The sequence below is a fragment of the Colius striatus genome, chromosome 14 (genome assembly GCF_028858725.1).
Source record: "Colius striatus isolate bColStr4 chromosome 14, bColStr4.1.hap1, whole genome shotgun sequence".
Lineage (NCBI taxonomy): Eukaryota > Metazoa > Chordata > Aves > Coliiformes > Coliidae > Colius > Colius striatus.
In genome coordinates, this window is record NC_084772.1 from 17834059 (window position 1) to 18071214 (window position 237156).

The following is a 237156-nucleotide window of genomic DNA, read 5'->3' on the forward strand; positions in this document are numbered from 1 at the left end:
TCTTCTCCTAGGAATTGTCCCTTTGGAAGCATCTAGCATTACCTTTGGGCTTGTATCTTGACTTTCCTCACCTGCCCTACAGTTATTGCCTCAATAACTCCCTCTTTCCCAGCTAGTTGCTATGTTTTATTGTCTTCCACAGAGAACTTGGACTATTGGGAAGGAGAGGATAAGCGTGCCCCGTAAGAACATTGACTGAGCTAGAGTTATTGATGGCTAAGGTTAGCCTTGAATTCACATCCAATGTTGCAGACTATCTGAAGCATCTGCTGACACCTCATGTGTTCTTGTGATCATGACTAAGTGGCACAATTAAGGTATTGCATTACCTCAATATCTTAATAAGAGAACCGTTCTAAGGATTAAAGGTACCCTCTTTGAGTAAAACATTAACTGCTAGATACACATGGACTGAACTTCTTCTGGCACACACAGAAAAGTAAAAAAAATTGTTCTTGGCTCTAGATCTCCAGCCATCACAACCCCAGTGATGTCTCTGCACTGACTCCAGATTCCGTAAGTGTAAGGCTGGACAGATTTCTAAGGCAGTCCAGCTTCCACCTCTTGTTTTATTAAATTTTCATACACATTTTTCTTCTGCTTGGTATGAGTTATTTCTGAGCTTACAGGACATGGTAAAATAAAACACTGCGTTGCAAGTTGTTTTCATTATTAATGTCTCTCGTCAGTAGATATCCAACACCTCACAAATGAGATCAGCAATCCCTGTAATGAGAAGATGGGAGGTTCAGCAGTCTGTTCAGGAAGATGCACACTGCTTTTGTGTTAAGCACTCTATACTCAGATGCTGCCTGAGTAAAACCAGAAAATAGCTCTTTTTGGTTTCTCTTTTTTCTCCCAAAGACATACAGTAGGCTAAGAGATAGGACAATGTGTAGCAGCATTAATTTCTGTCACTGTACATGTACATGTAGCACCATTTCTACACATACACAGTCACAGAAGTGAGTGCCAACCTTCATGTTGTCATTCTGCCTACTTGAAAACACATTGCTGAGCTATGTAATATCTTAAAATATGTAAATAGTCTCAGGATATTGAAAGGTGCAGATAAGGTTATAAAAGTCTTACGGTGAGGAAGTTTATGTGAGTACTGTGGCTGTTTATTTGTTTGAATATCCAGTGTTTAAATGTTTGGGTATTTGAATGGTGGGGCATTAGCATCACTGGGCAGGCTCAGTCTGGTTGGATTCTAGCATGGGAAGGCTAGCAGTTCTGTTCCTCAGCACTTGTAGAGTTTTAATATTAAGTTCAATTATATTTTTATTTACACGAACAAATCAGTATTTCTGATGAGATATATTAAAAATATGACTTCATAAAAGGAAGGAATGTTTTTGCTTTTCACAAAAAATAGTGAAATCTCACAAAATTCATTAAAAAAAATTAGAATCTTGTCAAGAAAATAAAAATCTCCCCAAAATAGTTACTTTGATCCAGAATGTTTTGATCCAAACAAAACCTGGTCAGAACAACATATGGAAACTGTTGTCATTTAAATTTGAACAAACTATATCAGTAGTTTGTGTTTCCAATTATACTTGGACAGTGCAAGAGAAACATTCCTCATTAATGCTGATGGCTTTTTTTGGCATGTCAATAAAACAGTAATTTAACAAAGCTTAGATGTCTGACACAGCGAGGTAGTAATCAGTAGGATTATTACCTAAGAGCCACTCTTAAGTCTTATCAGTTTTATTGTTGGAGTCTTGATTTGATAATAATAGAAAGTTGAAAGTTCTTAGCATAGCTTAAAGTCATATTCAGGTAATTTGACCTTTATTAATGAAGTTTAATTGGAAAATGGCTTTTATAAGAGAAAGGTTGAGATTAAAGCAAATTAAGCACTTAGATTTCAATGTAGAGATAAGGAGTTATATTGGTCTCTTTCTGATAAAGCGGTGATTTACTGCTTCTGTAAGTGAACCAAAAGTACAAAGGTAGACACATAGCAATGGCATTATTGTTGTACCAGAAACTTAAGTAACCAGCTTCTCTGCCTTGGGAAATTTTGTTTTGGTTGACCACAGAAATCACACCCTAAATGTCATTCCCAGCCTTCATGACCACAGGGTACATTCAGACCAATGCTGGGCAGAGTAATGCTTTGAATGTCTTCATAGCCCCTTTTTAAGTTTGGGAGAGAAGCTCAAGGCACTCAGAGACTGGAGGGAAGTGAAAGCTAGAAAAACCCCAAGAGGAAACAGCTTGTAGCCTTCGCCACACTTGTTTAAAGCAGAAGAAAATAGAGTGAAGAAAATCTGCCTGTGTTGTGGAGCTGGTAACTGCAAAAATGCTGTAATGAGGGATGAAAAGAGAGAGGAAACTGCAGAGAGAAGTGCTAGATGTGGCCAGGGAAAGATTTGTATTTGAAGGATTCTGCAACTGGATAGTGGATTTAAATAAGGGCAAGCATCAGGAGAAGCTATTCAAACCGTGGGATTGGATCATTTGTAGTAAGGAATCTATTTTCAGTGTTCCTTACTGGGAAGAGCAAGACAGCATGGTCTCTCTGAGTTTACAATGTTTTGGTAAACATTATATATCGGTTAAAATGTGTCTGGTAAACCCAAGATCAAAGACCACTGTTAGTCTCTACAGAGAGGGTTTTATTTCCTTTTTTTTCTCTAGAACATGGAATTCTATAACATTCTCCATTCTCTCCTGTCAAATATGTTTTTACAAAGGGAGAAGAAACAATGCAAAATAATAAAATTAGAAAAGTCTCCTAATCCACATCTACTTCTGCTGATAATGACACAGTATAACTGTAAATCAATGCATTGATATTTCTCAATTTCAATGTAAAAAGGAGAAAATCACACAGTTAGCAAGAAAATTCATCACTGTATACCTTACTGAAGCACTTACCTGTCATGAGCATGATGAAAACAACAAAAAGGTACTTTACTGGTAAAAGAAGTATTTTCTGCTGACAGGCAGCAAACTTTGCAAGGCCTCCTTATTTAAAGTGTACAAAATATGGGGCAAAACCTTCAGGCACACACACCTGACATTAGCTATCAAAACGCATTTAGGTTGATTTCAAAAGTTGTTCGTATCTGCAGCTCCTAGTTCTTCCATTTAAACAACGTTTCAAAAGGTTTGCAGTTATCTGTCTTGGCTGAACCTTAAACTACATGAGCAGTCGTGATGGAGCAGGGCAAAAGTGGTTTGTATTAATCTTTTTTGTTGCTTGCTCCAAGGAAATCATCTTAGTACTACTATAGATTAGTTCACTCACAGGACAGGTAATTAAAACTGCAGTATTAGGAACTGTGGCCATGCAAATAGACGAAAATGTGCTGAAGAGAACATATTAGAGCAAAGCAGAACATCATGGACAGAGAAAATGTCCCCATGGTTTATTTGCAGTAGGTTAAATGGCTCTGCTTTTTTGCCAAATGCTGTTTTATGTATACAAGTCAGTCTACATCTCAATATATACACACACTCTCTCTCATACATATGCCTATATACATAGCCATGCATATATAGAGTATGTTTATGTAATATATCTGCATATGTCTATGGATGTGGACTTCAGTGCCCTTCATCTCCTGCAGTCGCCTCGTTCAATCCTACTGTTTATTCATAGTACTAATTCCAGCAAAACCCATATGCTTTCTTTTTTAATCTGGCTTCTTATTTTGTTATCACCTGCTTCTGTCAGTGCCTCCCAAGCAGAAGCAAAGGCATGGTGTCCTGATGATTTCCTGAAGTGAAGAGAAGCCATCTAAGAGACAAAAAGTTAGGAAGAGAGGAGCAATGTATAACAAGTGTGTCAGAACAGTCTGTAGCACAAAATCCGTATCTTTATAAAAGATCAATCAGCCTTAAGAAGTGACATGAGAACATTTTGGGAACAATGGTGATTTAGTGTAAAAAATCGGATTTTAGTGTAACCTCATATGAAATTGCATAATATATAATTGTGCAAAGAACCTTTTTGTCCTTGGTGTTCAATAGAGCCCATGACTTGCTCTGCAATCACATGCTTTATATTGAAATAATACTTTTCCAGGAGGATTTTAAAATTAACAACATTGTACTCAGTTAAGTACCTTATCTAGAAACAAAATTGGAAATTCACAATCCCTGCCCCTTATTTTTCATGATTCCTACCATAGTTTCACAGAGTGGATTCAAGTCACATATGGGAGAATATGTTCTGGTGATTATATGTGAAAAGATGTTTAATTCAAAGATGTGCCACTCCGTTCACTCTGGAACAGCTCATCTATAAAGAAATACAGCACATGAATGTTCGGTGATGATACTTAGCTAATTAACAGAACAGCCCAGTTTAAACTGCATTTAAATGGAAAGAAAAGGATGACACCCTGATCTGAAATGCTTGTCAGTCCCAAATGGAGCCAAACTCAGAAGAGCAGGTAGGGATTTCTTTTTCTCTCCCTAGCTGCCAAATGGGGCGAGCAACTGTACGCAGTGCCTGAAATTGTCTCTGAAATGCTGAAAGTCATGTTTCAGAGCCATTTTACCCAACTCCCAGGTGTGCCTGGCTGCTTCAGATAGGTTCATCTGGAGCAAACAGCCCTTCAAATCAGTGAAAGAATTTTAATGAGAATGTGCAAGAATTATAGCGTATGTGCTAGAGATTAAAGATCAGCTATAATAAATTGTCAATCTATAAGCCACCAGGCACCAGCTCACATTGCACTTTGGCCTTGTCTTTATACGTAACAGGAAAGAGCTGTTCTGAGCCCAGACAGGAGGGGATCACTGCGGCTGCAGGAGAGGATCACTGCGGCTGGGACAGGACTGGGAAGTGTTTGTTGCATGAGAGATGGATGCCCTATTTAGTAGAAATAAAGAAGAACATCCAGAGCCCATAAAAGCTGAGGTGCAAGGTAAGTAAAAGAAAATCTGTTCTAATTCGTGTGGTTACTGTGGTGTTTTCAACTATGTAAACACTTGTTCACCCAAAACAACAGTGAAAGGGGAAACTGAGAGAGAAGCATAGTGAATTCTGTTTACAGGGCTGATCTCAGATAATATTTCAGCTCCAGCTGTGGGATTTTTCTCACTTTATGGTCATTTCTGTGTACTTTTCCAAAAAGTCTGTTTGAACAGGATTTCCTGAGGTTGGTGGTGAGAGATAAAGTCTCGGGTTTAATCTGGTGATATCCCCTCCCCCATGGCTCTGCTCAAACTTTCAGTTTCGTCTCCCGTAACCCTTCCCTATCCTCCCTCCCTCTGCTCACACTCTTCCTTGCCTCCTGGAGAGAGACAGTAAAACGGGGACTCTTCAGCAAGAGCATTTTGAAATAGCCAAGCCTCAGTAGTGGATGCCACAGTGTACCATTAAAAGAAGGGTTCAGAAATTAATACAGTAAAAACTGCAGAACGTCCTTCAGAGAGAGAGTTTAAAATGACTCTCGGGCTGAACACTTGATTAATCCCTTGTGGTTTTTTTACTTTACAAGAAGGGGGGATTTTTTTGCTACAGCTGTGGGAGAGGTTTGTTGCTGAGAAGCTCTGTTTAGTGAATAGATACTGCGCTTTCTGTAATATGTAGTAGCTCAAAAAATCACAGGCATCTAATACCAGTTCTAAGGTCACTTCCCAAGTAGGAGACTTTGAAAGACCACAATTAAAACTTGCATAACTTTGTTGCTGTTCTTCAGTTTGGTGGCTGAATTGGAATAGACTTTGTTTCAAATCAAAGTGCTTTGTTATAATTTGAGGTGGTTTTATGCCTTTCATATTTTTTTTCCTTGATAAAAACCCTTACTATTGAAACATTTGAAGTTGTTTCCAAACCATTTATCAGAGCTCATCTATATTATGGAGTGGTTTATTTGAAAAAGATTGCGTATTTCAGTAAATAAATCATTTCTTCATTGATAGTGATGATTCAGTATTTCCCAATTATGAAAACTAAAAAGAACTTTGACCTCTTTAAATAGTTTGCTAGCCTGGTAGTGTTTTGGCTCCTTGTTGTTCAATATGCACGCTCTAAATATGACTCATTACTCCTAATGTCAGCCATAATTTAACCCATGCTCTCCTAATCACTGCACAGTTGTGATTGTTGCTATCATTGTCACTAAACTTCCAAATAGTTGGTGATTTTACTGTGTCACTTTTGTGTCCTCCCATAGCACAGAAAAGTATCATCATTTCCACTTCAGATAAAAGTCCAGAGCAAAAAAGATTCAAGGTCCAGATTTTTAAAGCCATTTAAGCTCTTTAGAATGTTGATTGTATGATTCAGAGAAATTCTTAATCCCAACTGAGATAAATTTCATCTGAAATTCATCTGAAAACCTACATGACCCCTTGTGCCACACTTTTTATGCTGGAACTATGCCAGAAATTAAACTGAATTACACCAGAAGTTTCAGAAACTGCATCGAGTCCATGGTGCCTTAAACAGAAGGTCACTTTTTTTCCCTGTTTTTCTCTTCCACCAAGATAATTTTCTTACTCTGTCCTTGAATTTCTTAAGCATCACTATTCTGATACAGAGAAGTAATCTCTAAGCAAAATGTTTAGCCTTAACAGCTGCAAGATGTTCACTGAATAGCAGTTCTTTAACAATGGGCCTCAAAGCAGAAAATGGTTTTACTGGATCAAAATTCCCCAAGACCTCATCAGAAGCAGAGTATTATATTCAGCAGCAGAAGTATTTTCATTGTGAGGAAAAAGGGACTTGTTATAACAAGAGCACATGCCCAACTCAGTGTTAGCAAAAGGCTTGTTAGGGCATGACCAGCAGCTTATTCTCACTGCACAGATTTGCAGTCGTAAATGGTACTGATGGGAGGATGGGAGCACAAAACTCTACACTCACTGCACTGCAGGTGCCCATAGAACTGGAGAAATAGCAGACCCTACAGTCTTGTACTGCCAACTAACAGAAAACTGTAGAAAGGAAAGTAGCCAGAACAGAAACACTTGTATTTTAGGCATAGAAGAAGCCTAAACTTTTCCAGAAATTAATGTTCAGCTGTCAGACAAACAAAAATTATGTGTTGATTTTGAATATATACTTTGTAAGGTCATAATCCTGTTCTCTTTGAGGGATTTTTTCTGCTATCTTGTGATTTCCTCACTGTCTTCTCAACAGCTATTTTCTCTTTGAAGGTGTCCAAAGTCCCTTTAGGATCTCAGAAGATCTTAAAACAATGATTGCCTTTCTACAACTGTGTCATCTTTGACAAAAGTTAATATTCCCATGAGAAGACATTTCTAGCTGTCGTAAAGGCACCACAAATAAGAAATGTGTCAACATATTCAACACAAGCTCACAAACTAAATGATAAGCTGAATTAAAAGTTCTGAACAGCTTTTTATGCAGAGACAATGCTGAGTGAAGCAATTGTGTGGAAAAGTAATGTGTGATCTTAAATATTCCCTCAGGAGTCATACACACAAAAAAGCAAGGGAAGCCTTTAATTTAATATCTGATATGTTCAGCTCTTTGACCCTAATGACATTTTTAATTGTTGTTATTCTGTGTCCACTGGCAGGTAATGTATTTCTTGCAGGGATTCAATGAGGAACATTACATATTCAAATATTTATATCTTTTCAGTATAATATTCCTACCTTTTATCTGTGTTCAAAACACAAACATTCTGACTAGTGGCACAGAAGTACTCCAAAAGTGACACTACATTATGGTGTGTAATTTAATTAGTGAATTTTTTACTGGAATTCATTTAGCCTGAAGTTTAAATTGATGCACTGAAGGCCAATGCAAGTCATGTCACCTATAAAATAGACTTATTTTTCAGAGAAGCTTTAGCTTTTCCTGGCACGAGTAAAAGGGTTTAAATGAATCACTTTAAAATCTGAGTGCAGGAAAGAACGGTCCAACTTTTATTTAATTCCTGATATTTAGCAAATCACATTCCAGCAATCTAATCTTCTTCTAGCAATCTCATATAGCAATAATCATAAAGAATATTATTAGTGCCACATTTCTGAGCAGGTCATATTTTCTTTAACAAAAACTCCAACATAATTGTATGCTATTACAGATCTTGACTTACACCCCTAGTCTGCCTGCCTAGAAGCCTATGCCCTAAAGAAAACTGTCCTCTAGCATGCCCCTCACCTGAATGAATGGATACTGGTATCTCCTTTTTGTTTATAGGTCAGTTGCCCACTTGGCTGCAAGGGATACTTCTCAGAAATGGCCCTGGGATGCACACAGTAGGGGACACTCAGTATAACCACTGGTTTGATGGCTTGGCTCTGCTACATAGCTTTACATTTAAAAATGGTAAGTTGTTGCACATCCAATTAAAAAATATTCAAGGACCCAAATCTTGATGCCTTCCATTGCTAATTCTGTTTTGAGTTTGATTAGTGTTCAGATGTTGCAGGTTTCATCTGCAGAGTGGCACGTGTGGTGAGGCAGTAACGGCTTTGGGGAAGGTCTCTCCAAACACACCCTCACACCTCACTGCACAGCAGCAGCACCAGTAGCTCTGCAGGGCTGCCATCAGAGCGATGATGTTGTCTTTTTTTCTGGAATGCCATGTTCAATATTGTTGGCACTTCAGGGTGGCCTGCAACCAGCTCTGAGCAGCCTTTGCTGTCCACCCAGAGCAAGAAGACCTCGACTTGTTTCAAACTGGATCAACCAGAAGTATCGTAATATCCAGAGGGTTTTCTGTTGTGGATGAACAACCTAGTTTCTAGGAAGACTACCATTCCTCTTTTGGGATTTAGCTGCAGTTATAAGAGCTGCCAGGAGAGAAACTGGGCCACTGTGTCACTTCACATATCAAACCTCACTTATGCATACCTGACACCCCTGCAAGCAATCCAGCTACTGGCATCCTTATGGAGGGAAAACAGGCAGCACCTCTATCCAAAACACTTTGGTTTTCATATTCAGTTAAAGAATTTCTTATCAGTTCAGCTGTTTTACAGTGTGAGGCAGGATGTTTTACACATAGACTCTTGCTGCAAAAAGTATGTATCTGTAAAAGAACTGGAGTTTACTCCTGTCATCCTTCATTCCTAGCCTTTACTTTTTAGTTTCTGTGATTGGATGTATTTAATGCAACTGCAGGATCTCCTTGCCTGTCCAGTTCTACATCCCTAAGAAAATAACCTATAAAGAAATTACCAGTGTTTTTTAAATTATCAAAATATTTTACTTATCTAAAGCAAACAGAGCTCAGTTAGTTCAAGTATAGTGATCCTGACAGCCACCATTTAGATATTTGTAAATACTAATGAGATCCCCCCTCAGTCTCCTCTTCTCTAGACTAAACAGCCCCAGTTCCTGCAGCCTTTCCTCATAAGGGAGATGTTCCATACCCCTGATCATCTTGGTAGCCCTGTGCTGGACTCTCTCCAGCACTTCCTTGTCCCTCTTGAGCTGGGGAGCCCAAAACTGGACACAGGACTCCAGATGAGGCCTCATCAGGGCAGAGTAGAGGGAGAGCAGAACCTCCTTTGACCTACTGCCCACACTCTTCTTGATGCCCCCAGGATGCCACTGGCCTTCTTGGCCATGAGTGCACATTGCTGGCTCATGGTTAGTTTATTATCAACCAGCACTCCCAGGTCTCTCTCTGCAGAGCTGCTCTTCAGCAGGTCAGCCCCAGCCTGTCCTGGTGCATGGAGTTGTTCCTCCCCAGGTGCAGGACTCTGTACTTGTCCTTGTTGAACCTCCTGAGATTCCTCTCTGCCCAAGTCTCAAGCCAGTCAAGATCTCCAGTCTCAGCAGCCCCAAGAACAATCCTGAGTACATCAGAGAGCAGAAAAATGGAAATTTAGGGCCATTGTCTGTTTCTTTTCAAACTTTTCTTAGCTAAAGAACATCTGCTTGAGAAACTCTTTCTCTGACATTGCCAATGCTAATTTTCTCAAGAACTCATTATGAAACGTGACTGAGACCTGGTTTGGCCTTTGTCAGGTGAAGTGTACTACAGAAGTAAGTATCTCCGAAGTGATACCTACAACTGCAATGTTGAAGCAAACCGAATCGTGGTGTCTGAGTTTGGAACTATGGCTTATCCAGATCCATGCAAAAACATATTTGCCAAGTAAGCAATGTTTTTTTCCAATAAGATTGTTTTTTCTATCCTCTCATCAGCACAGATTATTTCTGTTTACCCTTGACACATATTTACAAATACAAATTTACAACTTCTAAATACTGAAAAGGCCACAAGAGATATCCAGCACTGTGCTCTCCAGGGGTTAGGCACATATTTGAAATTCACTTTATCACCAGTATTGGCTGTTTTATTCACTATTGCAAGTAGATATTGTTGTACTTTTGAAAAAAAGAATGAGTGTTTTCTTTTTCAAGTGTTTCACAGAAGTTTATTAAGACAATCCTCCATAAGTTGAGATGCAGCAAGGAAGGAAAAGGTGAGGAAATGGGGAAGGAATGAATGCAAAGTTTATTCAACAAAAAGACAAAAAGCATCAATCAACTTTTAAAAAATCAGAAAAACCTCTGGATTAAATTCACTTTTACAAAAAAAAAAAGAGAAAGTGATGAAAATTTTCTGTTGTTTCCTGAGTCCCATGCAGTGCTTTGGAAAACTGCACCCAGAGGCCTGAGCTGGTCTGTTGAAAGCCAGAACCACTTGGGATCACTGCAATAGCTGCTTTCACACTGTTAGAAAGGAAGATAGGCTGTATATGAGAGGCAAGATGGAAGCCATTATGTTATCATCTGCCCTGTAAAATTGGCTGTGGGTATTTTCTGACAAATGCAAATAGCTTACTCATCTCTTCTTCCTGTCTGAACTACCTCTAATGACCTGGAATTAGATACATGATAAGACCACGTGCATGTAAAGTTATTGCAAAATAGTTGGTATTTTGTAAGCTGTTACCCTGAGACAAGATGCTTTTCTCCCCTCATCCAGCATGTGGCTTTGATGTTTGAAAGGGAGATAAGCAAATTTGTGTTGGCTTCAAGTGACTATGACAAACCTCTACACTAATGGGGAAAACTGTAAAGCCCACATGTGAAGTTAGAACTTCTCTAAAATCAGAATTGTGATATGGCATGACACCAGGTACAAAAAATTCCATCAGGGAGGATATGAATCTTTTATGAAACCATAGCCTGAAAAACCTACCAGCCTTTAGATAGAAACTGTTAGGCCAAATTCTCACAGGGTATACACAGGAGAGTGTGTAATTGGCCCACCCTGATAAACCAGTGACAGCAGGACTGGACCTGGATGCCAATTCATGTATGGAAAGCCAGTTGCCTGTGTGGCCTTAACCCTTGCCTGGACCAAGGATGTTGAAGAAGTCCATCTCCTCCACACCGCCTGCACTGCTGGGGGGCTTCTGTTTGGCAGGGGGAAAAAGCCAGCACGGCTTCTGCAGCTCTAATGAACTGATATGAAATTTCCTTTGGTACAGGGCATTCACTTATTTGTCTCACACCATTCCTGAGTTCACAGACAACTGCCTGATCAACATTATGAAAACTGGGGATGATTTTTATGCTACCAGTGAGACCAACTTCATCAGGAAAATTAATCCACAGACTCTGGAGACATTAGAGAAGGTATAGATTGTCATTCTGTCTCCTCATTTGCTAAGGAATGAAGTTTCAGGCTGACTCATAAAGATCCTTTAACATGTGCAAGACACAAAACTGGAAAGATACTTTTCTTCTTCCTCCTTACTTTTGAAATCAAGGTAGAGTGAATTAGAGAAGGTATCTGCTCTTTTAAGAACTCAGGGAGTTCAAAATTAAATCCCAGGCAGTGTGGGACAAACTGAGCTTTGAGCAATTTTACTTGTACGTAATCTAGCAAGACTGCAGGAATAATACCACATATCATGCTTAAGAAATGATTGGTTTGGATTCTTTTCATTATTATGCATTGGTAGTTATCAAACGATTTACGTAATTAACAATTTAGTAGGTCAGTTATATGAGTACTTTTCTACCTTATGCAAGGTATTACTTAAGTATTGAAATCTTGACATATTGAAATACCCAATGAGATTTTTTTCTAGCATGCAGTACAGTTTGAGTGCAATTTCCAAGCTTTAAATCCAAGAGAGATTTTTTGCTATAGAAGATTGCTAGACTCAGAGCCCTGTTAAATAAACTGCTTTCAGGATCAAATGGCTATTTGCAGAGTAACTTCTTTAGCTAATCCACCCAGTGTTACATGCCTATGAGAGAGGTGAATGTAATTCAGGTTCTGTAACTTGTTTTAGCCTTGAATTAGGAAATAATTTAAGTACCTACAGATTGGCTTAACTAATTTGTCTTAACTGTTTAAACATCAAGGTTTTTTGAAATGGAGTTGCCAGTAAAAGGCTGCCTGTGCTAAAAAGCTGGTGGATCTGTGGTGTTAGCTGAGGTCAGTTTTAATTCCCTTACCCATCTCTAAAATCTCCTATTGTATCATTTTCCAGGTTGACTACACCAAATATGTAGCTGTAAATTTGGCAACTTCTCACCCGCACTATGACAGTGCTGGAAATACTCTCAACATGGGTACTTCAATAGTTGATAAAGGGAAGACAAAATACATTCTATTTAAGATTCCTTCCTCTGTGCCAGGTAAGATATGTCTTCTTTCAGTATTTTCTAGGAACTTGTTAGCAATTTCCTTCCTTCTGAGGTTAAGGGATGGTGATACAGATTTTCTAGAAACAGAAGGCATTTGTTTTTCAATTGTAACTTATTATGAACAATATGAACTGCTTTGCCTGACTGCCCATGTGCCATTCATCCTGAATACTGGGTAAACAGTGTATTTCAGTATGAAGGACCTTGATTTTAGAAGAGTTTGCTTATCAAACTATTAAAATTCCACTTTGAATATTAATAGAATGAACTAACTCTTTTAGACGAACTTAAATTCTCTGTATGGTGATGTATAGAAGTGCATATAATTGGAAGTGGTATATTCATAAATGAAAATGCTCACACTGTGATGATTATAGGGAAGCATAATACCAAATAATACCTGATCTACAGTTAATTCCTCTCTAACCATGCCTTGCTGAAATACTGTCCTTTGTTCACAGAGCAAATCACTTGCTTTTTTTCCTTCATGACAACATTCTTACTTGTGGTGTTGTTTAAAATCAGTTGCTAATGATGTCTGTCCTCTTGGTTGAACAATCAAGAGGCCTTACACAGCTGAAAGATAAGTCTGAAATTTCTAGCTGGGGCTCAAACAAAATTAATATAGATCAGGCAGGAACATCTTTGAAGCTGAAAAAACATGGGGGCATTTGAACCCCCTTGTAAAGCTGTCTATTTAATTGAACAACTTCCGAAGACAGTAACCAGTGAAATCAAATATTGAGACAAGAGGGCTCTGTCTAAATGGATTCAGCATTGTGATCTTACTGCATTGCTTCACTCAGATGCAAAGTTCTATATTAAAGAGAATCCTAATCTTTCCTACTTCATGTGTAGGACAAATCCAAGCACTAGGCTGGATTGGAATTTATTATATCTTTTTTTTCCCCTAATCATTTGTATTCAGAAACAGAAAAGAAGAAATCTTGTTTTAAACATATGGAAGTGATGTGCTCCATCCCATCTCGCTCTCTGCTGCACCCAAGCTACTACCATAGCTTTGGAATCTCAGAAAATTACATTATCTTCGTAGAGCAGCCATTCAAACTGGATATTGTCAAACTGGCAACTGCTTACATCCGAGGTGTCAACTGGGCTTCCTGCCTTTCCTATCATAAGGATGAGAAGGTATTTTTCCTAATGCTGTGCAATAGAGCCAGCCAGGCCAGTGACCTCCTTCACGCTGTTCTGTTTTTCATCTGGTTCATCCATTTCAGTGATCACTCATTTGTTTTGGAAGTTGTATTTTATTTTTTTAATATTATCTGCCACCTCCAGCAATTTCACAAATAAATATCTGATGTTGAAGTGCCTGAGAAAGAGGATAGTTGGTTATTGTTAGAAATACTGTGTGCTAGCAGAGATATTCAGAATTGTGCTAGCATCCCAGACACATACAGTTGTTCCTGGTCCAACCAAAACACTGTATATTGGGGATGAGATATGCTCTAAATCCATAGCATTTGGTAGGAGAGTCCGAGTGGTGGAAAAGCCTGCATCCAACAAAAGGAGTCTTTCACTGAGGAAAATCCTTGTTTTCTGAGGACCTTATTTTCCCATGCTCTGCCATCAGTAAGTGGGACATGCTGGAGTAGAGGACATCAGCATAGAGCACTACAGAGACTCTGGACTAAAGCAGATTTATTTAACCTAAAAATAGAGCAGAGCATTTTCCAAGTTTTACCAGATTCAGTCCTCAGCCCACCCTAAATTGTAATTTACACCAGTAAAATCAGATTAAAGCACTTCCACACTCATTTTACTCCTTAAGTTGGGACCTCTTGTCTTCTCGTAGCAAATCCTGAGTTCTTAACATGCTTCAGACACACGTTCAGCAAATCCTAAATTCTTAACATGCATTCAGACAATACGTTAGAATGTTGATGGCTACCATGAAAAAATACTATTTGCTGGTCATTAACTCTTTAACTAATGTTTCCTGTCTTTCAGACTTGGCTTCACTTTGTAGACAAGAGGACTAAAAAAGAAGTATCCACCAAGTTTTATACTGATGCCATGGTGCTGTTTCACCACATAAACGCTTATGAAGAAGATGGCCACATTATTTTTGATATTATAACCTATGCAGACAATAGCCTGTATGAAATGTTCTATTTAAAAAACATGGGTAAATACTTTGAAGAGAACAACAGGCTGACCTCCACACCAACCAGCAAACGCTTTGTTATTCCTCTGCAGTATGACAAGGTAGAAGGAAAATGACTTTTTTAATCTGTTCTTTGATCAGTAATTTAAAATACCTCAGTGTGAATAATGGCTGAATTATTAGTTGCCATCCCTTATGTGCAGACATAGACACTAACGTGCAGGAGTTTTGTTTTCTGTATGTATTGTGAGAAATGGCAATGGCTGGGCACACAGTGGATCCACACATCGATCCAGGTTCTGATACCATCTATTGTAGACAACAGGGCTGTCAAGCATTTGGAATATCCTCACTAGTATGATTATTTGTAAAGTGCTCTCAAATACAAACAGATATATCACCATGGCTGTTGACTGGAAGAGCATGCAAGAGGTTTTGAACAATGTTTCTTCTGCTTTACTGGAAGCCTTTCAATTAAAAGGAAAAGATTTAAGTGTAAGATTTACCAGGAAGAGGAAAGATTTTATCTTTCAGTTTAATTTAAGGCATCATTTTACATCATTGTTTGCAGGGAAGATTTTATATTGCCCAGCGATTTGGGCGAGTTTCTGCCCAAAACATTTGGAATGGATAACACTTTTTCTTCTACATCTTAAAATCTTGCTGCTTTGTTCATGTCTCAAAACCAGTTATGCAGGAATGACAAAGGATATGTTGGATCACACCAGCTATCCAAACAACCCTGCAGTCTTCAGAATTCAGCAATGGCTGAATATTTGAATTAAAAACAAGAGTCCATTACACCTATTTTTACACTTGATTTATAGCAGGTGCAAAAACCACTAACCTTGGTGACTTCTAGTGGGAAGTTGATACCTGATTCCTTGAAACTTATGTTCATTAAATAAATTCACAAGCTATATAATCCATTTATTGTGCTTCTGCAGCATAGCCATGTCTATCTAAACCTTTCTGAAGGCTCAGTTCAGAATGTTCATGATATATTAAAATCCTCTGAGTATAACAAGATATATAATGGAAAGGTCAGAATCTAGTGTTACAAGGTAAATGCTCTAAGAAGGAGTTTCTTGAAACTGGATTATTTGTTTAATCTCAAAATTGTCCATATTAATATCAAGCCTGATGTAAGATCTAAATTACAAGCCCATTCTTAGGGACATGTTACTTTTTCAGCATATGTCTCTTTCAGGATGCCGAAGTGGGTTCTAATTTAGTCACACTTCCATCTACTGCAACTGCTGTGAAAGAGAAAGATGGCAGCATCTATTGCCAACCTGAAATACTGTGTGAAGGTGAGACACACACATCAGTGCATTCTAATACAGCCCAATTGCTGTTCATAAATGTAAGGTCTTTGTAAAGCTAAGAGAAACAAAACTTTTAATTAACACATTTAGCGTACATATTGACAATGTCTTTCTCTTCTGTAATTACCTCCTTGTGGTCTACCCAGTAATATATGACCCTGAACCTCTCAGATATATATTTATCAAGAGTAAAATCCTTTAAATGTCTGAACTTACATCAGTTTTATATTAATGTAGGATCCTAAGATTGATCTTATGACTATTAACACGGCTTGAAAATCTACCTGTTACAAGAATAACTTGAGTTATATAGGTCTGTTATAAATAGCAACTCCAGTTATTGCAGTATTTTATAAAGATTGCCTTTGGAAGTGGGTTTTTAAGCTTTTTTCAGGGTATAATAACAAGAATATCTAGAGAGTATATATCTACCTAAAGTCAAAGTAATTTCTTAAAATGGTAGCCTCCAATTAGATCTCAGATAGTCACATCTCATGTATTTATGAAGAAAGAAAAACAACCAACCAACCAAAACCTTTCATAAGTTCCAGTATAATTATTCCCTAAGAATGCAAAAATGTCATTTAGGAACTGAAAACCTTGGTTTAATTATCATAGAATCATAGAATGGTAGGGGTTGGAAGGGACCTTTACAGATCATCTAGTCCAACCCCTCTGCAGAAGCAGCATCACTCTTCAGCTTTTTAGAAATTCAGCCGTACAAAATCTATGCATCACCTGTTTTAAATAGTGTCAAGGTTTTTCACAGGGCAAAACTTCCTGAAGACTAGCATATGTAAATGTACACTTCAGTGATTTTTTTCTTCTCTGGTTCCTAAGTCTTTAACTGTATTTTACCCAGGGATAGAACTGCCTCGGATCAACTATGCCTATAATGGCAAAAAATACAATTACGTCTTTGCGACAGAAGTCCAGTGGAACCCAGTTCCTGCAAAGGTATCATTAATAGCTACAAATTCACAAACTGTATTTGTAGAAGAGAAATACAATTTAAACAGTTATAATTACACCATGCTTTACTAGTTTGGCCCAATATATAGCCTAATATGCATTTGTACATGCAAATTCAAAAGTATATGGTTGTGAGGCCAGAAAACATGCTCATAAACTGCAGCACTTGTAAGCAGGGAGATGAAAAGTTGGATACATAGTTTAGCCTCATTGGGCTAAACTATGGAAATGATACATTGTCATTTTACTAGTTGAAAATATGGAACATTATTATCATCTGTTAAAAACACATATTTTCCACAGGCATCAGAATAGAGACTTTCTTACAGATATGACTTGAGTTTTGATCCTTGAGTATTCAATAGTGTGTATGTTTCTGTCAAAACTTTTCCCATCAGTGGGTAGGAATGGAATGCCTAAATTCTTATAAGGGTAAGCTTATGTACCATTTCCTTCATAAAGTATTAGACAACTTAGGCTTCTTTATCCAGCTTTGTATTTCCAGCTTTTTATTTCTACTGTGTGCAATAGTTACTGGGGCCCTCACTCTTCTGATAAATTTGGCTGAATTTCTGTCATGTGCCCAGAGATATACAGAAGAGAGTCAGTGAAAGAAGTGCTAGGCAGATGTCTAGCATTTATAACATTTTTTAACCTAACTAAAAAAATCCCAGTTATTGCAGCAGGATCTAATCAATTAAAAACATTTTAAAAGATTTTTATTTAAAATATTCTCTTTTTTTGCAAATAAATATTCTCTTCTGCTAGCTAGTTCTGTGTTAGAGGGTAGCAAATGCTTCCCTTGGGTATGCATCGTGCCAGCTTTTCAGAAGACAGGCAGAGTACAAACAGATTAAGATGAGAAGTATTAATAGTTGAAGGTAAGGGTATTGCACAGACAAACTCTCTCTTTTTAATTCTGGTTCTGTGACTATAAGGCAGCTCAAATTGAGATCACTGTTGGTTCCTGTAGGTAATTACCAGAAGTGATTGCAAAATAAAGCTGGATTTCTGTATGATGCAACAAAATTTATTGAAGCACATCTTGACAGCAGCTGTAACAAATCTGCAAGTTTGTGATTTCCAGTGTAGATAATCCCTGCTTGACAGTAATACAACAAAAAACGCTGTTAGATTATTATTTTTGCACATCAGTTGCTCTTTAATGCAACAGCAACCGTGTGTAATCCTTAGGTAAAGTCTGTCAGTGAAACTGACTCTTTGATAGAAGGGAGAGTTCTGCCAAGTTAACTCAAACAGCTTAATGTTTGCGTAAACCTGTTTTTCGACTAAAGGTCAAAAGGGAAAATAATATAACTGCATCTATGTGGGTAGAGAAAAGGCCTTAATAGCATCAAACTGAAAATGCCCATTGGCAATTGATTTGGTCAGGCACTTGACCCATTAATGAGATGAAAATCTGTACTCTGCTCCTTCAGCTTCACACAGCATGTGTGTGGAATTTTTGCCCCGGTTGTTTAATCTTTACATATCACTGTTAATAGCCCTTGTTCTGGCATATATACCCTAGTGAACAATAGAAGGCCTTGAGAAATACCAAGACCACAATAAAGGAAAATAATTGGCAGGATTAGAAAACAGGAGGTTTAAATCCTGTTTCCTGCGTTACTGCAGAACCACAGTGATTTGGCACAAGTCACTGACATGTTGTCGGCCTTGGACTCTTCCTCTGAGTAGTGAGGGCATTATTTATAGTGGAGGTTCTGTCATGATCTGTTAGTATTTGTGAAATGCTCATAAGTGAAAGGTGCAACTGTAATCTAATGGAATTAAATTAAAATAACATTATTTGTTTATGCAGCCATGAAATGTGACTCCAAAGTTTAACATGTTCCAGGTGTTTCCTTCTTGTGATGACACATGCCATATTCCTCCTTCACTCTTGGCATTGGTTCCACATGCCAGCAGTCTGTTCATGTTGTACCTTTGGAGTAAACTGCTGCCTGGGTCACTGATATTTTTCTTTTCTGTTCACAACAATTTAGATTGTAAAATTTAATATCCAGACAAAGGAAATGCTCCAATGGGCAGAGGACAGCTGCTGGCCATCCGAGCCCATTTTTGTTCCCAGCCCTGATGCAACAGAAGAGGATGATGGTAAAATAATGACATCACTTTTAAAGATGGGGTTACATGACTTTTGCATTAAGTCTTCCAAGTTTCATTGTTCTTAGTCAAAAATCTGGGTTGATGCTTCCACTGTGAGATTAAATTTAGCACCAGTTGTTTTACTGATGCAGACAAAAACCCGAAGCAATGACAGATCAAAATCAGCCTGTGTAATGTCCCACGGTAGCCATAAACAATAAAACCAATGCTTAGGCCTTTCCAGAGAGCCACTCTGTGCTGGATTTGTCAGTAGATTAGAGCAGCTGAGGATAAGAACAAGAAGTGGCACTGCAAGAATCCATGTAATCTTGATCCATGTAATTTCAGCGACTCCTTGCAAAGGCAAATGGTAGACACAAGGATGAGTCCCAGAACTGCCAGGCACAGGATTCATTGTTGGTTTGCTTTTTTCCTTCCCAATGAACTGTAGGCAGACCAGAAAAAAAGCACAGAAGAGAAGCATTCATTAGTTATTTAGCACTCTCAGTAGACTTCTTGATCTAGTAAGCATGTTCAGTTTGTGTCCTAAAAATCTTAGGAAACAATAATTATTTCCCGACAGTGTTACCTTTTCTGCTTGGTGTAACTAGTATATGCTTCTAATTCTTCATTTATATGTCACAGGCGTTGTCCTGACCTGTGTTGTGACATCTGATACAAAGAAAGCACCCTTTCTACTTGTCTTGGATGCTAAAACATTTCAAGAATTGGGCCGAGCCACCGTAGATGTAGAAATGCATCTGGACCTGCACGGAATGTTTATACCAGAGAAAGACCTGAAGGCTGAGACTGAGTAACATGATATTTCTCCTGTTGCACAGTGAGACAACCTTCTGAATGTGACAAGAAATTACTAAATATAACCTCATCAATGACTACCTAGAATCTCTTCTAAGAGCAATGACTTTTATTACAAATAGCTATATACACAGCTGTACACAACTGTTCCAAAAGATGGATGATCAGTATTAAGTGTTAATGTTGGATACAACTTGTGTGGCAGGGAATAGAAGACAAACGTAACAAGAAATGTTTTAGAGGAGAACATTGCTTTCAGAGCAAATGAATTATGTGTGGGATGATGCATGATGTGAGTCACTTATATCTGCAGATCATATAACTTTCATGGACTGTTTGAAGACTTGCAGCTCACCACATAAGTTGTTTCCCACCAGAAAACCTCACGTTAAACTATCTGCTACGATACTGATAATTCATGGTAATGCATTCTCTTGGTGCTAGATTTTTTTAAACCCCACTATAACCAAAGTGTTACATTGAGGTGCTAAACTTTCTAATTTAGAACCTAAAAAAACTGCTTTGCTAATAATTTCATAGTGTATTTTTCCCTTTTATGTTGACAAAAGCAAGTAAGTTGAAATAGAATGTATGTAGTATTTTATGTAGAATTCAATTATACTTTAGTGCTATTTAGTCTTAAGCATTTTGTACTTAACATCAGTTTTCCCTGAGGAGAATATTTGATAAGACATTTCATGTAATAGATGATCACATTGTGTAAAAAGATAACCAGAAATGTAGTTATTTGCTACTAGTGCAAGTTAGTTAATTACGGTGTGCATATGAATGAGAGTATATTTCCAGCAGAACTCAGATACACGTTCAACAAACTGTTCAGATAAAAGAGTGAAGCACCTAATTTAGACCTTATCTGAACTCCCCTGTAGCTGAAACTACAAGCTATTATTGCTATAGCTTGTCTATAGGTATTTATTGTCTGCTTAGGAGCATCCATGTTCTGACATGGGTTTCCCATTGCCTGTAACAGATGCTTCCCAATAAAAGCATACAATTCTCATTCATAGTCACAATTAAAAAGCATATTTCCATATAGAGTTCAAATGCCAAATATACTGTGAGTGGTGGTTGTTATAGGAATGGCATTTCCTAATCCCCAGAGTGTACTTCTGATTTAGGGTATTGTTTTTTCTTTAAACGAGAGCTTTTTTACCTTGAATTGTATTTTCCTGTTGTAGTTACCTTTACTGTTGGAGGCATCTTTACTGATGGAGAAAACTAAGTGTACATCCATCCAGTTCAGGTGTTCAGCTGGTCTGTACATATCACCACACTACTCAGGTATCTCACTCTTTTATATACTCACTCTCAGAGTGTCCCTGCTGCTTGCTGTGTTTTACAGGTAGGAAACTGAAAGAAGCCATTGTCATTGACTGTCTCCTCACCACATGAGTATCAGGGCTTTGATGACTTGTTCATGGTTACATAAGATGTTTATGGCAGAGCAGGAATTGAACCAACATCATCCACAGTTCTTGTTTACACTGTAACAGCTGCACCTCCCTTCCTCTGCTTAAGCCTTTACATTTTGCAAGTATAAAGAATATACAGGCTATTTTTAATGTTGGAAATGTCACTGGTGAGATGTAGAGTGAAAATACGCATTTTGAGCCATTCCAATGTTTATATATTCCATTAAAAGGAAACAAACACTTCAGTGAGGTGTGTCTGCAGAAATGGTCATCTTCACTGTTTTCAAGACATATTACCACTGCATTTAAGAGAACTATGTCTTCTAAAGAAGAAATTCAATTCCATTTTTTGTAAGTACTGTGGAACCAGTGCTAGAAGACTGACTTCTGATGCTGGCACGGGACTGCAGCTGTGGGGATGTTTCTTTTAAACTGAAAAAAGTTTGGGTTTAACAAGTCTCTTCAAATATTTCTGGAATTACAAGATGGTAACGAATCAAAGGTGTAACCATTATTCTAGATCTCCCTTTCAGAGCTTGTCTCCAGAATTTCTTCTGTAGAATTCATAGTATTATGTTTCTGGATGATCATGAGTTGGGATACAGGGGTTACTTGACTTCTGAGCAGCTAATTCTTCTTGGCAGAGATGACATGATGGGGGAATATTCATCATAATCCAGATGTGTTATCTGCAGTGCAAGAAAGCAAATGTGTTATTTACATTCATGTATCCTGCAGAAAATAAATGACAGGAGCATGTCTTTGGTATGATTTTTTAAACAAAGAATGCTGTATTCCCTTGGACAGCATTACAAAGATCTAATTAGCGTCGGGTTTGTAATAGAGGAAAACAGTGATGTGAACTTGGATTTGCCAATCCCAGTATCCTCCTGTGGCAAAGACAATATGGACAAAACCACACGGCTAATCACAATTTGTTTGAGGATGTTTTTAGCAGGTGGAATAGCAATCTGATGAAACATTTACCCCGAATATGGCAATACACTCTTATCGTGTATATGCTGACAGTAACATGGGGGAATGCACACCTGCTTTGCCGAGTGGCTGCGAGGCTTGTGGGGTTTCTTTGTTGTGGTAACACAGCACGTGGTAAGGAGTTTGCTTCTCTGACACCCTTCACCATGAATGAAATCTTGAGGGATGGAAAGGTTTAATTCTTTTTGCACCAATTTGAGTCATCGATTAGCCCAGTAAACCTACTGGAATTATTGTAATGGCATAAGATAGAATCTACATTTAGTGACTGCAAATAAAAATAGTAAGGATAGGTTGCTCCATTAAAGGAAAAAACCATAGTTGAGCAAGGGAATCAGGCCATGGTGATGCATACATATGATTAGTTTAAAGATGCTACAGATGGCCCTCTATTTAGTAGAGTGGTTTGGTTTGGTGGTGTTTTGGTTTGGTTTTTTTTTAATCAACGGGTTTCATGAAATGGAACAAATAACAAAGCACAACAATTAATTGGTGCTCTGGAAGTAGGTATTACCTGTTACAGCTCATCCTATTGCCCCACATATGCAGCAGGAGGAAGCAGAAACACTGTTTACTAGGACGAGTTAAAAACCAGAAATACAATTATGTTTTGCTATGTAACAATCTATGCAGGAGGCACAGAAACAAACTGGTGTTTTCAATAATCAGGCCACTCAATGACAGCTTTTGCAATAATTTAAACCACCGTTCCCTTGGGTGTGCAATTACCAAAGTATTAATAACAAACAAAATACATCTTTCACCACAGTCAGGATGCAGAATGCTCTCTGCTTCCATTACCCTCAAAGAGAGCTGGGGATGTGTCCTCTGGATCTACTGTGCTCTTCCTCATTCTACACTTGACATCCTTGATAATTATCCCCGAGACAGAAGTGGCCTTCTAATACTTTTTAATGGGTATAAGTAATGCAAAGTTCCTGGTGTTTCATGCAGGTTAGTATGTTCTTAGGCCTTCCAATATACCAGGACATGAAACATATCTTGTGTTTCATCTAAAACTCTTCTTCAAAGCTGCACAGCAAACTTAGAGCAGTTCTCCTCTGTGACCCCTCTCTGGCCAGAAAGCACTTTGTAAATGCTTGCTGGCTTAAATGGAGCCACTCACACTCATCACAAGCAAGGCTTGGTGCAGTGTTTTGGCTACTGGGGTCTCACATCTGCAAATGTCTGATGAAATCTCCATCTGGAGAACAAAACAGTATTGTGTCCGACATGGAAAGGACAACGTTGCCTTTGTAAAGTCATTCATTTCTCTGTCCGTATGAGGACATTTCCAGATACTTTTGTTCTATTTACTTTCTAGTGGTAAAATTATTCGGAGACACCACCGAACTGGACTAGGATGAATTATAACACCTTGATCACATTTCAAAGATGGGTATTTTTAAGTGTTGTGCTTGACATTGCCGAGTCAAAGAAATGCAATTAGTAGAAGCACCACAGACCAGGCCCTCTGAAAAGTTTATTCTCCCAGTGGGGAAACAGGAAGGCCAATGGGTGTTTCAGAGCCTGCAAAATCCACCTCTGCTGCTGTCAGAGAGGGGCCCCGGTGAGCTGCAGAGTTTGCCCTCTCCCGGCAGTACCGAGTTGTGAGGTGGATCTCAGTGCCAATTGAGTTTCCCTACTTTAAAGCTGGATGCCGTTGAAGTCAGCAGCAGTGCATGGAATCAACTCATCTCTTAATGTGCAATTATGCACATTAAATATATGGCCCAAAACCTTGTGAAGAGTTTTGAATACAATCTCTTTGCCTGGAAAGGGCCTATTTCCAGCTGGCAGCTAAGGAAAGCAGCACTATGGGCAGGAGTCTCGCTGAGTTTCTCATTCTCTAGCTCCTATCACTGGCACCCCTGGCTCACGTGGAGGCGAAGAGGAATAAAAAAGCTCAGTCACGTTTTAGAGCTAAGAGGGGATAAGAGAGAAGAGTCCGGGGTCGTCGCCCCGCAGCCGCAGAGCCGCTCGGCTCCCGCAGCAGCCCCGCGTCGTGCTCCTGCGCCCGCGGGCCCGGCAGCCGCGGCCGCCTCCGCACCCCCCCTCGGGGGGAGGCCGGCGGGCGGGCGGGCGGGGCGGCGCAGGCTGATGATGTCAGCGGCGGGCGGGCAGCCATGGTGTGAGGGCAGTGATTGAGGCGGCCGGCCGGGCGCGGCGCGGCTCGGCACGGCGCAGTTCAGCTCAGCGGGGCTCGGCTCAGCCCGGCAGCATGTCGGGGCCGAGCGCCGTGTCAGACCCTCAGCACCCGGCGCGGCTGCTGCGGGCCCTCAGCTCCTTCCGCGAGGAGAGTCGCTTCTGCGATGCGCACCTGGTGCTGGAGGGGGAGGAGATCCCGGTGCAGAAGAACATCCTGGCGGCCGCCAGCCCCTACATCAGGTACGGCGCGGCCGCCGAGGCCCGGCCCGCAGCACTCCGCGCTCCCCGGGCTGCCGCTCGGCGGGAAGCCGCGCTCCCCGGGCCGGAGGGGGCCGTGGCGGTTACGTAAGGAGCGGGCCGGGCCGCTGCTGGGATCGGAGGAGTCGGGGGAGGGCGGCGGAGGGGGCGTCCGCCGCGGCGGGTCAGCTCGGGGCGAAGCGGGTCTGCGCCCTCCGGGATTCCCGGCCGGCCCCGGGGCGGAGAGCAGCGGCTCGGTCGGCTCCTTCCCGCTGCCCGGCCGCTGCCCGGCGCAGGTCCGTCCGAACGAGCGGTCATGCTCTCCGCATTACAAGCGGCAGCTTTTTCCGGGTGTGAAAAGGCTGCATAACCCACAGAGAAGGAAGAAAAGAAAAGAAAAAAATGCCCGAAACAAGTGCCACAGAGTGCCCGAGTAAACACGGGAACCAGACGAAGTAAGCTTTCCTCAACTGGGAGGGGAGTGTTGGCCAAGGGCAGCGGCCAGTGGTGCCCGTGCCTCAGTCCCTGCCGCTGTGCGGGCCTTGGGGAGCCGCGCTCGGCTGCGGCTGTGTGGAGGCCGGGGCGTCTGTCCCTCGGCTGCACCCAGGCAGCGCCTCAGCGGCCTCGTTTTTCTCCTTAATGTCTTTTAGCAAGACGGGGCTCCAGGTAGTGGTGATGATTATGGATTTTGAAGTACATCAGCTTTTAACTGGAATAAAAGAAATTGGTTTGTCTTCACATCCCTTGTTCCTTTGTGCCCTTAAAATATCTAAGAGCATAACTCGGAGGTTGCTAGGGGTGTTGAAGTCCAGCTGTGCCAGGAGAGCTGGCTGCTCTTGGCAGTGGATGTCAGCTGCATGTGCAGTTTGACAGTGGGTGTTGGGAGGACAAGCTGTTAGCACAGTCATGGTTTCTGAGGGCGCCTGTCAAACTGTTCATCCTGGACTATGTTTTCAGTGAAAGCTGTTTCATGAAAGGTCCAGCTGCAGCCATTGACAGCAGTTTGAATTTCTCTGTTGTGCACAGTGGTGATGAGTTCAATGACATCAAATAGAAAGAATATGCTCTCTGTAAGTTTTGTGTAGTACGTACCTATATGTCAGAGAGGGTAAACTAACATGCAAGCAGCCCATTCCCAAGGAGTTTTGAAGTCCTATTACTTGAAGGTAATGAAGGCCCTAATTTTGTCTTAGTAGGAGCAGACTTTCAATATAAGGCAGGCTTATCACAAGCCTGCAGCACACTTTTTGTGATTGATTGGCATTCCTTCCAGTTGTAGCTTCCTGTGAAGCTGTCATAAAATCTGCCTATTTACACTATGTGGAGATGGGGAAGCTGTGTGCCACTCTCCAAAAACATACAACCTGCTTTGGTGTCATGTTATCATCAGCTCTTAGGCAATATGGTGTTTTGGGTGACAACTGTAGTACAACTTTGACATTCTCAAGTACAAAATTTAGCTAAAAAGAAGTAGAATATGAAGTTAGGGATTAAATTCTAAGTGGCTGTTGACTGTGGACAAACTGAAAGAAACAGTTCTGTGTACTGGTTGAGCTAGAAGAGCTGAGACATAAAATGAAGTAAAGCTCACAGAGAAGAAAGATCTGCAAGAATTTACAAAAGAAAAGACACCATGAAGGCTGTGTACTAATAATTTCACCGTTTGTCTTGAAGCTGTTTTGGAAGACTGTAGAAAGACAAATCAAAGACGTGAGATTGAATTGAGACATTGATCCAAGACTCTTCAAATGCCTGAATGCTTTTCAGGTTGTTGGTCATGACATTTCAGATGACTGTATGCCATGCGTGATGTTATGGTTCAGAAGGATTACTCAAGGGAGAAAGAGGTCATGTTCTTAGAAAAACTGCTCTTCTACTGTAACAAGATGAGTTTACAGGAAACGTGCAATTTTCTACTGTGAAAAAGACTGGTTAATTAAAAGAGACCGTAAATTATTCTGTGGAGAAGTACCTTTTCATGGAATTTCATCTCTTAACTACTGCATTTTGTTCATCTCTGAAAAATGTACTGGGGAAACAGGAGTTAAGCATGTGTGAGGAGTAAGAGCACCAGATGGTATTAGCAACAAAACTTGTAGTCATTAGAGCTGTGGTTTTTTTAAACTCAGGATTGTTCAAGTTCAAATCACATGCAGGAACTCATTAGCTATGTGTGAAAGTAGGTTACATGCATTAATACATAAATAAGATTGAGTTGTTTTTGGGGGGTTTTATTAAGCTTACTCATCTTTTCTCCTCAAGTTTGCAAGACGTAAAGAACCAAAATACGTGCACTTAGTTCTTGTATGGCACATTAACAAACACATTTGTATTACATGCCTTTGCAGAGCCTTTTTTTTTTACCTGCTGCCTGTCTCTCTTCTTTTTATCACTCCAGGATCTCTCTCTTAGCCCAGATGATCTTCACATTGGGTAGAATTGGTCAGGTAGGTTGCCAATGTTGGAGCATTACGTTTCCAGCCAAAAGTAATGTTTCAGTGTTGCTCTTTGGAGATTAATTTTATCTCCAGCCTGTATGTGGCCTACGCAAGTCCTATTTATTTTGAATGTTGTTTTTTCTAATAAAATGGTTTCAATAGAAAGAGTTATTGCAGGAGACTCAAGAATTTTATGCCCTTGTATTATAAGGAAAGATGATTCCAAAGAATGCTCTGGTACCAGAGGCTGTTACGCTCTCCAAATGTGAATTGAATTTGGGTCGCTCTCATTTGAAAAATTCCAGTAGAAGACTCAGAAAAATCCATCAACTAATTCCAGAAGTAAAACTTGAAAGAAAAATGAGTGGATATGTGAAGCGTCCTCAGCAGTGGAAGTAGGAGTTGACGTGGTGTTTTCTCTATCTGTCTGTGTCATTGTGTATTGTGGCTGTGGGCAAGTTGGTGGGCGAGTTCAGAAGCTGTGTAGGGTTTGCATGAATGCTTAGTTTAGGGTGTGAGTAGGAAAATAAGTAGGCATGGACTTTCTGAGGGGGTGGTTGGGTGTGAAGGATTTGTGCAGCCACAGGGAGAGGAGCATTACCTGTTTTTTAGTTTTGCATGGAAGCTGTTTGGCTGAGTAGGACACTTGTAAATTACAGTGATGTGACTTCCCTCTAGTTAATTGGCAGCTGGATTCTCTATGCAGCTCAGAAATGGCAGCTTCAGCTGAGAGAGGAGAAAGATTTGAAGGGGATGCAGAAACATGCGGAAGTGTTACCTGGTGTCCTGGGTCGCATCTGCCTGTCTTGTCCACAGGCTTGCTTCTGCAAGTACAGGACAGAAAAAAGCCTCTTTGATGAATAAATTTTCAATCTGTGGGACCAGTAAGACTTTTTGTGGTAGCTTGATTCATAAGGTCCTGCCTCAACTGCTCAACCTCATGTTGCTGGTAACCTCTCAGAGGGCAGCGGTGTCTGGGGTAGTTTTGTGAATTCCTACAGAATTGCCTTCTATGTACAGGTTTATCTAATCCTCTGTGTGCCTCTGGAGTAAATCCTGTCATTTACAAAACACAGACGTCTTCCTGCATATCTCTATCATCCTGTGGTATGCTCCTGAGCCTGAGAGAAGGAGGATTCCTCAGGAAGAAGCTGCCATAGCCCAAAGTACGGTTTGGCTTAAAGTCATGTTGCAGTGTACCCCGGAGAAGTTAAATTTGAGCCAGGTTAGCGCTTGATTTTCTCTCCCATTGCACATGAGACAAAAGCCTGCACGTTTTTTAAATGTTTCTTTTGTCCTGGCAGTTGCACTGATGTATGTGCAATTCTATTGCCCTGGTTTAATTTATTTAGTTTGGGAGCCTGGTGTGAGTTATACTGGCATAAGAGTGTTGTGCTGGCATAAGAGTGCTCTTTCCAGAGTAAACCATACTTGCATTGGTAAGTTTGGCATAAGTTGCATATCTGCAAACCTTTTATAGGATAGATTTGGTCCAAGTATTCCTGGTATCCTCAGCAGTAGCAGCAGATGTTCTCATCCCAACAGATCTGTCACTGTCTGGCATGAGTCGTTCCCGGCCAGCTGAAACTTGCAACGCTTAATATTTTGCTAGCTTACTGTCTGCTTGCCTGTGTCACAGGGAGCATGAGGGAACCACCTTAACAAAGAGGATACTTAAGCTAAAATTCTTAGTTGAACATAATGTTGTTAGGCAGGGATTGTGCTGCTGTGTTGGAAATTACATGGAGCAATTTTTCTTATCTCAGCAATTTCTGTCTTTGGTTTTCACACATCTGTGTGAATGGATTACAGATGAGTGTCTATATACTGTTCCCCACAGCTTTTCTAACTTGGTAATGGACCAGTAGCCATACTTCCATTTTTCCAGGTGAGAATAGTCTAGATGAAGAAAAACAAAAATGTAGAATTAAGTTCACCTTATTTTGCATGTACTTGTACTGTGCTGCTTGTAAATGGGTTTTGGTCAGAAATAACCTGGCAGCATTTGCATCTTCTCACTTGTACTGGTCAACCTTCTGACATGCCTAAAACATTGCAGGCTTTGTAAAGTCCTTGCACAGCCACAAAACCACCACCTCTCTGACAGTGCTGGCACAGACTTCCATATAGATATGGTGGGACATCTCCCCCATCGCTGAGCTCCTGTCCTTTCCTCTGCCTGCAGGCACTTGCAGCATTTAGAGTTGTGAGGCTGTGAGAAGGCAGTCTGCTGAGACACAAGCCATGTGGAAGGGTGTCTGTGAGCATCCCTCAGTGCTGCTGTGAGCAGAGGGATGGGGTGTCTGTTCTGCAGTGCACTGAAAAGGTGCAACTTGGCAATTTTTGTTACACTTCTTAGACAATAAAAATTGTGAAGCAATGCAAGGTGGAAGCCAATGTGTGTCACTAGCTCCTGTTGCTGATTTCCTCATCCCTGTTTGGGTTTTATTGACATTTCTTAAGACCTTTTCTAGTATTTCAAAACTTTTTCTATTTAGGACTAGTACTGAAGTCCCAAATGCTAACAGCTGCTGTGCTCTCAAGTTGTGGTTTAGCCCAATTGTGCTGTGCTTGTACCCAGAGCTTGTTCCCTCTTCTCTAGGCATGCAGGGCAGCGGTGTCATAGCTGCTCCTTAAGGAAGGGCTCTCGAAAGCCATGTTTTTGAAGCTTCTTACAAGTAGTTTGTTTCTGTCAGTTTCCTGGGCAGTATACATGTTGCCTTGGCAGTAGGAAGTCGGGAGCAAATCAGGCCAGAATTTGTTTCCAGGTTTTTAAAGGTGTTTTTTAAATTAAAATAGTTGCTTGTCCATAAACTCTCTAGAGAAGTCCCTAAATGTGTATTATGTTTGGGAGAAGTTTGGGCAACAGTGATAAAGGTATGTTTCAAATGGGATTTAAAAGTCGCTATAGCAGGCTTGAATGGGGAGTTGCTAATTATATTCCTGCTCCAACAAGCCCCTAAAAATGGCCTGAAGGGAGGAAGCAATAAGGCTCTTACCCAGCTCGAAATAGTTAGAAAACATGGTTGGGTTGCTCCTACATGTCAAAGGGAGAACTGGAAATCAGAGCATCTTGTTTATACAGGAGAACTTGAGATGAAATTTCTTGTCCTTTCCTTGTATCTGGAGACAGGCAGTTCATCTGCATGCCTGATGTAAGAGGCGAGCTGGGGTGGAAGGAGGTGTGGCAGGATGGAAGCCGCTTGGGATGTCTGCGTCACATGCTCTGTAGGTTGCCTTTACACCTGCATTAATTGCCTTGTTTGGCAAAACTTGGATTACGGAAAGAACCTTTTTATTAGTAATTTTAAAACATGATCTGTGTCTGGAACAGGATTACTCTGAAAATGCTCCTGTCTAGAGAAAGATCTGGAGTTGATGAGTCTGGACTTAGTGATTTGTGGTTTGGTTTGAGTTTTTATGCTTTGAACCTGTTTTGTTTGCATTGGTCTCAGTTGCAGTTACAAAAGAAACTTCTTCCTCGTGTGGGCTGACAAATACGAAAAGTAACTAATGGCTTTCAAGAATTTGTTCTTCCCTGTTTATTCAGACCTCTTGTTTCACATATTGCACAAAGCTTTCTCTCTGTCCTAGTACTGAGTGCCAGTGTAGCCTTACTTACATTACGGGAAACAAAAACAAGACGGGAGACTCCCTTATGTGTATCTGTGCCACTGCTAAATATTTCCAGTCACTATTGTGGACAACTGTGAAATTGCTCATTTGCCTATCAAGGAAAGATATTCTCAATGCCATGTTGTTAGTGGCTGGTTTTGAACCTCATGCATGTCAGTATATATCTCGTGAACAACTTTAAGCTGCCTAGTACAGCTCTTGTTATTGTTTATGGATGCAAGTTGTAGACTCTTGGCTCTTCCTTCTTGTGCCTGTGAAACCCACCCTCCCAGTTCATTTTTCCTCTTGGTTGTGTCATCACTTTCTGTGATAGTCTTTTCAGATTTCTATTTTGCAGCTCCTGATGTGTCTGGAGTTCTGGTGCCTCCCTCGGTTGCATCCCCAAAGCAACCCAGTGCTTGTCCCATCTTCTAACTGCCCCACGATACTACTCATGTACTTCTAATTTTTTCCATTTGACTTTGTACTTAAGAGTGACTGTGAAAATCTTTCTCTGATGGTCATTTCTCCTCTGTGCTATAAGTGAGATATAAAAACCTCATTAAATCAGGCTTTCTCAGCAGGTTCATTGGGGTTTTCCAAGTAATGACTTTAGTAAGTCCGGTGATGTTTGCATTGCCAGAGATGTGCCACACAGCAGTGCATTTCTTAAATAAATTTAATGGTAAGTTTAACAGCATGGGCATGGTACTGTACTTGTTCCTTCTGAAAAGGCATTTTTAACAAGTTGAAAAACTGAGTTCATTTGAAAGAAAGATATTTTCAAGTAAGATTGTTTAGTACAGACTGGAAATCTCAGGAGTTGTGTCTCTAGTAAATGAACTTGAGTGTCCTGTGTAGCACAGAAACAGCATAAGTATGATTCAGATTCAGTTACTTAAGGAGCTGCTTTGAGTGCTCCATGTGAGCTGGCCTGCTGTCTCCAGAGGAACAGGGATCAGATATTTTTGTCACACAAAAAACCTCATTTTTCTAACTCTAATGGCAGGTATTTCTAATACGGGAAGATACATAATAGTTCTCTGCTGCACGTGAGAAGAGCCAAACAGCTGAGTGCTGCCCCAAGTCTGCTCAGCTGCACACACAGACCAGGCTGAGCTCCATGTCTTGCGGTGTACAGGAGCCCAGCAGCCAGCTCATCTGCATTGCTTATGTTTGACTTGTTTGGAAACTCATGTGGTACAGTTGGTTGGTTGTTTTCTAAGTTGGCTGAAAAAAACCCAAACAAACATCCAAGTAAAATTAAATGGCAGATACTTACTGCTGCTGAGAAGCTCCACAGGTCCATTCTTGGGGACTGTATTCAAGTGTGTGTTCTGTCTACTTAGGGCTAACTTGCATGTTTAGGCAAGATGTGCTGGTTGAGAGTAGATCTCCAATTTAGATTACAATCTAGCTGTGAATGAGCTCAGTGTAGTCAGAGTAACTTCATATATTCAGGGTAAACAAGCTCTTCATCAAGCAAAGCCCATGAGCCCTGGACATGTCCCCTGTGCTGCTGCTGAAGGAATTGCTTTGCTCTCTTTCATAGTAGGAGATGGGGAAGCCTTACCTTTTCTGCCTGACTTAAGCTTCCAACAGATGGGGGGAAAAAATGTTATTCCTAGCTACTGTTTCTCTTAAACCAAGGAAAGCCACTTCTGCAGGTTTTTGTGCTGAGCTGTTAGGTGGACTGCTTTGCCTTAGGACCTGGAGCTGCAGATAATCTGAAGACGAGAGATGTAGGAGAGGCCTAGCCAAAATCTTCTTGAGAGCTGGCACCCTTTGCAGGGTGTGGTGAAGAGTGTCTTTTATGTGTGGTGCTAAAGGCCAGGGTGCGACCTCAAAGAAAACCTTCTGATTTGGTTGTAAAATATCTTTTTGGAGGATGGCAGTGGGTGGAGTGAACTGCTGCATCATGTTTTTTTGTCTGACCTGTTTAATAATGCGATTATTAAGGTTTTTTTGCACGCAGAAAGACAAGCCTTAGTGGGAGAATATGTTGTAGGAATAAAGGCAGGCAAATGAAGAAGCTTCACCATTAAAATGGTCAATCCTAAGGAGGACTTAATTAGACTTAACATGGAAAGCTTGTACTTTAAAGACTCCAAGCTACATCAGGCAGCCCAGATCTGGAGAAGACTAAATTGACTTTATGTTTGCAGCAGAAGCAGAATTTTTTAAGTTTTCTCCTTACTGATGCAAAATCTCAAAGTACTTGCTTGTCATTTTTGGGACTGAGTCATCTTTGTGAGCATGTTTTAGGTTTGGTGCATGTCTTTGCTGGAAGCATTTGTTGGAGGTGTAACCTCATTTTAAAATGCTAATGCTCTCTGGAGTAGACTGAAACACTGCTGCAGGTAAAGGCTGTATCATCAAAACCTAGTTTTATTACTCTTTGGTTGGAAGAGTGGCTTTGCTACTCTAATACTAAGGTTTGCTAGTGTGGCAATATTGGCAAAGCTTGTGTAGGCTAGCCCTTATGGTTAATCTGGAGCAAAATCATTGATTTGGAAAGACAGCTCCTTTCACAAAGACAAGCATTTCCTTCTTGGCTCCTTTAGTTGGGTTCCTAACGCCCTACTCCAGCTTGGTAAGTAGGTCAGCAAACTGTTGTTTGCAGTGTGATGAGGGAGAGCAGGTAAAAGTTTTGTGTTGCAAAGCATCAAAACCAAAGCTCTGTCTTTTGTTTCCCATATTTTTTCCATTGTTTACTGTAAACATCATAAACCTGCTTGAGGTGAGTGTGGTCTACAGCATTCTCATTTACAAAGACTCAGTCTTTGCAGACAGATGTTTTCTTTACCTGTTTGAGATCCCAACAGACAAACACTCTACGGATTAAAGCATTCCAAGAGTTAGACTGTTGCTCTCTTATAATTTATGTCACTATTACAGAAACACATCAGTTATCTTTTTCAATTAAGGCAGAGGTTTTAAAGAGACATAATTCTGTGGGAATGTTTTTATGACTTGGGAAAGCGAGTGCTGTTGGTAGCAGCTGAATTCTTTAGTTTGATTTTCCTTTTTTTTTTGGGGTTGGGTTTTTAAAAATTATTATTTCCCCTACTGTAAACTGTAAAAGGTTGGAAAACCAAAGTTTTAAGATGCATTGACCCTTTCTCAGTGTGCTTCTTATGTATGCTAACTGCCCTACAACTGGGCTGTCACAGGGACTGGTTGTGAGGTTGGATGTGTGATGGTGTGGTTTTCTTTTTTGACTCTTAAAAATGAGAAGTAAGTTGGAAGATCCATCTTAATTTTAACAAGAACTGCTAGTAGTCTTAAATATATCTGTTAAGTTGGGTTTTTGTGTGTTTGTTTTTTAAATACCTACATCTGGTCTGTGCTGTTAGATATGAATTGTGACTCCCAGCAATGTCAACATTTGTTCTTAAGCTCTTGTCTTCCTTCTAACGATTTACCTTGCTTTTATTGTTGCTTCCATATACAGAAGAGGTACTGGATTTTTTTCCCTCATTCTGCCTTATGCAGTGTCATTTGAGATGAGTCATTAGGATTCTGTTCCTTAAGTAAAGTGGAAGAGCAGAGTCTAAATTTGTCACACAGATACAAAACATCAAAACACAACATCAACCCAGTTGTTCTTACGCCACTTGCTTCAGGTGTGCCATGCAGTTTTCCTAACATCCACCCCAGCCTCGTGTAGGTGGTCATGTATTTATACAACACTGTGTTACTGGAAGAAATTTCAGCTTTCAGTGATGAGCTTCTTAATTTAAAAATGGAAACCATTGTTTTAAAACATTTATGGAGTCAAGCTACTCGAAATTAAGTTACTTAAGAAAACAGGATGAAGAAGTTGCCTTGTTTTGTTTCCCAAGCTCTGTATGCATCCCAGCTGTACTCTGCTCCCAGCTAATGGGTTTTCTGTTGGCTCTAGAGGCTATTTCCTTCTAAATCTTGATGTTCTGGTCTTTCATCTGAGCTAAGGAAGATGGAGGCAGCCTTTTGTGCTGTGGCTTGGCAGCTTAGAGTGCTTTTAAAGTAATTAGAAATGTTGTCCTGAGTGGGATGCTCTCACATGCATGTGTTAGAAGCAGCTGTGCTGCAGCTGGGTACACATCTGCACCTTAGGTTGCTGACTGCCACTTCCAGCTTTCAGCCACACAAAGTCATAGGCTGAGTGAATCACCATGGGGAAGAGCATGGTGGAAAGAAAGGATCTTCCTTCCCGGGATACTGACAGATTGGAAAACCTCTACTCTGCTTAAGCATAGCCATAAATATTTTTCCTACAGTGAAGTTTGATAGAAAACCAGGGTTAGATGTTTCACTACATGCTGTATGCTCTGTTTTTTCTGAACTAGAAACAAATGTGTTTTGAAACTTTCTCCAGGTTGCGTGTGTAATGACAAAGATGCTCAGTTTGGCAGGTTGTGGGTGCAGGTAACAGCTGATGCTGGGTGATGCAAGAGGAAGCATGGCTCCTTGCCCTTCACTTACAAGACTCTCCTGCTTTTCTCCTCCTTCAGCTTCCTTTCCACATTAGACTCACAATTTTTACCTTAACCTTTTCCGGCCTCAAACCTGGCTACATACCCTTGCATCCTTTTTTTTTCCTCCCCTTTTCCCAACAGCCAGTAGCTGTTCTGCAGTACTTGACATAAGTGAAAAGGACCACCTCCGTCTGCCACTTGAGAATGGTTCTCGTGTCATAGCTCAGGAATCTCTGTACCAAAATAAGTAATACAGTAGTTTATTAACTAACAAATGAGAGTTGTGTGACAGATGGGTAGCAACTGCTTCTCGGGCCAGATAATAGGAATAAAGCTTGTCTGGAGTGGGATGCATTTGCCTGCATATGAGTATCTGTGACTTTGAAATAAATTGATTCGTTCTCAGGGTTGTTTTTCTGTTTTGAGTTTGAGTTTTGGGCTTGCATCAGTGGCTGGGTTGTTTCTTTACAGGTTAACAACTGTTGATGCCTCAAAAAGTACATAGTAATTAGAACATCTAGCCTGATAAGACCCAAAAACTCTGAACAACACTTTCTCGTTACCAGGAGGTGTCGGTGTAAAGTCCATGCAATGAGATGATTTAGCTTGGGTGTGTACAGGTGATGCTGAGATGAAAGTTAGTGATAAGTAGCACGAGTCTTTTCCTTAATCACCCCATTAGTGCTGCATGCAACATGTTTATCATATGTCTTGTGTCTCTTAAGCCCCACAATGTGTTGGACTACCGAGGTTCTGTGCAGATATTCCTGTGTATTTGACCAGAGCAGCTACTCACAGGTACCTGATATGTATAAGATCCAGATACCAGCTGACCATATCTTTTCTCTGGTGAAGGAAGCCAGATGCTTCAAACCTTGATATATTTTGTGTTAAATTAGAAGAAAAGAGTTTCATCCCAGAAGACAAGACATAGCTTTCGTTACAAACCAGGAAACAGAAAACTTGAGTTGGCAGAATTAAGATTGAGATAGTTTGAATAGACTTGAAAATGTGCTCAAAGAAGCCTTGGCACTGTGTTAGAGTTTGAAAATGAACGTTACTCTGTGTATGTATGGTCTTTCATTCATTTGGAGCTCTTGGGAATGAAAAACACACGTTCTATGTGGGCAAGGATGGCATGAGTTGAAATACATGTTGTATGGTGTTGCTTGAGGTGTGTGTTCAGTTTAGAGAAGTTGCAAATCAATGTCTGCTGTTGCAGCATGAGCTTTATTGGAAGCCATGTAGACTGTTTTAGAGAAGAGGCTTATTTTTTTCTAATCTCCTTTCTGATGTTAGGAAATGAACAATTTCCTAATCCATGATATATTGTTGTTTATGTGATAGCTTTGCTAGGTGCTGTACAAGCACAGAGTGAAGCAGCTTAGCTTCAGACTTCCTACAGGCATAGGGATGCATCAGAGTAGCATTATCTCCCATGGTGTTCTGCTCACTGGTAATAGGTCTCTTGCAGCCTAAAAAAAAAACAATACAAAGACAAGACCACAAGTGTGATTAACTGCAGGGCTGAAGTTACTGCCTCCATTCGTGCTTAGTTCCTTAGAATCATAGAATCATTATGGTTGGAAAAGATCTTAAGGTCATCGAGTCCAACCACTAACCTCACACTACCAAGCCCATCACTAAACTAAACCATATCCTTCAGTACCTCATCTGTGTGTCTTTTGGATATCTCCAGGGTTGGTGACTTCTCCACCTCCCTGGGCAGCCAGTTCCAATGCTTAACAACCCTCAGTGAAGAAGTTCTTCCTAATGTCCAATCTGAACCTCCTGTGGTGCAATTTGAGGCCATTTCCTCTGTCCTGTCATTCATTACTGAGAGAAGAGATCAACTACAACCTCCTGTCAGGTTGTAAAGAGTGATCATACCTCTTCTCAGTTAAACATCCCCAGCTCCTTCAGCTACTTTCCGTAAGACCTGTTCTCCAGACGCTTCACCAGCTTTGTTGCCCGTCTCTGGACACACTCCAGCCCCTCAGTGTCTCTCTTGTAGTGAGGGGCCCAACACTGAACACAGCATTCGAGATGCAGCCTCACCAATGCCAAGTACAGTGGGAGAATCACTGCCCTGGGCCTGCTGGTCACACTATTTCTGTTACAAGCCAGGATGCCATTGGCCGCCTTGGCCACCTTGGGCACACTGCATCATCAGCTGCTGTTGATCAACACCCACAGGTCCTTTTCCTCTGTGCAGCTCTCCAGCCACTCTTGGAATAGAAAGAGTTCAGGTTGGTTAGGCAGGACCTGCCTTTTGCAAAGAGATGCTCACTGGGCCTGAACCCTTGACTGTCCTGTATGTGCCTCACAGTGGCACATCCTTATAGACTTAGGATTTTATTTTGTGTGAGTTATATCTTTGTGAGGAAATATTGTAAGTGAAGCAGAATCTGTCCTTAGTGAAGTTCTATTTATGCATTTACTCGGTATACATGTGGACAGCAGAAGATTACAAGAAACTGGACAATTCCAGCTTAGCAAAGCCACAGCTTTTCCTATTAAGAAGCTGAAATAAGAATATATTGAAGTGAATATAAAAATGTATTTAAGGCTTTTAATGTGTCATGATATAGATATCTAGATATGCACAGAGGTAGTGAAACAGGTTTTGTGGTCTCTATATAATATGTTCTTCATTGCCTAAGCATGTAAAAGGTGTTCAGAAAGATCTTTTATTGGCTGGTTTCACTAGACTGATGGACACTGATGCCTTTTGAACACTTTTAAGTTGTCCTTCCTGGAAAAAAGTGTTTGTACTAACAGCCAGTGGAAAGCAAAGCTGTCTGCCTTATTATTATTGTTTCCCCATCTCTTCCCCTGGTTCCTCTCTTATTTTGTTCAAAAGCACATCAAACTGCTCCTGGTATTTTTAAAGAAGTTGCTCATAAGTGAAGTGTTGTCTGATGTCAGTGAATATTTAAAGCTCAGCTGAGCAGCACATGGGCTGTTTCCTAGAACTGTGACACAATTTAGTTACAGCCAGCCATAGCATTAGGCTGATAACATCATAAACTACACAAAATGGTAATGCAAGCCAAATATTTCTTCTGTCAGTGTATATTCTGATCACATCTGCCCACTGAAATTACTTTTTGTCCCAGTAAAATGATGTTGCTGTGTTTGGGGGTGTTTTTCCACTTTTATCAAAGCAAAATCTTGTTTCAGCAGAGCTGCTGTTCTGTTTGAAGTTCTGAGTGAAGTTTTTGAATGCTTGTGATGAGTGAACTTGGGGGAGGGGGAAATGTTTGTCTCTGATGCCATGGGTAGTTCACAGGGCTTAATGTATTGTTTGGTTTGGAAATGGGATGAACAGTGTTAGAGACATTTGTGCATCCTTTTCATACTAATTCAAGAGAGACAAATTTCAAATCATATTGCAGGAGTTTAACATCTCTGTTAGAACTAAGTGATCCATAGTTACCATTTGTTTCTTCAGCAAACAGGGCAAGTAATGACTGGGTCATGACCCTCTTTTTTTTTTTTTCCCCTTTTTTCTCTTCTCAGAACAAAATTGAATTATAATCCTCCAAAGGATGATGGCTCAACATACAAGATCGAACTGGAAGGGATATCTGTTGATATCATGAAAGAAATACTAGATTACATCTTCAGCGGGCAGGTATGGTATTAAAAAACACTAGCTGGAAGTTGAATTATTTGGCAAAATAACCTGGGTTTTAACAGTACTTTCCTGTAAGATAAACTTACAAAGGTTTAAAGCTTTGTGATAAAACTTGCATGAAGTGGTGTGTCACACTGGGGCTGTGCATGGGAAGTAGAGGCAGTAGACTCTGCAGGCTCTGCTCTTCTTGTGCTGAGTGGGGGCTCTTTTAGGGTCATATCAAATTATTGTATTAAAATGTGGGGCTACCTTCAGTAACCTGCTTTAAAACATGCAGTCTTAAGACTGTGAAACAGATCTGGATTGATAGTAATAGAGCTTGAGACCCCACCACTGTACATGATCATGTATCAGGCACCCTTTCTTCCTGACCCTCAGGCCCCCCTCTTGGCCAGCATGCCCCTTCAGGTCTTTGTGCCGGTAGCCTTAGAGGGAGCTCAAGTTGATATGTCCAGTTCATTTGGAACCAGATGGACATTACTGAATGAGTTTAACATTCAGCAGAAAAAGAAATGGCAGATGTGGCTTGAAATTCTCTTCAGGACGTGCATTGTACAAACCAGTTTTTAATTACAGCAAAATTAATTCTAGGCTCTAAGATTAAATGAGCAATTTCATGGTTCCTTCAGGCACAAAATTCTGCTTGGCACCTTCTGTCAAGCAAAAGCTTTTCCATCCATGTGTTAATTTATAAGTGTGAGGTAGCCATATTAATTTTTTGGTAATTTTCACACTGGCTTTACTATTCCTCTTTTCAGCCACTGAGAATGAGTGTAATAAATGCAGACATGTCATGAAACAAATGAGTGATAGTAGCTATAACTTCTAAATTAATTCTTGCAGATCAGGCTAAATGAAGAAACTATCCAAGATGTGGTACAGGCAGCTGATCTCCTGCTGCTTACAGACTTAAAAACTCTCTGCTGTGAGTTTTTAGAAGGTTGCATAGCTGCTGAGAACTGTATTGGTATTCGGGACTTTGCACTGCACTATTGTTTGCATCATGTTCACTACCTTGCCTCAGAGTATCTGGAAACTCACTTTCGAGATGTCAGCAGCACAGAGGAATTCTTGGAACTGACTCCTCAAAAACTGAAAGAAGTGCTCTCCATGGAAAAGCTCAATGTTGGAAATGAAAGATACGTCTTTGAAGCGGTGATTAGGTGGATTTCTCATGATTCAGAATCAAGAAAGGTCAGGACATCTGAATGTTTATGTTTTGAATGGGATCCAAAGTATTGTGTTGAATTTAATTGGTGGGAGCTTAAAATGGATACAGTTGTTTCTGGGCTAACCTTGCTTTTATAGAGTTAGTTGAATTTTGGCTGAAATGCAAACAGCAGTGTTGCAGTAAAAGGGTGAAAGCTGATGTATCATCTGCTCTCTGTATTATTCAATAGATATTAAGGAAAGGATGTACTTTTTTGGAATTTGATAATGTAATCTAGTAGAGAGAGAAAGCAGGTGACACATTTGGAGTGGAACTTTGAAGACTGGATGCATTTCTTAATAACATGTTGTAGATGTTGTTGTTATTACTTCCAAATATCAAAAATACTCTGCACAGAAGCCATCTGTATGTACAAGTGCCTTAGTGCTGTTCTATGACTCTAGGAGGATTTTCTGGCAAATCTCTCTGTCTGTAGGTTCACATGAAGGATGTCATGTCAGCAGTGTGGGTTTCGGGCTTGGATGCCGGGTATTTACGTGAGCAGATGATGAGCGAACCACTGGTACGGGAGATTGTCAAGGAATGCAACAATATTCCCCTCACACCACCCCAGCAGGGAGAGGCAATGCTGGCCTCCTTCAAGCCCCGGGGCTACTCCGAGTGTATAGTCACTGTTGGTGGAGAAGAACGAGTGTAAGTATGAAGGGGCATCACAGGTCATCACAGCTAGTGAAAATACAAGTGTGTAGAATTCATGACACATCTGAAAACAGAGTGTGGAGAGAATGCATGTGCTTGTTGGGCTCTGCCATTGGAGTTGGTCAGACACACCTAAAATACCTCTGTGAATGAATCAGCAATCAATAGTTACTTTGTGATGATTTTCTGACACACAACATGCAATAGAGCAGGACACGTTCTTTGTTTGCTAAGTTCTGGCTGGTTTGGTGTTTTTTAACTGAATGCGCTTTAGTCAATATAAGCACAGAAAGTTGGAGAAACACTGTTCTAATGATTTGACAGCTTCTAGTACAGATCTTAAAAATAATGAATGCATGCTTTAACTGGTTTGATTATAAGCTGGTTTGAGCTGTGGCTCAAAAAAAGTCATTATTGATGCATCTAAGATGCCAGGTGAAAATTCCTGTTCCACACAACAACCCCTTTCTTGTCTTGAGTACCCCCTGCAGTGGAGGGGAGGCCTTTGTCCTGTTTAAACAAGTGTAGCACACCTCTGTAAAGAGCAAATAGTAATAAAATACTGAAATGATATTTTGCACATGAGTTTGTGGATTGCTTTACTCAGACATTACTGATACTCCCTGTCAGTTCTCTTCAGTTTGTTCAAACTTCTTCCACAGAAAATGTTATGGGCAGATACAGTACGATTGAAGTGCATCTACAAAGAACTCAGTTTACACGTTTGTTTTGGGGCCTTTCTCCTTACTAGGGAAATGCCACGCTTCAGGAATGTATATTAGAACATGAACAAGTGAGCTTTGGACACAAGTTGTTAACAGTGAACTCGTAAAACTCTGTCTTGTCTTTCTGTTTTTGTTTGTTCCCTCCCCACCCTGTGTTCAGATCACGGAAACCAACCTCAGTGATGCGGTGTATGTGTCCTCTTTATGATCCCAATAGACAGCTCTGGATTGAACTTGCTCCTATGAGTATTCCAAGGATCAATCATGGAGTATTGTCAGCAGGTAAAGGGGAACTTTGTATTTGTAAAGTCAATATGATGAAAACTTACCAGTGCCTCAAAAGCTGAGATACAGCTTATAATCATATTTTTTTCTTCAAGATTGACTGCACTGGGGTTATTTCATGCTTCCCCTTTGTCTGCCCAAAACGTTACTTGATTCTGTGAAAATCCCTGTCATCCGAGTGTCTTAAAGTCACAATTCCTGCAACAGTTTGTGGGAATCTGCTACGTCTGTCTCTCCAGGAGTATTTCATGTTTTAAGTAAATTCTAGTTGCTGCATCACTGAATATGTTGAAGAGTATCTGCAGGGGTAGGTTTGAGTCCAGACAGAAGTATGTGCTTTACCTTCCCTGGTCCAGAGTTTGACCTGTGGTGACTGGTCTGAATCTCTTAGTGAATTCCAGGATACAGCTCACTATTCACATTATCTTGCTCAGTGTACAGGTGTGAGTCCTCTTTTTAAGATGCTGTTATATTTTGTTTTACAGAGGGATTTTTATTTGTGCTTGGTGGTCAGGATGAAAACAAGGGCACACTAAGCTCTGGAGAGAAATACGATCCAGACACGAATTCCTGGAGTTCCTTACCACCAATGAATGAGGCAAGATCACTATCTAACTGTGGGGATTTAAGTTTTTACTTTGGCAAAGTGTTCCTTTTCTTCTGCAAAATTTTATTCTGCATCTCCAGTCACTTGCATCTTACACACTCAAAGTCATACTACAGACTGACTTCTGTTTATATCCTGTTGTTATGCTTGTGGTCTGACACTGGCTACTGGATCTGGAAAAAACTAAACAGTTAGTGAAGAGCTAGCTGTAAAGATGAACTACAAGTTTCAGGAATTGCATAATGAATCAGTCATAGTGTACTTAACCTTCTGTGTATACTGGCCTTCTAAAAGAAGAGAACTCTTATATGGACAAAGAGATGGAAGTGTGCGGAAAAGATGGACAAAGGACTGGCCAACACACAGAACTTGGCTTGCACAGACGTATTTAGGTTTGGTTTGAGTTAATGCTTCCTTCTTCATGTTTGCATTCCAACAGAAAGTAACAGTTTATTTGTAAACATATTTCCTTGATGCACCCCTTTTTAATCTCCTTAAATCAGCGTAGGATGTTTATTAATAATTTGTTGTTTGCCACAGGATTGTCCTCATTACAGCCTCTGGTTAGCAAAGGCCTGTAGTTTTGGGCATATTTGCTGTTACCACGTTACTAATAAGTTTCCTGCTTACTATGAGTAAGACTTGATGATACATTATGTTTCCTGTGGAACATGAGGGTAGCTGTGGTCCTACATACAAAATAGAGCAGCTACCTTTTTAACAGATAATGGGTCCAGGTTTTGCTGATGTACAGATCTGAAAGCAACAGCTCCATTGTGGAGACCACTACAATGTGATCTGGAATATGGCCAACCTCAGTTCTTACATTTCTGTGTGGTCTCTCTTGGCTTTTGCTGCTCTGTCTTTTTTGAATACCCTTAGTTTTGTTTAGTTGAATAGATTTATAATCTTACTCTGGGGTTTAGGACTTCATTTCAAAATCAAACCAAACCAAACCCAGACATAATACCAATATCACTTTGCAGACAGATCTGCTGAACAAAAGATTTTGATGTACTCACAGTGGCAGTTATGTTTGACAGTGTTGGCTTTGTTGATGTTCCTTAGGCACGACATAATTTTGGTGTGGTAGAGATTGATGGAATTCTATACATTCTGGGAGGTGAGGATGGTGAAAGGGAGCTAATCTCTATGGAGAGCTATGATATTTATAGCCGGACCTGGACCAAGCAGCCAGACTTGACCATGGTTAGAAAGGTAAGAACTATACCCTACATTATTGCATTACTTCCTGCCAACATAGATAGATAGATAGAGGTTTGTATATTTCAACCTGTTACTTCCAGTAGAAGTTGTAACAGTCTCAAAATGAAGAGAGGGAAAGCAGCTTCTTTATTTATGTACCAAACAGAAACTGTGGCTCAGCGTTTTTATTCACGGCAGCCCAAATGCAGACAAGTGTGTATGTGTATAGAGTTAGTTTTGAGCTCTCAATGCTTTGCATTGTATGTAGTTTTAGATGAACTTTTTCTTTTTCTCCATCAGATTGGCTGCTATGCAGCTATGAAGAAGAAAATCTATGCAATGGGTGGAGGCTCCTATGGCAAACTGTTTGAATCTGTTGAGTGTTACGATCCCAGGACTCAGCAGTGGACAGCAATCTGTCCTCTGAAAGAGAGAAGGTGAGTGAAAACAGAAGGGGAGATCTAGATTACTGTTTATGACCTTTTTTTAACACTGATATTAGCAAGTTGTCTTTTCTCAAATCCTGAAGATGGTTGTATGAATTTCACTATGGCTTCCTGAATCAGTGGCTCGTAGTTAACACATGGCTGAGAAAAGATAAGCATCCAAGCAACAAATGTGAATTCTACAGGAATACACTGCTGGTGTTACAGTAAATACTAACCTGATGCAAAATGAAAACCAGAAATAGTACTTAAATTGGAACTTTTGATTTTTACCAGATATAAATACTTTGTTTTGGGTTTTTGCAGGGTCTGAATTAAGTGCTTATGAGTCAAATTAGTGACTCATCTAACCTGGTTGAACATACAATGGAGGGGTGTCTATATTGTATTTTGAATTAGGCAGAGTTCAGAAAGAGATATGAAAAGGTTTTGTGTTGCATTTTTTGAAATTTATTTTCTTCTTTGTGTTCTCAGATTTGGGGCAGTGGCCTGTGGAGTTGCCTCTGAGCTTTATGTATTTGGCGGGGTCAGGAGTCGTGATGACAGCCAAGCCAGTGAGATGGTGACGTGCAAATCTGAATTTTATCACGATGAGTTTAAAAGGTAACTTATTGCAGCTATAAACATAGAAGATGTGTGCCTTACTTGCCTGTCAATTCCCCCCTCCCTTGCTCCAGCACTTCAAAGCGTATGACATCTATCCCATGCATCCAAGATAGCTGTTAACAAATGCCCATCTACTCCAGTGGCTTGTTCCTCTGAGATGCCACCCTTAAAGCCCTGGGCCACCATATCAGGCTTGAGTGCCCCTGAACAGGAGAAAGACCTTGATTGTACAAGTGATGTGGCTGGTCCTTCCCCTGCACCTTGCCACTTCACAAGTGCAGTGCACTGCTGCCCATACCCATGGCTCCTACTGAGTACTTGTGGAGGAGTGTAGGTATGTATTTACGTATTTGTAAACATTAGTAAGGTCACCTCTCAGTCTCCTCCAAGCTAAAGAGCTCCAGCTCTCTCAGCCTTTCATCACAAGGCTGATGTGATGAATCACAAGACCACTCCCTTCATCATCTTTGTTCACCTGCACTGAACTCTCTCTAGCAGCTCCCTGTCCTTCTGGAACTGAGGGGCCCAGAACTGTGCACAATATTCCAGCTGTGGTCTCAGGAGGGCAGAGTAGAGAGGGAGAAGAACCTCTCTCAACCCACTAACCTTATTCTTCAGTCATAACTGGCAAGCTTCACCTCCTACAGTGTTATTGGCTTTCTTGGTTTTTTAATATAGGTATAAATTGGATGCTTCTCTCTTTTTATAAACTAAATTGATATAAAACTTTGTGGTCAGATGTTCCAAGGCTTGTTGACGGTGAAGGAGATGAATATATCTGTGTTACAAGTGAAGACTGATTTATGATATGACCTGTATAAAAAGCACACAGAAATAGAATAGTGGATGTAAGTTGATTATCTAATTTTCTTTCAAGATGTAGATAGAAAGAGGCTTCAATTTCTGTATGAAGAGGTCTTCTGTGTCATTCCAAGTGATATCCAAACTAGCTATAATCAAATGAAGCTGGAAGCAGACAGATAAGAAAAGCTATTGCTGCTGATGCTCTGTAGTATTTTCTAGCCCTATGTGGGAGTGTGGGAAAATCCTAAAAGGTGAATAACCTTTTGGCAAGAGGCCTTTGAAAGGGAAAGAATTCTGGAAAGAGGTGTTTCTGTATCTCCTGCTTCCTATTTTTAGTTGATTTGCCTCAAATATTTCCAGACTGATTCTGTTTTTCAAAAGATGGTATACAATAGCTCACAATTCCTCATCGGTGACTGTAAACGTTTCACTCGTTGATATAGATTGAACTTTCATCAAGTAGAGCTTGAAAAATCTGTATCCCAGCCTAGGTGCTGCAGGTGGGTCCTTGGTGCCACCTGCTGACTGCTGCACAGATGCCTGCTCAGCATTGTTTCTAATGCCTGTACTTGTCTTTGCTTGGTGACATCACAGAGGTGCTACAGGATTCGTGTAAAATGATGATAAAAATCCAGTTGCTTCAGGTCTTGTTCTAGAACCCTGTCTGCTGTGTGAGTGGAGGGAGGACTGTGCTGGCCCAGAGGAAGGAGGGGCAGCAGCAAGTATTCTGAGCCTGGAGCTGCTGGAGGAAGCTGCTGGGAGAGTCAGCCTTTGCCTTTCTGCTCTGCCGCTGCACAGAATTTGAGCTTAGAAACCGAAGTCAGCATCAGTTTGTGCTTGCACTGCAGGCAGCTCACAGGTGCTGCTTTATCCCATGGAAACGGAGGCACAGCCCAGACTGGGGTGACTTGGCTGTTTGTCAGCAGCCAGTGCTGACAGCAGTTTGTGCTCCCTGCCTTTGCAAAGCTACCGGTTCCAGCCTCTGGAGACAGAAGGGACTGACTGGCCAGGAGAGGGTGCAGTCTTGCTGTGTTATGTTCTACACTCCAGCAGTGCCCTGGCAGCACTTTGGGGGACAGACACCTCTCACTGACGCTGTGGCAGCAACTGAGACCCTGAGCACTTGTGCCTACAGGAGGAAGAGAGAAGGCAGATACAAAGGGACTTGCAAAAAAATACAGTTAGCCAATATTTCTGCCTGCCAAATACTGAGTCAAAAACAGTTTGTTGTCTGGTATTCCTCTTTGAAGTAAAATTCCATTTGAAAAGTTATCATCATTTCATTGTAATACTGTGTAACAAGTACCAAATGAGGGCAAGCTGACTCTGGAAAGCATGAGGGTATTATTTCCTGGGCTGATTCAGAAAGAGCAGAAAAGACTACTAGATCACAATATTCTGAGTGAAAGATGAAGGCTTAAATAATATGCTTCTCTTGGGTATTTAGTAGAAGGCTTTTAATACTTATGTGTGTGTTTGATTAGTTAAGCAATTGCACTTGCACCAGGTGTTGAACGCTCTGCTGTGCATCATTGCTTAAGAGTAAAACGTAAGTGATGCTGTAGACTTTACCACAGATGGATGATATCTCTCTCAGTTCCTTAATGCATAGTGACATATGCAAAGGCTGATTCTTCATCTTAAACATTGTGCAGTTCCTATATCATGATTAATCTATAACTAAAAAGTGCATTTACTTCCTCGGCAACAGTTTCTGAAACAAAAGTAATTGGTCCTCTTCAAACCAGCTGCTTCAAAAAGTCATTGTGAGGGATACACACACCTTCAAACTTCACAACATATGTTCTTTTTGTAGTTACAGTGAAGGAATAACATTGGAACTCTCAGGGCTGAAATGTGCCATTGACAGCCTATGTGTTTATTATTGACAGAAGTCCAGAAGCGTCGAGTTAAGGCGCATTTATGGAAAGGAGGATGTTTGCAAGTTCACTTAGCAGCAGTGGGTCAAAAGCATGGGCTATAAACTCTAGCAGTCTCAAACCAAAATGCATAGTGGTTTTTTTTAATAGCCACATCTCTGTATTGCACACTTCATAATGAGCTACAGACTTTTCAGCTGGTTTTAAGTGTGTGCATCATGTTCTCTTTCTTTTCAAATGGAAAGAATTTTTTGTCCTGTGAGTTCAGCTGTCAGATGTGGTTGATTTACAGTGATGTGCAGCAATGCATATGTGTGATCTGCATCACTTTTCATGTGTCCCTCAGCTCTCATTACCTGAGAGCACAGGGTTTAACATCATCCTGGGCATCCAGCATCCATGAGGGACTGAGTTATGGGTTTAACTTAATGTATATGTCTGTGTACTCACAGCAGTATTTAAACATATTAATTCATATATACTGGCATAATTCTGCCTTGAATTAGATTAATGAACTGGAGCTTTTGTTTAATATTGCTTACTTTGACAGTAACTGACTCCAGAGTAACTCACAGTGTACAGTCTTTCAAAATTGTTATTGTTAACCATGACAGAGTTCCCTACAGGCTGGGAATATGCTGAGGTCTTCACATGAGGGGGAAAAAAAAGCATTGAGACTCCTGTTAAGCTCTGCTGTATAAACAAGTAATAAAATAAATGAAGTGAGACAGAATGGTAGCATATACATAAAGTGTGGACAGGATGATGAAGAAAATCATTCTCATATTTGAAGTACTTCTGTAACAGAGAGTTTTGAGTTCCTCAGTGTTTTGTCAGCCTGTCTTCAGAGTCATGGGTGTGAGTGAAGGTACATGAACCAAGGAGAGAAAATATATATGTCAGTCTGCAGGGCTTTTCAGGGTGTAGTCTCTTTTCAAAGGCTATAGATGGAGCTTTGTGTAGATTGCATCCTGTTGTGTTTTTTAGCTTGATCTCCATAAAAATAAAAAGCTTTTCCAAAATGTGTAAGTGGGAGCTGGATATGTAAGGGAATCCTTCACTCACTGATCCAGTGGTGGTCTACTCCATAAAAAGCAGGGGATCTTAACTGCATATTAATGACCTTGATGTCTTTCTATTAGAGTTCATAATTTGTAATCCTTCTCTTTGCACCATGCAGATGTGTGAAGAATTGGCTGATGTCTGTGCACACTCTGGGTTGTTTTTAACTTTTCAGTGTGGATGTTTGGAAATTTTTAATAGAGCACAATTTGGCTTTAGGATTCTTTGCAGGAGCTGCTGGTGGAGCTCTCTGTCCCTGAGCGTGCTCAGAGAAAAGAGATCCTCTACACTGATTCAGAAACTCAGCAAAACACCTTTCACCATATTTCAAAGTCTGCAGATATTGAGGGGGATAAAAGAGAGAGGTACTTGTTGAGAGCAACACTTGGCAAAAATTCCTTACAGATATCATTTTTTGCTCCTGGAACATACAGGAACTGCTTTCAGCAGTATGTAAGTAGTAAACTAAATCATCTTGTAGCATAGTTTGTGTAATTAGGAATGTTCTCCCGTTCAGTGTGCAGGTATTTCATTAGAAGAAGATGCTTATGCAAATGTAATGAGGAAACTAACTGGCTGGCTGATGGCACTGTCAGATGAGAGGAACACACAGAAGATTTTCATTGATTTGTAGGCCTCCTTTCACAGCTGGTGTGAAGTTGAGGTGACATGTCTGGAATTTGTTGATTCTATATCGGATCTTTCTTTACTTCCCACTTGGAAAATACAACAGCTACTATTCTGTTACCATCCAACTTGTTAATTGCAACGGTGTGGATGGATTATTTTGTTTATATCACTTTAAGACTGAAAAAAAAAATCAGGATTCCTTCCCCTGAAAGCACATTTCAGTTTCAGAGCAGTCATTTCTGCCTGTGGTTAGAGGTACATGCCTCCCCTCCTGCTACTCTCTGATTCCATCCAAGTGGAGCCATCCCAGGGAAATACACAAGAGTTATGTTCCAAGGAGTGTTTTCAAATTCCTGAAGACTGTGAATTTTTTTGTGGTGGTGTTTTTTCCATACTGTTCAAACAGCAGGCACAACCCACATGAAGCTGGAGCTTAGTCAAATTCTGATGAAATGTGACCCTTTGCCCTTCCTGTCTTTGTTCCTTCCTAGTTTTAACTGCTAAAGCTGCTGTAACCATTCCTGAAAAGTTGTGCCTGTTTTTTAAAGCACAGGCATTGAGAAAGGCTGAGAATGAATTTTCACAAGCAACTACAGATACTTGAATGCCGTCCTAATGTATTGATGTGCAGTAGGAACATGCTTGGAGTCTCACACTGCTGTTGGGGGGAGGTCAACAAGGTGAAAAAGCAATGGCAATCTTCTTCCTGCACTTTTCTGCCATTTACACAGTTTTTGCAATTCTAGGTAACTTCATGCTAAAAAGCAGTGAAAATACTGACTGTGTCCTCTTCCCCTGTCATGAAAGGAAGCTAATCAAATGTGGTGAAAGGTGTTCTGCTCTGTAACACATCTTTTGAATCAATGTAGAAGACTTTTGCTTTTCTATTCTCAGTTCATCTGTCGTCCTCTGTGACAGCTACAAACCATTCCCTTGCTTTCTGCAGAATCTTAATCCTTCAGTGTACACCACAGACAAAATAATGGACAGATGATCCTTTATTTGGCCTTTGAAAATTGATCTCTCTCCCCAAGATAATTGATATGTAGCAACCTCTTCTTCCATGCCAGAAGGGAGGCTTACTTCTGAATCATCAGTTAAGATAATGCAGACTTTTCAAAGGTCAGCAGTATCCCTGCAAATATTTCCCATCTTTCTCCCTCAAATTATACAGGGTATGGTCATGAAAATCCAGGGGATGTTTTTCAAGGGTTTTTCAGACTTTCTTGTTCTCTGTAATTTATTTAATACAAGATCCAGGAGCAGTCACCTGAAACAGCCCTGACGGATTTGTCCTCAGGGTCTATGAATAGGAACTGTGACAGCATCTGCAAAAGTGCAGCAGTATTTTGTAGAAATTTTTGCATCAGAGCCATAGAGAGAATGCTGACAATTGTAGATAAATGGTACATCCTTAAAAGCCAGTGTCCCACCTGGGTGATAGGTGTGTGCTCATTGGCTTCCAAAGGCTTCAACGTGGAAAACCGCTTTTCACTTGGTAGAAAGATCAGGCTGTGACAGTGCTGCAATGAGAGTATCCTCAAAGGGAGCACAGGGGATTTGTAAGATTATAGTAGAAAGGGATAGAAAAGAGCCTAATATGTAATCAGGAGGGTCTGTCTCAATTCCAGGTAGCAGACATTTCTTTCTTTTACCAAAATCCCTTATCATCTTGATTTCCAGTCTTCTGTCCCTTGTTTAAACTTAAACCTTGTCAAGTGCTGTGTTCTTCTTACTGAACTGAACATTTCCTGTGGCTGTTAAAGTGCAATTAAAGAAGTTTGGGGGGAAGGCACCTCTTAATAACCAGGCCTTGCTATATAGCAATTTATTTTCTCTGCTACAGACTTTTAAGACTTAATATGCTTTTATGCCTTTACTGATTTCAAGATAGAACTGCCTGAATTTTTCTCTGTAGGGAAGATTGATTGGCATGTCTGTTTCAGGAGACACTCTCTTATTATTCTGTTCTCTTCCAAAAGGTCACTGGGTGACTGCAAGAAGATTTTATTCCAGATAGGTGACACAGATGAGTGGAGCAATTCTGAAATAAAATAGCTTCAGGATAAAGTATCCCAAGCTTCCCAAACAGCAGCAGCAGCAATTGCTTTTCCTGTCTGAGAAGAGCCAAGATTGCCTTGACCTAGACAATATTCCCAACAGCTTTTACATAACAATTTAACTTGTACACTCTGCTTATGATTCAAAGATCACAGCTGCAGAAAGAACCTGGAATTCTTCTAATGTGCTCAATAAAAATTGCATACCCCTTTTTTTCATTACTGTTTTCACAGGTGGATTTATCTGAATGACCAGAACCTATGTATCCCAACTAGTTCCTCCTTTGTGTATGGAGCTGTTCCTATTGGAGCCAGCATATATGTGATTGGAGATCTTGATACAGGTCAGAATTAGAACTAATCAGCTCCTGTTACCTGGCTTCTTCCAGTCTTTTAAGTATGTGGCACTAATGAGAATGAATGTTTTTTAGAACAAAAGTCTGGGATTATGTTCTGTTAAGTTACTGTTGTCTTCAGGGAAATTTATGCTGCACATACAGAAATGTACAGGTTGGCTTTGTATGTTGGAGCTTTTCAGAAACAAATCCAGTATTCTAAGCATTTGGTTGATCAGGAGTTAGACAATCAGAAGAGATCAACACTTATGAGTGTGTTACTGTATTTATCCAAATACAAGCAAACAATGTCAGTGCCTGAGGTGGCTTCTCCCACCTTTGCAGCACTGCATTTTGGGGACATAGTACAGTGGTTCATATGGATGTGGTAGTGGGTCTTGTCTCCAAATTCCAAATAAAGAATGGTATACTAACAAATGTGTTCAACACTCAGCTTCCAGCATCTGGCGACATACTGCAAAGGCCATTTGGAAGACTACGTGCTTTCACGGCCATGTATATGTATATGAGAGTGTAATGGGGCTTTCTACAGAACAGGAAAGAGCAGAACTCCAAATGTGGTGGGTTTAAGTAGATAAACATCAGAGTAGTTTGCTCGTGACAATCATTTCAGCCGTACGCTTTGTGTCTGTTCACCTCTTTGCCTCGTTAGAAGTTGAAGGCGGTTGTAACTGCAGCCCGCTTTCAGCACTGTCTCTGGTGTTTTTGGTGCATGTCTGCATTCAGGTACCAATTACGACTACGTTAGAGAATTTAAGAGGAGCACGGGGACGTGGCAGCGCACGAAGCCGCTCTTCCCGTCGGACCTGCGGCGCACGGGCTGCGCGGCGCTGCGCATCGCCAACTGCAAACTGTTCCGCCTGCAGCTGCAGCAAGGACTGTTCCGCATCCGCGTCCCTTCCCCGTGACCCCCAGCTGCCCCCGGAGGAGACTGGAAGAGTTCTGCACAGTCCACCATAATATAGCTCTATATAAAGGAAAAGCTGAGAAACTACAGCTGAAACTTACACTGTATGCTGTGCTTTGGTATGGTAACTGTTTTTGTTTTAAATGCTTAAAAAGCTTGAGTCTCAGTTCTTGTTTTGGGATCAAATAACTTAAGTATACATTGGGGGGAAGATAAAAAGGGAGAGCAAGGAAGCACCTTCAGTCGTAACCATTTGGAGTTGAAGGAGGGGTTGTGTCTGGAACTGGTGGGAAAGAGAATTCCTTTGTTGAAGTTCATTGAAAAAAAACAACCAAAAACCATTTAAGATGCATTTCCCCTGAGGGGAACTGATAAAGATAAATGTGCTATCTTGGACTGGATAGCTCTAACACACGGAAGCTATATCATAACCAACCTCCCTGGGATACCGCAAGGACTGGCGTTTGACCATCACGCCGTAGGAGACGTTGGTTGTTGCACCTTTGACTTCTAATCCTTCCTCAAAAGTTAAGGTCTGTGCCTAAAAATGGTGGAGGTGTGTACATACGGTTTTTCATTCATTTGCAATGTTTTCATTCCTACAAATATTTTTAATATATTTAAAATGGACTAATCTGCAATGGATCCAGTATATACTACACAGTAGTCAACTGTTTTTTCTACGCTGTCGTTTGAATAGCCTGAGGAGCTGGTGTACAGGTGGGTGCGTGGGGGTCTGCGTGGGCTTTGGTGGCTGTCTCCTTGAAGCAGAAAGGGAAACGCTGTTTGGAAGGGTTATTGATGATTTGCTGCTCTTGGGAAGAGACAACAAAGCCCAACAAACTAAAGAAAATAGGTTGTGTTCTTTTTTACTTCCGATCGCTCGCGAACTAAGAACGGTTTTTAAAGCTGAGGTTTATGGAAAGGTGTGTTTTATCTGTGTTAGAACAAAGGTGTGAAATATAACAAGGATATATTTGTTTTGCAGAAAACATGATTTTTTTGACTAAGAGTTAAGGAGAACTTGTGCAATGACTTTAAATTGGGATCAAAAGTTGGTTTACTAATGATTTCCGTGCTAAGGTTACAGTCTTGTTTACTGCTGTCTGACTTTGAAAGCTGGGTTTTATGGTGTGGTTATAGTGAAGAATTTAGTATCTTGCCTTTTATTTCTTACTAAGTCTTGTTCACATCAGTAGAGATATTTAATTGACTTCTGTTCATAGTCAAGATCAGCTGGTAGAACACTTTTACCTCAATTTTTTATTTCATTGTTGTGATGGGTGGGACATCACCTGTATTTATTTAAAAGGAACAAAGTGAGAGAGATGGAAATAGAAATAAGACCTCCTGCCCTTCAGAGAAAGAGACTTTGTATAACCAGTATTATAACTACATCCAATACTTTCCAACTGAGTGGACCTCAGACAAGCCGATCTCTGTGTTAGCATAAACCTCTGTCATCTTGATTGAGTCAGCTTAGATATGCTGAAATACAATCTCAAACCAGTACAAAATAGTTCTATTTCACTAAATATTCCTTGAAGAGACATTCTGAAACTTACTTCTGCTCAATCCTTCCATAGCACTGATCTGTGGTTGGAACGACTCTGATTCTGAGCGAGGGGCTGGGGAAAGGAACAGAGAGAGCAGCAGCCAATCCATTGACCACTATTTATTTATTTTTTACAATGCTGAAGTGCTGCAAAACTTGAACTATATCCATCAATTTTTTTGACCTATATGAGTTGGCATATTAAAAAGTTTATATATTTATGCATTGCAGTAAACTTGATGTGTGTGTGTGTATATATATATATGTGTGTCTTCAGATTTTAAATTTATATATAATGCTTTACTACAGAAATGTGAACCACTGTTTCCATCCTTGGCTGGCTTGTGAAATAAATCAAGTGCTGTTAGTTTATCTGTAAAACTTCCCTTTTTTTGAAAATCTTAAATTGTTCAAATTCTTTCCTTAGACAAAGTGCCAAGGTCCCATATTCAAAAGTGATGGATGTTCTTAAGTGTCTGTTTCACTTTTGAGCTTCATTTTCTAAGTGGCTTAGAAAACCTTAGAAAATGTTATCCAGAATATTACAGGCTGCTATTTCAGTCCCTGTAGCGTCCCAGGACACTTGAGGGCATTCTGCTGCCAAAAATCCTAAGTAATAAATGCACATAATAAATCCAAGTCATATATATTCTAGCAGTGTTTTGCAGTTAAAGTTATTGAACCAAATGTTTACACTTAAAGTAGGGTTAATGTAGGTATTCTTACTTTCTAAAAAATCCCAACATCAATAAGCAAACAGATGTGCTGGTAATTGGAGTGTGTTGGGATTGCACTCGAGAGTTGACCAAGAAGTTTAAGCCAATTTACCTGAAACACTTTCAAACTTAATTTCTTAACACATGTGTGCTCCTGTCCCCTTCTGTGTGGTTGGTGGCCAGGGACCCAGCCTCCAGAGACATCCTCTCCTGGAGTTTTGGATGCAAGCTTAAGCAGAAGATTTTAGCACTTGGGATCTCCAAACTAGCATCCTTGGCTCTGCTTCAAGGGAATGGGGTTCATTGCCCATCAGCCTTGTCTGTGGGACCGGTGCAGGAGATGTGCTGGCCTGTGTCTGTAGAAGGAAAGAGATGCATCTTTTGGGGCCTGACTTGTGTTTGTCCAGTTTTGCTATGCAGGCCCAGCAAAGGGTACAGTTCTGGGGATGTCACCAACCTGCTGTGATTGCCTCCCAGCTTGGCACAAGGTGCTGGAGCCAAAGCTCCCCATTCTCCGGGCAGAGACTGATTGTAGAGACAGTGGGGTGTGAGGGAGGGGTAGCAGTTGACCTCTGGCTTTTCTTAGGACAGAGGTGTTTGACTTCAGTAGAGGAGGAGGCTTTGGTACCAGAGGTGCTGAGTGGAGGGTGGTCACTGGTTTGCTGAGCGTGTGGGCAGCTGCAGATGGAACTGGGTGCACTGGTCAATGCTGCTGCCCCAGCTGTGTGTCTGTCTTTTTTGGTGGCTCCTACCCCTGTGTGGGATGGCAGAGCCACAGAAACAGCTCCAAAATTTGCTCCACTTGCAGTCCAGGGGTTAGAGGTTGATTGGCAGTTTAGAAACTTGTTAAAGTTGTCCTCCTTTGGCACAGGAGCCTTAAATTCCTCCCAGCTCGTGGGTCAGCGTTCAAATTTGACCAGTTCCTCTGCAGGTGGCTTTTGGAGTGAGTTTCTTAGCCAGCTGTCTCTGCAGTCTGCTGGCTTCCGAGCATCAGGTTTTTGGGCACCTTCCTTAGCAATTTCCCAAACTGAGTGCCTCACTGGGGTTGTGAGTTCATCACAGCATTGAAATGGTGATGTTTTGTGACCAGCCTGTATCACTGAGGAGTGCTGCTGACGTGGTGCCCACCACACCCCAGGTCGGGGCTGGGTGCAGGCCTCGAGTGGCTGCATCCTGAGTCAAGCTCAGCACAATCCCAGCTGAGACCTGTCTGGGTCATGTTGCAGGCTCGAGTGACTTGGGTTGGGCCTCTGCATCCTTCTCTTCCCCTTGCAGTGGAATTAGACAAACCCCAGCTGTTGGGATCAGAACATCACAAGTACAGAGTAGGAGTTGTGGAAGATGGGAATAGCAGTGGCTTTTCTCTCCCCTTACTTACCTCTTATTTCCCCTCCTTTTTTCCAAGTGCTACAGGTTATTTTTTGGGAAAAACTCTGGAATTGCTGATTTAAGGGTAAAATCAAAAGTTTGGGTGTGTAAGTGGTGGGGGTGGGAAGAGAATAACACAACAGTGTCCTCTGTGCTTATTTTATGCATGTAATCATGTAGCTGCTCCCCACAGCAGAAGGACTGATTGCAAAAGCAAATGTGTGGAGAGGTGTTGTTCTCATAAAAGAAATCTCTTGGGTTTTTTAGGGAGGCCCACACCTGGTCTCTGTTCTGTACCTGGCCTTGTGAGATGTTTGTGTTTCTAAAGAGTTAATGTTGCACTTAAAATTCTTATCCTTTCTGGTGCTTGTATAAAAAAAAAGGCATCCTGAAGAGTTTTCTGTTTTGTTGTACCACAGCAAGGTCTGCCTGCCCTCAGATACTCTATCAGCTATTCCTTAAGTTTTAATTGTTGTGAAAAAGCTGTATTGACTCAGCTGTTCCTGGTCAAGTGACTTGGTGGAGCTTTGAGGGTATTTCATCTTTATAGAGAAGGTAAATTAAGGAGAGATTACCCAAAAGGGTAACAGTGAATCTGAAAACAGGCAAAGTTACAAAACGAGCTCACTGGTAACTGTGGGCAGGCTGTGTGTGCCTTTGGCTGCACAAACCTTGCACATCACACACCTGCCTTCTGGAGCAGAGTTCTTGCTGAAAGCAGGTTTTTCATCAAAGCAGCTGAAGCGACTGCCTTGTTCCAGAGACTCCCAGAAAACACCAGTCAGCTGAATTTCTTTTTCTGCAATATTTCTTGCACCTGCATGACTTGATAAATGCACAAGTGCAAAAGTGAGAGGTTCAGGGAGCATTTTTCCCTAACTGAGCTGCTGGTTCCATAGACACTGTGGCCATCCAGCCTGCGTGGATTTTGGTACCATGCATTTGCCCTGCAAATGCCCTGGATGCAATAACAAATGCAACTTTTTTAAGTGCCAAACTTTTTGGTTCCTCTCTATGTAACAATAATTCAGCTGTTCTATTAAAATACAGAGATGCTTAAAATTCACTATGTTCAAAAAAAGACCAGTGGTTCTTTTTTTAATTAATGCTGTTGAAAGCACTGTAAATCTTTTTAGTACTGTTCTGCAGGTTTGTGTTTCTCTCCACAGCTGCCTTGAGACATCACGTGGTGCACATGGACACTTTACTCTTTATTAGTGCCATGCAAGTACACAATAAAAGGCAACTGACAGCAGGTTTTAGTATTTTAAGTTATAAATATTCAGGTGAAGTGTAATTTGTTTGAATGGATCTCATCTGCAGAAGGAAAGCTATGTGTCTGGAAGTGTGACTACAGGCAGGGCCACAGGCAGGCTAAAGGCTGTAACTAAGGTGTGTTTTGGTGCTGCACACAGTGATGCTTTCTGAGGAGTTAGGTTTAGTTTGGGGTGTGGATCCTTTCTACTTCTGATGTTAGCATCAAGGTTTGGGGGTTTGTGTTCTCTTAACTCTTTGGAGTACTTAAAATTCTTCTTCTGGTGGGTGACAGGGGTGTTAATTATATACATGTTTGGTTTGCAGCTAGAAGCTACTATTTCCATCTTACCTTGGAGTATTTCCTTTTGCTGTTAAGGAAGGAATACAGGCTGTGTTTCAGTCGTCAGTGCTGTAGCCTTTTGACATTTGCCATTTTCTGTTGCTCTTCCTTGTTTATTCTTGGAGCCGAGGGCTGTGTCAGGGGCTGTGTTTCCGTGCACACTGCTCGGGAGACAAAAGTAAGGAGATGCTGTCAGATCACTTAAATTTAGGCAGATGAGCCTGTAAAAGCCAAGGTGGCTGTCAAACCAGGAGGATTTGGGTGAAGCACAGAATCTTAAGGGTTGGAAAGGACCTTGAGAGCTCATCCAGTCTAAACCCTCTGCCAGAGCAGGACGACCTAGAGTAGGTCACACAGGAACTTGTTTAGGTGGGTTTGAATGTCTCCAGAGAAGGAGACTCCACAACCCATCTGGGCAGCCCCTGCCAGTGCTCCCTCAACCTCACACTGAAGAAGTTTTTCCTTATGTTTCTTTGGAACCTCTTATGTTACAACTTGTACCTGCTGCCCCTTGTCCAATCATTGGCCATCACTGAGAACAGCCTGGCTCCAGCCTCCTGACACCCACTCTTTATGTATTTGTAAACATGAATGACATCACCCCTCAATCTCCTCTTCTCCAAGCTGAAGAGCCCCAGATCCCTCAGCCTCTCATCAAAAGGGAGATGCTCCACTCCATTATCTTTGTGGCCCTGCACTAAGCTCTCTCCAGCAGCTCCCTGTCCTTCTGGAACTGAGGGGCCCAGAACTGGACAAAATATTCCAGATGCAGTCTCAGGAGGGCAGAGCAGAGGGAGTGGAGAGCCTCTCTCCACCTTCTGCCCACAGTCCCTCTGATACACCCCAGGATGCCATTGACCATCCATTTGCTCTCAGGTTTGTTGAGAGATTGGGCACCTGCTCTCCAGCAGCCTGGTGGGTTTTTTCCTGGGAAATTCCTTACTGTGGGAAGGATGGCAGCCAGGCTTTAAGGTGACATCTCTGATCAGCTCTGCCTTGTGTGACTGTAATCTGACAGCTCTTGTGCTCCAATAACTTGGTAATCAAAAATTTGAGAGAACTGATAAGCTAAAGCTAAGACTAAAACCATGAGAAGTGCCTAACTAGGTAAACACCTGCTAAAAGGGTTAAGGATAATAGGAGAATTGAACTGTAAACTGCTACCAATGAGTGACTATGTTGTAAACTTGTTGGTGACACAATATCTTAAGGATATTTTAAACCCCCTCATATTCTAGGTAGCTGCTTCTCAGTTATAAAAACAATTCAGATACATCAAGGATTTGGTTGGGATAATACTTGGTTGGAAATCATCCATTGAAATGTCTTGAAGGGAGATGGAGGATTGGAACTGTTTAATGTAAAAAGCTAAATCATCTTGCCCAGTATTTTTGCAGGATTTCTGGTGAACAATGAGCACCTGCCAGAACACATCAGTAAAAGAACATGCTCAATGTCATTGCCTACCTGTGCCCTTGAATGTTCATAATGAAATGGGAATACACTGAGCCCTGATAAAAGCTGTTGGGTTTGATTACAATAACAGGATAGGAAATGTAAGTAACATCATTTTATTGATCAAACATGAACATGTGATTATTGTTTTTAAATAATAGGTGGTGTTGAATCACCACCTACTGACTTGGATTTTTTTTCCCCATTGCCTTTCCTTCTTCCATTCTTTCCAGCTACTGTTTCTGTCAAGGGCAGGTTTCTTTCAGCTGTAGTTCTAAACCCAGTCAGAGCCTGAGAGATGCCACGTGAGCAGGCTGTACAGTGGGCTGCTTTTACAGGTGGTATTCCTGGGTGTTCTGGTAGTGTTCTGCCACCTCTACTCATTTTGCAATATAACTCTGTGGAACTATACAGCACCTAATGAAGCGAGAGCCACTTGGGAAGGGCTGCCTTCTCGTAAGCCATAGGCAGCATGCTGCAAAAACCTTCTCCCTGGCTGGTCTTGAGATTCTCACCTTAATGATCACACATGCTGAAGCTTTGACTGGGTGGCATCTGTTATATTCATTCACACAGGACAGCAGGAAAACATTCTCATCCTTGTTGCTTGTTTCAGTATTTTTAGATCTTAAAAAGCAAAGGCTGTGTAATTGTTAGAATAAATAAGCCAGTACACAGGGGTATCTGGCAAGGTGGGCAGATTGAACAGACCTGGCATTCTTTAATGCTTTTGTTAAAGTTTCTTTCTAAAGGGAAGCCAGGGAGTACATTCTTAAGAAATAACTTCTTAAGATTAGTCTTAAACCAGTCCAAAGGACTCTTCTGGATTGCTTAGAGAAACTGGGATCTGTTCTAGCTTTTGTTTGCTTAGGGAAACAGCTGCTGAGTCAATTTTAAGCTCTTTTTTGTTCTCCAAAACCTAATGATTTGCTTCTTGTAATTGAAACTTTTTTGTGTTCAAGGGTCTGAGCCTGTATGTTGAAAGATCTGGTGAGTATTCTATCGGATCTTAGTTCAGTTGCTGTAAATGGGACGCTGTGGACTCCCAGAAGGTAGAGTGGCAGTGTTACGGAGGGAGGAGAAGTAGCAGTACCATGAGATCCTCCTTAGATTGCCCAGGGCCTTGCTGTGTGTATCTGATGGGGCAGGAGGCTGTTCTGGGCACAGAGCTGTGTAAGTGCCAGCCCTTGCTGCCCTGGGTGTTGGGGAGCCCAGCTGCAGACCTGCCAAGTGCTGCAGAGGGCTCGTGGCTGCCTGAGGACCGACCCACAAAGCCAAACCAACAGATGCAGATCCCTGCAGAATGCTGCTTTCTGCTCTCAGTGGTTTTGCTTTTTGCTGTTACTACCAGCATTTTGTTTTCACCTTGCCCCAAATTGACTTGTGAACATGTTGCTGTTGCTGATGTTCCCTGGGAAGAGCTCCCATGGGTTGGAGGACATCCACACAAACTCGATCTCTCTGTGCACTAGCTTTCTGCACATCCCTGCCTCATTTAACCCCCTTCAGTGTATGTGGGGAGAGTCCTTAACACACCATGAAAAGACTTTTCCCCAAGCTTGTAAAACTGACGTCAGCAGGTTAGAGCTGAGCCGAAGGTGTGTGAGCAGTCCTGGAGGTAGAACACGTGTAGCCCGCTCCCGTGTTACCAGCGGCTGGAAAGCCGCCGCCCTCTCCGTGGGGAAAAGTCCCTGGTCCCAGCTACCTCATTTTGTTTTTCTCTTTGCACTTTGTCAAATCTTTCTGGTTTTGTTTTCAATTGCATTTTGTCCTTCAATAAAAAAAACCTAAAAGCAGACAAGAAGCAGGGCAGGATGATGCTGTTGTCCAAGGACAGTTTACTTTGGTTTTCAATGCTTGTTTCTGTACCAAAAGCACAAGGTTGACCTGCAGCTGCTGTAAAAAAGTAAATAGAAATTTACATTACTTGAAAGTAACTGTTCTACTTGTAAATGAGAGAAGCAATTGAAAGACTGTCCTGACATTTTTTTTTTTTTTAGATAGGAAAAAAGATGTTTAAAAACTTGAAGTCTCTGCTCTTTGAAGGACAGGTCAGAGTTTTCTCTCTGCCTCTTCTCTGCACTGTTTTGCCTGTGAACTTGATCCGTTGTCTCATTAGAGAGATTCACTGATTTATTTTCTTCTGTAATGTGGATTTGTGTTTCTCATGGAGTTCCCCATTTACTCACCCACAGAGGGAAAACTGTCCAAATAAATACTCACCTTCCGTACCCGAGACACTGTATTTGCCAGTTTCTTTGGGATCTTCAAGTGTGCAGGGTTTTGCTTAGCTTGAAGATTTTTTTTAGCAAGTGTTTTCTTATGCTTCTAAAGGTGCTATTTTGACATATTTTTGAATTCCTTACACTGTGCTTGACTCGTTAAAGTACCAATGTAAGCTGATAATCAGCTTGTGCTTGTTCTCTGGGATTTTTTTTCAGTCCTTTTTTAAAAACCCATCCCTTTTCATAAAGACAGCTTCCCAACTGTCAAAGGCCTTAATAATACAAAATGGAATGGGAACATGCTGCCTTTTTTCTTTCTTCATAAAGGCAAAACCAAGAAATGCTTCACAGGAAACGTTTTCCTCCCAAAATTTGAAGCAGCGGCTCATATTAACTTTGAATTAAATGTAGCAAACATTTTGCTGCCCTGCACAAATTGTAGGGATAAACCAAGGAGCTGTTCCTGTCTCTGCAGCTCTGCCCATCATTGCAGAGCCTTCTGTTGGCATCACGGTGGCCATTCCTTCAGTATTCATCTCCGTGGGCTCGGCCCAGGACCTGTCTGCGTGTTGCGTCTGGGACACGCTGACCTTTGTGCTGAGCATCTGGATGTGGGGCCAGGGCTGGGTTTTGCCTCAGACCTCATCTGTTCAGGCCTTGTTTGGGAGGCAGGCATGTGGCTGGCAGGGGTGGCATCAGCTGTATAGATCTGAGGAGTCTGCTCTGGGAGATGCAAGCCATGGAGTACAGAGCTGAATTTCAGTCCTGTGTGGGAACTTTGCTGTTGTCCTTTGTGCTGTCTTTATTTTTGTTTAATCTTTATCATCAGTTCAGTTTGGGGTTTGGTAACTTAAGGTTGCTGCGTGTTTTGTATTCTGTGGAGGATGTATGCAGTGTCCTGCCGTGCCTGGAGCAGCAGGAATGACCAGGGGGGTGATGCTTCAACTTGTCCCATCTCCAAACACCAGTTTTCTGCCTTTTCATAGACAGTTTCTGCCTTTTGTAGGCTGCACCACAGCCCCAGTGATGTTGCAGTTCTCAGTCATGTCCATCTGAGAGCCCTTTAGCCTTTTGAAGAGAGTCTGGAGGCTGCTGTGTCACTCTCCCACTTCACACGTTGGGTGCTGTGCTCTGGAGCACCCCAACCGGGCCAGGCTGCCGGGAGCCATGGGCTGGTGGCCTTCCTGAGGCAGAGCCGCATCATCTGCAGCTCTGTGAAAAGCAGACGGTAAATGAAGGACCACAGAGAGCTCAGCTGAGCTTGTAAATCCCTGAGCTTCTTATTTTAGGGAAGGCTGAAGAGCAGCACAGTTCATTGCTGGGCCTGTGCTCAGCCTGAGCCTGGCAGCACGGGGTAAGGATCAGCTCACCCTGCCCCTTACGTAAGGGTACGATAGAACAGCTTCTGGGCTGAATGTTGGAGCTCTGAGATCAAATATGTTGCATTTGTTTTATTTAAATCTGAAAATACCAGAGCTTCTGGAGCTATTTCTGCAGGGTGGAACAGCAAGCATTGGTGTAAATGCCTGGGGAGCTCCTGGTCACCTGGTTTTCCCATCTGCCTTTGGGTTACTGGGCTTGGGTTGTGTGGTTTTTTTAGAGCACAGAAATATGTAGCTGCTCCCCAGTTTGTGTGCTTCCTCTTTGACAGTCTGAGCCTGGCATGCTGACATTGTTCTAATTTTGCCTTTAAAAGGGAAATGCAGCATATTTTTCAGGTTAGTTGCTCTACCTTCAGAGTTTCCCCTCTGTAACCCATGTTTATTGAGTACCATGAATCTTGTAGGACTGGGCTACAGAGCTGAGATACCAATTCTGTGAATGATGACTAGTGGGCTTAGCCTGACTTTGTACTGTACAAATATTCTGTTATCCTGTAAGAGAATGAAATAACTACATTGATTAATCGAGTTCTGATGTCTGTATTCCATGAGCCACGCAACAGGAGGGTGTAATGCCACATTGCTACTGCTCTCCTAAAGCTTCAGCAGGCTGTCAAATGGAAGATCTTGGTAGTTACCAGGATATTGTCAGAATATATTGTCGCTTTTTTGACAAAAACCACATCAGTGTGGCAGAAACGCCCCCTGGTCCTTGTTTACCGTCACTGGCATGCAGCTTGACAGCCAGCTTCAGTCCCAGCACCCAGCTGTCATGCTCTGAGGTCTGTATTAGATGTGTTTGCTGTTACAGGTGTTTTATGTGTGTGTGTTTTCTGTGGGAATGGAATTCTTTCTTGTCTTTGTTTCTGTGCCCACCCCAAAATGTTTCTGTGCTGCTGTAGGAAGGAATCCGTGAGTGGCTTGGGACCAGGCTTTGGAATGCTCCAGCCTGAGCAGGAGTTACTTCTGTCAAAAACAGGGGGAAATAAGACGTAAATGCTCTTTGGCCTCAATCAAACTATGCAATATAGTGCACCAGAGAGCTGAATTCCTTGTGATACAGGAGACCCATGGCTCTCGTGTCCTTCCAAATCCAGTCCTTGGTCCAAGGTCAGGAGAACTTGTACTCGATGGCTGCCCAAGAATCTTGCATCCAAATCCCTTCTTGTTCTTTGGTTTCCCTCCTTCCCCCTTGCCTGAGCCATCAGTGTGTTGACTGTTTAGGCTCTGTCAGAGCAGGTCCCCTTCCTCAGTCTGGTCGTGTTGTTGATGGCAGCATGTCCTGTGAACCCGCCAGCGTGGCGTATGTGCCGCAGAGGGTTAGGGGCCACCTCGCGACGCCTGTGTGTCTCTGCTCCAGAGCAGGTTGGATGTCTTGGGTTAGCTGTGGCCCTCCAGGGAGATGTAGGTCTTGCTTTATTGTCCCTGTGTTGTTCAGTTGTGGGTCTGGTGCTGACAGTGAAGAACACCCGTGTGACATCTCAGCTCTAGTCTAAGTTCTTGTTTCCCCTGCCTCTGTGTGTGTACATCAGGTTGATTTTGCTGCTCCCGTGGCAATTCAGGGCTAAATGCCTGTGTGGTCAGCACTGCTGGTGAAGGGTCTTTATCCTCACATTGCTTCATTTTCCCCAGTGAAGTTTGTTCCTTGTGTTCCTCCTCTTTCCCCTATTAAATCCTCATAAAACCTGTCCACTGTTTTCCCCTGGTTCCACATCCCCTGAGTAGCTCCTCTCTACCAGTTGATCGTATCTTCTCACCTTTACTGCTTGCTGAGTAGCTTGTCTACAGTCATTTAACCCACCTTGCACCTCATCCTACTCTCCCTTCCAACTTTGCTGACTATTTTTTCTTTAGTTCAGGTTAACCCCAATTTATTTCTCCCATTTCAAAAAGGGATTTCAGTGCAGAACATGGGAGCCAAACAGAACATCCCTCTGTTGGTGTCTGTGTCCATTCACACCCCTCCCAGCACATACAGTGGAAGGGGTTCAGCCTGCTCCATTCCTAACCCCGTGTTTTGCCCAGTGCTGGGCAGAACAAAGCCTGGAGGTGTTTTCTCATTGATTTTTGGTAATTTGAAACTATTTGGAGACTTAGTTGTTGCAGAGGAGCAGCTGGGTGGGAGAGGGTTGGAAATGCTTCCACGGTCAGTATTTTTAATTGAGGAACAAATAATTTATTTGGGGAGAGGGAAAGTAAATTTTTTTGTATTTGTATGTCAAAGTGGCCTTTATAGGAAAAGCACATAAAATATTTAGATTAAAACTGCTTAGTTGTGTAACTTTAGTGGGGATTTTTGTATTGACAGGGTTTCTATGCATTTTTCAAGATCTACCTGCAGTTTTGTGTTAGGATTGTTGGAGATCTTTTTAAAGGCGTTTTCCATGGTTGATCCCTTGACTACCATTCCTTTTGAATACTACAAAGATTTTAATTAGCCCTGTAAATTAATTTTCCCCCCACAAATGTTTGCATTAAGTCAGTACAATGAGTTCTAGCACGGGTATGTAGCTTTAAGGGAAGAAGCCTATAGTAGCGTGGTGTGGTTAGGGAAGGATCTTTGAGGAGAAGGGCAGTACACAGTGTTTCAATTGCACTTAAAAGACTAAGTTAGCAAGTTTCAGTTTTTGCTGTACCTGTTGTTTACACTCTACTGTTATTTAAATGGACCCTGTTTGTGTGGTGTGCAGTTCTCCTCCCTTGTGTCGGGATAAAAACAGACCTGGAAAGTTTTGGGCAGCGTGTGGTATCTGAATGGCTGCACCACGAGTGTGGGGGAGGGAGGAGAGGAGGGTTCTAACCTCCATTCCTGTCTCTTTCTGTTTCATGTTAGCTGAGACTAAAGTGACTGAACTTATAATGGAATTGTAAATCAAATTAGTGGTTTGGGGGTGGGGGGAAACTAAGAAGGGGTTTGCAGAACTGCAGGCAAAAATACCCTTTAGTTGCACCGTGGTGCAATTGCCTTGACTGCCTATGCAAAGTGTAACCCACGTTTGATGCATCAGCCCTTGTGGTCCCTGCCTGGGTTTGACTTTCTCTTGCCCAGGTGTTCCTGCCAGACTTGCTGAGTAGAACCTGCCCAGCAACGTTTGTCAGCTGATGCTTCGGTCTTGTCATTTGTTGTCTGCATTTTAGGTTTTGTTGTTTCTGTTGGGTGAGACCCCTCCCCGTGGTTCATGGGTGAGTGGAGGTGCAGGCTGTTAGGTGCAGTAGCAGATGGCCACTGCCTGCTGCTCTGTGTTCTCATCGTTGAAGAAGAATGTGCAATTTTGATGGCACTTTGACCTATTGCTGCAACACTGGGGTTTTGCAATGGAACAAACTCTCAACAATTGAGAACACTCTGTGTCTACGTTAGATGTCTTGAAAGTGAAGAAAAAGGCAGTTGCTCCAGTTGTACCCACAGATCATTTGGGGTTTATTTGGTTTTAAAAAGTAGCTTAATGATCTGTTGTGAGAAAAGGACACATTTCTTGGTTGATTTTAGTTGCTACAAGTTGCCCAGTGCTGAGTCTGGCCCACCTCCATCCGTTTATTCTCATGGAGTAGTTGCACATAAAAATCATAAGAGGGAAGCAGGAAAGCTGTTTGGTTACTTCCCAGTAACCTCCCTTGCAGAGCTGCTCGGTGGCTCACACACGATAGGGAAAGGGACACGAGAATTTTCCTGGGTTGAGGAGTTAGCACTCGCTTCGTTTCCGTGTTCAGTATCACATTGGGTGACTAAAGGGAGGTTCCCGTTATATAAAGTGTTGGAGTTGTGCTTTGGGGACTTAGTTGCCACTGTGCAAATTGTGCTGTAATCTCGTACCAAGGATGGGTGAAAAGTGTTTTATCTTTTTTAATGTCGTTTGTATTTGACCGGGTTTTATAACTGTCAGAAAACAGAGTGTTGTATTTTGATCTGAAACTTGCGTATGGTAACAGTAACTTTGCTTTATGTATTGGAGGTTTGTCCAGAACTTGAATCATTTTATAGAAGGGTACAGACCAAAATTAATTGTCTTAAAGGTGTTTAATGAACTAACCAAATAAAACATTGATGGTTTGAAAACTTGTTAACCGCCCCTTGTGCTTTTTCTTTCTGTTTTTACAAGAAAGGAAGAACAGAGTTCAAGAGGCTCCTCTCGAGGCCTTACGAAAAATGAAAACCAACAAAAAAGTCGTAGTGGGTTTTATAAATATCATCTCCCTTGAGTTATCTGTTTTATTATTAAACATTCCTACATGCCAGAAGTTTAATCAAAGGGGAAAACCCAAAGGAAATCAATGGAGGAGGAAAGGCTGAGGAAACGAGGGGAGGCGGGAGCCAGTCCCTCTCGGGCTGCGGCCGCAGCGCACGCTTAGGGCCGAGGGGCTGTGCGTGTTGCTGACGGCCACCGTGGGACAAGTGGGAGGGGGAAGGAGCTTCTGCTCACCTGGGAAAGCAACCAACGGTCTCTGCTCTCCCCTGTGGTCACCTTCACTCGCCTTCTCCACAAGTGCTGCTGCTCTCATGTGACCTTTACAAGCAGAGGAGGAAAGTGTGTGAGAGGCATAAGCGCTCCCAAGGGCGGGTACAGACAGCTCCCTCAGGGCTGCGGACGCTGGGCCACCCTCGGAGGTGCCAGGCCGAGTTCAGACACTGGATGTGTTCTTAAGGTGCCAAGCAGCTGTGGCTGAAATGAAGCCGCTTGCTTCTGCCTTTGTACCGGCCACTGCTTCTGCTTGTGCTGCCTCTGCTGAGACAGAAGGGCCCGAGTGAGGGCTTGTGCTGTTAACAGGAGGGATACCATCCCCTGTGATGACAGCAGTAACCCACTGCAGCACTCCTATAGCTTTTCACCTTCAGGAAAACACATGGTTTCACCCAGAGCTCTGTCTACCTTTTCTTAAATGAAAGGACTTTGAGACAAGGCCAAATGTGAGGTAGGAGTCAAGGAAGAGCTGAGTTTCGGGAGCAAGGGGAGTGAAAGGGGAAGGTGGCACCACAGCTCTAAAGCAGCATGCAAATAAACACGTATTCTAAGAGACATGATAGGTATCAGGACACAAAAGTGGATATTTGCTCAATAAACCCCCTTTCTTGCTTAATTCCACAGCCACACAGGTGAAGCACAGGTCCTGAGCCGCCAGTCAGTTTGGAGCCCGAGGCCTCCCATGTAAACAGGGGCTGGTGATAGGGAAACTTGTGTTGATTTACCCATGTTGCTGGTGTTCCCATGGTTATGGCTGCGTAGATGGGCTCTGCCATATCTCCCCTGTCTTACAGAGGCTTGGAAACAAAGACAGGAGGGTGAACTTGGATTTATCTTTATTCCACAGCCTGGAATCCTAACAGAAAGGAAAGAGGGCTGCTGCCCAGTTTCCTTTACCTTTTATGCACAGAGAAGATATAACTTGAAGTTTCCTTTTTTTTTTTCCCCTCTTTTACTGCCTCAAGGGTTTTTTCAGAAGAAATCCAGACGTGGTTTCAGTGGAGTGAGGCCTCCTCAAACCTCCTTCATTGCAGGGCACTTGCCTAGAAGGCTACAAACTGAGTTTATACTCCAGGACTCATGACTCTGGTGATGCTTGGGCCCTAGGGCATCACAGTTGTGCTGTTCTACCCCAGCCTGAGGGAAGAATGTGCCACCAGTGTTTTCCTGGCAGGAATGTGCCAGGAGAGGCCCTGCAGAGGCTGCAGGTGGTGGTGGCATCTGGGCTGTGAGCAGCCCCAGTGCTGCATCAGGCTCTTCCCAGGGCTGCTGTCCTCTCAGAGGTACCATCTGTGTCCTTTGCAGAGCCCAGGTCTCGGAGCAGCCTGTCACCAGGCTCAAGTCTTGCAGGTGAAGAAGAGGAAGGAGGTGATGTGGGAAGGATGAGAAGCTTTGCAGAGCAGGTAACTGGCTCTTGGCCTCTAAGCTCTCAAATGAAGCAGCGAGCCCCACGTTTTGCTAAGCTGCGTGTTGCACAGACAGCCCTTTAGCTCGTTATCACTGGAAACAGTAAAATTAACCAAGGAATTAATGGCAGGTCAGAATTCAATACAACCCTTTTTGTCTGGAAGATGCTGCAAAGTCAAAAACTAATGCAGAGGCCACAGGGTCCCGGGAAGAGTGCGAGTCATCTGAGATGAATGTTGTTGCCCCTCGACAGATTTTGCTGTTCCAGGTGAAGCCAACAGCTGCAGGATCAGAGCTGTTATTTGTGCTTCTTCCCCAGTGTATTTGGACACGCAGAGGCCAAGCTCTGTCACGTGTGGCCTCTAAGGAATCGTGAACCCCAACACCGTGGGCTGGGCTGAAGGAGTTGGCTAATGGAGAATTTACGGTAAGAGCAAAATGTATTTTTAACCACCAGGATATGCTTATCGTCAGGAAAGGGCAGCAGCTCCTATCTCTCCAGGGAAGGGGAAGTGTTGAGCGTGACTTTAGCTTTTTCCAACCCCTTTCCAAACTCTGAAAGTCTTTTATTTTTTTTTTTTTTTCTTGCTGAGACATGTTGTTGGATTAGATCAGGGAGTTAAACAGCCATCAGTCCTGGGTCACAGGTGAAAAATACTCACTGCCAGGCAGGCAGTGTTTTTCCATTGCATGTGATGTACGTTCAGGAAAGACCTTTGGAAAGAGCACTTTGAAACGAGCCTGTCTGGCTTTTAAAAATATATTAAGAGTCCCTCTATAAGCTTTTAGTTTTTCAGGGTAACGTTGATGTTTTCCATCTTGAAGAGGAAAGCAGATTCCCCTCACAGTACCCCACCCTGCTGTCTCTGGAACAAGCAGCACATCAGGTGCCTGCATTGTGGGCTGCTTTTTGACTTGGGTGCTTTGCTCAGAAAGGGGCTGGACACATCCCCTCACTTGCCACAGTGCCTGTTTGAGCTCTGCCACCTGGTAGAACACCAAGGGCTGGTTGCCTGTCCCTGGCTCCTGAGCCTGACTGGCACAGCAGGACTCTGATGTTTTCCACAGCCTGCACTGCTCTCCCGTTCCCTCGCCCTGCCCCGGGACCAGAAAAGTGAGACATATGGCAATTTGCTTGCAGGACAGGCAGTAAAGATGCCTTTCAGGGCAGCCAGGCAGGAGGGGTTTTGCTGATCCCATAGATACCAGCTTGCCTGCTTTAGTCAGGGATAGAGTCACAAAGAAATGAAACGCTTTGAAATGCTAAAAGCTGCCTGACCCAAGAGACAGGCCGAGGGTGTTACAGGGTGCCTCGTACCATTCCCATGTGCAAGCAGCACTGCCGCTTACCTCCTCACAGCCTCCCTCTCTCCCTGCTCTCCAGGCTCCCTTCTGCCCTTCCCCAGCACCACTGCCTCTATGGAAGGCTGAGTCCTTGATGCTCCTGCTCATGCACCTCTCTGCAGGCTCAGATGTCGAAGCTGCAGCCCGTGCTGAGGTACCTGCAGGGAGCTGCAGCCCTGGCTGTGTGCGATGGGCCGGCCGGGCAGCGGGTCAGGCCTTGTGGCTGCTCAAGGTTCGCTGCTGTCTCCTTTGGTGGCTGGATGCGGTGACTTGGCAGGGCTGGGCTGGGCTGGGCTGCTCCTCCTGAGTGGCTGAGTGGGTTTGTCCTAGATTTCTTCTTGATATGCTTGTGTCTGAGGATGAGTCACCCTGGGCGCTGGGGAGAGGGAGGCTGCTCGCTCTGAGTGTCTCCTTGGGAAGGGCCTATCTGTTCCCATCAGCAGCCAGAGCTGAGGGCAGTGCTCTCCTCTGTGAAGGGCTTGGACATCAGGTGGGGTGATTCTTTGCTTCTTGCCATCTGTGCTTCAGCAGGTTTCACTTGTTTCCAATTACATCTTCTTTCATCTAGGTTTTAATTGCCATCTCAGTTCCTCATGCTACAGAGCGACGCTGAAGGATCCATTTTTGGCCTTTCAGTTTGTCTCCTCCTCGTTTCAGCTGCGTCTGTGCTGTTCTTTGCTGTCATAGTGTGAAATGTTCAGGGAGAAATGTGGAATCCCCTCATCTGAAAGTCACATACCACATCTTAGAGCTTGCCATGAGGCACGGGAACGTTCCTGGCCCTACCTGCTTTTGAAGAGCTAACAAAGGAACGCTGCAAAGCACCACGTTGTCTGGTCCTGGCAGATGCTTTGGAAACCAGCCCATTTTCAGGGAAATTGCATTGTTACTATTAGTTTATTTTTTGTCAGGACCTGAGCGATTCCTCAGTCATTTTTCCATTTTCATGAAGTGGTTTGTGAATCACACACAAGGAAAGCGAAGGAGTTAAGGAGTTAGCAAATGCTGTGCTTCCCTTTGATGCAGGGTGATCTGGCCTCCTCACTTTTGTAGCTGCTCCCTGGAATTTTCCATCTTACTGTGAATATTTCAATGAAAGCTGGAAAAGAAACCCCCTGCTACCTTGTCTTTGTTTAAAGAAGGTTGTGCAAGCTAAAATGAAAACAAAGCTGGTTTGCAGCTGAATGATTGTGTAACCCACGTGTGAAGAAATGAGACGAGGAAAGGGCTGAGGGAGAACATTCTGAAACAAACCCTTCAAGTGTGGGACAGTGGCTGAGGTGAAACAGTCCCTGCTCAGGGAAATGGGCTGGACTCACCACTTGGTCTGGGAGCAATGTTATGTCATTGTAACATTTTCCTATATTGGACAAGTGCTTCAGGCACAGGCACGTTCTGTTTGTCTCCACGCAGAGAAGCAGAGTCAGAACCAAGTGGTGCTGCTGCTCGGTTCAACGTCTGCAGCATTTCCCAACCTTTTCCTCTGTGCTGAATGGCATTTCACATCCTCCAGGTGTTGGTCTGGTGATTGCCATAACCCTAAATCTAATCATTTCCTGCTATGAACTCCTCACTCCAGCTTTCTGGGCTGCTTTTTCTCCTTGATCTCATCTGCTCCTTGGATCTGATGTGATTTAGTGGCACCACCTTCAGACCCTGCTCTGAGGTGACAGACGCTCCTTGGATTTGCTCTTCAATAGACAGTGTTAGAAATGTCTTACAGATTAACTCTTTCTTGCCTAAGTAGATGCCAGGAATAATTTATGGGTAGCACAGCTGTTTCCTACTCTGTCCTTGAGTTTGAAAAGGGAGCTAAAATACTATTCCAATTTTCTTTGTACCTGTAGAAGAGAATTTGAACTAGATGTCTCCTCTGTTTCACTGTCTTTGGCAGTGTGGTGTCAAAACACCTTCCTACAGAAACCTCTCTGGGACCTTCAGTTCTGTGGATGTACTTTGTTTTTGTGGTTAAACAAATAGGGAAAAGTCCTCTCTTTCCTCATGATTGCATTTAACCATTTGGAAAAGACAGTTATCTGAGCTGGAAAACACTGGAATAAGGTGGCTTAATGGAGGAAACAGCCATCACCACAGCCACAGGCACCTAAATCTCTGTGCTGCTCTTAGAGAAATCAGGAAGGAAGGAAGGAATCTTCCATACAATTTGTTGGGCTGATTGAACACTGTGTTTTCAACAGGTGATGTCAGTGTTGTTCTTGGGGTTGACCCTGGGTTATAAGCAGCATTAAGCTCGCAAATTAATGCCCCGATCCAACAAACATCTACAGCCATGCTCAGGTTTTGTGTTTGCAAAAGCTTTGGTCTGACTTGGTGAGTGTAGCAGGGAGGTGTTGCTTGGACCTCGAGTGGCACGTGGTTAAAAGCAGCACAGATCGGGAAACCTGAAAATGTAGAGGAGCAAGGGAGGAGCGTGTTCTCAGCAGAGCTTCTCACAGATTCCTCCACCACTCCCCCACTGTACAGTTTAATAAAGAGACTTCAAAAAAAACACCTAGCTCTTGCCAGCCTGTGTGACTCCTATCACAGCTATGACAGGTTTATTCCATTTGCAAGTCAAAACAAGTTTCTCCTCTCTCTTGAAGGTACATAATTACCAAGATCATCCTTATTGCTACACCCGCTACCATTGCCTATAATCTGTGGGTATTTGCACTCTCCTGGCCCAGTCCTGACTGGCAAAGCAAAGCTGGTGTGAGTGGTAAGTTCAGTCTAAGAGACTCTTCTCATCAGCACTGGATGCCATAAATCAGAGTGGTGAAGTGATTTGTCCAAAGCACAGAGGAGCTTTAGCATTTGTGCACTGCAGTGCAGTATTGTGTGGAAACATGGTGACATCACGAATGTCACCAAATTCACAGGTTCACTAAGAACTGGTCACTGGTGGCCTCAGTTCTGGCCCTTGCTCTTCTTTGCACCATCTGTGTGACTGGCAAGCTTAGAGAGAGGCAGGTCATCCTCTGCTCTCCCGAGTCAGCTCATACCTTGGAGGAAATGCTCCTGTCTTGTTTCTAGGCAGGAGAACACAAGTGCCAGGTGTGTGGCACTAACCTGTGCTGGCAGGAGGCTCTCGCCCCTCCTTAGCAGGGGCTGCTCAGGCCGTTGCAGGAGCTCTGGGGGCTCTTTGGGAGCATAGCCACCAGGACAGGGTGCAGATGAGGGGAAGGGGGGACAGGCTGCCCATCTCCACACATGGCTGATGCCATCACGATTGGAAGGACTTTGCTTAAAGCTCTGACACACAGAAAAGGCTGCTGCTGGATCACAACTTCTGTCAGGTAAGTGTCATTTTTTGCCCCACTCCTGCTCTGAAACTGTCCTGTGGCAGTAGGGGCAGACAGGTGCCACAAGGCCCAGCAAGATGCAGAGAGATCTCAACTTCAATGCTTCAGTGCACAGCCATGCTGCTGGAAGGAGGAAGTGGGTGAACAAGATGAAACTGCTCCAGCACCTTCAGCCCTCCCTACTCAGTCTCTTTATGTTCCCAGTAGTCTTATTCCTCTTCTCCTGCTCAGCAGAAACATTGTGCAATATTCTCCTGAGAGATGAACCTCCTGTGGGTGCCCCTGTGCTTCTGAGGGCTAGAGGAAGGCTGAGCCCCTTCTCTTAGGAGTTTAACTAGACCTCTTCAGCAGATTCACATGCTTCAACTTACTTTCACAAGGCTAACTGGTGACAAGTGACACCATAATCTCCTCTGAGACTTCTCACCAAAAGTATTATGCAAACTCTATGTAAACTTACTCTCACCATGTGGGATGTGTCATGCCTGAATGACATTTTTGTTGATGAGTGTCCTGGGGCTCAGTGTGCCACATCCTACCAGGGTTTCCCTGTGGAACCAAACCTGGAGCATGAGCTCTGGTGGGACTCAGGATTACACTCTGAAAGCTCTCCCACTGCAGTATCCAGCCCTCCCACCTGGCAGCAGGGTTGTTCTGCCACATCAGCATCATCATGGTGCTGTCCAGAAAGGAGTTGCCCTCACCCAGGCCACAGGGAAACCTGCAGCAGCTGCTCAGGGGCAAGCACTCTGTATGTGGCTGCTGTTGCAGGCAGAGAAGTGCTTGCTCCCAGACTCGGGGCTGGAGTGCTGCCTGGGTGGGCAGTGCAAGGCTGTGCCTTTTCTCTCTGGCACTGGCAGGAGGTGCTTGCCAAGCCCCAGCCTGTGCACCAGCACAAGCCCAGGCCAGAGGTCCCTGTGTGCTGCAGACACACGTGGCCTCAGTGGTGTAGGGTGGCTGTGTATCTGTGTCCCCACAGCTCTGCACTCCCTGCCCCATCCCGCTTCCTCTGCTGCTCTTTCAGTATTACCACCCTGGGTCATTTGTCTGATGGGTGCAGGGACAGGGAAGTCCGATCAGAGCCGTTAGCTTTGTGCTCACCTGCTCCCTTTCTCTCACTCCTCCTGGGCCCTACTCCCTTAAAAGGGCTCAGCAAAGCTCTACCTACAAATTGCCATCAGTAAGCACCCCCTGGGACTGCCAACCTCTTTGCATCCCCAGAGATCACCACTATTTGGTGTGCCATGCTGGAGAAGGAGACTGCAGTGTCACCCAGACTCATGATTTTTGGGAACAGGGAGTGGTTGGTTGGGATTTACAACCTGAACTCTAAAACAATGGGATCTGAATCCATGCTTCATCTGTGCCCAGTCTCAGCCTGATGGCTTACACCAAGAGTTCTGTGTGGGCTACTTTTGTCTTCTTCATCCCAAATATGATGTAGCTTTCATGTGGAATCATGTAATTGTGCCAGCAAAGGGAGGCTGGGGGGCCTGAGGACCTAGGGCAGGTTTGCTTCTCCGTTTCTTCTGCAGGTTTGCTGCAACAGTGGTGACAACTTGTGCAGAGGGTGAGGGACAGGCAGTGGCTGCAGCCAGTGCTGAGGCCAAGGCACCAGGCTGTGGGCAGAAGTAGGAAGGGGCTGTGCCAACTCCCAGCTTTTGGGGACCTCAGCCAAAAAAACCACAGGCAATTCCCATGGAGTGCTCTGAGAACAACAGGGCTGTTTGCAGGGCCTTTGTCTGGGCTGGATTTACACACCATGCATGCAAACCTTAGTTTACTTTGTACCAGCCTCTCTGTGCAGGCAATCCCCGAGTAACCATCTTGCCCACACTGACTTGCCCACTTGAATTTGGATAAGTATGTGCTTTCCCAGCTGGTTCATTGTTTTGCTGCTAAATATTGCTGGGTTATCCAAGCCGTGCCAAGCCTGATTTTTATCTGTGGATTCTGCAAGGCAAGCTGTGGAATGCAAATGATTCCAGTGTATTTGTTGGTCTGTGCTGAGGAGGAGATCCCTGGAGCTTGATCCTTCTGTTTCCCAAGGACTCCTGATTGTTATGTAGGTTGTATTGCCCCACCACTTTGAGGTATGAAACGTTGGGGTTTTGCAGGTCACTTTTGTAAAGGAACAGAGGGTCATGAAATGTATGTGTGTGTGTCTAGCAGGAAGCTGGCATTCCAGTGGTGATCACACACTACTTGTATGCAAACGTTTCATCTCACCCCAAATCTATCTCTAGGCAAAGGCAGTGTTCCCCCCAGGCTTTACAAGGCTCAAGTGCTTAGAGAAGTAACTCAGACTGCAGACAGCAACTGTTAGCAAAGCAAAGCCTCATGTGAGGCAGGCTGCTCTCTGCAGGCTCTTTTATCTCAGGTGAGCAGTATAGCCCTTTGCTTTCGCTTAACCCCAACAACCAAGAACAGGTGGGAAAATCATTTGATAATTCTATGTTAATTTGATGGAGTGCACATAAATGACTGTGAGGGCTTGCACATTTTAATAGCTCTTGAAGTTACGTTCCAGTTGCTCTGGTTTGATGTCCTTTCTGCTCTACTGCTGAACAAAGGAGGTGATTTTTTTCAGCTGCCTCAGTGAGAGGGGTGTCACGGTTTCCTTATACAAAACAGAAGGCAAGAATAGGTTAAAAAATCTCCCTTCACAAGTTGCTCCCTCCCAAATAAGCAGCTCCCTCTCTGCAGTCAGGCCAGGTGGATTAGCTGCTGTGCCAGGAAAGAATGATGATCCTCCTGCAGCACCCACTTGCCCCATGGGGAGGGATGACCCAGAAGGGAGCTGTGAAGAGGGTAGGGAGGGCTTGGTGAGAAGAGGCACTTCTGCCTTAGGAGCAAATCAAGATGTGTTTATCACTGGCTGGATTTAGGGCATCCCCACAGAGCCCTGAATGTCAGGTCTTACAGATGAAACACATGTCTGGAGCCAGGGATCTGAGTGCTTGTGGCTGCCTCGTCCTTGCTCCGAGTTCCCTCCTGTGAGTTTACACACTGCCACACTGATATCTAGGCCCCTTTTGCCACAGGCTTGGGTTTTTGCAAGGAATCTTACCAGGCTTCCCTTGTGTGGCCGTGTTCCATCCAGCCCAGCCCCTCCTCAGTGGCTGCCGCAGGAGCCACGACCCTACTCAGCTGTGGGACTGTCCCAAGGGGTGGCTGCAGCCAGGGAGAGGGACGGACGCCGCTCCTGTGTGCCACTACTGGGCTGCTGGGAGGGCTTTTTGTGTTCTAGAGAGCCAAACCAAGTAGCTTAGGTGATTTCAGCAGAATGCAGCCCGGGGGGTTGACTTGAGGTACCTTTCTTGGCATTCACAACTACTCCTGGCAATAAACAGCAAAATGCTGCTCCCATCAGCAAATGCAAGACCCATTCTGAATCCGTGCTCTCCTGGTCTCTCTGCATTTGTGCTCTGTTTGACAGTGGTTTCTGACTGAAGTCCAGCAAGGCAGCAGTCAACCTGACTAGTATTTGTCACCTCCTAGGAGCTAAATATAATTTGGGTTTTATTTACCTCATAGTATTTCTTTCACAAGCTCTCTGATGTGAGTTCTTCCTGGAAAAAAGAATTCCCCACATTGCTGCTGTTACGCAAAATAAATAAAATCTTTCTGTCTTCTTGCCACATTTAGATCTATATATAGATCCCTGGTACACAGAGGAGATAGCAGCTTGGGAATTGGCACGCTGAGGGTAAATAAATGAATTTACAGTAAAGCCTGGTTATTGTTTTTAAAGACCTATTGAAAGGAGTAGACTGTTCTTAATTTTGTCTTGTAATCTAATTTCAAGATGTTTAGCTCGTAAAGGTCTGTCAGAACACAGGGCCTGGGCTTTTATCTTCACTCCCCAGTTGAAAACCTGGAGGACACTCTGGTTTTTCACTCCTGGCTGTGGTCACGAGGAGAAGCCATAGCCAATATGGGACAGGATCCTGTGGGCCACCATCCGATTCCTTATCCAGAAGTGAAAAGAGCTGTTGATCCTGCCTTGTTTGCTTTGCACACCACACCCCTGCTTACTGCCCACAATCTGAATTACAGAGGCGGCCAAACTTGCTTCCTGTTAAAAACAATAGCCCTGGTTGACACTTCACCTCCTAATGCACAGAGCAAAGTGCTGGGGGAACGCAGAGTGGGTGTTGGGGGCAGACGGGCTGGTGGCTGGCGCTGGTGGGCCCTGCAGAGGGGTCACTGCCCACACCCCAGCCAGGGAGCAGCCTGGGGAGATAGGCAGGGGTCTGGGGGAAAATGGAGGGGCTGCTGTGGAAAGAAATGACTTTATGGAGGGTGTTAATTAGGGGAAATGTACCTCAGAACGTGGGGGAGACTTCCTGAAAGAACAAGTGTGAATAGGATCATCAAAAGCTTATGAACTTAGTGAGACTTTCTATAAGGAAGCTAGTTCAGAAGTGTCCAGCTGTCTCAAAGTCTGAGTCATGCTTTTCTCTGGAAGAAGGACAATATTATTTTGTTGCAGAAAATATTTTCATTAGGTAGTTTTCATTTGGAGGATTGCACTTGGGGAGCCAAGCCCCAATTTGATCAGTCTGTTGTACCTCTTCTAGGAAACACACGCAACAGTCAGAGCTGATGTTACCCACGTCACATCGCGCTGTGGGGAAGAGCTGTGCTGCGTAGGAGTCCCTCTGCAAAGAGAGGAGATGGAAAATGTCCCAGGTATTTCTCAGGAGCTCTACTGGATCATAACCAGAATGTCACAGGAGGAGGTAGGTGATACTCTGTGCTTCCATGGACAAACACTTGTGTGTTCACAGCGTCTGGCTAACAAAGGCCACTGCAAGCTGGTGGGAGCAGATTAGCAGTCCTCTGTACACCTGGCCACCAATGCCCAAAAGTTCTGACTCTGGTATATCAAGACATGTCCAGTGACTGCATCTGTGGTCCTGGGATGTGTTCCAGCTTCTGAAATAAGAATCACCTTTTTCTGTCTGAAACGGAGAATGACACTGCCCTGTGTGCAGGGCCTCTGCTGCTTCCCTGTGTGTACCCTGGTGAGGTGCCACCGGGGTCAGTTGTTTGTGCTGCAGCTGAACTGGCTGAGTCGTGCAGTGCAGGGCTGGTGAGGCAGGCCAGGATTGTTTGAGTGCAGGGAAACAAGCTGTGTGTGCAAAGTGATGTGGGCACCAGAGCTGCAACACCCATCCAAGCCCTTTAGCTGTTGGTTTGAGTTGGAGGCTCCTGTTATGGAAGTGTTCCCTGGCCGTTATTAAGGCTCATTTTTTCAAGGGATGCTGGCATCTTGGGAAACTTTGCATTTACTTTGATTTTAATGTTCTTTTGTTCTGCATTCTGACTCAAAATAACATCTTTCCCTGTGAACCAGAGTCACAGCTGGAACCAGGTTATGAGTACAAAATGAATCTGGCATCCCAGAGATCTGCCTTACTGACAGAGGCTGCAAATTGTTTACCCTGTCTCTACCTCCAGTTTCTAAGGGAATCCTGGGCAGGTTCTCTCTCCCTGTTTTTATCTTTGCTTTGGACCGGATGACATCTGGCTCCATCGCTTCACCAGCCTTTAGATAATTTACTCTTTCTATCTCTCTTCCAGCGTGATCTATATGATCCTCCCCTGAGACATTTTAATGTCTGGAATGAGCTCCCCCATCTCCTCTGGTGAATGCTGTGGCAGATGATTAACTGTAGCTAAATCTAACCCTTTTCTCTGTAAATTATCCCTTACTGTCTTCTCCTTCCTCTCCTTGGTTTTAAACTAACAACCTCATGAAAACGTCTGACTCCTTGGTTTTTCTAGGGAAAAAAATGTGAAACAAAACCACATTCAGACAGAAAGACATCCCCCCACAAAACACGAACAATGAGCACTCACAGGCAGCCAACAGCACGCTCACAGAGGCGTGCTTATAGAGACATACAATGACGTCAATCAACACCCAGAAGCATTTCTTAAATTACCCAGATATATACACAGAGGGATGGGCAGATGGGTTAAGGCTGCATTTCTTACTGGTGGATAAATGAAAGCATCACTTTAATGCCCATAGGAGAGTATTTTTGGAGAAGCAATGGCAGTAGCAGCACCAGATACTGAAGGTGATAATATCTCTTTACTCACTCTTTCAGACTAATTGGCTTATCCTAGGAAATGGCAGCTACTGCTGCATGGCAAGTGTGAAGCTATAGACACTTTTGTAATCAAAATCAGTGTGCAAACAGCATAGCAGCCTTCCCTGAAATCACTCCCTGTTCCCAGGCAAGGAATGATTCCTGGAACTTGCATCCTTTGAACTTGCATCCCTCTTTTGATGGCTCTGGGCAGCCCTGTCTTCCTTTTTTTTCCTTTTCCTTCTAAAAGGTATGAAAGCAAACTGAATTCCCCATGAACAACCACGGGAACAGTTATTCCCAGAACCCAGCTACACAGCTCCTAAAGCATTGAGCAGACATTTTCCTGAGTGCCTGTTGCCCCTCTGAGTACGGGGCATGTGGTTTATTAACGCCTGGTACTCACCCCCACACCCATCTAAGGAGGAATTTTACCTATGGATACAAGTTAAGATAAACTCTCTGGATATCTGTATTTCCTGGCCCATATGCAGGTTTTTCTCATTAAAAACTACTGCTAAGCTAATTGTAATGGTCCTAGATGTCATTGACCCATGGGGTTCACTTGCACCTTCAATATCTTATACTGAGTCATGAGTTTCATAGTATGAGGCCTCTGAACATGTTAAACCAGCCCCGTGATCCTTATTTGCACCTTCCTTCCTGGTGCCCCAGTCCTGCTAACTTCACCCAATGTTGTCTTTATTTCTTGTTTCACTATGAAGCAGTGTTTAGAGCTGTAATGATCTTTGCTCTTGACTGCAGGACAAACGTAGAGGCAAAGCTCCTTCTGCCTGCAGTCCCAAAGGAGGCCTGGTGCAACTCTGAATGCCTTTATTCTGCTCCTATTGCTGAGGAGAACCTAGCCCCACAGTACATCCACAGACTCCTGCAGCTCCTCCCTTTCCTCCCATCACCTGTGTGGATGTGGTAAACAAAGATAAATGGCAATGTCTGTGGGTGCAATCCACTGCTGGAGTTAACCAGTGCATAAGCTGGTTTGCAGTAACAGCTATACCATCCTTAATACTCTCAACGGCCTTACTAAAGGCTTCAAGAGCTGGTGCCAGATGGGTGGTTCTTGCTCTGCATTTGGATCTCAAAGCTTTCCACAGCACCAAAGAAAAGCTCAGTCAAGATGTACTCTTTGTAGTTCTTTTTTTGTATAATGGAAAAATACCCTTATACACTGGAAGCCAAATTTATATATCAAAGGCAATGCCTCCCTCTTGCAATACTGTGGTAGCTCAGAAACTCTGATTTCTGTGGTGAGCCACAGCCTTGGGTATTCTCAAAACTATATGCATGGCTCTTCCTTTTTTCTTTTTTTTTTTCCCCTGGTTACAGTGTGTGATGCCTTTCTTCTAGGTATATGGTACAGTCTGTCCATGGGGGTGAAATCTACCATTACTGACCATCTGTTCTTTTCAGAGAATTAGCTGGATTTGTCATCCTCTTGCTCTGGTGCATGTCAGCTGGGGACTGTCCTGAGTAAGTCACTGCCATTCTCTCATTTTCTGTTTCCCCTTGGGTTTGAAAGCCTCTAAGGATATTAGCTATTTGAGAAATCAGCTACTCTCAGCTGGTGGACAGGTGAAAATGACAAGGTATGTGATTACCAAAGCACACCCAAGCAGCTGATTTCTTTAGTTGTATCTGAGAATCTATAAATCAGGCCAGATAACCATGTTAAATGGATGCTACGCTCTGTCTTTTGTTTTCTGAGACTTCTTAGGCCAAGGACTACGTTAGATGTATTTACAAGGTGCTTAGTACAACAAGCGCTGGGTGATGTGCCCTGTCATCGGAGGGGACTTTACACTTTGCTTTATAACCCTGCTTATATTAAAGTAAGGAAAGGACAGAGGACAAGTGGGAGAGTTTTGGCTGCCATTCCTGTAACGTTGTTTTGAAACAGTTGTTATATGGGAATTTAATAATCAAACCAAGAATTTAGGATAGCATTTTACCACCTCCTCCTTCCTCTATGCCACTCTTCACCAGACAATCTGTGGATATTAATCGTGCTAATACTTGATGCTCTTTCCCATTCCACTTTTTTTCTCCCCTGGGTCTTTAAAAAAATAAGCCAAGCCTTTCATCATTTCATCCACTTCTAATTTCACTTCCCCAGCATGTTGGTTTAGTGAGTGAAGATACACTTCCCTAATCTGTGGACTACCTTTTTCTTTCTTAGTTGTTCTTCCTCTGTTTTGGGGAAACTTCACCTTAGGGTGACAAGCTCACAGCTTTGCATCATATCTCATTTCCCTTTGACTTTTAAAGCTTATTTGTGTTACAGGGATGTTTTAACTGTGTTAAGATTAAGTTAACAGGGCAGTTTTGACTGAGGAGCACTCACAAGTTGGAATGGCTGGTAGGATGTGACCTATTGATAAACAGGAAATACTAGCTGGGGGTAGGAACAACAATGCAATTGATCTAACAGAAATGGTGACTTCTCACCTCTTCCTGCCAAATGACAGATTTTACACACATCTTGGTGGCAGTAAGCACTAAAGGAGAAGGAGATTCCACAACCCCTCTGGGCAGCCCGTTCAGTGCTCTGTCACCTCAGCTATGCTGACTGGGTGCAGCAAAGCAGAAAAGAAATTTCAGGCTCTTCCCTTTCTTCTTTGTATCTTTTGCTTATTTCCTTCCCATCTACTCATTTGTTTATTTTAGTTGCCTTTTTGTTTCTATTTGTCTGATTCAGACTTAGACCTGCGATTATAGACTTGAGACTTCCTCTTTCCACTTAAATTAATTGCTTCAGCACCACAATCTGTCGATGCTGCTTCTGTTCAGATGTATTTTACCCACTTTCTATAGTGCTCCATCCTCCAGAGATGAGATCAGGTGGAAGTCGGGCTGGAGTGGTGCTCAGATCAGCAGATGGCAGGCTGCTTCTAGCAAATGATACCACCAGCTCCGTCCTACATCCCCCTACCTCAGAACATCTGATGATGACAGGCAGAAAAAAGTATGGTTTCTGCATCATGCACTCAAAAAAGTGCATTATGTCAGTGAGGAATCAGAGATATTTGTCACCAGAGTCTGCGTGGCACACGATTAGCACCGGAGTGTAATGTGAGGGTGTCCTCCAAAATTAGTGCTAGGCTGGGAAGTGGCTGATGAGAAATGTGGGGAAAACAAAGAGCTGCTCGCTAATGCAATCTTTATTTTATGCCTCTGTGATCAACCTGGCCATAATCAAGTCCTTCCTTCCCTTAGGGGCAGCTGCTCCTCACAGGGTGGATTTCTTTAATCTTAATCTTGTTAGGTTTTAAATGTGCATCACTCCTTTTGGGAGACAATTCTGTTTCCCAAAGTTTTATGGCTTGTTGAATCCTCTTAACGCCACCATGCTGATTAACTTAACCAAACTTCAAATGCAGGACTTCTGGCATTACCGACACAGCATCCCTTTTATGTTTTATATGTTTGCTTGAATGTGTTGGATTCCCCAGTTTGACTAAAGAATGGTTTAGAAGTATTTTTGAACAATACAGCATTGTTATGAAAATGAGCTGACTAGTGAGTCTGATAGCAGGAATTTGCTCTGAGTCAACAGTGGCAATTTGCAAGCATTGACTAATGAATTCCATAATCCAGGCAGCACCTCTGTGAATAAGGGAAGAAAGCTCCACTATCTCTAATATGCATCGAGGATCAAACATGAGAGGGGCAGCTGCTGTGGAAGAGTCTGAGCGGATATTGAATACAAGTTGGGAATTCCTGGTGCTTGGAAAAGCTATCTCACATCTTTGTACAGACAACTCTCAGGGACCTGTTAGGCAGACAAGAGCAGCGTGGGCTTTTTACAGAGAGCACGGACGTGATAGGCCCTTGCAGCCTCCAACAGAAAATTGCAGTGCGACTTTTTTCTTCCCTCTTTGATTGACTGGGGGAAGAGTTTGCCAAAACATCTGTTAATACCATAACATTCTGTAAAACAAATCAAGGATAATTAAAAGGTGTAGCAAGGGCTTATTTTATTCCCTTTTCTTGTTTTCCTTCCAAATCCAGCAAAGCTTCTCTGAGGACAGTGCCTTCGCCCCTGGTAACCCCTGTTGTGGCACCTCAGGGTTTGTATCTGGCCCTTGCCACAGGCACTCTGTCACTCCCTCAAATAGTTTGTCCAATAAGGCCACTGCAAGGATTTACTCTCAAGCAAAGTACCTTCAGGCAATATTTTTCTCCTGCATGGGTTTTGGCATCTCAAGTGTTTTCTCATGGGTTTTCCAAGCCCCCTACTGCTATGCAACCTGTGTTATTGGCACTGAGCGCTGCTCACAAATTGCAGTTGTCTTTCCTTTCAGAAGACCACATTGGTTTTGATTTAACACATGGTTGTATCTGGGTATTACCAAGCTTAGATGGGCAAGAAATCAGATGCTGAAAATGCGTGAAAAGTGTTTTTCCTTTAAGACCAGCATCCCAGCTGGTATTTGCAAATGTATGTGTTCATGGCCTTCTTGGTTTTGCAGGCATACAACTGAAAAACATGAATCTTCTGAATAATACAGATCACAACCAAAATAGTTTTGAGCAAGGGAAAAGCAGAGTCTTAAATCCATTCCTCTGTTGCTTACCCATTTGCCTTAAACCACAAGGTGGGTATAGCCCAGTTTTCCAGGCTATGGTGTCTCTCAGGAAGTGATGCTTCTGTTTACAAAGCCTGTTATTGAGTGCTGGTGAATAATAAAGAGCAAGACACAAAGAAGTGCAAGTGAAGGGGCTGAGCTCAGGAGTAGGGCAAGTGGATCTGAATTGTCCTCCTTCCACTGATCTCTCTCCTGGAGGAAACATCGTTACCTCTGTCTGCTTCCCTGCCAGGACTGCTCTCCTGTAGGTGCAATTGCTCTGAAATTTCTGCAGAGTAGAAGTCTCTATCTCTCTTTCCCTGTTCGATTTTGACCTGTACCCAGAGGCCCTGACTTAAAAGAGCTTCTACTTGGTAGTAATATCAAGAATAATAAATAAGCTACTTAATTTTCATTTCCAAAGCTTGCTGTGTGGTGCTTAGTTCCTTGGCTGAGGTTAAACCATGACAGTTTGTCTTCTAGCACAGAAATTAAGTATTTCATAGGAAACCTCACAAATTCTTGAACCATTCAAATCACACCCATAAGCACCTTGTGAGCAGCTAGAGGTACATTTTTGCTGATGTGCTACTTATTATGAATTACTTGCTCAGTGTTTACTAAATGAAGGAATGAGTATGTCCCACTTTCATAATGAACTTCTGGTTGGATTTGCTCCTAAAAATTAGATTTTGGGGAGAAAACCAAAACATGCAGCAATCCCCAAACACCACCTTGAAACAGAGCCAAGTGTGTGTACCTGGGATGTCTGTGGGGCTGCATGAGGCCAGAAGAGGAAGTCTGGAAAAACACAAGGCTGGGAATGCAACTCATCCAACTCCTGCTTGGTGTAATTTATAAGAGATATGAGGAGAGGGGTGTTAGTTTTCACGTGCTCAGCCTTGAGTCATGTCCCAGCCATTCAGTGCAGGCAGGCTGAAGGTGCGTTTGGGCAAGCTGCGCAGCAAGCAGCCTGTTCCAATTTCACTTGTCTAGACAGGGTGTTTGCTTGCCCCGTTCTGCCAGGCAATGTGAGATTTCGTACCTTGATCTTATCGTGCCGTGCTGAGTTTACCTCAGAGAGAACACCTGCAGCCTGAGAGCGTGGATTCAGTGGGAGCTGCAAATGCAGAGCACCTCTGAGGAGCTGGACCTGTCCTTGACAGGGGTTGCTAGGAGCAGCCCTGCCTGATGCGCTGTGCTTTTGCAATCTCTCTGTGGATTTCAACACTTTGGAACAGTGGATTTCCAGTGGAGGCTTGGATCCTTTCAGGTAGCTCACTATAGACCAGCCTTGCTTTTTTTGCTGCCTTCTGTGGAACACTAAGTGGGAAACATCTGCTCTAATGTGCCAGGAAATTCACTTAAGAACATTCAATGCTTTACATATTGTTCTCCCATTGGTGACAAGCTCTCAGAGATGACAACTACAGGTGAATTTAAAGCAGTGGTTTGAGCAGGTGGCTAGTTTGCACAGACTTGCACCAAAATAATCACACGAGTTGCAGTTCTCGCTGAGCAGTGTTAGGGCAGGTGAGTGTATGTGAATAGTCCTACTCTTGATGCCATTTGTACCAGAACAGTGCCTCAGGTCAAACAAGAACAGGTCTCCCTTGTACTGGGCACCCTTGGAACTGCTAGAAACAGACAGTTCCTGCAGTCAAACCTTGCATCTAAACAAAGCTATCCTTTTGAAATTTGGTTTGCAAGTCTTTTTTTCTTTTTCTTCATTGGTATTATTTTTATTGATGATGCACAGATATTTACAGGTATGAGTAGATCAGGTTTTATTCCAGTGCGGATACGTGCGTCATTCACCCGAAGCAGTACACAGCACACATACAAAACTGTGTGGGAACCGCCTGTAATGCTTAGTGCATAATGACCAGCCAGTTTGTTTAAGTTCAGGAGGTAAGTAACTACCTGGGCTATGAGATACTGACAACTTGAACCTCTGTAAAAGAGATTTTTGTCTTCCTGTTGGTTGTATTATCCATGTCATTAAATGAGCGTCTTTCTTCTAACCTCTGCCAAATTGCATAATTCTGCATCGTTCTATCAACTGGTACTTAGGAGAACTCCTCTGGAGACTTCCTAGCGTTTTAGAAATGATTTTGATGTGAGCATGCAACAAAACTATCCCTCAAATTCACTAGTAATTGGTAGGTTACAAAAACCTTCCCTCATGAAAGTGTTTAAGCAGCAATTCTCCTGTCAAATGTGAGCGTATTTCAACATAACAGCTCTAGAATAACACACGTGACAGGCGGGCTCACAGTAATTGTAGTCCAGCCAGTGGTGTATTGTCTTTGACAGCACCCACTACAAAAGGCTTTATGGCAAAGGCTTGCAAACCCTTCCAGTTGCAGCTCGCCTCTCCAACAGATAATCTGTGTGACTCGCGGTGCGAACCTATCAGATGAAAGAGCTTTCTCTCGGGCGGGCTCCCGGCTCTGCTGGTAACTGCTGGCACCTCACTTGGTGTGGTGACCTCTCATTTGTGAGGTATTGCGTGAGATGCCACCAGAAACCCAGCCACAGGAACATGCTGGGAAACAATCAGCTCATCACAGAGTAGATCATCCCTTTCCCAACTTCCCTCAATTAGAGATGAGCTTAAACTTTAAAGCACGAAGGTGCACTTCCTCCAAGTATTTTGCTACTATCAAGTAAAACATCCCTATAAATTCATTCCAAATCCTAGACCTCGGCAGTACCCATTATGATGAGTTCTGCAGTTTAATGGCATGTGCATGTATTATATAAAATGTACATTTTGTTGTCATTGGTCCTAATCTGGTTGTTGAACTGAGAAAACTGGAAAGGCGATCCGAGTTCTACCATTACCATTTAAATGGATGAGAAAAAAGCCAGTATAAATGGTACCATTTCTCTGGACATAGCATCCATATTGCACACAGCATTACCAAGCCATTAAGCAGTTTAGAGGTCTTAGAAGTCTGGGGGTTTTTTTTAATTAGGTTTTTTGATGGTGTTTTGAGGTTTGATGGTTTTTTTGGGTAAAAAATTACTCTGCTTCGTGGAGGCTCAGGCGCTCCTCACCATCCTGCCCAGAGCTGCCACTCTTCCTGGGCACCTGGGCTGGTGCTTCAGCCGTTCCCTGTCCCCTCATGAAGCCAGAGGAAGGAACACCAGCGGGAGCCACGGCGACCGGCCGCGGGGCTTCCCTCGCCGATTCGGCAGTGGCTGCACAAGAGCTGAATGCCGGCGTGAAGATGCTCAAACCCCAACCTGCTTCCCTCCACACCGCTTCCCTCCTGTTTCCTCCCCGCGGGAGAGGCGGCAGCCCCGGGCTGCTGTCTGCGGAGGGGGGCTCAAAGAAAGGGAGATTTCCTTACATACACCACCTCCCCACCTTTTCCTCGCGTTTTCCCCCGCGGCGCTGGGGGTTCCCCTCATGTCGGCGGGTGGCCCGGCGCGGAGGGGCCTGACGGCAGCCGAGCTGCCCCCGCGGATGCTCAGGTGTGCCTTCAGTCCTTCCCGGCGGGGCCGCCCCCGTCCCTCGGCCGGGGTCCCAGGGCTCCCGGCGCGCCGAGGAGGACGGCTGGGCGCGAGGCGACCCCTCTGAGGGGATGCGCGCAACGGCCGCGCGCGCGCCGGCGCTTCCCGCGCACCTCGCGCGGCCGCCGCTGCCCTCCGCGGCCATTGACGTCAGGGAGGGCGGCACATGACCCCGTCGGAACCAATCGGCTGCGCCCGGAGCCGCTCCGGCGAGAGGTTGTCGGCAGCGCTCGCTCCTCTCGCCGCCTCCTCCCGCGGCGGCGGCGGCGCGCGTGGACACACACACACCCGCACACACATACACACACCCCCGCCCCGCACACACCCGCACCCACGGACGCACACCCGCACCCACATACATGCACACGCGCGCCCGCCGCCGCACGCTCTCGCGCACACGCCCCGGGGGGAAGGAAGGAGCTGCAGCCGGACGCCCCGCAGCCCCCGCCGCCGTCAGGAGCCCCCACCGCCGACGGCTTTTGTCTGCCGCCCCCGCCGGGAGCCGACCCTCCGCTCTGCCGGCGCCCGCCCGGCAGCATGGACGCGGCGCTGTGAGGGGGACCCGCCGGGGGCGGATTTTGAAGTTTGAATAAGGATTTTTATCGCTTCCCTTTCCCCCCCTTCCCCCTTCTCCCTCCTCCGGTGCGCTTCAGTCCCTTCCCCCATCTTCCCTGACAGGCTTTGGGTTTGTTTTTTTTTTTGGTCAACTTTTATTTTATTATTTTTTTTAAATCCGCCTCGTGGGGTTGGATCTTTAATTTTTTTGATATTTTTGATTTCCTTTGGTTGTACCCGCCTGTACCGCCCGTAGAGCGGTCTCCTCGGGCGGCCGCCGCCGAGCGCCAGCGCGGACCCGCGGGGCTGCCATGGATCGCACCGGCGGCTCCGGCGGGGGCAGCGACCGCAGGCAGACCGAGGAGAGCAAACCGCTGCTGGGCGAGATGTCCGCTCCCGAGGGGAATAAAATGGGTGCCGCGCCGTGCCGGAGAGCCCTGCTCCACTGCAACGGCATGAGGTACAAGCTGCTGCAGGAGGGGGACATCCAGGTGTGTGTCATCCGGCACCCCCGGACGTTTCTCAGCAAGATCCTCACCTCCAAGTTCCTGCGGCGGTGGGAGCCGCACCACTTGACCCTCGCGGACAACAGCGTCGCCTCGGCCACGGTAAGAGCCCGGCCGGACCCGTCGCCACCGCTGCGGGAGGCGGCCGCGGCCCCGGCTCCGGGGGCTTCCCTGCCCCGCGGGGCATCTGCGGGGACGGACCCGCCGCGGGCCGGGGCGGCCTGGGGAGGGGGAAGGGGGGGGATGTCTGAGCCTTTGTGCCGTGGGCTGCCGGGCCGTGCGGGATCCCCCGAGGAGGGGCCGGTGTCTGAGGGGGCTCGGGCTCGAGTGATCCTGGAATGCCCGCAGGAATCTTTTTTTTTCCTCCCTGCTTTGTAATCCTAAGGAGATTTAATTCTCCGGTTTTGGTGGTCTTTTCTTTTTTTTTTTTTCCTGAGCAAATCCAGTCATTACTATTATTATTATCATTATCTTTGTCACCATTATTGTTATCACCTCCTTTTTGGCTTTTTGGCTTTTTTTTTTCCAATCCCTCTCATCTCAACATGACACCGACATGCGATCGTCACGCTGAGCCATTTCTATCCGAAACCAAAGTCGGTAGATATCTGCTGTCACGTTTGCCAAGTTGGAGATACGGGAGGTAGAGGATGCTTTTAATTTGAGAGTAAAGCCTCAGGGTTTGCACCGTCTTTGCTCTGCTGTGTTTTAGGCCTGGTTTTGGGGCTCCTATTTGGCGGTCACATACCCTGCCCAGACAGGATATTGATGAGATGGTGAAATATGGAGATTCCTCCAGGCTTTTCTTCCTAATGGAAAATGATGAAAGAGGAATATTCAAGGTGGTGATATCAACTGTACAAAACATGTACAGTAGATAGATATGATCATTAAAAATATTATCTTTACATGTACAACTTAAAATTTCATGGGCAGTGTTATTTAAGCATTTGTGTAGTATGTGATGTGACTACACCCAAATTTTGTCTAATAGCGATTAACAGAGCTCACAAAACGTGCTTTGCACTGATTTTTAATCATTCTGTACTTTGATCCTGTCGTTTTTTGATTTATATGTAGATGTCTCATTTTTCTCAATGGCTTCCTTCTGGCCTTCCTATAGGACACTGACGATATGAGAGAGTGAATAGGCTTTTGTGTAGATGTCTGTTAATGGTGTGTTTAGGTGGGTTTCATCCAGTCTGTGCTGTGCTCAGAGGTTGGATCTTTTTCACACTTTGGTAGGCAGGCACGTAGAGTGTGTAAATGTCCCTCCTTTACCGTGCTCTGCTGTGGAGTATTCAAAGCAGGTTTTCAGTGGGAGTGACTTTAACCTTCAGGTAGGCCAGCTGCCTGTTCTTGTGGAGCTCTTTTGGGTTTTTTTTGTGCCACAATGACATCTCTGCTTACCATTTCCACTGGGCTGTCAAGGATATTTCCAAGGGAATATTTTTCTTTCTTTGATAGAGCTACCGTGTAAAGGGAGGAGGAAGACTTGTTCGAGCATTGCTGGAGAAAACCTCTGAAAGACATGAGCATCAGGAGTTTTTGCACTTCTTTTTCTTAAGATACCATCAACGTAGAGAGGAAGTTGAATATCTGTGGAGATGAGGCATTTTCCTGGCAGTATCCATAGCTGACTATTTCTAAACAGAGGAGAAGAATACCAGTAGAGAGAAGGATGATCATCAGTATTCACAGCTGACTATTTCTGAGCAGAGGAGAAGGATACCAGTAGAGAGAGGGATGATCAAGCTTCAGATGTTAATCTCTGCAGTGTGGCAATACTAGGCATGGAGTTGTATTTGTACAGACGTCAAGCTCTGCTCGCTGGCAAGGCTGTCACCAAAGAAGCCATCTCTGAAAAGATTTCTGAAGTCCTGTGGGGTCATGCTTTAATTAATGCTGAGGTGTTCTCATTCCTAATTATTTTATACCTATAAATAGCAAGAAGGTCCTAAAACATTGTATGTACCATTGCAGGCTCCATTTTGTTAAGCAATGCTCTTCGTACTTGGTCTTGTGCCTTATCATTTTTTTTTCCCAGCAATAACTCACCAAGTAAATACCGTTGTTAGCAGAAATATCTGTGCTTTATGATCTCAAATAGTGTCTCTAGTTTCCAGGGAGTAATTAGGGCACTAGGATAAGATCCATACTCACTTGTTGCCTGAGCGTATGGGTACATTTAGCAGGTATCTTTCAGACATTGGTTCTATGATACCTAGATTTTACTCTTCTTTCTGAGCTGAAAAGATGTGATTAAAGCAAAATACATGTCGATTTAACTTCTACCACCTGCAGAAGTGGGGTGCAGGCACAATGCCAAAACCTCCTGAAACTCTAGTGAGATATTTAAACACAACAAATTTGGTTTTCAAGAGCTGTAGAAAAATATCCGTGCCGTCCATTGAGAGTGAGCATCGGGAGCACTCAACAGCTTTGATAACAAGGTCATTTCTACACATCGAGCTTTCCACAGGCAGGGTGCTTCATGAGCAGCCAGTAATTAATCTTCACATCATTCCTTTGTAAATCCTCTGGCATGACGAGTTTTACTGCATTCTATATAACATGAGTAAAACTGAACAGGAAAATAACAACACTTTATTTTGCATTTGAAAGCAAAAGTTGTAATGACAGCTAAATCCAGATCTGGCAAATAATGTCCCAGAGTACAGCAGATAAGTTATTTGTTGATTCTAGGCACTTTTTATCCTTCTTATTGTCACTTGAGATGTATATTTGAATTAAAGTCTTCTTCCCACAAGCTCGTACTTGTCAGTGCCTGGGCTGCAGTATAGGAGTTAGCAGTCTATGTATCTGCAGTTTTTCCATGAGTAGACACTGTATGTACCCACATACAAATATGAATAATGAGACCCTACCTACAGGGTTTTTTTTTTTTGTGAGAGGTAGCTACTGCTGTTGTTTAATTAGACAGTTATTTGTTTTGTGCTGACAAGATACTTTGTAGCAGAAGCACTATGCGAGAATGCAATGGAACAAGTGTTGGGCCATCTTATTTTAGCCAAATTTAGGGGTTAAAAAATAATGTTCCCTATAAAGCACTGCTTCTGACAACTTCACAAGCAACTGGCTCGATTAAAATACATCCATGCTAATAGAAATGAAGAATCATAATAGCTGTATTTTGAGTTGGTTCACAATCGATTAACAAATGGAAAGGTATTAGTTTGTGGTGTGGAGAGTCCCTTAACTGTAGGTGTTGGGACTTTCTCTGATTTATGAATTGTTTCCATTGTTTGCTTCATGTTTCTCACTTCTCAAAGAATGGGTTAAATATAGGGCAGTTTCACCATTACAGTTTCACTCACATTTTGTCCAGGCTTTCGTTCTGGTTAAGGTTTCTTTGGTGTAAGTAAATACAGATCTGTGAGGTTTGGTTTTTGGCCTTTTGTTTGTTTGTTTGTTTGGTTTTTTAATGTAAATATTGATGTCCCAGTAGGAAATTTTGATACTTTGAAACTTTTTTTGCCAGACAACAGCTTGCCTGGGGATGAATCTGACTTTCCCCCCCATGGGAGGAATAATGTTTATTTTATAAACACCTACCAAACTCAAATGTAGCGACCTTACTAATTTTTTTTCCAGTGAGATCTGTCCTTGCACAGCTTGAAGGGCAATGATAGTAAAAACAAAGACAGAAATAAAATCCAATTTAATATTCCCTGTGTGATTTTTTTTTTTTTTTGGTGTATGTGAAGAATGACCCTATGGCTATGTTCAGCAAAAATGTTAAAATTCAATTTTCAGTAGTTTAAAGGTAGATATCATAACTGAACTTATGTTCCTTTAATATCCTTTTGCCTTGTCCCTTTCATGTTTCTTTCATTTTCTTTTTTATTCTTGCACCAGTCAGGAGTAGGTGTTTAGGACAATGAGTTTTAAAGTATTGGGTTACAAGAAGGACCTGTGATACATATGTATGTGCAGCAGAGGAGGAAAGAGCAAGTGATTCATTTTGAATGCTTAGGGACTACCTCTCTAATTTCCGCCTGGGAAGATAAGACATCATTGAAACCATGAAGTTACTCATTAATGTCCCTCAAGAAGGTGGAAACTTTGGCTTTTCATGCCCATTTCACATTTCTCTGTCTGGCCTTGGCAGGTGACTGCAATGAAAGGTTTTATTCAGAGCTGTTGACAATCCTGAATAGATTTGTGTGACTTTGAACCTATATTTTCTGTACAAAAGTGGTGCATGAGGACAATAGTTTATGGACAAGCTAGCTTTTGAAACAAGAATGTAAGTGGATTAGGGAACTGCATTTATATTTTCTTCTGGAGATAAGAACATACCCAATTAATATTAAATGAAGCAGGGCAGGATGATCTGTTTCAGATAGGAGAAGTGAAGTAGAAAATTGTCTTCTAATTGTTTTTTAGGAGTCAACGATTCTGCTGCTGCACGTGTTTCAGTGTGCTAGTACATGTCTTTCCTTCCTTCTTTTGGTAAAGATAGAGCAAAAATTCCTATCAAGCTGGACTCATTGTTTACTTTAGCACAGGTTCCCATTACTTAGAAAAACACACTTTTAAAAATTAAATTTCCCTTGAAAAACAGCTCAAGTGGGAAGTATTATGCAGAGCCCAGAAGTTTCTAAACAATTGTATAAGAAGGATTTTTTTAAACTTTCCTGGAAAAGGAATATTGTAGCATTATCCAGATTCCAAATGGAATGATTGTGTATAAGCAATAGGAATAATAAAAGTAAACAGTCTTTTCTGTAATCCAAGTGCTGTCCTTCAGTTCTGTACTGCTGATGTGACTTAAAACTAGCTTGATGGGCCTGCCATCAGTATGTGTCTAAATAAGTATGAATGCATAAATAACAAAGCGATTTAAGACTATTTTTTGATCCCTTGTAACAATGGAGTGAGAAATTACTGCTTAAATATTTCACATTATTTACTGTTTGAAATGATTTCCTTTTTGACAAGAAGTGGTACCTCCAGGTTTTGCATGTGGATGTTTTTGCCTATTCTGGGTTACGCTGTTGCTATGTATCAGATATTCAGGCACATCAGAAAGAGCACTGAATCTCGTCGTTTGCATGCAACCCATGATAATTTAGAATTCTCTGCAAATTGAGAACAAATTGCTCCGTGTTATCTGTGCTGGTGAAATTGAAATGCTGTTTCAAAAGTGAAGAAAAGTACCTGCATTAAGGAAACCCACATTTTTCTGAGGACTTGGTGATTTAATGGAATATTACTCTGTTGTAGCAAACTTATTTTATTGCTATATTAGTAGCTTGGCATAAGAAAACCTGAAATGATATTTCTTTAAACTTGTTTAATGCCTATCAAACATACCTTTGAATATATAGTTCCTCCAGTGGTTAAAAAGCATATTTATAAGTCAGTAGTGTTAAGGTATGTGTTTATATGTCAGAGAGCTTATATAAAATATGAAAACAGAAGCTATATTCATTGATAGAGTGAGAGCTCTTAAAGCTATTAGTGTTAACACTCAGCCAGTAAATTTTACATGTTTAGGAGCATAAATAAAAAGGATACTCAGAAATACTTCTGCCTCGTTTTTCATTTTGGCTGGGGAGCAAAGATGTGGTGTGAGCCACTACATGGTGGTAATAGTTCCCCTGAGGAATCCTGTAAATTGTCTTTGGTCCTCAGTGGGGACCTGACCCTACATCACAGTAGGACTGGAGGAGTTCAGCATCCCTCATGAGACTGGGCCTTCATGGAGCTGTGCTTATTTCTTTTTTTAGTGGAACGATGTAACTAGTGATTGGAAGAGTCTACTACATTATCCAAACTGAGATGTGGTCTTTCTAGGAAAGGATGCACTGCCCAGGAAACTCTGTGTACTCTGTCAATGGAAGTGTTCAAGATTGGATTTGTCAGGACTTCGAGCAACCTGGTGGAGTGAAAGATGTCCGAGCCCGTGGAAGGGGGGTTGGATTAGATCATCCTTAAAGGTCCCTTCTAACCCAAACCATTTAATGGTGAAATATAAAAAAAGATATTTAGGGTTTTTTTTGGAGGTGAAAGACTAGGCTGAGAGTCCCATCTGCACCTCTGTTCCTGTTTGCTGTTTGTTCACAGTAATGCTGTTGTCTTAGGTAGTCCTGGCCTGTGCTGTTCATTTCTTCATCTGTGCTGTACTGTCTTAATCTGTCTTTTGTACATATTTAACAGTTTGTAGGATCAAGTTAGGAAAACCTGTGTACTGTCTTGGGAACACTTTATATGTTTGAACCTTTTGCAGATTTGTCTTTTAACTGGATGAGGGAATTGATCTGTTTTAGTGTATAGTCTGCCAGGCTGTTGAGGAAGGAGAGAGGGAAACATGGTAGGTTGGAATTGCTGCCAAAACCAGTGTATTATTAAGTCATTGCGTAAAATTTTCCTGTTTTGCACAATATTTAAGAATGCAGGGGCAATACCAGGAAAGGGAAAAGACAATTGAAAAGCATGCATTATCACAGAACACGTCAATGGTGAGTGAAGTATTAGCTCTTGCAATTGTGGAGTAAAACATGAAGTCAGAATCAGATGCTAACTTAAAATGCCTTCATTTCATAGGTGAAAAGATTGAGAGCATTTAACAGTACTCTCTGAGTTTTGGAGGAGAAGGTCTTGTTTCAGAGTTTGTGGACATTTAGTGTTACCAGTACTGTAATTTCTAGTACTTTAAGTGATTTCTTCACTTTATTTCTTGTCCCACGACTGATGGGACAGGGCGAATAGAGAGGGAAATACAAAAGGAGGTAACATGCCAGGTCGCAGATTGTGGTGTCCGAGGTGTGAGTTTATGAAGAAGGCTCTTTCCTTCTACTTGAATCTGGGATTTCAATATATTTTATATATTCAATATATTTTGAAGTTCATCTTCCCTTTTTTTTTGAGAAACTTGGGAAAAACCTGTCTATATTTTCTGGATTCGTGTCTGCTAGATGTGTGCCTTTACTAATTGAGCTGAAGAAACTCATGAAGTTGCAATGACTTAAAATCTGAACTGGAAGTACACTCAGTCACGTACATTCTTGGTCTCTCTTTGTTGAAATCAGTGGGGTAATTTGAGGAGAGGGATTACCATTCATTGCCTGTAATGGGAATGGCAGGATATGCTGTTCAGAAAGCTAGGAAAGTACAGCGAAAGATCACCGTGCGGCTTTCAGGTTGGCTGCTAGTTGGGAAAGACAGTTGACTCTACTTGTTAAGCTTGTACAGCTCTCTACAAAGGAAGGCTTCACTCTTTTTCTTTGGCAGATCTCAAGGTGTTGAGCAGCCTGCACTGGGGAGAGTGGCTCTTTATGAGTGAGAGGCTTGCTGGAAATTTCCCTGTTAGAAAGATCTGGTACAAAAGCTGTTGCTATTTCACCCAGTTTATGCTAATAGTGGCAGACAGCAATGTCGTGGTGGAAAGTTAGCTTGTGACATTACTTTCTTCTATGGAGAAAAGCGGGGCTGAGGACAAAGAACTTAATGAGAACCATTCACCACAGTCTCTGAAAGCCCTGGCAAGGGCAGCAATGAACAACTTCAAGACACAACAGACAGTAGGACTGAGTGCTTCCTCTGCAACTTCATATCCTGCAAAAAAATACAAGTGATTTGCTGCAGTGTATTAATGTTTAATTATTTGGTAAAGTCGTAGTGAATCAGCAAATGTAATTACTGACAGGGCAAGGGGGTTTGTTTTGGTTTTTTTAAATTCACATCCTCATAGCTGAAAGTCAAGGTACCATGGGAAGAGTGTGAGCCCATGGCAGTGATGCAGGGAGGTGCAATCTGCTTTGCTGAGCAGCCTGACCCATTCTCATTCAGGATTCCTGGAAAGGTCCTGCCAGCCACTGCTGCTGCTCTGGGGAATGGGCCGACTCCCTCCTGCCTCTCTTCCCCAAACAATAGAGATTTATTAGGAAAAAGCACTGCTTGCTGCAAATCTATTTCTTTCCCCCTATTTAGTCTTAAAATCTGCTGCAATGCTGCTGTGGTATGTGGTTCTGGCTGAAGCTTGCATGAAGGTTTCTTGGAGGCATAGAAAGATGGTGCTACTGCTTCTGCTGTTGTCTTGCTTGATATTCACGTCTGTAGCCATTTTCACTTTGGAAGCAGGGGCAAAGTGTGAGGTTTAAAATGGGATAAGCCTTTTATGGGCCCTTGAATCATCTCTCGCTTGTCTGCTCAGAATTACCACTTGTTTCAGGGGTAAGAGCTCTTGCACTTTTCAAAGTATGTTGCAGTTCTTGTTCCTGTGACTGAGATATTGCATCATGTTCTCGTTGGATGAAAAAATTAACAGGAAACTTACTCTCAGCCTCATTGAGGAAAAGAGTAATAACCAAGGCTTCAAAAGAGATGAATAAAAAATGAATATCCAGTGCCTCTCAAACTCTCGATCTCTGATTTAATGATATTAAGAATGAGGATGTCGAATGCTTGGAACTGTCACTACAGGGCTTTTGCTTCTTGGATTTTCAGTGCTTAAAGAAAATATTTTTCCTCTTTTGAAAAAAAATAAGACACAGAGAAGTGGATTTAGGCTTCATAAGATTTTATTTACAAAGATGCCACATGTGGTACAATAAGTGTAGCATGAAGAAAGCTGAGATTAAGCTAAAACAGAGAGGGTTTTTTGAGATTACATTATTGCATTTGCAAAGATAATGATTCTGAATTTGTATTTTACAGAATATTTTTTCTTAAGCCTAAAGAGAAAATGTGTTAGCAAGCGGTCATCAGAAGTAATACTTTTTTCTCTTAGAAGTTGTGCATGTTTTTGAAGTGTACAAATGTCTATGCATGTGTTATGGATGAGATTTCTGGTGATGTTAACTCAAAGCAAGAATTTTGTAAGCAAAATGTTGCCTCATTCTTTAGGTGTGTGTAGATGGTTAAACATCTATCTGAACAAAATTAGGTAATTGCATGTACAGATTTGGATAACTTTTAAAACCTCTGGAAGATACCTGTGATGTGTTCCCAACAATATGTTTCAAACAATATGGAGCAGATATTTCTCAATGGTAAAGCTGTGATGTTCTTCTTTACTTGGCAGTGACCCTTTCCTCCCAGTCTTTGTCTGTTTTGACTGTCTGAATATAAGCTTTTGGTATGGGCATGTGTCTCTTACCATGTCTGGTTTGTATTGTAACGGGATTCTGCTTTACCGTGAAGTTTTTTGTTTGCTAGTGTAATACAATTCGTATGTACTGTGAGCAAGCTATGTTTTGCTCTATCTGTGCAAGCACCAACAATAAGACTGAATGCCTTTGTTATGCATTTTCAGGGATGGACATTATTAATAGTAGAAACTATTTTGGCTTTTTTTTTAAAGTTTCTGAAACTTGCTAAATGGAATCCAACATTGTAATCAAAATACTACGGGTGTGGAAGTTTTTTCCATAAATATGGATATCTGTCTGACCTTCTGTGAAAAAGGTGAGATTATTTTTGGCTTTTAAAGCAATCAGAAAACCTGATTTTTGGATGACAGTATAATGATTTTATTCTACAAGTCATTCGGCTTCAACTTCACTGTGCTTCAGCTATCTCAAAGTGCTTCGTGATTGGTGTTTTTATACATGAGGAGAACAAAGTGACAAATAAATGTTGATCAGACTTTTTAGATGTCTGGTATTGTTGGTTCATAGTTAATTTGCAGTTCCTTCTCAGCTGGTGTGTGCATCTGTATGGTATATGAAGTGTCTTAGGTTGGACACCAGGAATCAGTAGCGTGTTGTGCCTTGCCCTAATGTTCATGATAAATCACTGGTAGGAGTTGGAGCAGAAACAAAATCTCTTTGCTTTGGCCGCCAGGCTGCATCTTCCCTCCTGATTTCGATGGCTATTCATTTTCTTAATGGTTGTAAATCTCGTTAAAAATCAGTGGGAGGATGACTGGGCCACGTTGTGCTGTCAGAGTGTTGTGCTCTTCTTACTACCCTTCAATCTTCCTGCAAAGAAAATACGTGTCGGGGAACCAGGTGCCAATCAGTTCAAGTCTCTTGCTTTCTGCAGTGTGCATACTTTATATATTCTCCTAATAGTCACTTCTGACAACCTACCACTTTACTTTTGCTTTAGAGGCTGATTGAATTCAGAAGTAGAGAGTAAGTCAGGGAAACCTTGACTGCACTGAAATTTTCAGGATGAGAGTGATCTTGCAAAATTGCTATAGAAGCGAGGTGCTGTGATCTGTTCGTGAAGAATGATCTGCAGTTCTTTCTCTCTTCTTACACCTTGGCTTTTACAATACTTTTTCAATGTTGAGCTGTTAAATTTTGGAATCACTGGAGAAGAATATGTTTTCAGAGGCATCTCAAAACACCACGTTTCTTTACTACAATGTTAGAAGGTAGGAAGTTATGTGGACTCTAATGGATCTGTAAGCCATTGGTGTAAATTAATTCAATTCTGCAGGTTTTTTTTCTGGTAGCTATGCAATTATTCTAGTTGAGGATCTGAGTGTTAAGTTTGTTCCTGGCAGCTTTGAAAGGCCATTGCACAACGAGGGATTTCTTTGCCCTGGCTGTTAAAATGCCAGGCAGGGCATTGGATGTCAGTGATGGAGTTGTGAGTGTGTGCCTTCTTTGGATGCTCTGGCTCCATGATGCTCTGACTATAGCTATGGTATCTGTCATCTGAATAGTTTGCTTAGTACCATGGTTCTGAGAAGGAAAGTAGGAGGGAGGTGATCAAAGCTTTGAAAGACTCAGTGGTTCTTTGAAGGACTGCATTTACTGTTGTAGTTGAGGAGATTCCCATCTACTTCGATGGACTATGTTGAGTGAGATCCCTCTATGTCCTTGCTCAGTAGTGAAATGCCCATGCTTTGAGTGCCTTTTGATTCTTTTTGGAAGATGAATCATGTTCAATGAAGCAATTGTGTTCCATACCCACCAGTAACGTAGAACAGAGAGGTTTATTTGGATGTCTGGATAAAGAGAAAACAGCATCATATTACAGACATCTGTTCAGTCGTTGTTTAAAGCAGAAGAAAATGCAATTTCTGTAAACTTTAACCTTAGTAAATAAGTTATAGTAGCTCAATTATGGAATTGGAAAAAGGGCTTCAGCTTATTCTTTCAGTGCAGGAATACTAATACTTCTTCACATATTCCTTACAAAAAGAATAGCCACTCCAGCTGTGTAGTAAGACCTGGAAGTAGCATTCCTAATCGTTTTTGTTAAGAAATGCAGCCCGTTTTCTTTCCTGATACATCACAGTGAGGAACATCGATGAAAGATACTATACAAGCACAAATTATTAGGCATTACTTTGTTTTTCTTTCAGCTCTTCATGGCTCTTCCAAATCCTTCAGGTTGTGTTTTGGTCAGTGTTGTTTTATTTTCTTATTTTTGGTCACTGCTGTTATGATTCTTGAGAAAAGTTTAAAAAATTTGTAACTAAAAAGTAACCTGACATCCAGAGGCACAGAACAGGCTCTTCCTTCTCTCCTGGAGGAGCAAGTGGCATGACTGGAGTCCTGGCACTAAAAGTCCCATTTGCTTTGCAACCAAATAATGTGGACATTGAAGAAAACATAAGACTTGTGCTGGCATAGAACTTTATTGCTAAAGGTGAAAGCACAGACACAGTCGACATGTCTTGTCTGACTGAAAACACATTTTCTAAGGTTAGATAATTCATCTTTTGCAATTGCTGTGAATGAAACAGGAAATAAAACTGGGAAGGCTTGAAATTGAATGAAATGTGCAGGACCAGGCATGCACTTTGGTATTAAATATTGACATAGCCCTTCTAGGTAACCACTTTGCCTTTGGAACCTAGTATTTGTCTGAACATTGTAATGTCTTTTTGCTCCTTCTTGTTTGCAGTGAAAAAATTACTGGCACTGAGAAATATTGCTAATGGCTTCTCTCCTAACACGAATTAAATGTGCTTCTTTTGGTGCTGTGTTACTGCTTCCCTTGAAATTAATCTTCTCTGATTTATTGTAAGTTATTTCAAATGTCCCCAGTGACTTGGGTTGACTAATGAACTTTAAATCTGATGAAATCAAGTCTGTCATGGGATTTGACCATGTATAAAGCTACTCTCTCATGGAGACAGATGACATGGGAAAGTACTGAGCCCTCCTTGGAGCTTACTCAAGTATAGGACCAGTCCTTTGTTGCTTTAAACACGTCGACTGGTGCGTATGGTGGTTGGTTTTAAACCTGGGGTAAGTCATGATTGAGGCAGCACTAACTTTATGCTCTGTGTGTTGTGCAGGTTGTATGCATTTATAGTACTATAGCATGGCCCAAGTTGACTTAGGAGAAGGGGAAGAAAGGGGTTAATGACCTGAAAAATTCAAACAAAGCAGATTCAAGTTAGAGACCGGATCTGTGTGCTCCGTATGAAAAGGGAAGTCTCCAAGACAGTGACTGCAACATGCTTGTGGCTGCAACATTTGGACACATCTTGAAGGGCTTTAGTCCACAGTTCAGCTTCTTAATATGAGGTGAAGATGGCCTTCAGGGGCAGCCCACAGTGTGCAAGGCCTGTGCCGTTGTATCTTCCCTTTTGAATGTAGTTTAAAATGAATGGAAATGTTTGAATTTGGTGAATTGCGTTTCCTAATGCCTCTGCATTTATCATACCTACTTTAACTGAGATAAAGGTGCAGTGCTGTGTTACATTATCTGCCTTTAATGTCAAGGGTTTGGAAGGTTGTGTCTCTTTACTCATCAGATTTTCTTAACAGAAATAGGAAGAAAAATCCTACCCATGCATCTTCTTGCCTGTAGAGACTGTACCTGGAGATCTTTTCAGAGCTGCTGTCTGAGACCCTTGTGTCAGTCTAAGACTCTTGCTGTGCTCAGATTTCACATTACCCATTTTTTTTCCCCCCTTTTCTCTTGCATTTGTAAGAAAAGCCTGTACAAACAATGCTCTGCTGTTTCCAAACACTGTGAAGTTTTCCCCTTTGCTTCCTGTTTTTGTAGCATGTTTGTGAAAAGACCTTGTCTTCTTTGCACTGGAGTTAGCATTAATGTAAATGCATTCAGCATTAGCTACTGTGTGTTCCAGCACGTAGGGACCTGAGTTTCTCTTCTGCAAGCATTATTACTCTGTATTTATGGTAAGACTGGATTAAAAAAGACCTTGTGCATGTAAAACTGAAAGCACAGGCAGTGTTAAATTATGCAGTCATGAGTTAGTTATTTCCCCTCCTCCTAAGTATGCAAGCCAGTTAGTAACCTAGTGATCTATACGTGAAGCTTTAATTGGATATATTCCCAGAGTGCAGATTAATATGGAAAAGCATGGGTTCACAAACTTTCTTTGACCACGTGAGGACCGTCTGCATGATCCCATGTGGAATGTGTGAGGGGTTCTCGAGACAAAGGAATACCTTCATGTATTTGAGCAGATCTGCATGTAAACCACAGGATACAGAGGTGACGTCTCTGTGTTAAAGTCAATAGACTGTTGAATAAATAGAACTTCCTCAGCCTAGTACTCACTTTGTGTTTCTTTAGAATGCTTTAGTAGGGGCAGAGGTGTGTATCTGTGGCCTCTGTGTAATTTACCCGGTTTCTGAAGTTTTAGATTTGAAATTGTTGAAGTTTTCTTTTTACGACTGGCTGTAATCTCGGCCGCCCTTGGAGGTAAGGGCCGGGGTGGGGGGGCTGCAAATCTCCCTGTGGTGAAATGAAAACAAGCAGATGTCTTGACTGCAGCTGGCTAGAGATGAATCGTTTAATATAAACTTGCCTGAAGAACATGATCTTATTCCTCTATAAACCTGTACTTCAGAGAGAAAGGAGAATCTCCATTAGTCAATGACACCCTCTTGGCCTAAAGTTCCAGTGTTTCTGGTTTGCAAATCACATGAAGCACGTACAGACTACTAGCTGTGTTCAGCAAAGGCTTTCTCAACTTTGAAAACACTTGTAACACAGATTTTGTGTCTGTTCTGGGAAACCTTTTTTCTGGATGAATATTACGGTATCCCTAAATATGTAAAACTGGCCACAGTCACACCTCTGTCCCTCAAAACAGTTTAATAATGATAAAATCTTCTTTAAAGTGGCGTAGTATTGGAACAGAGAGTTTGGTGGCTTAGGAGAGCCCTGTTGCAGGTGTGGCTGACTTCTCTGACCCTTCCCATGATGGAGAGCAGTAAGGCATACCACCTATCTCAAAACTCTTCTTCCCCTTTCACTTCCCGCTGGCTTTCTGAGAGGGGCTGACATGTTCACAAATGAGAGAGGTGGCCCTGGATTTCATTGTGGAATGGTTCTGAGCTTGCTTGTACTTCTGAGCACCACAACCATCTACTGATGTTGGCTTCTTTGCCTTTGCCTATCCTATTTCCTCCTGCAACTTAGAGTCCTGTGCCAGAGTAGCTTTGCAGTTGATTGGTACAGTTGTATGGTACACTCTTCACTCTTCAGTTGTTCCTTGAAGATAGCAAGATGCAAATACTACGTCCTGTATCATAAGCCCTACTAAATATGGAGAGTGGAGAGGTGATGGTAAACTGTGCTGTAATAGTTGCAGAAAATAAGGTAACCCTAGTTAAAGTTTTGTGCAAGTAGTTTCAGCGTTTGATTCCAGCAATTTGCCTGACTTACAAAGACAAGAAATAGTCCTTAGCTCTCTGCCTGCAGCAAGAATATGGGAATGAAGTGACTCATTCTCAGGGACATGGCAGCAGGAATGAGGCACTGCTGTGGTTGCAGATAATTCCCTGGAAGTCTCTGTTGTGCAGAATGCATTAATTGAAGAGATTCATGAGCTGCCTAATGTCACATCACTTCATTTCCCCATCAGGGAAGTGAAGTCTCATCCGTGTACAAAAAAAGTGGGACCTTTCTGCTTGTGAGTAAATCTTAACCTTTGTAAAAAGAAGTTGTTGCCCAGCATATTATCCTGAATAGCTTGCATTTTTTCTTGTTATTGTATCAGCCATGGGCACAGAGACAGCAGTGTAAAGACATGCATTTCTGAGGGCACAGAAGTGAGCAGTGGAGATGAGGAGGGAACTGTTTGCTGCCAATTTCTTCAGTGAAGTGCAGCAGAAGGATGGATGATTCCTGTTTGTAACTGATCACCATCTGCGATGATTTTATTGGCCTCAGGAGTGGTGTCTTGATTTTGGCTGGGACGGAATTCTTTCCTATTAGCTGGTACAGTGCTGTGTTTTGGATTTAGGATGTGAATGATGTTAATTAACACACTGATGTTTTAGTTGTTGCTAAGCAGTGTTTACAATAAATCAAGGACTTCTCAGGTTCTCGCCACACCAGTGAGTAGGCTGGGGGTCACAGAAAGCTGGGAGGAGACACAGCCAGGACAGCTGACCTGGACTGGCCAAAAGCATGTTCCATACCATGTGACATCATGCTCAGCATGTAACCTGTGGGGAAAGCTGGCTGGGTGCCACTGCTCAGGAACTGACGGAGCATCGGTGGGCGAATGGGGAGCGATTCCATTATGCATCACTTGTTTTGTGTATTCTAATTCTATCATCATCAACAGCATCATCTTTCCTTCCTTTTCTGTCCTATTAAATTGTCTTTATCTCTACCCACAAATTCTATTTTTCACAATTCTCTCCCTTATCCCATGGGGGCTGTGTTAACTATCTGCTGGCATAAACCACAAGTAGCATATCTTTATATTCAAGAGAGGACATGGCATAGGATTATCCCTGTAGAGAGCTGGAAATGTGGTCTTTGCCTGTTACAGAGTGGATGGGAGCATACATACTCCTGCAGACAGTAACATGTTCCTAGTAGGCAGATCTGATGCATCGTGTAGGCAGCAGAAAATAAACAGTGCAGCCTACCATTTGCAAATTTAAACTGGAGAAGGGAATGTGCTGCACTTATGGAAATCAGTCTTGCTGCATATATCTCAGTTTTGAGAATCAGATGTACCCTAATTCTGGTTTCCCCAAGTGCCTGTATTTCAGAGTGTTGCTCATTGTGGGTCCAGGTGGGAGCCAGTACAGAATGAGTCCTATGGCATGTGCCATCATTTATCACATGCCCTCTGAAGATGCTACTTCCATCTTAAGTTTTTAATCCCTGCAGTAGTTTATGACATGAGAGAAATGCTGAACAGAAAAATACCACTTAACACTTTGATAGCTACTTGTTAAAAAAGATACCATTTTACTTTTTTGACTAGAAATTAGTGGAACCCCAAATTCTTGCATGTTGATTGAATTTCTACATGTAAAGCATTTCCAAAGGTGATTGTATCTTACTGCTTTCAATTGATCCTTGACCAAGGAGAGCTGATTAGTGAGAGGAGGTGTCCTTTTCTGTGGCCTTATGTGCCACTGCTATCCTGAGTTCTGTGAGAATCAATGAGACCTTAGGGCTGGACTTGGATACCTTATGTCATTCTAACATCTTAATTTCACCAGGAAGTCACCGGTTTCAGTGGCCTGACTCAAGCTCGCATCTACCATGAACAGCCACAATGCACTAATTATGCTCTTTGTCTATGGTAAGATCATTAAGTAGTAAGAAATACCTTTTGGATCCACCAATAACTCAGTTTTCCTTTATCTATGCCTTTGGGAGCATTTCAGTACTTTGCCTGGGAGTGTATTGCTACTCTGAATCCTGTGTGGAAAAATATCTGAAGCAAATGAAGCAAAATGACTTGTGAGTAAAAGATCAAGTTAAAATACTGTCCAGGTGAAAACTGAGTTGATGGGTGCAGTCTATATGTGACTAGGAAACATTTAATGATGCCAGGAGGAAGGATTGACCATAGCAGACAAAGTTGCACTTGAGGTTTCTGCAAATTAAAAAGTAATCTCTTCATTACTACGATTTGTTATTTCTGTGGTCATGTGGCACGAGCTATTGAGAACTCATTTCTTAGCAGAAGCAACAGGTTGCTCGTTTCAGCAAAGTCTGGCTGGAGACCTCATTAATATTTAGAGATATGTAAAGGATGGGTGTCAGCAGGATGGAGCCAGGCTGTTCTCAGTGATGGCCAATGATTGGACAAGGGGCAGCAGGTACAAGCTGGAACATAAGAAGTTCCAAAGAAACACAAGGAAAAATGTCTTCAGTGTGAGGCTGAGGGAGCACTGGAAGAAGCTGCCCAGATGGGCTGTGGAGTCTCTTTCTCTGGAAGCATTCAAACCCACCTGGACGCGTTGACCTACTCTAGGTGGTCCTGCTCTGGCACGGGGGTTGAACTGGATGATCTTTTGAGGTCCCTTCCAACCCTTAAGATTCTGTGAGTCTAAATCTCAAAAAATTCGGGTGGAGAGAATGAGAGTTTAAAAAAAAACCCAAAACATTATTCTTCTGGCATTATATTTGTGGCTTGGCACGTTTAGATCTTGGGAGTCCATTCCATTTTTTTTTTTTACTCATAGCATCTTTCTCTCTTGTTGGGAATCACTAAGAGTGATTTGGCATCTGTACCATACTAGTAAAAACGGTCTTAACTACTTACAATTAATTGTGTAAGCTGGCAGTCATTGAATTCAGAGAATGGAATAACAAACACAAGGACAATGTGAATTCTGCATTGACTGGCAGTGCATGTTGGAGAAAGAGCTGCTTTTATTTATCTGGGGCTGAAGTGCTTTAGTGAAGTGAGTTGCTTGAGCTGAAGCCTATATCTTGGCTGAAAAAATGGCATAATTTTCTATCATCATGTGTATCATGACATGAAATCCCTATGACAAGATGATGCTGTCAGGTTTTCCTTGATGTATCTGTCTGATTTTACTTGACGGGAAAAGAAACCATTGACCTGAGCTAGTTATACTGAAATAACCTTCCTGTGCCCTGTTCTCCTGCCTCTTCAAAAAAAAATTAAAATAGTGTGGCTTAGTGTAAAATCAAAAAAGCCAAATTGAGATCCAGCAAGTGAAATAATAATGGTTTTTGAGTGGAGACACTTGGTTTTGAGTTTTGTTGTTCTTGATGGAGAGAAAATTATGCTTTTTCTTATTAAGAGTTAATCCACAGCAAAGTATTAAAAAAAACCCAACCAAAACAAGATATTTGGACTCATTTTTAAAGAGAGGATTTTGGGGGGAACGTTTTCTTGGTTCCTACTTCAGAGTCTGATCCCTCTTTATACTGTGTCTTTAGGATATATACGTATGTCTAATTCAGTTGAGAGCTAGATAGGACAGTACTCTCCTTCCTTTGATTCTTTACTTTTTGAACATTCCTCCCCACACCGAAATCTTACAAAATTCCTCTGTTTCTTCATGGAAAGAGGACCATTTTAGGGAGAACTGTTGTCCTGGGTAGTATATCCAAGATAACTATAGATGCCAGAGGAATAGAAAGCAGCCTCAGGAACAATGGGGAGCCTTTAAATTTCTGCTAAGCTACTACTTTCCTTTTTTTTTTTTTTGGTTGTCATAGAAATGTGCCAGTCCATGTCTCTCACAGATGAGCTCACTAAATGAATGGCTGTGCAGGATGAGTCTGGTTTCAATGAAGATGTTTATACTTGAAGAACACAGATGGACTTAAACTACAGCCCAGAATCTAAACACCCCTGAGCTCCTGGGGGAGGAAAGTGATAGGAAATGAAATCTGGATTTTATAGCTCAAGCCTGCATCTGTCCTCCTTGATTTGGTTTTCTGGGTTATTATGGGAAAGTAAGAGAGGAGTGTTAGCTGCAGTCAAGATAGTTTGTTTTTTGTTGAGGTTTGGGGGTGAATAATTTTATATTTGGCCCAGGTCCATTGGGTTGGAAGAAGTTTCTTGCCTATATCTCTGCAGGACCATCAGGGCTGAGGGTAATTGGTTGCAGAGATGTTACTCTAATGTACAGTCTTTAGCAGGTAGTTCTCCTATCCTTTCTGTGCTTCTGTTACCCTTGTCTTTTGAAAGAAAATATCTTGAAGGAGAGCTGACAATCTTCCCTCCCATGCTACATGTAAAATACTGCCATATGGATTAGGCAGAAGCTTACACTTCCATTTTACTGGTCCAAATGACTGAAAATGGTAGAAGCAGCATCAGACCTACAAAAACTCAGATTTGTAAATGACATTACTAATAATCTTCAGTGAGGTGTGTTGTCGAGCGTTGAACAACTGTAGTGCAGTCAACACAGTTTACTGTGTTGAACAGGGCAGTGTTTAGTGCGGGCAAAAATGTCCTTTGTAGGACTTAGTCTCTGGATTGTTTGCTTATGAGCATAATTCTGTGAATTCTTTTTACTTTCAAGAAGCTCATTCATTCTTTATATTCATCTACGTTTTTCAGAATGCCTCAAAGGAGCTCAGGTGTAAAATGACAATAGCTACAGTATCTCCAGAGTTTTCAGGTATCCAAACAATTTGTTTATCTGGCTGTCTTGCTTTCTCTGATTTTCTATTCCTGGAGCTGGACTGCCGGAAATGATGCACGTTGCTGAATGCAGAATAGTCCTTGCTGTGCCAAGGCATATACTTGGAGGAATGGGATACTCTGTCCTATTAATTGGTATAAATAATAAGTGAAATACTGGCTGGATTTTTAGTTGTTGTTTTGTTGTGGTTTTTTTTAATGAACCCCCCAAAGTTATCTTTTTGAATGGAAGTTATCTTGTTGAATAAATTCCACACTTACCTGAAGTTTTCACTGTTGGAGAATACTTGAAGGACTCTTCACTCTAACATGTTTAACTCTATTAGAGTCTCAGCTTTGGTCATTGTGTTGAATTCAGCTATGCAGACTCTTGTGTTGATACTCTGTTTTTGCTCTTAAGTGTCCTGTTTGAACTTGTATTGGAAGGCAGGTTGACTGGAATTACTTTGCCTTTTAATGAAAAATATTTATTTCAAGGTAAGATGAATTCTTCATGTGTTGTAAGCTTTGAGAAGTGCAGTTTCTCTGCAGAGAAATTCCTCTTCTGCTAGCGTGACACATGTTCTGTGGGATCTTTTATGGTGTTCATGTGCTTCCTTACTGTATGCATTTGTTTTAAGAGTTAATCAGTTAGACCTCGTCAACTGTAATTTTTGAGACATTAATGTATAAAACTAGTTCATTTTCTGATAGACCTCTCTGAATTATTTGTCTTGTATTTCTTCTAGTTTTGTAATAAGCTGTTTTCAGTGTTTGCTATTTTTCTTTTCCCAGATTTGTCTCCTTCATCCATTTTTCTAATGGCCTTTCTGGAAAGAGAGCCCATAACTAATTACATGGTATTTAAGGAACTATAGAGTGATCAGCATCACTTCTGCCAAATGCAGGGAATTAAGATGAAAACAGTTAAATGACCATTTAACATAGGGATTTTTTTTTCCCAGTTATGTTCTAGAACCCAGACCACAATATTTTAGACGTTTGCTGTCCTCCTTGCGTGAGAAGTTTGCAGTGATGCCTTAATACTGAAAATCATCGCTTTGACTGTAGGAGCATTGATGCAGTGCTATTGGAAATCACCACTTCCACTGTAGGAGTGTGTCCTTTTCATCTGAGATGATTAAAGTCATCTTGCTTTTACTTTTGTAATTGGCTTAGGTTGCCCTTCTTGGGGGAAAGGGGAGACTTTGGGTTTTTGTTGGTTTTCTTTTTTTTTTACTTTTAATTTGAAACACAGTTTTAACATTTGGATTGTTTGAAACAAAAACAAGAGAAGTCCCAACATGAGCAGAGAATATTTTTAAAGGACTTTATGGCTCTAAGTTCCTAACACAGTCCAGATGTCTCCTATCTCTGCTCTTTCTGTAGCATTTTCTGGCTCTGTGTTGTTGCATTTTGAACTTGGTCCAAGCTGTGTGCCAAGTCCTGAAATAAAGTAAATCAGTGAGTTGTTCTTGGACGTTTCTCCTTAATCCAAACCAACCCAAATCAAACTTTAGCTCTGACCTCAGGACTGCACATTCAAATATTTTCCTTTGCCTCCTCAGTTTCAAAGTAGCAAGAGCAGGAGATTACCACTTTGCAGTATTTAAACAGAGGCTTGTGCGACATCCGTGCAGCTGAAGCAACTGTGTTACTGGAGACCTGCTGCCTGTTAAAACACCAATGATGTTTCCCAGCACTGTGATTCTTCAACGTGATTCCTATTGTTGGGTCAGGATGCATGTTATGACCACACTGGAAAAGGATTTATTTGGAGGCGTGTGTCGTGTTAATGATTAGCAACCAAAGGAAATATTCTGTAGTGCTCTTTTGAAAATGTTTCTGTCTGGATGTCTTAGAAATTATTGGCAGGAAAAGCCCAGTAACCCCCAAAACACCAGAACTGAGCTGTAGGATAAATTGACTGTCATTTATCTTTCCTTGTCCTAGTACTTGTCTCCCATTATATTTAAGCACTCCATTGGAGTTAGCCTAGCATGCAATTAAATTGTCACTGAAGGGGGCACCTATTGTTAGTTTAACATTCTAGTAGCAGCAGCTTACGTGGGGGGCAAAAAGTAGTGGGAAGATAGTTGTTATTTTTAACAACAGGCTAGTTGCTGGACCAAAGGAAGCTTAACTGTATGTGACACATTCTTTGCTGGACATCAGCAGGTTTGAGATCTGCTGGTTTCATTCTTAGCTTTTATCTTCTGATTGTCCAGATTGTGCAGTTCAACTCAACTTTATATAAGTTGAGTTAAACTGTACATGCTGTCCAACTCTTATTTTAGAACCAGATTCCACTGAAAGTTGATGTGAAGCTTTCCTTTGGTTTGGTGGACCTTGCACTGGGTCCTCAAATGTCTGTAATCTACCTGGTATATTGGTACAGCTGATGGTCCTTGGTACAGACAGCAGTCAAAATGGGTAGGATGCAGGAGATTAGAGGCATTTCAGACAGTCCTGTTTTGCTGTGAGGAATGAGAGTTTCCAGCATACTCTGTGTTGGCCTCAATGTTTTGGGGATTCCTGCTACAATTATATATGCATATTTGGATGCTCGGGGAATGCTACTATTAAACTTTGCTGTAGGGTAAAATAAGGTTCCTTTTTAAACAATGAAGTAGCAATGACCCTATTTAATAGAAACATGGCTAGAAAGGTTTACTCACCTGACTGTATTAAATATTATCTGGGCTAGTAGGATTGCTTTATTCAGTTTGGCTCCCTCTGGTCTTCAAGCAAGCGTGTGTTTTTCTGGATGGGTTCTGAATCGGCATGAAATGGGTAACTAACATATCCTGACTTGAGGCCAGAGAGCACAAAATTTACCTTTCAGAAGTAGCCAGAACAGCCATGTGCATGAAAATAATTAATGATTTTCATGATGAGCTCACTAACTTGAGCTAAGTGTTCACTGGCACGTTCACATGCTATGTGGTAGCAGTTGGACATGGAATTAAGAAGTTGTTATGCAACAGTGAATACCAGGGACAGCAGTAAATGAGTTCTTTTACAGAGAAATGCCATAAAAAAGAGAAATATTTCAACCCTGACGTGTCTTGTAATTCTTTCATCACTTAGCAGAGCTTTTGTATACACATGACTTTATGCTTCCTGTGAGATGCCATGGTGCTCATCTCTTGGACGTTCAGGATTGGTTTGCTTACTATGTGGAACATTAGGCATGGACTGACCAATCACCCTAAGCTTCCCTTGCTTGTTGTGAACTGTGCAGTGATTATTTCCCCTGGACCTTGTCTGAACTCCATGTTAGAGCTTCTTTGCTCTGTCTGTTGGCCCCTTGCTCAGGGACTGGACCTGGTTGTTTTCAAGAGTGACCTTTCCGCCAGAGCTGACCCACCGAGCTCATTGGCATAGGATCAGGAAAGCGATTCCTGACTCAAGCCTTCCACTGCTGGTAAATTGTTATTGCACACTCAGCCTGAACACTGCGATCTGCATGACATACCTCACATCAGAAACTACCTGGGTATGTGAAACTAGGTTCCTTTCTTTGTCACATCAGGAAGGACGTAAAGGTAAAGGTAGATTTTGTGCTCTCCCCTGGAGGAACTGTGAATCATCCTGCCAGAGCAGGAGGTATATATTAGAGTTGTGGGAGGTTTTCTTTCCTTCAGTGCTGCTCAGAGCTGCTTGCTGGAAACAGCCGAGATACTGGGAGAAAGGCTGCAGTGGGCACAACCTTTGTATGTGTGTTTGCAGATAGATAAAAACTACTCAGGAGATCTTAAGGCCTTCAAAAAAGGGGTAGTTGAAGATAAAGCTCTGTCAGGGGACAATGATAAAACAACTGAGGCTGAAAATGAAAGAGCTGCTGGGTGATAAGAGGAAGCGCCTGTGTTTTGAGAGCTGGACTTCAGACAGATAAAAATCTTAAAAGTGCTGTGCAGATCAGTATAGGTTTCATTTAATTTTCCTGCTGCCACCCAGGCTGTAGGAAGCAGTTTTCATGCTTCCCTGGCAGCAAGATTTTTGAATGTGGGAAACCTGATAGTGTGTCTGCTTAACTACCAGACTTTGGCCTGGTGCCCTTTCTGGTTTCCTTACGGAGTAAATGCAGTGATGGGAAGAATGTGCTTCTTACACACATAGTCATCTCGGTGATAGTAAACTGTAACCCTGATACCCTGCTTAGCCTACCTCTGCCTGCAGAGCCGCTGCCACGGTACGAGGGGGTCACTGATGGGATAACAAGAATTCTGCTGAAGGATTTGAGTGCAAAAGAGAAACCAGAAGTGAATTTTTATTTTTTTGTCTGGTTTTTTTTTTTTTTTTTTTTGAGAAACAAGATATTAGTCCTAAGCTGTTGGCCTAATGCATGCTGATCTAATTTACTCTGTGGAGACTTTTGCAGTGACCGTTAATGTGCAAACAGAAAGCCTTCACTACATGCTACAGCAAATTAGACCATTTTAACTGTACTTAATGTGGCCAATTCACCTGCAAAATAGAAAGAGAATTTGGGTGTTTAAAAAGCTGTGTTACAACCATTTGAATGACTTGCAGCAGATATATATGAAAAAAGAGAAGAGACTTATGGAGAGTTCCCCTTAAAATTTCACAGTTGCTTTAGTATCATTTTGCATGAAGTTCAGGTCAATGGAAGAGAATTTAAGTAATACAAGTAAGAGCACTCACTCTCTAGGACTGATAGCTTACCAAACTGAACTTGTAAAGCCTGCCAAAGAAAAGCAAAATGCTTTGAATTATAGAAACATAAACTGAAAACATTAAGGTGATGAGTTTGTACTGGAGACAAAAGACTGCTGAAATGATGAGAATATGTTCTCATTTTATTTGAATTTTAATATTTGTGTTTTGTTTGATTTTATTTGAGGTATGTGTTAAGAAAAATCAGCTTGCTGGAGATGTGTGCTAATTTCAGACTTTGCTTTCCGGCAGTCCCAAGTGGAAATGAAACTGTAGGTGTCAAGCATGCTAAAAATAAATGTAAGATGCTGAGGAATCAACAGCTAGGACTTGTAGGTCTTGATACTGCAAAAGACTGCATACTCTGAAATCCTGTTGAAAATTGAATGCTCTGCAATGTGCAGAATTGGAGCCAAGAAGCTATCAAGCCAGGTAGACCTGCACTAGGAAGTGATTTGGCAAACACTTATTTCATCATGACAGAGCTATTTGTGATGGTAAATGCTTACAGGATCCCTGTGCCTTGGTCCTGAGCTACAGCCACGCACAACTGCAGCGTAGAAGCCTGATGCAAAGCCTAATTAAATTGGGTGTTTGAACTGTCTACCCTGGCCTTTGGATTAAATCTTGAGACTTCAGTTCTGAAGAAGGCTTTTACTTAGTGTATAAGTAACATATACACTAAAGAGCATGGTTTCTAACAGTTGTTATTATTGGAGGGAGCTTTGTTTTTCTGATGGGAAGTGTAATTTACAAGGAAGAACATTTCTAAAATATTTTAGAAGTTTAGTATATTGCTCATGTCAAATGGCAAACTGCTTATTGGTGTGGTATCATACAAAGAGGCTGTTATTAGTACTCATTAAGATTGTCTGGGATAGTTCTGCAACCTCTTAATATGCCCATTGTGGACTGTTACCCCAGTGAATCTGATAAATCAGGATGTGGTTTCTCTTGATAGGCATTATAATTGGGCAGTATTACCTGTGTATCTTTGGTGAGAAAGTGGAGCCACGTGTTCTTGTTTAAAACCAAATCCAATGTCTGTGTCAGAGCAAGAAGCAGAAGAACTTCAGAAGTCCAAATTAAACCACGGAATCGAATGAATATTGGATAAAGAATATTGTCTTGTATACAGGCATTTCTAACCCCAATACAACCTTCTAACATGGCAAGCCAGTTGTTTTAATGCAGACACATTTGGTGATGAAGGTTTTTCAAGTCCAGTTATGTTCAGGTTGTACAAAGATTTTAAAAGAAAGAAAGCTGATGAACTGTTCTTAAAGGAATATTCTCTCCTGGAAATGCCCAGTAGATTTTACAGAACTGTTCCAACACCTCCCCTTCATCATAAAGATTTTTTCAGAAATGATGTTTTTAATACTTGGTGACAGGTTTATATCTTCAAATCCTTGTACAAACATGAAATAAAGCATTTAACTATGTGCTGCTGGAAAATAAGGTTCAATGTTCAACTGTAGAGCCTCCCTCAGCCTTTTATCTTCCTAGTTTCATTCGCCAAAGAATTTCTAATGAAAGGATATTTCTTAGTCATGGATGACTTATGCTGCAGTGGTGAAGGTGTTTTCTGATCATCTGTCTGTGTCTTATGTGGCATTATTAATCTGTTTTCCCAGCTGTATTTATGAATGTATAATAAAGGCCAGGAAAATAGTTCAGAATCAGTCAGTGGTCTCTATCTCAGATACTGCTAAAACACCTCACTTGTCAGTTCTTACATTTTATAACTTTCTTGTTGCTACTTGTTTTTTTTTTTTTAAATCTCTCGAGATCAGAGATGAATTTTGGAAAGCAGGTTTTCAACTTGCCTGAAGAATATGTTATTAATTACCATATGGTACCAGAGAGGTGTTTGTCCATTTCGTTAGCAGTTTTGTGGACTGTTTCCTAAAGAGTTATGCTGGGTAAGTCTGCATTTCTGTTCCTTGGGGAATGTCCCCCTAATAACAACTCGGAGGAAATCAATAGTATGCCATCCCAACATTGAAGGGAGAATATGAAAGCAAGTTAGGAGGGACCACTGCAAAGAGTGAAAGCAAAGAGAGTAATTTTGGTTGGAAAAGTTACTTTAACTCACAGGATGAACGTGATGTCAGACGTGATGTTTTCTTCATTTCGGTGAGTCAGATTTTTGTTCTGTTTGTCTGGATCTTTCAAACAGCAGCAGAGGAATGATAAACACTGGGACTGGAACCTTCTGAAAATGAAGCTGGTCTTCCTCATGAAGAATTTTACTGCACATGAGAAACTTTGACCAGAATTGCAGACATTCAATGGCACTGTATTATTTAAAGAATTGAGGACATTAATTCTCCTTCACTCTAAACGAGGTTTTGCTGTACTTGTGGTTGTCCTGAGCAAATCGTTATATCTTTATTTGTGTGTGTTTTACTGCATTAAGCCAGTGTCATTCAATAAACAATGTTAACTTTATGTAGCTGTTAAATACCCTGACCTTTAGTATTGGTTTGCACAAGCCGTGCACAATGTGAGTACCAGTGAAATACCATGGCTGATTTAAGCAAGTTGTGCTGCAATCAAAATGTGACATTTCTGTTACTGAACAGATGCTTCATCAGCAAGAGTGCTACTCTTTCCCAGAACTAGTTCTCTCTTTCGATCTTCTCATGCTTTGCTATGGTATCATTTCTCTTTCAGCCTCAATTTCCTCACCTGAAAAACAGAAATAAAAAATGATGTGTCCTCAGGAATAAGCAGGTTAATATTTGCTGAGTGCTTTGAAGCTGTATGGTCCCATGATACGCTGTACGGGGTCAACGTGACTATTGCTAAATCACACTGTAGTCCAGAATTAAAGTCGTTAATAGCTCTGAGTCTGGGGAAAGAGTCACTGCAAATACTGTAACAGCTACTTTAACTGTTTCCTTTTAAGCAAACAAAACCTCTTGACGTTTCTGCTGAGCAAGTTCTAATGGCTTAACTTATTAAAATGCTGCAGAGTGTGTTGTTCCTTACTGGCCACAGCAACCTTTTTTCTTTTCATTGAACCAACTGATTACTGAAATTCCACCAAAAATTGTGGCAGTTCTTCAGTTCAGTGGATTTGGAGAATGGCTTTCTTGCTGTTGCTCAAGTTTGTGCCCTGAGAACACACAAGCTACAGTAAATTCGGCAACAGGAGAAAAGGGGAACCTAGAATCAGTGACGCATGTTTGGTAATTCTACTTCTCGTTCCCAGTGTCTTGGCTTTGGGTTTTCAGCACATTAATCAGCTTTATGGAGGTGAATGCTCTGTTTTAGCAAAATTTAACTCTCTGTTTCCCAGTGAGTTGATGCTACTGTACCAGGAGAGACTGATTTCTGGTAAGGGTACATTCAGAGAGCTTACTAAGGGCTCATAGTTTAACCATGATGAATACATGGCTCCTTGTGTGATATGCGTTGTGCCTCCTTGAGACTACACATGTGTTAACGTTCTGCAAGGTGAATGGAGAGGGGGCAGCCACAAGATCAGAGTTCTTGGTGATAAAAATGACTTAACATAAACTTTTAATAACATAAACTTGGATTTGCCATCTGTAGAGTGGAGGCAGTTTCTCCATGATTCATCCCTTAGTAATAGTGATCGAATAATGGAAAACCAGATGCACAGCCAGCCCCCAAAAGAAATAGCAGAGCAAAATGAGGTTGGAGAAGCTATTAGACTTCTTGAATTGGTTAGAAATTCTTTAGTTAATCCGTTCCTTTGTTTCTTACAAAACAGAAAGTGTTTTCATAGGGAAAATGAAGGAGAGTGACACAAATAACAACACAACACTAGAAAAGAGAAGTGAAATATTCTAATTCAGTTAAAATCTGTGTGAAAGTGTGGGATTATGTTCTCTATGGACAACTAAGAAAACAAGAGTGGTTGCCAGTTGAATGTATGTTTGGACAACCATATGCTTGTAAGTGAGAGACTTCAGGAGACAGGAAGTGGGTTGATCCTTTCAGGTAAGTCTCAGTTTGTATGTCTCAGCTTTCTGCTTTGTGAACTGTTGTGAGAAATACGCAAGGTGAAAGGTTTATTAGTCAAAAGATTCAGGAAGTAGATTCAGATTGAAAAACTAACTCTAACCTTATTCACAGCCATATCTTCTTTCACTGATGTAAAAAAAAAAAAGAGAAAGAAAAAAACCCCAACAACCAAATTCCCCCTTAGTCTTAGCTAGAATGTACTGTAGTAGGCAGCTTCAGTTTGGTTTGATTTTTTTTTTCTCAACTGCACCTCAGGTGTTGCTCAGGCCTTTAATTTGGAGAATTCCTCTCTCAGATTCACATTGGGACTATGACGAGGATTGAATTTTATCTCATTTGTTCATTTCAGTAGTTGATCATAACCAGGTCCAAATATATTGTTTCTAGGATCAGTGCTGCCGTATTTTTATCCTTTTCCATCTTATTTTGTCCTGTTGTGATCATTCTGATTCAATAGACAAATAGAACATTTGCAGCTAAGGCTCCTGTGCATGCTGAGTTTCTCTCATGCATCCTTGCGAACTGTGAAAGTTCCTGAGGATGCAAATTGGTGGTTTGGTTTAAGCCTGACTTAACCCATACTGGAAACAACAGGGTTCTCTCCCCTAGAATTGCCATCAAGATCCATTGTTCTTGTACACCTACTTAATTCGTGCAGTTGGATTAAGGATGTGATCAACCTTCAGCTTTTTTTTCCATGCTTGATTGTAGGGTTAAATTTTAACTCTAAGTCCTCAGTTTAAACTGCAAAATTTATGTGTTTCAAATTCCCTTGTGAGTCAGTAGGAGTTGAGGGTACTCAGCCCTTATGGGAAGCCCTTGCTGTTTTCCAGGATTAGACCACAAAGTGCTGTGGTGATTTGCACAGTGTACGTATTTAGATCAGACTGAGATATTTTGGGTAGAAGATTATTTGGGTAAAAGTGAGGGGCTTCCTGCTTTTCTAGTAGAGAAAAAAAAAATCAAATAATTTTTCATAACTTCAGACTGCAAAAGTTTTCTTTGAGCACTTTACATGTGATGGGTGTATCCTGTGAGGAAAGAAATGGTGTTTATCTAAGATGTGTGGCAATGAACGACAGGACAAAGGTTAGGTGTATGTTGAAAAGGCTGGGCATTGATTTCCTAAAGATGTTTATTGAAAGCTATGGCTATCAAGGAGCAGAGATCTCTCTCTGTACACAAATAGGCATGTTTTGATCAAAAGTCACTAAAAAAGATATTTCAGTCTCTTAATCTCTTATTCAGAGATGATAATATCGTCAGCTCTCTCATGCTTTACTGAAAGTATTATGTTAGTCTGTCGCAGTAATTTTGCATGGACTTCACCCCATATTTAAGGTAATTGCTGCAATACATTTCTGCCTGGGAATAAATTGATTTCTGAATGGCATAATTATTTCTTCAGTGCTTATCAAACTGGTCTCTCCAGGCAGTTTGTTTAAAGATCAGATCCTTTGCGCTCTTGGGGGCACTGTGGGAAGGGCTGTTGATGGATTGGTAAACAATTAAAAAATCCCAAATCAGAAAACACGAAGACTTCATGAAATAGAACCTGGCAGGTGTTTATTCTGACTGTCAAGTTTAATTAAGCTTCGTGCTCCCTCAGTTTTTAGGAATAATGCGTGGTCAAAAGTGATAAGTTAAGAGCATTTAACATACCTTTTAGCAGTTCTGTTCTCTGCACCTGCTTGAGCTAGCCACTACTCACTGTAGCAAAAACCTAGTGCTTCATTCCTGCTAAAAAAACCTCAGTCTTCCTCTGCTTTGTTTGTGCACTTTTCATTTCAGGCTTACTGAGCTGCCTTAGAGAAAAACAAAAGCAAGGGAGAAGCAAGAAGTGGATCTGTTAACAGCTATGACAGAGATCGAATTCCAAGCCAGGCCATGGGATTCCTGAGAAGGGGCTACTTAAACAGGACTCTCCTTTGATTAATTAGAGATAGGGTGACACCTTGGACGTCAGAACTGTATTTGAGCTTGGAATCAGACGCAGAGGGTCAAAGAGATGAGATGCTTAAAGGCTGAAATGTGATCCCTGCTGCTTCCCTCCCTCCCTTCTCCCCTTTCTGGATATTGTACAGACCTGCAAGTCCTGCTTATGTGGCTTCATCTTCCATTCAGCACTGGCTCTGCTATTCATGAGTTCAGTAACTTGCAGCAGAATTGGTTGCTCTTCCGCACTACGTGATGTTTTCAAGCATTGTCACTCTAGAAATCAAACTTCTTTACAGCCCTGCAGCCCCCTTTGGTTCAGGCTTTTGAAACTTCCACCCATTTGCGTTGAAGACTTGTTTTGCCCCAAGCAAATTTGTCATTAAGGACACTGTTTTTGAGCAATTGATCACTTTTCATTGTCTTTCCTGATAGCAACTCTTCTACGTGATTTTGTGGTTTTGTTTTACTTTGTTTTTTTGCAAGTGCAGATTGCCAATACTAAAAACAAACAAACAAAAGGGGAGATCTATGGAAGTCAAGATTTACTGGATTCAGTGCCTTGTTAGTGGATACTGTGAAGAAATAGCCTAAATGTAAATTTAGTTAAAAAAATATCTGTGTTATCTTGGTATCTCCACTAGAAGAATATTTGATCTTTTTCTCTTCTCTCTCTCCTTGGGCTGTGGACAAGTTTACTTCTGCCAGACCACTAACCCAAGAAGCAGTACTTGGGATGGAATTCATCTTACTTGTCTTCAACAGCATTAAGCTAGTTGTAAAGGCATCTTATTAAACCAGTCTACTAAAATCCTTTTATTCCTCAACTGAGTTTGGTGGCTGCTGGGAGCGACTCGTGCTCTGCAGGTTGAGTTGTTTTAGTGTGCAAAAGGCAGTCATGTACTTGGGACTCAAATAGTGTATTTATGGATACTCTTGGGCAGTGCAGGTTATGGTGAGGCTGCCTTTCTGTAGCCATTTTGTAGGCTGTGGGTGGTAGTGTTGAGTCTATGGAAGCTATAGATTTAGATGTGACAAGGCTTTTTTAATTGAACCTGTATGTTGAGTTCTTTGTCCTCAGCACATCACATGTGTGGTTGCAGGTTTGAAATCACTGTCTGAAATCTATAGACACTGAACTCCACACTGAACTCCAAGTATTTTAGGGAGACCAACTAACAGAAATAAGGTTTTTAAAATACAGAGAACCATGCATTGTAAGGCAAGTATGCTTTAATAGTATTTAAAGAGCTGGTCTGAAACTGTATGAAAACCTCCAGAGATGAGGAAATTACTAATTAACAGTGCTTTGAAACTGTATCCTATTTTGAATCTGGCCTACTTCGATAGTGACCAGAAGCACTCAGTATATAAAGGCTTTTCAGCTGTTATCAACAGTGTTGTTTGGGATTGTTTTTCCAGTTTTTGATATTTTGGTTATAGAGATGCCCTAATTGTCTTTCACAGAGCTCCTCAGCAGGCTGGTAACTTGCCTGATGAATTTTCTCCTGGGGAGATCTGACAAATATTAACAGAGGCACTGTGAGATGATGACAGTCCTTTGGCAGATGTTTCTCCGTATAGATGCTGGTTGCACTCCTTTTTTGAGTGTTGTTTTTCTGAGTTCAAATTAATAATACCTAAAACAACCTACAGAATTTCTCTTGAGCAAACACTTGAATGCTAACTGTTGAGGGAGCATGAATTATTACGTGTTGCTGTTCTGGAGCAGTGTCTTGGGAGCCTTGGCTATGTATTTGTTAATAGCTGAATTGCAAATTCACTTCTGTGCTAAACTTAGTCAAAATACTGGGCAGTGATTTAGTATAGTGAATATTGTTGCTCCAATAACTTAGGACCGTTAAATAATGGTCCACTTTCAGTAAATTCAAGTGACCATACTTTCAAAGCTTGCTTTGTAATTGAGGTGATCCTGCACTGAAAACTGTTAAAGAGGAAACAGGTTAAAGAGGCAAGTAGTGTTTGTGTTATGGCCAGAGGGCTCTGTGGTTGTATAGTCTTCACAAAAGAAATAATTATGCAAGAACACATGCTAAGAACAACAAGATTGAGGAATTTGATTCATTACCAGAGCATAATGGCCAAGTTTGAGCCCAATGTTCAACCAAGAGGCCATTTAAAACAATTATGTATTTTAAATGGGGAAACATAAAAGGCAGCAAAAGTGTAACTTTCCTTGTAGTTTATGTGTGGCCAAAGGGCTTTTCACCTTTCTGCATGCCATAAATGAAGTTGCATAGGGTTTCCCCAGTTGCTACCAATCTGTAAAAGCCCATTCCAAAACCCCAGACTTTTATCAGTTGGTTTGCAGCCTTTGTTAAGGTAGGATTTGAATCTTGACTAGGAAAAGGATGAGATCTTGCCCCTTCTATGGTATGACCAAGGATCTTATCAGGAGGCTGCATTGTGTGTATTGACTGTGGGAAGAGGTTAACTTTATAAGCTTGTTTATTGTTCTATTTAGAAGGAGCCTTACAGTTTTCACTGATGATGCAGAACAATATAAAGTTGCCTGGTTGTCCATTTGTTGTTTTTCTTTTTAAAATAAAATCCTCTTTTTAGCTGTTCTTCTGTGTTTTTGTTTACATAAATACTCTACATATACAATTCATTTATGTGTGTTCTGTACATTGAGCAGTCTATTTTACAGACAGTTTAAAATCTAACATTCACTAAATGGGGTTTTTTTTGACTGTTGGGAAGATCTCAAAACTGGAGTTGTTTCATAAACCCTCAGCCTCCCACAAAATTATTTTGCTAAAACTTTCACTTTCTTTAATGAATGGTTTTCAGGTTTGGCAGCACAGAAGTACTTTTGTTGTTTGACTGGCGTTCCAGAAGTAACTAATTTAGTTGTGTCTGGAGCCTTTGAGATCTTCATACACTGCTGAGATAGGGTCACTTGTCTTTGGTACAGTACTATAAATGAGGATATTTCATTACTTTTTTATTTGTATTCCCTCTATCATGGCTTGTCTATGAGCCCTGGTCTTGGGGTTGGTGACTGTACAGATGCAGAGCACAAGGACAACCCTTGTCAAGAGTTTTGTAGTCAGAGGGGTACGTGATAACCTTGGTTAGTTCAGACCAAGGGTCACAGGGACATTTTTTACCTGATACTTTGCAATGGATATTTGATACAGAGGCCTTGTAGTATTTTCACTATTACTTTAATCTTGCTTGTCCTACTCACTACGTTTTTTTGACACCACTGAATGCAGCTTTACCTCATTAGACACTTCCAGGGTCTAGTCTGAATGCTTATTGTTTGTTTCAGGTGTTATATTTCAGTAAGACATGAAAAAACCCCTAAAGATGATAGTGCTGTTGCAAAAATATGCTTGCTCATTTTTCTATCCCCTTAATCTTGGAACAACAATAGACTTTTGGTGGGCGTCTTCCCATTTTTAGGTGAAGTATTGTGGTAATTACACAATTTAGGTGCATCCTAGGTGAAAATAACATGTTACCCAATATAGAACAGTTCAGGAAACAATACAATGCTGACTTTACTTTTTTTCCCCACTTGTGTTTTGAGGTTGGCTGTTTCTTTCTTGAAGAAGAAATATCCTTGGGTAAGGTTATTTGTGCCAGGTAAATAGCCAAGCGTTTCAACTTCTCCGGTAGTTGTTTGATCAGAGCAGAAGACAATGAAGATTATTTTACTGGAAAAGCCACACCAATTTGCATCACTGTAGGGTACAGTTATAATAAACCATCTTGTGAAATGAAAACAGTGGTTTTTTTTCTTGTTTGAGGAATAAACACAAGGCTACTAAATCTTTTTCAGGAGTACCATATTTCTGTATTTTATTGATTACTACTCAGATTTTACCTGACATCTCAGAATGTGATTCATGGATATTGACCTGCACAGGAACTTGGCAGGCAATTGGGAAACAACCAACCAGCATAACCTGGGCCCCCACCCTTACCATCTTAGATTTATCTCTCTACCATGCAAATGCTGACTGCTTCTTGGGGCTGATGGTCACTGAGCAGTGTGGTTTCCTCTTAAACTAGCCTTTTGTGCAAGTGATGCTCACACAGAATGGAACTGGATCCAGAAAAGCTCCATCCTTGTTGATTTCATTGAACTCCAGCTCATACTCCTCAGGCGCTGAAGGGTCTATAACAGACACACATGTTCATTATTTCCTGTTTGATTTAATTTCACATGAACCAGACATGGGGTATGAATTCAATGAAGAACAATGCCAGAGGGGTGAAGAAAGAGTTGTTGAGATGCATGAGGAAAAACAATGTTGTATTGAGTCCATAGTACATAAGGAAGAATTAGTCCTGGTTCCTCAAAAATAAGCAGTGACTCCATTCACTTTTCTAATTAATCAGTTTTTAGGTTAATCAGTTATTAATTCTGCTTGAATATGAAACCTTTGAGTGGGTGTTTGCTTTTGGTCACTTGTAGCTGATCACTTAGGACATACGTAATGTTTGCATGACTTATGATAATAACTGTGTATGTTTAGCTAAGCGATACAGTAGGAGTTTTGATTTGCAGCTGACCCTGTACATAGTCTTCAGAATGATATTTATTTTCTCTTTCTATCTCAGTTTCTTTCCCTGTAAAACAGCATTAATCTTTGTACAATAGATTATAGAAGCATTAATCACCTAATGTTCTTGCAGTGGGCTTGTCTTCAGTGCAGTAGTCACATAAATGAGTACACTCATGTCATAGTACTTGGATGGAGAAAGGAGTGACTGTGGTGTGAGACACTGGGAGCCACGTGAGGGAACTGGCCAAGCAGGGAGGCTGGCTCAGCAGGAAGTGGTTGATGAGTTACTAGCCTTATGGAGTGAAGATGAAACTTGAGTTACAGTTTGAGCTGGAGAATATGATAAAGACAAGTCTTTACAGGTGGAACTGTAGCATTGTTTATTTTTACTCCACAGAACTTGCCTTATCCCTTTGTTCAAAACCAGAGTTGTAACCTGAAATGTAACAATACAGTCAAGTTTCCCTGACTTAATGTTGAGGAGGAAAAAGCAATTAAAAAAATAGGCCAACAATCATAATTTATATTAAAACCAGTTTATCTTGATCAATTTTGACATGTTCATTTGGAACCTGTCACTCCAAACAAGAAGCGCCGTGCTGGGACTAGAAATATAATATCAAAATGGCCACTTTGTCTGTGCTAGCTAAAGTCTTTCCATAGCTGTGGCCTGTTCCTTTGTCTGTGTGGTACACAATTTCCAGGTTGTGCCAGGGTTATTGTAGTTCTGGCCTTGAAGATGGTTTTACTGCAGAAAAAGGAATAAGAACCTTACAACTGGAGTGTGACAAAAGTCTGTTCAAATCTGAAAACCTACTTTTTGAACCTTGATTTTTATCAAGGGGGAGTGGGTTGCAAGTCTCTGCTCTGAGGACATGTCTACATAGCTAAGTTATTGCAAGGTATGCAGCAGTCAGAAAGTACAGAAAGCTGCTTCTCCTGGACGATCTCATTTGTGCACTAATGAAAACTTTATGAAAGGAAATTGGACAGAACAAAACTTGACCCTGAATCTCCATTTTTTTTTTACCTGAGAGCCCTGGCTTTACAGCTATGCAGGTATTGCCTCTGTTCTTTTCCTCAGGCTCTGAGAGAGGGAAACCTCGATTGCGTGTTTGTTTGCTTTTCTTTTTATCTTTTATTTATATTTACGGAGAACACAAAAAGGTTGCCACAGAATAGTTTGGAAATGAAAAGTGGGATTGTTTGTGGTGGAAATAATATTGTTTGTGCCTCTGAATTAAAATTTCTTGGTTGAATATAAATTCTCCTTTAGGATAAGACCAAGAAACAAACAGAAAAAATGTCCTTAGTTTAGTGCTGTGATTGTACAAGAAGGAGGAAGGAGAATTACAGAGGTACTGGCTCATAACTCATAATTCAGTTTTAACTTGGAGATTCTTCTGCTAGTAAAACAGTCACCAAACTTTGGATCCAGATGAAGACCTGACAGTAATTACTTGTGTATATGGTGCAATCATTGCTGCTACTCTCATAGTTCTTGAAGAGAGCTGGGTGTTTTTGTGTTAGATATCTATTACTGCTCCCTCTGCTTTCTAGGCATAGCATAACACTGTTTTGTGGGAGTATTGATCCTTACTGGCATTGATACTGCCTGACTGGCTTCTAGTGCATCTCAGACTTCAGTAAAGTTGGTTGTTGTTTTTGACAACTGATATCTTTTGGATTTTTTTTATTTATACTGTCTCCCTGTAACTACCCAGAAGATGTTCAAGCATCAAGGATTTAAGCGAATTAACCAATTATACAGGAAAACTACCAGCGTAGTTCTCCCATCTATGTACCTCAGGTCACATATAATGCAGGTTTTGTTCTTCCTAGCAACACCTCTTCTGCACACAGGGACCTTTTGGTGAGGGGTGACAATGCTATGACTGGGTGGCAAAGTCCTGGACCGGTGCTGTAGACATTCCATGGAGAGACTGTGCAAGCAGAAGTTTGGTGCTGCAGAGCTGTATCCCCTCTGTCCCTCTGTGAGTCCACCCCCGTCTATTTGTACCATCTGAAAATTCAAACACAATGTCAGATAACTCTGGTTCCTCAGCAACTATCAATATTCCTGTTGGAGGACTTAGATCAGAGGCCAAAGAACAGACTGGTGATGGAGGTTCAAATATCACTTCTAGGATGCAAGAGTCAGTCCAGACGTGAGCTATATTGCTATGTATGTAGGGGCTGCTCTGTGGTGAAATAGGGTGGCGACCTCATCGTGACGCCTTTCAGCTGCTCATATCTGTTGTTCAAGTTCACCTTTGAAACCAAGTCACTAGTCTGAATTCTGTTGTGACGAGTGGAGTACAAACAGGCTTTGTTAATCTGTGTTCAATAGGTATGCCAGACAGCTCTTTGATGTCAGCAGTGATTGTTTAGCAGCTTCTCTTACTTTTTCCAAGTGTCACACAAGTGAAATGTAGCAGAGTTACTAAGTAGTCCAGCAGTGAAGAGATCAGATGAAGAGTCAATGTGACCAGTGTTTTAGATGGCTACTTTCTCCAGTGTTACCAGTGGATCTTTTCCCATGGAGAAGGTACCAATGGACTTTTGCCTTGGACTTCATGGGTGAATGGCTGGGCCAAGAGCTGCTAATGCTCTGGGGCTGTGTCTAAGAGGTGGGGATATAGCAGTGTAATCCAAAGAAAATGAATGAAATGCAGTACTTAGAAAAAGAAATATTCCAGAAACTGAACTCAACTGAGGAGTTCTCCACTTTCTTCCTCCTTCCCTCACAGAAGACATGTAAAAGAAGTGTTTTATACAACCTTAAGACAAAATAGTTGCATGAAAAGAGAGTTAGCAAAGCCTGTTGGTAATTTTGAATGTATTTAATTAACTGCTGTGGTGAGTAATGTGCTGAAATTGAGCCATTTTGAGCAGAAACACAGAATATCAGAATCATACATGGACCTATAAAAGCTGGTTGTGATGTAGATATCCAGCAGCCTGTCGGTTGTGACGGCCATCGAAGTAGATTGCAAAAGTTCCTTTTAATGTCATTGAACATCCCAAGACATAAAGTTTTATGAGGATTGAGCTATCAAAAATACTACACTCCATTCTGTTACCCATATTCTGCTTGTTATTCTCTGCATTCCAGTAGCCTACCCTTACGACTTGTGGGCTACAAGGTCTTTTACCATCTTGAACTCAAAACATTGTATTTGAGCTAATTTTGTAGCTTGGGCCAAACTACACAGAACTGTGCATCAATTGCCAGTTTATCTTGATGATCATAAACAGTAAAATGCATGCTAGTTGTGCCCTCTGACAGCCTTTTTTATATATGGCCAAATTTATGCATGTAAGTGCTGCCACTGAAGTGATGAAGAAGATCTTTTTTAGTAATTATAGTGTACTTGGTTCATTGGGTTGATTTACCCAGTGTGACTACTGCAAAGTTTTATTCTTATTTTCTTTACTTTGTAGGTTTGTAGGGTAGATCAGATTTCTAATATTTGGATGTCATTGTGGAGATGTAGTTTTCTTCTCTTACCACATTTAATCTTCCATGCTCGCATGTAAAAATGCAAAAATGATAATTGCAGTAGCAAGAAGATCAATCTTATAGTTCAGATTTAAAATAACAGATCTTAAAATACGCTTAATCTCCTCCTTGCCCCTGTTTCTCTTTCTTTTGGAAAGATACTTTATAAATATCAGTATCAGATTTATGCAGTGGAGAGGTTACTTGTTGTAAATCCAAATACTAAAATGAGTTTATAGAGTTATGTGCCAGAAGAAACTGAAACACTGGTTTGCTGCTGGTGTGGTATTTGCAGCTAATTGAATTGTGGATACTAAGAAATGAGTAGCTCAGCTTGACTTCTTGGCACTGTGGAATTTTTTACCCTGGTTAGTAATTTTGAAGGCTTGCTTGCAAACAATGATTCAATGGGCACACTCACAAAATTGTATGGGTAGTGATGTCAGAAAAAATTACCAGCTGCTTGTTACCCAGAAGCCTAAAATCTTCTGCCTCAGAAATTTAAGGAGAATGGGAATGGGAACTGAAGGGAACTGAACTATGGGCATTGTAAGAGGAGAAACTGAAGAAGATACTAATTGGATATATTTTTTTTCCTTAATAGAAAGCTAATGGTAGAACATGGAATGATTGGATCTATTTTTAATAGTTCTCTAAATCTTGACCAGTGCATTATATTTTATGAAAGGGACATTTGAAATGATTTGTCTTGCCATAACATTCTATAAATTTGAGTAAGTACACTGGCAGTTAGCTAACACAAATAAAATAGATAATACAGGAGTATAGGCTGATAAAAGCATTGCCAAAGGGCAACTGGAAGAAAAAGGAAAAAATGGAAGTCAATATCTTTAAAGGTCCTAGGAGCTGTTATCTTCAAACCTCATTAGCTACTTTCCTTTCCCCTCTATTTAGAAGTGTCTTACCCCCAAAGGTAATTTGTTTCATGCTCATCCAATATTAATGGTATTCATTTTTAATTAATTTAACAGTAGCATTGTCCATCTGTCAGTGCAAACCTAATCTGTTAAACAGATAAAATCAACATGTCTACAAGTTCATTGTAGGTCAGCAGGCAACAGTTGCCTCTTTGCATTCTGAGTTCTCTATTAAATAATGCAAAGACTTTTATACAAATACACAAGTGCAGAGACTTTTGAGACCCCATGTGCCTCAATGTGCTAATGAAGTTCATGGTTTGAGTGTACCTAAAGCTGGTCATTTCGTTAACCAAAATCCAAAGTTAGTCCCTTTATATAAATGCTCAGATCTTCAGTGTAGTGGAGCCCTTTGGCATTGCTGATGAGGAATGCTACAGAATGCTCGATGTTTCTTGAATTCAGCCTCTAGTTCGACATCCTTATTTGGAAACTCCATCTCCTCTGTGTGCACCATCCCTAAAGTTTGTATTACAAAAGGCATTTTGAATGGAAACAATTGCTGGATGTGCCTTGCTTTTGCACTTTTCCAGGCTGGCTGTGTAGCTGTGAATAGAGGAGCATGTATATGTATCTGCAAGAACACTCAGCTTTCAATGAAAATGTTACTTGTGCTGATAGAGGTTGAGAACTGCTCTCTGTTACAATAGTTTGAAGTAAGACAAGTGTGTTAAAACTATTCCAGTTTCCTGTTTGGATGCTGGAACATACTTTTGAAGGGCAGTTAAATGTAACACTGTTTTTGGTTGGGACAATGATAAGCATCAGCTGCATAAGGAAAGCTGTTTCTTTTGCTACACTTGAAACAGCCTCTAAACGGTCTTGATGAAATACCAGGTAGTGTTTCTGTTTTGTACCTGACTGGTGGGAGCCAGAGCAGTGCTGTCTCTAAGAAGTGGGCAGATACAGGCTTAGATTGCCCAGAAGTTTTTGGGTTTGCAATAACGTGCTCCAATAGCAGTTTAAATGGGGCTCTTACTTCTCACTGCATTGCTCTGAGTTTGAACTGTGGTGACTAACCCAGTGACACTGATAGAGCTTACTCATGTTCATCACTTGAGTAGAACAGATCCTGTGTTCTGAGCTGTCGTTGGGCTGAGAAAGGATAAAACACTGAAATAGGTCATTGCTGCTTGAAATTCTTTCACAGCCAGACCTGACCATAGGGGAAAACAACTGCTTTTCCACATTTTCTATGGACTCAGTGCTTTGGTTTTGGCTTCGACTTGCTTTTCATCATTTACCTAAGCAAAGCTTTTCACAGCTGTGAGGAGTAGCAGGCTGCCAGTGCTGAATGACATGGGATACCCTGATGTTAATTCCTTTCCGTGCTTCTGCATGTAGCTGAACTTGGTGTGTTTGCATTTCATCCCAGTCTTTGAATTGGGATTCTTTAAAAAAGACTATGTAGAATTGGGGAGTTATTGAATATTTTGAGGAGTGTTAATGTGAAGTTGAAATTGCTCATTGACCTCTTCACATCAGATTGTTCAGCAGTGAAAAATTTTAGCTATCTTTCAGCCAGTTTTCAATGGAAGCCATCATATGTGAAGTTAGTTGTAGTAGATGTTGCCCAAAGTACTTGTTTTAATTTCTGGCTTGTCAGAGCTGCTGAGCAATTAGTGGAAACCTGTGCATGCATCTGTCTGAACTAGGGTGGCTGTCTTTTCAGCAGGGTCGGCAGTGCTGCCATTAGCATTGTTACCATTAGGAGCTGGTTACTGTTCAGCAGTTTTGTATATGTGGTCCTGCACATGTAGAAATCCAGTGTGCTTGTATTTGGCTGTTCGTTCTTCTCCAAATCTGTGCTGAGGGGAAAACACCTCTGGCCATTCTTACACAGTGCAAGGATGGATGCTGCAGGTCACAGCCCTTTGACTCTCTTGGCTAATCAGCTGAATGTCTTGTGAAACCAAACCAAATGCTTGAAAATCGAGTGCTTCATAAAAAAATACTAGACTATAAATAGAAAGAAATCCTCCATAGTATAAATCTCTGCAAAGAAATGAGATTGAGCTTAAAGGTAAAGCAGAATCTCAAGTCTTAGAAAAGGAAGTATGTGATTTAGGGGGTCTCCTCATCTCTAGAGGAGAGCCCCGTGATAGGAACGAGGTGTTTCAGAGCTGGTGGAAAAGGCCATCACTGCACTGACAAAAGCTGTCAGCTGAAAAGTTGTCTCTGTGTTAAGTGCTGGCTGAAGATCCTCAGGCCTCCTGTCTGGTCATTCCCGCCCCCACGCCATCCTTTGCTTGGGTGGTCCAGCTGTTTACAGGCAGCCTGGTGAGTGAGGTCAAGAAATTCATCAGCATCAAAAAAAAAAGGATAGGGGATTATTTTTGGCCTGGATCACTTCCCTGATCCCATTTACTTTCCAGGCCTATAAAGTGTTGAACAAGCCCTGTTGAAGGGGCAATGGTAAAGCAGGGGGGAAAGGAGTTAGATCATGACTGCCCACGAGAAATAGTCCATTTTCACCGACTCTAGGTTGAATAAAGAACTTCAAGGTTGGCTTCTTGGCCAGAGGTTTACTTTATGTTGTGCTTGCTCATGTAAGCTATAGAAGTGGCTCTGTCACATTCATTTTCTAAGCACCAAATTATCTTTAAAAAGAAAATCAATTTGATCAGCCCAGTAAACTTCAGTGCTAAGCTTTTTGTCAGGGATAGTGCTTTGGTTACCCAGATTTCATCCAGTCTGGCTGCATTAGGACAAATTCAGCCTCATGAACTTCAGTGTAGGTACTGAACTGCCATGCTGTTCCTGTAAAGATTATAGATTAACTGGAGTTCCATGATAACTGCTGGTTTATTATTGGGAATTTTCAGACCTAAACTCTGCTTGAATCCTCTCCTTTTAAGAAATAAAAAAGTTAACCAGGGATGACTGAAGACTGAAGCAGGGAGTTTCTGCTCACTTTTTCACTCCTTCAGCCATTTGCCATTGGGACTCAAATAGCAATGAAAAGATGTGGAACTGGCCAGACACGTCCCAGTCTGCTTCAGAAAGGCATGACTCTTCAACAGCATGCTGGAACGCCAGGTACATTAAAATGCACGTCTCCTCTCAGCACCGTGCTGCTGGGAAAGGTGTGGTGCAGTCTGTGTGCGTGTGAGAAGGGGTGGGGGTTTGGTTTTTCTTTTCTTGTTTCTCTCTCTGCATCAGGTAATATATTAAATCTTGGAGGCAACGCAGCAATTAGAGAGGATTAACTTGTTGATGTCAGATCAGTTTTCAGGGTTGGTGTTTTGTCAAGCCTTGAGTTATGAACAGAAAATGTAAAGGTGGGTCGGTGGCTTAGTGTCCCAGGGAGCATCTCCCCGAGCTCATGTCAGGCTAAGGATTCCTCACAGAACTGCAGAGGAGAAAACTAGATTCTGACAGCCTCTGTAGCTACAAATCATAGCACCAGTTGTAGACTGACTCTGAAATACCCTGCACAATGCCCAAAACCTTGTGGCATGTTTAGCTTTTAACTAAAAAGCTAAAATTTTGGTTTTAAAATCTCAGATTTTGGTAAAAAGGATATTCCCAGGCACTAATAACTAACTCTGTTTCTTTTTTAAGAGGAATGTACTTGCAGTTTCTGGAGTGATGGTAGCTGTTACAGAACTAACTCCATCGGGAGGGGTTGCTTTCCACTATTCATTGTTTGGAAGTTTAACTGCTCGTTGTTGCAAACTCCACTGAGATTACTTACACTGAGACCAGCAAAGCTTCACTAATATGCAAATCTGACACAAATAATGTCATATTTGGAATCACTAACATGTGTTTCCGAGCCTGGTGTCAGGTACCACACAAGGGTTTGGAAGTTTTTGCCATAAACAGGTAAATGATTGGCCAGTAAAAGCATGTTGAGAAGAGAGATTTTTCTTGTTGCCTTTCCCCAAATGGTGGTCTTGAGCCAGCTGGAAAGAATCTGCAGATATGTATGGACTTTGGGCCCCAAACTGGTCTATATGCTTTGTCAACCAGTATCAATATCCACAGTTACACTATTCGAAGAGAACGTGTGGTGGACCCCTCCCTAGTCCAGTGTCTGTGATGAAGTAATGTTGTAAAGTTTAGCCTATGGAGAGGTGATTTTACTTATGTTCTAAAAGTGCTCTGCTGAGGTGAAATGGTGGCAGCAGACCTGTAGTGGGAAGAGACCTCACATGGGAACGTTCAGAGAAAGATGGCTCAATTTATCTGGCTTTATTCTCACTGTCTTTCACTAAGCTGAGAAATTGAACGTTCAGAGAAAGATGGCTCAATTTATCTGGCTTTATTCTCACTGTCTTTCACTAAGCTGAGAAATTGGCACCTGTATTTTTTGCTTTCATTGCCAACATCGGCTGCCAGGAACTACTGCCTTGCTGGGTAGGGCTCTCTGATGAGTGGAAAAGCAAAGGAGCACAGAGGAGTTGTTAATTACTGCAGATAAACAAATCAGCTTCTGAAGAACCACCCATGGCTTAGTAAATATGAGCTTGGGCAAGGGAGCATGTTACCGTGTGTTTGACCCTTTCCAGGCATGTGAACAAACTTTTCAGGCTTTTTTGCTGCACTAACATATATGTCTGATTCATCTGCTGGGAATTCTGGTGAACTTTGAAATATGAGCAGAAAATTTGTATTCCATATTCCAGTATCTGCTGGACTGTGGATGCAGTCACAATCTTTTCAGCACTGTATGGAGTTTTCAGTTTGTGAGAGAGAGGAGCAAAGAGGACTGACTTCATGTGAATGCTGCAAGGTGTGGCATTCTGACATTCTCATGAAAAGGCTTTTGATAAAAGTCTGGGCTGATGAAGGTCACAACCTGCAAAACAGATCTCCCAGCAAACTCATGTACTGTGACTAGTAAACTCCTCAGCCAGCTACATTCAAAATACCACTCTTCATTGCTTTCAATCCAGTCCCTCCTTGCTCTGCTTTCTTCACGTCACACGGCATTAACTAGGTCAGGGCAGGTAGGGATTAGTTCAGCCATTGCACCCTGGCTCTGCCAACGTGTAAGGGAGGTTCTTGGCATTGCTTGTGCACAACAAATCACACTATTTTGAGGAATGGTGTGGGTTATGTTTGATTCCAGCTAAGTGTAGTGTGAATGGTCTGCAAAGTACCAAGCAAAGAGTAGGGAAGATTGAAGAGAAATGCACCATGTCTCTATGCTTGTCAAAAGCATCATTTACTCGTTTCATAATTGTGTTTTATGTCGGTCATTAAAATAAAGTGTTAGTTGTTTAGGAGTGTGTTTTCCAGCAAGTAAGACAGTAAAGTAGATTTGCTGTGTGATAAAGTAGTTTTATGATAGTTGGGAACATACTGAATTCAGTTGTTTGAAGCAGAACAAATTGTCATGAGGTGCTTTTTACAAGTTGTCATGTTTTTAACAAAATTAGATCCATTTAGTATTTTATCTTCACATGACTGTCCAGTGGTGAGTTTTGTAAGTTATTGTCCTTGGTACGTAAATTACACTTCTTATTCAAAAGAATGTCTCTATTGACATCATTTACACTAACCTTTGACTCTGGACAAAGTATGTTAGAACTACACTTCAGAAGAGTGATCAGTGTTTTGCATACCCTTGGAGTGTGTGACCCTTCTGACATGTGGTACCAACACAGCAGGAGTTGGGTGGAGGCTATCATCATTTTTACTGTTTAGCGTATAAATAGTAATTAGAAGTAGAACTCGATCATCTAGTAGTTTCTAACAATATTTGACTAAGAGTGATCTCTGGTTTTATGATTGTTCAGATGCAAATCGTGCTGAAGATCCTTTCTTTTGCCAGAATCCTTTGTGCATGTGTCTCTGTGTGTGTACTTGGCCTGTGTAAGTAGGAGAAAATCGCTTGCTGAGATCTAATCTTATATTCTTGGTGTAAATATTCCTGTACTCTTGCTTCCTTCATTGTTTTGTTAACAGCTGCCATCCTCTGAAAAGGGAGCACTGGAGCATGAAGAGAGATGTGAGGAGAGAGAATCTTCCATGCTGTTGTGCAAATGTATCATAATTATTTACGTTCATTTTTGTTTTGATTGTGAGAGCAAATCTTGTAACTGTTCACATCTGGTTTGGGCATTTTCATCCAAAGATGTGACAAAACTTTAATGAATAGCTCCTTCTACAGTTAAGTTTTAATAGCCTGGTTTAATTGAGGGGAAACTGATACACTGGAAGATAAGCTCTGAAAGTGACTGGCTGGTTGGATGACTCCAGTTTTGGGTGGCCAGCTTAAAATACTTGCAAACCATTTTCAGAGGAGCTATATATCCTCTTTTAAGCCTGATTGTGATGGCAATTTCAGGAGTCTGTATCCTAGATGGCTAGGTCCTGGTAGCTGAAATGAGAACAAATGTCTATTCAGAAAGAATTAATGGAAATGACTGCAAGAATCTTGGTCATCTCTCAAGTATTTGATAGATCAAAGAGGGGAATGGTGGCTCTGTGCACTAAATACAAATAACTCTTTCTGCTTTCTGTTTGTGTTTTTAATCTTTGTTTTAGAGGATTGAATGAACAAGGTAATCAATTTAACTAGCTGTTTACCCTGAGGCATTTTCTTCAGTCTTCATATACACACGTGGTATACCTCCCTTTTACCCACCTTTTCTTCTTTACAGGCTAACGGTAGTTCTTCTAACCAAAGTTAATTTAGGAATGGTGACGAGGTTTTTGTTAATTGCAGGCTTGGAAAATCTGATGTCCTGAGATGTGTAATCTGTCTGCCTCACTTGTTGCTCACTTGTTCTTCATCAGTGCCTTGCAGTTCCTACTGGGATTTTTGACACATGGAATTTGAACTCATTTCTCTTTTGTGCAGAAAACTTAGTTAACATTTTGCTAGAGGCTGACAACAACCAAAATAATCCCCAATCAACAACTTTTACAACGAGTTGGACAGGAAGCAACACCCATGCTGTGCATTTACCGACTAGCCCTCAGACCAGGCACACGGCCATTTCCAATCACACAGCAATCGATTTTTGTTAGAGGCAGCAGCTGTGCGCAAGCAGGAACCCTAATATGTGCCTTTGCCTCCTGGCGTGGGTCTCTCTTCCTTTGTTTACTTACGGGCTCTGTTGACCTTCAGATAATTTCTCTCCTCTTGACGCTGACCTCTTAAACTGACAGCAATTCATGATGCAAGCATCCCAAAAATGTAGAGCTAGACATAAAAGCGTATCACCCGTGTTTCAGGACTGATTGTTTTTTTGTTCTGGGGGAAGAGTTCATCCCATAGGAGTGTCAGTGAGATGTGAGCACTGACCTGCAGACCTGTGCTCTGCATGCCTTGCACGCCAATTTTCACAGGTGAGGTGGGGAAGACTCCTTCTTGGCCAGTCTTTTCTATTTATGTATTTAATTTATCTTCTCTGCAGTGCTCCTGCCTGTGGGTACTTTGTACTTTAAAAAACCGAAGCAAACACGCTGTGTTAGGTACAGTAGATAAAGCAACTGTGTAAATATACAGTGACCGCACTTTTGAGGCCCTTTGTTGGAAGAGCTGCGTTTATGAATGATGCCTGTGTTCCTCAGCAACCAGCCCTGGCACAGGAGGTCTGCCTTTTGGTTCTGTTTGTGGGCCCACCTCTGCCTTTCTGGCTTGGGCTTCCTGGCCATGAATAGAGAAGGAGGGGTCTTCACCCTCTGTTTTTCCACTCCTGTCTTAGGTAAAAGATTTGTCTGAGATAGCTTATTGGTGGCAGATCTTTGGAGGTGAGAATTGGATAGTGGGGAAGCATCCCATCCTTGGGATGTGCACCACTGAATCTGCTAGTTCAGATGTGCATGGTGATGGGTGGTATTGGTTCCTTACTACGGCTTTAGGATCAGATACTGATCCTTCCTAGTTTTGTGGTTTTGCTTTTCAGACTTGTCTTTTTGGTACAGAAGTAAAAGTGTAGCTGAGACAGGAGTCCTGAGCATAGGTTCTGCTGTGAGGATTTGAATGAATGCAAGATGCCCTTTTTGATGTATCCTTTTCCTTGAATAAGATTAGTGTTTATGACATCAGATAGCTTTCTTAAGTATTTCTTCATGGTGTGACCACTGGATTGGTTGGACTGGATGATCCTAAAGGTCTTTTCAAACTTAAATGATTCTATGCAAACTTCCCTGATATTGTACAGATGCTGTTCCTCCATCCCAGTCCGCCAGTCACTGGCATAAATGGCAGCAGATCAATGTGTCCTTTTCCTGCTCTGAGTCAGAAAGGGACATTGAGAGAGCGCTCATTTGGCTCTGTGGCAAGCAGAGTACCACCTTTATTGCTTTCGGACTCCTGGGCCCAAGCTGCAGTGAGCTGCAGAGCAGGCTCCAGAACACAAAGGGAAGATGCTGAGCTCCCATGGGACAGCGGAGTCTTCTTGACGCTGGAGCTCTTTGGAGTAGCTGGTTTTGCATGGAGCTTTCGGATTGCAGCCTGGTGCCTTTTCATGTCCTCCACAAGGAATGTGTAAGTGCACCGCAGTCACAGACACAATAATGTGTTGGTTACCCATGTTTGCAAGAGCTGCACATTTTTTGTTGTTTTTTCCTTGTATAAATACTAACAGATGTAACCTGTGGACTCCATGAAAGAGCAGCACGAGGAAGGGAGCATTTGCATCTAAAACCCATCTAAATATATCAATACAAATAAACATTTTAACAAGAGGCAGGCCATAAACAGTGGTGGGAGAGTGCTCTGTCCTTTAAAGAGTCTGGTTTTTATTTTCCCCCTTTTATTCTCTGACAGATGCCAAGTGTGGAAAAGGAGGATTTCAGTGGTGGTTTGTGCAACTAGTGTATATGACTGCATCTAACAGGTTGTTTTTCTACGCCCCAGTGCTTTGAGGAAAGCTTTGTTCCGTCACCATTCATTTTAATGTTCTTTAGAGTTTCACAGTGTTGAAATAGGAGGGAGAAAAGAGAGGAGTGCAGTTTTACACAGTTATATAACTCTTTCTGGAACAATAGTTAAAAAGGATGTGATTGTTACCTGTGCATAAGAGCGAAGGGCCGTTTATACACGTCAAGATATCTAGGACGTACACAGGCTGGCAGATGTGACAACCTGCAGCAGACCTAGGCCCTTCTGCAGAGGCCACTGGATCCTGCTGTGTCCCAAATGGCACGAGACACCTGGGCTGCTGTGGAAAAAAGTTGTAGGAAAAGTTCTTGCAGCTCCTTGGGAACCCGTGGGCAAGGCATCCTTTTAGCTTTCTCGTCGATTTGCTGTGTAAGAATAAATGACTGTCTTGTGCCTTAGTTTTCTTGTGAAAAAAGCAGGAGTGATACTGTAACTTACCAGAGGTGCTACCAGGAAAGTTGGTGTGGATCAGAGGTGAGACAGACCTTTTTCTGTTTGTTCTGGATTTATATACTCTCTGTCCTTCTAGTGAGGGGAAATTAGGTTTGCTCTGATTGTTTAAAGTGGTTGGCAGGATTTGCACCTCATTGCAAATCATAAAATACATTCCTTTGTGGTTATGTTGCTTCTTTTTACTTAAATGGTCTTCTCATGCCATTTAACCAATAAGTTCCTGTAACAGCTGACATATTTAAGATAGAGGAGAGAAAAAAAAGCCTTAGCATTTAGGGCTCCAATGGAGACTTCTACATAGCCTTTTCATTTTGAGTGTATCATCTTGATGCAATTGGAGATCATCCAGACTAGCATTAACTCTTTGGTTAGTAGGAAAGATTATACAATTATCTGTGTCCATTTTCCTACATGTTCACCATCTCTCTAGCCGGTAAAATGTTCTTACCTATGGTTTTGCCCGTATAACAGACAAGAAAAAGAGCTTTGGGTGAGTTTTGTTTCACAGTTTTTTCACCACCACCTGTCCCTCTGCCCCCCACCCTAGTGAATTCAGCCCGTTGAAGTGAGTAACTCCTGGGAGGATTCTGTGAGGTTTACTTACTTTCATTGTGTTGGAAATTGTCTTCAAACCTAGTTTTTACCATACCACCAGTGAAAGAGCAGCTTTAAAAAAAGAAAGGTGGTAACATCATCTCTGTTCCATTTGTTGCGTCTTGTCCTGCTGCAATTTGGGGAGCCAGGGGAAAGGAACAGATGGGGGGAACCATCTCTTCTACAGATGCGTGGGTGAAGCAACAGTTGCCTTTGTGAGCAGACACATTTCTTGGTCGCTTCCTGAGCAGAAGCTGCCAGTCCCCGTCACGCCTCCAGCGAGCAACCAGAGCCCTTTGTAAACATCCCAGCTCCCTCTGTGCAAAGGTATGCGAGTCGAGGAGAGCGAGTGGAATCAGACGTCAGACCTCCCCAGCCACGCGTTGCTTCCCTCAGTCTTGTCCCCTCTTCCAGGAAACCCAGGCTGCCTATGTTTATCTGCTCCCTCCTTACACACTGAAGAGCTTTTTAGCTCTGGGCTTCAGTTGCCACTTCAAAGGCGGTGTTGGCTGCTGCGTTGGAGATGGAGCCTGATAATTTTGGTTACGAGTGGTTGGTATGTTCCTACAGCTGGAGTTGCTGCTGGTGGAGGCGCTTTGCAGGCGGCCTCGTGAGTGATGTCGTGTGCGTGTAGCGAGGGCTGGAAAAAACCTCTCCTTGCAGTGCTCCACCCTTGTGGCGAGACCACCTCTAAGAGATCCCATGCCAGTCATTTCTGGGTTCTCCACAGAAGCTCTTTGAAAAGGTTCCAGCTGCTGCCAACCATGATGGTTTTTGTGTGGTATCTACTGGTAATTGAAGTCAGGGAAACCTGTGGGATTTGGCTCTTGGAGAAGAGGAAGGAAGAAATGTGTACGTTGCATTATCACTACATGCCACTGTAAAGCCAGTACTTTGTGTATGTCTTTCAAGAGAAACTGTTTGGCCCAGTCTAACTGGTACATGCAACCGTATTTTTACATTTACGGTGAGATAGCGCTGGGAGAAACCAGCAACTTGGGACTTGGGTTTGAGTGTTGTGTGCAATGGCTTGTGCAATAGTGCAGCTACTCAGAGGATGTCTTGAACTGTAACCTTGCTTGCTCATGCAGTGGTTAAAGCACAGGAAGTTTGTGTTGGGGTGTGTGATGTGCCTTTGCTTTTTCTTTTTCTTTTTAAAAGGTTTTGGTAAAGTAATAGGTCATAGGAAATGATGCAGCCTCCAGCTAATCCCTAGATTTGTCCTCTGCTTTCTTCTAAACTGCAGCATTTACTTGAAAAAGTTGTTATGCACTATACAAACCAAAGTGCAAATGTCTGCCTTACATTTTGGAATCAAACCCACCCTTATTTTGAACCTTTGAAAAGGGTGATCTAGAGTTTTAATTACACTTTCCAGCCATGTAAATTGCAGCAATAATTGTATACATCAGCCCTGTCTGACCTAGTTCTGCTGCCGTGCCTTTCATTTGTGGATCTCCAAGTGCCTTACAAAGAAAATTCCTTCCTATTAGAAGATGAGGAACCTGAGGCATAGAGAAGCAAAGCAAATATTCAGCCTGACAGTGGCTGAACCCCAAGGGGAAGCAAGGTCTTCCAAGTCCCAGTGGACTAAGTGGCACTTATTCTTTGTAGAAGTGCCCATCATTATTGTCTTGCATTGCCTGGCACTACATACTGTGTAGGTAACTGCATGCCTATCTTTTCCTAGAAGATTTGTCTTGAATTTCTTCTAGTAACTGAGTGAATGTTGTATTGAATTTCTTTCTAAGCCTCTCAGATTTTGCTACAGTTGCACATGAGTTAAGTGTGTATTTTCTGTTGGTATTTTTTAAAATTGTCTTTGATTTCCATTTTCTCCAGAGCAGGATACCAGGGTAGCAAAAAGAGTCGTGTTGCATTTAATTTTATGATGCCTTTTTTCAGAAAGTAGCTAGTGAAACAGTGGTTTCACTGACATACAGATATGTGACGACATTAAATATCCCACGTATGGTTAGCCAAGGCTTTGCTTGTCTAAGTGGAGAGTGGGTTTTAGCTGCAAGGTTTGCTTTGCAGTGTGTAAACTGATCTTTTTCTGAAATTGAAATCAAAAGGGGACTTTCTGATATGGATCAGTGACAGTTGCACTTCACTCTGAAATGTATCTGGTTTAGTTCTGATGAAAGATGTTTATCTGCTTCCAGAATACAATCTTTCTGTTTATCAACAGAGCTGGAGTATCAACAATACAATCTCCCACTACTACACATCCCATCCCTTGCTCACTGGGGACAGCGTGCAAGGTCAGAGGTGCTTTAACACTCCTGACCTGATTTTTCCTTTGGCCTTTGTTCTGATTTTGCTCATCCCTGACCATCCATGCCAAGTGCAGTCGTGCTAGATAGTGGTTATTGCCAATCTCTTTCCTACAAAGGCAAATATGTGGTGGCTTTGTATTTGCAGTGTTCCAAGATTTTAGCACAAAGAAATTAAGTGGGATAGACATGAGATTTCGAGGCTGCATGACGTTGCTTTCCTTCTGTTCATTGATAGCCAGCTGTCACTTTGCAAAGCCCCAGTGTTGCATTCATAACAAGAGCTTTCAGATCAAAAGCAGGAATGCAAATGCTGTCCCCTGTCCTAGGGGGTATGTTTTCCCCTTATTTCTCCACCTAATCATGTAATTGAGTGAAGCACCCACGATCAGTACTGCTGTGCTTGGTGGTTGGGATGTATACATCTTCTATGCTCTAAGTATGTAGTAGCCTGTGCTTCATCAAAAGCTGAGACCAGTACAATTTATGGACTGATTGCCACTAAATGAAATGAACTATTAATATTGTTTGAGCTCATTTGCACTAAAGCGTTTTGACTACTTGGTCAAAACAAGAGGTTCTGTTTTCTGGCCTAAGGTAGCAAGTGGCCTATAGGAATATGAGCACTAGTGGCATATAGGAGGATGAGCTAGATGCCCTATGTTCAGGATATTGCTGAATTAATTAATACCCAAACCTTGCTCTGACAGAGTGATACTCTAATGGAGAGACAATCCCAGCAGCCTCTGTAATTTTTTGAAGGAAATGTTCTCTATACTGGTAAGTTGCAGTTGAGCAGCTTAGGGTTAGCTGTGCCTGTAAGGATGTGGAACTTGCAGGCTGGGTGGTTGCATTGTGGAAGTGGCACATGGTGTGAGCTTGTCCAATACCACTTATTTTTATGAAGTTAACTTAAGCAAATAAACTAAGCCCAGCTGCTGTGTGCTGCTTTGCAATAAGGCGTCTTATGTGTGAGTGATTTTATTCTGACATTCTTCAAGTTTGGGGCTGTGCCTCTTTCATTATTTTATACAAAATAAAGACATAAAAATAAAGGGGCTATATCTCTGTGACAGCAAAGGCATCTGAATCATTTACTTTTTGTATCTGACATACTAGGTTTCCTTTGGCCGAGAATAAAAGTAACTGAAGAGAGAAGGCAGATTCTGTATCTGAGACATTTCAGAATGAGCTGAATGAGAAAGTCTGCAGGTAGCTGGTAGTACAGTCTAAGGCATGGCCTAAAGGAAGATATATGAAGCCTAGAAATACTCAAGAGCCTTAAAGGTCAAAGCAACCTGTTAAAATCAGCAGGATGGATTGCTAGAAGCCAGGGCAAAGCTGCCAGAAGTGCAGTAACATGCTGGTCAAACTTAGCAGTTGATTGGCTCCTCTCCCTTGTCATGCAATTAAAACACTTCTGATTTTTCAGGTTGGTGGTTTGAAAGGTCTGCCTCTCCCCCTGAGACATGTTTAGCTGCAGATGTTTGTGATATTACAGTAGCACTCTCAGTACATTCACTGACATTGCACTTGCTGGAGTAACCCTTCCTGACTGGCAGCACAGCTTGCTGCATGCAAGGTCAGTCTTTATCTTATTTGCATGGCTACCCAAAAGTCAGGCTGCTTTAACACCAAACCTGGGATCAGAGGCTGACTCTCTGCAGATTTTTCTCTGCTTTCTCAGGGAATAAGGAGCAGAAAGTCCAGTTGCTGACGTCTTTTCAACTTCTGCTGAAGCAATTAGGGAGTGCTAGCTGCAGCGTTCATCTCTCCCCTCGCTAGTCCTGGAAGGCCATGTGAGGGAGGAAGCTCTTTGGTTGAGAGTGATTTCATAATCTTTGGTGGGAAGGCAGACCACGTCACTGCAAAGAAACATCTTCAAAAGCTGCACATCACAACACTGATACGGAGTAGTAAACACAGAATCTCCCTCCACCCTTGGCTGCTTTGTTGGCACGAGGAGCTGATATTGCTGGAATGTGGAGACTTGGGTGTGTAAAACGTTTGGGACTTCTCCCCGGAGGGGGACTTGCCTCTGGGGCTGAGCACTGGATGCAGTTGTCTGCGTGTTGCTGAGGCTGTCTCTGCTGTGATATGTGGTAGTACCTGGTGACCAGGGGAGCTCACTGGCGCCTGAGCTTGCTGTGGGAGTCAAAGGCTGAATGCCAGCTGCTCTGAACATCCCAAAGGAAACGTGGGAGGTCTCTTGTCCCAAGCCAGATTGTCAACTATACAGACTTTGGCTGATAGCAAGTGGATAAAGAAAAAACCCACCTTGCCTTCAGGAGCAGGTGGACTGCACCATACACAGAAATGATCTGGGTTCTTTTCTTCCCCTCAATACAAGTACTCGAAAAAAAGTAGTTCCTTTTGTGTCATGTATTCTTTACCTAAGCTTTTTTCTCTTCAGTTTGGAATCTCAAAACCAAAATACATGTCTTATCAGAGCCTACAAAAATCAACATCGTGCTACCTGCTGTCATTGCTTTTGTGGAACACAGCACAAAAAGTTGAGGAATAACACAAATGAGAGTTAGTGTATTGGTGGTAAAGACAAAAAGCTACTCCTGAGAATGATTGGTTCAGTTGGAAAAAATCGGTTTCGCCTCATGTTGAAAAAGAGAAATATGTATATCAGAATCCAGGGGGAGAAAAAGATTTTACTTAACAAAAATAAAGCCACTGTTCAAGCATTAGTTTTAAATGAGAATTAAAGCATGAGACCACAGGCCATTCATGTATGTGCCATGTTGTAAAAGATGCAAAAGGGACTGCCAAGCACAGCAAACCCAAGCTGAAGAAGTGAGCATATTCAGAAAGACTGTCCAAAAATGTACAGTGAAGCCTGAAAAGTATGCAGGGATTCCAACCCCCCCCCCCCCCCCCCCCCCGATTTTTTTTAGCATGTAGAGAGTGGATATTAAACTCCTCTCATGTGTATTTAAGGTCACTATCTCAAACTCACACCCTGTGTACAGGCACATTCTGGTTAGAAGTGGAAGCATTTACTGGAATACATTCAGAGAGCCCAGATCCTGACTAGGTGTTGCTGAAATTTTCCTTGCTGATTTTTAAACAGTTGTTCATCTGCACAAATTAAGTTCTGTAGTTACTTGTCTTTTTGACATTGTAGACTTCAAACTTCAAAGGTTTGCTTGACTGCCAGATAAAATATTGGCATCCTTTTGTTTCTAATAGTCCAGAAAATGAAAGAGTGTTACAGGTTCTGAGCTGGAAGGAGTAAGTCTTGATCGCGTTGGAATACAACTGGAATGAGAAATCTCATTTGCTCTTTGAGAATAATTTATGAAGAAGTTGGGTGAAGCAGGAAAGTTGACTTGGGTTTTCTGTTTTGTAGTATTGAAATAATTAGCTCATAATTGAAAAGGGAGCCTGATTCTGCAGACACATAATTTGTTAGGTAGCATAATAGAAACACACTGTTTTAACAGAAGAGAATTAAAGCATCTAGCAAGGGACTGTTTTCAGTTCTGCTTCTTGTCACCATTTTACTCTTCAGTTTTCTGTGAAGATGTGTTGGGCACGAGGTATGAAGTGCAGCATTGTAGAGTGAGAGCACAAAGGACCTGCCATTATTCTTGCCAGATCAGTGCTTTCAGTTTTTCAGCGTTCTTGGCCTGTTCAGGAATTTAAGGCTTGTATTTGAACAGTGGCTGTAGAAAGTTGTCCTAGATTACCTTCTTCTGGTCGAAGAGATATTATTGAATGTTTTTGATGAATTCTTGCCAACATCTGAGAAGATGCCATTTCTGATCAGTCCCACTGGATTTGCTAATGTACTCTTCCATTTGCTGGAGGATCACGTTGCTAGAAAAGAAAGAGCAACATGGAATTGTTTTTTACTTCATTTTCTGTACTTTTCTCAGTCTCTGCTTTTACCATTTCTGATAGGTAGTACTAACCTCATCTCTTAAGTATTGTTTCAGATAAATGTAGTGAAGGAAGAGACTTGTAAAAACCGACAGGTTCAGTTGCTAAGGCTTTGTATTTGTGAACTGCAGGTCTTGGGGAAAGCAGCAGCATACCTCTGTTTTCAGCTGTGCCTGCCATTAGCTTTGTATCTCCAGTGTGTTATATGGCAATGATTAAAAAAGCTTGTAATATTTTATAAGGTGTTTCCAAGAATTTTATAAAGTATTGACTTCTTCAGCATTAAGTCAGCTTTGTCTTTGGTACTCCAGTGAGTGAGTCTACGTTATAGGGAGAGGGCAGGACTCCTGTTAACGCCATGAGAGATGACTTTTTCTGCTGCTGTTTGCAAATTCTGTAAATATCAGTTTAAATTCTGCTGAAACCCACTTGATCTCAAAACTTTGAGAACTTGCGTTCTGTAAGGTATTGTTGTTGAGGTCAAAACGTGAGCACAGAGAAATCTGTACCTGGGTAGCATTGAATGTTAGGAAGGCGTGCACGAGCCTGGCCAGCTGAGCAAGTTAGGTCAGAAATGCAGCTTTTGCCACATGTATGCCTGTTTCCTGGGTGATTGGGCTGAGTTTGGTTCTGGTGACATGGTAAAATGTCAGGACTGGAACAGAGTACAGAAACCAAGGCACCTGATTTTGGATCTTAGCATCTGATTCACTGGGGACTGGATTTTCCTGGGCTTGATTCAATTGCTCATGGGAACTGGGGAAGCAAACACTCATGTCATCTTATTAAATGCTCAGGTTTCACATACGATTTAACTGATATCCCTAGAACATTTTTGTGTGATTTGTAAGAAAAAAGGAAGATACAGGGGGTATGTATGTACTACTTATTTTCCATAATGCAATTTCCTGTGGCTATACTGCATTTATTCTACTTTTGTATTTCCATAACTCAGAGGGACATCTTTTAGCCTCTTGAATTCTGTCTGTAGTCTGAATTCACACCTTTGATGCTTTCCTTTGTGGAGAGTGTTAGACTTGGTTACATCTCAAGACAGAAGTGCCAGCCTCTGATTAGTCACATAGAGCATCACCTGAGTCATCTCCATCCTTAGCCTGGTTCAGTCTCAGCCTTCTTAAAGCTGTGCTGATGGTTGAGCTGCTGATTTCTGTCTCCAAATAATGTCAGTGCATATTAATGAATGTCATTAATGGATTAAAATGGTTCATGAGATGACTAAGATTTCAAGGAGTCCTGACTTGAAGTATAATGGCATAGAAACTGCTGATCATCTGTCTGACTTGGGTAACAGCTGGAGTCATCTCTGGGAATAGTCTGATAACTTGCATTCAAGATTCTTGTAGAACTGTCATTTCAAAGGCATTTTAATTAGGTGTTGTGGAGAGCAATTGTGTGATGTGGATTATTAGGGGAAAAAATAAGTTCCATAAAACTTCAGTCACTGCATTTTTTTTCCCTAGACCTTCAGCAACTGTGAACTGCATCAGGATACCCATAACAGGTTTGAATGCTGTTAAGAGCAGCAGCAAAGTCGAGGGTAGAATTCATCCTGCAGCAACTAGTGAAATGTGTGATTTTGTTGTGTGTGTAAATGCCTTAAACACAAATTTTTTTTGGCAGTAAAAGTGTCATCTTCTCTTCTCATCCAACGTTTTAAAAGTCTGACATAGCTATTTAGGCTTTTGTGTCTGCTAAGGCTGATGGACAGTTCTCATAACAGGCCTTGTCAATAGCTCTGTGTATTTGTTGTGACACTCTGGTACTTCGTTTTCAGGAAGGACAATACAGTTACCATTCTTCTTTGCCTTAGTATGATTTTTTTCCTGCTAGGAAAGTGGAATGGGTGCAGCATTAGTCAAGGACCGTAGTTTTTAATGCCTGAGAAGAAACATTGTGATTGCCTAATGTGATGTCTTCAAAACCTCATCTGGAGAGTTTTGCATTGACTTGTAATTTTCGGTTCACGAGCTTTTCATCCTGTTCATGAAAGTGTGAGGGAGTAGATGACAAGTTTAAGGGTTGAATCTCAGTTCTTTACTCATGTGATGAAGGTTATTGCAACCGCTGTTTATCTCAAAATGCGGGATCTGGACTTCATTTAGAAGTCCAGCAACAGTTTTCCTAATGATTTACTCAGACTGCTCTTAGTTACTGAAGGACAGTTATGTCTAACCTTCTTCTCACAAGTAAAGTCTAGTGTGGCCACTGAAATAACCAATTTGGTGCTTCATGATGCAGCCTTTGTTCTTGAAAGTACCAAGGCTTGTATTCATCCTGGAGACAGTACTCTCTGGGAATCTTGTGTGCATCTGCAACTGTGTATTTGGAGTTGGATATAATGCCTTTAGAGTGACACCAATATATTTAGTCTAAGGCTAGATTGCTGCAAGGACTGCATGGGTGGGCCGTGTCTTAAGAAGTGCTGTTAGAATTCAGAGACATGTACAATACATCTGCTCCCATTGAGCCATTGCTGCTGCCTCATTGCCTCTCGTAGGGGTCATAGCAGCAGGCTGGAACATTGTGTTTCTAGCTGCCTGTAATAACCTCACAAATGAATGATATGATGGAAAGTAACTGAAAGTAACGATGAAAGTATTAATAAAAATAAAGAATAGAGGGGCTGATGACAAGGTCTGTCTTTCTTGTAACTGGACATGTAGAGACAACGTGCTTAGATGAAATAAAACGGGAGACAAGAATTTCAGAGGCGTGGCTTGTCTGGCACTGGTGTTGGTGGCTGAGCTTGTAACGCTCTGATACGCACAAGATGCGCTTACAGGCAGTTGCACCTTTGAAAATATGACGCTCTTTCTTCATGCCTAATCCTTGCCTCACAGGAAGGGCTCTAATTGTACAGAGAAGCCTTTGATCTGTACTTTGAGAGATGTATGGGCAGAAAATTATTAGGATTGACTGCAGAGGTGTTAGGATGTGGGTCAAACTGAAACTTTATATCAGTACTTCGGATCTCAGGCTTTTTTTTAATTTTGTGAAGAAAGGGATTTGTGGTTAAGGTTCTGAACTGAAATCTGAAGCAGAGAAAGCATATTCCTTGGTTTTTTCTCTGAACTTTTGAGTTGTGTTTAATGATCCAAAATCTTGCAAAATGTTGGAGTATTTTGGAGCAATGTGCTATAACATTTGTGGTGTTGAGTTTGGTTTTGGTTTCTATTTTATTTGTTTCCAGTAAGAGCTGGGATTTGTTGCAGGGAAGCAAGAACAGAGTCTGGCCTGGAATTCAAAGATCTATCTTTTAAAATTATGTATTTTTCAGAAACAGAAAGCAAAAAGGTCTTTCTCAGAGGCATGCAGGCTAGAGGAAAAGGTAGAGAGTACTTTATTATGCAAGCTTCATTTTTCCTTTCCAATAATAACGCTTTCCTAAAGTGCCTTGATAGCTTCTAGTTGAAACTTGCTGATCACTTCAGCCTTTTTTGGAGATTAACGTAGATGCTCTGCCTTATTTTAAGATGCTTATATTTAACCTGTTTCTTTCTCTGGGGAAGTGATTGATAAACACTGTCTATATCAAGCATTCTCCTTTAAATGTTATCTGGGAAGATGTAAGTAGGAAAATGAAGCAGTTATATTCTTGATGTTCAACCCTTCCTACTAATTCTGCTCTGGTTGTTTTTCTCTGGAGTTGCAAACATTATAGTGCCATCAGATTCTGTTAACGCTGTAGTAACACGTAGCCAAAGCATTTAGAAGGAAACAAGCTCATAACAGCAGCAAGTTCATATTAACAGTAAGTTCATATCTACCTTTTGTTCAGCTGTGTTTAGTGAGAGTTGAATTTGTCAAATAGCACGTTAAGAAACTGACAGACGAGAAGGAAATCTGTGCGCAGTTCAGTGCAAGTGAGTGGCTGTATGCCTGTTGTGTGTAAGGCAGAGCTGTCCTTAGTTGGAGGGAGCCTGACCTGTGGAGTAGAGGGAGCAGGACTTCTCAGTCAGCGTTAGGATTGTGGGCTGTGCAGCAGCGGTGTCGTCCAGTGGCTTGGTGGTATTTGTGGATTTAATTACGTAGAGGAGGAGGGTGGGAACAGTTATCCTTTTTTCCATTCCTGCCTTGGGTAAAGCTGATGCAAGCAGAAGTGGGCAAACCCCATGGTATATATTCAGGTACAGAATTCAAACCTATGGAAGCTAAAACCAAAATAGCACAGAGGGAAGGCAACTCACGTTCTCATCAATGTCCACATCATAACAGTGGCAGCTGCAAGTCTGTAGTGGTTTGGCTTCAGAGTTACCTTTAAATGTTAGTGTACTTTGGTAGTATTTGCTTTCTGATATCTTTCTTCTGGAAAATCTGTGGCTGGCTTAACTTCAGGCAAAAGGTTCACTGAAGACCATTCAGATTTTCTTGTTAGAAATTTCTTGGACTAATAGTAATAACTGCTTGGTTGTTGAGGTCAAGGCTCTGAAGTGGTATGCTTCTCTTGCCCTTTCCTCCCTGAGTGCAAAACTCTGTCTACAAATCTGTGCTTGCAATATTTAAGGTTTTATAGGAACAAGCTATTTCCTGTAGAGATATTAAATAAATTAATAAAATAATCCTGACAAAGAGCAAGGATATTGCTGCAGAATTACACTCAGGAAAGCTGACTTGACAATATAAGCGAGCTTGAAAACCAAAATGTAATTGCCAAGGGTGGGAGTGAAACCTGCTGCCATTGTGCTGACACAACCTGAAGGTCTGGCTTGTCAAAAAGACTGGTATTATTTTAAAGCAGGTTTTGATATGAAACTAGAAGGGAGAGGGGGAGTCAACCTGGTCTAGTATGCAAAGCTGCTTTTTTGGGAGGATGTTTTTTTCAACTGTATAAATCTCAAGTGATATTGTATAAGGCATCTCTATGCTGATAGATACTGTGCTATGTAATTTTTCCCTTTACACATTTAAGCATTGTGGTCATCTTTCTGCTCTGAGAAGGTAAAGCCAAGTAAATAGTCAGAGGAAATTCAGAAAGCTGATTTTTCTTTTTTCCCCCCAGCTTGGGGTGAACTTTTGTTGCTTCTCACCTTCAGATGTAGATCACTGACTGCTGGCTGTGTAAGTAGCTGCTTTTTTCCAAAATTGCATCACCTAGAGCCACATCTGCGTGACTGGGTGTGTTGTGTTGTGTTGTGTGAGCCCCTGCCTGGTAGCAGGGAAGTCATGTACCTCTGTTTCTTTGCCCATTTGTGAGCTCTGTATTAGGGGATATGGAGGAAGTAAGTGAGTGTCTCTTGTTCAGGGCTGAATCATCCAGTTGGAACAGAAAATACTATTGTAGGACTAAGGTGGTTTAGTTTGCAAAAGAACAGTGTAAGAGAGAAGAGCAGTGCATGATGCATTAGTGTCTGATCAACAAGGCTTCTCTGGAAAGCAGCACTTTGGAGCTGCATGTATTGCCATCCCTGGGAGTACTATTGCAATTCCTTGGAATTCTTCAGCCTTTCAGGAACCGCCCAGATAAAAGGATTTGCCAGTTTCACAGTGGCTGATTGTAGGGTTGCTCTTTGTTCTGCTTTTCAAAGTGCATCTTTTGAGATGATGATAAGGACACCTTTCATAAGCAGGTACCCTGGCTTCACTTCAGGCACTTATTTAGCTGTCTTGAAAAATAACTTGCTAGGATAATAAATGCTGTATTGAAACAAAAAAAATGCTAGTTGTGTATGACAGTTTCATGCCATTTCATTCTCCATGAGCACAATGCCTCTATGATTTTAGCTAAATGTTTTAATTAATTTATTTTTTGTTTTGAACCAAAGAGAAAGTGTCACTTTAAATACTTCATAGTGTCCTTTTGCATAGTGAGGGAGCTTATGAAGGTAATTTAGGTTCTAACTGGTGCTCTGTGTCCCCTCCATTATGCATTTACCAGTCAACTGACACTTTTCTCAAATATTTACCCTGGTATTTCACTGCAATTGCCCTCTCCTCCATGCCCTCACCATCTCCCTTCCATGAAGGTATCGCACATATTTCAGTTACCCTCTATTTAAATAGCAACACTCCCTTCCAGTACAAACAGTCAGTCATTAAACAATGAGGAAGACCAACAGTGGAGGAGGTTATGGGTGGGGACAGGGGTGTGCAAGCACAATTTTGCAGAAGACTTCCTGCTGAAGAGAAGGACGCTTTCCGTTAGTGTCAGGGTGTCATTCTGTAGTGCTGAGGCAGACACAAAATCGAGAGGAAATCACTGCTGCAAACACAAGAGCTGCATCTCACTTAATTATGTACAACTGTCCACATTTTTGTCAAAGGTAAGATGTGTGAAACAAAACACTGGCACTTGAGCCACGTTTTTCCACCTCCTCCTGATGCAGAAGGTGATTCCAAGTGGCTATGACTCATCCTCAGGAGGTCACTGGGTTTTTTTGCCTAGTAACAATGAGAGTTTAGTGAGTATCATTGACAGGCTATAACTTTTTTTGAAAGCTCTGCTATACATCCTTTCTCTAATGTACTGCAGAGTATGAATATTTTGGTGGGAACTCAAGACCTCCTCATCTTTTCTCAAAAGAAGATCAGAATAGAGCATTCCCTGTTGGGATGTCAGAAGCATAGTTGAGTTACTGCACTCCCTGTCCTGTACTTGTCCATCTTATTGAGACTGGCTGCAGTGTCCTGGGAACTACAGGGTTAAAAGTTCGTTAAAAAGAAAAGGGAAAAAATATAGATGGAAACCATTTGGCTTTTACAGTGTCTCAGGATTTCATGGCTCTACAGCTAAAAGTCATAGATATGATAAGTAATGATGGAGAGTGCTTGTTTAAAAAAGAACTGAATGTATAACATTTATGCTATGTTTAGTTTTGAAATCATTTAATTTATAGGTCTTGTAAATAGATTACAGTGAGAAGTGAGCTGGGTTGTGCATCAAGAAGGTGGTAAGAATTGTCAGGATTGAGAGTCCATGAGTCAAACTCTGTATTTCTAATGCAAGATGAGATCCTGGATAGCTCATCTTCTTACCAATTTTGTGCTTGGATCAGCTTTCAGGTTGGACTTCATACTTATAGCTCACAGGGGTGAATGCATTGCTGCCCTTGCAGCTGCCTTCAGCCTTTTTGGCTTGTAAAACCTTAAAATTTTCCATGGGAGGTGCAAGTCCTTGCACAGTGAATGTGAACCTACTGATAATGAATGTGGTTTTCTTCTTCACCTTTTGTTGACCTATTAGAGATAATGAACAACAGGCCTTTGGAGATGTGTAAACCAGAAGTAAAAAACACTGTTAAGTGCAAGGACAATATACGATAGAAGCATGCTATTGCAATTACCTAAACTTGTTCTGAAAAACACAGCTGAACAGAGATCTGTCTTTTGTAGTACATGTCAGTTTGGCCACGTTTCCACTTATTTAACAGACTAATTATTTTCCATGTGCCAATTCTGTGTTTGAAATGAGCTGATGATCTTTCATTTCCAGCTCTCAGGGCTGTCCCTAGTTAAAGTAGTCATTAAAGGATGGCAGTTTAGTATAGCATACGTTGTGTCTGACTTGTTCTGAAACCCTTAAACCCAACCCTTTCTTCTCTGTCTGGTTTATCAGCATTTGATACATTTCATGGCTGATTTTTTGAAAGAGAATTGAAAATGGAGAGCAGTCTTGACTCAAAAATGGTTTGTAGATACAGTTTTGTTTTCCGTCACATCATTGTTGCTATGGTGACTTAGCAAAGATCTGTTTAGCAGTCACTAGATGTTTCATGTACTGGGCAAAAGTTAGGGATTTTCCAATATTCCTCTTAACAGTTGTTTTACAGAAGTATGAACGTGTGTCGACTTCTGCAGTAAGTCCCTGCTCTTCTTGTTACTTATTGTTGCTTCTGTGAGAAGATGTGTACCAGCAGTAAAGTGGCTCATGGTGTCATTTCCTGAAGTAATTTCAAGGAAGATGGATAAATAACTCACCTATCTTGTCAAGATTATCAAGTATTTCCTCCCTAGGGGGAGTGTTATGGAGTGCAGTGACAATGCAAAGGGATAGAGCACGTGAATCTTGCTTAAGGAATACCTTCTTAAAAATTGGTTGTGGAGTTTTGGAGGAGGAGGAAGGAGGATGTGTTTGAAGATGATTCGCATGGTCAGTCAGGAAGTCTGAGCTCTTTTCCCACATCTCTCAGTTTTCTCATGTCACCTGAAGCATGATCAGCAGCATGATGCAGCTACAACCTTAACTTAGATTTTCTTCTAGGTTAAGTGAGGGGTAGTAACTCTTCTCTTCAAGTTCTCTGTGTTCATTGAGAGGGGACAAAGGCTGCAGCACGCTCTTGGAGAATTGCTGCTCCAAGCAGAGGTGCTCTGCCTGGCAAGCGAGTTGGGCCAGTGCCTGTGAATGTGTCTCTGTGCCTGGCAGGTTGTGTCAAACACACCTCTGTCCCCTTCCCAGTCACTGGCCTGGGAGCAGCCTTGCTGCCCAGGGACAGCAATCTGGAGGATTTGGCCACCATCTTGGTGGCAGGCTGTGGTCAGCCTCCGGCTCTGCAGTGAGGCAGGTGCACCTTGTGCTGTGTTCTCATCCCTATTGACAGAGAGAGACAAGGTTTCTTATGTAGGCTTGACCTCAGACAGAGCTTTTTGGATACCAGCACCACAACTGGTAAAGCGTTTGTGCTACTTGAGTGCTTTTTGTCATGAGTTTGATAATAAAAGAGAAAGATCTCCTGATGCAAAACTAAATTCTGTCTGCATTTCAGCTAACATCACACATTTTTCCTGCTTCAGTGCTTCAAACTTACTTCAGATCTGAGGTAATTTGAAGTTCTTCTCTCTGCTGCTGTCTGCTTCATCAATTTTGCAGGTTTTGTAGCTCATATATAGCTCATGTTGAGACCAATTTTGTCTTGTCAGCTCTTTGATGAAGAGTTTTAGCCTGTCCATTTTCTAGAGCTCCACAAAACTGATACTTCAGCCTCACTACCAATTGGAAGGGGTTTTTTTCCCCTGCAGTCTGGAGTAGTCTGTTGTCTTACTGGCAGCTCTTACATTTGTATCAGCTTTGTAAGGTTAATTAATGCAACAGCCTCCAGTCTTATTTGTCTTAAATATTTAGAGGAAAGGAAGAGATTTGTGCACATTTTTTTCTGCAAAGCTAAATTTGGTTGAATTTCTGTTCCATTTGAGTTAGACTCCCAGCTGGTATAAATCAGAAAAGTTTGACTGAAGTGTTTTGGATGAACAGCTCAGCTGAGGATCTGGCCTTTCTCAATTACGTTGTGTCACTTACTGAAGTTGAGCTACTTTGCACTGAGCATATGACAGTTGCTGCTGTATTTTGGTGTAGATAAATGAGAGATATTTCTACTGTCTTTTTATCTCTGTGTAGCCGTAAAGACAGGCGTGTGTGTACATTTATACACACAAATACATACATGGATGTTTATACACACAGTCACCCACCCAGAAATAAATGTGGTAGGAAACCCCCTCCCTCTTTTTCGTGTAATTAATTATGCACTGGTATACTTAGGCTTCAGCTCACATAATGGATAAAGACTCACTGAAGATTTGGGCCACTAAATCATAGAACTATAGAATTGTTTGATTGGAAAAGGCCTTTAAGATCAAGTCCAACCCCTACCCTGACACTGCCAAGCCCACCACTAAATTGTGTCCCTCAGTACCTCATCTATGAATCATTTAAGTGTCTCCAGGGATGGCGAATCCACCACTGTGTCCAAAATAATTTCTGTGTATCAAAAAGTTCCAAAACCAACCAAACTAAACTAAAACCCACCAAACATTGTCACCAAACACTTATGAACAAAGCTCCAAGCAGAAATAATTTGGATTTGCTGAATAGACAGATCCTTTCCCCTTAGGTCCCTGGATTAAGCACCCGTTTCACCTAGTGCAGTCCTACTTCCAATGCACGGAGCAAGTGAGGTCTTCTTATGGTCCAACATGAAACCTCCTCCTTAATGGGAGGAATGGGAAGGAAGTGGTGGTGATGGGCACACTGAGGGCCCGGGAAGTGTCCTGGATTAGATGAGAGTGTTGTTCCAAAGAAGCTCCGAAACTTCCTCGTGCAGCCTTGGGGCAGAGTTGGGTGTCTCCCTGCTGTTAGTCTTTCTGTCTGTTTTCTTATCACATTAATCTCTGTGAGATTAACATTGACTTTAAACTCTTTCAAGTCATTATGACAAGGGAGCATGCAGTAAATTCTTCCATATCAAGAGAGAGACAAATTGTACTGTGCTGCATATTATGGTGTAGTACTACTAGTTGCTTAACTTGATAAATGTCTTCTGATAGGTTATGCAGTTAACAAAGATGTTAATTGCTCTTATCTTAAATAGCTACATTTGCAGGGGCGTTCTCTGGAGCCGTGGATGTCTCCTAGCAGAGATTTATTTCAAATCATCCATTGTTTTCAGCAGTTTCAGAGTCCATTACCTTTCAATATGCTGACTGAATAGTCTCCACCCCCATCTAAGTTTTGAGAGCAATCAGTTCTTCCTACGTGTTATTCAGCAGGACTGAATCTTATTTGGGTAGGAAAAACTTAGGTGTAATACAGTATGCTCATCATCCTGGGCTGCAGCAGCATGGCTCATTCTTAAGAGCAGCCAAGAGAGAAAGAAGCACCTGGCAGTAGAAGAGCAAGGGTTTGGAACATCCCTGTTCCTCCCCATCTGGAGTATTTAATTGGGAAAATAGTTCTTCATTGTTGTTGTATTGGTGGGAGTTGTCAGTCTAAATAAATATTAATGCAAATAACCGTCTCTATTTGTAGACTGCATCTTTTCTAGATGCTTATGCAGCTGAAGATTTAGCACATTATTATATGAGTAAGTGCATACAAGCCTCACATTAACAATGGACGTCATGTTTATTCTTCCCTTTTAGAATTTCCCATGGAAACAAGTGGGCAGATTTTTACATTATTGAGTAGTCTGCTGCTGACTTTTCCCAGAAATGCTAAGAGAAAACTAGCCTTATGTGTGAGCCTACATGCTCTTCCAGTTTTGGGAGCACTGGATTCTTCAAAGGTTTGATTTATAGTAGGTTTTGGTGTGTGGCTATTCTGGTACAAAGTTGTTCCAAAGCTGTATGATTAATAAATCTTTATGGAACTGAAAAAAAGACAAAGTTCTCACTGAGGTTAAAACATACCTGATTTCCCAATGGAGAAATTGCATGTTGCATTAGGAGGCTAAAGGCTAATGTGAAGAGAAAAATGTTTCCTTGACTTAGGGTTTTCGCTTGTTGTAATAAATTTAATTTTCATTTATGAGTCTCTTACAGTTTTTACAGAACATGTTCAACAGCAAACAGACAGAAGTTAGCATTGTAACTGTAAATCTATAAGCTGACAGACGTAGATTCTCTGGCCAAAGGTTCTGAAGTCAGGATTAGTTTTGTAGAGTGAATGAGAGAAGTACATTATCTTGCATTGTTTGATAGGTTCTGCTCAAGAAATAGAAATATCCCTTCAAAACTAACAGTTAAAAACCACAAATTATTGTTTTCTCAAAGAAAAACATTTTCAGCTGAACTTGATGTATTAGTGCTCAAAGATGATGTGCTTTTAGACTCTGTCATACCAGTAATTACACTGGAGTATTCAGGTCTCCACTGCTCACTCACTTCCCCATGATATGTTGCCCTCTAAGTTATGTTAACATGCTAGTTTCTGACTTGCCTTAGAAATGGGACCAAGGGAGCTAAAAAGTAATCTGGCAAAAGATGGATGAGGTCCCTGATCTGCCTGATGTCACAGCCAGACAAACATTTATATGGGCAAAGGCAAAGTGGGTGGATGGAGGTGGGAATGCTGCTTGAGACCAGTATTGATGCCAGATGTTTCATGGTGAGCCACTGAGGATCTGTCTCATTTTATGTCTTTCCAAGTATCTAAACAGTCCTGGTCTTGCGTGTTGTTCTAATTTGAATGTCTCATGGAGTGACCTGGGGGTGAAGGTGCAGCTTCTGGAGGTGTGTGCAGGCAAGATCTGCTGGAATATGAGAACGTGCAACACTTGCACTGCCTATTTATCGACCACAATGATTCACTGTGATTGACGTTCACATACCTGAATGTCAAAATAGCCTGTATTTTAAGAGGAACCAGTGACTCAGGCTGTGGTTTTACCTCAGGCCATTTCCTGATAAACAGCTGAACTGTGCTTGGTCTGGGGAACACCACTGTATCCTCACATCTACGTGTGTGCAGGGATTAGGGAAAGGACAGGACACCTTTGTATGGGACCGACCGTCACCTCTGTAGTGCCATGGTCTCTGTGAGGAGCATCATAGCCTTGTGAGGGCCTGGAGGCCTTGAGTCTGAGGACAGCTCTGTTTCACTGCTGCTTTAGAGCATTTCTGCACAGCCCTGACATGAGAGCACGGTTGTTGGCATTTGGCAGCATCTAGAAGCATGATTTCAGGGAGCTCTACACAGTGATAAATCACTTTGCTTTAGACTCTTTCAATTGCAAAACAGAGGAGAAGTTGCTCATAGCTGGTGCTTTCACAAGTGAAAATATTTCACTTCCTAGAACATGGTGTTTTTAATGAAAACAGAAGCAATGCATATGACATTGCATATAGGGATTAAAGTAGATCTGGGCTATTCATTTTTTTTGAGTAAAATGGCAAGCAACTGTTATCAAAGCTTTGTGTGGAATATGGTTAGATAGAAGGTATGGAAGTGGGATCATGAGTGCTATATGAACTACTTCACTGGCAGAATACTTCCACTTGAAGAGTGTAGTTCCACGTTAGGGTGTAGGTAGTCTTCTCATCCTTTGCAAACTGCAGAACTCTGTGTTCCTCCATTCTCATCACAAAAAGGACTGTTCTGCCTTGGAACATGGGTTGTCCCCCAGCAACCCCTGGAGGGCAATGGCAGGAGTAATGGTTGCTGGTAGCTCTGGGAGGAGAGAGAATGAGTGTAGTGGACCCTGTGTTAGAGAGGATGAGTGTTTTGGACCCCGACCCAGAGGAAGCAGAGCTGGTCTGCAGTCCTTGAATACATGTTGGAGGAGCCTGTGCAGGGCTGCCCAGCATGTGAGGTACTCCACCATGAAGCAAGGAGTCCTCCTCCTCCTCCTCAGATGTGAGATAAGCAGCAGGAGCCTTTGGGAAAGGGCTGACTGAAACCCCGCGTTCCCTGACACCCTGTGCTGCTCAGGGAGGGAGGAGATGAGGGCACCGGTATCAGGTGCCTGAGCCCGGGAAGAGGGGGGAGGTAGGGGCAAGGGAATCTTAAATGAGCTGGAACTTTCATCATTTGCTTTATTCTGTATTGGTTTTGGTTGGGTATTTGTTTGTTATATTTTTGGTTGGTGGCAGATTAAATTGAGTTTCATTTTTGTTCCCTGAGTCTTGTCTGTTTTGCCTGGGACCATGAGCAGTGAGTGAGTACTCCTTGTCCTTAGGGGCTTCCAAAGGCCCTCTGCTCTTTGAGGAGGAGGAGTGAAAGAGTGTTCCTAGGTGGGCATAAACCATAACACTACAGAGCTGTGATTGAACTGGATCAGTTGTCTTTAATGGGGTTTAAATGGATGATTTAAGGTATAGAAGAGGCTTCTCTTGGGAACAGATTCTGTGAGAATTCTTCAGATCCCCTTTGAAGTTAACGGAGGATATTAAGGGCAGTCAGCACCTTCTTAAGAGAGAAATTTAAATGGCTTTGATTCATTTCATTTTATATTTGCATTGGCTGGTTCTGGATTTCTTCCTTCTCCAGTCTTTCAGAGCATGTTTTTGATAACTGTGCCTCCTGAGCACACTAGATTTTATGCTCTCTTTTCATATTTTTCCCTGAGTGTTGTAATGCTGATTACCAAAGGATCCTGGGCCTTTGGCTTCCTGTGAGAACGAGATAATTACTCTCCAGTAGGCACCGTATGACGTACAGTATCAGCATTAAGCCACTGGGATTCCAGTCAGTACTGTAGAACAATATTGTGGGTAAATGAATAAGCAGAAGTTTATCATACTTCCTGCATAACAAAGTTTTCGTTAAAGAGACAGTAAAAATTGTTTTCAGCAAGGGCTAGTGTAAAAGGAGCACTGCCCCAACAAACGTTACTGAAATAGTTATTGCAGTTCAGTTCCCTGGCTGACTGGGTTTTCATTGCTGAAAAGACAACGGACTGCCTCGAGCAGCAAAGTTGGATGACAGGGCCATCATTGCATTTTGGCAGATGACGTTTATGGCCTTATGGACATGTATGAAGCGTATAACTTCAAAGTACACTTTCCAGATGCACCACCTACTTAACTTATGGAAGAAAATCACACCAATTAGAAGTAGACATGTTCCAAATGCAGTTTGTTATTTCATACTCACCCCCAGGAATCCTGTATTGTGATTTTAGGAGCTGGCCCTGTCTGACCCCGAAATAGATGTGGTTTCTCCCTTGCCTTCTTTAATTTAATACTGTCAGTTAAAAATAACTTATGCTTTGGACACAGTGGGAGTAAGTTGGAGAAGTTTAAGTTATATGCAAACCAGTAATAGTGAGAAAATAATTCATAAACATAATGAGCTCTGTACTCTTGCAAGACACAGCCAACCCAAGGGTTTACCCACGTGGTGGGATTAATCATTTTTGTATGAAAAATAGTTTCTCTGTCATAGCAATACTGATCGGTCTTCTTATGCTCTAGCAAAGTGAAACAAATTGCATCTTTGGGGATCTTTGTTAAATACTCAAATTACTTAAACAACATAAAGACTTGCCTAAAGTACAGTGTATGTACACATGCTTGGTAGATACACAGCTATATCTCTGTGTATTTACTTATGTTTAGGACATAATTTTATGTGTGCTTGTATATATATGTTTATATTTCAGCTTATCTCAGAGATAATTCGACTTCTGTAATGCCTAAGAATTATGGGGATACTAATAAGGAGTTTCATGTTTAAGTTTGTCTTCTTGCTGCTATCAATTTATGGTGTACATATAGTTGCAAAATGCAATTAGTTACTTGAGTTATAATTGTGATTTTTACTTTAAACTGTGTGTCAGCAGTCTTTGCAGGAAACTAGTACTTAGGTATGGGCTGAGATGAGTAAGTTGATTGGTCTGCTTTTTCTTGACTCCAAAAGCTGAGGGCTGAATCTTTGGAGCTCTAAGAACCACTGTGAAATGTAGCAGTCTACATTTTGAGGATGTGCTTGACTAACTTTGCAGCCAGGGAAAAGAACAAGAATGTGTGTAGTATAACAACTTTGATATGGTACACTGATGCTCTGTCTGTATGATTGGGATACATTTGATAGCACTTGCATAGCAAGAACCCCTAATGGCTCAGTTCAACTTGAAATTAGGTTCCACTGGTTTTAGGTTCAGAACAAATGCAGTTTGATGTTTTTGTATTTCAGGCGCCTAACTCTGACTTTTTTTTTTTCTCTCCTCTATTTTTCTTTCTAAATGTGAAGAATCTTAATACTTGAAAGAGTTGCATGAGGGTGGCTGGCTTGATCTCTCGATTCCATGGCCTGCATAAGAATTTTGCTTTCCAATTAGATATTTGCAGATATTTTCAACACCAAGAGAAATTTTGATAGTGCTGTTCTTACTTGAAATTGTGAAACTTCTGATGACTAAGTAAACATTTTTTTTCCCTCTCTCTTTTGTTTTCTTCCAGCCAACTGGGTACATGGAAAACTCCATTTCCTACAGTGCTATTGAAGATGTTCAACTGCTGTCCTGGGAGAATGCCCCTAAGTACTGTTTACAGCTCACAATCCCAGGGGGTACTGTTTTACTGCAGGTACAGTAAACACAGAAGTACAATTTTCTTTCTCTTACTATGAAACTCCTTTAACTTCTGTTTGCCATGCATGAAATGCACTGATTAAATCTTCTTGCTGACTTTGTGCATCAAAATAGTGTTCTGTGGAAATGCAGATTGATATGGACCTGGAACATTTGTATTTTTACTTATAGTCCTATTTCTGCATGAGACAAGTTATAAATTTCAACCTTCAATTCATTAGGAAACCCACAACTTGCAATGGAACTGATGGGTTCAGTCTTTGCTGGAAGATATCTGTGTATTTGTATGGATAGCTACACATGCTAGTTCTCTAAGTGTTGTTTTCAAACAGAAGACACTGCATTTACATTCTTCCAGATGTCTTCATCCACTTGTGAAGCTTTGTAGGACTCCTCGTGTCATTGTGCGTTTTAGTGACAGAGAAGAGAATTCCACAGCGCTGAGCTTTGGAACTGCTTTAGAGAAGGAAGAGAAAAGCAACTGAAACCCCAGCTGTTTGGCACCCAACAAACTTTGAACAGTCACAACTTCAAAAGACTCAATTAACCCCAATTTAGTACTCATCATAGTTCTCAACATTGTTTCAAAGACAATCTGCTACCTGTTATCCGTGGGGAATTTACTTTTCAGTCGAATATAAAGCCATGACTACTGTATATTTGCATTTCATGCAGGGTAGGACTGTAAATGGACTGGTTGAGCAATTTCTGCAGAAAATGTTAAGAAAAGATCAGTTTAAAGTGTGAATAATGCATGAAAAATTAAAAAGGGGTTTTCTCTTGAGGAAGTATGAACAACTTCAAAGGAAGTTTGTGTATTTGGGTGTGTACACACACACTTTAATTGTACCAATTCTGCACAAGATACCGTCCAGTAGATAAAAACATGAGAAAAAACTGAACAATACACTAATGACTGTGATGATCATGTTTGCTGGATCATTTATCCAAGAGCATCATGGTACACATTGCAGTGATCCATGGTGCAAAGTCCAACATTTCTTTATTTCTTGGTAGTGAGCTGTTTGCTGAAGCCCCTGTAGGGCCACAAAGTATCTGACACCATCTGTATCCAGGTAGGGCTTAGTTAATGCTCTTCTGAAATTACTCTACCTGCAGATCATGAGAAAAGTAACCCAAGTGTTAGCATTCAGTAACTGAAGGCTGGGTGCCAAGCTGGTCCATGTTTTCCATGCTATAGATTTCTGTAGAGATGTGGAACAGTAAAGTTGACTCTGAGTTGAGAAGCCAATATGACTTAACCCTAGGTCATGCTTATAGTAGGTCCACCTAGGTCCAGTTCTCCTTTGCCTTCATTTTAGATAGGCTGATGAGTCTGTCTGTATGCAGAGCTTTTCTCCAGCAGCCCAGAGGACAATGAACTTGACTTTAGTCCTTCACATGGTTCCTGTGCTGGTTCCTGTTGGCATGACCTGAAAACATCTAACCTTGGGGACTCTCGTGGTGCATAGGTGGCATTTGTGTCTTTTTCATATGTCCTTGACTTGAAGCACAGGCATGTGTCCTATTGCACACTGAGCAAATGTACCTGCCTCTGCTTAGTGTCTAGCAAATTTCTTAAGAAATCTTAAGATTTCAGGTGTTAACAGGGGAGTATAGAGAGTCTGGATTGCAGACAGGCTGCTGCAAGTCCACACAGGGCCTGATTCTGTAGTTTGCAAAGCCTCTCCTGTGTGTGACGTTGGGGAAGACAGGCAGACAAGCCATGGTTTCCCAATAGCTAGGTTAGAGTCCCCATTATTGATGAAATATTCCCTGCCTAATCCATTAATTGAATTAATTAGAAAGAAATTCCTTTGTCAAGTTGAATATTTCTTGTGATAATTTTGACATTTTTTTCCATAACTTTCCTTAGTGGTGCTAGCATTTCTGTTTATATGTGTTTCAACAGCTAGACTAGTTACATCTCCCTTTCCAAATTACATTTCTAAGTCTTTATTCTATAGTTTATGGTAGCCTGCTTAATAGGAAATGAGATAAAATTTGACCCCACAACTCCATGCCGAGTTTAAAGGAAATTGGTGGAGCTTACAGACTTTAATCCAGAGCAACCTGTCATTTGTTTCTTTAAAAAAACCCCAACCCTCAACACAAACCTAACACACAAATAATGACGTTTGTGAGAAAGTAACATCTTGGCGTGGATGTTTTGATATTTTCTTTAGAAAGATCAGTGCCTGTATGTAACCTCATAGGAAATTACAAAGAAGTGGAGTGAGCTGGGTTTCTTTTACATTTATTGTTGACTGGCTGAGCAGACTGGGTCAAATTGCACTATCACTCTGTGAGAATTTCAGTATAATTGAAAATATAAACTTTCCAAATGCTTTTAGTATGACTTGATCCTTGGTAATGTCTCAATTCATCCAATGTGGTCAGATTGGAGGGAGTATAAAAATAGATTTCCCTTATACAGTTTGTGTGTTCATAAATCTAAAACAGTGCTAAAAGTTACTTTTGCTAAAGAAATCAAGATGCAAAAACTGAATTTATGAAGTTGTTCAGTTCAGCAGACATTCTCTAGTATATGTGACAGTGTCTTAAGTATCCAAAAGACACATTCACCAAGGTGCTGGAAAATGGAGATGCTGAGAAATCAGCCCTTGTATACTTTAGTTATTTCCATATTTCTGAGAGGCTTCAATATATTTGTGGGAAATTTGGACTTCTGATCTTTTATAAAATCGTTGTGCTCTGCTAGTCTGAGCAGCAGCATGCTCTGATGTAAGGTCCAACTGTAATAGCAGTTGTGTGTGACAGTGGAAGAAGTCAAACTAATCCAAAACATGTTCCCAGTACTATTTCTTCTGAAGTATACTTTTGGTGAAATCTGTTTGGTCAGAATCTTTTTTTTTCCAAGGAGTTAATCTGAATGAGGTTCATACCTATATACATTTACACATAAATGTTTCAATGTTTTGGCTTCATCTCCTTTCCTAGTTTCTTTCCTACTTGTGATTAATTTCAGTTTTGTATATTGATATGTTTTTACACATGCTGTATTGTAAATTCTTTAGTACTCCAGGATACTATTGGCATGGCTTGACACAAAATGAAGCACTGTAGTAGTTCTGAATCACAGGCTTTCCCAGATTGTCATTTTGCAGAAGAATTTAAAATTCCAACTCTGCCTCACTGATTTGAAATGGGTGCAAATTTTGGGCAAGTGGCATTTTTCTCAGATGAAGAACATTCATTTCCAGCAGTCCTTGTGGGAGGATGTCAGCGTGTGGTGTCAGAGCATCCTTTGTGTATTTGCCTGTGTTAGGCATGACAAATGCCACAAGAGAGTCCAAGTCCATGTTCAAGTTCTCATCCCTCCTGTCTGCTGTCACCAAGGTCTATTTCTGGCTTATTACTGCAGAGTAATGAGTCAGACAAGGAAGAGTGCCATTACCTTTCCTTACATCACCCTGATGTCCTCCCATAGCAATACTGACCCATCCCAACCTATTTTAACACATGAAATCTGACAGGCAGCACCGGAGGTGATGCAGCTCCTCTTAGGAAATGGGATCATGATAACAGGATGTGTCTACCTGGGTTTCAGAGGGGGGTTTGGTTCTCAGGCAGCAAACAGCTTAATGTGGTCTGGAATAGCGTTGAAACGTTGTCTTTGTGCATGTGCTTCCCCCTCAGTGTTTGCTGTAGGAAGCACAATTGTCTGAGCCCAGGAGTGTCTCACTGCGTGGCATTTGGGAATTCTCACCGTCTCTTGCGGGAGTCACGGACAGTTTTCTGGTAGTCATGGACAGTCAGTTTTCTAGACATGCTAGGGGCTTGTGTTTTCTTTCCTCCTGCCAAATGATGTAGTCCTGGTCCTTCTGATGAGCCATAATCAGCTCTAACAGATTTTTTTTCTTTCCCTGCAATTGTGATAGCAGGTGTGAAAGGTGTTGTTGAAGCTGGCTGTTGGGCCACAAGCTCTTTAGGCCAGGAAGTAGGAGCTAAATTTAGGCTTTGAAGAAGTGTGAGCTTTTCAGTATCAGTAATAGCTGGGCCTCCTGGAGCTGGGCTAAACTTCTGCTTTTCTGCTTTCCGTTTATTAAGCACAATGTGTGATTATGGTATTGTGTGGATGATTATGAAGAGGATGCTGCTATTGATAGGGAAATAATGGGAATAACCTTTTGAAAGAGATTGAAAAAAAGCTTACTGCCTGCTTTCCTGTGGCGTCCTTTCTTTCAGATGGGTCACAAATGCCTCAAAGCTGCCACTTCCATCCCTAACACCAGTGTTGTTTTATTAATTTCTTGGCAATCAAGTGTAGTCAGAAGGAAAAACAAACAGAACAGGAAGCTTTGACAAGCAACAGTCACACATTCCACTCAGTGCTTGAGCACGCTGTTTTTGCCAGGGAGTCCCCACAGTAAATGTTTCCACTGGCTTTTCTAGTAATGTTTTATTTAATCTCCTCAGAGAACCTGGCTTTTGTTTTAAGGGTGAGTCCAGCTCATGCTGCTGGTGTTGAGAAGTCATGCAAGGACCAGAGTCCAGCAGAGATGGGCAATATTTGCAGGAGGAAAATTACATTTCTGGGATTACCAGCAGCTCTGTACCTCGAGTTATGCCTGAGGAACAGCACATTTCACTTGCCTGCCCATGTCGTGCAAGTGCAACGCTGGGTTTTGCATCAGTAGTGTAAAGGTTTTATACAATCTATGTGCAGCAGCAGCATGTGTGCCATAGGGGTTTGACTTCCTGCAGCCCAGAGCTGCTCTGCTCCACTGTTCCTGTGGCTGATAAATTGGTGCAGAGAAGCCTGCAATATGAGTCTTGGTAATGAAAAACAGCTGGAGGAAAGCATAACAAAACCTCATCCTAGTGATCAGAGAGAACGCACAGGAGTGAAATAGAAACATAGAATAAAACCAGGAGGAGTTAAGAACAGAATATAGACTGTCAGATCCCACTTATTGCCACATCTTTTCAGATGGTAAAGTCCTTCAGGAGGGTATGTGTGAGGGATGCTGTTGTAAGGAAAAATCAGGGAAATTCTTGCTACATGGACAAGCCTGTTCTTGTATTCTGAGTAACACACCTGCCAGTAAAAGGGGATGCTGTAGTGCTAACTTACCGCTAAGGGAACTTGGTAGTGTGGTATGTGAGGTGTGGTGGAAATGACAAATTTTCTGCTGATACTTGTTGTTGTAGCCATATTGGTACCAGTGAAGCTGTGGATGTTTATATTAGCTAAAGGTCTTTACCATAATTTCTGGAGTGATCGGTTTCTTGCAGTTTCAGGTGTTCTGTTTCTCAGCAGTACGCAGGTTCCTATTTTGTCTCCTCACCTGGGTGGAAATTACTGCAGGGGCTGTAACACTGGCATGAAGCAAGTGTTCAGTTTCCTATTTTTGTAAGTAAAAAGAAAACCTGCTTTTAAAAAGTTCACCGCTTTTTAGTGACAAAGTGTATTCGTTGAGTAAGAAATAAAGTAGTTTGGGTGCAGAGGAAAATACTTTCCTTTTTGAGCAGAGATTTACTCATGTTGACCAAAACTCTATATATGCTGGCATTTAATCCCTTGCACAGTTTTCCTTAAGTGAGCAGTCTTTTTGAAGTTGACTAAATTAATCCTCTGGGTAGATTTGATCTTGCAGCTGATCTCACGTAGGTTTTCATCTCTGACTGAACATTTACGCCACAAAAGTTAGAGTATAAAATCCTTTATAGCACGTTTACAGGAATAATAATAAATAAGCTACAAGAAGTTAGTATCTTCTTGTACCTTCTAAGTGTTTTACTGCCACATTTTCCTGTTTTCTAAATTACTTTTCTACTAGGTTGTGGTTGTGCAAAAACGTGAGGGCTTGGTTGTGCAAGCAACTCTAAACAGTTGGACCTTGTGCCACCCACAACCGTGCTAAAGCCATTGCATCTGAGATGATAATTTTTAGCAGAACTGGAGCCTAAACATACACACAGGGGGCTCAAACTAATATTTTATATACATAGGATATAGAATCTCCATTGCACTTCATTCCTATCTCACTGATCCTTAGTAACAACAGTAGACAAAACAGTGTCAGGATGAATCTTTTTTTAAAGTTGGACAGGTAGCTGGTGGTGTTGAACCAGACCCATTGTGTGGGCAAGGCTGAGAGTAAGGAAAACTTTCCCTGTGCTGTCAGCATGCCTAGGAAAGCCTGTTTTAAAGTCTTTTGTGTCTCATTTTCTTCTCTTTATTGTACCCTAGAGCTGAATAAATATAGTAGGCTATGCTCTCAGCTGGAGTAAAAAAACGTAGGTGTCAGTTACCAGGAAGGGATGAGTTCAGGGCAGAAGTGTTGGGCTCCAGGAATGCACACGAGATAAATGTGTGTTGAGCCCTTGAATTGTGGTTCCCAGCACTGCTTTACAGTTTGGTGCTCATTGCTCCAAACTTCAGAAATTTTATGCTCAGTAACCTGTGTGCTCAAGTAAGTCATTGTGTGCAGAGGTGGCCATTGGCCAGACAGCTGTCTGGATGAGCACTGACAAGAGCCTGATGGTTCTTCTGTCACCTCAGCACGTTATGAAGCTCCCGGTTTTTTTGGTAAGAAAGAAATATTCCCTGTAGTCCCTTTCTCAGTGTAAGCCTGAGAAAGGAAAGGGGAGGAACAGGGGATGCTGCTCAAGAGCAAGCTCTTTGTTGTGCTCCACAGAACTTTCAGCATTTCCTGCAGATGGCTGTGGTTTTGCAGCTTACTGGAACTGGGCAGGCGGAAGGGTGCACTGGAAGGATTAGCCCCTGCTGCCAGGCTGAAATGGAGAATGCTGGTGTCAGACAGCTCCATGCAGATAAGGGTGGTTGGGTTAAATGCCATCAGACCATCTGTGTTGCACTCTGTGGAAAGAGTGCTGTGAATGACCATTGACTTTCCAAGTTCCTCTTACCGTTGAGTTCTGATCGTTAATAGAAGTGTGGGGGTTCCCTAAAGGTTTGTTTTTCCACTTTTGTGTTCACTTTATCTTGTCTTTGTTTTCCTTGCAAGTGGTCTTGAATGACAGCTTGAGCTCTGAGGGTTTCTAGTTTTAGAGTGGCTCAAACTCCTAACCTAGATCCAGGTGCAAGTTTTCATGATCACTTTTCCTGTACAATAGCTAACAGTGTGTGTTAGACAGTGCTTGTTTCCACACTTGGTCACTTTGTTCATTTCACTTTTGAAATGCTTTTTATATATTGCTGCTGTCAAGTTAAACAAGTCTTTCCTCTGCTGGTTTTGGTTTTCCCTTTTATAGCATTCTTTGTTTGTTTTCTCCTCCAGTATTTGCAGTCCACTTGTGTCTCTACCTCTGCCTGATGCTGTTGTCCTCATTAACAGCTTCTGTCATCCAGTCTGTGTAAGGCTCCAGTCGGTTGCACAGTCCGTCTGCTCATAGTATTCTTTAATTATTAGTCGTGGTTTTACAATCTGTAGCTGCTGACATCCCAAAAGCAGGAGTGTAATTAACAGCTGTCAACAGTTGCCATTTAGGGCTTTAGCATTTGCTCTTACTTTAGACTTCAGTGCATTTTTGGTTCAAGTAATATAATGATCCGACGAGGGGCTAAATCATGTTGACAATTTGCCTATTTGAGAAGTATTTATCTCCCTAGAATACTTCAGATTTTATCGTTTTAAATACTTATCTCTTCGTTTGCTTAGCTCCTGTATACTCAATGTGCATATTTTTGTGTTTAAGGAAGTGATGGATGTGTAACTTGCAATATTATCTGCACTATTGCTTAATGGACATGCTCAAGCCACAAAAAGGATCAGTTTTACTTATTCTTTAAGAGTTTTGATGCTGGAATTTGAAATAAAAGTTTTTTGTTCCCCTCCAGGAAACATTTTTCTCTTTTAAAGAAAGAAAGAGAGAAAAAAGGGTTGATTTGAAATCGAGTTGGTTTTTAAAGCATTTTGTCTGGACAAAGATAATAAATACCTAACAATATGTACTTCATGCCTTTTAAATTATGTTTAAAATGTTCTTCAGGCATTTCGTGGCTTTTTGATATATAAATAAGTAATATGTAATATGTAAATAAGAGCATTACTCCATTTGATTTGGAGAAACTAGTTCAAATTTATGTCACCCAGACATCAATGTCTGACCCTGAGTTTAAATGCAGCTTTGAGAACTGTACAATGCTTTTACTTTAGTATTCTTGCCATTATCAGTGAATTGAACCAGTGTCAGGAAATGAAATTCATTTTGCAGTGTGAATTTTGCATGCTTGCCTGAAAGGTGTTGAGGAGTGAATGATGCTGTCATTTGCAAGAAGTGTGTGCTTTTTAGCTCGTGGAGACTCTCACTTTTTTTGTTTAAAAAGCACCCATGGATTTACAGTGTATCCTGTGTTTTTTCACTAATTGTTCAAAACATTTTGAATTATAGGTAAAAATTACCCATTGGCAGCGATGGGGTCGAATTGAAAAAGCCAAAAGGGCATTTATACCCACTCAAATATTTCAGAGTTATGTCACCTTGTTAAGACATGTGTGCTTATGTCACTGGAGATGCTTTTATATTGTTTGATACCGAGCCTTTTGACCTTTGGGAGTATTGAACTATTCCTTCATTGGCTATGAACCTGGCTTCACACTGAGAATTTCTGGCAGCTCTGCTTAATACAGACAAAACCGGGTGATTGCTGGGAGTGATTATTGCAACATTTATGCCGTTGCTGCGAACAGTCTGTGCATGTATCTGCACGTCCCTGTGTGTGTTATGCTTTTCACTCTGTTTTAACACTACTGAAAGAACTGAGATGTTATTTGAATTGCTTTAGAGCCAGCTGAGGAGCAGGGCAAGAAGGGAAACTAGAGTATGGAAAAACCCACTCCTCCTTGTAAAATGTCAACCCATCTTCTTACTCTGCTTGTGATGATTAATAACAAACACAAATGCCCTACATTAAAGATCTGAACAAAACCCGATTGAAGTCAGAGAGGGTTTTGCACAGTCTTTGGGTTGCATGCAATTTCATTGGAGGTTAATGTTTTGTAAGGTTTTGCTTCAGTATTTTACAGTTGGAGCAGGGGTTTTTGGTCACCACTTTCTGTCAAAATAAACTTGTTATAATGTAAACTTGTAGTTTTGAGCAAAGAGCTTCCCTCACTCTGAGGCTGGGGATGAATTAGCCAGGGTCATAAAGTTCCAAAGAATACAGTGAGTGCAGTCAGATTAGTCTTAGGACAGATGTGGGTGATTTGTTTAGTTTTGGCTGGGTGATGTGGCACACTGCTAGATACTAATGATTCTTTTTGTAACTTTTGCTTATTACAGGCTGCAAACAGTTACCTGAGGGATCAGTGGTTCCATTCTTTGCAGTGGAAGGTAAGTTCTGCACCTCACTGTCTTCCTTGTCTGCCTCTAAGAATACTTTTTAGCATTCTCTATTTCTTCATTGTCAGAGTCCCAGATGGATAAAGTTTTTTCTTGCAGAAACCCTAAATCAGGACACATCTGCAGGTTCAACTTGTTCATAGAGTGAAAGAAGTGGATAAATTAACTTATTACATAGCCTAGCTTTGTCAACGTATGATTAGCTTAAAAAAGTAGATAGCCACTAAATTCACATTCAAATAGTACAGATATTGGATGGTTTTGGTTTTGTACTGTAAAGAGTAATATGTTACAGAATGACTACAGCCGAAGCTTATGCTTTGGACTCTTGGGATAGTTTGTGGGTTTTGTTTGGTTGCTTTTTTTCTTTTTCTGAGAAAGGGTGTTTTCTAGAGTTGCTTATTTTAAGTGTCATCAATCTGTTAATCATCAGTTTGTGTTTATGCTTTAGGATGTTTTGGACTTAAAGACAGTGAGTTTCCATTTCAGAGGTCTCAAGCCCTTTCTCATTTTCAGTGGGAACAATGGACTGATTGCCTTGAGTAGGGGAAATGGACCACAGTGACAATATTGTCTCTCAAAAGCAGCACATTCCTCATCAAAAACTGTAGCTGCTGACCTTTGGATGGAATCTATGTGCATCTTTGATGCAGCTGGAAACAAGTTTTGGCCAGATGCTGAATGTGGTTGTCCTTTCTTGTCTTGTGGTGGGAAACACAAGCAGCAGCGCTTCAGCTCAGGACTTGTCTCCTGCAGGGTTTCAGTGAAGTCAGCCAGGTTGGCTGTGTAGCTTATCAAGATTGCAGCCTACTGACAGCAACCACATGTGAAAATATAAGGAAGTCCCTCCCACCAAACTGGTTTTGCTGTAGGTGTGTTTGATAGTTACAAAATAGTTGTGTGGCAAAACTACAGCATTGGTGTGCATTGTACAGCGGTCAGCATCTGGCAGAATCATATTCTGAGTAGATCCAGGTTCTTATCAGTAAGAGCCAAGGATCAAGATCTGCTTTTCTAGACCACGGGCATATTCTCCAGCCTGTTACTCTGATTGCCTAAATGAGTGTGAGACAGTAGTGCTGATAGCAGAAGGCTCAGCTGTGGTGTGGCACTTTATTTTGGCCTCTTGACAGTATCATTAACACAATGCCTGGCCAGTCTTGCTTTCTTTGCAACTCCTGAAGATAAAAAAGGGCTTAAAGCATACAGAGACAGTATCATGTGGCTGTTATTTTCCCTTCTGCTTTGGCAGGCAAGGGTGATCAGAGAAAGCATAGATGGAAATGATGATGGAGTTTCTTTCTCTACCTTGTCCCCAACCAGGACGGCAGTGGTACTAATGTACTGATGGCATCTTCCCCCTTCACTCCTGCAGTGAGGGGAAAATCAGGGTTGGAGGTGCAACTCTGAGAAGAAAAAAACAAAACCAAACCATTAAGGAGTGGTAAAGATGCAACCTAGCCCTGCCACCACCCATCCCATCAGTTTTGAAGGGGAAAAAAAAAGCCTAGACAGAATGACCTGGCTTGCTCACATGCCTTTCGGTCATGGAGAGGGAGCTTTGCTCTGTGGGAGTTGTTTTTAAAGGAGTATTTCTTAAACTTTCCAATGCTTCTGACCAAGCCTCTCATTTTGGGAAACTCTGAGTAATTTAACTTGTTGCAAAGTAGAATTTATTTTTACTTCCTTGCTTCCCTCCCCACCCCCATTAAGTTCGTTTCTGAAAAACAAGTGAAACATTATCTTGATTTGAAAGACCTTCCCTTTACCAAGAATAGCAAGTTGCTTTTTCCCATAAGAACAGTGACAGGGTTTAGTCACTGCCCAGGTACTTTACACTAACAAATTCCTCTTTGCTAGAATGGAGATAGTTTTGATGGATTTTGTTGTTTAATAGTTCAGAGGATGAGCACCTGGTAGCTTTCTGCTCTTTACTTCGGTAGATATTTGGCAGATTTAAGTGACATCACAACAGAACTAAGAGGCAGGACAAGTGGTATATCTAGGAGAGTGGAGGAGGAGTGTAGTTATGTGGTCTACCTTAGTGAAGCTGATCACTTTAAGAGCCAGGTGCCAAGGTTCATCTCACTCCATAATTTGTATGGTTTGATGATTAAGCAGGTAATGAGGGAACCCACAAAAAAACCAGGAAGCCTGTTCTTCTGGAATGGGTCATTTACACAAAGCACCAGCTGCCAGAGAGATCTCCGCAGCTGTATTATAATTGGGTGGTTGTGCTGATGAATGATATATTTGTCCAGTGGTCTTACAAATAATAGGTCAAAACATTTCTGCGGGCATGCAGAACACAGATGCAAACTGATGCAGATAGCTGAAGCAGTTATTCAGGGGAAAACATTCAGAGATGAGCTCGCTATTGTTTGTACTTGTGTGGTGGAAGCTCTTAGGGGATGCAGCTGAACCCTGAGCCCTACTGTACTAGGCACTAGATGTAGTGTAGGAGACCTTCACTTCCCTTTCCCTGCCCCAACAAGGCTGGAGGAACCCATTTGATAGATGAGAAACTGATATTCTGAGAGTTTCCAGCAGTGGGGTTTGCCCTCCTTGATCCTTAAAGACGAATACTTAAATTACAGTTGTGAGAGCAGATTCATTTTCTGTCAGTGTCCTTCTTTTTCCTGCACTCCAAGCCTTGGGAGTCAGGTGCTGCATGTCATCTGAACAATGGATAGGTCCAGTGAACCCCTGTGTTGTTAAATATTGGGGGAAACTCTTTAGGTTCAGGCACATCCTGGTTATCCTTTGGTCTGGTATGAAGGTGGTGAGGTCTATGAGAGACCTTTTTTGTGATGCAGTTTTAAGGATTAACATGCTGTGAGAACTCAGTTTGCCAGTCAGCACCCTGGAAAGAATTTTTCTTCTAGAGAGACATTGAAATAAAAATCAAGAATAAGTTCTTTCTGCAGCCCAGAGAATAATAAAAGAGATGCTACAGATAAACAGAAATAAAATAAAGCCAAACACATAATTACCCATGGTTTAGATCCAGCTCCAAGAGGTTTTATGTGTCATCCCACTAACTAGCTGTCAAGATGCTTATACAGCTTTTTAGATGCAACTTTCTCCTCGAATACTGTGCTCATTGGAGAGAGCATGGATGTAGGGACAGACTGTTCCTTATGTAGTCATTTTCTTTATGAGTTTTCTATTTCAAACCCTCCCACTAAGGGTTACTTATAATTCATCATTCAATCTGGATATCTGTGTATCACAACTCCTGAAGGATTATTGGCCACCTCAGCCTATTTTTAGAAATCCTGCTTTTCCTTCAGGTTCTAGCTAAGCCAAACTGTCTTTGTCCAGAACATGTTAACAACTGTCCAGATCCTCAAACATATCATTAATCCATTGTGTAAGAAACATTCCTCTCAACCAGGGAGGCTGGATTGAAACCATGACATGTAATCTTTGCCATCTGGAAGCCGATAAGTCATAACAGTATATCAATAAAGATAACAACACTTTCTGTGAATATACAAAAGAGAATTAACACATGCAGTTCATTGCCCTTTCTGAATCTCGGCTAGATACAGTGGTGGCCAGTCACTGCTGTAGGGGATGAATACAGCAAAGCTTGGCTTGTGACTAGTGGTTTTTGGGACACATACAAATAGCAAATATGTACCCTTGGCACTCTCCCAGACAGTATCCATCCACTTTGTTGCTTGTTTATATCTTGCAGTCTTTGAGCTAAGGACTTTCTGTGTATTTGTATAGTGCCTAGCACATAGAGGTACCATCCTCTGTAGAAAGCATTGAGCTCTACTACACCACATGCTTAAAGTATTAGTCATTAAAAGACCTGCTTGACTAATTTAGTCCCGTGTAACACTTTGAATTCAAAAAAACATAGGTGAGATCATCTCCTGGGGTCTTTGGGTCTTCTCTTGTGATACAGAGTGCAGTGATAGATTTACACTGGTTGAGGGAAGTACACCTAAAGGTTACACAGGGCACGTTACATTTTTTTAGCATGCTTGATAGTAAACTCTGGACACCGCTGTCGTTGTGGGATGTTGGTTGCTTGTGTTTTCTAGTTAGCTGAATGATGCAGCAAGGAAACGTGTCAGTTGACGGCCTTTGGGGGAATGTCCTGAATTGACACAATACAGAAACAACAGCCTGAAGTCTGCAGTAAACTGTGAAGCATGACTCAAGCTGAGCTTTGTGTGCCTCTGACCTGGATCTTCTAGAAAGGCTTGCCTATACCTTGTCTTCCCTGCTGCTATTAACCAGTCCATGACTGTGCAGTGCTGCTTGGTTAAGCGGTTTTATCCATCTGTGAGCGTGGACGGTGCACTTAATTGCTGAATTGTTTAGGTTGGAAAGGACTTTTGAACATCATCTGGTCCTCTCCCCAGCCATGCTGCCTTTTCCCTCACTCAGCACAGGGTGTGCTTTGAGGTTGCAGGGAGCTGTCACTTCCCTCTCCCCGCTGTCTGTACTTGTGCTCATGCAGCCCAGCATACCTCCACAGCCCTGACTTGAGTCGACAATCACATTACTTGTGTTTGAAAATTCATTTTCAGACTCCATGTTTTGATTCCCATGAATTGGGAAACTGGATCAGTGCTGTCTTTTGGGATTTGCAAACATTTTGCACTGAAGGCTGAAACAAGCAATGTTGGCCTTCATTCAAAAACTTTAATTTTGGATTAATACTTTCCTGGTTCTCATAGGGATTGTTGTATCTGTGGTTTTGGGAAATAGATAGTTCCATGCACAAGCAACCCTATGAATTGCAAAGGGATTAGCATATAAAGTCATATTTGACCTGAATGATGGTGACACTGTCTGGTCTTTACTGTGTCCAGGTTATGAATTCCTTGCCCATTAGTACTGAATATTTTTCATACAAAAACTGTGGGTGAGTATCAGTTTTTGTTATTTCCCTGTACTTTAAAACTGCAACAAATGAAGTTGAGAGAAACTGTTCTCTGAAAGTGTGGTGAAGCCTTCCTTGGGTAAAGCACCTTTCCGATTTTGTCACCATGGTAATGATTAAAAATAGTGCTGATACAGGAGTGGGGTTTATATAGAATTTAAATGATGACATTAAAGAAATTTATAGGCTTAACTCTCGATAAATCATGCCTTAAAACCGTGAGATCAGGTAAAAGGCACATTGGTTATGGTTAAAGGGGCCTCTGTCTGTAATCACCTAACTTATGGTGTGAGACAGGATGCTTTGATACCCTGGGACAGTTCAATAGTCCTGTGCTGTACTGCATGGTCAAAATATTATTTGAAGAGCTCAGCAGCTCTTTGGAGTGGAAGTTTCTGGTCTTCAGACCCTCTCTTTAGTGCTTACATGGCACACACGACTGTAGTTCGCCGATTCTTTACTTTCTTTACCTGAAACCCTGAGCTATTTTCACAAAACACAGAAGTTCCCTTTTTCTGTTATTTTAAGGTGAAACAATACATAATTATCATACAACTAGGCTAACAACAGTGCTTTTTTGTGTTGTGGTTTTTTCTGCTTTTTTGTCTGTATATGAGTCAATAATATATTGATAGGATCCTAAACTGTGGCGTTAAATTTTGTCTTTCAAAGCCTGAGTGCTTTGGAAATATTTTGGGCTTTGACACACGAGTTTAGGAGGAGCGAGTTCCTTGCTTTGACAGATAAAAGACAGCCCACAAGGTTTTGGTTGGTGGTTTTACTCTACCTGTGGAATGCATGAGCATCAGTTGTGGGTGGCCATGGACAGTTTTAAGATGGCCAGAGCCTCTCCCTCCCTTGCAGAACAGTGAGTGCCCTGATGGAGTTTCAGGCTGGGCTTTATATTCCATAAGGAGCAGATGCAGCGTCCAGGTGTTGTGCTGATGGATCCGTGTTGCCAAAAAGTGAAGCTGGTGCCAGTTAGAGCTTTCCGGTGAACACAGTGGGACTAAAAATATTTCTTGGCATTTTTCAGTTCCTGATGCCCCCTCTCATGATGTTTACTGCCAAGTTTTATTCTGCTTTTGTGTATGACAAGTAACGTGAAATGCAGCTGTGTGTGTCTGCATGGAGCTCTCCAGTGATGTCCCCTTGCCCTGCATGTGATGACTGATAATACTGCCTGGTCTGTAGTCTATAAACAACCATGTTGCAAATTTAGGAGCAACATTGTGGAAATTTTGTCAATTTTATGGGATGTTTCTTGGTTTGGTAGGGTTTTTTTTGGCTTAATGTATCTTCATGAGCACGTGAAGCTCCCTCATTTTCCTGCACAAGTTTGACAATCTTAAGCCATCTGTTATCAGAAGTCATTTGAAAAATCTTGGCCTTGTTTTCTGTTTCCAGTCTCCGTTTGCTGGAGGTGGCTGTGCTGTCACAGCAGAAAGGCATTGATCTCACTTTGGGGAGTGGAAATGAATAGATGAAAAACAGACAAGATGTTGACAGAAAGGTTTTCTTTCTTGTGTTTTTATATGAAACACTGATGACTTGTCATGAACTGGGACAGGTAGACTGGTTAGTTTTTATAAGCTTTCTCACTGCCTTTGCATTAGGAAAAAGCCTCGCTCTTTCAGGAGGGCATTGCAGCAGGTTCCTCCCATAAGGTACATCTGCAGCAGCTGATCAGTGTTTCTGCTCTGCGTTGGCTTAACATGAATCACTTCAAATCTGGGAGCTGCATATCTGTGTCAGCACAGCACTTTGTCCAACCAAAAGAGGCTCTCGGCAACATGCTGAGATGCCAGCCTGGATCTGAGCTGCTGCTCTGAGCTGCTCTGCCCTCCTCCAGCTATATGCACACATGGATTGTGTACCCATAGATGATTCCTGCATTGCCAGAACAGGCTTTTTTAAGGAGACAGAACTCAGGGCAATTAATGGCCTAGTGATGAAATATGAGTAGAAACTAGATAGTTATTTTCTAGCATGCTTTAGCTAAGTCAGGACCAGCTCTAAATTTTCCCCTCTAGACTTGGATGCTATCCTGTTCAAATTAATATTAGGTCTGAAGATAGAGGGGTGTCAAAAACAGCTGAATAAACAGGTCAGCTTGTTATTGTGTACTTAGGTCTCTGCACTGAAGAGGAGTAAATACGTGCTGGAGTATGTTGCTTCTCAGGAATGCTAAACTGCTGGCCAGGAGGGATCCTCAGTTTTTGTCCTGCTCCTCCATTATTCCAGGGCTGACCTTATGACTAATTCTTTGCAATTCGGGACTTCCAGGTCATGGTGACCACTAGTTTCACCAAATTGCAGCTTCTCATCTATAGCTGTCATAATACGGACCTGCACCAAAATTAGTCTCTTGTTCAGCTTCCTAGCTGCAGAAAAACCTGGTTTTTAGAAGATCTCTTAAGAAGGCAGGACAAGACTGGTAGTCATTCCCAGGAGTGTAATTATCCTTCTCGCATGGTGCATTGGGTGTGAAAACCTAACTCGGAGAGCTGACACAAGCTAAGTGCCTTGTTAAGCTGCTGTCATGGGGGCCAGTTCTGTGTTATGGATGTTATGAGGACTCTTGGTGTTAAAAGAGCTGCATGAGCCTGAAGGAGCAAAGGGCATCGAGGTGTTGTTTTAAATTTCTCTTTCCTTTCTTGCACGGTTTTGTCCTTACATTTATTTCTTCCAGTGTAATTTGTGGGCTGGGTTCATCACAGTATACATAATGTGTTGGAGGATTGTAAACCTGCTGCTGATAGCCACAAACCCCCCTGAAACTGTGTTGTGCAAGTGTCACAGCCAGTATCATCTGCCCTAGTTTGTGCTGTAAGTCACATTTTCACCTTTTCTGTCACATCTTGTCTTTTCTCAACATCAGAAAAAAAAAGGTACCAGGAAACAGTGCTGGTAAGAGTGTGCCTTTCATTCTTCTGTCTTCATTCAGAATCCATTGCAAAACAGATGTTTACCATATTACCATAGCTTGATCTCAGGTGCTCTGTACTGTAGTATTGAAGGTGGGAACACCAGATGAGTCTGTGTGACCAGAGGTGAGATCCATCAAGGACAACGGGGTTGATGTGAGTGACTTATTTACATGGGACAGTAAGGTTGGCCATGCTTTTGTAACACTGATCCTCCATGAGGACACTAGCCTTGGGACTGGGAAACTGAATGCTGGGAGACTTGATTCAGTCTTGCACGTCACACTGCGTTTGCACAAAGGAGAAAGAAAACAAGGCAAATTGCAGAGATTTAGTGATGTTTTTGTAGGCTAAAGAGTTGCAGGAGGTTTGGGATTTTGTGCTGATATGGCACAGTAATATGTGATCTAAAACCAGGGAACAAAGTGATGGGACTGTTTCAGATGCAAGGGCTGCTGTGAAATCTCGTATCTCCTTGTGAGAAACTGGACAACTCACAGCTCCAAAGCCCAGTGATCTGAAGACAGAAATACCCTGCTTTCTGAAGTCCCTTTTAAGATGCTTGAAAGCATCACATCAGTACCCAGTATCTGTGCTCTCCCTAAGGCTTTGCAGCAGCTTTCCAGCACAAACACGTTCCTTGAGCCGTGCACATCTCTCTTGCTGACGACATTGATGATGCAGGTGCACAAGAGAGAGAAGCCAATTTCAAAACCATTTATGGTGCTGAAGTGATAGAAATTCAGCAAAGGAATATATTTGCCAAGGAGGAGAAAGTGAAACAGGTGGGTAAATGTCCATTTGGGAGGTTTTGCTGACTAGTGAGAAGACAGGAGGGCAGGAAAAGCCAGGAGAGCCCACTGCAAGCAGTGCAGAGTAATAAGGAAAAGGGATGACGTGGCTTTTTAATCTGGTTTGTATATCTGGGAAGAAAGAATTGCTTTGTGTGCTATCCAAGCTTACTGGCATTTCCCAGAAAATAGAAGGGGGATGAATTATTTTCCAGAGATTTTTTTTTTGTTAGTAATTGCTACAATGTGTAGCATTAGCAGCTGCTTGATCCCAGTTTGAGGTGGTTTCTCAGGTCGCAAGATCTTCTGATCAGAGTTCTCACGTGCCTGAAATTACTGGCATGTGTTTTGCAGCCTTGCAGATGAGACAGCATCCTGTTTTACCGGTGATGACCAGCTCTCTCATGCCTGAGTAGGATCTGAAGGGTGTAGTGTCAGGCTGGGAGATGCATTGGTTCTGCACAGCAGGTACTCTGCCTGGCTGTTCTCCACAGTGGACCTGCCCAGAGCTTTTTCTTTGGCAGACCTGGTTAAAGTGCAATGATGATAAGATTGTGTGTGTGTTCTGTTTTTTTTCTACACACTACCTCCTCTCTGCAGTGGCAAAGTCATTTATTCCCACAGCAGAGTAAGAGCTGGTGGATGTCAAGGACCAGGCTCCACAGACACAGGCATCGTCTCTGGAATATAAAGTGCAGGACTGTAAAGGTATTAGGAGCCTGGATCAGTTCAGCTTGGTGTCAGAGGCATTCTGTAGTGCAGTCAGTAACGGTAGGTGTCTACACAGAGAAGCACACAGCAAGGACTTCACCTAGGTGGCAGTTAATGTCACAGTGCTTGTGTCTTCTGCTGTCTTTTTGGTGCATGCTGAACTCCACAGTCACACGGTGCCTGCTGGTTTTTCCCCTGCCATGCACTGCAGTGCAGTTAGTCCACTGAAGGTTTTGGGAAGTGTGGAGTGTTTATGGTGTGCTCTTTTCATCTAGTAGTCTGCTTTTCCTTTTTTTGTTGTTGTTTTAATGGAACATGATTTTGCTGACTCCAGCTCATACTGCATAATCTCACATACAGGAGCACGTCAGACTCACACCCCTCTGGAAACTGTGGGTTGTGCCAGAACACTGAGATCCCGACGTCCAGACAGTGTTCGTGTTGAGCATTTGCTGCTCTGGAGAAAAGGGCCAAAAATGCTGTAGCAGGCAGCAGTGAGGTCCTGCAAGAGGAGGAGGTAGTTGTGCCTAAACATGTTTGAAACCTTCCCTCTGATGATGAGTCAGAGGCTGTTAAAGTGCCGTAGATCAAGCAGAGTGTCTGGCTCCTGCCCTAATTGTGTGAATCCAGCAACCTCTATGTGAAGGTTTTTCTCACTCATTCTGAAAAGGAGTTTAAAGCATTTCAGAAGGGTTTGTAAAACCCCCTCACCCTGCAATTATGACAGATTTTCCCCGTACACATGGGACAACCGTGTTGTTCAACTGTATTGAAGCTGTTGAAGTTTTTCCTCCTGCACAACACCAAGAGGAAAAGGTGTTACGTGACTTCTGTTAAAAGACCAAAGCAAAACACCCAAATGCCCGTGAACACCATATTCTAAAATATTTCTTCTTTTGGGTAGATTTTACATGGGATTTGCAACCCAAGAGCACAGCTGTGTCTCTACCAATGCTTTTTGCAAGTAGGGAGTGGCTTGTGCTTCTGCTAGAAATGTATCTGCAGTCATAGTGAAATTCCGCATAGCCAAAGCAACATTAAAAACAAACCTCGGCTTGGCTCCGGCACGAAAAATACGGAACAGCAGTTGCTGTGTGCAGGACGAAAGCTGATGTTTTGCCAACCTGAAGTGTAAAGCTGGTGCTGGAACTAGGGCCTGAAGAATGGGAGCGTTTGCCAAAAGGAAATGGAAGCAGGGATGGAGGGTTTCGGGGAATGCATCAATGTGGGCCGTGCCAAAAGCCGTGTCCCCTGTGGACAGGTCTGATTACGATAGTAACCGCATTAGCCCGAGTGAAGTGCAGCTGGAGCCACACTTGGCCTTTGGTGCTTTCTAGTTGGGGAAACGGCATCTGGCGTGCACAGCTCTGCTCCTGCATTTTAGGATTGGAAGGAAAGACAAGACACCAGCAAAAACATAGCCCAGTTGCTCTGCTTTGTAGTGGGAAGGTTCTACCAAAGATGACCTCTTCCCTCCCCACTGAGGGGGTTGGAAGGAAGCCCCAGTTTGTGAGTTGCATGCAGTTTTTGGAGGCACACACTGTGTTTGCACGCAGGTTTGCCTTCAGCGAGGCCCACACATTTAAGATCTGCTTGCCTAGCGTTTTTGGTTTTCTTTTTGTTCCCTTGGATCTTTCTTTTCCCCTTCCCATCCTCTCAACCCTGCCTTGTTGCTGAAGGATATCTTTGCAGTAGTACTGAGCACATTGGAGAGCAGAAACCCAGAAGGATGGTCAGTCAGGTGACAGCTGTGTGCAAAGGAGGTGGAAATGTATATATATAGATATATAATATGCTTTGGGAGCAAGTTCTTCAGTACATTAATGTCACAGCTGCCCAGTGTCACGCAGGGAGGTGAGGAGGTCACTCCGTGAGCACCCTTGTCCCGTGTCCACTTTGCACTTCACTTGATCCAAGCAGAAATGTGTTTTGTCCTCTTAAAATGTTGTTTATTTCAGCATTCTTTTACTTTGCAGTGGTACCATCCCAGTGGTATCTGAGCAAAGGACAAACTCTGTGCCTCTGAGAAGTATCTGTGTGGTTGTTCCAGCTTGTGCATTAGTAACAGCTGAACCCACACCACCACTTGCTGAACCCATTGAACTCTTGACGGCTTTGGAACAGCACCGAGTGTTTACGGAGTTTTGCATAGATTAATTGAGATCTAGAGCAAGATGAAGGGGAAGAAAATAGGTGAACGAATGTAGACTGAGAAAAGAGGTGGGAGAAGATGATGTGATGAGAGCATGGCAACAGGGTATCAGCATTTAACTTGCTTCCTATGGCCCCAGTGCAAGGCAGTGGTGCTTTTACTTAGGAGTGCCAAGATCTAGCAGTTAGCATGGAGGCCTGAGAATCAGAAGACCTCACTTCTGCTCTGATTTTGACTTGCCATATGACCTCAAGGAAGTCCCCTCGTTTTTCTTGCTCTGTTTCTCCTTCTTGCCTTTAATCGTCAAGACGGTGCTGTTGAGGGCAGAGGCTGTCACTTGCTGTGTTTATTCAGGGCATAGATTCAGGGGTGCCACTCAGTGTGAGAAATAATGGTCATTTTCTTGGGATCTTTTTTGTATGAATTGACAAAAAAAAGAAGCATTATTTAGACCTTAACTGAGTATCAGGAAGTGTCGAGGTTTTAACCTTTCCCTCCAGTTCTCTGGCCTGTGGCAAGGAGCTTGTGGGCAAGTGAGCCTCGACCAAGGTGATTAGATTCAGAGAAGCAACTGAAGCAGAGAAGTTGATGCCCTTCAGCATTTAGCACTGAGTAAAACGAAAAGTGCAGAAAACACCTTGACCTGAAACCATGATAGAATGCAAAAATTTGCTTCTGCTCTTTTGCAGCTCTTTTAGAGCACAGCACGTTAGTCTTTCTGTGCAAAACTTTGAGAAGGTTGTGAAGAGTTGGATTACAGCAGCATTAACAGTCTGAAGTTCTCAATTTGGAAGAATTTCTGTGATCTGGTCCTGGCTCCAGCCCTTTGACTGGAGTGAGAGTTCTTATAAACTTTGTCTGTTCACATGAATTGCTTTTTTCCCTTTATATTGGTAAATGTTACAGACTGGAACTTAGTTCAGAAGGCTTCCAGTGGATCCACCTGGTGATTTAAGCCCACCTGACTATCAGGGAAACTTCTGTTAGCACCAAGCTGTTCTTACCGACTTTTGTGATGCCTGCTCGTGTTAGAAGCAGGGTATGGGTCTAGCAGAGTTCTGGGGATGCCATGCCAGTCGTTGTTTTCATGGAGGTAACAAGTTACTAGCCAAAATGCCAGCAGATGGTGCCCAAGAATACATGGTACCACTTCTGGGCTTTGTAGGACAAGCCACGCACATGTGTTGAACTTCTCAAGCAACTCTTCCTGTTTCTTATCACACAGCGTTCTAACAAAATGTTCTGCTGCAGTGGAGAAAACCATTCTGGTGTCTGCTCTCTGTTATTTTCCTTCTGTAGATGTGCATCTAGCAAGAGGCACCTCCATTTTACGTAAGCACCATCAGCATTGAAGTGTAACACCAGCTTGGCTCAGCCATCCCCACACTGAGGTGGGGAGGACTCGTGTGCGGAGGCTGACCTTCTCCCCTTTGCTGGAACTACCCTCGTTGCTCAGCAAGAAATAAACAATTGCTGGCACATGCAGCCTTCCAAGTCAGCACATGTTCCTGCAGTAGCTCCAGCTTCTCCCACACAGAAGCGATGAGTTGTGTGCTGTTGTGTGCTGAGGAGCAGAGAGCTGGGATTTTATAGGCTGCTCTGGGCTGGGGTTGGCAATTACTGTTTTTAATGTAATCAAGATAGTATTTGCTGATGGGAAGACAGGTTCCCAACAGTACAGAACGTTTTCTGGCCACCAGAGGCAAAGCAGGGATGAAATTTGGTCGTCAAGGATTATCCTGCCTTTTTTTTGGACCGGGAGCACTGGCTGCTTTAAGATGTTCCTCACATAAAACAGTCTTGCTAGGGCTGAAAAAGGCAGTTGTTCCATGGCATCTGATTCTGTGCATTTAAGTCCATTTTTCTCAGATGTCAGCTACATCAGTAGTATCATTTCTGTCCAAGGAAATGATTTATGAGCAAAAGCTACAGGATGTGGCCATTATGGGATAGAAAAACATATGAAGATGTTACTTAAAAAACCTGCAAGTTTCCTAGGCTGAGCTTTCTATTCGCAGCAATTTTCAGGACCTTTTGACCACTGATGGCAAAAAACACTGCTTATGGATTTTTGTCACATTTGCTTGCTTAATAATGCTGGAAAAGTAATTTTTCATGTCTGATTTGCAATTCCTCCTCCTCTGAAAGAGGACTGAGACTTAGGTCTTGGAGTTTCTGCAAGACTTAATTAATTAGAGTGATTTGAGAATGAAGGATACCCTGTCAGTGTCACTTATTCTCCGTGCTCCATCTTCTGGCTACTTACTAACTTCAGTGGTTTTGCTTTTAAAGCCAGCAGAGCAAGATTCTGGAATGACACTAGCTGTGTGGTTCTGGCTGGTCAGTAACTAGGAGGGTCAAATTCCAAGTTGGCATGTGCTATTTTCATTCACATGAATTGTCATAGGAGCTGCTGCTTTTAGTGAAATCCCAGTGAAACTGGATTCCCACCCCAGTGTTTTTCTTGTACATGCTATCGATGCTGAAGGTTGTGTGAGTATTTTCAGCATCTTTCACACCTACATCCAGGGTGAATGAACTCCTCGCGTGTGTTGTGCTGCCTGCTCTCTGATACGGGTCTTTACCAGGCAGCTTTGCTTTTAAGCTCCTAAGGGATTGTTTCTCCTTGCTCCAGAGTCAGCGCAGGTAGAATGGAGCAGATGGCTGGGTGCTGGCTAAGTGCTTGCAGATACACAGCAAATTGCTTCTGTAACCAGCTGATAGGTTTCAAGCTTTAATGGAGGCTTTCAGCAAGGCGCTCGGCAGCGAAGAGCATTCTGCTGAGAAAAACAACAGTGTAACCATGGGCAAAGGTTCAGGATAGCAGAGTTCAACCCTCTTGGGGATGGCTCCTCTATTTATTTATTTATTTCCTGCTGCTTTCCCACCATCACTCAAGACCTCTGTAAGGTCGCTTGCAGATTACAGCTCGGAGTATCAGGGCAGCAGGATCCTTTGTGCTGGAAACGCAAAGCAGACACTGACAAGTTTGGATTTTCCACTTGCAGTGTGCTCAGCGTGTCTGCGAAGGTAGCTGTCCCCTGATGCTGCCTTTGAGTCACTGTCTGCCTGTTCTGAGCAGCAGCTCTCGCAGGTCTCCCTTGCCTGGCAGGGGATACAGTTGTCTTTTATCTATGTCAGCATCCTCAGAGTTTTTAGTTTTTAATGGACATCTCCAAAAGGGAATGTAAACCTCACTTGCTCCTCCCTCCCCTCAAGCAAGGGTGGATTTGACACAGGAAAAAGGATACTTGTGGTAGGGTTGTCTGAACACTGTCCTGTTGGGCAAGAGTTTCCTTCAGCGGCTGTCCCTTAGGCTGGAGGAGCTGCTCTCTGAAGTCAGGTAACACATCCAAGGAAGAGGCAGCCCACGTCAGGCAGGGATGCATGACCCAGCAGTGTAGCCCTCCTCCCCTCCCCAACCTCACTTTGTATCCAGCTTTCAATTTTGCTTTGAACTTCATTTGTTCATAATATGGGACCAAGGAATAGATTTCAGCATGGAAAAAATGTATCATTTGAGCTAGCTTTGTTTTGTGTCCTCAATTAGTCAGAAAGGAGTTGCTTCAAGTTACAAAGCTGGCTTGTGGCTTTGAAGTTTAGGTTTTATTTAGTGCTGGAGTGTGTCTAACAAAAAGACCCTGAAACAGGCACTAAATGAATAAGAGAAATTAAGCTCTGTGATTCAAGTTTCTGAAAGAATCCAAGAAATCTGTGATGACAGATGTAGTGCTAGTAGCTTAAAAATGCTGGATGTCCCTCTCTGCCCCAAGTTGCTCAGAACTACAAAGATTTTGCTCAGTTCTGAAACGCCAAACACATTTGATAGTGCCCACAGTGTGTGTTTTTATGTCCCTTTAGCTTTCCAGTAGTTTAAAATGCACAGGAAGTGTGAAGTACTGGCAGTGTGCTTTTGTACTTACATGAATTTAATTAGAAAGATAACTGGATTGTTTTATCAGCCAGGTGCCACCCTCTTCTCCCCCCTCTTTGACAATATTCCCAAACCCAAGGCATCTAAAATCTGGAGGGGGGGAGTGGTTGTTGCCCTCTCTCAGGTTTTAGGTAGGGTACAGAGGTGACTGTTTTCTACTGAGCATTGGGTCTGCTGCCAGGGTGGGAAGGAAGTGGCTGATAAGCAGAGAGCCAGCCCGTTCAGATGGTTCCTGCAGGGGCTGCCCTGGCCGAGCGACGGGGGAAATGCCACGTCGCGGCAAGGCTCCAAACCAAACCAAACCAAAGCACACAGACCCTCTGCAAAGTCCTCTGCCTTTATTACTCTGACCATGTACAGCCCAAAATGTCCAGCTGAATGCAGCAAGCTGCACCACATGGGCAGTTTTTGCAGTTCCCCTGGAAATGCTGCCAAGGAATGTAGGATCCGTTTTTAGTGCGAAACACTGATGTTTTCCTGTAAACAGAGAAGCGCCCAACCTGCCTTGTTTGATAAACCTGAGCATGTATCCAGACTTCTTGACTTCAGGGAAATAGATTTGCACGTGGAGAAGGGTGGAAGTGCGTGCGATCCAAAGAAAGCCCTGTGGTCCTGGCAGCTGCTGCCTGTCAGGCAGCAGAGCTCCGCCAGTGCCCGCCCTGCCCAGCCTCTCCTGCCTGTCGTTCTCGGGAGGGACGTTTCAGCGCTCGTCATTTCTTCCCTGAACTTGTAGACTTTCAGCAAGCCACCTCTGGGAATTTGGGGAGGGTGGGTTTTCTCTTAAAAAATACTATTTATAATACAAAGCAGCCTCCGTTGCAGTCATCTGTGGCAACATGGCTGCCGAGGAGGTAAGAATTGCCTTTTGCTTACCCAGCTGGTCTGTGGACGGGGCGGTTGGTGAAATAGCTCGGGCATGGCCAGAGGTAATGCAGGGTTAGGCAGGGGAGTGGGGCAGATGGGGTTAGGCAGTTGGGAATGCTTTTCTTGAGGGCGGAAATGCTGCTGCATGGAGGATTTGGAGACTTTACAAGTTTGTTTCTGTTGCAGCTGGAGATTGACAACACAACTTTATGGGATTCCTCAAGAAGGATAAAAAAAGCACCTGGGTCTAGTGGAATTGTTCTTAGGATGAACTTTTTCACTGAGAGGGTTGTTAAGCACTGGAATGGTCTGTCCAAGGCAGTGATGGAGTCACCATGCCTGGAGAGATTTAGAAGGCGCATAGCTGCGGTGCTGAGGGACATGGCTTAGTGGTGGGCTTGGCAGTGTGAGGTTAGCGGTTGCACTCGACGATCTTACAGTTCTTTTCCAACCAAAATGATTGTATGACTCACTTTTAAAATTCATTCTGAATGTGAATTCACCAATTAGCAATGTGGAACAAAGTATCTGTAGAATGATGATTTGATGGCCTCTCTCTCCTCCTCTCTTAATGACTAACTCCCTTTAAAAGGAAGTTTTGGAAACAGTGCAATAGCAAGCATGTGCTATTAGCCTGATGAATAAAGTGTTTCACAAGAGGAGATGATGGAGACAAAGATGTTCTGGAGTTTAAAAGCTTATTTAAATTTTTTTTTTAAAAAGGGAGTCACAGTTTTTCTCTGCTTCTGCAGAAGAATTTGGTCTAGACATGCAAGGTTTTCGTCTCCATTTAAATTATTTAAGTGCAGCCTTTCGGCAAACAGATAAAGCAACGCTCAAAATGCAAAGCAGTCCACTTGACCCCGTTGCATGGAGGAAGCACATATCCAGTCATTTTTTTCAAGGGTTTTATGGTGATGTCAGTGTTGACCCTTTTGTTTTTCTTGCAGAAGAAGATTTACAAGTACAAGAAGGTGCTCAGTAACCCCAGCCGCTGGGAGGTGGTGCTGAAGGAGATCAGGACGCTGGTGGACATGGCGCTGACATCTCCGCTTCAGGATGACTCTATTCACCAAGCACCACTGGAGATTGTCTCAAAGCTGCTCTCAGAGGTAGGACCTCAGCAGTGCTCCTGCAAGACACTGTTGCATTTAGACAAGAGACAAACAGTTAAAAGTTTGTGAGTGAGTTGTCTTTCAACTGTGGCCATGAGAATTCTGCCTTGGAGTCTGCTCGTGACTTCAGCTGGTTTGAGTGGAATTTGTACTTGCTGAGGAGAAGGAGAATTTGGCCCATGTAAGGTAGATTTCTAGAACCAAAACACAACACTTTTATCTTGAGGCTTTTTTTATGTTGTTGGCTATTTGTGGTAGATTAATTATGGGTCTGATTCATGGGTCAGTGATAAAACTCCCCTTGACTTCTATTCTATTGACTTTGCTTCTGTGACCAATAATTCTTGTAGCACCATGTATATACCAATAAATTCGTTGTACAGCTATTTCCAGTTCTGTCAAAGAAAAATATATTCCTTCTTCAGAGATATCTATCCTCCTTCCATAGCATCTATTTCAAATCGTTAACACGTCATGGACATGAAATGTTAATGCCAAGCAGGTTTTTCCTATCTTAGTTCTGACATGCAAAGATTTGTTATAAGCAAAAAAAGCCACTAGCTATTTTTCTTGCAGCAGGTAAAGATCTTAGCAACTCACAACTTGATAACCTCTGATGATGATGCTGCTGAGAAAGCCAAAAGCAAACTGTTGGCTGGTAGCATAGGTGACCTCCAGTAAATGTATTGGCTTTTACTGGTTCCTTGTTTGAAGGAGGAACGTCAGGGAAACTGCAGCAGTTTGTTTACTACCAACAAATGGTATACAACATCACAACAGTCCTCTTACTCATTTTTGTAGAAACATACAGTCTGTCTTTAGAAAATATTTTAAAGAAACGTATTGCTAGCTTTAATTTTCCACCTGATTGAGACTACTCTGGTGTGCTCAGCTTTCGTGGCCAGAGTGGCTTGAATCCGAATGTGCTGAGGGAGGAATGGAGGCTTGCACGTGGCAGATGTGCACCTTCTTTAAGAGAATTATTTTAATTTGTGCATTTTATTCTGAAAATAAGCAATTGCAGCCTTGTGCCTTTCTGCTTGTGTCTGGTGGTAGCTAAGAGGACTGTGTGTGCTGATGTGGCAACTCAGAGTACTCTTTGCTCATTGATTTCTTCCATCCAACTCTTTCAGAACAACAACTTAACCACTCAAGACCACGAGAGCATTATTGTGGTGAGTATCCCTCTGTCAAAATCTGCAGACAGATCTGTATTATTTGATAACCCTTTTGTTAATGCTTGCCTCTGCCTCAGTGGAGGAAGGCAAATGCAAAAGCATTTCCACCAGTGCTGTTGAACTTAGTCAGGATCAGAACCATTTCTTGTTTGACAAGTTTCCTTGTCAACTTCTAGGAAATAGCACAGTATATCAAGGGTTAATCATCTCCCCAAATGGTCTCCTTACTAGACTACACAGTGCAGTGTTCATATCTATATATGTACTTTAAATAGTCAAACCCATCATTTCCAGATGTGCCCTATAAAACCCTTAGGCTTAATAGTTTCCTGAGGGGCTGTTGCTACCATGTACAGAATGTCTCCATTGCTGATGGTATGTGGTGAGCAAGTGACTGTTTCTGTAAGTGTGGATATGTGTCACCAAAGTTTAACTCCCTGCTTACTTGATTTATAAAAATATCCTCTTCATCTATTTTGTTTTCTATAGGTTGCATTTATTTAGGCATACAAATAAGTGAATTGGATGGCAGCTTTCTTCCCTGTGCAACAAAATATAAAATCTCAACAATTTATCAGAGGTGGAACTTGATGCTCTATCACTGTAATTTGATTTCAGTCACTGGTAATTTCCAGGAGATTTTTCCAGCAATTCAGTCTAGAACCTCACCACCACCTGATCATATCATGTCTCTGACTCTCTGCAAAATGACAAGCTGGCATGTAGCTGTCAGTAGGTGTGAATTGTGTTTAACTGCTGCTTAAGATACCGTTTTAGCTGGAAGCAGTCACTGAGATAAGTTTCTGAAGTGGCATTTACTTTGAGATCTGCTATAGCTTTCATTTTACTTCAGTGCTGAGGGTAATTCAGGCCCTTAGTTACAACAAGTTGTTTTAGTGGAAGGATTTTTTTACTAAAATATGTAAGGTGGCTCTGCTGTGAGCAGGGAAGTTGGACCAGGTGACCTCCAACTACACTGTTCATTAATTCTGGGTGATGGCTTCTTCAGTTCAAGTCCTGCCCAAACCATTAGGGAGCCAGCAGTTTCTAAGCATTCAGAGCTCACTGCTGTTACACAGCTAACCTGTGCTATTTTTAGGAAGTATTGCTAATACTGTGTACTTATGTAGTATCTTAAAAGCACACAGTGATTTGCTGTGCAGATGGAACTACCTTTGATTGAACAAGTCGATATCACAACTGATTCCTTCCTGGCGAGGAAGGGGCAGCACATGTTGCCATAACTGGGCAACACAAAATAGCAAGTTTCTGCTTTTAACCACAGCATAAAGAAAAGAGGATCACAAAAGCTTACAGGTTGGAAGGGACCTCAAAAGATCATCTAGTCCAACCTCCCCCAACAGTGTCTGTTGTAGTTATTCCTTACATTCAGTAAGGACTAGGCTGCAAAGATGATGAGGGGACTGGAACATCTTTCTTATGAGGGAAAACTGCGAGACCTGGGGCTGTTTAGCTTGGAGAAGTCTGAGGAGAGAACTTCATCAACCTTTATAAGTACCTAAAAGGTTTATGGCAGGAGGATGGGGAGACAATTTTTTCTGTAGTGTCCACTGACAGGACTAGGGGTAAATAGACATAAGCTGGAACACAAAAAGTTCCACTTAAACACAAGGAGAAACTCTTTTACCATAAAGGTGATGGATCCCTGGCACAGGCTGCCCAGGGAGGATGTGGAGTCTCCTTCTTGGGAGGCTGTTCCTGTGCCCCCTAATTGAGGGAAACCTGCTTGAGCAGGGGGTTGGACTGGATGTTCTCTAGAGGTCCCTTCCAACCCCCACCATTCTCTGAAGCAATCAATCCCATTTTTCTTAGGCTGACAACCACTCAATTACATCTTTGATGCAGTGATCCTCTGGCAATTACCAGATGGCTATAAACACTTGGTGGTTTTACAATTCCTGACAGTTGATGAGTCCTGTAGCCAGCACTCCAAAAGATGGATTCAGGGAAGAGTGTTAGATAAGTAGTGAGGATATTCTAGTCTCATGGAGTAATGTCGCAGTCTCCACTAGTCTTCTGTTGGTGGACCACCACCAGAGGAGGAGTGAACAGTTGCAGAGGGATGGCACACAATGATGAACAGAAGCTTCACAAACCAAACCAGATCTTTGCAGATGGGCTTGTGTTTCATTGTCAAAATGACCCCTTTGTGTGTGAAGGTGGCTACTGTGAAACATGGTCGTTGTAAGCAGGCTCGATGGTGCTGAAATCCTTAAGGAGATGAGAGGGAGAGCAAAAAACAAAGCAGACTACTTTAGTAGAACTTCAGATGCCATCCAGATAAAATAATTCAGTTGCTTAATACAAAATGTCCTAGCTGCTGTGTGAGTCTTACTTTTAAATGGATACTGGGAATCCCTTTGGGTCAAGGCTGGAAAAGCCCGAAGGCACCATCACATAGAGAGAATACATTGTTCTAGTACCATTTTCTAATTTGCAAAGGAAGTAACGACAACATAAGTTCATTACACCCCCAGTGGCAGGTATGACCTCTAATGTATTTACCGAGCATAAGCACATTGGTTTGCGTAGCAACAAAGAAGCAGTGGTTGATCTTAACTTTCACAGAGCTAAATTTTGATGAATAGGGCCCTCCAAGGTAAGAACAGTGCCATGTTGCTTTTAATGAGTTATTTCTCACAAAAAGAGCTCAACCTCTTTTATAAATGATGCCTCTGTGTGTGTGGTGGTTTTCATTCAGTAAGCCAAATTCATTCTTGCTGTATTATGCCCTAAAACAGTTGATCTGCTCCTGTTTTCATTTAAATCATTATAAAAGATGTGCTCCTTTACTGTGTGTTATGCATTTACACTGATGTAGTTGAAGGCAGATTTTTCCAGAGGATTTGTAGCAGAGTTGTGCTTGAGCTTATGTGTAAAATAGACACAGCCCACCTCTGATTTCTCTTTTGTCCTTCTATTTTAAAAGCGAGCTGTTTATTTTAAGAAGACTATTTCCCTGCAAAATCCTTAATCCAGTAGCAGTCCTCTAATTAAATTTTTCTCCCTCTTTCTTTTTAAAGGCAATTGCCCCTTTGCTGGAAAACAACCATCCTCCTCCTGACCTCTGTGAATTCTTCTGCAAGGTATCAGAACAGCTTTGCTTTCTGGTATCTCATAGCTGTATATGAGTATTGTTATTTGAGGGAGTTATTGGCATTTTCTTCATTAGGTCAATAACCAATGCTATTAGATTAGTTAACACCACCATTGTGATAAATAAGTCTATGTCCTTAGTTCATCAGACTGCATAGTCCTGATCCTGTGGGAGAGTTAAAATCTTTGAACTCCTACGCCTCAGTCTGGGTCCAAGAGATGTCCTGCCCCATGTTCTGCTTAGCTAATGCCAAAGCCATTGAAGTCACTGTGTTCAGATGAGTTGATAATGTGATGCATAACTCCCTAATGGTATTATGTCATTGGGTAATGGCAGTGGGAAGATCATAAGGACCCGTTCTCTCTCCTGGTAAATGCATGCTTGTACTGCATTTTGCATCCTCTCCATAAGCTTCTGAGTACTTGGATTGTTTCAGTTTCAAGTCTGCTTAAATGGGCTTACTAATGGCCAGGTCATTTGTTGGCATTTGTCAAACACTCAGCATTAGCTTCTTCCTACAGAAATTCAGTCAAATTTCAGAAACTCCTCTGACTCTCACGTACTTATAAACCAATCTTAGGATCATATTGCTATACCTCAAACTTGAGGCCAGAGCAGATCCATCTTCCTGATTTCTGCAGCTCACAAAATGACTTGTTGCTCATTACAGCACTGCCGAGAGCGCCCGCGGTCCATGGTTGTGATAGAAGTGTTCACACCAGTGGTACAGAGGATTCTCAAACACAACATGGTGAGTGAGAGCACAGGTTATGAGAACTTGGTGGCATATTAAATTTCCTGCTGTGGTTTTTAAGTTACATAAAGAAATTTTGTTTCACAATGCTGCAGCAAAGAGTAGCAAGTACATGAAAGAAAATATTGAAGGCAGTTGACTTGACTGTGATCCCAGGATGGATGCTGTACCTCTGTAACTACACATTCAACTTCTTCCTGCTAACAGATAGCATTTTAGAGACCATCCACTGTGCTGGTCTCATACATACACTGCCGTGTGTAGCATGAACCCAGTAGAAAACAGTTCCTATTTCTTTATTTTTACAACAGCATTATTGTTGAACTCCTTGAGTTTACAGAACTAGGTAGAAAGACCAAGATGGCAAAAAGGTCATGTTCCTGGCTCTGTGCCTGCACTCTGCAGACATGTAAACATTTTTGAATATTCTGTAGTGTTGAATGAAATATTCTATAAATGTTATTCTTGGAGTCCAGACTGATGGGGTTTTTTTTAAAGCATCCAGAGCTCTTGAAGGGTCTCAAATTAAATGCATAGTGTAATGCTAGTATTTGGTTAGCTGTAGAGAATTGGATCTGTTTACCATACTTAACATTTGCAGATTGAAAATCAACATGAATGTACCACAGTGTGTAGTCAGAGAATTTACAGTGTCAGATATTAATTAGAGTGGATTTGGGACTTTACTGCTCTCCAGGGACTTCTGGACTGAATAGTCTTTTAGTGACTTTAGGTTTGTGTGCATGTAAGTTAAGTTATCCTTTAGGGGGACAGTATTGTTGGCAATAAACTTCATAACCTCAGGAGGCCCCATGCAATGCTGTGTGCTTGGAGCAGAAAACCTAGATGTCTGTTCCCCCCTTTGCCTCTAATTTGGTCTGTGGTCTTTGATAAGTTCACAACAAGTGTTGTTCCACAGTTTGCTTGAGGAGTGCTCAGCAACCTCTCAGTACCTTTGGATTTCAGCTGTTTGTAAGCTCAGCCTAAATGTTTGAATATAAGCACTATTCTGGGGTTTTGGTTCTGGTTTTTTGAACAAACAATTTTGATAGTGTGTTTTATTCTGTACCTGGTATGGTGACAGGCCGTCATATTATATTTAGAGAGATATTGTACTTTAGAGTGGTCGGTAATGGGGCATCCTCTCCATGATCTCTTGGACTTCAGTTAGGACACCTACAGAGCTTGAAAACTTTCATAAATGAAGTGCAACAGCAAAAGCTATCTTGCAATAAATGTTCATGAAATTAAATGATGCCAAATGATACACGAAGCACATGTGGTCTCCTGCCCTTGAACCAAGTGCGTTTGTACCTGCCAGAAGGATTTGTTTAATGATTTTAATTGTAATACCAACTGTGGAATCAACCACAGTCCCTTAGCTGGGTGAAGCTACCCAGGTAGCCATTCGATACACTTAGACTCGAAGGAGACATTGTCCTGCCTAGGCTTGTATTCATGTCTGTGGTAATTTTCTCTAGCTGTAAAACCTCAGCGATGTTGATATAGGTTGTGCTGTAGAAGGGCCTGAAGCCAAATGAAGTAACAGAAGGCTTTTGTGCTTTGGGGGTATATCTTCCCCTTTACAGACCACCAGTTCCTCACCACTTGTGGCATTTCTTTAAGATTTCAGTTGCCATTTGTTTTTTGAGGATGACACTTTCTCCACAGCCAGCTGCTTGAGGGATAACTGGAAGGGCTTGTTTGGCCTCAGTGGGCCTTGTTCACTGCTTGCAAATTTAGCTTTGGAGCTCTGTAACACCTGTGTAATAAGGTTACACCTGTGCAGATGTGGAGAAATGTGCTGTGGAATAACCTGCACCAGACAGCAGATTTTCACATCTAAAAATAGCAGGTGGTGTGAGGAGGTGCAGGGTTTCAGTTAGCAGGTGCCTTTCCAGCTGCTGGACTTGAAGAAAGGGGCTGTTGAGCTCACCTGTCAAATTCACATTGTAGCTGGAGTAAAACCCCTGGAGAAAGAATATCTGGTTTTATACCTGATCACTTACTGATTGCATGTCAAAAAGATTTTCTCTAATACCAGAACAGATACAATGTCAAACATGGAAGTAAAATATCCTTTTTGAGTCTTGTAAGCAGAAGCAAAAATACAAAACAACAAAAATTGCATTTCAAAATAATAAAGTGAAGTGTGCAAAAGACATGTAAGTGCAGGTAGAATATGTTTTTTTCTTCATTAAATACGCTTTTTGTTTCAAGGTGAGTGTGGGGGAGAGAGGAGAATGGCGTTATTAATGGGAGGAACATTCCAGCAGCAGGCAGTGATACCATGCTGTTGAAGCTGTGAGCATAATAGCAAAGTGAATTTGCATGTGTCTGAGTTGATTTCTTTTGAAACCTCACAGTTTTGATGTACATTGCAGGCATGTTTCACCATCTTCACTGAGTCTCTCCTTTTTGGACAGGATTTTGGGAAGTGCCCTCGGTTGCGGCTGTTTACTCAGGAGTATATTCTGGCTTTGAATGAGCTGAATGCTGGAATGGAGGTGGTGAAGAAGTTTATTCATAGGTTAGTTACATTTAATTTATGGTGTATTTCCAGCCCTGTGCACATGCTTTGCTGTGTTACTTCTTCCAGCCCTGCTCATCTCTTTACTGGCTGCTAAGAGAAGCTGGTGCTTTTGGTGCTGGCAAACTGCAAATCAATTAGAAGAGTCCATGAGCCAATCAATGTTGCTCAGGTCTCTGGGTTTTTTTTAAAACTGATTCTCAGACAGGGTTGGGCTTTTCTGCTTAGTTCCACACTGGGAGCAAATGGACTTGGCTGTGTGTACGTTCTTTTAAAACATTTTGACTCTCAGCCTCTACAGAGAGATTCCCATTAACTTTAAACCACATAATGCTCAGCCACGTGTGATATTTTAGGGAGACTGTAGAGATACCACATCAAATGAACAAAGAATGCAACCTTGTTGATGAATAGGACCACTGAGTAGGCATTTACAGGGTTAAAGTAACTCTGTTACAGCCCTTCTGAAGATTCTCGAGGCTGTCTATCCAGTTCTGGAACCCCATTGTTCTGCCTTTACTGTTTTTGCCCACAGAAGTGTTCCTCACAATGATGTAATCTTGGGTTTTGTTTTTCAGCATGCATGGTCCAACTGGACAATGCCCCCATCCCAGGGTCCTGCCAAATCTTGTAGCTGTCTGCTTAGCAGCCATTTATTCGTGTTACGAGGAATTTATCAACAGGTCAGTATGAATTCCCAGCTGTCTGCATGTTACTCCCTTCCAGACCCTTGTCACCTGTAAACAAGATCAGTGTGAGCATGGGTGTGGGTATGTGAGAACATGCCTTCTCATTCTGCTCACCGCTAGCGTTACACGTGGGAGTTCTGGCCAATCACATGCATGTTTTTATAGGTAGGTGACTATTTTTGTTACACTTTGTGTGCCTAAAAACCTGAAAGATGGTGAACCTTCTTTCAGTTGTACTCACTGTGGCATGTTTTGAGGCAGTAAGCCTGGCAGTCCGTTATTGCACATCTTTGGCTCCCATGCCTGAAGATGGAGGCAGTGCTGGGGATGCAAGGAGCTATGCGATTCCCGGTGTAGAAGTACTGTAGCCTGCAGTAACTTCCAGGACGAAGCTCAACAGCCATTGACAAGCTGATTTTGGCCACTGTTGAGATATTCCTCTACAGCAGAGTGCAGCCATAAGCAGTGTTTTTAGGCCAGCAGAAGACAAGAGTGCTCCACAAGAGTCTCTGGGGACTAAGCACTACCCACAGCAGTATCCATTTTGCTCCCTTTTTGCCACATTGTGAAGTGTATGTTACACTGAAACCAAAGGGAAGGATGAGCTCTTGAAGAAGGGGTTGTGTGGTAATCCCAAGCTGCTTTCACAGTGCTGTCTCCATTATCATAGAAAAATTGATTCCTGACTTACTGCAAAGTAGATGCCATGTGTCTTGACACATGACCCAGTTTCCAGTAGACACTGAGGGTTCTCCTCTGCTATGTTCCCTGTTTGTCTATGCCTATCTGACTTTCCTTATGGTAGAGCACGGACAGGGGCTGCTTAGTGTCCAACAAAAATTCCAGACACAAGGGCTGCAGACTGGGTGTGTGCTGGAGCCAGATACATACTTGGGCATGGATTCTGTTACAGCTTTGCACAACTTGGATGGGAAAGTTCACCTTTATACTAAACTGGCATGTCAGGGTAATGAAAAGCTCAAAGCTTTGTAGAACAGGGGCTGCAGAACAGTCCTATTGGAGTCCTATTTAATACTTTGAATTGATTTCAATATTCCAGTTGCACAGAAGGAAGCAATCTGGTGGGCTGGGGTGAAATGCAATGGGAAATTGCAAAAGACCTTGGCTTCTCAGTGTTACACTCTCTCTTGTGCTTTCTGCTGTTGTATCTGTTTATTGAAATTGTTGGGGGTTTTGGTTTTCTTTTGCAAATTCAGTCGGGACAATTCGCCGAGCCTGAAGGAGATTCGGAACGGCTGCCAGCAGCAGTGTGACCGAAAGCCCAACCTCCCCCTCCGCCTTCTCCACACGAGTCCTGACCTGGTCTCTCAAGAGGCCACCTTGACTGAATCCCGTCTTAAGCCTGTTATTGTCACTTCAAATGAGATCCACGTGGAAGTGGAGCGCAACAACACGGCTAATCAGAAGATGACAGCCAACGTTGGCAATGACAGCGAGCCCAACCTGATTGACTGCTTGATGGTCAGTCCTACCTGCAGCACCATGAGCATCGAGCTGAGTGCCCAGGCAGACAGGATCCTTGGCTGTTATGTTGAAATATTGAAGATGCTGTAAGTAGCTATTTTGAACAGCTCTTTGAACAATGTCATCTTAACAATGGGGGGACTTTTCCCACAGGCTTTTCAACATCTGTGGCCAGCAAGTACGTGGTTATAAATCTAACTCCAGCTCTAGAGAGTCCAGTCCTTGACAGAGACATCTGGCACTGCCAATACGTTCTAAAAATAACATCAAGAAAATGGAAACGGAAAGTTTATTGGTACAGTGAGCCTCAGTGTTATTACAGAAGACAGGATGTTGTTGCCAGTGGTTTCTGTTTTGTTCTTGCCCTCCAAAAAAAACCCCAAACAAAACCATTTGTCTCCTGCAGAGCTCTCGGGTTTGCCCGAGACAGAACTAGAGAAAACAGGTCTGTACAAGGCTCAGTGCCTGTGCAGAGATAGGCAGTGCTGCTCCCCTGGCCTCACAGGAGGTGGATGAGGTTAGTGTCTTTCACTTAGGTGTTCTCCCTTCATGTGTTTGCAGAAGTTTTATGACTTGTTCAGATTTACTTGCATTAGAATGGAGCCTCTATTTGCTGACCAGTTGCTTTAGCACAGCAGACTTGCATTAGTGAACAAATGCTCAAGTAGCCTTTAGAAAATGATGGGGCCACGGTTTCCAGGGAGACAAATCCTCTGAATATCTTCAAGAGAAATGTAAAATAAAAAGTTCTGCAGGAAAAGCTTGGTTTTGTCCTGAATAAATACATGAAAATGAATAACAGTAAAGGTGGACTGCAGAGTGGAAGCTTGTAATAGAAGTGCAGTAAAATAACCTAAACCAGCTTTGACTTTGACAGACAGCTCTGCTATAAAGTTGCACTGTATCTTTGGGCAAACTGATATATTTCTACATTATTATTTTTAAACAATGTAAGGCTTAATGAAGTAATAGTTGAGCTTTTTAGAATACAGGACACAGTGGGTGAAGTCTGGATTCTGCTGTGAACCATGAGCATGTGGCTACACTGAAGTCAAATGCAAATCTGAGTGGGAGAAATTAAATGAAGTCCAACTGCTGTGAAAATGCTCCTGCTGGGGAGGATTTTGTGAAAGTTTTGGCCCACATTTTAGGGTTCTTTTCAAAATACATAGTAGCAATTTTCACCATAATTCTCAACTCACTGCAGAGCTGGCTTACAAATGCATCATAAGCACACACCCAGATGTGGAGACAGGACAGGTGAATCCAAGATGCTGTTCCCATTAGACTCTTGATCAGGAGATTGCTGAAGGACATGTTTTTTTATTCCCTGGCCTAGCCTCTCCTGTCTTTAAAAATGCTTGCATTAGGAAAGCACAGCGTCTTACTTAGCTTCATCTGGTGACTTCTAAGTCTTCACACACCTAGGTGCCACATTAAACACATTGTGTATTTATTCCCATCCTTTTGACTCTGGCTGTTTTCTATGGACTCTCTCAGTCCTGATACTGGCTTGAATGCTGACTCACTAAGCACTGCCAGTTTTGCTTTCATCATGCAGCTGACACACATTTATAAACAAATTCACAAATGGGTGTGTTCTTCCTCACAGCCTTTCTGCATTTTAAACATTGGATATGCCAGGTCTCAATTCTCATATAATTTCCAACACAAGAAAGTTCTTTTTCACACCGTACTTTAAAATAACATCTTTATTTTTATGTGTTTGCTGTTTTTTTAAAAATCAAGCTCTGTAATAGCAACAGTGGAGATAGAAATGTGGTATTATTGCACAGGTTATAGGTATGGAGCAGCCTTGTACGCTTTCTCAGCTTGTCCAATAGCTGTGTCTAGTGAAGGAACAGCAATACTACAATATTGACACAACTCCCCTCAGATTGCCTTTCCAGAGCCCACACCCTGCTTGAGAAACCCCAACCTATGAGAATATAAAGTTTCTAAGACAGAGCCATGACTGGTTCCTGTTCATCCCTTGAGTTTTTTCAGACATGAAGCGTTAGTGCAGAAATGTCTTCTCCTGATTCTACCTCTGGCGTCCTGGGAGGTTTTAGATACCTAAGTTGCTTCTTTTTATATCTCAGTTTCCTTATCCATAAAATTAGGTTAAAGTTTTGAGTGTTGTTATTTAAGCTCTGAAACCAGTGATGGAAAAACATTGTAGAAGGGCCACTCACTCGTTAGCAAAAATGGAAGATAATGCTGTTGTGATGCTGATTCCTTGTATGCCCAAACTCTTCTTGAACAAATGCACTAAACACTATTACTGTACTTTGAAAAAACCCCAAGAATACGAAGAAAGAGATTTGAAGAACATACCAGTAGGAAGAAAACATTAATTGTAAAACAACTGCTATCCAAGAGCTGAGCTCTCAGCGGGCAGTCCCTGAAATAATGTTCTTGTTAATAACATAAATAAGTTGCTTAGCATTGAATTTAATTGTTCTTTTAGGTGTCTGACTCAATATCATTATCAAAATGAGGAAGTCACCAACAATGGTATTTTTTTTGCATAATTAACTTAGAGCAGCAGGGAGTAATATGTTTAGGCAGATTTTAATTATTGAAAGTCTCTCAAATAAGGATTTGTTACTGTATATTCAGCAGAGGACATTCACTTAACTCCTTCAGAATGCTTTTTGGGGGGGGAAAACCACTTTTAATATTGATAAAAATGTAACAGCAATTACCTAATAATCACTGTAATACCTCACTTTTTGCACAGAAGGCTAAATGTGCAGATTAGAAAGTTCATCTGTTATCACAGCACCAAGAACGTTTTTGAGCCTTTTTCTGATATAGTTGAGTAACAGAATGCAACTGTTGCATACTAAAGAAAAACAGAAAATCATGGTTTCAAAGATGTTGGCAGATGACCCAAAGTCTGGGCAGATTTTAAAGGGCGAGACAGTCTCTAGTGGAACGTGATATTTCTGTCCTGCACTCCAAAGTGAATCAAACTTCTGTGTCAAATCTCTAATGCATTCTGGACTCGGATAGTGTTATTGATGCCAGTCAGTGCCTCCTGAATGCTACAAGTCTTAAACTGGGGCGTAGAAAATGTGCTAAATTAATTGAAATCTTTCTGTTCATCATATTAAATTTGAGGCTCTGAGAGCGGCTCAGGGTTGTCCAGCTCTTGCTTGCATGTTAATGTGTCCATGCATTAGAGAATTTCTTGTACAGCCAAACTTGTGCTTGAACAGCACAACTGCAGAGAGAGAAATTTACAGTAACAGGGAGTGTGTGTTCTCTTTATTGGACTGGATAACTTCAAAGACTGTGTGTCAGCTGAAGGACCCCACCGATTTCCCTGGCAGCAGCTAGAGGATGGGGTGAGGATGTAAGCTGTGCCTGTAGTGAAGTTTGAATCAGCAAATAGCAAATGAAACTGGCTGCAAGAATAGTTGCCTCTTAGGGAGGCTATGGCTCTGATGATGTTGTATCATAAGCTGTCACCCTTTGTCTGTGTTGTTTTCCGTTTCCATGGCTGCCTGTAGTGGCAAAGGTCCTTCCGGATGCCCAAACGCCTGTAACCACTCTCTGGAGCCTGTGTGTACAGAGGAGAGTTGGCTCCTTTGGGCAAACTTATGTTTCTGTTTCCTGATGCTACCGTGCCAACTGTGAGCAGTGGAGGCCTTTTCTGTTCTCAGCAGCCAGGGATGGATCTTTCTAGAGCCTTTCAATGCTGGCCAGCTCAAAAGAAGGCTGAACAAGAAAAGACACCTCACTGGTTTGCAAGTAGCAGATTTGTGCCTTATATGACAGAGAGTCTGATGGGACTTTTTCTCAGCCAGCCCCAGAGCCCTGAGCTAAACCTTGTGTCATGCAATTCAGAGGAGCTGGACCTACAGCCAGGATAAAAATGAGTAAGGTACACGTCTAGGGGGCTTGGTTATCTTATTATCTCAAAACAGATGAGTTACCTAAAAGATTTTTGATCTTGTCAAGATGCTCAGTCTGGTGAAACAAACTGTCTCCAAGTAGTTGCTTCTTATTGCTCCAGAGGACTCGGGGCTCGGTGATAAGACCGACAGCTTTGCAAAGGCAAGCGCCCGCTGGAGTTTCCCCTGCCTTCTCTGCATTCCCCAATAGGTCAGCGACATGCTCCGAATATCCCCAGTGGATTCTCTTATGTCATGTTTACCAGGGTTGCCCTGGGCTGCTAATATGTTTTGGATTGTTTGCGCCGCACATGACATATGGGCAGGTTTTCATTTTGGTGAAAGGTGATCCCGGGGAAGGAGAATGTATTATGTTGGCAGGCCAAGAGCGATGATGGCCCAGAGGCAAAGTCCCTGTGCTCAGGGATTATTTAATTATTATGGTTGGCCAATGTTCTGGCCGATCCCTAAAAAAGGTCTGTGGGTAAGTAAAGCTGTGTGCAGTGGCAGGTGACTGCCCACACAGCACCCTGACCTCTGGCCTTAGCACATGCTTCCCGGGAGCCCATAGACTGGGCTTGCAGGTTGACTTGCTGCGCTGCTCGCCTACAGTTGCAAATCCTGCAAAACTCAGAGCCAGTGAGTACATCAGGGAGTGTTTCTCCCCCTCTGCTTCCTAGCATGCCAGTCCTAGCATTGAAGCCATGCGATGAGCATCAGCGTTCAGCCCAGCACCCTTTGAAGAGCTCCAAAGGGAGTTTGTCACGGGCCTCTCCTGAGCTCTCCCTGTAGCTCTGTGCTCCCTCCTCCTCTTGGCATGGCCTCTTTGTCTGGCTCATTGCAGTAGTTGTTAACTGCAGCCAGAGCTAATCTATCTCGCTTTTTTTCCCTGCTTCAAACACTTCTGTCTTGTGTTAGAGCTTTGAATGGACCAAAAAGGAAAAAAGCAACTGTCTGAAATGAAAGAAGAGAGCAGATGAGATGAGCACAGGCAGAAGGAAAATGTTTTTGAAAAGAGAATAGGTGGGAGGAGGAGAAACACCGTAGGCTTTTAATAAGTAGTTTAATTTTATTCTTGTGCTCTGTTTGTTTCATGTTTCCTAGCTCAGATTGAAGGGATTACAGGCTGTATAGATTTTAGATTCAAGTCCCACTCGTGTGACCAACCTGTGTATATTTCATAAGAGATGGTTTTCTTTCTTCTCCTGTTAGGAAAACGGGCTATGGTTTATTTTCAGTGCCATCTCACAAGCTTCCTCTGCAAATGGACGCCATACATAACGCCCAGATAGAAGAACAGTCAGAGTCAGAGACCGATACTATCCAATGCTCTCTGCAGTGTTTCACCCTGTCTTAGTCTATTACAAAGCAGCTTTTTTCCTCTTGCAATTTCCTTTGAAGATCAGCCATGAAAAATTGTTTGGCTCACATCATTACTAATCACAAGTCTCCAGATTGCTCAAGGACGACTTTCTGTGGTGTAACACTTAACCTGAGATGTCACAGGAACGAAGCCTCCAAATGGGTCTCAGCTTTTGAGCTTCTGTTAGCAAAGATTTTTAGGTGCTGTATGTCATGTGATGTGAAACACTTTCAATACCTTTAAATTTCCTAACTCAGCCTTCTGACTTTGAGGTCTCTCCTGCTCAGAAATCTCCTCTTAAAGTTGTTTGCAGCTACCAATAGCAATGCGTCAGGTTTAGAGTAAAATCAGCTACTGGCTTAGCAGGAATTCCCAAAGGGTATGTGTATTCAAAAAAAGAAAGAAAGAAAGAAAAGAAGACTGTTCATTAGACTTTTCAGTTCCCTGGGGCCTCAAGCGCCAGCTCTGAGGTCTGTGCATGAGCTCTCAGGAGACTGCACCCAGAGGTCATTTACGAGAAGCAGGGCTTTGATGTGGGGGCGAGTTGAGGTTTGGGCACAGCAGTGATCCCAAGAGGACAACGCTGCAAGACTGACTGCTTCTGGGGATATAAATGTTACCAGGAGGAGCACGTAAGATCTTGAGTACAGAGATGGATGTTTGGGTGGAAGTATGGTGCCAGCTCAACATCAGGCTGCTTCTTGTGGTCCAGACTATGTTCTCACATCTAACAGATGTAGTGAAACCCAGGCTGTGTGGATGAGAAACCTCTAGCACTTCTCGTGGCTGCAGCTAGAGATATGTTGTGTTGTCTATCTCTGACAGAGATCCAGTAGGTAAACAAGAGACTTATCAGATTAATCTGAAAACAGGTCAGAGTTCTGTGTCACAGACTTATTCAGTTTGTCTGTAGGTCAGAAACAACAAATAGTCTTGTGGAGAGCTATAATTCATCAAAGCTTTGTTAAAAGAATGCAGAGAGCTCATCTTTAGGTTCCCTTGACTTATTTCAGTTCATATGACAACATGTTTCACAATATCCACTTTACACAAAGTGGATAAACAACAGAATTTTTGATGGAGGAGAAGATTAGGCTGAAAGGCTTCTAGCCTGGGCAACTGGCATGGGCATAAGGCTTCTAGCCTGGGCAACTGGCATGGGCATAAGTTTGCAGTAAGATGCAGTCAATCATCTGGCCTAGAAAACTGGAATCCAAAGGAGAGGAGCAGTAACAGGAGACAATAGGCTCTTATACATTGTGTTCTACAGACATCCCAAGGAGTTTCACTCCAAGTGAAATTTACTGCAGTCAGTTCTGTGTGTACTTGGTGATATTAGCTGGAGGTAGAGTGGCCCAGTCAGCAGTGCTGGGATCTGGGCTCTGGCTGGTGGGTCCTGTGCCATGGTTTTGCAGGTAGAGTGAGATGATATGTTGCCAGATTAGCTTGCACTAGTCAGTGTGTGCTGTAAAGCAAAATATTCTTTTTATCCTAGTTCACATAAGCATCCCCTTACAGATGGCTCCTCATAGAGGGACAGTTCTGTAGACATTCCTCACTGGGTCCACTGCCCTGAGCTCTGCTGTGGTTATCATTTGTCTTTCACACTTCATAATTTTGATAGTGCTTTCCTCTCTGGTCTTTCACTCTTAAGCTAAAGACTGTTTAAGTTGACCCATTCCTTTGTGCAAGGTAAGAAAAGGATTACAGGGGGTGTCTTTGTTTTTACAAATGGGTTCATGTCTTACAGCAAAAAAAAATCCAATTAAATGCAGAGCAGAGCTGTAAATAGCAATGGCCTGGTAATTGCTGTACCAACTTAGATGAAAGTATTACTTAGTGATTAAATGTCAACAGGTTTCATAAACAGCAAATGTCTTTAAGTTGACATAAAGAAGGCCTCTCTGGAGGTCATTGGAAATACCAGATTTATTGTGCCTCAGCGGAGAATGTGCTGAAAACAGACAGGGAAATGTCACCGTAGATCTTTAGTGTGTCTCAGTGAAACAGACAGGTTGTTGGTGCCTGTAGTATAAAGCTCTTAACTCCTTGAACTAGCTGTTGACAAACCATATTTAGTACTTGGTCACCTGTTAATAAAATGTTCTTTTTTCAGGTCAGACTATGATGACTGGAGACCAGCCCTGGCCAGCTTACTTCAACCTATACCATTTCCCAAGGAGTAAGTTTGCATTAGCTTCTGTCTACTGGGTTATTCTTGTTACTGCTTTATGGTGAAATATAATGTCGTGTAAAAACTGATGGCAAAAGGGGATTTGTGCCTCTAGTATTGATTTGAAATCTAGAGTTGATTTTGGCTGGTTAAGTGGGATGTGAAGGCTTTCCCCATCTTCCTTCCCCAAGATGATCCTGAGAAAAATGGTTAACCAGAGACAGACAGGCTGGAAAGGAAGGCAGGCTGCAGAGGAGGAGAGCAAAGTGAGAGGTTTAGTGGAGGAGGATACTTTACTGGTGTCACAGAGACTCGTACCGTTTGTATTTTGCATTAACTGAAGAAGCAACCCCACGGATCAGCCCAGCTCCCCCCGAAACCTATTAGTGAACAGTAGTGTTTATAACATGCAGACCTCCACGGACAAACATTACAACCTGTAATTATATAATTTGCTAGCTTATCACATCCCCTAATGACCTGATGTCTTGAATCAGAGAGGTCTAATCCTCTGTGCCAGGTTACCTGGGCTACAGCGAGAGCTTGGAGATAGGCAACAGAGACATCACTTACCTAAGTCCAGTGTGAGGCCTGGGGGAGATGTAAGCCATGATGCAAGGCACTTCACAGGTTTTTACTTTATTGGAGTAGGATGTTAATTAGTTGTGACCATACCTTAATTGCATTGCAATTAAAGAATTCACCTGGCTCTTGGAGGTAGCCAAAATTCTGTTTGTGGTTATGTAACTGTATTATAAGTCTTCTACTTGCTTTCTTCTGACCCAAAGCTCCCACAAATGTTAGTCAGAGCCTTGTCTAAGACAGGACTCAGGGAAAGCTGCAAGATTTGTCACAAGTGATCTTTTTTTTCCCCATTATTTCCCCCTGATTTAATGAAGTCTTTACCTGATCTTTATTGGACAGGTTATTCTTTTAGTCATGCATGCTGCAGTTACTTACCAAAACCTTTTATTATCTGGAAAGAACTGAAAAGTAGTTGTTTGAGCTATTTGTTTTGTGTTGGGTTTTTTTCTCTTCCTCCCTTCTCCCAAATCCTCATACCCTTCTCTTTTCTGTTTCAAATTTCAGGGCTCTTGCACATGAAAAATTCACAAAGTAAGTTTGTGGGGTTTGTTTGTTTTATTGAAGGGAGTAATTACTTAAAATACTTGTACCAGTCAATAACAGCAATGATGTATTATTCAATATTGTGCCTGATGTTTTTTATCTGTGAGGTGCTGTAAGCATGTTCTGTTAGCAATAAAAAGATGTAGTTTTCTGTGTAATTTACTGTGACAGCAGGAGCCCAAGGACTAAAGGCACTGAATGCTGATAGAATTTACAAACAAGTTTGTCTCTGCACATCTCTGAAAGCTTTTCTAGGCTATTGTGAATAGACACCGTCCTTGGTGATCACTTTTAGACCTCGTATTTCCTTCCTGTGGAATTGATTCAACTTGTTTCTTTCTAAAGTGTATGAATATATATTATTTGAAGTGTAATCCAAGAGAAATATGACACTTGTGTGAATACTGCAAGCAGCAACTGCTTATTCTTGTCTTTCTAATTTTTTCTCTTTTCAGGGAGCTGAAATATGTGATTCAGAGATTTGCAGAAGACCCGAGGCAAGAAGTGAGTTTATTGCCACTGAACACAGAGTATTAATTGGAGGGATGGCGAGTGTACTCATTCAGAAGACTTCTCCTTAAGTAGTTTGCTTCAAAACATGGTGTGATTTTGCTGTGCTTAAGTCTCTTTGGGGAGAAGTAGCCACTCAGGGCAGTCAGTCTTAGTATGAATGGTTTCCTACCTCATTGTATAAACGTGTTTGACCTCTTTGTCTGTCATCGGTCAATGTCCTTGCTCCGCAGTGAACTGTAACCAGCAAGATTTTGCCACTCATGCAGAATCTCTCAGAGCTTTTCATCTTCCTTACAAAAAAAGGGAAGCAAAAACCCATGGATCCATACAGCTTACAAAATAACAGGTTTTATTGAGCTGTGTTTCAGTCACATTGTGTGCAAATGACCGTAATTCTCATGAATTAGCAGGAGGAAGGAGGTGGGAGGTGTGTTACTGGAATGAGTGTGTCGCTCTAGCCTCACGGTGGCTGGCTGCTTCGTAGCTGCACATGTAGCTTGTTCAACATCAGCAGCCTCGACTGACTCAGAGGGAACCTCTCATGCATATTAATTTTTGCTGTTGGCATAAGAGGAAGAAAGCTCCCCCAAACTGTGGGTGAGGAGGCTTTGTCGTCATCGTCGTTGCCCACAGCTCCTGGCTTTCATGGGTTTAGCCTTTGTGAGTAGTCATCCTTGTCAGATAAGAGACACCTTCTTACCTTGGAATGGAATCAGGATTTCATCCGTCACTAGTGTTACATACCCAAAGGAAAGAGCACAGACTTTACCTCCCTGCCCTGCCCCTCAAAAACCAAAATAGAATATCTGCCTCTTCAAGGGAAAAAAGGGAGATAGGGGGAAAATAAAGCTTAACTAGGACTCCATTGTTCAACTGTGGGGTTACATACACCAGTCTCTACAGTGGGCCAAATTCACACCAGTGTTTGCTCACTGCTGCCAGGTCTTCTGCACAACTTCTGTCTTACACATCCCTGCTGAATTTGATGGAGCAGTGGAACAGGCTGCGCAGGGGGGTTGTGGAGGCTTCTTCCTTGGGAGTCTTCAAGACCCACCTGGACGTGTTCCTATGTGACCTGATCTAGATGACCCTGCTTCTGCAGGAGGGTTGGACTAGATGATCTCTAAAGGTCCTTTCCAACCCCTACCATTCTATGATTCTATGCATCTGCCTTTTGAACTTCACCCTGACTGGAGTAAAATTCTATTATAGCAGGACTAGGGAAGATTTTTAGTGATGGGAAGGAGCAACCTATCAGTCACTGCATTTGGTACAGATCACTTCAGAAGCAGGGACATGCGTGGTGGGAGGATGGGCAGAAATAACACGCTCAGAAATTTGAGAGTGGGGTTTTTTGGGGAGTTTGGTTGGGTTTCTTGAGCTGTTAGAGCCATTTCGTGTTTAATATGTGTAAAGGGAATTAAAAAGACCATTCAATTAGCAATGAAATAGCTTCCTGCCTTGTTTATACTGAAAAAAAGGATTTTGTGAGTGGAGACTTGTCTGCAGCTCTGTAGATTGGAACGATAACCATGACATTTCCAGCAGCCCCCTGGTTTTCCAGTGATTTCTTTTGGCTCAGTGTGGGAGATGCTGGTGATGACTGGCAGCAACTGTAACCTTCCCAATGTCTTCACTTTTTGACAGGTCCACTCATGTTTGCTGAGTGTGCGGGCTGGCAAAGATGGCTGGTTCCAGCTCTACAGCCCCGGGGGAGTGGCATGTGATGATGATGGAGAGCTGTTTGCCAGCATGGTACGTGTGTGCAGGAATGGGAGTTTAGTGGCTTCGTTGCAGTAAGTAGCTGAGGGTGGAGTTGGCAGCAACAGGATTTACCTGCTTTTGGCAAAAAAAATGTCAGAATCATGGTTCTGTAAACCACAAGTGTTCACTGGTCAAAGCCAATTGGAATGGGTCAGGACAGGTCAGCACACTACGGAACCAGTTGGAACCGGTCCAAGTAGTCAGAACTGGTTTGAACCAGTCAGAATTGTTTCAAAATGAATCAAAACTGTAAAAAACAGTTTAAATGGACTCAAAACGGTCAGGTTCAAACAGGTCAGAACTGGTTCAAACTCATTGAAGCCCATTCACACTCCATTGAATTGGCTGAAAACAGTTTCAACGAAAACAAGTCAAAAACAGTTTTGTGCCAATTTGACCCAGTTCTGACCAGGTTCAACCAGTTCCAACCAGTCCAACCAGTTGTGTTCCATTTGGTTCTGATCGATTTCATCCAGTTTGAACGGGTTCCGATCAGTTTTGAACCTGTTTCAACAAGAACTTCTTGGAACCAGAGTTGTGCTTAGTGCTAATCCCTATGAGTTGAAACCGCCAAACATACCTTCACCACACAACTTGTGTGACCTGGAACAGACCTGTTGACATCAGTCAGGTCATGTTTTGTGTTGATCCTCCACACCTTTAATCCAAGCACTCGGCGATAAAGCTGTTGAGAGACTGAAATCTTAATGAGGGCCTCGTTGTCTTTAGGTTTGTTGCAAATACAGTCGTTGGACTGTGTAACGACATCTCTTCCAGACTCACACCTCTATTGTTTTGGCCCTGTTTCTCAAATAGGTTCATATTTTAATGGGATCCTGCTATAAAACAAAGAAGTTCCTGCTTTCACTGGCTGAAAATAAATTGGGCCCTTGCATGCTCCTGGCTTTGAGGGGTAACCAGACGATGGTAGAGGTAAGCCCTAAACATAAGCCCCAAACCAAAGGCTTTTCCAGGACTAAATGCCTGATGCTTGTCTTGCCACCTGCAAAACAAGCAGGGCACAAGAAGTACATTTAAAAAACCCTTATTTAATTGCATTAATACATGCTTTTTTGTGCTTATGATTGGCTATTTTTGTTGCACTAATAGTTTATACATATTTTTCTGGGTTTCTTTAGAGAAGTTTCCTGATAAATGCCAATGAATATTGTAAATGGAAATAGGGGGTGGTTAAATAGGTGGAAGGAGCTACAATTTTTCATTGACTGAGATCTGTGCATGCTAATTTAATCCAGTATATAAAAGAGTGTGCTGCATGCATTTGAATCTAATGCTGCTTGATTTTATTTTTTTCATTAAAATGATTTTAAATATGGAGGGAATAAAAGCTTTGCATTTTCATTGCAATGGCTGAAAAGGAAAGGCAGCATGGTGGGAGCAGCTTGTGACCCACTGGAATCATCTCCTGATGTCTAACTTGCTCCTGACAGCTCCCTTCCCAGGGCTGAGTCAGGAATGTTCCCAACCAGCTGGAGGGTGTCCTGGCCACAGCAGCATCTTCTCTCAGAGCCTCTCTGGCCTTTCCCTGTCCTGCCTCATAGAGTGGGTACACTTTACATGCATTCTGCTTGCACAGAAACCCCAGCACTTAGGGACAGAAAATCCAGCACTTAGGGAGCTGCTTGGCTCTCCTGTTCTTCCCAAGTCAGAGTACCTGGGAAATACTGGATCAATTGTACCTGTTCTGCAGAGGACTGTGGCAGGAGGCCATCTTCCAGGACTGCTGCTGCACCTCTTCATAATGGAAGACAGGATAGATGGGTTGACTTAAAGGGATTAGTGTTCATTCATTCAAAAGTAAAGATTGTTTTCGTGTGTTGGAAGGTCAGCAGAGGTTGCTACGATGCTCTCATCTAGGCTGCATAATGCATGCCCCAAAAACTTACCCACTAATTGAAATTAGCATGCCCAGTGCAATTAGGATATTTGGAAGAAATTGCATGTAAGCACTGCAGTGACTGCTCTTCTTTCATCCTGCTGCTAGATTTTGTGTTTGATGCTGGAATACAACATCATCGATAACAACGACACCCAGCTCCAGATCATCTCTACCCTGGAAAGCACAGACGTGGGAAAGAGAATGTATGAACAGCTGTGTGACAGGCAGAGGGAGTTAAAAGAGCTGGTATGTGGCCCTGCATGCAGTATTGCCATAGCACATTGTGGTCTGTGCTCTCCAGAAATGGAGGTACAAAAGAAAGACAAGTAGGGTGTGAAATTCCCAGTTAACAACAGGATGGGAGCAGTACTTGGAGGATTTTACTGTGAATATATTTACTGTGTGATATTTACTGATGTGTCTATTCCCATCCTATGTTTATGAATGATATTCAGTAGCCTGCTTACAGTCTGTGTGAAAGAATAAAGGTGAAATCCTGCTGTCTTAAGGTCTCACAAGTCAGCTTGTCAAATTCTGCCACCTTTTGACATATAAGTAGCAAATGGCTCTGGTGCTGCCCAGCATTTCATAATGCTTTGACACGCACTAGAGCCTATATGAGAAAGAAAATTACTTTTCCCCCTGATTTTAAAAATATTATTTACAGTTTGAGTATGGATCTGCTCTCATCAAACACTTTTTCACCTGTGCAAGCATGCCTACAAGCTTCCCTCCTTCACATTTACATTTCTCCTGAAAAGTATCTGCTTTATTTTTAAGGCAAACAAATGATTTTATCAGCTGCAAAGTCTCAACCCCTGTCTTAGTCCAGCATTTTAAGGCTGTCTCCTTTAAAGTGAAAGTAACCAAATAATAGCAGGCTGAATCAGACAAAATGCTGACCCATGGCACAAAGATCCCTAGCTGTGGTCAGTAGATGTCCCCTGGGTAGCAACAGGCCTGCATCTTAGCTCAGAAAAAAATCCATCAGTGCAGAATAAAAGCAGGGAAGAGGTGGAAGGGTTGGCAGGGAGCTTTGAAATGGGAGCAGGCTTTGCTCTGGTGAAGAGCTTGCTCTACTTCAGCTGGTCTGAAATGTAGAATGGCAATTTGTTTGACCAAAATATCTTCTTTCTTACAGCAAAGAAAAGGTGGTCCCACAAGGTTAACACTGCCATCCAAGTCCACAGTAAGTTAATCATGTCACTAGAAAAACAAGCTTTGTCTTTCCATATTTAAACACTTGATTTATGTTTGCCATGTGGCACAGTGGTTTTGGTCAGTTGAGAGGGGAGCCTTTCCACTTGCTCTGTCAACACAACTGGAGTTTATGCAAGTAAGGGCACATTTTTGCTCTTGGGTCTGTGCAGCAGTTTCCAAAACCATGACAAGCATCAGACTGTCAGATTTATACTGGTGTATAGTATACAGTGTCTAGTTATGGATCTTAGAAAGAGACCCACTACTATTACAGTTGAGACTGGTGTAAACCCAGACTGACTTCACTGAGGCCAGATAGTGGTCCTGAGCACATTTTGGATCTAGAACTTGCAGTGAAATCTTTATTCAGTTAAAAGACCCATCCTCTACGTTTGTTCTGACACTGGAGCCTTCGTGTCTCATAAGGACACACACACACACAAAAAGAGATTTTGACCTAATGTCTGGATAAATTTTTCCCAGGGTGTGTGAAGCAACACTGCCACAGAGCCCAACTGCTTGCCAAACTCACAGAAACTTCTCTGTGTGGTTGTCTGGGGCTGTAAACAAGTGGTATCATTGTGCAACTCTGGCTGGTTAGCAGTGTCAGTGACACCACTGCAGGTGATTGCAGGCAGGGGAGTCAATAACGTTCCTTATCGGTCTGTTGTTTGCTTTCAGGATGCAGACCTGGCCCGCCTGCTAAGCTCAGGATCCTTTGGAAATTTGGAAAACCTCAGCCTGGCCTTTACCAACGTGACAAGTGCTTGTGCTGAGCACCTCATTAAACTGCCTTCACTCAAGCAGCTGAACTTGTGGTCGACCCAGGTAAGCGCTTTGCAGCCTGAAACTCGGAGCAGGAACCGCTGCTGACTAATTCTGAGATCTCACGTTACGTCAGCACACGGGGAGTGTGTGACAGGCCTTGCTTAGAATGAGTTTGTCCTCGTGCTATTTTTACACATCTCATCTTGGAGACTGATTTTTCTTTTCTCTTTTTTAAATTATTATTTTTTTTCAATGAAAAATGTATTTTCTTTTGAATGATAAAAGTTGCTGCCACCTTGGGTTGAGGCATCACTGATACCATGGACCCTGCAGTACGTGTGCTGCTCTTCAAAGTGCTTATGCTTTCAGCCCTTTAGGATGAAAAAAATGATGCTGTGCAGCTGATCTGGTCAAGCAAAGCACAGAGCCTGTGCAGGGTAGGCAGTGAATTGCCCTGAATGCTGATCAACCAGAATTTCTTTAAACAACAAAAGGAAACTCAAATAATGAATGAATAGTGGGAAACGATAATGAGAATGTGGTTGGTTATTTTGTAAGCAAAAAGAGACCAAGTGAACTGAATAAATTATTCATCTGTTAATTGAAAGACCTTTTAAAATTAAGTTTTTCTTCTCCATTTCCCTGCTGGTTTTGGTCTCTGGGAGCCTCCACTGAAGAGATTTTCCCCATTTTCTGTTAGCACCTCTTGGTAGCACTCACTGAAAATATCATTCTCAGTGCAGCCACAAAAAGCAGCATTTTTTTTTCCCCTCAAATGTCATGTAAATATCTTGGTTTGTTTTCCTAACTACTTTTGTATTCCAGAAATTTCCTCTTTTTGTGTGGGGAATATCTGAAGCTTGCTTGTTTTAAGACTCTCTTGCATCTCCTCCAGATTTGTCCTAACAATGTAACTTTTGGATTTGAAAACTTTAATGCTTCTTGCCCAAAATGAGTTTGAGTGGAAAAGCAGCCTGCTTTTTGTATGATTGTTTTAAATAGTGTTTGGGTTTTTCTTTTTTCAAGAAGGAGTTCAGATTCCATTTTGTTTTGCAATATCCTGGTTTCCATTAATCAAGAATTTAGAAATAGCAGAAACAAAGTGGGTCAATAGAACAATTGCCAATCAATAGTACATTGTTCTCAAGACCAAAATAGCTGATTAATACCACTTGCATTGTGCTTTTGTGTGTGTGTGTTGTGGTTGGGAACTGGCTGAGACTGCCATAGCTGTCTTGTATAGCCTAGATGGGAGCTCCCTGATACAAAGTCCAGACTTCAAAGCACCACTGTAATTAAATGATGGCCTGCGGTCAAGTGTGCACAAGCCACTTAATTTTTCTGTACCCTGGCTGCAAAACAGGGTTAAAACTATTTGCTTTCTCTGCTGCCATTTGAGATGGCAACACCAACTCCGAGCGTGGCTTGAGGTTTGCAGATGAGCCCTCGTGTGCCCTGTGTGCCCCGAGGGACTTGCACGCGATGCTGGTGCTTTGTTTGAAGCAGCTTTGCTTGTGCCCCACAGTTTGGAGACGCTGGGCTGCGGCTTCTGTCCGAACACCTCACCATGCTGCAAGTGCTCAACCTCTGCGAGACCCCCGTCACGGACGCCGGGCTGCTGGCACTTAGCTGTGAGTGACCCAGAGGAGCTGAGGGAAATGACGTGGGGTTGGAGGGGTTCACCTGGGCTCAGACAGAAGATTTCTTGGCTGTCACAGTGCTGCTTCCGAGGGGGCTTTAGGACAGGCTGGGGTTGGGGTTGGGTTTAAATGTGGGAAGCTGAGGGACCTGTGGCCTGGAGAAGACTGAGAAAGGACCTTATCAATGCTGATGAATCCCTAAAGGGTGGATGTTGAGAGGATGGGGACAGTGTTTTCTGTGGTGCCCAGTGCTGGGACAAGGGGTAACAGGCACAAACTGAAACACAGAAGTTCCACTGGCACATGAGGAAAAGCTCCTTTGCTCTTCAGGTGAGGGGGCCCTGGCCCAGGCTGCCCAGGGAGGGTATGGAGGCTCCTCGGGAGGTTCTTAGAACCTACCTGGACACATTTCTGTGCCTCCTGATTGAGGTGGACCTGCTTTAACAGGGAGTTGGGCTGAATGGTCTCTAGAGGGCCCTTCCAACCCCCACCATGCTGTGATTCTGTGAAACTTCCCCCTCCCTGCCCACTGCAGTGGCCGTTTAGCTACAGGCAGGGCAGGCAGGACAGTGGGCTGAGCCTGGCCATGCTCAAGTGGCCTCCTGTGGGCGTTGTTATCTGAGACCATTCTCCAGCTCTTGCCTCTGACTTTGCTGATGGCACTTGTCGTGATCTCATGTGATTACCTGTTTCCCCGGGACTTCCCAGCTCCTTCTGGGTTTCCCTCTGGGAGTTTGATCTCATGGTGCAGGAGGGGAAGATTGCAAAGTCATGTAGCAACTTAGTAGTGAGTTCAGCAGCCACGTGCAGCAGGTTTCCTACCCTCTCTGGCATTTTTTGTTCCTTCTTTTTTGCGGAGGTGAAACTCTTGCTGTTCTGAATTTAAATAGGGCAAGGCAGAGTGGAGCCATCTAAGCACCGTTCAGGATTCCCCTGTGCACCAAGAGCTGCTCGGTGTGCCAGAATGAGACCCTTTCCTACGTCCAACAGTATTATAAACTCTGCCTATTGGGTTCAAAGTGCTCCTTTAATACGACTTGATCCTACACAGATGTGCCAGACAGACCAGTAGCTATGGCTCATCTTAGGAAACTATTCTACTAAGTGCCAGAGCCTAAAATGGAAGTGGGGGGGAGAGATGGTAGAGGGAGGGCTGCTTGATCAGCATGGCCCCTGCGTGCACCAGGCAGAGCACTGAGAACAGGCACTCTTCAGAATAATGTGCAGGAAACTGATTATGAGAAGTTGCCTGAATTCCTTTGAAGTCAGCGGACTTAAGCATATGCTTAATGGCCCTTCCTAAATAGGGACTTTTTCCTGGATGAGGGCCCAAACAGCTGTTTATCCATTTGTACTTCTATATTTCACATTATTCAGCTTTTTCCCTGAGTGGCACAGTCATGTCTTGTTTATGCTTTGGCCTACTGTAAGCCTGATATTTTAAGGAAATGCAGCATGACCATAAATATCTGTGTGTTTTCTCTCTTAGCCATGAAGAGCCTGTGTAGTTTAAATATGAACAGCACCAAACTTTCAGCAGATACCTACGAAGATCTCAAGGTATTTCTGAATTGCATCCACTAGAACTGAGCAGTAGCTGGCCCAGGAGAGGACTATTTCAGGTTTAGCAAGCACATGATGGTAGTGCCTGTTACAGAGAGAACTTGCCCCATGGAGTGGGGAGTGTGAGAGTCATCTGAAAAGGGTGAAGTGGATTATTTTGTGGAGGTAATGACTGAAACAGTATTCTGAGGTTGCTGTCTTTGATGGATCCAGGAGACATTTCATAAGCTGAATATATGATTATGAGATGAAATCAGAAACTGAACATTTTTGCCAGTGCTATCAACAGTAGATGTTTTGTAAACAGGAGCATATTGGTTGTTTCTGATAAGGACACACAGACAGGTACAATCTAGTGCACCCTTCCACAGCAATCACACTCTAAAACTACCTGAAAGGAAGTTGTAGAAAGGTGGGAGTCAGTCTCTTCTCCAAGTAACAAGTGATAGGACAAAAGGAAACAGCCTCAGGTTGCTGCAGGGGAGGCTTAGATTGGAGATGAGAAAGAACTTTCTCCCTGAGAGGGTTGTCAGCCCCTGTGCCCAGGGAGGTGGGGGAGTGCCCAGCCCTGGAGCTATTGCAAAACCGTGGAGCTGAGGTGCTGAGAGCCATGGCTTGGTGCTGGGCTGAGCACGGTGAGGGGAGGGCTGGGACTGCAACAGCTTCAAGGGCTTTTCCAACCAAAACGATTCTATGATTCCATGTCCTGTACTGTTTAACAGGAACAAAAGTAAGGTGGGTGAAGAGCATTCCAGAGCTTTGACTCAGCATGTAAGATCAGAATTAAAAGCACTGTGGAAAGTGCAAGTTTATTGTGATAGCTCTGGGACTGGATCTGAGCTCTAAACACAAATGCCTGCACAAATCCCAGTTCTCAAGTTTGTCATGTGATATGCCTGGTGTCACCATTTGTACTGTGAATTTACAACCACTGCAGCACACTGGTGTTACAGAACTAGAACATAGCTGTAGGAGGGGAACAGCCCCAGGTGGTTTCAAAGACTGCCCGAGATACGTTGGCTTTCGGGACTTCACGTGGGCTTTGTCTTCTCTCTGGTGTGAAGTCTTACCTTACAAACCCAAACTCTCAAGATGAAACTTGACATTGGTTGTCTTGTGTGTTGAAACCTTAAATTGTGCCAGGTTTACTCAGAAAGTTCACAACCTTGGGCCGAGTTTCGAACTTGAGGCAAGTCCTGAAACTGCTCTGCTTTCAAAATTCACTGCAAACATGTATCTGGCTGTGGAGCCAGGGCTCCCCCAGGAACTCAGCTGCAGTGCTGCTAGCATGGAGTGTTCAAGAACAAGTTTTCAAAACTTGTGTCACCCTTGTATATGCTAAGAAGTCATCCTTGGAATTAACAGCTGGCTTGCAGATGGGTTCACACAATGGAGCTTGTATCCGGCCCCAAGCATTTACAGACAATCAGGGTCAATGCTGTATTTGGCCCAGGGCTCTGAAATCAAGTCTAATGAAAGGCTCCCCTAGTCCTACCCTGCTTCCAAGCCCCTTGGCCACTAACTTCATACCCAAACTTGTGTTTTCCTAACCAGCTCCCTCTACTCTGGTGCTGCATGAACAGTCCTTAGCAGCAACACCAGAGAGGGACGTGCCAGGGCAAACAGCAACACTGGCTGTGAGCACAGTCCCGATGATTGCAGAGATTTAAAGAAGCTGAGGGAACAGGCATGCCTCACTTTTTCCCCTCTCACCTCTTTCATGGAGATTTATCTTAGCAGCCCCTTTTTTAGAGCACTGTGTGTGTTCAAAGGGAGGGTAATAGTTTCTTTCCCTGGGGCACGTGGTTGTAGGTCTGTTGAGAGCAGCTCAGGCTTTAAAGAACGTGTTTTCGATACAAATCTTTCCTTCTTCTCCCCGTAGTCTGTGAGAGCATTTGGGGCACCAGGCAGTGATGACATTTCCTCTCTGCTCCATCCCCCACCCCACCAAACACACTTGCACACACACACAGACACCCACATATGTACCAGGCAGGCTGAACCAGACAATAAATAAACACCCACTACTGAAGTCATTATTGCCTAACTGAAAAATTATTTGCTGGCAGTGTCTGTAGGATTATGACTAGCTCTTATCAAAATATGCATGCACATAAATCAAGGAGTGAGGTAATAGGGACTCCTAGAAACTTCCAACTCCTCAATTATGCCCTAACTTAATGAAACGTGTGTGTTTGTTTTGAGGGAATTAGCTGTATGGTTATGGGCAGGGAGCATGGAAATGGGATCGACAAGTAGGAACAGTGCAAACAGCCCATTCCCATCTGCTCAGCCAGGGTACTGCAGGGAAAAAGATGTCTGAAGGCAATGGAGTTAAGGAAAGGAGAGCACAGAGACACCAAAAGTTGCTAACACTCTCCAAATTCTTTTCAATGCATGAGGGGAAAAGATCAAGCAGTGTCTTGGTGTGGAGGCTGGAGAAGGAATGTGTGGCTGTGGCTGCTGCAGGGTTTTTGAACTGGAATTGTTTTGGTTGGAGAAGACCTTTAAGTTCATCAAGCCCAACCACTTATCTCACGCTGCCAAGCCCATCACTAACCCACGTCCCTGCCTTCACGGCTGGAATTTGGCAAACAGATTGTGTTAAGCCTTTGTATAAAACAGTAAAGACCTTGGGCTGATCTGATGGCTGGTACATGGGCTCTACTCATGCCCCCCAGTTTTGCTGCAGGTGTGTGTGTAAAGGCTCAGCAGCTTCTTCCCCTGTGAGCACCTGTATGCTCCAGCTCGCTGCTGCCCTCACCACTGGTGCTCCACAGGGTTGAGCTCATGGTGCATCTTCCCGTGCTTCATGGCCCATGGATCATTCCTCCCGCTTTGCTGACAGAACAGATTTGACAGCAACCCGTTTTCCCCCAAATGCTGAACACATGTCATTAATCCTGACCTTTTCCCACCCTCCCACACAGGCCAAACTACCCAATCTGAAAGAAGTGGACGTCCGCTACACCGAAGCGTGGTGAGCCCTCCCTGCCTCCGACTCTTCTCTTTTGCTTCTCACGAGAAGGAAAAGATTTTTAAAACCAACAGAGAAAAGAAAACAAACAGAGAAAATAACTTTTGGCTAATACCTGTAGAGCAGTGAGTCCTGGGCCTTGGTGGTAGGAGTGAGCTTGCGGGGTAGAGGAGTGGCGTTGTGTGTGTTGGGGGGGGCACGGGGCAAGCCTGGACCCAGCCGGATCCTTTCAGCTTTGTGATTTCAGAATCAACGTAATTTAAATTGAAAAGGAAACAAACAAGCAAACAAACAAATGAGAAGGACTTTGTAGCAGCAAAGAGGATTATAAAGAGGAAAAAAAAAACACCAAACAAACCAAGACCTTTGTGGATTTTCTTTGCCTTTGTGTTTTATGCCGTGTGGAGAGAAAAAAAAACAGTAATTCACTTGTCATTCTTTACCTGGGTTTCCGTGGCTGGCAGCCGTCCAGTCAGAACTCCTCTCTCACCACTTCTGCTCCAGAAAATCAAACTTGCAAAAATCTCAAGAGAAGAAAACCAAAACCAATATGATTTTCATCCCCCCTCCCCCCATGTCCTTGCAGTCGTTATGCAAAGTAATTTTGTTGTACATAAGATTTACATAATGCACCTATTTAAGAAAATGGTTCACAAATAACAGGTCTGGGACCTGTCTTTTATTTATGAATTGTTAATTCTTTTACCCTGTTTTGTTTTGGCGTATAACACTGTATAAACTAGTTTGCTGTCTTGTTGTTATTATTGGTTTTTTTAAAGGAAACATCCTCCTTGATGAATTGCCTTTAGTAATGCATATTCTGTATTATACTCCCTCTCTGTCACCACACTCAGCGTTGTCTTCTTGATTTCAGAATGGCCTCAAACGTTAGCAAATAGGAAGGGAAATATCTGTCGATGGCGGGGTGGGGGGGAAGGGGATGGTTGGCAGGGGAGGGGGGGTGCAGGGATTAATAACAGTCACATTTCCTTCCAAAGTCTGAAAACTTTCTGTGCTCTCTGAAACCACGTCAGGTTTAAACACGGGAGAGGCGGGGAAAGACACAGTTCATCCCGCCCATGGGGTATTGGCAAAGCTCTGTAGGTGTCACAAGTTGTTAGCTGTTGTTTTCTGTTTACGTCCGAGATTTCAAAAAGAGAAAAAAAAGAAACAAGCTTTTCCCTTCATCTTGTGCATCAGCTTTTTCTATTGTTTTGTTGGGTTTTTTTCCTCCACCCTCCCTTCCCTCCCCTTTACCTGCTCTGTGCCTCATTGTTGTGCATGTTCCTCCGGGGAGACGGAAGAAACGGCGTTGTGGCTGATGCGATGGCTCTGACCTGTCTGTAAATGTGGCTGCTGCAGTTGTCAGGTTCCACAATTGCTTACAAGAGGATTTCTTTTGTTTAAAGAAAGAAAAAGTGGTTTCTTTTATAACTCTGCTGTTGACCTCTTTTCTTGTTTTCCCCTTCATAATGAGCCTTTGTTGTACAGAGCTGCTTATTTAAAAAGAAAAACCAACAAAAAGAAGTTTTTCCTCTGTTTAACACCTTCATTTTGTTCTTCAGCACCTCGAGGTTTCACATACAGCCAATGTAATTTTTTATATATTAAATATATATATATTTAATCTTATTCAATGGAAGCCAAGCTTTTGTTTTTGGGGTTTTTTTTGTTGTTGTTTTGGGGTTTTTTTTTAAACTTTATTGCTATGTAGACAACCCCATCCCAGATCATGGTTGTTTTATAAAGAAATGAACCAGAAATTGAGTCTTAACTCATGTAGTGTGCCAGGGTTTTTTTCTTTCCCCCCCTTCAAATCCCAAACTGTATATGGATGCAGTATGGGAAGAAAAAAAACACAGGAAGAAAAATGATGCCAACATTTTCCTTAGCACTGTTGCTTTTACCAATGGTTTACTACTACTGTTCTGTAGCTGTGTACAAAGAGATGTGAAATAATTTCAGGCAAAAATAAACTGTAAGTGAATATCTTTTAGCTGCATGCTTTGTGTGTTATTTGAAGGAGGTTTTGGCTGGCCTGATGGCGTGGGGATGCTGTGGGATGTGTAGGGGCCCTGCAGGCAGCTCTCAAAGGTCTTTCCCAGCAGGCACCAGGTTTGGAGACACCTTCTCTGAGAAGGGACAAGGAGGAGGAAGAGGATGGCTCAGACTCTGTGTGTCCACTTCTCACATCCCTCCGAGACCTGTTTTTTCTGCACCGTTCCTAACCCTTCACAGGCTCAAGGAGTTCTGGCACTGGCCATAGAAACAGTGGCATCAATGGAGGCCTTTTTTTGCAGTGGTTGCCTGAGGTAGGCAGTGCTGGAAACACTGGGGCATTTCCAGACTGAGAGGGGTTTCTGTATATGAAGGTGCATTTCAGGGCAGCATCCAAATGGAGGGCTGTGCTGTGTCAGTATTCTGCTCACTGTCCTTGACAAAGCTCACTGGTGTGTGGGCTGGATGCCAGCAGAAATCCAGCTGGAGCTTCACAACTCTGCTTGGACCAGCTAGGCATTACTAAACTTCTTCAGCTTTTAAACAAATGGGCTCTACTTGAAACCAATTACTACAGATGTGCTGAGAGCTGCCTTTGTCACCTGGCTCCTGGACTCTCCTTTTTGTCTGTATTTCTCTCCTATTCCACAAAACAGACTTTAGGACATGGCAAACCAAAAGCATTTGTATTGTGTTTCCAGCCAAGGTAAGAAGTGCTCACAGGATGGCCCTTGATAAATTGAATTAAACAGCGTCTTCGTTTTTCCCACTGAAACAAGACAGCTGTAGCTGAGGCTGCTGGGCTTCTTCAGCCTTTTCTCCTGGAGCAGTCACTGTTGGGTATGGACTGTCCTCCTCTGGCAGCAGCAGAGACTTCACAAAGCTCTTCTGCACCCTGAATAGCCAGAAATATTCTTGTGATGTTGCATGAGGGACTGAGGAATTGCCCAAGGAGAGCTTTAGGCCTTGGGGAACTGCAGGCACACATTGGACATGACTTCTCTTCCTGCCATGGGCCATGCCCCTCTCCTCTGCCGCTCCCCCTCCAGGCTCTGCCTCCCAGGGACATTGTTAAAGCAAAGAGCCCTTGGGATCTGTCTCACCCTAAAGAGCCATCCCTGTGCCACGGCAAGTGCCATGGGCTTCTGAGCATTGTTAGAAGTTCCCAAGGACCGTGCTGGACCAGGGATCCTCAAACTGGTTAGAGAAGGGGAGGATGAGACTTGTTGTGATCAGAGTTGCTGTGGCTCAGCTTGGGAAGGGTTTTCTGAGCATTTCCAACTACAGCACTGGGGCTTGTAGAGTGCTGTGGTGGTTTCAGCTGGATAATGGTGCCTTTCTGCCTGCCTTTCAGGTGCTGCTTGCCAACAATATGAGCCATTAAAAAGCTGCCTGATTTCATTTGGGAGGTTGCTGCAGCCTGCCTTCCCAGGGACTGTGAATACCAGGGGTTTGTCTAACCTACAGCTTTTGGCTTTCAACCTGAACTAGTGCGAGAGCTTTGATACAAGTCCAGAGAGCACAAAGCTGCCGCACTGCCTTGTTTCAGGAGCAATTTTCTCATGTCCTTGTTAAAACCCTGCAGTTGTCCTCCCTTCCTGTGGCTTCTTCCACTGCTCACAGCTGCATTTTGAGTTTCAGAAGTCCAAATGCAGAGATGAATCTCACAAAGCGACAGTTGCCTCGTTTCCCAGCTGGGTGGGTACAGCTTGTTCATCGCTCAGAGAGTAAAGTGTATGCCCAAAATCCTGGCAGTTCAGCATGGATTTACTTGAAGCCACTGACCTGAAGCATTGTCTGGTGGTATTCTTTACCAGGTAAGAGCTCAGTATGCCATGTTGCTATGTTCCATGAGGATCTGAGGCCATCTGACTAGTGCTGGCTGTGGGACCCCAGGGGAGGATGTGATAGCTGATGGCACCAGGGAGGCGCATCTGGGGTGTCCTCAGGACATCTGCAGCTTGCTCAGTCCCCTCTTGAGGTCTGTGGGTATATTGATATCCTGAGAGCTGGCTGCTTGTCCTGCCTTGCCAACAGCCTTTGAACAGGACCTGTCCCTGTGTCAGGGCCACCCCTGCCAAGCAGGGAGAGGCTCCACCTCTGAGCCTCAGCACTGCACACAAAAAGTGTCTCTGATATTCTTCACTCCTTACGCTTCCCAGAGAGCATCAAGCCTCTGCTCAGGTAAAGTTCTCTTGGAAATAGTGGGAAGGTCTTTGCAGTGAGCAGAAGGACCTTAGTGTAAGGTCTGGACTCTGGACTCACAATCCCTACATGCAGTAGAGGTGTGAAACAGTAATTAATGATGGGCCCGAAAGCAAAGCTCTGAGTGCCAGCTCTGCCCAAGGCTGCTCTCCTTAGGACTACAGCAGGAGCTGGGCTGCTTCTCTTCTTTGGGATTCTCACTCCCCTGATGCTTGGGAGCAGGGGTAACATCCTGTCTCATATGTACCAGGATTCTAATCTGGAAAGGAACTCCTTGAACCTTTCCACATGTGCATGAGCCATTAGAGCAGAGTGCATGTATCTCTCACGCTCAAGGCAACGCTGACCTCTCCCAGCCTCTCTGAAGCCAGCCTCTCCAAAGCTGTACCTCTTAGAACACATCAGTCAACTGTATTGCTGTGTCTTGGATTTTTAATGACTTTTTCCAGCTAAATAGAGTACACATATCAAAATACTTGTTTTAAGTGGATATTGCCATGCAGTTCTTTTCTGTTTTCTATGGACTGAGGAACATCTTAAGTAAATATTTGAGATAAGCCATTTTTATTAATAACAGATCTTGCACTATCTTTTTTTGCCAGTAATATTAAACATGCAGGCATTTTTCCTGCTAGCCTCATCTCTTTTTTTTCTTTAACATGATCTCACTTTCCTGCTTTTCACCAACCAGCTGGAACAAGCACTCAATTTGTCATGTTAAAATAGGCCCTATCAGATTTTAAACACATACAGTCACAAACCTCACAGAGATCCACTGGTCATGAATGGTTGATACAACACTGCCAATGTAAAGATGTGTCTTTTTCCTACCAATCTCTACCAAGATCAAACCAGAGGTCTGTATGTCAGAACATGGCTCGTGTTTGGTTCACTTACTGGCACTGAACTGGTGTTAACGCCCAACTTAACCAGTTTGCCTCACAGATGTGGCAGCTGATATAATAACCACTTTCTTCTTAATTTTCATTGCAGCTGGGGTGTAATATCAAACGTTAATCCTTTAATTTGAATGCAGCATAGGTTTGAAGTTAAATTGTCCAGAGTGGCTAACCAAGATACTTTCAAAGCTCTGCAGTCTTTCCCACCCAGAATCCGTTTGTACATACGCCTGTGCTATAAAATCAGTATCAAGTTACATGAGGTTCTTCTAAAAAGAAAAGTTTGCTTTGAATGTGGGGTCAGAGACCTGTTGACTTTCTCACTCTTTAATAAAAGTGTTGCTGGTGTATTTGGTATGCAGCATACCCCCTTACATTTAACATACAGAAACCTTGGCTTAGGGATAATTGTCCATATTTTACCAATTATGGTGACATTAAGGATAACTGATGGTACTGCCTCATTTGTCAGGTCCTTTGAGATCTTGGGGGTATGTTTAGTTATTTACTGCTGCACTGGGGGCAGGGTTGTGAACCTCAGAGGATGCAGAAATACATCTGTCAGGAATGCTCCAGTTTAAGCATCAGAATGTTAGAAAGATGCAAGTTTTGGTTGATTTATAAAAAACTGTGGTAAAACTATTGACTAGGATTTTGTGTCATTCTCTGATCCTGTTTCACCAGCCATCCCTCTTCCATACACCACTGTCTCCAGTGCTGACATGGGGTGAGATGTGCTGGGGCTAGGTGAGCATCCCCATGCCTGTGTGCCTGGAGCCAGGTGGATAAGGCCTGTCAAGATCTCCTTCCTAGTAAGGAAAAGAGAGGGGTAGCCAGCAAGAAGTCCTTCCACCCTGAGGTGAGAAAAGGAGCAGGAGCCATCAGAACAGGACTGACTGCACCCCTGTTCCTTGTGCTGCTCAGGGGAGGGAGGAGGTAAAAATACTGGAATCAGGTGCCTGAGCCTGGTAAGAGGAGAGGGATTGGGGAGAAGGTGGTCTGAAATAGCTGGTCATGCCCTTCATCCCCGTCCCATTCTGTGTTGTTTTCTGTTTGTTATGTTGTTGGTGGATTAAATTAAATTTTCCTCCCTAAATCAAGCAGCTCTGTTTTGCCCAGGACTGTAAGTGGTGAGTGAAGCTCTTCCTGTCCCTGGGGAGTTCCAAAGACCTGTGGTACTTTTCTCAGGAGGGGTGAAAGAGTGGCTGCACGTGGTTCTTTGTTCTTGGCTGGGCCAAAACCACGACATGTAGAAGCAGAATTTGTTCAGTGTAACAACAACAGCAAAAAAACGACCCAAACAAAAAAAACTACAGCTACAGATAAAACACAGATTCCCCATGACTGGGGGAGGGCTGTGTGTGAGGGTTAGCCAGGGAAGCCAAGTGCAGCTGCAACATTTCTCCTGCTCTGTCAATTAGGCAAAAGGCCTGCTGTAACAGTGAACTGGATATAACATGTAGTATATTTCTGGCTGAAACAGGCTGACCTGGACTTCTGCAATAGTCCACCGTTAACAGCAATAGCCCTGGTACGTGGAAGTTAAAGGAAGCTCCAGGGGAATCGAGGGTTTGTCTAACAGGATTATATCCAGCCCTGGAACTGGGACCAGCAGAGGTCTGAGTCTCCTTGCTTGAGCCTGGAGAGGAATCCACGTCCCACACCCTTGTGAGTCTTTTCTTCAAAAACCATGGCAGGTGTCATTTGAAGAGAGATTTTTGGTTTAGTGTTGGGGGACACTGCACTGGTTCATGTTGGGAGCTCCTCTGAGGGCCAAGGGCAGAGCTCGGCCTCTGCCATACAGACAGGGCCGGGAGCAGCCGTGGATGCTCAGTCAGGCAGGACACCCCTCATGGAGATGTGGAGTTTCCACCTCAGAGGGTCTGTCCATCTCCTCCTGATGGGAAGGTGAGCAGTAGCAGCTCTGCTGTGACTCTGGGGGACAGTGACCTTGTTGTGTTCCTGTACAGTGAGAGCTGCAGGCACTGTCTGGATGGCACAAGGCATCTCCTCAGGATTGAAGCCTCTTTGGAAGCTCTTGGGAGCTTCCAAACAATCCTCCTTGGAAATACTGTCGGTTCACAGGGACAGGGGAAGCAGGTAGGTGTGTGTGGGGCAGAATGTGGCCCTGACAGATTGGTTTCCCAAATACAGCCCCATCCCAGCCCTACCAGTGACGGGGCTCCCTGCTACCTCCAAACGACATGAGCAGGGGTCTGGGTCTGGTGGACATGCCTGGATGCTACTGCAGGCCCTGATGGTCGGGTCAGGTCCTGAGAGAGATGAGCAAAACCCCAAACCAGGGGGTGGGGATTAAAAAAAGAAGAAAAAGAAGTTGCCCTTGAGGTTAGAGCCGAGCTCTGCTGCAGAGCTGATGACATCAATGTTGCCATGGCGACAGAATCTTCACTTAGGTATGGTGAGCGCCCCGAGCTCCGGCTGCCAAGGAAACCCGCGAGCTCGGCATACAGCCACCACGGCAGCCCCGAGGCCTTGCTCCTCCTCCTCCTCCTCCTCGCCCTGCCCCGCTGCCGAGGGGCTCTGGCTGCTCCCTGTCTCTCACAGAATGTGGTTGGTGAAATGTTCCACTCTTGGTCTCTGCTGCTGTCCCAGAGCACCCAGGGTGTGCAGAGGGAGTGATGCCATCAGAGGCACTGGCACCAGAGTCGCCTCCTGGCACTGACAGACCACAGTGCCCTCACGGACACCCAAACACAGCTGTTGGCTCCCCCTGCTCAGGACTGAAGTGACTCTGTTTTTGAGGCCTGGTTTGGGCTGACAGTGGGCTCAGGGTTTACAGAGAGCCTGGCCTGGCCTGAGGATCCTTCCTTTCCCAAGATACAGTGTGGTCTGACGCTGTCCCCAGGGCTATGGGCAGCTGGAGTCGTGACCATGGAGGAGCAGGCGGGGGACATGTCACATTCTCCGTGGCTCAAAATGCAGCACCAAGCAACCCCATCTGCGCTGTCTCTTGGCTGAGAGGCTGTGTCAGTGGCACGGGCTGATCCTGTCTTTGGCTTTTTCCTGTGATTCAGGCTAAAGCCTGGGAGTGCCTTCAGCATCGGGGACCAACCCCCAAGGAGAAGTATGGGAATTTGTGAGACAAACAACAGTGTTCATCCTCCCCTACCACCACATTTTCCTACCTCTTCATCAGTACAAATGAGAAACGTCTCTTAAAGTTCAGTTAGTCCATTGAAATCCACCGATTTCAGACAGGAGCAGTCATTAGTCACCAGAATGAGCCCATGGGCTAAAGAGCAGCGATTGAAGTGAGGAAAAACATTTGGTGAGGATTTTGGATCTGAATAAAGCGCCAATTTCAGTGCTGTGTTCAGCTCAAGTCGTGCCATAGCCTGGCCAAGTGTGAACATCCTGAATATACTCCCACGGCAGCTTTGCTGTCCCAAAAGGATTCCAAGGGCCTCTCCAGCACGGTGGAAGGTTGTTCAGTGGCTGCTGCCTGAGGGGTCTGACCTGCCTTGAGTTCACCTGAAATGGAAATATATCATCTGAACCCACAACAATTGATGGAAAAGTTTCTTTTTCAGCATATTTTAAGGCAGGCTTGAGTGATTATTAAGCAGTCTGGGCATTTTTGTTTGGTTTTGTGGGTTTTTTAAATGGATATTGAGTACAGGCTTAAAGGCTCCAGAGATTTATGGTGGCAAATGATGCCACTGCATCACTTGAGCTGCAGCAGCAGCCAGCCCTGCATGACCCCAGCCATCCCCTGGCTGCACATTGAGGTACTGCTCTTGCTTTTATTTGAGAAGTTGGGGGTTTGGATCTTGGTCAAGCTGTTGTTATTTCAGAGAAAGAAGAAAAAAAAGACAAAGAACTGATCTGAATCTGTCTGAAAGAGAAACATCTGCTGGCATGTGAGACACTGCTGGCTTTCAGGCTTTGGAGTCTGCAATTAATCAGACTCCGAGTCACGCTGTTGCTGAGAGCACGGCCCAGTTGAGCCAGTTGCTGGGAAGGAAAGGAAAGGAGAAAGGGAAAAAGAAAGGAAAAGGGGGAGGGAAGGAAAAGGGAAAGTAAAGGGAAGGCAAGGATGTCAGCTGTGGAGGGCACCCGAGGGGGAGCGGTGCCTCACAATGATTTAGTTTTGGGGAGAAGACAACAATTTACCTGGAGGCAGAACTACAGTTCAAGGAAAGTCCAACCTGCTGCTTGAACTCTAAAAGATGCTTTAAAAAAAAAATCCATCAGTTTAGCAGTAAAATTGCTCAGTTTTATTGCACAGCTGTGGTAGGAGCAAATCTCTGGACAGAACAAAGGACTTTTGTAGGCCTGAAATTTTGAGACTAATTATCGAGTTACTGATATCCCTTCAAAATAATTATGAATTTTGCACAGTACCAGATCTCCACTACCTGATTTCTGGTCACAAGAGAGGAGTGTAGTCAAGGGGAAGTGACTCACAGCTGCCTGTGGTTGACATTAATGAGATATTTATCTGTAAATATTCCTGTCAGTGGCTTTTGTTTGTAGTCCGAGTCAGGACAGTAGCATGGAAATCACTGCTGAGGACAGTGGTGGTTGCAGAACTGGAGGGTCAACTCTGGTAAGCACGGGAAGAGGTCAGTGATGAATTTTAAGGACAAAAAAACCCCTCATTCTGAATGTTCAGGCTGACTTGGTGCAGAACTCTGCCTGGTTTGCTCCCTAATTCCTGAGAAAACCCCACAAGCGAGGGGAGAGAAGGGAGAGATGATGAGGAAAACCAGTAGTCAGCTGTGGGACCTTGAGATGTGACTTTTAATTTCATTTTTATTTTGCACATGCCTCAGAAAGCCCTTTCACACCCTGCATTAGCTCTCCTGTAAGCAAGAGCTCTTACAGAAGAGCTTGCCTTTAAATATGCCTGGGAGAGAAATCCTTCCCCTGCCTGCGCCTGCAGCTGCCCAGCCTGTCACCTTCCCCGAGACAAGCAGCAGTGACTGTGCAAGCAGAAAGCTGCATTTTTCTGGACTGCTTCAAAGCCCTGCCCTGTCAGCCAGCTTATTGATCAAGAGGAAACAGCAGCATTTCAGAAGCTTCCCCAAAAAAGGCAGGAGGCTGCTCGGCTGCCGTGCGTCACCGGGGCCGTTTTTATCCCTGCCTTTGCTGGCATGTTTAGCAGAGCTGGGTCGCCCAGGAGGGACCCTGGCAGAATCTCCCCGCTGAGTGACTCACGCTCACACATCATGGGAATATGGGCTGCCTTCAACATACTGCACTTTTCAACTCTGATTCATGCCACCCCAGGAGAGTAAATAAGGCAACTCCACACACATCTCGGCTGTGACGAGTTGCCTTCCCACTGAAAAGGTGTCGGGGCAAATGAGACTGCTGGGGAATAGTGTCGCCTATAACTTAGCCAGCCATTTCTTAAACAGGGCAAAAGTGTCTCTCTGATGTATGCCTTGAGTCCTGTTGCAGCCCAGAATACCTGCTGTCTTGCACATGGCAGGAGGTCTTTACTAAACCAAAGATGCTGGGCTAATTTCAGTGAGCTTTGTAGCAGGTTTGCTAAAGCCTGAAGGTGTTTATTGCTAATATGGGACTGTCACTTTTCAGGCAGATTGTTTCCCTGCAGATCACTTCAGAAGGGTGATTCAAAACAGTGAAGAGCTTAGTTTGTCTGGATGATTCCCAAAAGCAGGGTAAGCCAGGTCACTGCTGCAGGAGATGTGACTTGATATGTTTGGCACCATAGAGAGAAAAACCAGACACAGATTTTGGGGTTTTTTTATAGGAACTAAAGAGAGTGTGTATCTGAAATCAGTTGTTTGGGAAAAGACTCCAGCTGTCATTGCTGGTACCTGAATGGTGGTGAGTCACCAAATGGCATTCTTGGGCTGGGGAGATGGGTAGCTGGATAGCTAAATGTCTAGTTGCCTGTTAAACCAGTGAAGAAATTCAGCTGAGAAGCCTCATGTACAGGTCAGCTGTTTTCTTTGGTACAATTTCACTCCAATTCTGGCCAAGAAAACCCAAGGAAAGTACCTGGATGCTCCTGACATCTGCCCCTCAGCCTCTGGCTGCAGGCAGCAGCCCCTGCCCCAGGTTTGCTCCAGCAGCTCCAGCTGGCACATGGCACTGCAAACCCAGGGACTCACCAGGAATATCTCTGCAGAAACCATCAAAAGAAGGAAGCTTTAGACATTTCCTGATTGAGACTTTGTGCTTTTGAGTCAGCCTGATCTGTCATTAGGAAGCCCTTGTGAATACTGGTCTGTTCCTGGAGGAAGTTGGATTTTTCTGGTTGCAGGTTGCTGAGGTGAGAGAGATCAATGTGTTCTCTCAAAGGTTTGCCAAACACAGGGGCAAAAGCACTGAATTAGCATTAAATTAATTGAATGCTTAATTCCCAGTGAATGCCAGCTCCTCCAGTTCTTTGTTCCTTTGGGCTTCAAGAAAAATCTGTCTTATCCTTAAAGCTGCAAGAGAAAAATATCCATGGCAGCATAATTAGTGCATGCTATGCCACTTCTTCTATTGCTGTAATATTGTCTTTCTTTCAAAATAAAGAAAAGAAAGAACCCCCCCTTATTTGATTACATGTTCTGTTCTCTCCTTCAGGCTTGTCAACATGGAGCACAGAGATTGCCTAATCTGCTCTCCTTATTTAATTACGTGACTGTGGTACGGCTGCTCTCCTCAGCCCCTCACAACTGGCACTGTGCTCCTGCCCAGCCTCCAAGGGCTCCAGACACCACTGGGAAGGGAAGCCTGTCCTCACACCTCTGCTTATCAGGTGCTGTCTCTGCTTACACTGGAGTAAGGGAAGGGAAGGTGAGCCAAAGGCCCATAGCAGCCAGGCCTGTGGCCCAGGGGGACTGCAGCAGGCCTGGGAAGACAAGGCAGGTGGAAGTGTGGGGTGTCCTGGGACTCCTCTGGCCATGGGTCCTGGTGCTCCTGGGAATCCCCTGGTCAGAGTGGGGACGAGGCACCGAGCTAGCAGCTCCTGTTGGGACCTGAGCTCCAGGCCTAGCATGAGTCCTGCACTGGTCCCTAACCTGCTATAGCTGTAGCCTGTGTGTATCTGAGGGCAGTGTCTTAATCCAGCACTGAAAAAAGTCCTTCTGCTAAATAGCCACTCAAGGGAGGACAGAGGAGTCCAGCTGTATAGCTCAATGATATGGATGAGAGTTGAGTTCAGGAATGCTATGTCAGATGAATGTATCCTCTCAGCCTTAGTCAAACTTTCCGCATACCTGGTCTCTAAATCATTGTCCATGTTGTCTTGTGTCATGGTTTAAGCCTATCTATCAATGAAGCAGCACCACACAGATGCTTGCTCACCTCCCCACAACCCCCTGCCTTCCATAGGATGGCAGGGACCCCAGCGAGGTGAGAGGAGAAAAGATAACCAAGGGCTTGTGGATTGAGGCAAAGGCAAGGAGGGCTCATGCCAATTATGGTTCCAGGCAAAACAGACTTGACTGGTAGACTCAGTGAAGAAAATAAGAACAGTTTAATCTACCACCAACTAGAAACAGAACAGACAGAAAGCAAAAACAGAGCAGGATGATGAGAAAAATACAACCAGCACTTTAAGATCTCCTTGCAGTACCTCCCAGGAAGAACAACCCTCCTCTTCCAGCTGCTGCTTTTTAAAAAGTGATTGTGGAGGTGCCCAATTGGCTCAGCCCCAGAAGTGAGTCTGACTTAGAGCCAGGGAAAGTTTTGAGCAACTTCTTTCAGGGGCCACCGTTACAGCCCCTTTGCCATTACCAGAAAGGGCTCCACACAAACCTATGACATCTTGTTATTTATTCTGTCTCCCTCGCAGAACTACTAAAACCTTGGGCTTAAAAACATAAGATGTCTCTCCAAGACAAGTCCATGCCCTCTCTTGTTGACAGTTTCCTCCTGTGTGGCCCTCAGCAGTGTGACTGTGTATGCCAGAGAAAGAAATAAGAAGAACTTGGTCCCCACTGGCTTAAGCCTTGAGACACAAGATGCTTTTCTTCCTCTGCCACTCACAAGGAAATGGGTTGCTGTCAAGACAGCAAACAGCCTAAAAATAAGGTCTTCTGCATGAGGTTGGTGTAGCTCTTGGAAATGGTCCCTAGCAGTGGATGGAGGTGTGACAGGGGGCCTAGAAAGAGCCCCTTGGGTCAATAGCTTTCCACAAGCACTTTGGCCCTTTATTTGTTAGGGGGATACCTGCAGAGGCACAGAGTGATGGATTTTCCACTTTCTCAGTGCCATTTACCTGATTCTAAGCAGCTTTGTCTTGGGGGTAACATGGACTTCATGGGGCTCTTGCATTGAGGCTGACCTTTGGAAAAGAAGGGTTTTCAACTGGAATTTGGTGCTTGTGCTTCTTAGGCTTTGGGCATCCCCACCTGAATTCACAGGGTGGTGAAGGGCAAAGTGCTTGTTTTCCTCTGCTTTCACTTCATTTCTCTTGCTTCATTTGGGCCCTACCATAGTGGTTCTTGGACCCAGGCCCAGCACTTAGCAGCAGCACAGGAATTGATTTCAGCAGAAGCAGACAATTGCCTAAATTATTAATGTTAATAGCAGACAAACCACAGGACACGAGCAAAAATATACAGAAGGAAGAACTGAAGAAAAGCAAGAGTGTGGCAGCTGGAACCGTCAAGGTGACGGGAGACAGAACTGGGATAGAGGGATGTCCCAGGTGATTGGGATCAAGACAGAGCACAAGCAAAGAAGGTTTTGGGCAAATCCAAAATCAAATAAGTGCAGCCTTTGGAGATGTTCCCAAATGCTGTGGGATACATTCCCTCTCAGTGGTTTATAACCAGCAACAAGCAGCTCCAATGCAGAAATTCCTACACATGTGCCCCATGCCCGTATGAAAAACCTCCCAGTGGGCAGGGGACATGACCGTGCTGTCCCTGTGCCCAGCGTGGGGATGGCCCTTGAGGCTGCCCAGTCTGCGTGACACTGGGTGGCTCGCTGACAGCCTGCCTGGCACAGCCTAGTTGTGCTTCTCAGAACCCCTCCGTGTTTTCAGCTGATTTGCTTTGACATCAGCAGCCGGTAAGAAGTTCTCTGTGTCGGGCTGCGTGGGAGTGCTATGTGACACCTTAATCATGCTAAACAGGAACACACATTCAGATTGCCTCGGCGTTTCAAAGAAATGTGATTTCCTTTGTGCTGCAAAGAAAGAGTTGACTTGATTGCGACTCTCTGTGGAGATCAGCTCCGGTGCCTGTGAATTAAGGTGCCAGGATCTCATTCTGGGTTAGAAAAAAAGGAGTTAAAACATACCAGGCTTTTGAGCTGCAAACATCAGATTCAAGTTTCTTGCTGGTAAGTGGGGGTTGTTTTGAGGAGAGCTGTTTAATTTAATTGGTCAATGTATCAAGAAACCAGATTTTGTTCAAAAATAAAAAACTGTATGTAATCAAAGTATCAGCAAACATCACACTAAGCCCCAGCTTCTGAAACAGCTGACTCCCTTAGCACAGGAATCAGAAATGAATTCAAAATCCAAGAGAGTGATTAGCTGACTAATTTGCTTCTCCTCCCCGTATGGGTGACAAAGGTTAAAAATCTCAGTGAGAGCTCAAGTTCAGTGTAGATTTATCTGAGCATTTGCTGGCCCAAATGAGATAATAGCAGGGAAGAGTTCTGAGAGACCTGCTAGCACGGGGGTGAAGAGTGATGTGGGGCATAGGGTAGGATTTTATAGCTGCTATGCTTGGTGATTGTAGTAAGGCCATTGGAACAGCTGAATTTGCTGGTGTGCTCATCCTGCCAGCAGCCTGGCTCATCCAGAGGCACAGGACTGCTTGGATACTCAGCATGAAAAAGCTTTTCAGGGTTTTTTTTTTGGTGATTTATGAGGTGATAACATTTAAACCTCTACATTTGGTAAATTACCATACATAGTAATACAAAAACTCCTGTTGGATCTGATAAATGAATGTGAATGATTATGCTGCATTTAGAATGTGAATGTGTTCCTGCAAGACATGTGCCCAAAACATGTCTGAAATGGGGTACTCTGCAGTAACTAGTGCCACTGGGCACTAAGGTTGGTTTTCCATGGGGCTCACCAGGTGTGATAGCTGTTGCTGCCCAACAGTTTGAGTTTTCAGCACTGAGTTAACTGTCTCCTGACCCTATTCACAGAGCATGCGAAAAAGTAGGTCACTCCAGGCAGCAGGTACTGCGCGCCTTGGAAATCCACTTCTGCACCTTCACACTTCAGCAGCTCGTCTGGAGGATTACACCTATTGCCAGAAGGCTCCTACCCCAGCCCCTCATCAAAGGAGCTGTGACCCACATTCTTCTTTCCCCAGTGCAATGTGAGTGTGCTTTTGCTTTTCCAATGCAATGCTCTGAGATGGAGAATGTCTCCTTCCATCTCCAGTTTTAATTGAGAGCTAACAATAAGCTGGCCTTGCTCTCTGAACTGAGGTCTAGACTTCCAGTCTCAAGATGGGAAATGATGTCTCTGCTGCAAGGGGAAGCTGAGAGAAGGATGAATTTCTCCTCCCATGGCTTGGTGTGTTGTTCTTCTGTAGCCAGGTGCTGCTGGAAAGCAGAATGAGCCCTGCTCTGTGCCCTGCTGAGGGCCCTGGTGTGCATGGTTCTGTCCCAGGACCACAGGACAGTCCCCATGGAGCAGGCTGCTGGTGGAGCAGCAGTGCCTTGGAAAGCAGGACAGTGTGAAAAGCACAAGCAGGGTGGGCTTGTCCCGTGAGCCTCTTGAGAGTAGTTCAGCATTAGATTGACAACGTTGGATGTTTGTCCATGACAAGCTGCTCTTTCCCACGGCGCTCAGGCATTCCCCTTTGCCTTGCTCAGGAGAATTAAGGCAGTTTGCATGATCAGTTCTTGGCACCCAACCTGCCAAGTATTTTGTGCACTGAATCCTGCCTACTGGCCTGGGGTTAACCACCCTGGTCAAATGCAGGGAAGCAGGAGCTTTCCCCAGGTACCTTGCAGCCACATTGCCACCCAGTCCCACACCCCAACAGGCTCTCTGTCACTTTATTTAAATGACTGCTCTTGCCTTATTTAAGCTCTCCAGGCTGGCTGGCAGGAGGCAGACCTCTGACAGCACGTTTCAGTGTGATTGCAATGTGTTTTTACTCCCTCAGCTAAAATACATCTACTTGCATCTTTAAATGGATTGAAAGAGCAGTGCTGGCACCAGGCCAGCATCCCTCGCTGCTCTTTCTGAGTGGGTAGAGCAGGGGATCTCCTGCTGTACGTTTGTCAGGGCTTGGGGATGGATGTCATTTTAGAGCCGTGTTTAAGCAGTCACACAAAATTACCTGTGTAAAAAATACAGTGCAGGGAATGTTAGCTGAGCTTCGCTTAGATCACTGCAGATGTGTTATTTTGGGAGAGCATTTGCACTGTGCAGTCCTTATTCAGACAAAACTGCAATTGACGTAATTTTTTCCATAATGTTGCTTTTATTTGAAATCATATCTATACATCTTGTACAAATCAAACTAATAATAAGCATTTCCATCACAGACTCTACTTATAGATTAATTTTGGAATTTGGTTTCTAGAACATGGTTTGACTTTGGTGGGATTTATGTCCCTAAAAGGACTGCAGTAACGGGGGACAAATGTTGGAAAGTGGCTCTTTGTCTATAATTCAACATATTTGTTTGTGGAACCCTGAGCAATGTTCTAATCTTCCATCTGAAAACTGCCTTGTCACCTTTTGATTTACAGCATTTTCCTTTGCCTTTCCTCCCTGCCATTCAGTTGGCGCTTCTCACAAGGCAGGTACTGTCAAATCTCTTTCTTCAAACATATAATAACCACCTTTTGTATTGAACAGGCATATAAATTACTCAGCTTATATGACAGAACAGAAAATAAAGAGCTGAGTATCTAGCAGAGATGCCAAGGAGTGATGTTATTATAACCTTGCTGTGAAAGATTTGCCAACAGAAAGTTACATCTCAGTGAGGTAACCGACAACAGTATTTCCTTCATTACACCAAAGATCAGAAGCCACTGTGGTGTGATGCATTTCCAGACAGATCACACCTCACTTACCTGGATGGTCAGTAGCCATTCTTGGGCAAAACAGCTCAAATAGACCCCAGGTACTGAAAGATGTGCAATGCCTGTCAGTGTTACAGCCTTTGTATTGAGATGTTCTTGGGAGTTTTCCCAAGACATCTGTTTTCATGTGGACCATACAGTCCCTGTAAAATTAACATCTTGCAGGTTTTCAATTTTCCTTCATGAAAACTACAGCAGGAATAGAACAGCTCTTTCAAAGTGGAGCAGTCTAAGTGAAACCAAATCCCAGTGCCTGGCTCGAGCAGTTTCAGACACCCACCCATCCTTCCTGGTGCTGCCCTCAGATGTATGGGATTACAGGTCAGATGGTTTGTCCCACCAGTTTCTGCAAACAGGCTTGGCTTCCCCAGGCACCTCCAGTCATCTTCTGGGTGGAACAACACAGCTGACCTAGGCAGCCAGCAAACAAAGTGTCCCTCAGGCATAGAGGTAGAAGGAAGCCCACGGTAGCCTTGTAGGACAAGCTGAAGATTTCAGTTTCTAAGGGACAAGAAGATTACAGGATAGAGAGGCAGCTTAGGGAAAAAGCACCTGCAGCTGCCTCTCCATGCTAGGGTTTATCCACTCAAACTTGTATGGCTTTCTTTAAGCCTCGGAATAAAGTGGCCTTTCTGGGGGTAATCAGAACAGCCTCTGAAACAGAAACTCAACACATTATCTCAGCAAGTCAAACCCGTTACCAAGTGACTGCTGGAAGTAGCCAGCCTTCCTCCCAATGTCCCTTATAGCAGCATTATCATCAGCGCCTTCTGCTCAATTTATCCGTGCTTGAAAGCAATCAGCTGACTTTGGACGGAGGCTTAGGATCAACCTGGCCGGATCAGGTGGGAGGGAGGGAAGAGCCGAAAGCTCTTGGTAGCCACGGTTGAGATTTGGTGCACGGCTCCACCTCATGGCAACTGCACAAGTATGCAAGGATAGAGTTAAAGCCGTGGTTTGGCTGATGACTAACACCAGTTCCTTCTTGGTAAAATAGTCACCGAGTGTCACCAAGTCAAACAGATTTAACTGAGACTCTGTAAATCAGGGTCAGGTGCAGCTGAAGTCTTACTGTTGACCTTCCTCCAATCAAGGCATCAAAGTCAATGCAGGCTTTGTACTCTGTAGCATTTCCCTCTCTGTGTACTAGGTGGGGTGAGTAGTTGTGGAAAGAGGACAAGAGGGATGCAAATGTGCCTCACTGCTAAAACAGGCTTTCAAACTGCATTATTTTCCTTGTCAACTGTTTTGGTGCTAATGTTTCAACTGAGGGCAGGAAGGCTCTTCAGAGGGCTTTGAACAGGCTGGAGTGATGGGACAGGGCAATTGTATGAGGTTCAGCAAGGCCAAGTGCCAGGTCCTGCACTTGGGCCACAACAACCCCAGGCAATGATACAGGCGTGGGTATGGGTGGCTGGAAAGCTGCACAGAGGAAAAAGACTGAGGAGGGTTGGTCAACAGCAGCTGATGATGCAGTGTGCCCAAGGTGGCCAAGAAGGCCAATGGCATCCTGGCTTGTATCAGAAATAGTGTCACCAGGAGGCCCAGGGCAGTGTTTGTCCCACTGTACTTGGCATTGGTGAGGCTGCATCTTGAGTGCTGTGTTTAGTGTTGGGCCCCTCCCTACAAGAGGGACACTGAGGGGCTGGAGTGTGTCCAGAGATGGGCAATGAAACTGTTGAAGGATCTGGAGAACAAGTCTGATGGGAAGCAGCTGAGGGAACTGGGGATGTTTACTCTGGAGGAGGCTGAGAGGAGTCACGATCGCCCTTTACAACTACCAGACAGCAGGTCGTAGCAAGATGACAGTCAGACTCTTCTCCTCAGAAACGAGCAATAGGACATGAGGAAATGGCCTCAAGTTGCCCCAGGGGAGGTTTAGATTGGAGCTGAGGCAGAACTTTTTCCCTGAGAGGGTCGTCAGCCCCTATCCCGGGCTGCCCAGAGAGGTGGAGGAGTGCCCATCCCTGGAGCTATTGCAAAGCCGTGGAGCTGAGGTGCTGAGGGCCATGGGTTAGTGGTGGGCTTTGCAGGGTGAGAGGAGGGCTTTTTCTCGAGGATCCTAAAGTTCTTTTCCAACCAAAACGATTCTATGATTCTCTGTTCGCGCACTTGACATCTGCCTGTGTCAGTGCCATCCGCGTTCCCGCAGAGCAGCTGCACGTTTCACAATCTCTGCTGCCCTCTCGTGGCGCTTCTAGGGAAGAAAATGAGCCTTCAAAAGCACAGTTTGAATACCTATTTGTCGATGCAAATACAGGCCGGCAGGCAGTTTTGCAAGTGCTGATGTAACACTTTCCGCAGTAATAATACTGGAAATCGATCATCACCGGACTTCAGCATATTCAAAGCCATATGCAGGAATAAATCGGAGCCTCTTTCTGTAAGAAAGGTCTTGAAATAGATATCTAACAAACGAACCTATCAATCTCCACTTGTCCTTATCTGCTCTTTGGTAAGAGGGTTATTTTTCCTTGTAATGTCATTGTGCTCTTCACTAATGCTCTCCATCCAAGGTTATCAGGAAGCTAATCAGCTAGTCATCCCAGGAGCAAATCATTACCTAGGGAAATATTATCATCCTGAAGACCAAATGCAGCCTCGAGCCCTGTTTTGAATAGATCTAAAAGAAGGATGTTCCAACTTGATGGTAAGAGTGAAAACTTTGTTTGCATCAAGGTTATCTTCCTCTTGTTACTAGTAAACATTGTATTTTGTAAAAGCATCAAGAAAGCCTGAATTCGTTCTGCTTCTTATTTATGGGAAACTCTGCTACTCTGAACATGGCCAGCCCAGTATCCCCATCTGTTTCCAGTTATAACTTAGTAGACCTTAGCTTTAATTTTATTTAAGCTTAATTTTAGTGCAAGGTTTCTCTTCCTGCCCACCTCCCTGTTGTTACATCCCAAGATAATGTTTGCAATGTGATGCACGACTGTGTCTGCAGTGCTGTGGTAGTGCCTAACACTTACGTGAGCTCGCTGTACCATGGTCTGTAACATACAGCACACAATGGGCTGCACCCACTGTCTCATGGGATATGAGCCACAGTCAAATATAGGTCACATGTGCAAGGGCAGATTTGAGAAGATAAGCTGCTAAACTGGCCTGTCTCTGGGAGAAAGTGAAGCTGGCAGACTCAAACAGCTGAACTAATAGCTAAGTAAGTTGATCTTTAATCCATCTTTGTTGTAAGCTATCTAGAAAGAGATCACTAGGCACTAAGTAGCCTGTGTGGATGAGTTAATGATAAACCTGAGAAAAATCACTGAGAAAGTCAAGATTTTGAATCTAAAAACTACATATAATTGCATAATTGTGTAAAGTGTGAGGCAGAAGCAAAGCTTGTGTCCATGTGAATGTGGCATCCTCGGGAGGAGCAGGTGGGACTGGTGAAGGTGGGATGAAAGCGTATGGTCATGATGTGCAGTTTAATTTCTGTGGATGGAGCAAGGGCTGTGACACAGATAGAAAGGGAGCTTCTTTGCTGGCCATTGTAAAGTTTTAGAGATGTCAGAAGGCTAGAATAGATCTTGTGCTGGTGG

General features: G+C 42.7%; 3 protein-coding genes across 4 annotated transcripts; all 3 read left to right on the top strand.

The window, feature by feature from the left end:
* The first annotated feature begins 4738 nt into the window (after positions 1 to 4738).
* Positions 4739 to 22070, top strand: BCO1 (beta-carotene oxygenase 1). The gene is made up of 11 exons (XM_010196803.2): positions 4739 to 4892; positions 8147 to 8275; positions 9926 to 10055; positions 11401 to 11548; positions 12415 to 12562; positions 13500 to 13720; positions 14543 to 14800; positions 15910 to 16012; positions 16890 to 16984; positions 19006 to 19117; positions 19754 to 22070. The coding sequence occupies exons 1-11, from the start codon at positions 4829 to 4831 to the stop codon at positions 19924 to 19926; spliced, it is 1581 nt and encodes a 526-aa protein (XP_010195105.2). The 5' UTR covers positions 4739 to 4828; the 3' UTR covers positions 19927 to 22070.
* Positions 22071 to 24507: 2437 nt separating this feature from the next.
* GAN (gigaxonin) lies at positions 24508 to 66671 on the top strand. The gene is made up of 11 exons (XM_062007321.1): positions 24508 to 24744; positions 38777 to 38891; positions 39738 to 40088; positions 40541 to 40758; positions 41650 to 41771; positions 42260 to 42372; positions 43450 to 43599; positions 43888 to 44024; positions 44508 to 44636; positions 51310 to 51419; positions 52158 to 66671. Exons 1-11 carry the CDS (start codon positions 24578 to 24580, stop codon positions 52337 to 52339), a joined length of 1794 nt encoding a protein of 597 aa, XP_061863305.1. The 5' UTR covers positions 24508 to 24577; the 3' UTR covers positions 52340 to 66671.
* Positions 66672 to 87577: 20906 nt separating this feature from the next.
* Positions 87578 to 217418, top strand: CMIP (c-Maf inducing protein). Of its 2 annotated transcripts, none has more exons than XM_062007621.1 (21): positions 87578 to 88524; positions 158992 to 159117; positions 168396 to 168446; positions 185691 to 185852; positions 186989 to 187030; positions 190078 to 190140; positions 190822 to 190902; positions 193290 to 193435; positions 194014 to 194118; positions 195342 to 195695; positions 202991 to 203056; positions 204137 to 204163; positions 204631 to 204679; positions 206336 to 206443; positions 207269 to 207385; positions 208458 to 208598; positions 209494 to 209541; positions 210234 to 210380; positions 211846 to 211951; positions 213450 to 213520; positions 216454 to 217418. In XM_062007621.1, exons 1-21 carry the CDS (start codon positions 88228 to 88230, stop codon positions 216505 to 216507), a joined length of 2361 nt encoding a protein of 786 aa, XP_061863605.1. In that variant the 5' UTR covers positions 87578 to 88227; the 3' UTR covers positions 216508 to 217418. The 2 variants fall into 2 exon arrangements, with proteins under 2 accessions (XP_061863605.1, XP_061863606.1); XM_062007622.1 differs by having other exon boundaries at positions 193332 to 193435.
* The last annotated feature ends 19738 nt before the right edge of the window (positions 217419 to 237156 follow it).

Bases quoted from the DNA above. Each gene is read 5' to 3' on its own strand.
- CMIP (XM_062007621.1), top strand. From the start codon at position 88,228: ATGGATCGCACCGGCGGCTCCGGCGGGGGCAGCGACCGCAGGCAGACC. The intron at 194,119-195,341 runs GTCAGTATGAAT...TTGCAAATTCAG, and splicing joins TACGAGGAATTTATCAACAG to TCGGGACAATTCGCCGAGCC. The intron at 208,599-209,493 runs GTATGTGGCCCT...TCTTTCTTACAG, and splicing joins AGAGGGAGTTAAAAGAGCTG to CAAAGAAAAGGTGGTCCCAC.
- GAN (XM_062007321.1), top strand. From the start codon at position 24,578: ATGTCGGGGCCGAGCGCCGTGTCAGACCCTCAGCACCCGGCGCGGCTG. The intron at 38,892-39,737 runs GTATGGTATTAA...TAATTCTTGCAG, and splicing joins ATTACATCTTCAGCGGGCAG to ATCAGGCTAAATGAAGAAAC. The intron at 41,772-42,259 runs GTAAAGGGGAAC...TTTGTTTTACAG, and splicing joins TCATGGAGTATTGTCAGCAG to AGGGATTTTTATTTGTGCTT.
- BCO1 (XM_010196803.2), top strand. From the start codon at position 4,829: ATGGATGCCCTATTTAGTAGAAATAAAGAAGAACATCCAGAGCCCATA. The intron at 10,056-11,400 runs GTAAGCAATGTT...CCTTTGGTACAG, and splicing joins TGCAAAAACATATTTGCCAA to GGCATTCACTTATTTGTCTC. The intron at 12,563-13,499 runs GTAAGATATGTC...ATTTGTATTCAG, and splicing joins GATTCCTTCCTCTGTGCCAG to AAACAGAAAAGAAGAAATCT.